The sequence below is a fragment of the Mus musculus genome, chromosome 15 (assembly GCF_000001635.26).
Source record: "Mus musculus strain C57BL/6J chromosome 15, GRCm38.p6 C57BL/6J".
Lineage (NCBI taxonomy): Eukaryota > Metazoa > Chordata > Mammalia > Rodentia > Muridae > Mus > Mus musculus.
The window spans coordinates 17,284,398-17,572,755 of NC_000081.6; positions in this window are offsets into that span (position 1 = coordinate 17,284,398).

The window sequence follows — 288,358 nt, forward strand, 5'->3', positions numbered from 1 at the left end:
AGAGATTTGAGAGTCCAAGAAACTTAGACTTATCTCATTATTCACTTATGTTTCTAGAGAAACGTGGTCTATAATGTTATAAACTCAGTTGAGGTAAGAGTACAGGTGTGTGTGTGTGTGTCTGTGTGTGTGTGTGTGTGTGTGTGTGTGTGTGTGTTTGTGTGTGGTGTGTGTGTGTGTATGTGTGTTGGAATGTAAAGATCATTATATTTCCCTCAGGAGAGTAATCTTAGGACAAAACTTTTCTTTTTTTTTTTTTAGAAGTGGGCAAATTCAACATGAACTAGAGAGGAAGTAAATTTTACTAATGCTCTTAAAATAAATTTGATCTTTTCTGGTAATATTATAATGTTAATATAAATTGTTCACTAATAAATCTTCAGAAAAAAATCCCATCACTCAAAATGACAGAGATGATTGGGTCTTCTTTAAAATAAAGCTGAGAGTGGATTCCCCATATCATAAGGGTACACTCTGACAATCAGTCAGAATTAATATAAAATAAGTCATCCTCAAGATTAAGTTAAAGATAAAATGAAAGGGTGAGAGATGGTTGAATGTAGACTTCAGAAAGTGGGAGATTATTAAGCAATGATGTTGCCTTGGATCATTACATCAAACTTCAATAAATGTTGGGCTCATTATTATAGTTCCACATTTTCACCAGTATTTCTACTGTTAGAATTCACCTCATCTTCTCAAGTTTGTACTGGTTGGACTATTTTTCAGAAGTAACAAATGGAATCTTCCCAGTTATGCTGTTGAGCTGATCTCCGTACTTCACTATGTTATATGTTCTATATGCTGATCTTCATATTCCTCGATATGTCCTTCTCTGCAGGATGGGTCATCTTGCCTCTTATACTGTGTAACCAGTCACTTGGCAGTGCGCCTGGAATCAACACCCTGAAGTATCTAACTCAGGAAAGAAATTGTGTAAATGGTGCAAAGTGGTTTGTTGAAAGTCATCTCTTTTGGTTAAATCCATTGAAAATCCATTTGCTATATTTAGAAGCTGTAATTTCCCCGAAACAAGTAAAAGGTGAATCTGTGTGGCTTAAACTTAAGTCACGTGTTAGCAATTAAGAAGACAAAAGTTGTAAAATAACACAAAGATTTTTCTTTTAAATATTTTTGATATTATAATAAAATTACATACATTCCACTTTCCCCCCTCCAACCTTCTGTCCATATAATTGCCCATCCTTTCTCTCAAGTTCATGGACCTTTTCCCAGCTAATTCTTTTTACATAAGTGAGAAATAGTCTCCAGAGAGGAGCACAGCTATCAGTTACAGAATACAAACTGCTCAGTCCTGAAACTGTGCAAACAAGAAACACTCTACAAACTGAGTGAATGGTATTTATAAACCCAGTAGCCTCTTTACCACATGGGAATAGTACCAACATTCACCGAGTGTCTTCGTTTTCTTCTGCTGTTCTCTGGATTAATACTCAACCCAAATACTTATAAACATGCATTATCATGCGGACTTCTCCTTTCCCTATGTTCTTCTACTTATGTTGTACATTCACTCCATTTATTACATTTTATAAATCTCCCCTCATCACAATGAACTTTAACCCAATGGCTTTCATTCAGTTATATTCTGCATTTAGTTTTCTTACTAAATCACAGGTGTTAAAGGTGTTTCCTATGATGTATTCTGCAAATAACAGAAAGCAGAGTGTTTTTATTTAAAACTGGAATGGTAAAAAATAAATAAATAATCATAATAAGTGAAGTTACCATGATGACCTAAATATTCCAAAATTATAATTTAAAGAAAGTCATTTTCTTACACTTCTGTTTTATAGGCACTACTAAATGTTACAAGTATAAGTACCTCCATGTCCCTAACTATGTTCAAAAGTATTTGTTACATTAAAATAAGTACTTTAGTCTTTGCTGCACTTTTGTTCCTATATGGATTTTTAGTCAGGACAAATTATGGGTCAAAAGTTTTGTTGATGAGTTAGTGTCCTAATCCCTGTCCTGTGCGGTCCTGCCTGGCTACAGGTGGTAGTCTCTCCTGGTTTCATGGCCTCACTGTTAGGACTCTCCACTAAGGTCAGAAGCATACATTCATGGGAGCCCTCTACATCCCAGATCTCTGGAGCTTTAGAGATTACTCCAAGCTCCCCCACCCAGAAGTCAACTGTCCTGGACCCTTGGCACTTGTCAGAGACTGAACTATCAGCCAAAGAGCATACAGGGGCGAGACAAAGGCCCCCCAGCACATAACCTGCCTTGTCTGGCTGCCACAGGATAGGATGCACCTAACCCTGTAGAGACATAGTAAGCTAGGGTGGGAGGATAAGGGGACATCTTCTCAGAGAAGAAGGCAAGTGAGAGAGGGAAGAACTCTGGGAAGGGAATCGGGGAAGAGGGACAGTGTTCAGCAGGTAAATAAATGAAGATATAATTATTTTTCAAAAAAAATTAATTAGGTCTGGAGAGATAGCTCAGCAGTTAATGACACATAACTCAGTACCTTGTCAATTCCCAGCAACTACATGACCATTCACAAATATCTGTAATGGGATCTTGTACCCTCTTCTGACATGTAGGTGTAAATGCAGATATAGTTCTCATATATATATATAAGTTCATATATATATATGTAATGTAAATCTTTTAAAAATGCAGTTTTTCATACTAAAGATTCTAGAAACCAATAGTGGAATATATATTCATGAAAATGTATTAAAGTTTTCATAATATATTTTAAAAGAGACCACCTCCAGTAGATAGTCACAGTCCCTAGTCATGGGATGGAGGTCAGCCACAGATCTCAAAGTTTTTAACTCAGAAAGAACAGGGACCAAAAATGTAACAGAAAGATAAGCCATCCCAGGACTGCCCTACCTGGGGATCTATCCATTCTACAAACACCAAACCCAATACTTTTTGTCATTGCCAACAGGCACTTGGTGACAGGAACCTGGTATGACTACCCCCTTGGTAATTTCAGCCAGCAAAGGACCAATACAGATGTGGATGCTTGGAACCAACTATCAGACTGAGCTCAGGGACACTAGTGGGAGAGCTGGCAGAAGGACTAGAAGTGTGGGGTATTTCAACCCCATAGGATGAACATCAGCTGGTCGGACCACCCAGTGTTCCCAGGACTAGACCATTAACCAAGGAATGTACAGGGAGGGATCCATTGCTCCAGAGACATGGGTAGCAGAGAATGGCCTTGTCTGACATGAATGGGAGGGGAAGCCCTTAGTCCTGTAGAGTTTTGATGCCCCAACATAGGGGAAGGCTGGAGGTGCGGGAAATAGTGGGTGCGAAGCAACTTCATAGAGGCAACAGGAAGGGAGGAGAAGAGGTTGTGGGCTTGTGGGATTGTAGAGGGGTAACTTGGAAGTGGGATATCATTTGAGATGTAAATGAATGGAATGGTTAATAAAAAATAAAAAATAGAGAAAACATTTCAGTTTTATATAATGAAAAGGGTGTTTATTGTATTAATATAAAATGTCACACCTTATATCTATAGCCTGAGTAAGTAGGTGTTATAAAGTATATATTGTATAGTTTCTTAAAAATTGTATCATCCAAATAGATCAAGGAATTATTGATGCAAATTTTAAAGACATAAAGTAAATATATCAACAATCAGTAATGAATAAGTGATTGGAAACTTAGAATAAGGACCAAGTAATTTTGGACATTACACATAAAGCCATGTCTCTTATATAGGCCATGACTGTTGAGAATTGCCAACCATCATGATTTATGGTCACAAACGCATGTGACCATCTCATAATGCAAAATTTGTTAGTTTAAGAGTCCTCAAAAATATTAATAGTACTAAAATTGTTTAAAAACACAGAATGAAAATCTTCTGAGAATCATGACATCATTTAATTGAGAGCAGTTATAAAATGCAAAACAGTAAAGTATATGCTTACTAATATATACCACAGAATAAACATTGTCATCCCCAAATGATAGAATGAATGTTTAATATCATCATCATTATTATCATCATCGTTGTAGTCATCCTCATTGTCGTCGTCATCATCATCATCAAAAACAAAAACAACAGCAGCAACAGTAGCAACGAAGCAAGCTTGGCAGATTGCAGGCTTATTTCTCTGGCTTTCTGTCCTTTGGCTATCATCTGAGGAAGCCCAACCTGAATTCTCCCTGCAGGGCATGTAGTCTTTCTCTTAAATTGAGTCAAGTCCATGCCTGTAGCTTCCATAAACAGATCTATCATCATTCATCTGAAAGCTCCCACTTTCCCAAGTGAAGTCTCCACTTTTCAGTCTTTACAAGTGGCCTGCCTGTGGACCCTTTTAGAAACTGAAGAACTGGGGTTCTCTGTTGGTGTCCTTTGTCAAATTAACAAATAACGTAAGAAAGGATTGAAATAACAACTCAAGGCCAGTGTACCTAGAATTCAAAGGAAAACTACACAAGCAGGAAGCTATATTTCTCAGTAGCTGCACACAGTTAGGTGCTAAGGGAAGAAATGAAGCCATGACATTTGAATTAGCAGAATGGAGTTCTACCACGTAGCAGCAGGCAGCCACATGGCAGGAAAAAGAGGATGTATTTTAGAGAAAGAGTAAGGTCTCTTAAATTATTAAGTCCAGCACGCATAGGTCAAGACCAGTATGTGAAAAAGAAATAAATAATTAAAAGGAAACATTGCACCTCTCTCAGCTGGACAAAGCCAGCGTAATGTCACAACCATCCTGCTTGTGTGTGCTGCTTTGGGAGGCAGCAAGCATCCAGCTGGAGTACGAAGTCACCATGCAGGCTAGAGGTTCTATTCTCTTACCAGGCATTTTCTCTCAGTGGACCCTTATTGCTGCTTTAACATTTTCAGTTAATTCAGCCCCGCCACCCTTTGTCTTGCTTCAAGAGCTCTTTGGAACTTTGGCATGACTGCTATGACTCTGTGACATTTGCATATTCTATTCTTTAAAAAAAAATCAGTTGTCTGTGAATCCCATAGATAAGGTCTGCTGCTGGGTCCAGATATTGCAAGCCTGAATTTATTGGTGATATGGTGGTTCTGTGAGCCTTTCTGGCTGAAACGGAGAATGCGGTTTTAAAGGCAGTTATTCTTGAGCAGAGTTCTCTTGCCTGAATTCTCAGTTCAGCCTCTCTCTGTGCGCATGCGTTTATATTAAGTTGAAGCATCAGTCATGTGATGACATATCTTCAAATTGTGATCTCCATTATCTCACTGAAATAACTCTCTCTTTATTGACATTATTCTCTGTAATAATGATACATGCCCTTCTGCACTCTTGTCTGCATCTTAATACTCATATACTTCTTTCCTTACCAAACTATACACTATTTGTATCTTTCTGAAATTTCTCATTGCAAAGCACACTAAGAGTGGTGGACTCCTACCCAAGCACCCCATTTCAGCATTCTAGGTTGCTTTCAGCCTACAGACATAAACTTTATTTTTCACATTCCTTCAAATACATTTCCAAATGCCTATGTGTTAAATAGTTTCCTTCTTTGGTGACTGTTCACCATAAATAAGATTATTTAGAGAAGGGATCAGAAGGATGCAAAAGGACAATTTTATTAGTGGTTGAGAGAAAAACAAAAGGTCACACAAGCTCTATGTCACAATTATTGATGGGTGGAAGGGGAGGAAGTAGAGAAGAAGAAAGTCACTAATAAGCACTGGAGGGAAAACCAGAAAAGGGGATAACATTTGAAATGTAAATAAAGAATATATCTAATTTAAAAATAGTTTTATTTTTTAACCAGAAAAATATAGCTTATCCTTAATAGACAGCAACAAAACCCAGATACGTTTATCATATTATATTTTTTCAGGCTTCATATATTTTCAATTTCAATGTGTATATGATTTGAATATGTTAGCATGTTAAATTTTCTGTTTTCTTTCTATTTTTCCCTCTATTGAAAGTAGATTCTTTTCTTATAGAATAACCCCTCATTAGAGTTTTCCTTCTCTCTACTCCTCCCATTTTCTCCCCACTTCCCTTCCTCTCTGGTTTTACTCCACTTCTTTATCTTATTATATTTTATTTTGCCCAATTTGTCTGTTGTTTCATACTGTAATGTATATAATAAGGAGATACTGGCTTTTCTAGAATTATGAGTGATAGGAAAGGTGGGATCCAAACTCTGTGAGGGAGGGATTCTATCATTGATTTGTCCTGTGAGCCAAGTAATATCTGTCTCTTTCCTTAACATATGAGCAAAACCATTATACCAAGACCCCCTACTCTTTGTTATTAGTTATCTATTACTTTTGACAAATTTAAATCAATATTGTGGGTGAGGTTTTCTATGAGCCAAATTATTTTTTATAAAAAAATGCTGACAAATCCAAGTAGCCTATCAAACAACACCGTGAAGATGATGATTTTAGAGATAAGTTTGTTCACTACTTCATAAAATTAAGAAAAGTATATACTCACATATAGATATCTGTATACCACCACAGATGATTGAAGAGTACTGTATAGTGGCAAAATGCTCTAGAAATATCAAAATTATATCCTGAGAATGCTGCTATTGGCCTAGTCTTATGATCCTAGCTGATGCTTATAGCATGTTTAGTGAATTAAATCCATAATTTTAATTCATGGCTATGGGAAAAATTAATGCTAAGTAGAAAATGAAATAGAACAATTCTATAGTTCAAAAATAGATACCTCTAGGAGAGCACTCAAACCAAAAGAGTTGTCAAAGTATTTACAGTATTCACAAAGATGTATCTGGTTGACCATCTTACAACTTGGCATTTCCTTACTAAGAAAAATAGATTATATGTAGCAATGCTGCTATTGATAGTAAATATGTAGTTTCATTTCAGAGACTGAAACCAGAATATATTTTAGGTAAAGGAGAATTATATGACTCCCTTCTACAAAAAAAAAAATGCCTTGGTGCTCTCATAAGTTTCTATGGGAAGAAATCGCATTCATACTTGGATACTATATTTGTGGTGGCTTAAATAAGGTAGTTTGAATATTTCCTCTATACACTCATATATTTTAATGCTTATTCACCAGGAAAATGGCATTATTTAAGAAGGAATAGGGTGTGTGACAGTGTTGAAATAGAGGTGTGTATTTCTTGGAGAAAATGTGTCACTGAGTGTAGGTTCTGAGTTTTCAAAAAGCTCATCTCAGGGTCAGGGTCTCCCTCTTTCTGCTGCCTGTGTATCTACATGTACAAATTTCAGGTACTTCTCCAACACAAGTCTGCCTTCATGGCACTATGAAGAGAATGAAATAAACCTTTGAAAATATAACCAAGCCTCAATTAAATACTTTAAAATAAAAAAAAAAGTTTCTATGGCCACAGTGACTATTCCCAGCTATGGGGTGCTAAGACACATTGAAACATTTCATTGTTTTGCAGAGAAAAATATCTGCATTATCACCACTAAAAATAATATACTATGTTTTGCCAAAAAAGTTGCTCTAGAACCTACCCATTAGTTACTTAATATTTAAATGTATCTTTACAGTAAGCTACTAAAATATCTTAGCGATGACTATAGTTACATACAAAGCATCATTTTCCTATCAATTACAAAAATGAGTTAATTTTGTGAAATTTTATGGTGAGGAATTATTCATTCATTCACTTGAAAGTTTTTTGTGGTGACATCTGTCTTAAGAACCAGGTTTGACTTTGAATTTAGGATTCCCTTCCCGCTGCCTTGTGAGTTGAAATTACAGATGTGTGATATTGAGTTTCCTTAGACAGGGTGTGTTTCAGTTGTATAAGCACACTATAAATGTACAAAGAGGTACTATCATACATAATGTTAGATAGGGATCCTCTTCTCCTTGCTAGAACTGTGCTACTTCAATAAATAGCTTTGAAAAGAAGTGAGACATTATATTGTCAGGATTCATGACAGGTATCTGTGAAACAAGCGTCTTTAGACGGAAATAGCTTTTTTGAAAGATGACAGTGAGTTACGATCTGCCAAAAGACATTCAAAATAAGACTATAGAAGTCTCTGAGATAGAGTTTCAGTTATGTAATTTTGTCAATAAACACCTGCTTCTTATTCCATTACCAGTGAAATTGTTACACACAGGAGCCTGTGGTCACACTCGAGCAGGAATAGTATGTAATGAGATATACTACTTCAGGAATGAAATGTGCCAGACATACAATAATTACTAAACAATAGCTGCATTTTCCACTAAAACCTCTGTAATCACATGCATTGAAGGTGTTCTCAATTTTCACAATCAGAGAGTCCAAGGACACAAACAAAGACTATTACTGTCAGACTATGAATGCCATAGTGTTACTCATGAGAACAGACTTATTTTAATATCTTTAGTATCTGTAGGTTTTCTATGCATAACCCAGCATATCCACTAGACTTTGTTCATCTTGAAAAAATAGTTTAAAATTTTAGGCAGGTATTTTAGCTCAAAGACATGAAAGAGCAGATAAAAATTCATTCCTACAGTGCCTAGAATGTAGAACTCTATTAAAATTATACATGGTTGACCTTTTTATAGACTTAAGATCTATTCTATGTTTCATCCCTTTATTAAAATAACATTAACTAAAATATAAAACATAATATTTAATGTTTGAGTGATAATTTTGAGTTCATAAATATTTGAGTTTCTGTTGATATGCAAACTATTAAAGTAGTATTTTGTAGTTAATATAATTGTTGAGAACAGTTCAAGGAAAAATGATCATTAATATCGAGAGGATTTAAGGGAAATCCCTTCCTGGCATGAAATTTCTATTGTCTTCTGAAATTTCAAAGATCATTAAACCCTTAGCTTCACTGAGTATGGTTTCCTTATAACTGCCAGTAAGATGAAAGTAGGACCAACTTAGAGAACCTAAATTGGCTAAACCTACTGTCAAATAAATCATTTCTCTACCATTCTTCTCACTGAATCTTCATTAAAGTTCACTTATTAAAATTCACATGACAGACACAATCTAAGAATAAGATCATTAAACTATACTTAAAACATTCATATATTTTTAATGGCACATTCAAGATAGCAACTTATCAAAAGTCATGAAAATATGCATAATTTTAAGACTACTACTGTCAGACTAAGAATATCTCCCTTTTATGCCATATTCAATTTATGAAGTGCTAGGTACATCTCATAAGCAATAAAATACCCTCTCATGAATGTTTATATTATATACTAGATATAAAGTTAGCATTGATTTGGGGAATCTATATCTTATTGTGATATGTAACTAGTCTGTCCTATTGGATAAGGAGGACTGCATTCTTAAGTTTTTCAAACAATTACCTAATTAGTTTCTTCTGTGGGGAAAAAGATTTTATTACAAGTGAAACATCTCTCTTGGTTTGGGTTTACTTAAGGATCTGTTTGAGTCTTACTGGTGTCTCACTTTAGTCTCTCACTCAAAACCTTATGGATGGAAGCACACAAAGAAATTCCTGAGGTCCATTTTATATTAATCATGTCTCTACAATAATGGGTAATTGTATCCCAAGGATATTCTGAATAGTTGTAGCACATTTAGTATTTTTATTACATTGCAGAAAAGATTTTACTTTAGGAAATTTGTGAGGATCACTCATTCTGTAGTAAACCAAAATCAGATTAATTCAAATGAGATATTTATCTTGAATTGTCAACTTAGTCATGAGGAAATGTGAACATTTTGGATGACTGACTTAATTTATTTCAAGTCCTCAGTCATTAGTTTATATTCTTCCTAACAAGACAATTTGTAAGTTTCAACTAAAATATTGTGGATCTATAATTTTTAATAATAAACAATGTAAGGAGTTCTAACAACTGCTTACCTATGTATATTCTTAGGAACAAAGCAAGTATTAATTCATTGTGTATGGGACAACATTATGCCTTGCAATTCATATATATATATTCTATGTATTAGTAAAGGCAGAATTAAAGATTGAAAGTTATTTAAAACTGTTCCATCAATTTTGCATGACTAACTGCTGCAGATTTCCTTAAGTCTTCATGGAAGACTCTGTTTCTATTGCAATCTAGATATATTATTAAACTATATTTTTCTCTACAGAGTTCAGGTTTCAAAATTAAATACTACTTGTTAATCCATTCTACAAGAGTTAAATGAAAATAATATAATACTGTACTGTCTGCATTGCCTTCATAGTTGGTCCCAAACTCCTTTTATGCATCTCTTACACATATTTTTCTTTTATAACAGATATTCTTTAGAAAAATTGTGAAATCTCATTGACCAAAATTTACAGGGAACATTCATTGCTTCTTTTAGACTAGATGATAGGATTTCATTGTCTCTGAGTTTTCCATGGACTTTCAAGTTTTTCTTGACATTTTCTGACTTATATTGATGCTACAGATATTGTGACCATGATGAAGAAAAGGAAGAGGTACTAGAGATGGCTCATAAGTTAAAAGAATGTCCTGTTCTTGCAGAAGAACTCAATTCTTTCCCAGTCACAAATGTCAGGCCTTTAAAACATCCTGTCACTCCAAAACTATGGATCTGTTGCCTGAGGCCTCCACAGAAACATGCATTCACCTGTGCAAACACTCTTAACTCTCTCTCTCTCTCTCTCTCTCTCTCTCTCTCTCTCTCTCTCTCTCTCTCTCCCTCTCTCTCCTGCTTGTCAAAGATGGAATTTTGTTTTGAAACTGCATGTCACCTGGATGTTTTCATAGTCTATGTGATTATATATATATATTTATTTATTGAACCAGTTGTGTAGGGAAGAGTGTGCTTTCATTGAGTCATTCACCACCCCTGGCCCTTATGATCTTTCTGCCTCATCTTAGGCAAAAAACCCCGAGCTGTTGTATGAGGAGTTTATTAAGACCTCCCGTTTAGGGTTGAATGTTCCAAAGCATCTTGCTCTCAGAGCCATGGTGCAATACGTTGGTACATGATATTTATTCATATTTGAAAAGATAACAAAACAAAGGAAAGGAAGTGAAAATGATATACTTTAGAATATTTTTAATTCTTTAGAAATAATGTGTAAATAGTTAATAATAGAAGAGAAAAATAACAAATCTATAAACATAGCATTTTTATTTCACATAAGTACATTCAACATTTGTCATTAAAAACAAAACTGTGATGTTTGTTGAAGAAAAAGAAAATAAGAAGCAACTCATAACAAGCCAACATACTATACAAATGTCATATTACTGGATATTTTCTGAGTTTTTGGTGTTTCTTTTTTTGCTTTAGAATTAAAACATACTTATGTATGTTATGTGTACCTGTGTGTGGGTATGTATAAGTGACTACACGTGTTCACAGAGGCCAGAGGAATATATTAGGACTGAGTTCAGCCTTACAGGTTAATGAGAAACTCCTAGCATAAGTTCTAAGTACCAACCTTGGGTATTCTGCAAGAGCATTTTCTCCTAAACACTGAGCCATCTCTTCAGACTCAAATTTTGTCTTCTTTACCCATCATATAATCTTAGTTCATTAAAAAACAAACAAACTGGAAATGGCAATGGCAAGTGACCCTTGAATGATCATTTTAAGAAAATGGCCCCGTCTACTACCTGAGGCTGCATGTAAAAGGCACTGAAATCTGATAATACATACTGGATAACAACTTTAATTAAAAATTCCCAACAGAAATATTGAGGGTTGTTATATGAAAGTCTAAAACATATTTCTCTCCATCAGGATTTGTGAAATTAAAGCCATATTTCTGGGCATGATCAGACTTCTGCATGAGTTTGAGCAAGAATACTTCTCATTACTCGTCTTTTAACCATCAGGTTCTTTTTCAAAATAGAGCAGTCAGGAATTGTACATATGTATGTTATCATGTGTGATTCCATAGTTACATTTTTGTACTCATTTAAAATGTCATTTACTTGAAATTCTAATCTCATCTATTATGATGAAGTTTAACTTAGTTTATCAAAAGCAGTTGTAATGTTATTGATACACTTATAATTATTATAACAAAATATATAACTAAAAATAAAAAAAATTATTGGCCCAGGTACCTAATAACAAAATTCAAGGATTTAATATGTATTACACCATTTAATAATAAGACTCAAAGGTGCATCGTCATAAAGTAATACTGGATCAGAAAAAATGAACTACATTTACTTAATCTAGTAAACTTCAGAAATAGTAGTCTATTACTGTTTTTAATATTATTTACATTTCATAATTTCACTATGGTGGTATAGCAGAATTACTTTTGACATCCTAGGAAAACAATGTTCAGAAATGTTGCTATGTATTTGACATTTTACTACAAGTTTAAAATGATTTCAACATAAATTAAAAAAAAAAACTTTTTCAGCATTTGGACTATTATTCTTGCTAGACAATATGTTATGCTGTGGTATTATTTATTTTCCAGGGCTTCTCCCCATGTACTCTAATCATATTCTTTGAGAAAATACCAGAGTTATAGCTCCACTGTGATCGAGTGCTTCAGAGATTTGAATGGACTTACCACCTTTCCAAAATGTTAATTTTCCAACCTAAGTTTTCTCTAGTTCTTCCATTTTTACCACATGAAAGGATATGTTTAACTTCACTGTCCCATCACGTTTTCTGCCAAAGTGAAGTTTCATGATCCACAGTGTTGTCAAGGCTCTTCTTGACGATTAATGCACATATACTTGACAGAAATGGTTTCTGATGTAGACCCTCAATGGCTAGGCCAGCCATCAGTCTCCATCAACTGTCAGACCCTGCTAGTGATAGGAGTTCCTGTCAGCTGGAAAAACTGACAATGGCAGTTTATGTTAATGTCAGCACCTACTCTAAGTGGATATTTCTGGCAGCAGTCAGGACAGTTTAAACTATTCTGGAGCTGACTAGTGTTTCTGAGTTATATCTCACCTCCTTACCATGGCTATAATAATACACTTAGGCAGAGTCATGCGTTCATGGATTCCAGGATCGAAATTTCACATCAATGTGAATATTACCATCAAAAATTTGCTTGAATTCCATAACAAGATACCATATATTGTATGACCAACAAGGAGTATTTTTTTTCCTCTTTCCCATTCTAGGTGCAAATATATTTCGTTTCTAGAGACAAGATTCCTCTTCTTGTGTTCTGTTCTATTATGTTAATATTGCTAATAGTTTACTATTACTTCACACAACCTTGCCTTAGTATGCTCAGAGAGAGAAAGATAGTGAAACATATAAGGGTAGATAAAGACAGATGGATGGATAGAAGGAGAGATAGAATGAGAGAAGGATTCTTCTCTTATAGCTCATTCTCTGTAATTTTTCAATGTTAAAGTAGGAATGTTGGGATTCAGAGAGAACTTTCAGTGCCTAAGATCTACCTGCCCTAACAGAGGTGTGGGTGTCAGTTCTCAGCATCTATATTTGCTGTTTTACCACCAGCTGCAATTCAAGTTCTAAGCTATTAGAAGCTGTCTTCTGGCTTTATCAAATACCCATACTCCAGGGCTCATATTCACACAGCCACTTAAGAATAAATCTAAATCTATAAAACTAATAAGCATTTTGGTAACTGTATATCTATACGTGTACATGAGATGATTTGTAGATTGTCTCTTCTCGGGCTTATGTAAAGAATGAGTTCATCTCAGAAAGAAAAAAATGATACCTATGTCTCAATTGTGATACCTACCTGAAAATATAGACATTATATGTTAGATTTGATGTTAAAATAAACATAGAGTTTTAGCGTTACTGGAACAGAAAAACTTGTTTTAGTATATGAAAACAACACATCTTTTTTTTTTTTTTTTTTTTTTTTGTGTTAGTACCAGGAAACGTTGAATGTGTTTTGTTCATTATTTTGTTTTTTTAATATAATGCCCTGGAGTTTTGTGGGAGAAAGACTGATGATATTCAAAAATTTCAGTTTAGGTTAAATGAGTTCAATATGGTAGAAAGATATGACAGAAAATACCTTGTACGATAAGGTGTTGAAAATTACATGTAAATCTAAAGTGTAGCTGTTGTAACCCTGAATTATTGATACTAGAGAGACGTCAATGATGTGTACAGACAGTTTGCCTCTGCATTCCCCATCCCCCCTTACCCCCAGCCTCACCAGAAGCTGCCATACTCCTTCCAGCTACAGCAAGCACAATACACAGACAGCTGGTCTGTGTTGCATCCTCCTGCAGCAAGCCCTGGGCTCCCTCCCCCTCCCCTAGCATTAGAATGGCACAACCCATAATACTCCACCTTAATGAGGACATTCTGAGGGACATCCTCCTGCCTTTGTGTCTCCAAAAACCAACCCTCCTCCTGATAAGCAGCAGAACTCTCCACGTGCCTGTCCTTGAGACCTTAGAGAAATAACAAGCTCAAGGGAGATCAGAGGTCAGACCACAGACAGTTACAGCTGTCCATAAAATTAGTCTCTGAACAGATATCGATTAACCTGCCCTTCTTGCTTCAGTACCATTCCACCAATGGATTACAGCAAAATACTCCCCTTCTCCATGAACATTCACAGGATTCCTAACTATACTGTATATAAACCCAGTGTTTTCTGGACTCAGGGTCACTTGCCAACATTCACATGGTGAGGCAAGCAATCTGAGATTGAACTTGAAACAATAGAAGACTCTTTTGCCAGTTCCAGGGGACTTCACAATTCTTGGGCTGGTCTGGGTTTGCCATGGACTCAGGGCACAACATAGCAAGGCAAAGTCCACTGGTAACAAAATATGAAGAAATATCTTCATGGTTCCATAAAATATCCATGTATAGAATGATTGCAGCATCAACTAAAGGCACAAGTGGGTTTTCTTATTCTTTTTTCTTTTTCCTTTTCATTGTTATTTTTTCAAATAATATATATATATATATATACATACACATTTTATCCCCTTTCCGGTCCACCCTCGAACTGTTCCACATCCCATACCTCTTCCTATGCCCCCAACTCCACAAGGATGTCCTCACCCCACCATGCCCCACCCCACAAACCTCCCCACTCCCTGGGGCATCCAGGCTCTTGAGGGGTAGGTGCATCTTCTCTGACTACACCCAGAACATGCAGTCCTCTGCTATGTATGTGTTTGGGGCCTCATATCAGCTAGTGTATACTGCCTGGTTGGTGGTCCAGTATCTGAGAGATCTCGGGGTTCCAGGTTAATAGAAACTGCTGGTCCTCTTACAGGATCACCCTTCTCCTCAGCTTCTACCAGCTTTTCCCTAATTCAACCACAGGTGTCATGTGTTTCTGCCCATTGGTTGGGTGTAAATATTTGCATCTGACTCTTTAAGCTGCTTGTTGGGTGTTTCTAAGGGCAATCATGATAGGCACCTTTTTGTAAGCAATCCATATCTTCAGTAGTAGTATAGGCCTCAGGGCCCCTTCCCTAGCCAGATACCACTTTTGGCCTGTCGCTGGATCTTTTTATTCCTCAGACTACTCTCCATTTCCATCCCTGCAGTTCTTGCAAACGGGAACAATTGTGTATGGATCTGAGGTTTTGACTGCTTTCACTTGATGCCCTGTCTTTCTGCTGAATATGGGCTGTACAAGTTCCCTCTCTCCACTGTAGGACACTTCATCTATGGTCCCCCATTTCAATCTCACCTCCAATGTCTCTGGTATATTCTGGTGGATCCCCCCTCCTCTTACCTCCAGAGGCTGCCTGTTTCCATTCTTTCTGCTGGCCCTCATGGCCAGGTGTCAAATATGGATCTATTTTTCATTTTTCTACAGACAGACAGCCAGTTAGATCACCACCATATATTGAAGATGATTTCTTTTTTCCATTGTATATTTTTGGTTTCTTTGTCAAAGATCAAGTGTCAGTAAATGTGTGGTTTTATTTCTGGTTCTTCTATTCTATTCCATTGATCAATGTGTCTGGCCCTCATTCTTTTTCTTCTCTTGTACTTTTTCTCTCCTATGAAAACAAAGAATTGGTAATTTTTGCTGCAGAGTTTGCACTGACTTGGGGTGGAAGGAGAATTTTTGATCATCTTTGAATCCCTTATGGGGTCATTGTTTTTTCTTTTTCTTGAAGAACATCATATGTTTACTTGTTATCATCTACCAAATACAATTATTTTTACTTGTTTATTTATAAAGTCCAAGAAAACAAGTGGCCTTTCTGCATTTTGTTGTGTTGGACTTATATTTCTGAATTGTATTTGGAGAAGCTTTGTTCTCAGTTTGTGCCCTCCAATGCTTCCCTTCATTTGAAATGGGTAATTCTGTCAATGATATGCTGTCATTGTATTTTTGTAAAATGGAATTTCAGTGCCTATGTGTCTATTTTAGAATAACCTTTATCAGTACTTGCTTTAGAGATAGAGTGAAATTTTTTCTAAGAAATTTGTTTTACATTTAATTTTGATTTACATTTAAAGTTTAAGTTTTATTTTCTTTAATTTTCCATGAGCAATTGAGAGGTACAAAGCTGAATATTCCTCATTTTTCTTCAAACACTTGTGTGCTAATCATACTTTACAATCCACTCATTGCTTTTAAATCTCTCCACAAAACAACTAAGATATATCCTGGAACTAGAACACAGTCTTTGGATAATGAGTTGACATATTATTTGAGCTTATTATGGTCACTTGTCAGAATAATATGATTCCAGACATCCCCACTATGACATTTAACATCAGTATGTCTATCAATACTGTAGAGCAGCTCTTTTTAATTCTACCCAATTCTGAACTCTAAGATCATTTCCACAATTTGAGATATTTGAGACAGTAATGTCCTACTTCTTTGAACAAAGGTATTTTATTGGTCAAGATTCTACAAAGAAATAGTCTAATAAAATATGCATAAACTCAAACATAGTCTAGAGAATGTCTATGCTATTTTCTCTTGAGAATATATTAGTAGTGTATTCACAACATTCTCGATTCTATTCTTTCATACCACTTGTGTCTACTTCCTCTAAAATTCAAGACATTTACATTTTTAGTTATTATTCATACCCATGAGTACATTAATCTAGATAGAGATGTAAGCTAATGATAAATATATACAGAAAATTATAAATAGATGGCAGACAGATATAGATAGATAGATAGATAGATAGATAGATAGATAGATAGATAGAATTAAACATACAGAAAGACAGAAGGATAAAAATAAATATACAACATATATGATATACTTACTCTTGTTCCCATATGTTTGTGTACATGGCTGAACAACAATGAATTGTAATTTGCCCTTGGAGAAAAGTTGTTTTTTTTTTTTTTCTATGCCACATAAGTATTGTGGAAAATGTGTCACAAGATGTCACCACTCATGGTAACACTCTTTGTAATCATATAAGCAGAAACAACATAAGATCTGTGAATGCCAAGTGAAAGGATTATGGTTGACGTAGCTTCTTGAAACTCAGAAGTGGTCGATGTTTCAGTTTCAAAAGAAAAAGCAATTGTTCAGCCCTTGCAGTGGATGTGTAGGTGTTGCTTCTTTAAAGAGGTTGAGGAATATTTTATTTAAACCCCTACTTTTGAAAGTATAAATTGCCATCTATTTCAATTAATCAACTTATTTAAATGCTATCCATCCCAAGTGGACATGGTTATTATATCTGAGAAGATATCTGGGTCAGACAAGGTAAAGCAAAATTAATCATAACACCCATGCAATAGACAATTGTTTAGTTAATGAAAATTCTCTGTGTAGAATAGTCATGCTTATTTGTAACCCAACTTCAGAGAAATAATTCAAATATTCAAAAATAACATAAAAAGAGCTTCAACTTATGACCTTAAGACTCTGGAGCTTTCGAGTTGCAGTCATTGTAAAGCTCCTTTGTTGCCAAGGGCTGCACTAGAGCAACAACAATCTGAGTGTAATGGCTGAGAGCTGTGTTTATTGTCTTCTCTGACTCACTGAATCATGCTGGGCTCAGGTTAAATTGTAGTTTCTATAAATGACTTCCCAGGTTTAGTAGACAACTACTCTGCTAATCAACTCCTACAACTATGACAAAGGACTAGAGGCAATTAATTAGTAGCAAAGCTCCATTTAGCAAGCAGAGACTCTAGATTGGGATACTCAGTGGTTAGGATTTTAATGGAGGCAGAAGATGGTAATAAAGGTGATACATGTTGGAGCAAGTTGTCAAGCTACTAAAATAGTTGGGGGTGGATTACTCAATTAAGGATACAACAATGAGCTGAATAGTCTCTCACTTGGCTCATTTGCTTTGTAGAATTTAAAAGCTCTCCAAGATACTACCATGAGAACAAATATTTTCATGCTGACCTTGATGTTTGGGAGGCACATTTATGGACTGTGCTGTGTTTATATATATTTGGAGTATATGGATTCAGCTAATGAAATTGGTAAAAATTTCATTTCATCATTACATAAAAGCAAGCATGAAACCAAAATAAATACATTCAAGTGTATATCAACAAGGACATAGCTGAACATTTAATTTTTTAAATTAGATATTAAGATTATTTCATTGAAATTATATTTTGAAATTCTTTATAATGAAGTTACAGTTTCTGTTTCTTATTTCACCACATTTAAAGATATGTCTATCATTTTTTATAAAATATTGGGATACATATTAGAATTAAGAGGGTAAGTTAAAAAATTTATCTCACTACCTTTAATACATTCCTAAAATGGTACATTTACAAATGTTTACACATTGTATTTCCCTGTGGACATTGGTAGGAGATATTTATGATTCAGTGTAGTCATGTCTGTTTTGTACCAGTGATTAAGTAATTTACAAATGTAGTTGAGGGAAAAATATTTATTTTAGCTCACTGTTTCTCATAGGATGAGATGTGCAGTTGCTTGTCTCAATGTGTGTGAATGGAATAGCATTTGGACAATATAATGGTAGAAAAATACTGTTTATATCAAAGTAAATAAAGAGACATAGTGTAACCTGGGAAGTAAAGGAATAAAATGCTCCCCATACCTACCCATCAACGACCCACTTCTTTCATCTAGCTCTTCTGCTTGGTTTGGGAATATTCTCAGATAATCTCATCTAGTGATACCAGCTGGTAAACAAACTGAAAACATGAGTCTTTGTGGGACATTTCAGATTTATATAATAAATCTGAATAACATGATAGAGAAAATGTTTATTAGTTCCCATTCTCAATAATCAGTGGTTTAAATTTTATATTGACCTGTCTTCTGCCATGATAAAAAACAGTTGTGTGTTACCTACTAATATGTAAAGAATGAATTTGTATGTATATATGTCTTGTTTTTCATTCTGTTTGTATATATACATTATTCAGTCACATATTTAAATGACTTAGTGTATGCTTTAATAATTTTACTCCTAATTTTAATCAATAGGGTTAACAATGTAAGTTAAACAAAACTTTCACCATTTCATATCATTGCTTATTTTCCACATACAAATTGCTGGACAATATAGCTAAAAGTTCATGATCATATTCGGTACCAAAACTTTTATATACTAATTTACATAAAGTATATTTGTTTCCTTTGTCTGATCAGTAATTGCAATATAAATTTAGTTATTTCCATTGTAACTAAACTTTTCATTCATGATTCAGAATTTTTTCATAGTTAATTCACATTTTACATATATTACGAATTCAGCTTGAGGCATCTGAAATGTAGCTTGATATAAAATGAGCATTCATTCTGGGATATAGAATTGAAGGAGCTGCAGTATTAAAGTGTTCAAGGCTGTTCTTTGTATGACAATAGACTTTTCAGAACATCTAGTTGTTTGTGTATAAGCTTTTATTCCTTTCAGTTGAGTATGGCCCTAGAGATAAATATTTTTTGTATGTAGTTGCTGGCTTATCCAAAGAACTCCCCAGAGAATACTCGAAAGAAAGAACTCGTAGCTGGAAACTATAGCAGCTGTCAAGGGAGTGTGGGAGCACAGGGATATGTTCAGTGGACATCATAGGTATGTTGAAGTCATGGGAAGGTCACTGAAAACATTTCAACACAAACAGCGGTGTTCCTTGAGACAGTGCTGCTGTCAATATCACAGTTTTTCTTTACAGTATGTCTCAACTATTCATGATACAAAAAAGTACTCTAATAGTCATCAAAAGGTACAAATAATTTGTTACAAAATTGACAAATACATCTTAATTGTTAAAGCAGGGACTCATGAACATACTAACAATATTATTTTTTTCTGTATTTTTTCTTCTTATTTATTGTGAGAACAATTTTACATGATAATCTAGGCTTCTGTTGCCTATTGTAAATGTACATTTTTAATAGATTGCCTGCCATTAATTGTGATTCTTAAAGTGGGATATTTTGTTGTTTTGTTTTTTTTTTAATTGTAAAATAAATTTTATTAATTTAATAAAAAAAAAGAAATTAAAAAATGAAACAAATCCATGATAGCCTATCATGCCATTCACAGATATCTTATTATTGACCTCTAGAAATGATTAACAATGCCAACAACACTCATAAGAATTTACAGTGACAATTCTTTTAAGATTGAGATTCAGTTTGCCATGGTTTGTCTTCCTTAGAAAATAATCACCTAATATTGGTATTTGTTTGTCTGTAATATACATTACATGCAATATAGAGTTTCTTTTTTTCTCTTTATATTATTTTCTGTACTTATTATGTCAAACAAATTCTGTATAATATTTTCAGATACTCAATTAAATGAATAATGATTTCCTATGTTTAAATGGACACGTACATATGTACATACATATATATGAATATGTGTGTATACACACATTAGTATACACATTTTTATGTGTATACACACATTAGTATACACATTTTTATGTGCAGAACCACAACTTCCCTTTCTCAGTCTGCATAACGCTACCTATATGTACATCAATTTAAGAATAACACTTGCTACCAGGTAGCAAATTTTGATGTGCTTTTCCTAGGAGAATATTATTTCCCTGGCTCTCTGGATTTTTTTTCTTTTTTCTTTTCTTTCTTTCTTTTTCTTTTTTGGTAAGACTGAGGCTTCCTGAAATAACCCTACACACATCATCACACACATTGTTGTTATTTCTTTTCAACTCATATTTATGCAGTTGATGAGAACTTATGTTTGTAGCTTCTGCCATTTTTAGAAGCCACAATCCCATGTAAATTTCCATGATCCTTAAGCTCTTATAAACTGGTGAAAACTTCTGCAATTATTACTGATCCCTAAGTGTATGATTTGTATTGTAGGTGTACTGACTCCACACTTCTGTATTTTAATTACACACACACACACACACACACACACACACACACACACACACACATTTTCTCCATCTGTAGCAAAGCATTGTAACCTTGATTAAGCTTATGATCTACACTTTTTGCTGGTATAAGGATGAATATTTAGAGTGCAGTGAGGAATTATGCTTGGATAGTAAATTTATAGTTGCAAGTTCTACAGGATTTAAGAATTAACAAGCCCTAGATTACTGTCTAAGTTTCCAGGACCATAAATGTTTCCATCTTGTTGTGTGGCTTTAAGTTCAGTTAGAAAGCTGTTGGTTACTACCAGGTTATTTATGCCACTGTACCTTTAAGGTTACTTTGTCATACTCCTAATTATTGTTGTTTATCATAGGCATCATAGTGGGGGATGGCTCTTATTAGGAAGATGAATCAATGGGGAAGGCTGTTTGCCTTGCATTCATTAGCATCTGAATTCAAATTCTTAGAACCTATATATTCTGAAATGATTGGAAGTTCCTCGAATACCCAGATGATTTCAAGCACTCAATGGAAAAAATAAATAAAATAAAATAAAATAAAATAAAATAAAATAAAATAAAATGTGAGTTTCCAGTTTGCTGGCTATGTCTTTAGACTGTAAACTAGAGGAAGATATCCAACATTCTACAGTCGCCTTATAATGCTCGCAAAGAGACACACTATCCTCAATTTCACATTCATAAAATATAACACACACACACACACACACACACACACACACACACACACATTTTTAAAATGTAATATCTTGCATTTATCCCTAAATATTTTATGAGTTTAACTTTTATTCACCAGATATAATTGTTGTCTCCTAAGCGTACTGCTAACTAAGCTCATCCTTTCTAGTTCTTCTGATCTCCCACTGAATGGGTCAACTCAACTGCTCTACTTCAAAATCCCCATCTAGCTCACTAATTCAAACTGGCCTCTCTCAGCTTCCAACTAAATTGCTCTGCTTGTCTCAAATAAACTTTGGCAATTTGTTGTAATCTTCTGGATTCTTCTTCTTCTTCTTCTTCTTCTTCTTCTTCTTCTTCTTCTTCTTCTTCTTCTTCTTCTTCTTCTTCTTCTTCTTCTTTTTCTTCTTCTTTTTATTATTTGAATTTTTCTTTTTTTTTGGTTTGAAGGCATTTATTGTAGAAAGGCAGAGAGAGAGAGAGAGACAGACAGAGAGAGAGAGAGAGAGAGAGAGAGAGAGAGAGAGAGAGAGAGAGAGGTAGAGACAGAGACAAAGACAGAGGCAGAGACAGAGAGAAGAATAGAGAAGTATAAGCTGGCCATGGCCATGTGTAGAAAGCAGGGGAAGGAAAGGAGAGAGGAGAGTGAGAGGTAAGAGATAAGGAGAGAGCAAGAGCTTAAGAGAGAGAGAAGAGTGGATATTTTCTTTATTTACACCAAATGTTACCCCCTTTCCCTGTTTCCTTCCCTCCCAGAAACACTCTATCATATCTTCCCTCCCCCTGCTTCTTATTCCTTGCCTTCACCTAGCTCTGTTGTTCTGCACTTCATGAACAGCATAAACTGAACAGAATTCCTTATGTAACTCAACTAAACACAAATGGACTGACTGAATTGCACTGACTGAACTGATTCAATTCTTTGTTCTCTTTCTGTTCTGCTTTTAAGTATCCTTTCTTTCTAGTCAGTTTTTGAGAGAAATGAGTGTATTCTGTCTCTGACTCATTTAGCCAATAATTTCTCTGGTTCATCACTTAGACCACTCCTCAATTAGATGACACTCTCAAACTACAAACAAACTGCTTCCTTCTACAAACCAATTTAACCTTCATAGTTTGGAATTAAAGGTATATACTAGAATTGCTTATCATCAAACTGCTCTCCAACCCACAGCTCTGTCTACCTCGGAGGAGGCCTGCCTGCAGCTATCAGGTACAGTGAGTACCAGAGGCTTACTACTCCCAACAACTACTAAGACAGCCAACTCCTTAAACAACCAGCTATCATGCTATAGCAAGCCCTGGATATTTGTAGAGCAAGACTGTGAACTCATGGTTGAGGTCTTTAAAAAAAGATAAAAATGAATCTGTTAAAGAAATAAAGTAAAACACAATAAGGTGAAGGAAATGAATAAAACAGTCTATGACATAAATATGCATATAAGAGCAACAAAGAAGGCACAAATGGAGGCAAAGCTGGAGATGAAAAACCTGGGAAAGATAACAGGAATTACAGATGCAGGCATCACCAACAGGATACAAGAGATAAAAAGTTTCTCATCTTAGCTGCATTGAAGTCAGTATTCTGCTAGCAGCCTTCAGATGAAGCCCAGTAGAGACTTTCTTCTACAGTTAGGTATCATTTTTAACAAGCAGACCAAGCTTAGAAATGAAAACAAAAAACTATAATATATATGGTTCAAGTATTAAAGGGACACCAGGAAGTTTAATGGAGATGAATCCTATGTTCTGGGAGATAATAGATTACGGGATTTGGGGGTAAGATCCCATCCAATTAAGTTTAGATCCAGGCATGGTGGTACACCCACTTAATCCCAGAAGACAAAGCCAAGCAAATCTCTGAGTTCAAGGTCTATCTACAGAGCAAAATCCAGGAAAGTCTAGGTTAGCCAGTGAGGGAAGTGGAAAATAGAATGCTTGTAATAGAATAAGTGGCAACCGTTCCAGCCCCAGAAAGCATCAGAACCTGGCAGATTTTGCCAAGTGACTCTCTTTAGAATAAAAAAATAGAAGGAATAACTGGGACAAATGATGCTGGTTAGCTGGAACTACCTTGTTAGTAAGTGATTAAGAAGAGACCAGCATCACTGGGGTGAAATCTTCTGGGAAGTGCTTTCTGAGAGCACACGGAAGCTGTTTTCCAGAGATAGCCAAGGTTGTATCTCATGCTGCAGCCATACTTGGTAATGTTTAAAACTCAGCCACATGGTACTGGTTTTGAAGGCATAAAGGGGTCATTAAAAGCAGTTGAGGTTTGCCACTGTGAGAGGCCAGGGAAGGCCATTTGTGAAAGGAACAATATGAAGATTTAACAAAACCAAGAGTTGGTCCTTTGACAAAATCAACAAGATAGATAAACCCCTAGCCAAAGTAGTTAAAAGTCACACAGAGACAATATCCAAATTAACAAATCAGAGATCTTGAAAATGGAGACATAACTACAGAAATTGTGGAAATTTACAAAATCATTATATCACACTTCAAAAGCCTATATTCTCCAACACTGAATAATCTAAAAAATGGATTATTTTCTATAAAGATACCACTTACCAAAGATAAATGAAGATAATTTAAACTATTTAAACAGTCCTACACCTGCAATGGAAATAGAAGCATTCGATGTAAGTCTCTGAAACAAAAAAGTCCTAGGGCCAGATAGTTTTGGTGCAGAGTTGTACCATAATTTCAATGAGCTAATACCAATACTCCTAAAACTAGTCCACAAAATAGAAATAGAAGGAACAGTACTCTATCAGACTATGGTCACTCTGATACTTAAACCACACAAAGACTTAACAGCAAAATAGTATTTCAGACCAATTTCATTTATGAACATCAACAGAAAAATACTCAATAAAATTCTTGAAAACTGATTCTAAGAATACATCAAAACATCATTCATCATGTTCAAGTAGGATTCATTCCAGGATTGCAGGGATGATTTAATATTCAAAATTCCATTAACAAAATCTACTATATGAATAAACTGAAAAAAATCACACGAAACATTGCTAAAGATTCATCTTAAAATTCTTGGAGAGATCAGATATTTAAGTCACATACCTAAAAATAATAAAAGCAATATATAACAAACCAATCTCCAACATCAAATTAACTGTAAAGCAAACTAAATCAATCCCACTAAAATCATGGGCAAAAACATGGTTGCCCAATTGTCCCTAAGCTATTCAATATAGTCCTTGAAATTCTAGCTAAAGCAGTAAGACAAGAAAAAGAGATCAAGGGGATAAAAATATAAAGGAAGAATTCAGTTATCATATTCTCAGATGACATGATAGTATACAGAAGTAATCTCCCAAATTCTATCAGAGAAATTGAGCTGATAAACAAGTTTAACAAAGTGGCTGGATATAAAAATTAACTCCTTTGAACAATAATGGGCTAAGGAAGAAATCAGGGAAATAACACCCTTCAAATGGCAACAAATAATATAAAATGTCTTTGTGTAACTCTAACCAAGCAAGTGAAAGATCTCTATGCAAGAAATTAGGTCTCTGAAAAAAGAAACTGAAGACCTAAGAATGTTGAAACATCTTCAATGCTCATGGATCAGTAGGATTAACATAATCAAAATGGTCAATTTACCAAAAGCAATATAAATGTAATTCCCACTTAAATTCCAAAACATTTTTTTATAAACCTTGAGAGACAGAATGGAGCAGAGACTGGGTGAGTAGCCATCCAATAACTGGCTAAACTTGAGTCCCATCCCATGTACAAGCAACAACCCCTGAGACTTTAAATGATATTCTGTCTGCTTGCAAACAGTAGTCTAGCAAGGCTGACCTCTGAGAGGCTCCACCCTGAAGTTGACTCAGAGGGATGCAGGCACCCACCCAAAAGATGGGTAGAGCTTGGAGACTCTTATAAAAGAGCAGGAGAAAGGACTGTGGGCCCAGAAGGGGATAGAAGTTTCACAGAAATAACAATAGTGTTAAATAGCCTAGAACATTGTGGCTCTTAGATACTGAACTATCAACCAAAGACCACACACAGGCTGGACCTAGGCCTCCTCACACATATGTAGCAGATATGCAGCTTGGTCTTCATGTGGGTCCCAAGCAAATGGAGCAGGGGTTATTCATAAAACTGTTTCTTGTCTGATATGTTCTTATGGATTGAGTGCCTTTTATGGCCTCAGTGGGAGAGGATTTGCCTAAGCCTACAGATATTTGATGTGCCAGGATGAAGAGATACCCATGGGCCTCCCACCCTCTCAGACAAAAACAGGGAAAGGGGTGAAGGATTGTGGGAGTTGGTGACCAGAGTGGGGCAATGAGCAGGATATAAAGTGAAAATAATTTTTAAAAAGCAATTCTCAACTGCACATGGAGAAATAAAATACCAAGGGTAGTTAAAATAGTCAGGAAAAACAAAATGACTTCTGAAGGTATCATCATTCCTGATATCAAATCAAGTGATTAAAAACAGTAATGTATTGCTATGAAACAGAAAGGTTGATTAACGTGATTGAATCAAAGAGCCTGAAATAAACCCATACAACTATGAAGACTTGATTATTGACAAAGAACCCGAAAACATACAACAGAAAAAAAAAATTATTGTTAACAAATGGTGCTGCTGTGACTGTATATCTATCTCCCTGCATCCCAATGCAAATAGATTCGCATTTATCTCTCTGCACAAAACTCAACTTAAAGTGGATCAAGGATGTCAACATAAAACCTGAAACACTAAATCTAATAGAAAGCCAAATGAAAGATAGCATTGTACACATTGGCACAGGAGACAGTTTCCTCAACAGAACACCAATGGCTCAGGCTCTGAGATCAACAATGGACTAATGGTACCTATTGAAACAGAAAAGAATCTGTAAGGCAAAGGACATTGTCAATAGAGCAAAATGGAAAACCACAGACTGCGATGAGATCTCCAATAACCCTACATTCAATAGAGGGTTAATGTCAAATATATATATATATATATATATATATATATATATATATATATATATATATATATATATATATATCAAGATCTTAGACTCAAAAAACAATACAAAACAAAAACAAAAAATAAATAACCCAATTTTAAAAATGGGGTCCTGATCTAAACAGAGAATTTTCAACAGAGGAATCTTGACTGTCTGCGAAACATTTCAGAAGTGGTCAAAGATTTAGTGATAAAGAACTCACACAATATGTACTCACTGATAAGTGGATATTAGCCCAGAAACTTAGAATACCCAAGATATAAGATACAATTTGCTAAACGCATGAAACTCAAGAAGAACGAAGACCAAAGTGTGGACACTTTGCCCCTTCTTAGAATTGGGAACAGAACACCCATGGAAGGAGTTACAGAGACAAAGTTTGGATCTAAGACGAAAGGATGGACCATCTAGAGACTGCCATACCCGGGGATCCATCCCATAATCAGCCTCCAAACGCTGACACCATTGCATACACTAGCAAGATTTTGCTGAAAGGACCCAGATATGGCTGTCTCTTGTGAGACTATGCCGGGGCCTGGCAAACACAGAAGTGGATGCTCACAGTCAGCTATTAGATGGATCACAGGGCTCCCAATGGAGGAGCTAGTAAAAGTACCCAATGAGCTGAAGGGATCTGCAATCCTATAGGTGGAACAACAATATGAACTAACCTATACCCCCCGCCCCCCCCCACCCGGAGCTCGTGTCTCTAGCTGCATATGAATCAGAAGATGGCCTATTTGGCCATCAGTGGAAAGAGAGGCCCATTGGTCATGCAAACTTTATATGCCTCAGTACAGGGGAACGCCAGGGCCATGAAGTGGGAGTGGGTTGGTAGGGGAGTGAGTGGGGGAGCGTGTAGGGGACTTTTGGTATAGCATTGGAAATGTAAATGAGATAAATACCCAATAAAAAATAAATAAAAAACATGAAAAAAAAGAAAGAAAATGCAAATCCAAAGGCCCCTGAAATTTCACCTTATACCAATTAGAATGGGTAAGACCAAAAATTCAAGTGACAGCACATGCTAGTGGGGTATGGAGAAAGAGCAATACCCTTCTATTGTATGGGATTACACACTTGTACAACCATTCTGAAAATCTATCTAGTGCTTTCTCAGAAAACTGGAGATAGTTCTACTTGAAGACACATCAGTGGGGTTTCTCAGCATATACTGCTAAAATGCCCTATCACACCACCAGGACACACATGCTGTCCACCATGTTCATAGCAGCTTTATTTGTAAGAGCCAGATACTGGGAAGTACCCAGTTGCCACTTAACTGAAGAATGGATACAGTAAATGTCTTTTAGGTTGTGTGTCTGCCTTGCTGCTGGGATGCCATAGCTCTGACAGCATGTTGCTTATGGAAGGCAGAATTCAGTCCAAGATAGGTGGTCCCAGCCTGTCTTTTTTTGGTAAGAAACTGGTTGTGGGGTGGAAGTTTTTATCTGAATCTGGCAATAAGAGAACAGTGGTCCAGGGGACCACACTTTCCCAGAACCACACAAGAAGGGGATGGCTGAGCAGAAACAGGGAGGAATTTGGTTTAGTTTTGAGTGAGTGTCTAGAGTACTTGGAGACTGCAAGAAAGAAGTCTTTGCGAGATTTAGGCATGGGTTTTTATGGTGAAAGCCCCTTCCTCCAACAACAGCAAATGTGAACTGGAAATTAAATACCTTTTTTTAGGAGTGATGCCCTGGAAGTAACACTCATTGATTAAACACTTGGGGCTTATCTAGACATTTTATTAGCATGGAGAACTCTAAGTTTTTATGCTATGTGACTGGTTGTCATGGTCCTCTCACTGGGGTGCGATGGTTATGTGTTCCAGGAAAGGTTGAGTCTGACCAGAAGTTGGTTCTAATGTTCACTCTTCTCATTTATGAGATTTACCAGGGTTTTTGAACCTGTTTTAAGCTTATCAGTTCTTCTGTTTGGTGGCATTGTCTAGATTTTAGTACCACTCCCTCTCAACTTAAAAAAAAAAAAAAAACAAAGACAAAAACAAAAAGAACCAGTTAATGCCTTTCCTATCTACCCTAGGGTTCACATTAACCCCTCATAAAAATACAACTCATTCTGCCTATTGGATATTTAGGAACAAAAATCCCCCTTACCTCAATATGGCCCCTCAAACCCACCTCCATAGTTTTTTGAGTAATCTTAACTGGCTTCGACCCTGGATCCTCCTTCCCACAAGCACATTTCAACCTCTCTTTAACCTCCTAAAGGAGAGAATAGGCCCTCCCTTCCAAGAACACTGTCCCCTTAAAAAAAAAAATCAAGCTCTAAATTCTGCCATTGCAGCCATAAAAGACATAACTTTTACAAGATATGACACGACAATGCCCCACAAATGTGATTCATTTACACAATGGAATACTATTCAGCTATTTAAAAACAGGGGCATCAAGAATTGCAGGCAAATGGATGGGTCTAGTAAAATATCATTGTTAGTGAAGTAAACCAGATTCAAAAGGACATGTCTGCTATGCACTCTCTTATATGTAGACATTAGCCACAACATACAGGATACACATGAAACACCCTACTGCCAGAAAGAAGTTAAACAGACAGGCAAAAACAAGAATTCTTGAATCTAATTTAGAAGGTAAATAAAAATGTCATAGGATGATGCCTTCCAGGTCCATCCATTTGCCTAGAAATTTCATAAATTCATTCTTTCATCCTGAGTGAGGTAACCCAATCACAAAGGAGCTCACACAATATGTACTCAATGATAGGTGGATATTAGCCCAGAAACTTAGGATACCCAAGATATAAGATTCAATTTGCTAAACGCATGAAACTCAAGAAGAACGAAGACCAAAGTGTGGACACTTTGTCCCTTCTTAGAATTGGGAACAAAACACCCATGGAAGGAGTTACAGAGACAAAGTTTGGAGCTGTGACTAAAGGATGGGCCATCTAGAGACTGCCATATCCAGGGATCCATCCCATAATCAGCTTCCAAACACTGATACCATTACATACACTAGCAAGATTTTGCTGAAAGGACCCAGATATAGCTGTCTCTTGTGAGACTATGCTGGGGCCTATCAAACACAGAAGTGTATGCTCACAGCTATTGGATGGATCACAGGGTCCCCAATGGAGGAACTAGAGAAAGTATCCAAGGAGCTAAAGGGATCTGCAACCCTATAGGTGGAACAACATTATGAACTAACCAGTACCCCGGAGCGCTTGACTCTAGCTGCATATGAATCAGAAGATGGCCTAGTCGGCCATCGCTGGAAAGAGAGGCCCATTGGACTTGCAAACTTTATATGTCCCAGTACAGGGGAACGCCAGGGCCAAATAGTGGGAGTGGGTGGGTAGGGGAGTTGGGGGGAGGGTATGGGGGACTTTTGGGATAGCATTGGAAACGTAAATGAGGAAAATACCTAAAAAAATATTTTTAAAAAAATGTCATAGGAGACAGAGGCAGGAAGGGAAGTTGATGCTAGAGAAGATGGGGAGAAAAATGGGGGAGGGGCGGCCTAGGATCAGGTGTGGGCAAGAGACTGGAAAGAGGACTAGAGTAACAGGAGAATGAATGGAAATTTGTAGGGCCTGGGGATGGGTGTTCGGGAGAATGAAAGAATGCCTCAGAGCTCAAGAACTACGGAGGTTCCCCAGGAGTTAATGCTGGTGACCTTAGAAAATATGCCTAGCAGTGGGTGGGGCAGTGCCCTTTCCCTTCACTGGGGGTCCTGCCTGGATCTAGGAGGTAGGTTCTTATAGAGTTATATACCCACTGTTAGGCATCTTGTCTGAGAATCTGAACCTTTTCCAGAGCAGCCATATGAATGGCTCTACAACATATGTAATTTATATTTTCTGAAATAGAATATATTCATCCTTAGACACAGGAACTACAATTATTTTTATTTAGCTTATAATGTTTTCATTAAATTTTAAACTGTAATAGTTATGCCCTAAACCTATTCACCCTCGGAGTGGGAATGGGAGAGAGGTAGCATGCATTGTTGCTTCAATCTTAGACTTTTTTTTTCCCTACAATAACAACTTTGGTAGATTTGTATTATCACCACATAAACACCACTTTACTTTCTTGAATTTCTGCTCAGTAAACAACCAATATTTCCTAAAAGATAATCATTAAGTGATGGTTAGTATTAACAAAATTACCGCCATTGAGATTCTCTAGAGCAAACAATCCTAAAATCAGTGGCTCTCTTAGACTTTACTCTAAGGACATTGTCATATACTCTCCCCAATCAACTCAGAATTAAGGAGTTGTTCTTTCTGGTACCATCTCTCCCTGTGGAGTAAGGTAAATGACCTCATCTATAGTCAAGGCCAGAACAAATGTGTCCAACTCGAGCAAATTACTCAAGGAGTCAGGCAGAATGCTAGGTCTCTCTTCATATTCTATTGCTTCTTAAATAATTGTACTCTTCATATTCTTAATAAAAACTTATTTTTAGATAAGGTCACTGACTTATGTTAGACGTGACAACTCAATTTTAGTTTCTTTACATCCACAATATGACCAGAATTTTTCTCAAACTAAAATACATAATGGCTAGAAGATAATTGTAGGAAAGAAATGAGAACATGGAAAATGATACATGCTATAAGGCTTTGATGACAGAGCTATTGCTTCTCCATCTGCAACATGAGGGGAATAATGAAGTAAATGCATTAAAGAAAATCTTCTGAGAGAAATTTTTATAGATCCAGACACAATGATACTGGGTAAACATACTGTCAGATAGATGAAGCCTGATGGAAAATGGCAAATTTCTATTTCTCTCATGTTATTAAGATAATTGTTTTAGTCCATAATTCTAGAAGAATAATAGATGAAAATGGGGGAATTTTTTTACAGTGAAGTTCTTATGTCCCTGAAGAGTCTTCTTAGAGTTTTATGCTTTATGGAAGTGTTATTGATATTCACTTCTAAAGATATTCAATCATAATAATCTATCCACAGTAATGTTCAGACAATAGAGTCAGGGGTAGACATCATTTTAAATAGCTACTTCACTTTATAGAATGTTATTGAGAGAAGTCTAGTGAGCCTCATCACTGTACACTCTCACATTCTTAGAGCTGTGTTAGGTGCTGGGTGTGGTAGCAAATACCTTTAATCTCAAAATTTTGGGGATTGAGAGCAAATGATGCTGCAATATCAGGGTCACCTAGGCTACACAATGAGACCTTGATAACAAATGAAATCAACTCACAAACACAAGTGTGCCATTAAGTGTTATTTTTATTTATGAGAATATATTAATTATATATAATGTGTGTCATGTCATTTCCATGCATGTGGATATCATGTTTACATGACCTTCACTCTGTTGTGGTTATCTTCCTTGCAGCCCCCCCCAACCGTGTGTGTGTGTGTGTGTGTGTGTGTGTGTGTGTGTGTGTATGTGTGTGTACATTGTACATGCATGTTTCAATGAGTTTAATCAAGACTGTTTACAGGAGTGTCAGCTTGACTTTGTTTATAGGACAATATTTATGTTACTAGCTGCTGCTACATCACTGAAAATACCACACATCCCTCAATAAATTTGTGAGTTTTTATACATTAGCCCATCTACTTTCCATGGCAGGCACAGGAATCAATCATGTTATATGAAGAAGTCCATCTTGCACAACCTCGTTTCTCTCTCCCAGGCTGTAATATGAATAATTCTTTTCTAGGTTCTTTTCAACCTGGAGGACATATTATAGAAGTTTTATTTGAGGCTGAGTATTTGGCATCCATTTATGTTTGACACTTTGACTAGTTTGATTCTCTGCTTTCACAGCTGTCTATTGAACATAGAAGCATCTCTTATCAAAGCTGAAAGTAACAGTACTTTATAGGTATGATACAGATATTGGAAATAATATTGAACAGACCAAGTATCTATTTAGGAAAGCAGTGTTACTAGTTTCACCACTGGGGTCTATAGTTTCTCTAGGATATAATGCCAAACATGAATTCTCCTGTGTAGAGTTAGTATCAAAACTAACCAGAAAATAATTGATAAAGGTTATCCCTTATGAGATACTTAACAGTCTAATATCAGTTTTCTAATCCTGCATAATAACTTGCCATTATTGCACACAGGCTTCACATGAGACATTTGGTGACAGATCATCCCCAGGGGGCACTTGCATAGCATCTTCCAACACTGTTATGATAGGCAGCACAACAAAAATTCCCAGTCCAAGGCTTAGTTTGATTTTTTTTTCTTCTACCCATATGTGTGACATGTTCAACTATCTGGTGATCAACAAAATGAGATAATAATTGCCCTGTTTCAGTAATCTCAGGAATTATTCTGGTGAATAACTTGAAGGGAGGTAAATCTCCCAAAATTTTCACTTAATAACTTACTGCTTCTAGGGGAAATTTTATCCATTCACACCAAGTAGTTAAATTCAAATATATGTTTGTTTTTAAGCTGTTTATCTGATTGCAACCTGTCAAATTTCATTGTGAGTTTTTCATACAATTTTAGTTGATGTTCCCCTACCTCATTACTCTTCCACACTTCAACATTTCCACATCTGTTGTGTCCTCTTCTAACTCTATAACAAAGATATTTTGCTTTTCCCCATGTTCATTAAATATCCTCCTTCTCAGCCCAAGTATGGATGCCTAAATCTCACTTGGGAGGGAGAAGAAAACAATCACAAAGAGGGACAGAGGGAGGGACCTGTATGGGAAAGGGAACATGGAGGGGAATAGGGGAACATGATCAGATATTGGGTGGAGGAAAAGGACTGAAGCCCCGAGGGCCAGCAGAAAGAATGGAAACAGGCAACCTCTGGTTGTAGGAGGTTCCTCCAGAATGTACCAGAGACCTGGGAGGTGAGAGACACACTTAGGACACAAAGGGAGGGAGGGACTTTAGATGAAATGCCCTACAGTGGGGAGAGGGAACTCATAAAGCCCACCTCCAACAGAAAGGCAAGACATCAAGAGAGGGATAGGATTACAAGTCAAAACTCTGTCCCATAACTGCAGGGATGGAAATGGAAGCCCGAGGAAAAGAAGATCCAGCAACAGGCCCAAAGTTGGATCCAGCTCAAGAGGAGGCCCCAAGGACTGACATTATTACTGAGGCTATGAAGTACTCACCAAAAGGGACCTATCATGACTGCCTCTAAAAGATCCAACAAGCAGCTGAGTCAGATGCAGATATTTGCACCCAAACAATGGACAGAAGCTGCTGCTGATCCCTGCGGTTGAGTTAGGGAAAAGCTGGAAGCAGCTGAGGAGAAGGGCAATCCTGTAGGAGGACCAGCAGTCTCAATTTACCTGGACCCCTGAGATCTCTCAAACACTGGAACACCAACCCGGCAGCATACTATATCAACTTACATGGGGCCAGGACTACAGGTTCAGTCAAAGAAGATGCACCTAACCCTCTAGAGCTTGGAAGCCCCAGGGAGTGGAAAGATCTGGTGGGGTAGGGAGTAGAGGTTTGGGGACATCCTTGTGGAGACAGGGGAATGGTTTGGAGACAAGGGAGTGGGGAGGAAGTATGGGATGTAGAACAGTCAGAGGGGATAGAATCTGCAGTATAAAAATGATTAAAATAAAAAATAAGTAAAAATATAAATATTTCTATAAAAAAGTATCCCCTTCTCGTAGTTTCCACTTTACTTTTATAGCTTTCATATTCATATTCACTAACTCTGATATATATATGTATATATATATATATATGTATATATATACATATGTTCTAAAATTTACATATAAAAATATACAGAGTTTCTTTTCTGAGTCTGAGTTTTCTCACTTAACATAATATCTTTCTATTCCATCATTTTCATATTTTTTCATAATTTCCAATATTATTTGCTTTACAACTGAATTGTGACATACTATATGCACGAACCATAATTTATTAACTGTTCAATAGTTAATAGACATCCTGTCTATTTTTATTTTTTGTTGAATACTGAAACAAGAAAAATAAGTGTGCAATGTTCCCTGGGGCAAGACATTGAAGAATATATATTCTCTGACCACATATAGTCTACTCATATAGATGTACTTGTTAATCAACTGATATAAATGGGATATTTGAAATTTCCATAGACCTTACATGTGTTACAAACAGTTTTGGTTCGGTATTTGAAAATATATGAATACATTGGTTGCCTATTTTTACCTTGAGAAGAGATACCAGCCTTTCCTCTATACAATAATAAAACTAGTTCAATACCCGCATAGTGACAATATAACTGAGTTTATATTTTTATGGATTTTAGATAAGACTAGTTTGAGCGATATTAGGTATATTACTAGTCAGCTCAGTATACTTTTCAGTCTTGTCTGTCCATCATAAGATTGTTCTTAGGTTAAAATATTTAGCAGGTAAATTTATGCTATCTGATAAATTCTATAATCTAGTAGATATCTAGCCAGCAACCCAATGTATGTATTGCATCAAGATGGTTGAGTGGCCCATTAATATTACTCATTGTGGTCAGGCGGCAGTGGTGCACGCCTTTAATCCCAGCACTTGGGAGGCAGAGGCAGGCGGATTTCTGAGTTCAAGGACAGCCTGGTCTACATAGTGAGTTCCAGGACAGCCAAGGCTATACAGAGAAACCCTGTCTCGAAAAAACCAAAAAAAAAAAAAAAAAAAAAAGGTTACACATTGTGAATTCTATGTTCATGTTGACAACTATGCAGTATAAACAGAACCATAATCATTCTGCTAGCACTTTAATGCGGAACCTCTCAGGTTTCGAAATTATGAGAAATAAATGTCTATTTTTTGTAATTAATTCAGTCTGTACTTTTCTGTTACAGTATCTTCAACAGACAAAATGATCAGGTGTGAAAGCAGACTGAACAAGAAGAGAAAATTAAATCTATCTTCTATAAAAGAAAATGAGCAAGATCAAAAGGTCTTGAAAGATGCATGAAGACATGCCAACTAGATTCAGTGATTTGCTTTGTTTTAGTTAAATGAAGTTGAAAAGATAAACAGAATTTTCTGTTAAGGATCTCTTAGCTCATTAGTAAGGTTCATTAGGGAAATATTTTCCTGCCCACACTTACTTTATAGTATCAAAACTTCACACTCCTTAGGTCTACAACACTCAAATTCAACTATGGGCATCATGATTTGTAACCCACTGTTCTCAAAAAAAGTTCTAAATATAGTTTAGTTAAATCCATGGGATTTCAATAAAACAGGATGGAATGTCAACATATTTCCCTACTGCCAAGAAGATAATGACTGGTTCAAGTGAAATGATCTTTAGATATAAAATAAGGGGAAATACAAGTGTTTACTATACTTTGAGTTAACTGAATATTGTTAAAGTTCAAGGGAAATTTACTTCTTTTCTGATATTGAAGAACTATTCTCAAAAGCCAATAACGAACAGATTTCAGAGACTTTCTGTGATTCTCACTAGCTTTTTTAATCCTTTGATATCACCTCACTGCCTGTACTTGACTCACTATAATATATTTTAACTGAAGGCATCTTTCCACTTTGGAAATATAGTTAATTGATGGTACAGTCTTGATGGATAAGTTTTAAAAATCCTTAGGGTTTATAAAATTAACTATCTCTTCTATTAGTTTTCTCTTTTTGACAATGGAAAATGACCTAGATTTCCTCTCTGCTTTTTATTATATCACTTGCATATTTTTGGAGCAATTCATAAAAAAATTAGCATAAAAATAAGTCAGAATTAAGGAGATTTTCCAAGAGTTTGAGGAAAGGAAAGAGGTGGATGATAAAGATGAATATCATTTTCCAAAGCTAACAAACATAAAACTATTGAAAGTTTCCTCCTATCCCCCAAGCCCTCAGCTGCATGTTTCCATCCATTATACTAGCCCTCTAGACTTTTCTCCTATCTCCCCCTATATCTGAACCTGCCCCACTTTTCTCTCTGCCTCTCTCACCCAGGTCCAGAAAAAATATTAAAAAGTAAAATTTCAATTACAAATATATAGAAATTGCAATTTATTTGTGGATTAAAGAGGGGCATCCATTTCTCCTTTTAATGCTATGTTTCTTCTGGTTCAGATGTGGCAGCCTGCCACATGCTTTCTAGGTCTTTCTGAGTTTGTCTGTGTATCCATATTGTTGATAGACCATTGTAGAAGACCATGATTTCTTGTTGTCCTCCTTTTCATTTGGCTCTTAGACCATTTCTCCCTTTTCTCCTGAGCCCTGAGGGTAAGGATTTAATGAAGACAATTAATTTAAAGCTGAATATTCTAAGGTCTCTGACTCTCTGTTTAATGCCTTACTCTCATCCGTTATTTGTTCCCACATAATAGAGCAGGAATCTTCTTTCAGGATGGCAATGATCTGAGTATAACATAATATCCTCAGTAGCCATTCTATAGATTTTTTTTTTACAGTAGTGTTTAGTTTTAGTCCAAGACACTGGGCTGTCTAGTCTCAGCTTGGAGTGGGTCCAAAGCACATTATTGGTTGTTTGCTTCCACAAACTTTTTGCCACCATCTCACTAGTATACCTTGTAGGCATGACACCTTTGTATTTCAAAGGGTTTACTTCTGCATTGATGTTTATGTTTCTCTGCTACAGAGTACCTTTCTATACCAAAACCCCTTAAATAGAGGTGTGAAGTTTCTATGTGGGCATCAGCTTGATGTCTCCATGTTCAATGACTTGTGAATGTTTTTGCTCAGCAATAGGATATTTACCTCACTTTGTGGAGAGCAACCTGTAGTTTTGGTCACAGACTGGGTTGTTTGGGGATTCCCATAACATCCTTTTATCCAACAACTCAACTATATCTAACCCAATCCTAGTACTGGAAGATTCATTTGATCAAAAAAGATGGCCATTTGAGGCTGTTTCTCCCATTATTTGGTGACTTTATTTAGATCACATTTATATAAGATTCGTTTCTTTCTTTTTTTTTTTTAATTACGAAGCTTCTTCAGTTTTTGATTTTCAAACTACTCCCTAAATGGCTTTTAGTTTTACTTGCCCTTCTCTGCATTTCTTGCATCTCTGTTCTACTTACCTCCTGCATCTGTTTTCCCTCTCTGTTTATGCTTCATATTTCCATTCCTATACCATCCAAGTTTTTATATTTCATATAATTATTCATGCAGTATATTTCTAGAATTTTTGTTATTTTATTCATCCTAACTTATCTTCATAGCTCAGTGCTTCATATCTTCTTAGTCAGGGTTCATATTCCTGAACAAAACATCATGACCAAGGAGCAAGTCAGGGAGGAAAGCATTTATTCATCTTACACTTACTTGTACATTGCTTCTTCACCAAAGGAAATCAGGACTGGAACTCAAGAAGGCCAGGAAGCAGAAGCTGATACAGGGACCATGGAGGGATGTTACTTACTGGCTTGCTTCCCCTGCCTTGCTCAGTTTTCTTTCTTATAGAACTCAAAAGGACCAGCCCAGGGATGGCACCACCCACAATGGGCCCTCCCCACTTCATCACAACTTGAGAAAATGCCTTATAGCTGGATCTCTTGGAGACATTTCCTCAACTGAAGTTCCTTTCTCTGTGATAGCTCCAGCTTGTGTCAAGTTGGCACAGGAAACCAGCCAGTGCAGTGCTTGATGGTCCAAGGAATTTCCAGTACCTTTGCTTCATTGGAGTAGCAGTTCTCTGCAATAAAATTAATGGAAAGGCAAACCATTATCATGACTGTCATAATTAACCCATATTTCTGTAATATTTTATTTGGAAATATGTTAAACATGTAGCTTTCATAAAACTACTTAATAATAAAATACTTAAATGAGGAAGTAGAGATCTTATTCATCTTGCTAATAAGAATATAAGCCTCTTTAATATAATTAAGAGTAAAATACATGCCCCTCATTTTCACTAAGATGAAACTTTAAAAAATTTTGTTATTTCTCAGGATAGCTATAATTTGTATAGAAAAATTTAAAAAGTAGCTAAAAAATTCCATATTATTGATAGTTGAGGGAAAAGTAGCCAACCTGGCATCTTAATAATAACCTTTTATTAAAGCTCAATAGCATTTAAGTTGTCATCATTAGGAAAAGCTTACCTTATGTGTTTATCTTACAAAGACAATATGTTAAATCACTGGTTCCTTTTTGCGATGATCTACTCACAATGTCCCTTATTTTTCTTTAGAAAGTTTTTCTAAATTATTTCTCAGTAACCCAATAGATTTTTCAATGTGTATTCAAATTATGATTGATATAAATTCACATTCCAAAATATAATAAAGTAAGATAAACTAAAATAGTCATGCATATATTCATGTATACAAATATAAATGCATACATACTCAAATTTAAAAAAATATTTGACTTAACATTTTATTTGAAAATAGTCATTATGCAGAACACTAAGGAAATGAATATACATAGAGCCACTCTGTTTCAGATGCTTACTTTCAAAATTTCTTCTGTGAGTGTAAAATCTACATTTTTAAAAATGTAAGTAAAGAAAGCTACTTGCTAGACAAAATGAGACTCATTAGGTTGATATGATATTATAAAATAAAATTTGTGTGCTAGAAATATTCTCACACTTTATGAGTTTAAAACTGTAAATGATGATATGAAAAAAAAAATCAGCTGGTGGCTAGTGGTTAAATTAGGACTCTCAAAGATTATATTTTGTTACAGATTGAGGAGTGTCAAGTGAGAGGACAGTCAAGTGGCCATATGTTTTCAAAGGCTGTGGTCCATAAAGTGAATGTTGCAGAAAATGAAGAAGGCATATGGAGGGTGACCGTTCCACCTACTGACCTGAAAATGAAGATGATGGTAGATAGAGATGCATGGTTGTTAGTTCAGAAGTAAACCAATTGAGCTATCATCAAGTTTATGATTTTTGTGGAACATAAATGAAGGTCTCCATTGTTGGTCATATAGGCTTCTCCAGAGTTACAGGAAATTACTCTTATCATATTGTAATTGGAATTTTGGATAATCAAGTTCTAAGATCATTATCCTCTTTCGTTAGAGGATTGTTATTGATAACTAAAAGTCCTATTCCATTAACTGTTGATTTTTTAGTTTTTATCTTAGTGATAATTATTGCATAGATTATGCTATGATACAATGGTTTATGTCATAGTTGTCTATAATTACACATAATTTTGTTTAGAAGAGAGAAGAATATGCTAAAATATTCTATGTCAGATTCTAATCTATAAGTAAAGAAATTTAGTCATGTTGCAAATATCATCTTTACTTACAATTTCAGATTTGCACACAATCATACTATTAACGTTAGAAGGTTAAGATCAGGATGACATCTTCATCACATGCTCAACCACAAGTGACTTTCATTTTATATTTTAAATTTTCTATACTAAAAATAGCCATCCAGAGAAATAAAAGACTATTTTAAAGTTTAATTTTAGTGAAATTGAGAGACATGTATTTTATTCTTGATATTATTAATTATAATAGGATTTTGTAAAAATTATGTAAATGCTAAAAGTTTATTATATATGGTATGCATATATACGTATATAAGTTTCTTATATTTTCCATTTTCCTCTAGTATTATGCAAAATACAATTTGGGAAATTTAAATATGGCAATTCGATCGATAAAAGTTCTGTTCCTATTTTTCATTTGAAAATAATTATTTTTATTTGATTTATCGGAATGTTTTGCCTGCATGTGTATGCATGTGTAGCATATTCTTCCTGGTTGCTCAGAGAAGTTAGCAGAGAGCACCAACTCCCTGGACCTGGAGTTACATGTTGTTGTAAGATTCACGTTCCTCTTGGAAATGAATCCACTATCCTGCAATTACAGCCAATGCTTTCAATTTTGAGTTATTTCTCTACCTTCTGTGATTATTTTTACCATCCTCCTTCAATGAGTCTTATATTTATTTTATTTTTTTGCTTTTTGCTGGCTCCCTGATTCACTCACATAGAACCCACTTCAACTATCCTGTTGTACGTGCTCCATGTTCCATTATTCTGTTTCTTCACTTTAAAATATTTTACATCTTCTTGTTATAACTTCCTATATGCCTAAACAGGCACATTAATCCAAAGCAAAGAAAAAAGATATAACATTTGTCTTTAACCTCTGACTTCTGTTGCATAACAATGACTTCTAGGCCCACTAATAACTACTTTAAATGCTATGCTTTTATATTATTTTACAACTGAATAGAATCCTCTTTATATGCACTACATTTTATCTGTTCATTTAATATTGAGCATATAGAAGAGTTCTATTTCCTTTATTAGCTATTGAGAATATTATTTCAATAAGTACAGATATACATTACTTCTATGACACTATAATTCTTGTGTATACCCAGAAATAATATTGCTAGAACATAATGTAGTTCTATTTATGTTTAATTTTGTTAGTTTTGTTGTTGCTCTTGTTTCTTTGAGACACCTCCATACTTCTTTCCATAGTGACTATATAAGTAAATTTTCTACCAGTTTATATATATATATATATATATATATATATATATATATATATATATATATATATATATATATATACATATATATATATACATTTGTATATAATGGGTTCCTCTTTATCAACATGGTTTCTTTCCTGTATGATCCTAAATGTTAATGGGTAGAGGTGGATTCTCAAAATAATTTTAATTTCCTCAAAGATTTTAATTATTGACTATGTTTTTACAATATCACTCATTAGTTTTTTAGTAATAGGTATGGGCATTTATTTATTTGTTTATTGGTGGATAATTCATTTGTTATTGTTTATATTTTTACAATCAATCATTTCTTCTCAACTATTTTTTGGTATATGTGTTTGCTTGTTTGTTGGAATGTTAGTTGCCTTATTATGTTAGTCATTTATTCTCATTACTATTTTTTAGTGTTTATAAATAACTTTCCTGTTATCCATAAACTACTTATATATCAAAGCTAATGATAAGATTTTATATATTTCCTTTTGATTATTATAATTTTAAAATATCCTTTGATTTATTAAATGAACAAGTTATCAGTCCGGTGTGTAGTAGTACTTGGAGACACAGTCTTGCTATGTAGTCTAGACTGGTCTCAACCTTACAGTCCTCAATCTTCAGCTTCCAAAGTGTTGAAAATTTAAGTAAGTACTACCATGGTCAGTATGACCGGGATCCATTCTTATGATGTTCCCTCATGTCTCTGAACAATATTTTTAAGGTGCAGCTTATTCACCATGTGGTAGTATGTTATTCACTCTCCCTAAACTCTCAATCAGGACTTATCTCCGTTCGCCTGATTTGATCCCTTACTGGAATATCACTGACATTTATCAACAATATTGTGTAAATAAACATTTGCTAATACTGTCTTTAGTAGTTGAAATTTGTAGAAATGATATTAGATCAGGCTTTCATGAATTCCAGTCTGTTTGTTCTGTGGATAACTTCTTAGCATTTTAAAAGCCCCACACTCAGTGCTGAGGAAACCTTATGGAAGAGGAGGGAGAAAGAGGCAAAGAGGATGAAGGACACCAGGAGAATATGTCTGTCTGAGTTAACTGAACAGGGCAAATGTTAACTCAGAGCTTGAAGCAGGCAGGATGTACAGGGATGAAGGAGGTCTGCAGTAGGGCCTCTGTGCATACAGTGTACACTTTGGCTTGGTCCTATTTTAGGAATCCTGAATGTCTGAATGAGTCAGTCCCTGATGCTTGTGCCTGCTTGCAGGGCTCTTTCCTTCTATTGACTTGTTCTGTCCTGCCACAATATGATGGTTTGTTTTCTCTTATTAAATTTTATTTGTCATGTTTGGTTCATATCTCTTAGAAACATTTTCTTCTTTAAGGAATGGTAGAAAGGGAATGTATCCAAAGGGGAAGGGAGGAAGAACTGGATTAGTAAGAAAGGAAAGGACAGTCATAACTCATACACATCTATGATAGAAAATAATCTACTTTCAGTGTAAAAAGGAGGGCTCTCATCTACTACTCACTACAGTCACTGTTGGGTCGCTGATCTTTCTTGGCACAAACTACCTACTGTCATCATGAAGCAGAGCTGTGGTTGTGACTTACATAAGATTGGGTGCATCAGTGAAATAAGAAGAATTATGGGAGTACCCAGGTCTTTGATAATGACAATGAAGCTGTTGACAACACTTGTAGACCTAGGAGAATGCTCATCAGAAACTCACTGGAGATTCTAAACACTGCTCCTTCCCAAACAGCTGCATATGATCCTTTAAGGCAAGGAGTACGAAACTGGCTGAAGGCAAGACTCTGAGGGTATAGCTGCCATGCTTTGTAACTAACTCTAGTAAACACATTGTCTCTCCTCTCTCTCACTCTGTCTCTGTCTCTCTCTCTCTCTCTCTCACACACACACACCAAGTTCCTTTGTTTGAAGTTGTTTTTTTTTGTTGTTGTTGTTGTTTTTTTTTTTTTTTTGAGACAGGATTTCTCTGTGTAGCCCTGGCTGTCCTGGAACTCACTTTGTAGACGAGGCTGGCCTCAAACTCAGAAATCTGCCTGCCTCTGCCTCCCGAGTGCTGAGATTAAAGGCGTGTGCCACTTGAAGTTGTAGTTTTGTGAGTATTTAGCATTTTATCCTTAGGCATTATAAAATCAAAATCACTTAGCATAAACCTATATTGAAAATGAGTTAGATATTGACAGATTTGCCAAAGTGCAATGCCTTTTATGTAACAGAATGTGTTTATCTTTAATAAAGATAATAGTCACAATACAATCATGAATACACAAACATAATATCTGGGTATGGTTATTTTCATTAACAATTATATGTAGTATAGAGGATTTTGGTAAATTGTATACTTTAGAAGACTTATATAATACATGTATAATATACCTAGGGAACAATTACCATTATTTGATAAAATGCACATAATTTAATTTAATATATTACATTACCTTTTAATAGTGAAATCAATGTCACAATCTGTGTCTCGGTAGGGAATATAGGTGTTTAATATTAACAAACATATCTTACAAGTATAGAGAAAGGTGCTATTTATTACAACCAAATTATGGACAAGTATAATTCATATACAATAGCAAAGTCATCCAGACAAATAGACCAAAGGTTCCAAAGGAGATTGTTCCAATATGAAATTTAAATTAAAATGAATCACATATGTTTTGTGTGTGTTAAGTTTTACCCATGAAAGACACCTTTTGTAAATGTTGTTTAATCATTGTACATAATATCAAGACATATTTCCAAGTGAATAAGTCCCTAAAAGGTCAGAATTACTTTACTTATGGTGAAATTTTCAGGTTTTAGCCCTTCTAAAATAACTTACAGCAAGAATGATGGTCCCTATGCATGACCCATGGCCACCTAATACCAATTGAAAATATGCAAACCTTGTTTCATACTTGTTTTCTATTGATGAGTTTTGTTTGTTTTTTTTTTTTTAAATACCTGACATGGCAAATGATATTCCCAACTTGAAGTAGGGAACTATAGCCAGCATGCTTGGCAGGACTGAGAAAATTTGAATTGGGCATTTATCTAATTGCTGTGGATCTCTCTATACTTTTGAAATAAAGTATAGGGAATGCAAAATGTAGTCTATAGAGAAATGAAGATTTTTCTCTAGGAATTGTGTGCTGATAGAATGCAAAGTTTGAAACCTAGTGCCAAATAGAGTAAGTATTTGTTTGAGTATATTTTAAAAAGAGAAAACAAAACAACAAATCAAAACAAAGAAACAAACAAAAAACACAATCACTTTCTTGCCTTTATCTGTCTGTTGTTAAGATAATCAGTGAAAATTATCAATTCACTTAAGAAACATTTGTTGGGGTATGGTTTTGTGCACTGGGTATTCAGATCGAAACTTTGTAAGCCAGAGATCTGTTTACAGTCTGAACATGCAATTTTCATTATTCAATATTATTACAATATTGTGTAAAAATTGTTCCCTATGGCCTCTGTTTGGTTAATAAAGAGTTAAACAGCTTTTGGCTGGGAAGAAGAGCTAACATGAGACTTCTGAGTCCAGTGAGGGTGTATAAGGTGGAGATAGTCTCCCTGAGGGAATCCCCAGGAAAGAACAGGAGCAGTCACAGAGAGAATACGATGTCAGGTAACATGAATGTGGCTGGGAAGTAGTCAGCATAGTTGGGTTAGAGTAGATGAGTATTTAAATTCCCAACTACAATGCTTGAAGTTTCTAAATAAAAATAATAGGTGCCTTTGTCATTATTCAGGAACAAGGAAGGTTTAGAAAAGCTCCAAATAATATTTCTACAGTTCTATGCTGGAATAAACCATGTGCTAGACAATGTAGAAACTTGATTCCTAGAAACAGACTTAACACAATATAGACCACTCAGATCACATGCCAAGAGAGAATGGATAAGAAAATTTAGAAATAAATTCTAAAATAGATAATTTATAGTTTGGCACTTAAGAGCAAGAGATAAAGCAGAGATCCCATATAACATGAGCAGACCCCCTAAAATGTGATAAAACTGGAGTTACTGATTTGAAGTTAATATGAATTTTAAAGATATTTGCATAGACAATAGATAAACTACTTACTCTTGTTGGCTCTTTCATAAGGTGTCCATGCATATTTTTCCAGTCATGTCATCACATATACTTTCCAGAAAGGTTTAGAAGATATTTGTGTCTGGACTTCAAATACACTGCTATGAAGGCTAGCACTAAAATTATTATTCTTCTACATCAATCTTCGTAGTACTGAGACAAGAGGTATTTACCCTTTCGATCACATCTTTTTTGTGATATATTCTTTTAAGTATAAATATTATATACTGCTTACTAGTTAATGTAAATTATAAGTACAATGACAGAAACTAGAAATATAGATAGCAACTAATTATCTACTAGAAACAATATTCTTTTTATGGAAAAAGTGATATATAAGAGATATAAAAAAATCACTTCTCAATCAATTTACATTTTCTGTCTACTGGAAGAATGTCATCTCAAATTTACCACCAAAATGACATAAACAATATTTTCACTTGCAGAGAATGAGCTCTTGTCACTCTCAAACTAAAATTCACAGTTTCTAGGTTATCTCAAAGGACACAGGAAGTGCAACAGAAACTTACTATTTATTTTTCTTTTACCAACAACCCTATTCAAATTTTGAAATACTACATCAGTTCCTTCTTAGAAAAAAATTGTAAGAATTATATGAAAATAGAAAGAAACAGTGATTTCTTTAATCTGAGTATAGTGGTGTATTACATCTATTTGTTTGCCAATACAAAGAAACAAAAACAAGCATTTTAATCTTCATTTTAGAAGAAAGATTCTTCCCAAATGACAAGCTTTATTACCTCTGTAGTAGTGTCGTTTTCAAGGTTTTTTTCAAACAACAAAAAATGTTTTCAAAAAGCATGTTACCTCCATGTCTATAAGTGAGAATGCTAGTATTATTTAAAAAAAAAAAAAAGAGTCCTTTCAGCGCTGAAGGTTTTGAGAGTTTGTAGATAGCTTCTAAGAGCAAGAGGAATTGTAGCAATTTCTACCCACTAAAGAAAAGTGGAACTTCCTTCTTAGAATTTGAGCCCAATCACCCTTTTATATGCAATTTTTCCAGGACAGACATACCACTAAATTGAATTTTGTTGGACTTTAGACATAAACTCAACCATTTCCTTTGGTTCCATCCGCCCTCAATTTTAAGGAAGGCTTAGTAAATGCTCACAAAAATGACTTTATCAAAATATGAATTTTAAAAAAACACAAAAGAATTCAATTTACACTAATGAATGCAGTATCATAACATAATTGACTAGATAGTACAGTGTCTAAAACATCTGAATTTCCCCCAATATTGGCTTAGTTGAACTACCAATTTTTACATTACCCATTCAGTTTTGAAAATTTCAGTGTAACTATTGATCTTGACTACATTATTTCTTTTAAAAACACATGATAGTATTTATTCATAATTTTGAACAACCACGGAAACAGCCTGATGCCTTTCTTCTGCATAGTTTCACCTGATTTGCATCATTCTGCATTCATGCTGTAGGCGGTAGAGAGTGAACAGGTGTGGAGTGATGAGTGCCTTTAATGGATGTCTACAAACTCTGGACTTGGTTGAGAGCCATTAGATGTACATGGCCCTTCTTGCCAGGAGGAAAATCTCCCCAGTAAGGAACAGATGTTAATATGGACAAAATGATCATAACAATAACATTTTAAATTTGAATTTAGAGAATTATTTCCTTTCCCAAAATGCCTTAGCATCTGTTACAGATAAGGATCAGTTTCCTATCCTTTAAGAATAATGTGGCTACATAAAAGGCAATAATTCAGAAAACTGATAGTTTGTAGTTTGTATTGAATTATATGTTGAAGGTCACATAATGTAAGTTGATATAAAGATTTGAAACAGCGTAATGCCATAGTAACAGGAATGCATACATTAAAAGAAAAAAAAATATTTTTCTATAATATGTGAAGCGTGATGTGATGGAGCTTGAAATACTCTTTGTATATAAACTGATTTTCCAGTAAATGCTAGTCACAAAACCCTGCAGTGCATTTTTTCCACTCTTAAGAATTATCACAACTGCCACACTTTGATCTCATTTAAATATACTCTTGAAAGTGAAAAATCACACCTCAAAGCTGTTCTCCTAGCCAAATATAAATTCAGCGTGCAATTTAGAGTACAGTATATTAGTAATGAGCTGGCACTGCCTGACAGTCATACTTTAATATGTCTTTGTTGTTGTAATAATTTTTTGTTCAGTAATAAATGTATTAATACTAATTATTATATCAAAATTACGGTTGGCAAGTCTTTCCTTTATGGAGCACATGTTTATTAAAAAGTATTTTGAAGACAATTATTTAAAATAATTACCCTAAAATTTGCCAGGCATGTGAAACCTTAATGGAACAACCAAATAACTGGGGAGAAAAAGCCACCAAATGGAACCTTCCGTGTGTTGGGAATGAGTTACATCTATACCAGTTCTAGTCTGAAGGGACTCTATAAAATCCACAAAATGATTCAAACTATTGCCAATATAACTTTCCACAAACTGATAATAAGGCCTTACAACACCTACAAAACTTACTGATTATGGGCAGGTCTATCTAGTCACTACCTAGAACCTTAACCTGTGCTGACTAATATTCCTGGTATGGAAATTTTTTCTTCATACTACCAGAGAAGTAGGATAAATATAAATGTTTCAATCTACAATGGTGTCCTTGATGGAAGATAAACTCATGCAATTTTGAAACAAAGGTTTTTGAAGAAACCAGTCAACATTGGGTTTGAATTAAGTTCCCTTAGAAAACATGGAACAAATGCTGGTATTGTCGGGGTGACCAAAAAACTAAGACTAGATCGGCCTAGGAGAAAACACAACAAACTGTAGCATTTTAATGACTATTAATTTTACCTTTTTATAATCATAGATCAGTGTCATTCATTAACATATCATCTTTCTCTTGTAGTAGATGAGAACAAATACAAAGACCCACAACTAGAAAATATTCAGAGATTGAGGCACCCTAGAATATTCAGTCATAAATAAAATGTCTCTATTGTATCATTCCCTCAGAGATCAGAGAACTCTGCATAAGAGGAAGCAAAATTTAAAAAAAAATCCCATTGGATATTTTATTTATTTAAATTTCAAATTTTATCCCCTTTTCTGGTTTCCCATCCGGAAACCCCCACACCATCCTTCCTACCCCTGCTTCTATTAGGGTGATCACACACCTACCTAACTACTCCAAACTCCCCTCCCTGGCATTCCCCTACCCTGGGGCATGAAGCCTTCCCAGGACCAAGGGCCTCTCCTCCCATTGATGTCAAACAAATCCATCCACCAATGAATGAATACATTAATGAATCCATAAATAAGTATGCTACAGTGGAAGAGAGAGTGGATGGGAGATGAAAAGACTTTGGAGAGGAGAGGAAAGCATTAGAGGATATAAGGTAATGATAACATACTGCATACATGGATAAATATCATAATTAAAAATGTTATTATGCATTGCAACTGCAAATTAAAATTTAATAGGCAAAAGAGAAAATCTATAAATTTTGTTTCTTTATATAATGCCATACTTCTATGAATAATGAAAATTGTCAATTGTTTGCTTATAGCCATGGCCATAAATATCACATTTGTTTTTTCATTCAAGTTAGTAACAAACTGACAGTATGACATTTGAAATAGAACTTTTGCTGTTGTTTTCAGAGTGCTCATGGATAACACAAACATTCTAGTTCTTACTACTTGAATAGGAGACTTAGTAAATACTACATATAGATCTCTGTAAGTATTAAACACATCTTACTTGCTTTGCTTCTGAAATCAGAACAAATTCTTTCAGGGTTGTAGCTAGGTAAAGCAGAAGGTTATATGTATCTGTAATTCAGGCACCATGTATCCTAGGATATCTCGGAAATCCCTGTTTATCCCATTATCTTCTGCTTCTGTTTCCCAAATGTTGGCATTACAGATGAATGCCACCATACTTAGCTCCAGATTCCTTGAAAATCACTCTATAGACATTTCTAATAGGCTCACTATTCATCAAAACACTAAGAAAAAGAAATGCTTTCTATTTAATAATTCTTAGATTAAGCATTAATTAAAAGACAGAACAAGTTATGATAGACAATGTGGGATATTTTGCACAAGATTGAAGGGAAGGCATCAAATTAACCTCTCAGTACTTAGAAAATGTGGTAGAGATCTTAACAGGGTTTCTCAGAAGAAGAATAAAGATCTAAAAATTGACCTATAAATATATACATCTGCCCTAGCATCGAAGGATATATACATCTAAACAACTTAGAGATTATTTATTAAACTAACTCCAAAAGTTCATAGTGGAGAAGGGATAGAGGGAATTTTCTGTGATTGTATTTCCTAGAAATGATGAGAAGAAATTTAATTGACATGTCTGCCTAAACATGACCTGAATATTATAGTAATAGTCATGTTAATGGAAAGCATGAAGGTTCAAAAAGCATTGAACCTATTCTAAGAGCTACAGGTAAGGATGGAATGCTGAGAGCCGGTTAAATACTCTCCCCTAGGCATACTTCTGGGAACTGGTAACCTGATACTAAATGTTCGTACATGAAATTATATGCATATAAATAACCATATAACTATATAGGTATCATTTACATGTAAATAACATAGTAGTATATCATATATCATAAATTACCTTATACCTTATATGTCACATTATGACATTATATAATTACACATATTACAATTATTTATGTACATATTGCATGCAATTATATATTATGTATTCTTCACAAATATATATATATATGAATTTAAGAAAATAGATAATATATTTGATAGGGAAAATAATTGGTATAATATATGGGTCAATGTGGAACAATAAAAGGTAAGAGGGAAATTTTGTAATCATATTATAATTTAAAATTTAATTTTATAAATAATTACATAAAATTGGAGAGATAACACAGTGGTTAAGATCACTGACTGCTCTTCCAGAAAACTGAGATTCAAATCCCAATACCTATTTGGCAGTTAACAAATTATCTGTAACTCCAGCTCAAGGGATAAATAACACCTATGTTGGTTCTTTATGGGAACTCTGTCTGTGAGGTTTACATATATGCATATAAATAAAAACTTCCATATATATAACATAAAACTAATTTAAATATACTATCATATCATTTTACTTGCTCATTCAATTGACTTACTTATTTTTAGTATAAAATCTATCTTCATAATAAAATAGAAAATGAAATCAATTAAATGATAGATATATCTTTTATTTTTATCTAATTTCTTGTATAATCTATAATACAAATTAGGCTTTTAAATTATGTTTTAGTATTTATCATACTATTTTCCAAAATGGTTGTTATTTGAAATAAAATATGGTAACATTCTTTATAAGAAAATTAACATAATTTATAATCTTTTATTGATTATGTTTGGATTTGATGTTTAGGTGATATAGTTTAATAAAAGAAGCTGGAAAAAACCCAGATGCCCCTCAAAAAAGAAATTGATACAGAAAATGTGGTACATTTACTCAATGGAGTACTACTCAGCTATTAAAAACAATGAATTTATGAAATTCCTAGGCAAATGGATGGGCCTGGAGGGCATCATCCTGAGTGAGGTAACCCATTCACAAAAGAACTTACAAGATATGTACTCACTGATAAGTGGATATTAGCCCAGATACTTCGAGTACCCAAGTTATAAGATACAATTTGTGAAACACATGAAACTCAAGAAGAATGAAGACCAAAGTGTGGACACTTTGCCCCTTCTTAGAATTGGGAAGAAAGCACCCATGGAAGAAGTTACAGAGACAAAGTTTGGAGCCGAGACGAAAGGATGGGCCACCTAGAGACTGCCATATCTGGGGATCCATCCCATAACTAGCCTCCAAACCCTGACACCATTGCATACACTAGCAAGATTTTGCTGATAGGACCCTGATATAGCTGTCTCTTGTGAGACTATGCCGGGACCTAGCAAACAGAAGTGGATGCTCACAGTCAGCTAGTGGATGGATCACAGGGCCCCCAATGGAGGAGCTAGAGAAAGTACCCAAGGAACTAAAGGGATCTGCAACCCCATAGGTGGAACAACAATATGAACTAACCAGTACCCCCTGGAGCTGGTGTCTCTATCTGCATATGTATCAGAAGATGGCCTAGTTGGCCATCAGTGGAAAGAGAGGCCCATTGATTGCGCAAACTTTATATGCCCTAGTACAGGGGAATGCCAGGGCCAAGAAGTGGGAATGGGTGGGTAGGGGAGTTGGGGTAGGGTATGCAGGACTTGAAATGTAAATGAAGAAAATACCTAATTTATCTAGTATTATGTTAATACTCATCATAATAAATTATATCTTTTTAATATACCTACATTTTAATAAATGCAGGTATATATGTTATTATATTAACATATAGAAGTATGTAGAAAGAATAAATGCTGTTAAAAAGTAATTCAATGGATCACTAAATTCCTTTTAAAAGTAATGGATGTTCAGTTTATGTAATACTTATATGTACAATTACCCAATTTATTACTCTTTGTAGATGTTACATTGGAAAATAAATCCTACCTTGAGAAAAGTCTCATCCTTTTGAGAACAGGATAACTAGTAATACATTAGAATCAGAAAATACAATATTTTAATTTAACATTAAATTGTACTATTTCTCATAAATATGTAATATACTATTTATTCCCCCAAAAGTTTTAATATTTATTAATCAATAATATTTCACTCAAACATCCTGAGGCATTGAATATACTGTACATTATCGAATAATTACTTGAAATTAGATGATTTACATGAAGGATTCAAGTGAATCCAGTTGGGGATACTTTATTTGCTGACAGTTAAAGTTGTCTGGGTGTTTTGAAGATCTGTGTTGACCCTTTCTAATAAAACATGGGGGTTCCACAAATAATTAAATTATTATTGTTTAATATTCTTGTAATTAATTAATTTCATACTGAAACTTTAATATTTTGAAATGATAGACTTAAATGTATTAAAACCCATAAAACTTCAGTGCATAGTCTCTGTTTCTCTTTCTTGGTTCCTTTCACTAAGCGTGAAATTTCTGAGCAGTACCTTGAAAGTGTAAAAAAGTTTGAGAGATTGATAATATGACACACATAGCACTTCCATTAAGGTAAATATGACATTAAATGTGAAAGTGAAGAGATTTAAAAAAACTAATAGTAATATAAAATGTGACGATAGTCATTAAAATGATCTCAGAAGGTCAAGAAGAAACATAGGAAGTTCAGATTCTTTATTTTCTTTTTCTTATAAATACAAACATTTAATTGTAACTGGCTTTCAGTTTCAGGAGTTCAGTCCATTATAACTTCTGTGGGAAGCGTGGCAGTGTGAGGTCGAAAAGTTGTCCTCCACATCGATCACACAATGGGTAAGAGACCACTATTCTCCCTCTAGGCTCTGAGAGTATTATTGGGTGATATTACAAAATGGAGTAAAATAATTCTCTTTTCACATTTGAAGGGAAAAAAATCACCTGAATTTCTGTGTAGGTATATATATATATATATATATATATATATATATAGGGGAGTGGGGGTAGGGTATGCAGGACTTGAAATGTAAATATATATATAGTGACTACAGAGCTCATTTTTTTCTGTATAGGTGTGTATATAGTGACTACAGAGCTCACTTTTTTGGCCAATCAGACCAATTACTGAAAACTATGAAAGTTTTTTGGGTAGAAAAATATATCAAACTCAGAAAGTGTTACATTAAGGTTTTTCCATGATCATCATGAGAGCGATCACTGAGACACAAGATGAGAAAGAAAGATACACATTTTGGTGGGGAGATGGGCAATGAATTGAACATTTTACTAATAGATAATAATATAACTGGAAATAAATGTAGGTATTGGTTTTGTCTACTAAAGTTTCCACATATATAATACTACTGTTTAATCAGACTTTAGATTTAATATACTTAAATAAGTCAATAAAGTTTTTACATATTCTATATGTGGATGTTCAACTCCTGGTTGAAAACTTAAAAATGTAGGGGCTGTAGAGATGGCTCAGCAGTAAAGAGCACTAAGTATTCTTGCAGACATCCTTCACTCAATTCCCAGCAACCACACGGTAGCCCACAACCATTTGTAATGTGATCTGATGCTCTTTTCTGGTGTGACTGAAGATAGGAGCAGTGTATTTACATACATAAAACAAACAATTCTTAGAAAAACAGCAATGTCACAGTACACTGTGAAATATATAAAAAATAGATTAGAACTTCGTTCAAGGATTTATCCTGAACACTTTTTAAAGAGAAGTGCTTGCCTGAATAAAATCTCTAGCAGTGAGTTTTTTTTTTAAGAGTAAAATAAAATTTAACAGTGCTACTCAAATAATGGCTTAGAATATATTCGTTTATTTTCTATAAAGTGACCAATTATAGATAATGATTAGTTTACTTTTATCTTAATCCACCAATATTGTAGGTTTTGTTGGGCAGCATTGAAGTACTCTGCCTACTAAATGTGTTGTTCACCTTAACCCTTTAGTATGTAATTATATTGTGCTGTTCCTGGAAAAGCAATTTAATTCATCTCTCTGTTGTTCTTTTCAACAAGCTAGTAATTTCCTCTTTCCTTTTGGAGTCAGGGTTCTTTTTTCAGAAGCCACAGAATATTTTTAGAAGTTGCAGAAACTGCCTCAGAGAGTGTAAACAAGACAAATTGGTACAGAAATACTTGAAAACTTTCACCACAGCCACAATTTTCTATAGAATCTGAGGAACATAATCTGTGATGACCACTCACCCAAACTAATGAGCTAAGAGGCTAGAAGTATATTTTCTGTTGTTAAATAAGAATATATAAATATATGATATAAAATATAAAATATATAATATATTTACATATACAAAAATATATAACACAGAGATATTATATCTAAGAATATGTATACACACTCAAACATATATACATATCTATATAAATATACAGAGATATATAGATATATATGAAGTATGAAGAGCAATATTAACCTTCTCTTTTCCTTTTTTCTACCCAATATTTATCCACATAGCAGTTTCTTCCAAACTGACACATTCATTTTCTGGTATGAGAATTTGAGTGATAGGAATTTCCATGATATCTCACAGAGGATTCCTTAGAATGAAGGAAGATGAGAAAGGAAGAATTCCATATTTGCCAGTGAATAGCTTTCTTTTATCAGATGATGAAAGTTCTGTACCTCATATGAATTTTATGAATACATACCACCAATGACATTCAGACCTTTATCTAGAGCAGTAGAATGTTTAAGTGCTAATTTTCTCATTAAGTTTTACATTGGCTTGCAAGCTGTCATATTGAACTACACATCCCTGAATTCCCAAGTGAAAGATTCAATATCTTATTTGTTTTGTTTTGTTTTGTGTTTTGTGTTTTGTGTTTTGTGTTTTGTGTTTTGTGTTTTGTGTTTTGTGTTTTGTGTTTTGTGTTTTGTGTTTTGTGTTTTGTGTGTTTTGTGTTTTGTGTTTTGTTTTTTGTTTGTTGTTTGTTGTTTGATTTTTGTTGTTGTTCTTATTTTTTTTTATTACATATTTTCCTCAATTACATTTCCAATGCTATCTCAAAAGTCCCCCATACCCTCCCCCCCCACTTCCCGACCCACCCATTCCCATTTTTTTTTTGGTCCTGGCGTTCCCCTGTACTGGGGCATATAAATTTTATATGTCCAAATGGGCCTCTCTTTCCATTGATGGCCGACTAGGCCATCTTTTGATACATATGCAGCTAGAGTCAAGAGCTCCGGGGTACTGGTTAGTTCATAATGTTGTTCCACCTATAGGGTTGCAGATTCCTTTAGCTCCTTGGGTACTTTCTCTAGCTCCTCCATTGGGGGCCCTGTGATCCATCCAATAGCTGACTTTGAGCATCCACTTCTGTGTTTGCTAGGCCCCGGCATAGTCTCACATGAGACAGCTATATCAGGGTCCTTTCAGCAAAATCTTGCTAGTATATGCAATGGTGTCAGTGTTTGGTGGCTGATTAATGGATGTATCCCTGGATATGGCAGTCTCTAGATGGTCCATCCTTTCGTCACAGCTCCAAACTTTGTCTCTGTAACTCCTTCCATGGGTGTTTTGTTCCCAATTCTAAGAAGGGGCACAGTGTCCACACTTTGGTCTTCATTCTTCTTGAGTTTCATGCTTTTAGCAAATTGTATCTTATATCTTGGGTATCCTAAGTTTTGGACTAATATCCACTTATCAGTGAGTACATATTTGTGAGTTCCTTTGTGATTGGGTTACCTCACTCAGGATGGTGCCCTCCAGGTCCATCCATTTGGCTAGGAATTTCATAAATTCATTCTTTTTAATAGCTGAGTAGTACTCCATTGTGTAAATGTACCACATTTTCTGTATCCATTCCTCTGTTGAGGGGCATCTGGGTTCTTTATAGCTTCTGGCTATTATAAATAAGGCTGCTATGAACATAGTGGAGCATGTGTCCTTCTTACCGGTTGGGACATCTTTTGGATATATGCCCAGGAGAGGTATTGCTGGATCCTCTGGTAGTACTATGTCCAATTTTCTAAGGAACCGCCAGACTGATTTCCAGAGTGGTTGTAAAAGCTTGCAATCCCACCAACAATGGAGGAGTGTTCCTCTTTCTCCACATCCTTGCCAGCATCTGATGTTACCTGAATTTTTCATCTTAGCCATTCTGACTGGTGTGAGATGGAATCTCAGGGTTGTTTTGATTTGCATTTCCCTGATGATTAAGGATGTTGAACATTTTTTTTCAGGTGCTTCTCTGCCATTCGGTATTCCTCAGGTGAGAATTCTTTGTTCAGTTCTGAGCCCCATTTTTTAATGGGATTATTTGATTTTCTGGAGTCCACCTTCTTGGGTTCTTTATATATATTGGATATTAGTCCCCTATCTGATTTAGGATAGGTAAAGATCCTTTCCCAATCTGTTGGTGGTCTTTTTGTCTTATTGACGGTGTCTTTTGCCTTCCAGAACCTTTGTAGTTTCATGAGGTCCCATTATCAATTCTTGATCTTACAGCACAAGCCATTGCTGTTCTATTCAGAAATTTTTCCTCTGTGCCATATCTTCAAGGCTTTTCCCCACTTTCTCCTCTATAAGTTTCAGTGTCTCTGGGAACTCAATATCTTACTGGAATTCTTTTTTGTTAAAGCACACCAATATTTGAGATACTAATGACACTGTAGAAAAATTTTTTACCTTTTTCTTGATCTTTCCCTACTATTTGAGACCTGTTCTAGCCTGTAAGATATTTGCTTCTCTATGTTCATTGCAGCTTTATTGATAATAGACAGAAGCTGGAAAGAACCCAGATGTCCCCCAACAGAAGAATGGATACAGAAAATGTGCATGTGCATGCACGTGTGTGTATGAATGCACATAAGTTCAGGAGCCAATTGAAGGTATATGTGATGGATCTTCTGTTGTTTGTGAGTCATCTGATGTGGTGCTAGAAACCATAATCTCAAACTCTGCAAGAACAGTATTTGATCTTAAGCACTGAGCTATTTGCTCCTGTGAAGTTTGGATAATGCTAATTCATGGTGTGTGTGTGTGTGTGTGTGTGTGTGTGTGTGTGTGTGTGTGTGTGTGAGAGAGAGAGAGAGAGAGAGAGAGAGAGAGAGAGAGAGAGAGAGAGAGAGAGAGAGAGAGAGATCAGGTGCCAACCTCTGTTCCCCACTTTTGTTTTTCAGACAGGGTCTCTTATTAGGCATGGTTTTATCAATTCTTCGAAACTATTTGATCAGACATGCTCCCAGATTCCTCTGTCTCTCAGCCATGTGAATACAGAAACATGCCTTGACATTTGCTTTTCACATTGATCCCAGAGATCTAACATGGGTTCTCTTGCTTTCATAGGCAGCAAATTACCTACTAAATAATGTTCTAATGCTGAATTCATCTTCTCTAATCAACATTTTGTATTTGTTAAGTACTCTTCCAGGACTTACTATTTTGTTTTTCATCTTTTAGAGGGCTTTGCAGTAGCCCTGTTAGCTGTGGTCATATCAGCTTTAACAATAAGGTTTCTCTTTTCCTCAGACTATGAATTACTTTTTGTCCCCATATTTTGTGACCAAGACCTAATCAGAATTCCTTCTGTGTTTCTCACCAAACTTCTTGTATCTCCTCTGTATAACTCAACATATTTAAATATCTTTTCCTTCTCTTTATATGTAGGCATCTTGGCCAAAACATATTTCCTTCACTGCACTGATTTTAGCTGTCTCCTGTTTGTTGCTTCTTGGTCACGTGTGCTTTCTCCCCACCTCCTCTTCCAGGTGGGACAGGGTTTCACTCAGGCTGAATATGTGTTTCTACATTTTGAGCCTCTGACATTTCCAAATACAGGAATTACCAATGAAGATTCAGGAACGATGTAAGATAGCAGCACATATTATTTATTTGTATTTTATGAGATATTTTATGAGGTATTAATCTTTGGATGAGTAATAAAAAAACCTTTTCACATGATTAATATTATGTTACATGCAATTTATTAATTTACAATTTTATTTTATTCACAAATCAAATTCTATTCCAAAACAAATAATTTGTTTTATATTTCCTTTCTACTGTTATAGGCTAGCAATTTTACTCTATAAGCCCTCTTTAGCTCTATTCATATGAAATTATGTTTAATTTTCTGATGACATTTTTATATTCTGTATATATGTATATTATATATGTATACACATATATATATATTTTATATTCTATATACATATATATATATATATATATATATATATATATATATATATGAAGTTAACATGAATACAAGAGTCAGGAATTTTATTTATTAATAAAAATGTAATTCCCTGTAGACAATTTTAATTTTATTTTATTCCCTGTAGAGAATTGTCATAATAATAATTTAATATGTCTTGAGTTCTCCATGGATTTAAAGCATCAAGAGAATATTTTAAATGATATTTCAAGGATATTTTAGGTTTAGATGTGGAAAGAAAAGCCAAAAGTTTTTCAGTGGTTTATTTAAAGTGGCAACAATGATAAAGTTATGGAGTATTTAATATCTATAATAATCTGAAATGTATGATAGTTGAATTGTTTGTTTTACAAAAAATGCTACTTTGGGTAGGTAAATGTTAAACCTGGTTATGCATATAATGATATGAAATCTTCAATGTCTTGCTCTTTTCTGTACAGTTACTAAAACCTTATAATATCACATACTTCATGTTGGCCATAGCTTTTCAATATACAAAGTTCTTCCAAGCCCATGATGTTAGATGGAATGACTCTATTATTGCCAAATAGTTATTTTCAATATTGCCTCCTCAGTGTTAGATGGTAGAGTACACATGAATTAAGAATTTAGTTTCTTAGCAAGATTTTATTGAAAGGACCCAGATGTAGCTGTCTCTTGTGAGATTATGCCGGGGCCTAGCAAACACAGAAGTGGATGCTCACAGTCAGCTAATGGATGGATCATAGGGCTCCCAATGGAGGAGCTAGAGAAAGTAGCCAAGGAGCTAAAGGGATCTGCAACCCTATAGGTGGAACAACATTATGAACTAACCAGTACCCCGGAGCTCTTGACTCTAGCTGCATATATATCAAAAGATGGCCTAGTCGGCCATCACTGGAAAGAGAGGCCCATTGGACTTGCAAACTTTATATGCCCGAGTACAGGGGAACACCAGGGCCAAAAAGGGGGAGTGGGTGGGCAGGGGAGTGGGAGTGGGTGGATATGGGGGACTTTTGGTATAGCATTGGAAATGTAAATAAGTTAAATACCTAATAAAAAATGAAAAAAAAAAGAATTTAGTTTCTGTCCTATGATTTATTTTACTTACTTCCTAGATTTTTATAAGTGAAGAGAAGGGCTGAAGAGAAACAAATTTCTTCTGTGGAGGTAAAGTTGCTTAAACATGTGAGACACAATGTATGAAACATTATTTAATGAAGTTCTATTTTTTTATATACTTGTTTATAGACCTTGTGATAAGAGGCTACAGTATAAAGTCTTTCAATGAGTTACAATGTCATTTGGAACAGGAATAGAAACTGGTGTTGTGGAGATTCTGGGAAAGGTTTCAAAATATATGTTTATCAGTGTCTTTAAAAGCATCAGCAAAATCAAATAAGTTTTAGAAATTTATACATATGGCTATCAGATTGTTAAATTTTAAGAGGTAGGTGGATAGTTAATTAGTGGTTTTCTACCAATGGAGAAGATCATAAAGTCTATTCAGTCAACAAAACCCCAACTAAAGAGTACACAGGGAATACCCATGACTACAGCTGGATATACAGTAGAGGATTGACTTATCTGGCATAACTTGAACAGTAGTCCCTTGGGCCTTGGAGGCTTGATGACCCAGGATAGGAGAATGCTAGGCAACTGAGAAGAAAGTGGGTGATTGGGTAGGGGTACACCCTCATAGAATTAGGGGGGGGAGGGATGTGGAAATTAGGGGCTTATGGAGGGGGAAACTGGGCTGGGAGAAAAACCACCCCTGACCTCAAGCTTTACTACAAGGAATATTGATTAAAAACTGCATGGTATTGGTACAGAGACAGATTCATTGAACAATGGAATAGAATTGAAGACCTAGAAATAAAACCATACACTTCCAGGCACTTGATATGTGACAAAGGTTCCAAAAATTTACATTGATAAAAAAGAAAGCATCTTCAACAAATGGCGCTGGTCTAACTTGCTGACAATATGTAGAAAGATGAAAATGGACACATATTTGTCACCTTGCACAAAGCTCAAGCCCAAATAGATCAAGGGCCTCAACATAAAACCAGATATGTTGAATCTAATAGAAGAGAAAGTGGGAAAGAACCTTGAACTCATTGGCACAAGGAAAAATTTCCTAATTTGCTCAAGCTCTATGATATAGAAATCATAAATAGGACCTCATGAAACTGGAAAGCTTCTATAAGGCAAAGGACATAGCCAAAAAAGAAAGAAAGAAAGAAAGAAAGAAAGAAAGAAAGAAAGAAAGAAAGAAAAGAAAAGGAAGTAAAACCTTCAGTGACCCACATCTAATAGAGGGCTAATATCCAATATATGTAAAGAACCCAATAAAAAAAGGGGGTATAGTACTAAACTGAGAATTCACAACAGAGGAATCTCAAATGGCTGAGAAGCACCTAAAGAAATGTTCAAATTCCTTTGTGATCAGAGAAATGCAAATCAAAACTACAGCAAGATTCTACCTTACACCAATCAGAAAGGCTAAGATCAAAACCTCAGGTGACAACATGCTGGCAAGAATGTAGAGAAGGAGAAACACTCTTCCATTGCTAGTGGAATTGCAAACTGGTACAATCACTCTGGAAATCAATCTGGAGACTCCTCAGAAAGTTGGAAATAATAGGTGAAAACCCATCTATACCACTCTTGAGAATATACTCAAAAGATGCCCCACCATGCCACAGGGGAATATGTTCCACTATGTACATAGTGGCCTTGTTTGTGATAGCCAAAAGCTGGAAACAACCCAGATGTCCCACAACAGAAGAATGGATACAGAAAATGTCTTTCATTTACACAATGGAATAATACTCGGGTATTAGAAAAGAGGACATCCTGAGTTTTGCAGGCTAATGGAAAGAACTAGAAAATATCATTCTGAGTGAGGTAGACCCAAAATGACATGCATAGTATACACTCACTAATAAGTGGATAATAGTCAAAAAAAAAAAAAAAAGTACAGAATACCCAAGATACAGTCCACAGAACTCAAAAAGGTCAACAAGCTGAAAGGCCTAGGAGATGACAACTCAGTCTCATTTGGAAGGGAGAAGAAAGCAACCACGAGGGGGGAGTGAGGAACAGACACGAGAGGGATAGGGGATGGGTGGGTTAGCAGAACATGATCAGGTATTGAGTGGGTGAAAAGGACCAAAGCCTTCAGGGCCAGCAGAAAGAATGGAAAGAGGCAACCTCGGAGGTGGGACATTGGGGAAGTGAGTGACTCTCATGACTCAAAGGGAAGGACCTTAGGTGAAATGCCCTTCATTGGGGAGAGGGAACTTGTAGAGCCCACCTCCAGTAGAAAGACAGGACATCAAATGAGGGATGGGGTTGCCATCCTATAGTCACTACTTTGACCCACAATTTTATTCCTGTCTGAAAGAAGTGCAGGGATAGAAATGGAAAGGAGCCTGAAAGAAATGGAAAAGAAGGTCCAACAGGCCCAAAGTGGGATCCATCTCAAGGAGAGGCCCCACGGCATGACATGGTTACTGAGGCTATGAAGCACTCACCAAAAGTGGCTTATTATGACTGCTGTCTGAAAGACCCAAAGCAGATGAAAGAGTCAGATGGAGAAATGGGTACTCAACCAATGGACAGAAGCTGCTGACCACTGTGGTTGAATTAAAGGAAAGCTGGAAGAATCTGAGGAAGAGGGCAACCCTGAAGGAGGACCAGAATTCTCAACTAACCAGGACCCCCTACATCTCTCACACCAACTAGGTAGCATACACCAGCTGATATGACGCCCCAAACACATATACAGCAGAGGACTGTCGGGTCTGGGTTCAGTCAGAGAAGATACACCTAACCCTCAATGGAGGCCACAGGGAGTTTAGTTGTCCATTTGTCTGTGTTGCTTTATATTAAGCCTTTCTATTTTCCTTCTATTGTTACTTTCCTTGTTGTTATACCAAAAAGTTTGAGAATGATAAAGAAAGGGAGTTAGTTTTGGTTATAAATATGTGTGTGTGTGCGTGCGAGTGTGTGTGTGTGTGTGTGGTGGGTGTGTGTGTGTGTGTGTGTGTGTGTGTGTGTGTGTGTGTGTGTGTGTGTGTGATTGTGATTGTGGAAGGGCAATGAATTCTGAGGTTCTGATCATTTTATTCTTTCACATGTGATTTTTCCCTTGATCCCACTTCTTGAAATGGTATGGCCCACATTTAAAGTGGGCTACCTTATTTCAATTTATCTATCTACTTATTTCAATTAACTATAGCAAGGCACCATAGACATGTTCAGATGTGTGCTACATCATAATTATTCTCAATTCATTCAATTGATAAATAAATCTAATATTGCATAAATTTGTCTTGATGCCAGCAGTTTGGCTAACTTATGTGATACTGTGGGCTCCAGGACATAAAATGTATCTTTATTTCTTGAATATCTGAGTTGATCACCACTACTGCAATGATTTTGTAGAAGATAAGAATTGTGAGGGTTTGAGTGTATGCTCTCAGCTACTTGCTTAGCCAACTTGAATAGAAGGTATCAACAAGATTTGTGAAGAGCGTTAAGACTAGTTTAAGTTTTCTGAGGTATAGTTGATAAATGTAAAAACATTCTGTTATTTATGAAACTAAATGAGTTGGGGGACTATGTTTTACTCTTCCATAAAATTACCTTTCATTATGTTTTTTTCCAGCATATTCATAGAATATCTAAAGAACTATGGAATATTGACTTTATTTATTTATTTAGTCTGGGTTATTTAGTAAGCAACATTTTAGAAGTCGATGAAATTATTCAAATACCACAGAGCTCTTGCCTAGAGAGTATAATCTGCTGTGGAAGACATAAACCTACTGTGAGTTGACATGGAGTAGACCCAAGGTCAAAACTGCTTAAACATCAAAGTCAACTCAAAGAGCAGAGCTATCTCAGGGAGTAAAAGACAGCATCTTCTCCAGAAAAGTACATTCCAGTACAATCACAAATATGTGTCACCTATATGTTTCTTAAAACTTCTTGAGTTGAATGGAAGATGGAACCTATATAAAGTTGTATAACCTGAATGTAATATTTCCCTGCCAATCCAGAATGAAGTCCGAAACTTATGGAGAACTAAAACAAAAAATAGATAAAGCATTCAATTGTATTTTGTAACTACCAGAACCCCTTCTGTGGTATTTTTATTCACATAATTAGGGATTTTTTTTTATATGAATGCTAAGTAGAAGTCACTGGAGTAGTCTTCTCTGGTTAACGTTCCCTGGTAGGACATAGGACAAACAAAAAATACATTATCTCAAGAGAAATTACAAAGACTAGTGCCACCATCAATGTCTGCAACTATGCAAGAATTCTAATTCTTACCATATCCCTGTTTAGCATGCCTATTTGTACAGTGCAAAGCCAGATGTGTCAAAAAGAAAGACAGTTGATTATCGTGTGCATAATTAGGTTGTTATTCCAATCAGAGATGCATTTACTGATATGGTTTATCCCTTGGAAAAAATTAACAGGGGGCTTGACACCTGCTACACAAGCATTGAAATGACAATACGGTTTCACCTATCTCTGCCAGTCCTAAAATGCTTAAGCAGTATGATTTCACATGATAAATAGCTTATTCATTTCTGTAGTTCTTTATATAGCTGTTTAATACTACACATAACAAAACTCCACTGAAGAATGTCTTTCATTGTAAAGTTATTGAATTCATAATTGTAAGTACATTTCAAAGTGGGTAGGCACAAGTATGAAATATTCTATAGTGCAATACTCAAATATATTAAAAGTAAGAAGTATTTACCTGATATTCAGGAATTGTTAAAATTCGTGAAAATATTTATATTTTCTAGATGGTATGATATTTACTAATAGTATAAAACACAAAAACATAACCAAAGAGTGACACATAGAAACAATTATTACTGTTCAGCTAATAGATGTAATGAGCCAATTTTAGATTTGAGGGCATTCTGTATTACATGCTCTTCATTTATATTTATATCATTTGTATACTAAATTAAGTGTGTGTGTGTGTGTGTGTGTGTGTGTGTATGTGTGTGTGTGATGTATGTATACACATAGAGCCCACCCCTCATGTGTGTGTGTATGTGTGTGTATCTGTGATGTATATGTAAACATAGAGCCTACCAGACCTCATATGTAGCATTCAGAAGAAAACTCTAAGAGAATTACATCTATTCTTCTGTCTTATAGATCCTAGGAACTAAACTGAGCTCACAGACCTGGGTTTTTATACTTGCACCACTGGCCAATTTCCCTCTACCTCTATTCATTTCTTGCTCAATTTAAAAGACTCTTAGTTTTGAGTTGTATCCCATACAAGAATGGTGTATAACAGATGATTAGTAGATTACGAAGAGGCAATCTTGTATCTAGTGAAAAGATCATGTGATTTTTGTCCATGATCCTATTTTGCTGGTAGTTTACATTTATAGGTCTATGTATGTTTTATCATTCTTGCATCTATAGAATGAAATTGACTTAATAATTACAGGTGATATTTTGATTGCTTCTTGAATTTATTTTAAAAGTATTTTGATATACTTTTAAAATTTTTTTCTTTATTTATTATTTTCTTTATATACATTTCAAATGCTATCCTGAAAGTTCCCTATACCCTCCCCCCGCCCTGCTCCCTTACCTACCCACTCCCACTTCTTGACCCTGGTGTTCCCCTGTACTGGGGCAGATAGAGTTTGCAAGACCAAGGGGCCTCTCTTACCAATGATATACTTTTTTACATCAGATTATTTACCATATGATTCTAGTTCTCTATTGATTCTTTGTCTTCTTTCGATTTCAGAATAATTATGAATTCATAAAAATAATTTGGAGTTTTCTTCTTTATACATATTTTACTGAATAATTTGAGGAGTTTTATTGTACTAGTGTTAAGTCTTATTTTAAAGACCTGGTAAAATTCTCTGGAATTATTTTACTTGAAAAGTCTTTAATAATACCTTGTTTGATATGAAAATGTTAAAATTTCTTAATATAGAAAAGAAAACATCATCAATAAATCTTGCTTATCAAGCTAGATACCTACATGTTAAAGAGTAAAATTAGATCCTTATTTGTCACCAGTAACAAAACTCAACTCCCAATTGATGGATGACTTTAACATGAGAACTGATACCATAAATTTTATGAGTGAGAGAATGTATCTCTTGGACAATGTATATAATCAAGTGAAAAGGACTGTTTGTTATAGGTTACCACTTTTCAAGTTATTGGTCAGTGGGGTCTAATATACCTCCCAAATTCTACAAGTTGTTACCATTGTTATTATTTACCTTCTAGAACTTGATTGTTAAAACCTGTTCCTGATGATACTGAAAAATTTTAACATAGGTCATGGAAATTTTAAGCTGGTATGGACATGGAAGCTGTAATATTTTAGATGTTAGCTTTCATTGAAAGAAGAGTGTATATATACTATAAATGAAGAATTACCTAGTTGTGTATCATGAGAACTACAGTGACTACATATATTGCCAGATATGTCCAAAGATATTATAAGCATGGATATTTTTGTCCAATTGAACAAGTTATGAAGCCTGAGCTAAAAGCCTTACTCACAACATAAAATTCAGAACTCAAATAGATCCAAAAACTTTAGACTGCTCGAGGTCGCACGTGAGAATCTCATTCTATCGTTTTATTGAACATACATAGAAACAAGCTGCCTTCCAAGTTACTTTCTGTATGACTAGATTTGTGCATTTCTCAGCTCTCAGCAGAGTAATTGCTTTATTGAACTATAATTAGCTAATACAGAAATAGACAGATGAATATCATAATACAGGGGATAGAATAGTGTGGATTTCTCACACGTTAGCTGTGCATATTCATCTCCTTTCCTCCCTTAAAGTCTAAGGAATTATCATTAAAGTGGAAAAGAAAGAGCCAGACATAGCTGGCAACAGCACAAAATAGTTCTTACCTGCAGATTATCTTTTTTTGGTAAAAGATGACCTGAAGAAAATACAATATTAAAAATGTATGCCTTTCTGTATCCTCAATCTCATTAGCGAGGTAAGATAAATTCAATTTCAGGTAAATTATGAGCTATGTTACTACTAGCTACTACTGATATGCAAGCAATAAATTTCAATGTTACCTTTGTTATGAAAGTTAAGTTGTCAACAGTTTAATATATGGAGTACATGATGGAAGATTATAAACTGACCTTCTCTCTCTCTCTCTCTCTCTCTCTCTCTCTCTCTCTCTCTCTCATACTGAGTAAGAGAGAAGGGAGGAGAGAGAGAGACAGAGATAGACAGAGACAGAGACAGAGACAGAAACAGAAAAGGAGGGAGGGAGGAGAGGAGACTCAAACCATTCAGAGCTTATGTTATGCTTTCTTTTTCTTTGAACTCTGTCAGCTTTTAAGTTTTGAAAAGTAATTTTATTTGGCTATTATAATTGCCATCTCTAAGGTTTCCTGCTGCATAAGATACCCTTTCTGGTTCTTTTTGATCTCTGGCTTGATGGTTCAACTGAGCTGTTCTGGGTTAAAACTTATCTCCAAGCTGACTGATTCAAACTGGCTGTTCTCAGCTTCTCACTGAATTGCTATCTCTCTTCAGCCTCATACTAGCTTTGGGTGATATGTACTAATCTTCATCTGTTTCTAGCTTGTTCTTTCTCTGTCTCTGTAGAATTGTCTGAGAACACTGCCTCCTCTGCCCCTCTCACTGAGCTGCTCTTTAGAGCTGGGCATATCCTATTCTAAGTAATACTGTCAGATCTTTGTCTAATTCATCACTTTGTCTGGTCCTCAAATAGACATCACTTTCAACCATGGGTGCTTTCTTCTGAAAACTAACTTTACCTTTATTTTTGAGAATTAGAGGTGTGTATTACAGGTGGTTCTATATTCTAGCCTGAGTAGCCATGTTGCTGGATTAAAATTCTCTCTCTCTCTCTCTCTCTCTCTCTCTCTCTCTCTCTCTCTATATATATATATATATATATATATATATATATATATATATACATACATATCTATCTATCTATCTATCTATCTATCTATCTATCTATCTAGAGTCAAGGGCTCTGACCCAGAATTGCTCATGTCTGAAAAAAACACAGGGATAAAAATGGAGAAGAGCAGGAGAGAATGCAGGTCCAGTGACAGGCCCAAATAGGGATCCTATTCAAGGGGAGGCTGGGACCCTGACAGTGAAACTGAGGCCTAGCATGACTGCCCTCTGAGAGGCCCAACAAGCAGTTAAAAGAGTCAGATGCAGATTCTAGCACAAAACCAATGAACAGAAGCTAGGGACACCTGTGATTGAATTAGAGAAAATCTGTGAAAAGCTGAGGAGGAGGGAGGCCCCATGGGAAGACCAGCAGCCTCAACTAACCTGGACCCTCAAGATCTCTCAGACACTGAGCCACCAAACAGGCAGCATACACCAGTTGATATGAGGTCCCTGACAAGTATAAACCAGAGGACTGCCTATTCTGGCCTCAGTGAGAGAAGATGAACATAAACATAAAAAGACTTGAGGTCCCAGAGAGTGGCAAGGCCAAGTAGGGTGGGGGTAGGGAGTGGGGCCATCCTCTCAAAGTCAGGGGTGTAGGTGGGAGGAGGTATGGGATGGGTAGCCATCTGTGGGTAGACCAGGAATAGGATGAAGTCTGGACTGTAAAAAGGGATTAAAGAATTATGTATATGCATACATTTATACATATATACATAATTTTTAAATCATATATATATGATTCTATATATATATATATATATATATATATAGAGAGAGAGAGAGAGAGAGCTATGAAAAGGGTTGTTCAGTGAGGACAAGATAGAGAGATATCAATTAATAATGTCAATATAAAATGCTATTCTAATATGTTCAAGAGTTTGAAAGATTATCAAAGAACTATAGATAGAGTCTTTTTAGTACTTGCAGCAATTCAAAGTTAAGAGAGTTAAAGAGGAATTAAAATGAAAATTAAAAATGATCTGAAAACAAAGACTCAAAAAAGTTTTGTTATATGTTCCTATTACACTTTCATTTAGAAATTTAAGTAAATGTTAAGGATGTGTTATCTCCTAAAAAACAAAACTTCACAGAGACATACTTACCAAATTCTAACATATGGATACTATAAACACTAAAACCTTATATATAAATTAAAAGTAGTCTATTTTAATTAGATGTGTAATGAAAGATAGACAGAAAATTTAAAAATATTGTGATCATATTTTAGCTAATTTGTCAGAGTTTAGTTTAGTGAAATCTACATAAAATGTCATTTCAGTGGTTTGTGATTTCTGTTAGAAAACAATGTCTCAAAGACTAGCATTGTGATGAAAGCAGAGCATCAAGCAGTATGTGAATACATGGCTGTTGATGATGTGACAACTGTGCAATTTGTTACAACCAGAGATACAGAGAACAAGCAATCAGACTAAAGTTAACGGGTCTACAGCAGGGAAATTTTCAAGTATAATATTTGCAAAAGTGTTTTCTCTGTAGTGCCAGAAGAGTGACAGAATAAGAATATTAGTTCTATGTAACAATATGAATAGGGACTTTCTACAGCTGTTAAATGCATTACAACTTTCTTACCCTAAAATGAAATAATACTATTTAACAAAATCAGAAAATCAAGGAACGATGAAGAGTATTAGGTATACGTTATTTCTTTTTCCCTCTTTATTCAGACAATTTTGAATTCTGATGGGAATATACTACTTGGATTTTTCAGAAAGGAGAGATGTCTTGCAGGAGAATATTTATTTTTAAAATTTTTAAAAAATAATGAGATTACCAGTTTATCTAAAAAAGTGTCATAATTTTAGAAATGGGTAACAGCCAAATGAAAAAGATTTATAGAATGTACTACTAGAGTATTACATGTGCAAAAACTGAACTACAAAATTTTGACATTTAAAAACATTTTAAGGTTTTAGCTTTAGCTTTGCTTTTCTGTATGCATGGAGCCATGCTGCTATCTTCCACATTTGTGGAAGTAAAAGAAAAACTGGAAGAGTTGGTCCTTTCATTCTACAATGTGGGGTTCAGAAAGAAACCTATGTGTTTACCATTGCAATGAATAATTTTATCCACTGATGCATATTGCAGGCAAATTGTAACTTGTTCATACATCTATTCAATATATAGCTACAACATAATAGTTGGCATATGCGATGTCATTTTGTGTACTCTAAATGTCCAATTTTCTCTACTAGGCATTATGAAATAAACTAATGGTAATTCTAAATCATTAAATCATTACTCTCAGTGTTACAAAAAAGTTTATTTTCCCATCCCACAATCTTCTTATGGCTGTAATTGTCTTAACATCAGATGTTGAGTTGCTAAACATATTTTTCACTTTTAAATGGTGCCACTTTGTCCTACTGTTGAGGTCCTTGATATACAGAAGCATTTCTATTTCATAAGTTTCCATTAATGGGTGGTTGCTCTTAATTCCTGTGCTATTGGTGTTCTGTTCAGGAAATTGTCTCCTGTGCCCATTCATTCAAAGTTATTCACCATTTTCCCCTATCAGGTCAAGTTTATCCGGTTTTATGTGAAGTCTTTAATCCACTTGGACTTGTTTTGGCAGAGGGAGAAATTTGGATCTATTTATATTCTTCTACTTAGAAATTCTTAATTTGACCAGAATAATTTGTGAGTGTGTCTATTTTTATGACAATACCATGTGGGTTTTTTTCCTATAAGTGTGAAATAAATTTGAAAAAAAAAGATGGCAGCAATTTAAGGCGCTCTTTTATTGTTAAGGATTGTTTTCGATATACTGTTTTGTTTTGTTTTCAATTTTACTCATTTTAAAGCCTCAAAGGATCTAAACCAGAAATGGTATATCAAACTGCAGTAAGACTATGCACCCCTTCTTCTATTAAGTTTAGTCAGGACAATAAGTAGGGGGAAACGGTTCCAAAGGCAGGTAGCAGGGTCCGAGACATTCCCCTTGATTCCCCTGTTAGGCATCCAATAAGAACTAGAAGCCCCTTGGTATTGCAAACTTTATATGCCCCAGTACAGGGGAATGCCACGGCCAAGAAGCGGGAGTGGGTGGGTAGGGGAGGAGGGCAGGGGGAGGGTATAGGGAACTTTCGGGATAGCATTTGAAATGTATATAAAGAAAATATGTAATAAAAAATGAAATTAAAAAAACAAAATGAGAAAACAAAAAACAAACAAACAAAACAACAAAAACAACAAAAGGAACTTGAAACTGTACTACTGTAACATGCTTGGAAGGTTTAGGCCAGTTGCATCCAGGCATTCAAGTTCCTTGTTTGTTGGTGTAGTATCTGTGTGCTATTATAGACTCAGGCTCAGTTCTGGGTTTTTGTTTTACTATATGAAGTTGAAGTTCTATGAAGAATTCCTGAGACTGCCCCATCTGGGGATCCATCCCATAATCAACTTCCAAACACAGACACTATTGCATACACTAGCAAGATTTTGCTGAAAGGACCTTGATATAGCTGTCTCTTGTGAGGCTATGCCAGTGCCTGGCAAACACAGAAGTGGATGCTTACTGTCAGCTATTGGATGGAACACAGGGCCCACAATGGAGGAGCTAGAAAAAGTACCCAAGGAGCTGAAGGGATCTGCAACCCTATAGGTGGAATAACAATACGAACTAAGCAGTACCCCCAGAGCTTGTGTCTCTAGCTGCATATGTAGCAGAAGATGGCCTAGTTGGCCATCATTAGGAATAGAGGCCCCTTGGTCTTGCAAACTTTATATGCCCCAGTTCAGGGGAACGCCAGTTCCAAGAAGTGGGAGTAGGTTGGTAGAGGAACAGGGTGGGGGGAAGGTATAGGGAACTTTTGGTATAGCATTTGAAATGTAAATGAAGAAAATACCTAACTAAAAAATTGGAAAACTTTTTTTTTTAAAGAATTGTGTTGAAATTTAGTCACATTGAATCTTTTTTGTGAAATGATCATTTTGTCTTATGTTAATCTTAATCTTGTGAGCATAGGAGAAACAAACTGTTGAAGGAACCAAATAAAATTCTTTGAGTCATGAAAAAGGATAAAAGAGACAATAAAGGAAGCACAAGCAGAGGGAATTATGTCGGTGGAAAATATAAGAATGTGAACAGAAAATACATAGGCAAGCTTCACCAATAAAACACAAGAGATGAAAGAAAGAATCTCAGGCATTGAAGATACCATAGAAGAAAAGCAGTAATCAGTCAAAAAAATGTTACATAACAACAAAACAAAACAAAACAAACAAACAAAAAAACCCCAAACAAACCAAAAAACCAAAAAAACCTGACACAAAATGTAGGATAAAACAGATATCAGTATTATTTTTGTAACACAAAACCTGAGCACTGGCCAGGCAGTGGTGGCACATGCCTTTAATCCCAGCACTTGAGAGGCAGAGGCAGGTAGATTTCTGAGTTCAAGGCCAGCCTGGTCTACAAAGTGAGTTCCAGGACAACCAGGGTTACACAGAGAAACCCTGTCTGGAAAAACCAAAAGACAAAAAACAAAACATAACAAAACAAAACAAACAAAAAACCTGAGCTCTGATGAATGTGTATCACCTTCTTCATAGTGTTGTGTCTCACTATAGTTGTGCAACATGAAATAGCACCATTGCATCCTCTAAGTCTGTGTCAGAGGAAACAAGTTTACTTTCTTTATAGTCCTTGGATTTGCTTTTCTAGGATGTCAGTCACATAATTGGAATCACATAAAAGGACAGAATTAACATCATCTTGATTTAAGTTCAGTAGGCCATATTCATGCATATCACGGCAGAGGCCATGACCAAAAGTAATGACGCTCCTTTCCTTGGTAGACATGAAAGAATAATGATTCCTCCAAGGTTAGGCCTTCAGGGCCCTTTCATTATCCACGCTATAATTATGACTGTTTCCAGTATATATTTTCACTTACCAATATTTTTTTCTTTAGGGAATCAAACAATTAATATGCTCATAGACTGTTTTCTGGTAAGTTTTAGACCATGATACAATAAAAGTACTTTGAACTTCTATTCTTTGATTCATTTTGGTTTTAGATGGAACTCTAACCCAGGTTTTCAGTCACTAAGAGTATCTCCAAATATCACCCCACCGATCCCTCTCCACTGTGAGATTCTTATATAAATTTGCTGCAGAGGTGACCTATAAAGTAATAACTTACTGAAATGAGCCCTCAGAGTCTTGTCTGGGTTCTGGAGCTCACAATGAAAGATTATTGATGTTTTCAGCTGAAAAGCTGTCAATTAGATGTACAGTTTGCCATAACAGCTCCAGGGTAAAGCCTGAACCCTGCTGTAAATTTACTGGGTCTTCCCTACAGCCACAGTGCCAAGCACATTGTTATAGGGGATACAGAGGCCCATCTTCTTGGGCACAGAAATCAGGAAAGGATTTGATGCACCTTATATCTTTTACAATATTTGGACCTTGTAGTTAAAAGCTCACTTCAAAAGTAAGTCCAATTTTTGTTTTTGCTTTCACATTGAGGAGTTATGTAGTGAGTGCTTATGATATAATAGGAACAAGTTTACACTTCCTACTAATTCTGCAACATACCGATAACGAAAGCTATAGAATTATTAGTTGAGAAAACAGCTAATTTCCTTAATGCTGCTTTTTTTTAAATAAAAAAATAATGTAGCTTTTAAAGCTTGTTTTCTTTCCTCGCTGAGTTGCTTCATTTCCAATTCACAACTGCTCCACACTCAGCCATCTGGCTCCCTTCCTGTCAATCTATTGTAGCCTTTGTTGCCAAGGTCACTTTTTCCTTTTGTCACTAATGTGAATGGACCCTATTCTGACTTGATCTTTTTGAATTGTCTGTAATATAGTTCAGGATGCTACCTGGTCATGTAGAAAAGCTTATCCAGCTGCTTAGTCAGACTGCCTCCAAATCACAGCTTAAACCTTTGAGACTGAGTCCAGCAAAACCTGTTTTTCAGCCAGATTCAATCTGTTTTTGCTTCACTTGGTAATTTGACTATGAATGAGAAATATATATATATATATATGAAATCTCAGGGGAGCAAGTGTATACTTGAGGTTTAGGTTTCAGATACTCTGTGTCTCAGAACATGTTGCCCCTGATGGGGTTCAGGTCATACAGTCTAAGCGTGAATGGATACAGGACTCTGCTAAGGGTTGAAATTCCTCCTTCCTGGTTAGGGGTTATTACAGGGTCAAGAGAGTACAGCAGTTTGAACTCCCAACAACTGTAAATAAAACAGCCTGTGTCATCATTTCTTTCTTTCTTTGAATTTAATTTAGTCATTCTGGCTGGAATAAGATAGAATCTCAAAGTGGTTTATATTTGCATTTTCTTGAAGACTGCAGATATTGAATCCTTTAAAAAATGTTTTATAAACCTTCAAATTTCAACTTTATAAAATGATATTTAGTTCCATGTTACATTTTCAATTAAGCATTTGTCTTGTTGTTGGTTTTTGGGGTTTTTTTTTGGGGGGGGTAGGATTTTAAAAATTCTTTTTATATTCCAGATGCAAACCATATCCTAAATAATAAAGTCCAGTGTCAGTTGAATTCTCTTTGGAAATCAACCAGAACTTCAATGAACAAACTCCAATATTCCTAACTATTTCACACACTAAAAAGGAAGAAAAACTTCCTAAATCTTTTTGTGTGCCTAATACTACTCCAATATGAAAAAAACAGAGGCTTACCATGCAAAATATATGTTATTATCTCTGTTGGACAAAGATGCTAAAATTCTCATTAAAATACATATTAATTTAATTAAAACAGACACCAAAAAGATTATCCACTCTGACAATATTGACTTTATTCCATAGAAGGAGGAATGCTTTGTCAAATGTAAATGAATAAACAGTATAATTCAAAAATAAACCTTGTGTAACATAAATGTACTAAAAGATGGAAACCAGATGTTTATCTCATTAAATGTAGAAAAGTACCCTGACAAAATGCAGTGTCACTTCTTAAAAAAAAAAAAACATCCAGGCACCTTCCAGTCAGCACCAGCACTGAGTCACCTTGGGCACAGAGTCAGCGGACACCCCCAAGGTCCCCTAGAGGACTCTCCACGCAATCTTTGGACTACTAGTGTGTGGAACACAACTTCTATTCCAATCCAATCGCACGGGACCTGAGACAGCATTAGGAAAGCAGAAAACTCGGCCTGACCAGGGTCACAAGTCCCTTCTGGTTTGCACCAGCACCAGATCACCTAGGCTCAGCATTGGCAGACACGCCCAAGGTCCCTGGAGTACAGCTTCTGAGACAGACCCCATTTCGAGCTCCAAATTCCCGGGCACCTTTCCTGCCAGAAGAGAGGTGTCCAGGGAGGGCTTTGCCTGCACAACGGGGGTGGGGGGGGAGCCATCTTGGTTCCAGGATCCTTCCAAGACTAGTCTGTGCAGGTGAGAGTGTGGACTACAGAAGCTAACAGCTTCTGTGACAGGCCAAAGCAACACAGCTTCTGAGACAGGTTCTGTTTTAGGCCTTCATCTTCTGCCAGGAGACAGGTCCTAACTGCAGATATCTGTGCACCTTCCCTGTAAGAGGAGAGCTTGCCTGCAGAGAGTGCTCTGACCACTGAAACTCAGAGGAGAGATCTAGTGTCCCAGGTCTGCTGATAGAGGCTAACAGAATCACAAGAGGAACAATCTCTAACCAGAGACAACTATAACAACTAACCCCAGAGATTACCAGATGGCGAAAGGCAAACATAAGAATCTTACTAACAGGAACGAAGACCACTCACCATCATCAGAACGCAGCAGTCCCACCTTGCCTAGTCCTGGGCACCCCAACACACCCAAAAACCTAGACCCGGATTTAAAAGCATATCTCATGATGATGGTAGAGGACATCAAGAAGGACTTTAATAACTCACTTAAAGAAATATAGGAGAACACTGTTAAAGAGTTACAAGTCATTAAAGAAAAACAGGAAAACACAACCAAACAGGTAGAAGTCCTTAAAGAAAACCAGGAAAACACATCCAAACAGGTAATGAAAATGAATAAAACCATCCAAGACCTAAAAAGGGAAGTAGAGACAATAAAGAAAACCCAAAGTGAGGCAATGCAAGAGATAGAAACACTAGGAAAGAAATCTGGAACCATAGATGCGAGCATCAGCAACAGAATACAAGAAATGGAAGAGAGAATCTCAGGTGCAGAAGATTCCATAGAGAACATTGGCACAACAATCAAAGAAAATGCAAATGCAAAAAGATCCTAACTCAAAACATCCAGGAAACCCAGGACATAATGAGAAGACCAAACCTACGAATAATTGGAGTAGATGAGAATGAAGACTTTCAACTTAAAGGGCCAGGAAATATCTTTAACAAAATTATAGAAGAAAACTTCCCAAACCTAAAGAAAGAGATGCCCATGAACAAAGAAGAAGCCTACAGAACACCAAATAGACTGGACCAGAAAAGACATTCCTCCCAAAATATAATAATCAGAACAATAAATGCACTAAAGATAGAATATTAAAAGCAGTAAGAGAAAATGGTCAAGTAACATATGAAGGTAAGCCTATCAGAATTACACCAGACTTTTCACCAGAGACTATGAAAGCCAGACAATCCCAGACAGATGTTATACAGACACAAAGTGAACACAAATGCCAGCCAAGGCTACTATACCCAGCCAAACTTTCAATTACCATAGATGAAGAAAATAAGTATTCCACAACAAAAGCAAATTCACACATTATCTTTCCACGAATCCAGCCCTTCAAAGGATAATAAGAGAGAAAAAAAAAATACAAGGACAGAAACCACACCCTACAAAAAGCAAGAAAGTAATCCTCCAACAAACCTTAAAGAAGACAGCCACAAAAACAGAATGCCAACTCTAACAACAAAAATAATAGGAAGCAACAATTACTTTTCTTTAATATCAATGGACTCAATTCCCCAATAAAAAGACATAGAATAAAACTGGCTACACAAACAGGACCCAACATTTTGCTGTTTACAGGAAACCCATCTCAGCCAAAAACACAGACACTACCTCAGAATGAAAGGCTAGAAAACTATTTTCCAAGCAAATGGTATGAAGAAAAAGGCTGGAGTAGCCATTCTAATATCTAATAAAAATCGACTTCCAACCCAAAGTTATCAAAAAAGACAAGAAGGGACACTTCATACCCATCAAAGGTAAAATCTTCCGAGAGATTTTCTATCTCTATGTTCCAAATGCAAGGCCAGCCACATTCATTAAAGAAACTTAAGTAAAGCTCAAAGCACACATTGCACCTCACACAATAATAGTGGGAGACTTCAACACACCACTTTCATCAATGGACAAATCATGGAAACAGAAAATAAAAGGGACACAGTGAAACTAACAGAAATTATGAAACAAATGGATTTAACAGATATCTACAGAACATTTTATCCTAAAACAAAAGGATATACCTTCTTCTCAGCACTTCATGGTACCTTCTCCAAAATTGACCATATAATTGGTCACAAAACAGGCCTCAACAGATACAAAGATATTGAAATTGTCCTATGCAGGCTATCAGATCACCATGGACTAAGGCTGATCTTCAATAACAACATAAATAATAGAAAGCCAACATTCACGTGGAAACTGAGCAACACTCTTCTCAATGATACCTTGGTCAAGGAAGAAATAAAGAAAGAAATTAAAGACTTTTTAGAGTTTAATGAAAATGAAGCCACAACAAGGAGGAGCTGGTTCTTTGAGAAAAATCAACAAGATAGATAAACACTTAGTCAGACTCACTAGAGGGCACAGGGACAGCAACCTAATTAAAAAAAAAATCCGAAATTTAAAGGGAGACATAACAACAGATCCTGAAGAAATCCAAAACTCCATCAGATTCTTCTACAAAAGGCTATACTCAACAAAACTGGAGAACCTGGATGAAATGGACAAGTTTCTAGATAGATACCATTTACCAAAGTTAAATCAAGATCAGGTTAATTATCTAAACAGTCCTATGTCCTGTAAAGAAATAAATAAAGACAGAAAGAAATAAAGAAAACCTAAACCACAGAAAGACCCAAAAGATAGAGAAATTCAGACCAATTTCCCTTATGAATATTGATGCAAAAATACTCCATAAAATTCTCGCTAACCGAATCCAAGAACACATTAAATCCATCCTGACCAAGTAGGTTTTATTCCAGGGATGCAGGGAAGTTTTAATATATGGAAATCCATCAACCTATTCCACTATATAAACAAACTCAAAGACAAAAACAACATGGTCATCTCCTTAGATGCTGAGAAAGCATTTGACAAAATCCAACACCCATTCATGATAAAAGTCTTGGAGAGATCAGGAATTCAAGGCCCATACCTAAACATGATAAAAGCAATCTACAGCAAAAGAGTAGCCAACAACAAAGTAAATGGTGAGAAGCTGGAAGCATTCCCACTATAATCAGGGACTAGAAAAGGCTGTCCACTCTCTCCCTACCTATTCAACATTGTACTTGAAGTCCTAGCCAGAGCAATTAGACAACAAAAGGAGATCAAGGGGATACAAATTGGAAAGGAAGAAGTCAAAATAACACTTTTTGCAGATGATATGATAGTATATATAAGTGACACTAAAAATTCCACCAGAGAACTCCTAAGCCTGATAAACAGCTTCAATGAAGTAGCTGGATATAAAATTAACTCAAACAAGTCAATGGCCTTTCTCTACACAAAGGCCAAACAGGCTGAGAAAGAAATTAGGGAAACAACACCCTTCTCAATAGTCACAAATAATATAAAATACCTTGGTGTGACTGTAACTAAGGAAGTGAAAGATCTGTATGATAAGAACTTCAAGTCTCTGAAGAAAGAAATTAAAGAAGATCTCAGAAGATGGAAAGATCTCCCATGCTCATGGATTGGCAGGATCAATATAGTAAAAATGGCTATCTTGCCAAAAACAATCTACAGATTCAATGCAATCCCCATCAAAATTCCAACTCAATTCTTTAACGAATTAGAAAGGGCGATCTGTAAATTCATCTGGAATAACAAAAAACCTAGGATAGCAAAAACTCTTCCCAAGGATAAAAGAAACTCTAGTGGAATTACCATGCCTGACCTAAAGCTGTACTACAAAGCAATTGTGATAATACCTGCATGGTACTGGTATAGCGACAGACAAGTAGACCAATGGAATAGAATTGAAGACCCAGAAATGTACCCACACACCTACGGTTCCTTGATCTTTGACAAGGGAGCTAAAACCATCCAGTGGAAAAAAGACAGCATTTTTCAACAAATGGTGCTGGCACAACTGGCGGTTATCATGTAGAAGAATGGGAATTGATCCATTCCCATCTCCTTATACTAAGGCCAAATCTAAGTGGATCTAGGAACTCCACATGAAACCTGAGACACTGACACTTATAGAGGAGAAAGTGGGGAAAATCCTGGAAGATATGGGCACAGGGGAAAAATTCCTGAATAGAACAGCAATGGCTTATGCTGTAAGATCAAGAATAGACAAATGGGACCTCATAAAATTGCAAAGTTTCTGTAAGGCAAAAGACACTGTAAGTAACACTAAAAGGCCACCAACAGATTGGGAAAGGATCTTTACCTATCCTAAATTAAATAGGGGACTAATATCCAATATATATAAAAAACTCAAGAAGGTAGACTCCAGAAAATCAAATAACCCCATTAAAAGTAGGGCTCAGAGCTAAACAAAAAATTCTCACCTGAGTAATACCAAATGGCTTAGAAGCACCTGAAAAACTGTTCAGCATTTTTGATCATCAGGGAAATGCAAGTCAAAGCAACCCTGAGATTCCACCTCACACCAATCAGAATGGTTAAGATTAAAAAACTCAGGTGACAGCAGATGCTGGCGAGGATGTGGAGAAAGAGGAACACTCTTCCATTGTTGGTGGGATTGCAAGCTTGTACAACATCTCTGGAAATTTGTCTGGCGGTTCCTCAGAAAATTGGACATAGTACAGGAGGATCCAGGAATACCTCTTCTGGGCATATATAGAGAAGATGTTCCAACCAATAAGAAGGACACATGCTCCACTATGTTCATAGCAGCCTTATTTATAATAGCCAGAAGCTGGAAAGAACCCAGATGTCCCTCAACAGAGGAATGAATACAGGAAATGTGGTACCTTTACACATTGGAAATTGAGGCCCTTCGGTCTTGCAAACTTTATATGCCTCAATACAGGGAACACCAGGCCAAGAAGTGGGAGTGGGTGGGCAGGGGAGTGGTGGGAGGGTATGGTGGAATTTGGGATAGCATTGGAAATATAAATGAAGAAAATACCTAATTTTTTAAAAAAAGATGGGATAACTAACACTACAGATATTTTATAAGAGTTATATGGAACCCTCCTAAGATAAAATATTATGTATACATAAATATTATGTATACATAAAGTTTATTCACTTTAAAAACAAACTTATGTGTATTAAATATGTTTTTTCATTTGCATTGAAAAAAATCCTAGCAAGTATAGAGTTACACATATATATCTCAATAGAACAAAGATAATGTTCAATGTGGCTATCTCTGCATCTATAAAATTACCAGTGTTTTGGGTTGGATAGTTTTCGTTATGATCAGTAGAATGTAGTGGGGAAAGGCTAATTTTGTCCTACTGGTTTCTAAATTTTCAATTTATTTTTCCTACAATGAATGATACATATATTAAAAGGAAACACAGGAATGTATTATGGGGCCGGGAGGTGGTGGCACAAGCCTTCAATACCAGCACTTGGGAGGCAGAGGAAGGTGGATTTCTGAGTTCGAGGCCAGCCTGGTCTACATAGTGAGTTCCATGACAGCAAAGACTACACAGAGAAACCCTGTCTCTGAAAACCAAAAAAAAAAAAAAAGGATGTATTATGGGTATGGTTAATTAAACATTTCAATTTAATACTAAACTTTTCAAGTTTAAAAAATAATTTTAGAAAGGTGAATATGGAAATGACTTAATATTGGACTATTACTACTTCTTGATATGATTTATCACTTAAAGATAAAGCTTAAAGCATCTCTTAAAGTCCATAGTATACACTTTAGCAAATATCTCACAGTAAGCTCAAAGGGTGAGTCACAGCCAGAAACTAAGTCATTAAGAAACATGAATGACTTAAAAGTACTGTTTATTGAATAAAATATTGCTCCAAAATGAGTCCAGACTTCCTAGGACCATTTTCTCAAAATGTTTGTTTGTTTGTTTGGTTTTCTTTTTATAATAATTTTCCATTAATTATATAAATGTCAACTATTTATTTAAATAAATAAAATCAAAAGTATATATAAGCACTTAACTCGTACACTGTGTGTGTATATGTGTGTTTGTGTGGGGGGGGAGGTTGTATGTGGGTGTGTGTGTGTGCCAATGCATATGTACCCATACATATTAATCTTCAGTCTTTCTTTTGTGTGTGTGTGTGTGTGTGTGATACAGTTTTCATTTACAGTGTCTTAGTTAGGGTTTCCATTGGTATGAGGAGACACTATGACCAATGCAACTCTTAAATATACTTAGAAAATATCCAAGTATAGAAAAGTGGTGTTAGTTTCTACTCTTAGGTCCAAATTTAAACATTTAATTGGTGCTGGTTTACAGTTTCATAGGTTTAGTCCATTATCATCATTGCAGGTGCATGACAGCATGCACGCTGTAAAGGCACTGGGGAAGCCTAGAATTCTACACCAGGAGGAGGCTGATTACATTGAATAGAGCTTGAGCACTTGCCCACACCCACAGAGTCACACTTTCTCCAAGAAGGCCACACCTACCCAAAAAGCCACACCTCCTAATAGTGCTATGCCCCCAAGGACCAATCATTTAAAAACAAGAGTCTATGGCATCCCAAACTATTCAAACCACCACATACAGTATATGCACAAGTACATTCTCTTCCAAAATAAATACTAGAAATTAAACCTGGTACCTTTCATGAAATATTTCTTCAGATGTAAATTTTATCTCCTATCATTCTTTGCTTTGTATTCTGCATATATATATGGTTTCTTTGTATTCTGCATATATATATACATATATATATATATGGTTGTAGGCCTGTAGATGTTTGTGGGAAGATAGATGATAGGGTTTGGGGAAGAATGGTTTCCTAATTCTCAGATTTTACATTTCAACCACAGAGTATTCTACCCTCTATCAGCAGTAATCTTCTTGATCAACGATGTGTTCCTGGTTAGGCAAGTGCAGAAAAATCACCAAACTGAGAATTTTTCAAAGCATTAAATAAATGACTTTTGTCAACTCCCATTTTTTATATTTTAATTAAAGTAAAAAGCAATCATGACATTCCTCTTTCTCTCCTTTCTCAAAACCATGCTGTCTCTGCCCCACCCCAATACTCTCCAGAATTCATGACTTCCTTCTCTTTAAACACTGCTACATATACATAAATGAGCAAATATGGATAAACCTTGATTTCATTCAGTATTTTCTGAAAGTATGATTTTAGGGCTGACAACTTGGTGTTAGAAAATGAATGATTCCTGGTGAAACACATTGGGATTAATTGTATTGATAAGTATAGTCATGTGGATCGAGTTTCATAATGGATTTTAGTGTCTTCATTGAAACTTTAGGTATTATTCTACTACTTCTTGCGTTATATATTTCTGGTGTTTTTCTAATCAGAAATTAATATTCTTTACTCTGTAAATTCAGTGTTTTGGTTATGATGTCTTATGTGGACTTTCTTTTCTGGTCAAATCTATATGCTTCTTTGACCTTTATAGGTACCTTCTCTTTTAAGATTAGGGAACTTTCTTCTATGGTTTATTGGAAAATGATTTCTGTGCCTTTCACCTGGGTTCCTTCTTTTTCCACTATTCATTTTTTAATATTTTTATTCTTATTATTTGAGTATGTTTTTTCCTCAGTGTTCCAGATTCAACTGCCTTCTTTTTTTTAATTTAACATTTTCCTTGACTGAAATATCCATTCCTTTATTTTATTTTTCCTTTAATTTATTCAGTAATTCACTTTACATCCAGATCACTGGTCCCCCTCTTCCTAGTTCTTTCCTCACACAACCCCTCCCTCCCTTTCTCCTCCGAGAAGGGGGAGGCCCTGCTGGATATCACTCCACCCTGGCACATCAAATCAGTGCAGGATTGGACACAGCTTCTCACCCTATGGCCTTACAAGGCAGTCAGTTAGAGGAAAGGAATCCATAGTCAGGCAACAAAGTTAGGGACAACCCCTGCTCCAGTTGTTGTGGAAGTTGCACATTTGCTACATATGTGCAGGGGGTCTAGGTCCAGCACATACTTGATCTTTAGTTGGTGGTTCAGTCTCTGATAGCTCTCAAATTTCCAGGTTATAAACTAACCTCTGTTGGTTGCAAGACAACTTGCAAGAGGTTCCCCTCTGTTGGGATCTCTGTTAGTTGCAAGACAACTCAAGAGTCTCCATGTCCTTCCCTAGTGGAAGTACAAACTTGCATAATCAATCTGAAAATTAATTTGGTGGTTTCTCAGAAAATTGGGAACAGTTCAACTGCAAGACCCAGTTTTATTACTCTACCAAATACACCCCACCATACGTCAAGGACTCTTGCTCAACTATGTTTATAGCAGCTTTAGTTGTAATAGCCAGAAAGTAGAAAAAACTCAGATGCTCTCAACTGATGAATGGTTAAAGAAATGTGGTTCATTTATACAATGGAATAAATAATACTCATCTGTTAAAAACAAGGACACTATGAAACTTGCAGGCAGTGGATGGAAGTAGAAAATAACATCCTTAATGAGGTAACCCAGACTCAAAAGGACATGCATGCTATGAACTGACTTATAAGTGTTTATTATCCATATATTGCAGGATACCATGATAAAATTCACAGACCCAAAGAAGACAAATGACAATAGTTGCCAAAACAGGGATCATTGAAACTTGCTCAGAAGGAGAAATAAAACTGACATCTGCTGTGGATGGAAGAGAGAACTGGGTTACAGAGGAATAAGGTTGAGAACGGATTAGGGAGAATAAGTTACAGGGAGAAGGGGTAGGAGAGACAGAGCTTGGAGACTGAATGGAAATCAAGGTGGATGGGAGTGGGGGCATCTCTGAGATGTGTCAGAGACCTGGGATGAGACAGACTTCAAGGAGTCTGGGAATGACTGTAGTTCAGTCTCTGAGGAAAGGAAGATATGGAGCCTGAAGTGTCCAACTCTAGTAACCAGGCAGCACTTCCACTGGAGGGAGGAGCAAACCATCCAACCAATCAAACCTTCAACCCAAAATGTGCCCTGCCTACAATATGTGCAGCAACAAAGATAGAGCAGAGACTGAGGGAAAGGCCACCCAATGATTGGCCCAAGTTAAGATCAATCCTATGGACAAGAACTAGTTCCCAACACTATTAATGATACTTTGTTATATTTGCAGGAAGGAGCTTAGCATAATTGTTCTTTGAGATGCTCCACCAAGCAGCTGATCAAATCAGATGCACAGACCCACAGCCAAAGATTAGATGGAGTTCAGGGAGTCTTGTGGAAGAGTTGGGGGAATGATTTAGTTTTGAATAATTTTGCCTGTACTCCACTGAATATTCCTGACATCTAATGTATTAGATTAAAAGGATTTGTTCCTGTGTTGATTTATTTTTGAGAAGAGATGTATACAAATTTTTATTTGTCTGTCTTTGGATATCTAGTTTTCCCTGTATCATATCTGAAGATTGTCTCAGAAATTAAATTAAGGTTTTATTGCTGTGAAGAAAAACCATGACCAAGGCAACTCTTATATCAGAAAAGATTTAATTGGGGCTGACTTTAAGTTTCAGAGGTTCAGTCCATTATTATCATGGTTGGCACCATAGCAGCATATAGGCAGACATAGTGTTGGAGAATCGGGAGATTCCACATCTTGATCCAAATGTACCCAGGAGAAGACTCTCTTCCATGATGGGCAGAACCACATTTTTTGTATCCATTCTTCAGTTGAGTGACTTCTGGGTTGTTTCCAGCCTATTTTCTCTGGGTATCATGATTAAAATTATTCTGAGGACTGTATTCTGAGATGACTTCTCTTGTCTCTTAGAGTCATCAGTATGTCTGCCCAGATCCTTCTTGCTTTAGAGTTACCACTGAGAAGTCAAGGATAAGTCTTTTAGGTCTGAGAGTGTACATAACTTGGTCTTTGCCCTTCCAGTTTTTAATATACTTTCTTTGTTCTGTACATTTAATATCTTGATTATGATGTGCTGAGGGGGTATTCTTTTATGGACCACTATGCTTAGTGTTATGTATGCTTCTTGTTCCTTTATAATGTATTGCCTTCCTTATGTTATGAAATTTTACTTTTATGATTGAAAACATGCTCTGTGCCTTTGTGTTGGGTTGATTTTCCTTCCTCTATTCCTATTATTCTTAGTTTTTGTCTTTTCATAGTATCTCAGATTTTGTGGATGCTTCGTGTCAGGATGTTTTTAGATGCAACATGTTCTTTGACTGAGGTATCCATTTCTTCTCTTACATTTCAATACCTAAGATTCTCTTTATGTTTCTTGTATTCTGTTGGCGAAACTTGCTGTTTAAATTCCTATATTATTATTTTTTTTTATTTCCAGAATGTTCTCCATTTTGGTATTCTTTATTTATTCTATTTCCCATTTAAGGTCTTGGACAGTTTTATTTATTTCCTTATACTGGTTGTTTATGTTTCCCTGGATTTCTTTAAAGAATTATTCACATCCTCTTCCCTGAGCTCCACATATTCATAAAAGCTGTTTTAAGGTATTTTCTTGTGCTTTAGCTATGTTGAAATATTTAGGGTCTATTCTGATAAGACAGCTGGGCTCTAATGGACTCATAGTGCCCAGACTATTCTTGTGCTTTTATTCAGGCATCTCAGCGGCTGGGTTTAGAACAAGTGAATGTCTAGGTGCAGATGTTTGGGTTTGTCTTTGTTGTGTGGGTAGTTTTTCTGTTTATACTCTGGGTTTTTCAGAGTTCAGTTGCTTCTTTGCTTGATTTTCTAACAAGTTGGCCTCCAGTGTTCACAGAGAATGCCTGCTGGGCATTTAGCCTAGAGTCAATGGAAGGAATTTTGGAAGTCACTTGGTGATGACATCAGAGAAGAAGGAAGGCCACAGCTATTTTCTAGGTAAAGAACGTGAGATGATACCAGAGAGATTGGAAATCTGGAGCAGTAGATGATATGTGGGTCTTTCTTCAGCCTATTTGTTGGCTTAGGAGGAAAAGCCCTTGGGTTAGCCGAGGATACCTTCTTAAGTTGGCATTTGGACAAAACAAGAAGTCAGGGAAAGAAGATTAAGAGAGGATCAATTCTGGGATCCAAGGAGATGAGGTGTAAGGGAGGGCTGTCATTGGTGCTCTGTTGTAGCATGGGTGTAGACAATGATTCTGTCTGAGGTAATGGAAAGAGAGAAGATCTGCCATCACCATCCCTGTTATCCTGGACGTGTGGTTTAAGGTTTAGCAATAGATACCTCCTGCAGTTGGTGGATGGGATTCAGCCTTATGTTGGATGCTGCAAGGTTTGAAGGGAATGGACTGTGAGATCCACAGAAGATGTGGGAATTGGGGAGGAAAAGGTAAAACTGGTGTTTCTTGGCAGCACCTGGGACTAAAATGGCAGATTGGTTTTGGGGGAACACAGAGAGAGTAGAATGTCTGAGTTCAGCCTACCTTTAGGTATATTCTTTCTATTCCTAGTTTCTTGAATAATTTTATGACAAATGGATGCTGAGCATTGTCATAGTCTTTTTCTGTACCCACTGAAACAATAGTGTGATCTCTTCCCTTATTTATGTATTGCATAAAATTTATTTACTAGTTCTTAGACATATAGACAAACCAGTAAAAGTCTTGAACAAAAAGAAATCTAATCTCATGAGTATTTAATACATTATTAAGACTAAATAGCAGTGTGTATATATGTTAAAAACATTTTTGGATTAATGATTGGTAAAAGTTCTTTTTCACAGTGTTATGATCAAAGACATTATTTTCTAACCTAGAAATATCTAAATAGTACTTGTGTATGAACATTCGAGATATATTTATGTGTATACTGTAAGATCTACAGATAGCTATCAAATAGAAGTAAATATTTTTTCTAATATTATAAATTTAACTATATAACAAGAAGCATATTTGAATATGCAGATTTGAAGCAGAACATACTAAAATTAAAAGACACTAAATATTTATCAGTAACAACCACAACTAAAAATGATTATTCAAATTAATGCTAAGGAAGTAACAAAACTCCCTTGTAATAAGCTACACAAAGCCACAAAATATTTAAAACTAATTCAGAATTTAAATAACCTCCAGAAGAATCGATGTTTCTTAAGATAAACATTTTAGCTGAAACCTCCCATCTTTTAGTGCTCTTTCCCATTCCTATAGACTGATTCCTTTCATGAAAGGGAACACTGCCAAACAGCTGTTTTTTAATTAGAATGTCATGGCTCTAGGGCTCAATATATTCACTATAAGATCTAAATACTAAACATGTTTGCACCTGTGAAAGCTAACCAATTCCAGACAGACTTTTCTCATTTATACATTAGGAAGGCAGAATTTAAATAAACTCCACAATATAAATGGGTATGACTTATAAGTAACATAGTAAGAGCATATGTTTAATAATTTTATATTTCTATTATACTATGTCAAACATTTTTGCATATAAAATACTGTAAAATTTCAGGAAAATAATTATATGCTTCTTCATTATATTTAGTCACTCTAAATGTATATATTTCAGAGAAAATGAATTTATTTATTAACATGATACAACAAAAGGTGTATATTTTAAGAGTCTGATATGGAAATGTTTGTACAAATGATAGATTATGTGGGAGATGTTTTCATAATTTTCAATGCCCTAATTCATTTGTGTTCCTATAACAAAACATCTAAAGTTGAAAAGTTTAGAAAAGATAGATATCAATTATCTTAGAGCTGCAAGGCTGTGCCATCTCAGATCAGGGTCGAATTGGTGTGCAGCTGGCTATCCTTGATCTGAGGGTATTTCTTCCTAGTCAAATCAAATAGCATAGAAGGGCATTTTCTTGTCATAGAAAACAAAGGACAGATACAAAATGACAAAAATCCTATCTGCAAAGCCTTTTATAAAAGAAAGAAATGTCATTGTTTAAGGTGAAACCTTCAGCCTTAATAACATATAAAGGACACGTTTTATGATGTTGTTTTATGAATGGTAAGGTTTAACTATGAATGTTAGAAATGACACTAACACTTACATGATAGAATTCTCTACATAACATGATCAATTCACATCCTCCTCATGTCCAAACCATATCAATTCCAAAAGAGTAGTACCAATATTAATATACTCAGCATTCATATCATCTAACTACATTCAAAACTGAATATGGGGAATATTAATGTAAAGTACATTGGGATGCAAAGCTTCCTGCCTCTCCTTGCCAGTGAGCAGAATCAGTAAGCCGTGAACTTTGTGGGCAAGTAGGTGTAGGATACAAAGAGCAAGAAAAAGAAATTCCTAAGGAGACTTAAACTCAACAAGGACAGCTAGAAACCAGTTAATAACAGATTCCTGTTTTCTGCTTGGTTAAGGATGGCCCTTTGTGGCTATTCTTCATTGCAAGCTATCTGTTTTACTAGTTTTTGTATCTTAATCCATTCTTAGTGAGAGCTCCCATATTAGCATTGCTGGGAGACTCATGAGGTCACAGTAAGAGCTGCTTTAGTGAAGTATCCTTTGTAACACCGGTAGAAAGGCATGATAGAAAGCAGATTTGATAAGGAATCATATATTTCTCAAATATCTTACATGATGAAAGTTATATATTGAAAACCTTCTTCTAGCTCAGCCATGGTTTTATATAGTTCCAAGATTTGATGGTTCCTTTTAAAGTAAGTGACTAGGGTCACTGTACAGGAATATACTTATAACTGAAGTAAGTCAATATTGACCATTAAAAATAAATATTGATATGTATAGGTGGGTCTAAAAAATAGAAAACAAAATTTAGACTATATCATTCAATAGGTTTACTCCTAAGAAAGAGATGTGCTTTGGATTGATTTAATTACAGATTCTCTTCAACATAAAAGGAATTTTGTAGCAATAACTTTATTGTGATGGTTAAAATTGATTATCCAATAGAATGTAGTAGTACCTTAGAAGAGGTACGCATATGGGTAAAACTGTGGAAAAGATTTTAGATTAGTTTATTCTAGGAAGAAAGGCCCACTCTAAAAATAGGTGGAGCAAAAGCCTAAATCAAAGGAGATAAGAGGTTGTGAATAACACTGACCTGTCTCTATGTCCCTGTCAGTGAGCACAAGATGAGCAGTCACTTCAAGCTCCCATCACAGTAACACTCTTACCAGAATGTATTCTATATTTACCTGAGGGACAAAACAAGCTCTCTCTTCCTTAATTGGTATTTGCAGATCGTTTTTCCTAGCAATGAGAAAGAATAACCAAAATAGATTTTATAATTAGAATTTCATAACTTTGTATTTAACACATTTAATTTACAAGGTATCACTACTTATTAATGTAATAAACTGACCATTATCCCATTCCTAGCATAACAGAATATGCACTACATATTATCAGTCTGGTAGAAGACCATAACTGAATAACTACATGTTATCTGATAAAGATAGCTCCTTGATGATTCTGGAGCAAATTCAGGTAAAACAATTACCAAATTGAGAACACAGGTATTAGGATATGATTATCATGTTTTCAAAACATATGCTCATTTTTTATTAAATTGGAGGTCTTCATGCTATAATTAAAACTAAGAATTGAAAAGGCCTAAAGAGGTATTACATATTGTAGTAATTTAGATATAAACTATTGTTGAATGAAATAAATGAATGGCAATAAAAAATATATAGTTGTAAAATAAAATAAAAACTGAAAGAGAAAATATATTCATCAGCAGATATAGAAGCTATTGGGGGTCAGGATCTAATGGTTTGATTAAGGCTATAAGTGTCACCAAAATGCTGGCAAAATCATGCCTGGATTAATCTCAAAATTAATCAACATCAAATGAATAAGTAGTGAAAATTGATTGGATTACCTGAGGACTATGTGTTGATTAAAAAACTATAAATGATTAACTTTAAAATTGCTCGCTGCTAGGTTAATCATTAATTTATGTGATTTTATAATAAAGATTAAATGGAACTTAAAAATCAATTGTTAAACATAAGACTCATTTATATTTCCAAAAGCTACATATGGCTATTGACTTCTCTACTGAATACTGCCCTTTAAAGAGTATTTATGCTATCTAGAAAGTTTAGCCATTCACATTGCATTATTATATCTTGTTCTATGGACAAATAAATAGCTAATAGATACCAGAATATCAGGAGTCAGCAGATTAATAAAATAGGCAAACAACAACAACAACAACAGTCTACATTGTACAACTCCAAACTCTTCATAAGTTGGTGGGAGTTAACATGGCATCAAAATTAAATGTAGAACTTTCTCAAACTCCTACCATTCATTTGGCTTAATCTAGCAATTAAAAAATAGTATGTCAGCTAACTAGAATGTTACTCAAAGTCATCGAGAAGTGAATGTGCACATGCACGCATGCACACCTATGCAAATATATTTTCCTCATTTAAAACAAAACAAAACAAAACAAAACAATGTACTCCTTCAAAGGGTTTCTATTTAAAAAACCATTAGCACTATTGGAGGAATATGGGAAAAATCAGATTGTTCTTAAATGAGAAACAATAAGATTTCTATGCCAGTTTTATTCCTCAATAATAAAGAAAAAAGTTAAGGACCATTGGTTGTTAACTGTAAATAGTTCTGTCGTTGACATCATATATGAGTTGACATCATATGTAAGTACAGACTGCCTTTTTATGGTTTGTGTTTAACAGGAGAAGGCTGAAGATTTTATCTGCTGTTCTTCAAAATATTGCTGCATGTGGAGCAAGTGGACTGTGTCAACAGAGAGAAGAACTGGTAAAGTCGAGTTAGTCCAAATCCCGTGAAACTCAGCATTACAATGGTAGGACTTACCAAGTCCTTACTTAACTCCACTTGCTCTAGAACACATAATCATGATACTCCACTGAGAGTAGGCCCTTATATTTCACTGACAAGTTGTCTAATGCCGAGGTGCATCCATTAGGCTCTATTAATTTGTTAGTTACTTTTGGGTTGTAGTTTATGAGGTAGTGGTAGTGGTGTTCTTTTTTGTTTGCTTTGCTTTAGATAAATTATTACTATGTAGCTCAGGCAAATATTGAACAAGATCACCCTGCCTTACTCTCCAGATAAACTTATGTCCTCAGAAGAAACTCATCTCCTAAAGACACCCCATTCAGGTGGTTCTCTTAGGCTGAGTTAAGATGGGCTCGGAACTATTCAACTGAAAGCAGAGAGAAATTCTAGTGGTCATATACAGTTAATCTCTTTTCCCAGTAGTCTCACCTCCAGACATTATTAACTTATTTCTTCTGATTGTTAACAATACATCCTCTTAACTAGGAAGAAACTGATCATGACACATTTGCCATGTGGTTGAGATGTTGTAATGGGTCAAATAAGTAAGGCTACCTTTATCTTGCAAGGCTCCTCTGTACCCATACACTTCAAATGAAGCACTGTTTAGTTTCCTTTCCAAGGCAGCATCACTGAGTTTTATCCTAATTTCACCAATATTCAATATTGAGCAGATATTAGTAAAATAATATAACAAAGGATTGTACAATTCCATGAAAGAGAATCATGTAGTTCACTCCAAGAACCATACAAAAACCATCAACTGTGCTCTCTGTTATGAATTTTATGGAAGTTTTATGATATATGCATGTGGAAAAGATGTTCACTTTCTCTTCCAAAATTACTGTAGGCCCTTTCTCATTTTTGGACTATTGCTCCTGGTGAATCCATTGGAAACCCATATGGTTTGCCAAAGCTAAAATGCAGATGATATCATAATGAATACACAGACTTAAGAAGCCTATTCCACAGCACACGTATTTCCTGTAGCAAGAAGAACCTAACAGGTCTTGAAGCATGCATAAACACAACATGGATTTCTGAGCATCAAAAACAGTGACAAGGTGCCTTAAGATACAGCCCTTTCACTGAACCACTAACCAGGATGCTTGCAGGGGACTGACCTAGATCCTCTGAATATTTATTACAGTGGTGTACCTTGTTCTTATTGTACAATTTCTAACAGTGGGAACAAGGACTGTCATTGACTCTGCTGCCTGCCCGAGGGACCCTTTTCCTCCTACTGCTTTGCCTCTTCCAGCCTTAATAGACAGGAGGTAACTAGACTTATTGCAACTTGATATGCCATGACTGGTTCATGCCCATCCAAAAACTGACCTTTTCTTAAGAGAAATGGGGAAAGTGTTGATGGGGAGGGGTGAGGTGTAAGGTGTAAGGGAGGTACTGCAGTTGAAGTAGAGGGGAGGGACTGAGAGGATAGAGGGGAAACTGAAATCTGGGTATAAAAAGTAATCGATGAGTTAACTAAAATAAAAGACAAGATTTACCTTTCCCTCAGTTACAACTCTATGCCTGAGTAAAAGATACAGCTCTAAATGGTAGCTTTTCTCAGTTTTCTCACACACAATTTATTACTTGCAAACTCACAAAATTTTCTCTAATTCTTTGGATTTTTTATGATTTTTTAAAATTAGGTATTTATTTCCTTTACATTTCCAATGCTATCCCAAAAGTCCCCCACACCCTCCCCCACCCACTCCCCCACCACCCACTCCCACTTCTTGGCCCTGGCGTTACCCTCTATAGAGGCATATAAAGTTTGTACGGCCAATGGGCCTCTCTTTCCACTGATGGCCAACTAGGCTTATCTTCTGATACATATGCAGCTAGAATTCTCACCTGAGGAATAGCAAATGGCTGAGAAGCACCTAAAAAAATGTTAGGATCCTTAATCATCAGGGAAATGCAAATCTAATTCTTTGTTACATGTATGGGTTTTAGAAAAGGGAACTAGGTTTAAAATTTAATATAATACTTAGTCATCTATCAGTATTGTAATATAAAATTGGTACTAAAATGATTATAAGCTTATAAGCATTTGTTTTATATCCTAATTTGGACTGCTTATGAATGTTAATATATCTAACTTTGTACACTATAAAGAGGAGTAATATGCAATATTAATCTATGTGTAATGAATATATACATATACATGTATGTTTGTCTCTTGTCTTATAATATACTTTAAGGTCAATAATTTTGTGTATATAATTTCTAGGAATATTTCAAAATCATTTTGGGAAAGTAAGGTCAAGAAGTAGACTAACCATCTGTTATGGTTAATGAATAATCGTAAGAAAAATAGAACAAACAAACAAAACAGCTGTGTGGTAACATTCTCCCAGTATTCTCAGTTCTAAAAGCCTGTAAGTTTAGGAGTACCAGTCACTGCTTTAAATAGAATCATAGTTCAACAACATAGTTTTGTTTATTCAGATGTCGTACTTAGTTGCGAGTTATCATGTAGCTATATTACACCTTTCTAATAACAGAACAGATACGATAATTTTTCATTTAAAAAAGAAATGAATGTAAATAAATTTGTCATCCATTTTATGATGTAATATTTTAGAAATTAAAATGGTTTAGTATTGTTTGAAAAACTCATCTTTCATCCATCCCGTGTAAGCATTTCCCCCTAAATGCCTCACCATAATTGTAGACAGCAAAATCATTAGGTGGTATGGGAACACATCCATCCTTCTTGCCTTGAGGCCCACTCCAGGTCTTGTTCCACTTAAACCTGGGAGACTCTATTATGATGTGTGAAGGAAAAGTCCAGTAACTTTGCTGCAATTGCATTGTGTAAAATCACCCCACCAATAAAGCTGTCTTTAATAGTGCCACAAAAAAGAAACACTTAAATTGGCTCACGTTTTCTCTCATTTGAAGTTCTTTTTACAAACAACCTAAGAAAGCTAAAACTCAATCCAAACAAAAAAGGAAAGTATATAAAGGTCCGTTTGTTCACTGTTCACAATCTAAACTTACTTTAAAGTTAACATTTAAATTTTTTCATTTATTTTGTCTATCAGTGAAATGTGCGGGTACTTTTGATACAAGTCTGAGAATATGAAAAATTGTCCAGAAGACTGACAATAGTAGCTAGAAGAATAATATCTTGATAATACAGCATCAGCTTCAAAGAATGGAAGTGTAAGGTGAGAGGGGGGAAGCCCGGGCAAAGCATGATAAGAAAAAGAATTTCCACTGCGTTTGCTTTTTGCTGACCATCCATGGCTGCTCATAGCGACTGTTCTTAAGGCTGGTTTCTATGCCCAGTGAGATGATATTAGAGAAAGCTAGGTTGTCATTTGTGAGATGATATCAACTGGAGATAGCTTCTGTGGTAAAATATGAGCCTATGTCCAATTCCACTCTCAGGGCTGGGACCCCATTAGGACAAGGCCTGCGGGATCCTGTGCATGCTGGCATAGTTGGAGTTAGTTCAATGTGCATCTATCTGGCTTGGTTAGAAGGCCATCACTGGAAAGAGAGGCCCATTGGACACGCAAACTTTATATGCCCCAGTACAGGGGAATGCCAGGGCCAAAAAAATGGGAATGGGTGGGTAGGGAAGTGGGGAGGGGGAGAGGGTATGGGGGACTTCTGGGATAGCATTCTAAATGTAATTGAGGAAAATACGTAATAATAAAAAATATTAAAAAAAAGAAGGCCTTGCCCCCATAGTGCGGTCCACCTCCTCTGCCTCTGACAACCTTTCTGCCCTCACAGGGTACCCTGATTCCTGAAGGAATGTAATCACTGGTGAGAGCCTAGTTGGGGCTGAGTGGCCAAAGGTGTGTCCCTCTGCACATTGTCCATCTTTGGATCTCCATATTTGCTCCCATCCTCTGCAGAAGTAAGACTCTATACATGATTTTGTGCATTTTCTTTTGTTCATTTAATTTTATTTGTTTTTTTTTCCTATTCTGGCTTGTTTTTATTTTCGCTAATTTTATTATTTTTAAGTGATTTTTGTCTCAGAGTGGGTATAGGAGGGGAAAAGGGAGGAAGAGAGCAAGAACACATTTGGATTTGAGGGATGGGTAAGAAGGAAGGATCTGGGAGAAGTTGAGGGTGAGAGGAAATATATCCAGAATATAGTATATTAAAAATTTATTTTCAATACAAAATTCATATAAGGAAATACCATCATGGTGTTAGCAATGTGCTAATAGATAAATCACACATTCTTTGTGTATTAACACAGTCCTTTATGATGCTCAACTTGAATCACTGTTTCTCTATTTGCTGTTAGATTTCATCCAAGAAGGTTCAAATAAGGTATTTTGCCAAGGAATTTTTTTTTTTAATGGTGCTACCTAGAGTTTAGAAAAGCCAATTTGTTCATAGTATCCCTATGTTAATTACCTTTAAAAGTTGGCAGTAATTTTGAATAATATCTTAATTCTTAAAAAGTTTCATTTCACCTGTCATAGCCATGTTCCTAATTACATTCTTATATTATAACTCCTTGTATACGTCTTCTTGTTGTTGTTGTTTTGTTTTGTTTTTTTGAATGCTGTGATAAAACCCCTTTAAAAATGTGACTTACACAAAAATCTATATTTGGCTTATTAATCAAGAGGTGTTGGAATCTGTAATGGTTGTGACACATGAGAGAAAGTGTAAGGAGATGGCTTCTGAACTGTCACATCTTGAAACACATTCTTGAAGGAGAGCTAGTGACCTGGAAGTTTGGCGGGTTTAGCATCTCTCAAATCCACCCGCAGTGATGTACTTTCTCCAACATGGCTAGATATCCTCAACCTTCCTAAAAACCATCAGCAACGTGGGACTAAGTGTTCAAATACCTGAGCCTGGGAAGGAGATATATTGACAAACCAGCTCAGCTATTTCCCGTTTGATTGAAAGTAGATTTCTTTCTCATGTAATACATCCTGATACCTCTACTCCTCCCAATTCACCACACCCCCCACCTACAATCTTGAATCATTCCCTTTCTGACTTTCATTAGACAACAACAGGCTGTCAATCCTATAGAGATTCAAAGACCCAGGTAAGGGAGATGCTGGTGGGTGGAGGTGTCAGCCTCTCAGAGGCAAAGGGGAGGGACAACAGGATGAAGAACTATTGTAGGGGCAATGTCTGGAATGTAAATAAATAAAACAATTTTCAAGAAGAAAGCAGAAGGCTTACATGAAATAACTACAACATATAACAAAATATATTGTAATAAAATAAAACAAAAACTATCACATCAAACTTTGACAAGACAAACCAGCACTCCTTTGGCCTTCTCCTCTGAATTGAATTCCCTGAGCTCTGAGAGAAGGTCTTTAATGGAGACATCTCATTTACAGCTTTTCATCCCTGTAATAATGTCTTACTGTTGGCCTCTGTATTTGAACAATCTCCTGAATGAGGGAGTTTCTTTGATGATGGCTGAATCAAGGATTGAACTATACATACAGCAGAATATTCTTTGGAATGATTTTATTTTATTTTTATTAATTTATTTATTTTACCAGTAGTATCTAGGTTTAGCCTAGGTTTCCAGAATATATATTTTCTGTTTCTTACTCATCCAAGCAGTTTCAAGTATGGGTGCTATATCATGGAATCAAAACACCACAGCCTTTTAAGGAGTTAGCCAGTAAGTTTTTTGTTTGACATTAGCTCTAAGATGTATGTTTCCACCATTCCTCAGTCAGGATAATTATTCTCCATTCTTTATTATTTCTTGAGATATACTTGATGTATCCCTTCCCGGAGGATATAACATTTCAAGTTCTAGATATCTTTTAATGCAAGAATCACTTATCTATGCAGGACTGATTTAAGTTTTAACTTTATAGCTTCTGGGATGAGAGATTTGGTTATTTGAACTTCAATGTGTTCATTTCTCAACACCTACTACAGCTAACATAACAATTTACCATATGCCATGGTATAATTACTGTTCTCTGCTTCATTTTCTACTTTAATTCTATAAGTATTATCTAAAATATTATTCTTTAAATCAAGTGAATCTTATTATGAGGCCATTTAAAGTCTTGTGACTGCCTATTACTCTTGAAATTACATCTTTGTCTTGCAAACTCATGCTATTAGGCCCTCTTTTACTCTCCTACTTTATTATCCAGGTATTATTCTAGAAGTCATCTTAGATGAAACTAATTTTATCAATATGTTCATTGATTCTGTTCTTAAGTATAAAACAATTGTCACTTTATTCTGAAGATCCAGAGGTTTTAGTCTCATTGAATCAATTCATAAACAGATATGGAGGCTATCAAAGCACAAGTCAATGTAGTGAGGTAAAAGCAGGAATATTATCACCAAAGCAGATAGTAGTTCAATTTAATAGACAAATGTTTATTTGTTATAAGGGGTTCATAAGTTAAGTAAAATCTTCTTTTTACTTTTAAAATATTTTTTATTAGGTATTTTCCTCATTTACATTTCCAATGCTATTCCAAAAGTCCCCCATACCCTCTTCCCCTACTCCTCTACCCACCCACTCCCACTTTTTGGCCCTGGCGTTCCCCTGTACTGGGGCATATGAAGTTTGCACGACCAATGGGCCTCTCTTTCCAGTAATGGCCAACTAGGCCATCTTTTGATACATATGCAGCTAGAGACAAGAGCTCCGTGGTACTGGTTAGTTCATATTGTTGTTCCACCTATAGGGTTGCAGTTCCATTTAGCTCCTTGGGTACTTTCTCTAGCTCCTCCATTGGGGGCCCTGTGATCCATCCAATAGCTGACTGTGAGCATCCACTTCTGTGTTTGCTTGGACCATGTTTTACATCGCTGTAAGGATTTGGCAAATTGGGAAATCATGCACTGGAGTTGGAGAAGGATAGATCATTTGGAGAAACATGAAACTTTTAGAATAAATATATGAATTACCAGGAGGTCTAAATAAAACTGCAACTAGAATAAGACTATTAAAAGATTTGAAACTTGATGTTCCAAGGAGTGGGTAGACCTGGCAGGTGCGGGGCAGGTGGATGAGAACATCCTCTTGGAGACAGTGGGGAGGAGGAATGGGATGAGGAATTGAGCGAGGGCAGACTAGGTGGTGGGTAATGACTGGACTGTAAAAAAGTAAAATTAATGATAATAAACATTTTAAAAGATTTCTGGCTGATAGTTTGACTCTACAGGCAATTCGCTGCAGAAACCAATTGAATTGATAAAGAATGCCATGTAGTCTGTCTCCAAATAAAGCCATAAAACCTTTGGTTATATTTACACTCTAGGTATATCTGTCTTCCATCTATATGTGCCATTTAGCATGGGGTAAAAATCTTATTAAAATTATAGACAGAATGCTATGTTAAAAAAAGTAAATGAAATGATAGTAATCACAGCTTCTGTTGTCAATATGAAAATATCTATAAATGGTAATAGGTGCTTATTTATTAACATGATTGATAATTTCATGTTTGATTTTTGTATATGAATGATTGTTATTATTATATTAAACAATCTAAATTAATTGCATTCACTAAGTATACTTCCATTTTATAAATGTGCATGCTTATTATTAAAAATTACTATTTTACATTTCTAATTGTCAGGCTTAAATTATAACATTCAACCTTAGTCTCCTGCCTTTGAACATTTGGTGGTTTCCATTCAAGATAATTATAGCAATGTGTAACTTATCTGCAAGTCATTCCCCTTTTCTTCTCATAAATTCAGAATTTGGCACATGCATTTCATAGAGGTATGTTGCTTAATTAATTTTCTTAGATAAACTACTCACTATCCTCTCACATACTTTCATAGCCATGTGCATTCTACTCTATAAGAGCATGCATTTACTGTACAAAAACTATTTTAAGGGAATTTAAAATATCATTAAAGTAAATATGTGTACATGCAACACTTAGGACCTACATATGAGCTCTATTCCATAAGATCATGTACACACTGATAAATGGATATTAGCCCAGGAACTTAGAATACCCAAGATATAAGATACAATTTGCTAAACACATGAAACTTCAAGAAGAACAAACACCAAAGTGTGGACACTTTGCCCCTTCTTAGAATTAGGAAGAAAACACCCATGGAAGGAGTTACAGAGACACAGTTTGGAGCTAAGACAAAAGGATGGACCATCTAGAGACTGCCATATCTGGGGATCCATCCTATAATCAGCTTCCAAACGCTGACACCATTGCATACACTAGCAAGATTTTGCTGAAAGGACCCAGATATACCTATCTCATGTGAGACTATGCCGGGGCCTGGCAAACACAGAAGTGGATGCTCACAGTCAGCTATTGAATGGATCACAGGGCCCCCAATGGAGGAGCTAGAGAAATTAACCAATGAGCTAAAGGGATCTCAACCCTATAGGTGGAAAAACGATATGAACTACACAGTACTCCCCAGAGCTCGTGTCTCTGGCTGCATATGTATCAGAAGATGGCCTAGTTGGCCATCAGTGGAAAGAGAGGCCCATTGGTCGTGCAAACTTTATCTGCCTCAGTACAGGGGAATGCCAGGGCCAAGAAGTGGGAGTGGGTGGGGGAGCATATGAGGGACTTATGGGATAGCATTGGAAATGTAAATGAAATAAATACGTAATTAAAAGAAAAAAGATCATGTGTTTGAATTTTAATTTCTTTCTTAATGGAAATGCTTGTGTAGAGTGCACAAACTTTTATGAAGTAGAATCTAGCTGGAGTAAGTGTGTCACCAAGGGATAAAAACTCAGTATTTGAGCCCACAATTACTTTTGGTCAAGGTCCATTTGCTTCCTTAGCTGAGTGATATAAGAAAGAGCTGCCAAAATTTCCCACTTTGTCAGAAGGAGCATCAGCTCCATGCCTTCTCTGCCACAATAGATTTCACCCTCAAAACAGGAGTCAAAATTTCACCACACTAAGCTGCTTTTAAAATGTATTTTATTGCAGCAATGAGATAAATAATGAATTAAATCAGAAAATAATTCATCTTAACTTTTTTATAATCATTTTATCATTGGAATATATTTCTTTGGATAGCTCTCAAGAAGGGTCAAAAATATAATTCACTGTGTGCCCTTCATGTAGGTAGGAGTATGTGTGTGGCCTTTAATTATGAATAACAGAATGCTCATACACACCCTGTGTTCACAATTTATTTTCTTGGATATCATGAATAATGCATTTATTGTCTTCCAGCACAAAATGCAAATGTTGAGGAGAAGGATAGGAGGACCTGCCAAGTTTCATTTAGACTTTTAATTGATTTGATCCTTTTGCCTGACTCCAGGATGTTCGGGTTGCCCTTTAAAGTTTGGCTTATTTTTGCAAATATTTTCTAATGAATATTGCTTTTCAGTATTGAATTTGTGACACTATTTGTATAACATTTTAGGTCTTGCTTTGGCTTCTTCACCCGATGAAACGTATCCGTTCCTCAGATCTTTGATTATTTGTTCTCTGTGTCTTGGAAAAAATGGTGTGCCTTTTTATTTTCTTTTTAACAGAATAATGTTTATTCTTTTGCTTACATTTTTTCTGAAGTCAATTCTGTGATACTACTCTGATGGTCTCCTTTCAGATTTCATTCTTACATTATAATTTAAGCATTTTCAATAATTGAAGGCATTTGATCTAATTTCTGAGCATTACTAATTCTGATTGATGCTCCATGACACACTTCATGATGCTTTCCTAAATTTTCTCAGTATATTATCATTACTAAGATAAATTTAAGGACAAATGTATTATTTTTGTGTGTGTTAACTTCTATGTGTGTGTGTATGTTGTCTTGTGTTTGTGTATGAGTGTTTTTGTGCATGCATATTAGTATGTAGGCTTGAGTGTGTGAAAGGGTATATACATATATCTGTCTGTTTATATGTGACTGTGTTTATGTATGAACTTGTGATTCATGTTTATGTGATGTGTGAGTCCATAAGATCTATATTTTTTCTGTTCTTAGTTCTTTAAACAAATCAGATTCCATTTTATCTCCCTGAAAGAAAATAAGTACATCTCTCTGAGCTACCCTGGAAGAGGGAGAGACTAGCCAGGCATCCTAGAGGAGACATTCCTTCAAATGCTGAGCTACCAGCCTACCATGTCCACAATAGAAATTACTATTAAATTTAAATAAAAGTAATGGATGTACTTAGTCACAAATCCATTTTGTCACTAAGAAAAGGTCATTTCTCTTGGTAAGTTTCATGGTCAAAATTAAATTTTCCTGGATATTTTAAGGGAGACAAAAGTCTAGGAAGATTTTTAAGGTCATTCTTGGAATATCCAGCTATTTATTTCCCCAAAATTATCATTTCCCCAAAAAAGATGGCCTCCAATAATTTCAGAATTACTGAAACATCCCACTATCAGACTGTTTCATAGCAACATCTTATACTTTTCTGACCCAGTATATTTCTATTCCTGGTGTTTTCCGTTAAGCTTAAAAACTTAACGCAATGATCCCCAATACTCATGTAATCTATTCCTGTTCACCGATTTTCTACTTCATATGACAATTATACATGGATGTGCCAATGTTTGCTCTCAAGCCAGAAATAGGCTAAAGTTCATGACAACATCTTATCATAGGCAGCAGTAGATATTTTTCATGGGTTTGTGTGTCAGGCTACTTCAAATGTTTATATAGCATATTTGATAATATTAAAACATGAGAATCTACAATTCCCACAAAATCCTTCAAGTAATTTTATTCGACATCAACTTTTGAAATACGTATTATTTGCCAGGTTATTGTGAGAAGTTCTGGAAATATTAAAGGCACCTTTGTTTCCAATCATAATCCTTTTTCTTTCTTCATTAATTTTATACTATGTTTCATATGCCTCAGACAGCTATATAAATTGTTGAGTAGCTGAGGATTGCAGTAAACAATTGATCTCCCAGTCTCCACTTCCAAGATACTGGAATTACAGGACTGATACCAGAACTACCTTGTATTTCTTTCTTCCTTAAATTAAACTTAAGGGAAAAGAGAGAGACAACAATCAGGCAAAATTAAGATTTTTTTTTTTTTTTTGGTGTGTGTGTAGCTGATGATCCTTCTTTGTGCTAAATATTTTCTGATTAAAAATTTGTATATTATTAAATAAGAAAAGATTCTGGTACAAATGGAAGATAGTATCTTAACAGTAAGAATTACTGTGAAATTTTAATAAATGTACTTAACATTTGTAAGTAGCAGATCTGCATTTGTGAGACTATCTCCTCCAAGATACCAGGCTACTCACTGCCTCTTCCATGGTAGCTGCTCAGATAGATGGTCATGTTTATTTTAGGGAGATATATATATTGGCTGAGAGTCTTCTAGGCAAATTGATTCATTTGAAAATATGTCTCTTAAATGTCTATAGTTCATATATGCAGGGAGGAAGGGACCTAGTGAATCTGGTCAGTTTTAGGCTCTACATGAAATGTTTGAGTTATTTTCTTACTCGGCTTAAGGAGATTGAAGTACTGGAATGTCTCAGATCTCTTTAATATATCCTGTGTCTTAAGGAGCACATCTCAGAATAGAATGTTTTGTTTCAGTAGAGTTTGAAAGATTTTACATCAGGGGGACCAATGGAAAAATCAACTGAGGAATCTCAAACGGCTGAGAAGCGCTTAAAGAAATGTTCAACATCCTTAATCATCAGGGAAATGCAAACCAAACCAACCCTGAGATTCCACCTGACACCAGTCAGAATGGCTAAGATAAAAAACTCAGGTGACAGCAGATGCTGGTGAGGATGTGGAGAAAGGGGAGCACTCCTCCATTGTTGGCATGATTGCAAGCTGGTAAAATCATTCTGGAAATTGGTTTGGTGGTTCCTCAGAAAACTGAAAATAGTTCTATCTGAGAACCCACTATACCACTCCTGGGCATATACCCAGAAGATGTTCCAACATGTAATAAGGACAGCTGCTCTACTATGTTCATAGCAGCCTTATTTATAATATCTAGGAGCTGGAAAGAACCCAGATGTCCCTCAACAGAGGAATGGATGAAGAAAATGTGTTACTCCTCCCAATGATGGTCAACTAGGCCATCTTCTGCTACATATGCAGCTAGAGACACAAGCTCAGGGGGTACTGGTTAGTTCATATTGCTGTTCATCTTACCTCTTACTGGCCATCATTGGGAGGAGAGGCCCTTGTTTTTGCAAAGGTTTTATGTCCCAGTACAGGGGAATGCCAGGGCCAGGAAACAGGAGTGGGTAGGTTGGGGAGCGGAGCAGAGGGAGGGTGTAGGGGACTTTTGGGATAGCATTTGGAATGTAAATGAAGAAAATATCTAATAAAAATTGTTTTTTAATGTGTTACATTTATACAATAGAGTACTATTCAGCTATTAAAAACAACAATTCATGAAATCCTCAGGCAAATGGATGGAACTTGAAAATATCATCCTCAGTGAGGTAACCCAGTCACACAAACACACACACACACACACACACACACACACACACACACACACACACACACACACACACACATACATGGTATATATGGAGGAGGGAAAACTGGAGTAGCCATTAGAAAATCCCAGATGCCAGGGACCCATGAGATTCCCAGGACCCAACAGACAGGACATTAGCCAAAATACCCAACAAAAGTGTTTTTAATATCTAAAGCTCATGATTGAATATCATTACTCTTAAATTCAAACACATTGTTAAGATAATTTAAATCTAATATTACAAAATACCTACTTTCAGCTGTATTGATTTTAAGTTATTATATTATGAAATGCAATCAATGATATGGAAAGCTATGAAAACACATTTGGTTGCCTTAACTTTATTTTACAAGAATCTTAGGCATATCCCTTTTAAGTGTACTTCAATAAATTAAATTACTGTAATGAAGAAAGAAGTTCTCAAGCTTATAGTTTTTAGTATTTCTCATCTGTCACTATATATCCTATTTATATTAATTTAAATTGAAGAAAAGTATTTTAATTATTGATCAAATGTATTTAAATATTTGATAAACCGAGTAAGAAAATATAAATTTCATATATTTTGCTAAGGATAGAAACTAGAGCCTTGCTCCTGTGAGGCAAGCAGTCTACCACTGTGATAGATCAAGACTCACCAACACAGTAGTTTAAGTAATTCTCTCTAATGCTGCCTAGACTTCTGATCCTTTTAAAATTTGCTGATACTATAATTTATAGCCCCAGAATCAAATCATTTCTAACGAAGTAAATGTATCCACTTGTGGTGTCCTCCTCTTCTTTGTGTATTATCCTCCAACTTTCCTTATTAGTTTATCTGTAGACAATGTCATATTTTATTTCACTCAAAATCATCAAACTATCTCATAGCTGACAGAACATTTAGAATATAGTGTGTTTAGCTATAGATACAAATATTCTGAATTTAATTTTATGAGCAATGAAAGAAAGTGCATGCTCTTTGTTTACTAGAGAACATCAGTGTCTGGAAAAATATTTTTCACAAAATTTTGAAATTATAAATTTAAGTTATGAAAGAAAATGTTTTATTAGTGAGGTTTCAACAGAAGCAATCGCATTCAAGTTAATAATTTATATCAAAATTACTTTAATAAAAGTAAATTATATGTTTGGTTTGGGTATAGACATCCTTCTATAACTTTATTTTTAAATAGATAGAAGTCACTATGTATAAGTCACCTCTACTGTAATATACAGGTACTTAATGGTTAACAAGTTATGAAGAATTCTTCACATATAAAAAAGAGAGAAAAAACTTCAGCAAAAGTTTAGTAACATGTAATTACAATGGAAAATAATCTAAGAATATTGGCAATACCTGTGTAGGTATTGCTGTCTTTGATAAATTTATTCCACAAAATTAATGTGTATAAATTAATTGCCAAAATATTTTTAAGGATGTAATTTTATTACGGATAATGGTCCTAGTGTAATGGCTTATTCTATAAGAGCACTTGATGCTTAAGAGTAAAGACTTAAGATCAAATCTCTGTAAATCTGTAAAACCATATAGGACAATTCAATGACCATGATGCTCGTGCTGTTGAGACTGGAGATCATTATCACTTGAGTTTGTTAGGTGCTAGATTAGAGCCGTGTTTAATTAGATACTATTTTACAGGTGAATAAAATAGTGATAATGTTCTGTCTGCCTCTAAGCTCTATATTCCCTCACACAGATACAAAGAAACACACACACACACACACACACACACACACACACACACAGAGAGAGAGAGAGAGAGAGAGAGAGAGAGAGAGAGAGAGACAGAGACAGAGACAGAGAGACAGAGAGACAGAGAGACAGAGAGACAGAGAGACAGAGAGATTTTACAACTGGCCACCCATGTATACTTGAAACATACACATCAAAACAAGCAAGCTAATATAAATTGCGATATACTAAAAATAATCACAAATTTACCAATTACATCAGATCAAATTGTTTAGATAAAATTAAAAAGGAATGTAGAGTGTGAACTGATTAGAGAAAAAAATACATTTCTATACACAATAAAATCTGATAGAATTTGAGTAAAATGGTGATTTTTTGTTGTTGTTGTTGTCATTGCTGAATGTGTCCTCAAAACAAGTTGATAAAAAAGGCCCCACCTAGAGATACATCATGGTGTATCTGAAGACACCAAACCCAATTCAATTGCTCTGGTCAAGAGGTGCTTAAGCAGTGGAACCAGGCAAGGGACCTGGGGAGGTCCTGGCAGCGAGTGAATGATGCAGAGGCAGATGCTTGGAGCCAACTGCCAGGCTGAATTCAGGGAACCTGGTAGGGGAGCAGGCAGAAGGACTGGAGGAGTGGAGGGGGATTGCAACCCCCTTGGAAGAACAACATAGGCTGTTTTTCTTCCAAAGACTAGACCACCAACAAAAGAGTATACCCGGAGGAATCTGTGGCTCCAGATACATATGTAGCAGAGGATGTCCTTGCCAGACAACAAGGAGAGTCCCTTGGTCCCAAGAAGGTTTGATACCCCAGAGTAGTGGGGTTGCTGGAGTGGTGGGTCATGAGAGTGTGGGTGGGTGGGGGAGCACTCTCAAACAGGCAAAAGGGAGAGAGGAGGGCAGATGGTGAATGTGGGAGTGGTGATGGAGTGGTAATAGGGAAGTGGGATATCACGTCATGGGGGTGTGGAGGAGGGGATATCATTTGAGATGAAAATGAATGGAATTATTAGTAATTTTTTTTTAAATGTCATTTATTTAGGTAGAAATATGACACTATACAAAGGGAAATATCTTATTGTACCTTTCCAGTATACTTAATTGGCTTGTGTCCTTTAGTTTACTTCCAACTTTCCATTTATGTTTATTCCTTCTGCATTAATGAAATATATTTTTAACTTAGCTAAACACATTTACTGAGTAATAATTCATATTCATGGCCACTCTAAGAGATTAGCACATTTGCATTTACATTTTGATTATGTAACTTTTCATCTTACCAGGACAGGATGTTTATTTCTTTGCTTTGCTTTTTTTCAATTGAAAATAGATTCTTTTCTTGGTTTCCTCTTCAGAAAAGAGCAGACCTCCAAGAGACAACAGTCAGACAGGATTTGACAAGATTCAATAAGAAAAGGTGAAAGTCCACATATAGAACTTAAGCAAGGCAATCCAATATAAGAGAAAAGGCCTCTCAAGAGCACGCAAACACGTCTGTGATAATGTGCTTCCACTGGGAAGAGTCCCACAAGAACACTAAGCAAATAGCTATAACACACGTGCCAAGGACATAGCTTAGACCCTTGCAGGCCCCGTGCTTGCTGTTTCAGGCTCTATGAGGCCATACCATCCCTGCTTAGTTGATTCAGGAGGCCATGTTCTGCTAGTGTTCCTTCATTACCTCTGACTCTTACAGTCTTTTCTTCAACTCTGCTCTGGGTTTCCCTGTTCTCTGAGGGGATGGCCTGATAGAAACCTCCAATTTAGTCTCTCTTTTGCATAATATCTGGCAGCCTATTTTTATATTTCATGCTTTCTATTACCATAGCAAACCTCTCTGCTAATTACAATGCACCTATCTATGACTATAGCAGAATATTTTTAGAAATAGTCCATTTCATTTATTTTTCAAGTTGTGTTTAATTCTATCTAGGTCTCTGGACTATCCAGTCTTCAAGCATTTATACAAAGTAGGGCTCTCTCTCATAGAGTGGATCTTAAATAATATTTGGCTTAATTTAGTCTGAACCACCATTAACCTGGCACATCTCCCAGGTGGGACATATTGTAGGGGGAGGGTTTGGTATCTGGATTAGTGTTCAGGTTTCTCTTTCATTAGCCTGCAGAGCAGCGCTCAAACCAAAGAGATTAGAATGTAGGGGTAAAGTCTCAGCCCTTACTACATTGGCCTCTCTGTTTCACTTAGCTAAGTTTAAGTTGTCCTCCACAATGGGTCATATATGTCAGTTTTCAGAAGGTGTTGTTTTGTTCTAGAATCAAACTGGGTTGTTTAATGATATTCATGGGAACCACTCAGTCAGGAACTCAATCGAATGTATGCAAGTTCGACCACTGATGCTTTGCATGGCTACAAAAGATTGCCAGTTCAGACTCCATATCTTCCATTGCTAGAAATCATCACAAGGGTCACACTCAGACTCCAGGAAATTTCTATACTACTAGGTTTCCACATAACCCCACTCACAAATATCCCACATTTCATCTCTCTTTATACAGACTATATCCTCCATCTCTTCTCTCCGTAACTGATCTTTTGTGTCTGTCCCAACTATTCTCAGTCCACTTCTGAAGCTATTCTATTTTCTCTTCCCAGGAAGATTCATACTCCACACCCCAATAGTCCTCCTCTTTATCTAAACACCCTAGGTCTGTTTATTATAATGTAATTATCATTTTCTTATCAGCTAATATCTACATACAAGTGAATACATGCCATAGTTGTCTTTCTGGGTCTGGATTACCTCTCTCAAGATGTTTTTTTCTAGTTGAATCCAATTGCCTGCAAATTCCATGATGTCATTTACTTTTAACCACTAAGTAATAAATACTCCATTGTAGAAATGTTCCACAATTTCTTTATCCATTCTTCAGTTGAGGGATGTGTAGCTTGCTTCCAGGTTCTAGCTATTATGAATAAAGCTATAATTAACGTAATTGCAGAAGTATCCTTGTGGTAGCATGGAGAATACTTTAGGTATTCGCCCAAAAGTGGTATAGCTGGATCTTGGAGTAGAACTATTCCAAGTTTTATGAGAAACAGCCAAATTGATTTGCTATGTGGTTGTAAGAGTTTACATTCCCACAAGCAATGGAAGAGTGTTCCCCTTGCTCCATATCCTGGCCAGCATGAGATGTCTCTTGCCCTATTTTCTTACCAATTGTGACAAGTGTAAGATGAAATCACAAAGTAATTTGGATCTACATGTTGCTGAGGACTGAGGATGTTGGACATTTCTAAAGTACTTCCTATATTTCATATTAACTATTGAAAATTATAGTCATATGTTCAAACAAATTTGAGCACTAGAAATGGTTAGTTTTTACTATGTGTGTTCAGATGTTTAATAGTGCCATTTCTTACTCTTTGTGACAATACCTCACAACATCATAACCTACTGCCTGCTAAAGATGGAAAAAGTATCACTGAAAGACCTTACTAATTTCCATTATCTGGACTCTCTACAATTAGACTACATTAAAGTCTCTTTTAATATTTTGCAGAGCCTCTATAATCTTGAAAGTAAGGAAATTCTGTGTGAGTAATGTGATATGTACTTTGCACCATTGACTTATTTGGCTTTTGTTCCTGTGAGGAAACACCATGACCAAGACAACTCTTCTAAAGGAAAACATTTAATTGGGGCTCATTTACAGTTTCAAAGGTTCCATCCATTATCATCATGGTAGGAAGCATGGCGTCATGGAGGAAGACTTGGTGGTGGAGGAGCCAAGAATTCGAAATCTTGATCTGTAGGCAGCCAGAAGGAAACTATCTTCTGCAGGCAGGCAGAAGGAGACTGGAATTCCACGTTAGCCAGACTTGACCATTCATAAGAGATCTCAAAGTTCCACCTCCATAGTGACACACTTCCTTTAACAAGGCCACTCCTTCTAATGATGCTACTTCCTATGGGTCAAGAATATTCAACCCACCATAAACATGCACTTCATGAAAAAAATTTTAAATTCATAAGATATTGTATTTCAGTCTAGTGAGACTAGGTGTACTCTATATCAGTTAAGCCACATATCCTATTTATCATCATATGGGAGGAATAACTTATTTTTAACTATTTATACAGTAATTTGTTCATGATAAATTGCAATCTTGATTTTGCGCTCAATTGTCAATATTATTTCATCAGAGATGCTTTGCTGTCAGTTATGTTTCTCTCATTATCAATTTCAGCTTCAAATATCTAAAAATTTTCCTTTTAAAAATGTTATTTACTCAAACTTCAAAAATATTTATCAATTTTACTGACATTTATGAGAAAAATTACACCTAAAGTTTATAATTTCAAAGGATATTTAAAATTATATAGATATTTATCCAAGCATTAAATAATATAACAAATTTTAAAATGATAACTATAAGAGAGATAAGAAAATGCATAGCTAATATTTGCCATTGAAAGGAAGTAGACAAAAATTTTGTAGATATGTAAATGTTAAACAATTGTAAAAAAAAAATCATCTTTTTAACCTTATAGACCTATTGACCTTTACGAGGTCAATTAGCACTTATAAAGGTACATACACTGCTTTTAAATAATGATGAAAATAATTTTTGAAAATCATAATTATAGAATATCAACTTCATATATTTAAATATTGAGAACAGTGAATTCTTTCATAAATTTTGTGAATATATACAGTAACTGGCTCCTTTGTCTTCCCTTTAGTTCATTTGAACACTCTTACTGAACTCAAGTGCTTTTATAATGAATAAGTTCATGCTAAAAAAGATTAGCATTGATAACTCATGAAAACAATTTTGTTACTTGTACAATAATTCATGTCTAACTTAAGATTGTACATGACAACACACTACTAAAGTTAATTTGCTTTTAATTCCCTCTTTTTTATTTTTATTAGACATTTTCATTATTTACATTTCAAATATTATTCCCTTTCCCAGTTTGCCCTCCGAAAGAAAATTCCCTATCTCCTCCCCTTTCCCTCTGCGCACCAACCCACTCACTCCTGCTTTCTGGTCCTGGAATTCCCCTATACTGGGTCATAGAATATTCATAAGGGCTAAGGGCCTCTTCTCCCATTATGACCAACTAGGCCATCCTCTGCTATATCTGACTCCACTTATCAGTGAGTACCTCTCAGGAGACAGCTTTATCAGGCTCCTGTCCCCAATGCTCTTGTTAGCATCCACACTAGTGTCTGGGTTTGTTGATTGTTTTTAATTCTCAAGATAATTGTTTTCCCCCATAAAAACAACTACCATCTAGAGACGGCCATATCCGGGGATCCATCCCATAATCAGCTTCCAAATGCTGACACCATTGTATAGACTAACAAGATTTTGCTGTAAGGATCCAGATATAGCTGTCTCTTGTGAGACTATGTCGGGGCCTAGCAAACACAGAAGTGGATGCTCACAGTCAGCTATTGGATGGATAACAGGGCCCCCAATGGAGGAGCTAGAGAAAGTACCCAAGGAGCTGGGGGGATCTGCAAACCTATAGGAGGAATAACAATATGAACTAACCAGTATCCCCCGGAGCTCGTGTCTTTAGCTGCATATGTTTCAGAAGATGTCTTAGTCGGCCATCAGTGGAAAGAGAGACCCATTGATCGTGCAAACTTTATATGCCTCAGTACAGGGGAACGCCAGGACCAAGAAGTGGGAGTGTGTGTGGGATTTTGGGATAGCATTGGAAATGTAAATGAAATAAATACCTAATTAAAAAAAATACCTCAAAAAAAGGAAGAAAGAAAATTACCTTAAAAAAAAAAGAAATTACAGAACTTGGAATATATAAACGTCAAGATATTTAAAAAGCTCATTTTAAAAATTAACAGGGATTTGGAACTCCCCACCTATATAACTCAGGTGTACAGCTTGGTCTTCATGTGGATCCCAAAGAACTCAAACAGAGGCTATCCCAAAAGTTGTTGCCTAGAGAAGCATAGCATAGCATAGTATAGCATAGCATAGCATAGCATAGCATAGCATAGCATAGCATAGCATAGCATAGCATAGCAGCCCTCTGAGAGTCTTACCAGTAGATGACCAAGACAGATACAGACACACACAGACAAACATTGGACAGAGGGCTGGATCCCTTATGTAAGAGTCAGAAGGACTGAAGACCCTCAAGGAGATGGCACCCTCACAAGATGATCAATAGTGTCAACTAACCTGGAACTCTGGGTGCCGAGCCACCAACCAAAGAGCATACACGGGCTTGTCTACAGACCCAGCACATATGTAGTAGAGGTATGCCTTGTCTGGCATCAGTGGGAAAGGATGCACCCATTCCTATAGAGACTGGATTCACCAGGGTATGGGTGTATGAGGGGGCTACCATCCAGAAGCAAAGGGGACGGGAAATGGGAGGAAGAAATATGGGAGGGGGTACACAGAGCAGCATTTTGGATTAAATAAAGAAATACATACATACATACATACATACATACATACATACATACATACATACATACATACATACAACAGTCAGAATTGAAAAACATAGAAAATATAATAGGAAACAAAGTTTACAATAATATGTCTATTGTGAAAAACAAGAGGTACAAAAAGGATTTCAAGAATTCCTTTTGAAGGAAAGGACTAACTAATACTACAGGCTCTTGAAAAGCCATATCTAAAGAAGCTCAAAAAAATGAATACATATGTAAACAGAATTAAAATGGAGTAATTATGTAAGAGAAAGGCTAATAACCCTGCTACTCATCATGTTAAAAAAAGATACCTAAAGTTCCAGGAATTGGTGACAACTTTTTGCATCACTGGCCAAAATGGTTGCACAGATCTCCAACAGCATTCCAAGCTATGCCCAATAATATTGATAATTATCTAGAAACCGATATTAAGACATTATTACTGATGGTAACACAGAGGCTGATCAGGAAACATGGAAAAATGAAGCTTGTACTCAATTAGAAGCATCACCATGCTGACTAGCATTGTTTATGCTAGAACTTACTGTACATGCTATTGGAGAAGAAAAGTAAGTCTCACTTTCACCCCATTATAAATCCCAAATGAGATCAAATAGCAACCTGCCTGCAAGGTATGCCCATGTATAATAACAGCACAATCAATATAGAGTGACAAAAAGTTTTGTATTTGGATTTAATGTCCACAATATTGATGAGTCATAGATCCAAGACTGCTTGGGTTGTTGTCTTTATAGGAAACCCTACCATTATGATAATTATAAATGGATATGCCAATAAAATGACACCTAATGCTATATTGTTATGCCTATATGTTAGCAAATCACTCAAATTTCTTCATAAAAGAGTCTCCTGGAATTAGAAGAGAATTTGAAAAGAAGGAATACTTCTTGTAGATACTTCAAACCTTCTTAGAAGGGGGAACATAATACCCATGGATGGAGTTACAGAGACCAAGTGTGAAGAAGAGACTGAAGGAATGACCATCCAGAGACTGCCCTACCTGGGGAATCCATCCCATATACAAACAGTCACCAAACCCAGACACTATTGTGGATACCAACAAGTGCTTGCTGACAGGAGCCTGATATAACTGACTCGTGAGAGACTCTGCCAGTTCCTGACGAATACAGAAGTGGATGCTCACAGCCATCTATTGGACTGGGCACAGGGCCCCCAATGAAGGAGCTAGAGAAAGGAATTACAGGAGTTTTTTAGCCCCATAGGAACAGCAATATGAACTAACCAGTACCCTGAGAGTTCCCAGGGACTAAACCACCAGCCAAAGAGTACACAGGGTGGGACTCATGGCTCCAGCTGCATATGTAGCAGAGGATGGCATAGTTGGTCATCAATGGAAGGAGAGACCCTTGGTCCTGTGAAGGCTCTATGCCTCATTATAGGAGAATGCCAAGGCCAGAAATCAGGAGTGGTTGGGTTGGTGAGTGGGGGTAGCGGGGCATAGGAGGAGGAGATTTTCTGAGGGGAAACCAGGAAAGGGGATAACATTTGAAATGTAAATAAAGAAAATAGCTAATAAAAAGGAAATTTAAGATAAAAAAATAAAGTAGAAGAGAATTAACACAGAAGCACATGTGAATTTGTGCAGAGTATGAGCCTTTAAGCACTGATCACTCATTGGAATTTATTTTTCACATTCTTTCTTTCAGTTCTCGGCAATCTATTCAGAAGAAGAGGCAGGGGATAATAAGCCAATAGCAGAATAAAAATTAGTGTATAAAAAAGCCTCAAAATTTGAAGGTAGAAAATCCTGGAAAGTGGATACCAAGTCCCCCTCTTGCCAAGAAGATGTTTTTAACTGATTGATTGTGGAGAGTAAAGATCAGTTTTCTTCAGTTGGGTAAAACTGTGTATATCAACCATAATCAAGGATATGTCTTTGTTCAGGAATGCTTGGATTATATAAAATGGACTTTCAGCATATTTTCGTTGTTGGTTTTTGTTTGGTCTGTGTGGGCATGTGTGATCGGAAGTGCATGTGTTTGTGTAATATTCTGTATTTGATTAGGTTGGTTGGTTGTGTTTTTTATTTTAAAGAAAGAGAAAGTCCATGCAGTGGTGTGGGTAGATGGCAGAAGCTGGACGTGGTTTGGAAAAGGAGAGAGGATATCACCAAAACTTATTGGACGAAAACAAAAAACTTCACATCGCGCTGGACAAGCCAACCCATTTTAATAGAGTAATAGTGATCTAAAGCTTTACAGCTGAGTAAGACAGCCGCTCTCAAACAATTCTCAGTTAAATAACATGTGCACTTTATTCCATTTGTATGGGGACTTTATAACCTTTAGAGAGTCTCACTTATCTCCACCCATTCCAAAAAAAAAAAAAAAAAAAAAAGAAAGAAAGAAAGAAAGAAAGAAAGAAAGAAAGAAAGAAAGAAAGAAAGAAAGAAAAGGAAAGGATTTTTTAGGAAATTGCACAAAATGAAAAGGAACATGAAATTTAAAAATTCATTGGGAATTATAACAGATCTATTTAGATGACTATTACTCTATTAGAATGGGTTGCCTTGTCCAGGGCGATGTTAAGATTTTTGTTTTCTTTTACAATACTTTATTTTGTTATGTTTGGTTGTTATTACTTAGAAGCTTGTTCTTTTTTTTTCCCAACTAATATTTAAATTTATTTTTTTAATTTTTTATTTTATTTTTATTTATTCACTACATAGTCTGTTCACTGCCCCCTCATTATCCCCATAATCCTTCCAGCATTCCTCCCTTCTCCTCTGAGTATGTGGTGACCCTTTTGGTATCACTCCAACACTGGCACTGCAAGTCTCTGAGAGGCTAGGAGCTTCCTCTCCCACTGAGGTCAGACCAGATAATTCTAATTGTTCAGGATCCACATGAAGGTTGAGATGCACATCTGCTACTATGTTTAGGGAGGCCTTGGTCCAGCCCTTCTATGTTCTTTAGTTAGTGGTTAAGACTCTGAGAACTCAATGGTCCAGGGAGTTGACTCTGTTGGTCTGCCTGTGGATATTCTAGTACCTTCAGGGCCCTTAATCCTTCCTATTCTTCCATGAGAGTTCTCAAGATGCGTACATAGTTTGGCTGTGAGTGTCTGTATCTGTCTGAGTCAGCTGTTGTGTGAAGCCTCTCAGAGGACAACATGTTCCTGTCTGTAAGCATAACAGAGTATAAAAAATAGTATTAGGAATTGGTGCTTGTCCATTGGAAGGGTCCTGTGTTGGAATAGACACAGGTTGGCCATTCCCTCAGTTTCTGCTCTATACCCATGTTTGCATTTCTTGTAAAAAGGTTAAATTATGGGTTGAAAGTTTTGTGTCTGGGTTGGTCCACAGTGATACCTGTCAGGCTACAGAAGGGGCTCTCTTCAGATTCCATATCCTTAATGTGGTGAATAATAGCTAAGGTCACCCCCATTGATTGTTGGGGGCCTTTCTTATCCCAGGTCTCTCTCTCATTCTAGAGTTGCCACCAACCTCCTCACCATTGTCAGTAGCAGATTTCCATTCATTTTTGAGTCATTTAATTATATCTCCTTTCCTACCTACATGTGATCCTGAACTCCCCCATCCACCCACCCAATATTCCCGTCTCCATCTTCCTCCTTCCCACTTCTTCATGTAGGCGTCAAGTTAGACCAGCACTATTTTTTTTTTTTTTTGGAGATCCTTTCAATTTTCCATTTTATGGCCTTGGCTTCTTTATCAAAAATCTAGTGTCCATACGGTATGCTGGTTATTTCTGGGTCTTAGATTCAATTTCATTTATCAACTTGTCTGCATCTCTACCAATATCATGCAGCTTTTATTACTATTGCTCTGTCAACTTGATATCAAAGGATGGTGACTCCTCCCAAAGTTCTTTTGTTGTTCAGGATGTTTTTGGCTATTCTCGGGTTTTTGTTTTTCCATATAAAGTTAAGAATTTCTTAATTTTCATTATGTATTAACTGGATCTCCTTTAGTTGTCTTGTTGTTCTGGCTAGAACTTCAACTACTATATTGCATAGATAGGGAGAGGGTGAGCCACACAGACTTGGCCCCAATTTTAGTGTACCTGCTTTATATTCTCTCCACTTAGTTTGACAGTGTCTATTGGCATGATATTTTCTTGATTGTGTTTAGGTATGTGCTCTGTATCCCAGGGTTGTTCTTTTATTAATGATCATTACATTTCTGATACTGGGGTTTGCAGAGACCTCCACACTATTTCTCATTCTTTGTGTAGTATTTGTACAGAGGAACTCTTAAGTGTTCCATATTTTGAAGAGTTTTGTGGGAGGCTGGGCCCAGGGCAGGGCATCCTCTTGGACAGAGGGGCAGGAGAAATGGGATGAGGAACTGTGGGCAGGGGAACCAGGAGTAATGTGTAATGGCTCAACTGTAAAAAAAAATGTAATAATAAAAAATGTCATGATCAAGTATAATCTTTTCAGCCATGACAGTCTAATGATGACACATGGAAGCAATCTAGAAGTTGGTTATTATTATATTAAGATATTTAAAACACTTATAGTTTATTATAGTGTATTCTAAAAACAGAATAGAGATTTGTTTATGTATTCTGTTTTTAAAGAAAATATGAATAGCAAAATAAATTATTACCCATACATAATTCATCATTGACTTTGGACACTAAAGTAGTGATTAAAAATTACAAAGGTAATAGACATGCTTTGTTTCAGGTTGACAAGTTTTAATGATTCTTCCTTGACATGAAAAATCTTAGGGTTAAGAGTAAAAGGAACTAGAACATGTAGACATCTTTAAACATCCTAATAAAAGTCTGAAACATCTTTGCCATGGAAATTGCTCTCAAGCTACGATCTCTTCCCCCAAGTGTTTTTAGCCTGATAGAGGTTTTCTTACAAAGAATGCTGTACATAGACATTTTATAAAATTGCTTTGAAATTGTACTGTGAAAAATTACTTCTCATCACAACATTTCCAATAGCCATCTGAGATTTCTTTTCAAATTTATCTAAGCATACTCATATGGGCTTCATACATAAAGCTTATGAACTCATCTAGCTAATCTTTCTGTTTGCTTGCTGAATGTCATAGAAATTGAGAATTCAGTCTTTTTTTTTTTATTTTTGATGTAAAACTTGGACCTTTTTAGGATGACACCATCGGCCAGAATATTGAGTTAACTGAAGAAATAAGGAAAGCAAAAAATAAACTATTGTCAGGGTTGGGGTATGGAAAGATACTGGATAGGATAATATAAGGGTATCAGTTTTCTGTTTGGGGAAATGGAATAAAAGAGGGCTAGGTATCTCATTATTGTATGGGAAGGCAAATAAAGAAGGAGAGTAAATACTAAGGATGCCTGAAAACATCATGAGGAATCATACTCTTTAACTATAAATATATCTCTAATTCTGTGTACAGATATATACATATATTGTTTAAATAAAAATTTGTCATTTGGGCTGACAATACTCCATCTAAGAGCCAAGGACTATCTAAGAGACTCCAACACAAGACGTGAGAATTGCTTACTTCAATTCTTATTCAAATTTATGTAAGAGACTCAAAATATTACAGACAATCATTATTTCATAGTGTTGTTCCTTACAGGTGAAAGGTGAGTTACTGTAGCTATAGATACCATCCAGTTCATATTTAGGACTCAAAGATTCCTGAACTTGAATTGACCTGAATTCTTCTTCCATGGTAACTAGCTTTTATAGTACCAGAAGATACAATGTAAACTTCCAAAGTAAGTTAGCAATTAGTAGTCTTACCCGTCTATGATATCTATGAGCCTCATCAATGGCTAGCATGGCACAGTGTCTCTAATGTTGCAGTAGTGACATAGACAAATTTGAAGTAAACAATATTTCTCACTAACTGTACTTAAGGTCCACTTAACAAGAGGAAAATTATATTTGTTACTGGAAGTCAAGCCAACTTGCCACAGACAGTAAAATTATGGATTGTGCAGGAGAACTTACAACAAAACTGCACTTAACCTCTTTTGTCCTTATGTTTCTCCAAATATCTGTCCTTACATCTATAGATAAGTGTTATGCTTGATCCTCACCAAAAGAAATGAAGAAGCAAACAAAAAGCAAGCAAGCAAGCAAACAAACAAACAAAAACAAGAACAAGAGCCAAAAAAACCATCATTTACAGAAGATGGAGGTTCCTATTACGGAACACCACAACTGATCCAACTGCAGAGCTACTTAGACAATCCCAAGGGAAACACCTACAAAACAACTCTCATAACTAAGTCTCAGGGAACATTTTGAAAGAGTGCAAAGGGAGATTGTAAGAAACAAAGAATCAAGGGCAGTTTCTGTGAGATTTTTGTCTCCTCAGAATGCCAGAAACTATATCACCAACAAGATTTCCTAACCATGAGATGAACAAGGACAACATTATACATTAAACATGCACTATACATGGTTGGTGTAAATACCAAGAGAAAAAAAAAAAACTAAACACAAATAAACATAGACAACTTAGGGGAAGCTGAGAGCTGGAGAAGCAGTGTTTTACAGTAAGTTGAATACATGGTTATCCAATACCAAATTGTAAGTGCTAAATCATTGAAAGTACCAACATTATACAGACAGGACAGGGTATATTCAGGTATATATTTGTATATGAACATACATATGTATATGTAACAACAATTAATGACAAAAGAAGACAGGAATTTGAAAGAAAAAACATACAGGAAAAATGGAATGTTTTGGAAGGAGAAAAAGAGAAGAACAAAATAATGCAAATATAATCTAAAAATAAAAAAAGTGAGAACTAATGAATTATCCATTATTAAAATTTGACAAAATACATTAGACTTCTAAAATGTGATTTTTATATTTTTATCCCAAGATTTTTTATCTTCTAACACATTGTAGATTTTTGCTTTAGGGACAAATGAGAAGGTCCCCTACTCCTGAAAGTTTTTTGTGCCTTAGGTCAAGGTATTAGCCTTATTTAAAAGGAATACTTTGCCTTTGATTACTTTTAGGAAATTATCATGTCTCTAGGTTTCAAAAATACTGAAAGAATTTTGCCTTTAGTCCAATTCTACAACCTCTAAGTTTTAAAAGTCAGAGAGTTTTTTTTTTTTTTTTTAATATATTCATTTTCAAGGATTTAGCCGCTTTCATTTCCCTGGAGTAGTACCGACCCAAAGGCATTTTTACATAACTTGCCACTTCTTCTATGTTGTTCACAATTTATATTACTTAGTGGGAAAACAAATTTCAAAAGAGTATGCTATGTATCTACAATGTTAAACTTTTATGTTATTTCTCAAAACAAATTTGCTAATTTAGATTAAAGATGATTTCAAGTTATTGAATAGCCATTAGTTAAGTTTATTTCTGATCACCTTTAACCTTCTTATATTTATATCATCCATCCTCTATAGTATTATATAATACTATATATTATTTATATATAGTATATTTTAATTATACTTATATTAAATTATAATTATATTTATAATTTACATAAGTATTTATGTAATTATACATTTTAATTATATTTATATTATTACATAAGTATTTAGTCTTTATAATACAACATAAATTCCTAAAATACTTTAATTTTTTTTGTAAATAAAATCAACAATTTCAACATTCACTAGTCTGGTGGAATATATTTCACCATTATTTTTTCTGTGAATTTTGGATTATGTCATGTAGTTTATATGAGTATTTTGAGAATTTTAAAATATACATTTAATAAGAATACAGAAATATAATAATAAAAATTTGTAAAATATTTGAAATTTAAACCCAACTTTAGAATATGTGAATAATGGTAGAGGGAAAGATATGTATTTATTTTCCATAGTAAAATACTTAATAATTACTGTGAGATTGTTCATGGAAGACAAATCTTCAGGCATTTTAGAGCTTTCTCTTTCAAATATCCTGAAAGAAAGAACTCCTCTGAGTTTTGACTAAATATGGGAAGTATCATGAAGATGCACACATTGGCATACACAGATAGAGAAACACATGCATAGGTATGTACATACATATGATAATAGAAAATAATGACAAGAAATTCATGATTTTCCATATTTATTCAAGGGTTACTATAAGGAAACCATAACAATGAGCTAATTATTTGACATTCTTGTAGTTAAATTTTAATTGAAATACCTTTTAATTCATTTACTTAGGCTATTCATTATTGATTCACTTATAGAAATATATTGAATAATATGTTTTGTAAGAAAACATGTTATGTTTATAAGTATTTTGATCAAGATATTGATTTATTACACTGTAATAACATATGCTAATTTATGTTTATTTGTATAAGTCTGAAAAATTAATTTCCTAGCAATATTAGGCAGCATTCCAGGGAGAGAAAGCTTGGTTATGCTGACATCACATCGGATTATATGTGCAGGCTCTGTTCCTTGGAATAGGCATAGGAAGAATAATTTAATGAGGCTAAAGATTTTTTTCTGCCAATAAAGCAACATAGAATTTTTAAAATATTAAAATAGCATATACTGTTCATACATATATAAAGTTCTCAGTAATGAATAAGTTTACTCATTCTTTAAAATGACACGAATTTGTAAGGTTTTGAAGGGAGCAACCAGGAGGGGTTAAAGATGCTATAATCTCAAAACTGGAAAAAACACAGATGTGAATAAGGTCATGCCTTGCTATTTCACTTTACTGCTCAATGTTCTTCACTTCAAGCCCATGGACAGCTAGGGTACCTCTAATTCATTTTCTCTCTCTCTCTCTCAAGAAAGATGTAGAATCACTGTCGAATCTAAGACCAAAAACACAAGGTCTTTTTATAGCGCTGAAACTAATGATTACACACAGCCTAACTGAATAGTGCTCATCAGTAAGGATGATAATTAGTTTGAACTAAATATTAATAAGAGTAGCATCTGTACAAAGAGCCATATTGGATAACCATAATTTCAGTCTGTAACCTTATCTTCTTCAGGAAACTCTCATTTGTCTTTTTTTTTTTTTTTTTTTTTTTTTTTTTAATGTATATCCAAACTTTTTTTTTTCCATTTTTTATTGGGTATTTAGCTCATTTACATTTCCAATGCTATACCAAAAGTCCCACATACCCACCCACCCCCACTCCCCTACCCACCCACTCCCCCTTTTTGGCCCTGGCGTTCCCCTGTACTGGGGCATACAAAGTTTGCGTGTCCAATGGGCCTCTCTTTCCAGTGATGGCCGATTAGGCCATCTTTTGATACATATGCAGCTAGAGTCAAGAGCTCCCGGGTACTGGTTAGCTCATAATGTTGTTCCACCTATAGGGTTGCAGATCCCTTTAGCTCCTTGGGTTCTTTCTCTAGCTCCTCCATTGGGAGCCCTGTGATCCATCCATTAGCTGACTGTGAGCATCCACTTCTGTGTTTGCTAGGCCCCGGCATAGTCTCACAAGAGATAGCTACATCTGGGTCCTTTCAATAAAATCTTGCTAGGGTATGCAATGGTGTCAGCGTTTGGATGCTGATTATGGGGTGGATCCCTGGATATGGCAGTCTCTACATGGTCCATCCTTTCATCTCTGCTCCAAACTTTGTCTCTGTAACTCCTTCCATGGGTGTTTTGTTCCCAATTCTAAGGAGGGGCATAGTGTCCACACTTCAGTCTTCATTCTTCTTGAGTTTCATGTGTTTAGCAAATTGTACCTTATATCTTGGGAATCCTAGGTTTGGGGCTCATTTGTCTTTTGAATACATTCCACTATATCTTTGCCAAGAAGACCACAGAAGTAATAAGTCACTACTAAAAACTTTTCATCTCCCATAAACTTATTACCAGATCCACTATGTCATTGCGCAATCCCCTCTGTGCCCTCAGTACCTTTCTCCAAGCTCTATAATTATACTTACTGTCTTTTTCAATAATAAGAACATGTCAAATTACAAAATAATCTTAGGAGATGATTAATCTGTGTTTTCATATATCACTTCCAAGATTTGAATATAAGTGAATATGTTGAGTAAATTAATAATAAAATAATTTATCCCAAATGTGAGATACTGAAACCATTATTATTTAGAGTATCTGTTGATATGCAATTAACCACAGATTTATTATCAGAATGATACCAAATTAGGGCTTCTTAGTCATGTTCTTCTTTACTATGACAACCTTATTTAATAGCAAATCATTATTTTGGCTCGTTTACTTATTTACTATATTATATATTTAGATTCTACCACACATGGGCGATATTTCTAAATTATAATTAATTCAATATTAATATACATATTTATCATATTGACATTCATGTACTAACTAAATTATAGTTATATTTTTAAGAAAAATATAACATTATTTTTGTTCAAAATAAATATTTTCTCTATAAATTTTAATTAGCGTAAAGTCATAAAATAAAAAAATTATATTTGATATTTAAGTTTTGTGCATGCATATATATGTATATGTAAGTGCTTACTCTTTTGTGGGCAAACAGATGCTATGTATTTAAACACACATGCTAGCATATTTTTACAGAAAATAGAGGTATATATTGGGGACAGTCTGGGATAATAAATTCTAGGCCACCACCTGTTGCAGACATAGACTACCATTTATTAACCAACCAAGCAACAAAAAGCAAACAACCAATCCAATGAACAAACAAGACAAAAAAATATTAGATAATATGAGAAAATTTTGGATGATTTTGGAAATGTTAACTATATTTTGTCATAGTTTCTGGTCCAAAAAAAAAATAATTGAATTTACCTTCTCTCCTCCAGGTACCAGAATTATGATTTTACTTGTTTATCAGTAAAATTAGTCAGAAGTTAGCAGGGTACCACTTGTGATTTTAGCACTTCTATGACTTTGAGTGCTTCACTTCCCACCTGCCATCTCACCTGGTGTAGTGCACTCACCAGCAAGCCATCTCAAATTAGGAAAGGATGAGAGGTACTTGGAAAGCCACACCAACTGTGCTGAAGCCAGCAGATGCAGCACACTGCTGCACAACAGATGTGGATTGAAAAGTAGTCATTCTGCCAACACCAAACGCCATGAACACATTGTAGAAAAATGAAACGCTGTTTGCAGTCACTGAATAAAGGAGTTGTTTGACATTGGGTATTCTTTTGGAAAAAGGAAGTATGAATGTTAAGAATAAAATATGTTTTTTTCATAAACCACTTGAACTAAATATAAAGGAAATACTGTCAGTCAAATCCTCCACTAGAATTATGAAATCTACTACAATGTATAGGAAAGTTTATTTGACCCTGTTTTTTAAATATGTCTTAACTTATCTTTGAAGTGTAGCAGAGAAAAATACCATGTGGAATAAGCACTGCAAAACCATCCTCACAGGAAGATAATTCATAAACATCAAAATAGGAAAGGTCGCTAGATGAGAAAAGCATGAATTTACAAATGAATATTGTCACGTTAGTTACTTGCCCATTTCAAAGAAGAAAGTGGATAAGAGAAATGCAAGAGAATCAAAAGAGGAAAACGATATCACAATGAATGGAGTAATGCAACAAGAACAAGTCAAATTCTGATTTAAAATAGCATTTTCTTATTACTAATCTGATTTCTGTCATAATTAAACAATTAAGACAATATTGAAAGATTCGTCTTCTGACTATGTACTTTAAGGCTCAGTAACAGGTCAACAGAAGGCAGGGAACATAGAAGAACACTAAAAGCACTGTATGTGTTATTGCTATGGAATGAATGATTATCATAGGATGGCTTATGACAGGAGACCTCTAAGATTTCTAATGTACGGCTGAAGTAGTCCATCTTTAATGAAGAAGATATAAAAATACCTAAAGCACATCATTATTAATCAAATAAATTGCTTCATATATTTTTCTTATTAGTTGACTACCCTCTGAAGGAGAAAAAAGTCAGCAAAAGCACAAACTCTGAAAAAAATGAATTAGTGAATTGTTTTGATGTGAATGTGTTAGTTTGAATTAGGATGGCAACCACTGGTCACATATTTGAATGACTGCTTAGACCTCAGCTGGTGGAACTACTTAGGAAAGATCAGGAACTGTCATCATTTTAAAACTAAATGTTTTAAATGGTTATATTAATTAATATTGTTACTTAATTAATTTTCCTAATAATTAGCCAATTGTAATACAGTGCAATCACACCTTAAAAAATGTTATTGTTTTAAAAGTTGAAGAAATGATATATTATATATATATATATATATATATATATATATATATATGTACATACATATATTACTTTATTTATTTATATTCCAGTCTTTGCCTCCCTTCAGTTACCCCTCCCAGCTTTCTTTATTATATTCCTCCACCCCTTTCCTCCTAGAGTATGTTCTCACCCCATCCAGACCTCCCTCTTCTCTGGGGCCTCAAGGTTCTCAAGGATTAAGCTCATCTTCTACCACTAAGGTCTGACCAGGCAGACCTCTGCTACATTTCTGCCAGTGGCCTTGGACCACTATATACTACAGGCTGCTGGCTCATTCTCTGAGAGCTCCCTGGAGTCTGGGTTAGTTTAGATTGCTGATCTTCCTATGGGGTTGCTCTCTTTCAGCTTCTTCAATCCTCTCTCTAATTCAACAATAGGTGTCCCTGGCTTTAGTTCAATGGTTGGGTGTAAGTACCTGCCACTGTCTCAGTCAGTGCTGGTAGGGTTTCTGTGAAGACAGCCATGCCAGGCTCCCTTCAGTAAGCACATCATAGCATCAGTAATAGTGTCAGGCCTTGGTGTCCTGCCATGAGTTGGATCCCAGGTTGGGCCAGTCAGTGGACCTCCTTTCCCTCAGTCTCTTCTCCATTTTTCTCCCTGCAATTATTTTAGACAGGAACAATTCTTCGTGAGGAATTTTGATTGTGATTTAGTAACTGTCTTTCCACTTAAGGTCCTTGTCTATCTATTGGAGGTGGACTCTTCTAGTTCCCAACATTGGGCATTTTGACTAAAGTCATCCCCAGTGAGTCCAAAGAGTGATTTGCCTCCAGGGTCTCTGGTACTCTCTAGAGGGTCCAACCACCTCGCACTCCCCACAGCTTCTCATTTCCATTTATTTCCTTGACCCTCTGGATTTCTCTTCTGCCTGCCCTATATCTGATCCTGTTCTCCTGCCACTCTCCACTCCCACCCACATCTCTCCTTCCCTCTGCCTCTTGTGATTGATTCCTTCCCCCTTCTAAATGGAATTGAAGCCTCCATATTTGGATATTTCTGCTTGTTAGACTTCTTACAATCTGTAGGTTGTATCCCAGGTATTCTGTAAATTTTTGGCTAATATCCACTTATCAGTGAGTACATACCATGTATGTCCTTTTGGATCTGAGTTACCTCAGTCCGGATGATATTTTCTAGTTCCACTCATTTGCCTGCAAAATTCATGATGTCCTCATTTATAATAGCTGAATAGTATTCCATTTTGTTAAGGAACCACATTTTCTGTATCCATTCTTTTGGTTGAGGAACATTTTTTTCCAGCTTCTGGCTATTACAAATAAGGCTGCAATGAACACATGTCCTTATAGTATTGTGGGACATCTTTTGAGTATATGCCCAAGAGTGGTATAGCTTGATCTTCAGGTAGAACTATATCCAATTCTCTGAGAAAACAATAGATCAATTTCCAGAGTTTTCAATACCACCAGCAATGGAGGACTGTTCCTCTTTATCCATATCCTCGTCAGCATCTGCTGTCACCTGAGCTTTTTATCTTAGCCATTCTCACTGGTGTGAGGTGGAATCTCAGGGTCGTTTTGATTTGCATTTTTCTGATGACTAAGGACTTTTGAACCTTTCTTTCTTTCTTTCTTTCTTTCTTTCTTTCTTTCTTTCTTTCTTTCTTTCTTTCTTTCTTTTTTTCTTTTTTTCGAGACAGGGTTTCTCTGTGTATCCCTGGCTGTCCTGGAACACACTCTATAGACCAAGCTGTTCTTGAATGCAGAAATTTGCCTGCCTCTGCCTCCCAAGTGTTCAGATTAAAAGCATGCGCCAACACACCCGGCTTGAACATTTCTTTAAGTGATTCTTAGCCATTTGAGATTCTTCTGTTGTGAATTCTCTGTTTAGCTCTGTATCCCATTATTTAACTGGGTTATATGAGTTTTTGGAGGTTGACTTCTTGTGTTCTTTATAGATTTTGTATATTAGTCTTTGTAGCATGTAGAGTTAGTGAAGAATTTTCCCCAATCTGTAGGTTACTGATTTGTCCTATTAATTGTGTCTTTTGCCTTACAGAAGCATTTTGGTTTCATGAGGCTCCATTTATCAATTGTTGACCTTAGAGCCTGAGTCGTCATATTCTCTTTTATAATTAATTCAGAAAAAATATATATTCATTTTTAAAATTAATTATTTTATGTATCTACATTCCAGACATTGCTACCCCTCCTGGTCCTACCTCCCACAGTTCCTCATCCCATTCTCTTTCCACTTTGCCTCTGAGATTATGTTCCCACACTCTGGTATCCCCCTTCCCTGAGACCTCATGTCTCTACAGGATTATGTACATCATCTCCTACTCAGGCCAGAAAGGCATTCCTCTGCTACATATGTGCCTGAGGATGCAGACCAACCTGTGTATGCTCCCAGTTTTGTAGCTTAGACTCTGGGAGCTCCCAGGGGTCCATGTTAGCTCCCCTTCAGCTCCTTCAATCCTTCCCCCAATTCCTCCTCAGGGTCCTTGACTACAGTCCAATATCTGGGTATAAGTATCTTCATCTGTCTCAATCAGCTGCTGGTCGGGCCTCTCAGAGGGTAGCCAAGCTAGGCTTCTCTCTGTAAGCAAGGACATCATAACATCTGTAATAGGGTCAGGCCTTGGCACCCTTCATGAGAGGGATCCCAAGTTTGGTTAGTAACTGGACAGCCTTTTCTTCAGTTTCTTTACCATTTTTGTCCCTATATTTTGTTTATACAGGAACAATTCTGGGTCAGAAATTTTGACTGTGGGTTGTTAATCCCTTCCTTCCACTTAGAGTCCTGTCTATCTATTGGAGGTGGTTACTTCAAGTTCCTTCTCCCTACTGTTGGGCCTTTTGTCTAAGGTCACCTTATTTGATCCAAGGTATCTCACACATCCCAGGTCTTTGAGCCTTTCTAGAGGGTCCTTCCACCCCATCCCCACACCTAGAAGCTGCATATTTCCATTTCCTGGCTCTCTTAGCCCTCTGGACTTCTCTCTTAACCCCATACATAACGACTTCCCTTTCCCCTCCCCACTCTGCTCTACAACCCAGGTCCCTCTCTCCGTCTGATTCTCATGATTGTTTTGTTCCCTCTTATAAGTAGAATTGAAGCATCATCACTTGGGACTTCTTTCTTATTAAACTTCTTATGGTCTTTGTGTTGTATCCTAGGTATTCTGTATTTTTGGCTAATATCCACTTATCTGTGAGAACACAGCATGTGTGTCCTTTTTTATCTGGATTATCTCACTCAGAATATTTGCTAGTTCCATGCTTGTGACTGAAAACTTCATAATGTCCTCATTTTTAATAGCTAAATGGTATTCCATTGTGTAAATGAACCATATTTCTGTATCCATTCCTTAGTTGAGGTACATCTGGGTTATTTCTAGCACCTGGCTATTATAAATAAGGATGATCTGAACATAATAAAAGCATGTTTCTTTGTGATATTGTAGAGCATCTTTTGTGTAAATACACAGTAGTGTTATAGCTGGTTCTTCATGTAGAACTAGTTACAATTTTCTGTGGAATCTCCAGATTGATTTTCAGCATAGTTGTACCAGTATGAATCCAACACATAATGGAGGAGTGTTCCTTTTTCTCAACATCTTCACCAGTATTTGCTGTCAATTGAGTTTTGATTCTTAGCCATTCTGATTGTGTTAAGTTTGAAACTTGGGGTCATTTTGATATGTGTTTCCATCATGACTAAAGATGTTGAAAATTCCAAATGCTTCTTGGGCTTTTGAAATTCCTCAGTTGAGAATTCTCAGTTTAGTTTTGTACCTCATTTATTAATTGTGTTATTTGTTTTCTGGGAGTCTAACTTTTTAGGTTCTTTGCATATTTTGAATATTAGGCCTCAATTTGACATGGGATTAGCAAAAATCTTTTTCAATCTGTAGGTTGCTGTTTTGTCCTATTGAAAGTGTCCTATGCCTTAAAGACTTTCAGTTTCATGAGGTCCCATTTCTCAGTTGGTGATCTTAGAGCCTGATCCACCGCTCAGGCACTTTTTTTCCCTGGGGCAATGCACTTGAAGCTCTTTCAAACTTTCTCTTCTATTTGATTCAGTGTATCTGATTTTACTTGGGCTTCCTAGATCTACTTGGACTTGAATTTTGTGCAGGATGATTAATATGAATCAATTTGCATTCTTCTACATGTAGACTTCCTGTTATTCAAGCAACATTTGTCAAAGATGCTTTTTTATTAATCCACTGTATGATTTTGGCTCCTTTGGCAAAGATCAAGTGTCCATACGTTATGTTGGCTTCTTTCTTCCTCTATCTTTTTTGTAAATTATTAGATATTTTCTTTTATTTACATTTCAAATGTTATCTGCTTTCCTCATTTCCTCTGCAAAATCCCCCTATCTAGTCCCCCTACACCCTGCTCACCAACCCACCCACTCCCACTTCCCTTTCCTGGCATTCTACTACACTGGGACATCAAGCCTTCACAGGACTATGAGGAAGTCAGGTGCAAGTCATACGACTTAGCTGCAGTCCCTGGAGCCTTTGAGCCTTCACCAAGCCTGCCCCATCTGATGGCATCATGCAGTGTCTATTCAAGGCTTCTACTTGAGCCACAGTATAGGAGGCAGTTAAGCTGTACATCTGCACGGACTCAGCAAAATTCCCGATTACTTTGAAATCTAGAGGCTCATGATATCTCTGCCAAAAAAGAAAAAAGGGGAGATGTGAGGAGCGGGTGTGGCGGCAGTCCCAAAGGCACCAGGGATTGCAGCTAAGTCGTATGACTTGCACCTGACTTCCTCTTATAAGCCACAAACATCTTGAGAGCTGCACAGGTGTACCATGATACTGGTGAATCCATTTTGATCGAGATATGCGCCTGCTGCCCTGATTAGCTGAAGCTGCGTGCCTGGTGAGGTGGTGTGGCCTGCTGTGCGTGGATGGGAACTGAGAGTATAAAAGAGTGAGAGGCCCAGGTTTCGGGGGAAATATAAACAAGGGAGATATAAACAAGGGAGATATAAACAAGGGAGATATAAACAAGAAGAAACAGGACTGAATAAACGTGTGCAGAAGGATCCTGTTGCAGCGTCGTTCTTCCTGGCCAGTTAGGCACGCTCAACACAGGACTAAGGGCCTCTCCTCCTATTGATGACTGACAAGGCCATTCTCTGCTACAGATGTGGCTGGAGCTATGAGTCCCTCCACTCTTTGGTTGGTGGTTTAGTCCCTGCGTGCTCTGGGGAGTACTGATTGGTTCTTATTGTTGTTCCACCTATGGGGCTGCAAACTCCTTCAGCTCCTTGGGTACCTTCTCTAGTTCCTTCATTAGGGAACCTATGCTAAGTCCAATGGAGGGCAGTGAGCACCCACCTGTGAATTTGTTAGGCACTGGCAAAACCTCTCAGGAGACAGCTATATCAGGCGCCTGCCAGCAAGCACTTGTTGGCATCCACAATATTGTCTGGGTTTGGTAACTGTATAAGGGATGGATGCCCAGGTGGGAAAGTATCTGGATGGCCTTTCCTTCAGTCTCTGTTCCACAATTTCTCTCTGTATCTCCTCCCATAGGTATTTTGTTCCCCTCTTCTAAGAAGGACCAAAGTATCCACACTTTGGTCTTCCTTCTTCTTGAGCTTCATGTGGTCTGTGAATTGTATTTTGGGTATTGTGAGTTTCTGGGCTAATATCCACTTATCATTGAGTGTGTACCATGTGTGTTCTTCTGTGATTAGGTTACCTGATTCAGTATAATATTTTCTTGTTTAATCCATTTGCCTAAGTATTTCAACAACTCATTGTTTTTAATAACTGAGTAATACACCATTGTGTAAATGTAACACATTTTCTATATCTAGTCCTCTGTTGAGGGGCATCTGGGTTCTTTCCAGCTTCTGGCTATTATAAATAAAGCTGATATGAACATAGTGGAGCATTTGTACTTATTGCATGTTGGAGCATCTTCTGGTTATATTCCTAGGAGTGGTATTGCTGAATCCTTTGGTAGTACTATGTCCTATTTTCAGAGGAACCACCAAACTGATTTCCAGAGAGGTTGTACCGGCTTGCAATTCAACCAGCAATGGAGGAGTGTTCTTTTTTCACATCCTCGCCAGCATCTGCTGTCAGTTGAGTTTTTGATCTTAACCATTCAGACTAGTTTGAGGTGGAATCTCCAGATCCTTTTAATTTGCATTTCCCTGATGACTAAGGATGTTGAACATTTCTTTAGGTGCTTCCCAGACATTTGTTATTCTTCAGTTGAAAATTCTTTCTTTAGCTTTGTACCCCATTGTTAATAGGGTTATTTGGTTCCCCGCACTCCAACTTCATGAGTTCTTTGTATATACTTAATATTAGTAGGATTGATAAAGATCTACAAATCAATGGCCTTCCTCTACTCAAAGGATAAACAGTCTGAGAAAGAAATTAAGGAAACAACACCCATATGCAGGCACCAAACCCTGACACTATTACTGATGCTGTTTTGTGCTTGCAGACAGGAGCCTGGCATTGCTGTCCTCTTAGATGCTTACCAGAAGCTGACTGAGACAGATGTGGATACTTATAAACCCAAACACTGGGCTGATGTTGGTGAACCCTATGAAATGGATGGTGGAAGGTTTAAAAGAGCTGAACCAAATGCCAACTTCCTAGGAATAACAACAGTACCAACTAAACTAGGCCCCTCAGAGTTCCCAAAGAGCACACCACTAACCAAATAATATGTATAGATTGGGAGTGGCCTCTGACACATACACACACACACACACACACACACACACACACACACACACATATATATATATATATATCAGGGGACTGCCTTTTCTGGTTCAGTGGGAGATGATATGCTTAACCCTGTAGTTATATGATGTCCAATGAAAGGGGGATGCTTGGGAACATTGGGGTGAGTGGGAATGTGGAAGAGAACTCTCTCAGGGTTAAATGGGAGAGAGAATGGGGTGAGGAACTTTGGAAGGGGGACTTGGAAGAGGGGGCAACATGTGGAATGTAAATAAATAAATTTTTTTAAAAGAAAAAAAAAAACAACCAAAATAAAACAAGAACAACAACAACAACAAAACAAATAAAAGTAGTAATAATCTAACCTTCTAGTTAGAAATCTAGCATTTTCTGTTTATTGAATGTTCCCTCTCTGTCATCATGCTAATTTGTAGTTATGAAAAACTGTTTACTTATCCAGCCACCAAACTAACACCAACTAGAAGAGGTCAGCATCACATAATTCACTTAAAGACACATCCCTAAGAACTTAATGTAATCCCACAAGTATGCACCCGTGGCATCATTTAACATTTCTTTCTTAATTGTGCTGCCCACATCATATAGCCTTTTTAATTTTTCTTTGCATGATATTCAAGAAAGTAAGTACAGTTCGATTAATTGCCTACTTTTCTATGTCTTTTTATACCTATGGATTATTAACATTTTTACAGTACAGATAACTTTCTGGCATTTCTTATCTCAAACACATAAAGAATAGAGAGCAAGTTAGATGAAACTTTAAATATTGGTTAACTATTGTTTTAACATTAATATCCATATCAGCATAGGCAGGTGCTACCATCTGTTTTTAAAGCCCTTAGGAACATTTAAGCTAGGATTTAACTACAAACAGAAAACAGCATTTGTTCCACATTAAAGAGAAGGGACACTGATGTAAGTAAATTTACAATTTACCGGCAGTCCTCCAATTAAATCACTGTCAATCAAATTTGGTCCTGGACATTCTAAAATTTGAAAAATAATTAACTACATTGGATGCTCACTTTGCAGTATTTTGTCTTTGTATTCAAATATGAGTAATTATTTCCATGCATCTATCTTTCTTTAGTAATGAAACTGCAATTTGCCATCCTATATTTCCCTTTCAGTTCATCTTTTCACCATCTATATTACCTTATGTGATTTTATAGAACTGTCCAGTGCCCATATATATATATATATATATATATATATATATATATATATATATATATGCTGTCATGCATTAAGACACAACCAGCATCAACTCTGACTAATCTGAGCTTTTCTACGTCTACTTTAATAACATCTTGTTTGTGACTAAGTCATTTCACTCTCCATATCATATTCCTTACTAACCACTGAAAAATTGAGGAATATAGCAGAACAACAGTGAAGGATTATAAAAGCCATAGTTCAAAAAGGATTAGATTGAAATAATATATATTTAATGCAACATGACTCCCATGCATTTGGACCCACCGAAACTGTGGTTGATTCGATAAGACCTGAATGTAAAATAGTCAATATTCTATCATGGAAAATAGAAGGCCTCTTAAGGCCACAATTCTAATTGACTAGGGATTGAAGACGTATCCTTGTATGTTTATCATGCTACAATTACTGACTCTACCCACACTGAGTATGTGAGCAGCAAAAATTATAATCCATGTTTTTTGTTTTTTGTTGTCATTTTTTTATGGTTTTAGAGCTTTATTGTAGAAAGGGAGGGGGAAAGAGAGAGGGTAGAAAGAGGGAGAGAGGCTGGTCATGGCCACGTGAAGAGAGAGGGGAAGGGAGAGAGAGTTGTCATTTTATTTTTAGAGAAGTCATGATTTCGAAGTAGGGAAGGATGGCAAGATTAGGTATGAATCTAACATTGTACTTAAATTATACTGATGATTCTTCATTTAGTAAAAGTAATATTTTACATTTTTCATGATTCATTAGTCAATCAACATGAAATATGGAAGATACATTGTGTTTATTGATTATATATCTATCACTGGAGTGGTTTCATAACTCCCTAAAAGGAACATTCAAAAAACAATTATATGTGAAATAGTGGAGAGAGATGTATTTTCATTTAAGGCGAAGTATATGAGTCTAATGTTTTAAATAAAAACAAGAATAGAAGATATCAATATAAATAATTTGTTAAAAGAAATAGAAATGAAAGCAACTGAATTTCACATGAAATTTATATCTCTACTAGATTTCGTTTAGGAGATAATTAGTGAATATTAGTTTTCATAAGGACATAATGATAGAGATGTTCATAAGTTCCAATTGTAATGCAAACCAATAAAGATGTCTCAATTAACATCTCTAAACATACAATGCCATTACAATAATAATGATTACAGAAACACAGAGACTTTTATGATCGAGTAACAGTTTTTGTTATTTATTTTGTTGTCAAATATAGACATACATATATATACATATAAAACAGACACAGTTTCATACTTAATATTATAGTATGCTCTCATCCAAAAGCCTAAATCTGAAAACCATACATTAATACATTTTGAACCAATCCTGATAGGATTCCTCTAAGAAATCAAAATATTAAATGTTAAAATATTAATTAATATTGATACACTAGCACGCTCAAATAGTCATTCATTTTTGAAATATAGTACAGATAACCAGTTTTCAGAGAATGAAAACAAAGGAAAGGTCACCAGGATGCAAAATAAGCATAAAATTGTGGCAGTTTTTGTAGTTCCTGTTTAAGTCCTTCAGGAAGTCTGGCTTTTGCTAAGTGTATTCATTTTCTTTCAGAAGTTACAATCCTCTTTCACAGACAGGTCTACTGTTTACTTTAGTTGATACAGGATTTGCAAAAAAGTTCCTTGTTTCGCTTGTTTTTAATTTCCTGCTGCTGTGCACCAACTGTGTACCAGAGCCCGAGTTAGTATGTGAATGAAATCACTTTTAACACTTGGTGATTTGGATGGCAACTGTCTTAGTATATCACCCTGTAGACAACAGTGCTTTTTCTCTCAATGTGTGACATAATCACTAAGCTTGCATATGAAGCTGAAGAACTTACATATATCCTCTGCCTTGGAGACATTGTTTATTGCCTATTTGGCATACCTTTTCATAAACACAATACTTATAAAACAAATTATTCATATGGTCGGATTAAAGAATTACACTTTCTAACTATATAGATAATATTATAAGGATAAACATAGAGGGCATTGAAGTTTATAAGATTTAATATTATTTCACTAAAATTAATAATTAATGTTTATTTATGTATATGTCTTGACCACAAGAAATCTATAGCTCAGAAAAATTATTATATACATTTTCAATTTTCTTTAAAACTCATATATTATGAAATCCATCCTCAAAACTTAATAGTATAATCCATTTAACTATATGAACACTATTTTTCAAAGCTCTCCAGAAACTTCTCATTTACATGTCTGGAATTCTACAGTGATTGAACAATATCTCCAGATTTTCTCTTCCCTCAAAACTTTGGAAATGATTACTCCACTGATTTTATGATTCTGGCCCTATGGATATACAATGTCCTTAAAGCTTATCTATATTATAACAACTATCTATAGCATATTTTCTCCATTCAGCCACCATTGGATATTTAGTTGGTTACTATGGCTTAGATATTGTCCAACATGCTACACAGGCTCTGTGTGAACATGTTTGGAGATTTGTCACTATATATATATATGAGTTTTTGTCTGCATTACTCCAATAATACAATTTCACTTTTTAAAATCATTTGCACTCTCACTATTGAAATTTAATTATCCACCCACATAATCCACACAACTGAAAATCATATTGTATGATGAAAACTTATTTAAAACTTACTTAAAAATAAAACTTTAAAATATAATAAAATTGAGTTATCTTTACTAGATAGTATACAAATAATTTTGATACTTTTTCGTTGTTTTTATACTGTGTGGTTTGTTTCTTTATAGCACTAGATATTTTAGTTGATATATTATCTTCTACTCTTTCTGCTTTTCCTGGTAAAATGATTCTGGTTACCATACCTAGATAAATATTTTAAACTTTTTGTTGATTTTAAAAAATTTTATAGCTTTTGCTTAGGTTGATCAATTTAGAATTTATCTATGCATTTTTCAGATATTTTTGACTATTTTATCTGTTTCTTATAATCAAATATTATTGTATTATCTAATGCTCCTGATTAATTTTGAATAGCAAGATTACCTCATTCATAAATGTTCCATTACTGTTGGACTATGTAATCTATTATTGAATTGTACATTTCCTCTACAATAAACCACACTGTAGTAATTACTTTTCTGTTTCTCTAATACAAGGTAATATACAGGGAAAGATATTTATTTGGGATTACAATTCCAGAGAGATGAATCCAGCATGACTGAGTCCAGTGAAAGTAGCTGGCGAAGATGGTATCAGTACTATTTGAGAACTCACAACTCTAATTACAATCAGGAAGCAATGATATTAACTCACAATCTTGTAACCCTTTTAAAACCTTAAAATACTTGTCTCATTATCTACTATTGCCCCTTCCTAACTTTGCCTTAACAGCATCACCAATTTGGGACAAATTACTCATATTCCATAGATTATGTTGGATATCTCTTTAAGATCAGCCACACCCCCTATAGTGAAATCAGTTCTCTAAATTGTAATCAATTATATTCTAATACATTTAACACATATATTTCATAAATTCTTTAGTGAACTATCAGTTTCATTTTCTTCACTTTTAGTCTTTCACAATACTCTATAGACAGACTACAACATCAATAAATAACATGATATAAAGTTTTTCTATATGTACATTCTATAGTTTTGGTCTAGTTGTATTGCTACAATATGATAAGGTGCAATATGATCCTTCTCAAAGGGAGGCTCCAAGGCCTGAAACTATTACAGATGCTATTGTGTGCTTACAGACAAGAGCCTAATATGGCAGCTATTGTGTGCTTACAGACAGGAGCCTAATATGGCAGCCCTCCAAAAGTCCCAACAAGCAGCTGAACACACACACACACACACACACACACACACACAAATAAATAAATAACAACAACAAAAAAACAGTCTAGAGGAATTTTAATCGAGCAAAAAGAATGCTCTGGAGAGGGATCACATTTCAAAACCTTCTATGTATGTACAACCTGGCTAGAGTGCAGACAAGCCACACACGTCTATTTCCTCTGGCTAGAATACAGAGATATGCTCAGAGCACACCTTTAACTTTTAACAATAAAGACAAGTTTAGTTTGTAGAAAGAAGCAGCCATACTGAAATGTGATATCTAAGTTGGGGACAGACAAAGTGATGAACTAGAGGAAGATTTGCTAGAAAGAATCAGAGATAGAACATTACCAAAATTCACCAGACATACAAGAAGAAGATGGAGAGAGAGAGAGAGAGAGAGAGAGAGAGAGAGAGAGAGAGAGAGAGAGAGAGAGAGATGGGGGATGCAGCCTTACATAGACAGTTTTACAGAGACAGGTTGCAGGTAAAGGCAGGAAGTCAGAATGAATTAGAAAATTAGAAGGAACCAGAAGATTAAAACATATTTCCTAGAGTTCATTGGAGGCTAAGTGGAGTGATTAAGTCAGAAGTCAAGAGAAGCCGGTTTTAATCAGTCAGCTTGAAGGGGAGTTTGGACCAGAAGAGCCAGAATTCCAAAAGAGCTAGAAGGGATGAGCTTATCCAGCAGCATCAGAGCTTATCCAACAGTCCCATCCTTACATGCACACACCAAAACCCAGACACTATTGTGGTGCAGAGAAGTGCTTGCTGACAGGAGCCTGATATAGCTGTCTCCTGAGAGGCTCTGTAAGATCCTGACCAACACTGCTGCAGGTCATCTCAGCCAACCATTAGACTGAGTACAGAGATCCCAATAGAGGCATTAGGGGAAAGAATGAAGGAGCTGAAGTGGCCTTATCTGACATTAGCAGAAGAGGCCCTTGGTTCTCTGAAGGATTAACACTCCAATGTAGAGGAATGCTAGGGCAGTGAGGCAGGAGTGTGTGTGGGTGGGTGGGGGAACACCCTCAGTGAAGCAGGTAAGGAGAAATGGGATAGGGGGTTTGCAGAGGGGAAACCTGGAGAGGGGATAACATTTGTAATGTAAATAAATAAATTATGCAATATGTAAAAAAGACTTACTGCAAGAACAGATACAAGGGTTTCACAGCAGACCATGTGTAGAATACTCCCAACCACTTGTTTGCTACAGGCCTCTTCTCTCTCATAGTAGCATCAAACGATGCATCTGATTACGTGTGTGGCCTGTTTATTGGACTAATCTTCAATGTCAGCATTCTTAGATCTTTTTCATTTTGACAAAGTGATTCACAGAAGACTCTTTCGGCCGCCGTGTTATTTTCCTGTACTACGAGGCATTATATGCTTCAACCTGTCCCCAATAGTTTCCTCACAAAAAGTGTCATGAGGGTAGGTGCAAATGAGAATTATGATTTATAGATGTTTTTAACAGTTTTTTTTTAAATGGTTACCTTTTAAAAAGAAGAAAAACAACAAAACTATATCTCTGTAGTGGTGAATTAGTTAAGCTGCTTTGGCTTGCTGTGGGTTGCCCTTCCAGCCACCTGCCAAGAGCATTCAGGATTCATGAATGAAAGACACACACACTAATTTCAAAATTGCCTTGCCTAGCTCAATGACTGAGCATTTCGAATTCTCCCCATGGCTGGCATACATTCTCCCCTCCAACTTTCCTGTGTCAGTTTGCTAAATCAACAGTTCATCTCTGTTACCCCAGACCCAATCTGGGAAGTGGCCACTGGGGCCATTTTCCCGAATTCTTCCATGGCTGCTTGCTTTCATCTCTGTAGCTCTTACATCTGATCCTTCTCCCACAGGGTCATGGTGACTCTCTGTCTCTCCTCTCTCTCCCGGACGCTTACCCAATGCAATCTAATAGTCCTGCCTCCATCTATCAGCCCAGCCACTGATTGTATGGCAATTCTTTATTATCAATCCACTGACGGCTAGGGACAGGGACCCTCAGATCTGGAAGTGTGGATTTTTTAGAAGCTGAAATAAGGCAAAACATTAGAACCAATCCTCAGCGTATTTCAGATTGACTGGAAGAGAAAAGCTCATGTGTATTTTAGAGTTCGGGAATGTGTGTGATGAGATAGTGGCTGGTTGCTTTCATCTTTTTGTTTTGTTTTTAATCTGCCATTCTATGGTTACCATGAGAATCCTTTTTTTTTTTTTTTTTTTTTTTACCATGAGAATCCTAAAAGCCACTCTGGAGAATCTTAAAAGCCACTCTGTTACATTCTCCTGCATTTATCTTCCTTTTGAGTTTTTTAATATTATTATTCATGTCTTATCACGAGAACTATAGTTGTTAAAGCACAGTTGAAGAACTGTATGAAGAGGATAACTATATATGATTGGAGTATTTTTAGTATAAAATATTATAAGTGGAGAAATGAAAAGAACTTTTTAGTTCTGATCCCTCCTTTATCTATTAAGTGGTAAATCAAGGTGGTATGTACAAATATTAATTGACATTTCCATGAGCTTTTGTTATTATTATTCTAGAAAGTCATTAAGGAAAAGACTATTTTTTTTCCCCTATGGGGTGGTTAGTTTTGTAGTATTAAATTTGAAGCAGTGTAGGCAACCAATTCATGCATACTGGTTAATTTAATGATTCATCTGCAATTAATTTAATTTCAATAGGTACACTCATTAATATCTATATTAATTGTCAAATAGTATAATTTAAGACTATAGGATGTATAATTAACATTACAGAAGTATCAATTTTATTAAAATTCATTATTTCATAGGAGTAATAATGTAATAAAAAACTTTCTCCTGATTATTTAAATACCATTTTATGATGTTTTGACTAGAATTTTAGTCTAAAATCTTGTGAGAATTAAATCTTTCTCCCTGATGAAAAGCTATATCTGTAATATCGTTAATGTATAGTTTTGTTGAAATATGTTAAGGTATGTCTAAAGACTTGAATCTGATAGGTCTCTGTAGGCTTTCTTTGACCTGCTGGTCCCCCAACTTATGGATCTGTTTTGAAGGCTGTGAAACCGTTAGGATATCTGGCCTGGTTGAGCTCACTGTGGGTGAGCCTTTCAGGATTATGTATGCCCACTGATCTGATCCATAAGAACAACCTCTGTCCTCTAAACTCACTGTTGGCCCCTCAACCGATGTAGTGTGTATTCTCTGAAGCTATGAACCAAAAGAAATCTTCCCTCCCTTGAGAAAAGTATATTGTATGAAAGGACATTTAATAAAGTGATGTGTTAATAATTATATGCAGGGAACAGAGAAGAAATTTTAAAAGAATGTTCCAGTTATCTTTTAGTTTGTGAATTTTCACTGTATCATTCTGTCAATATTTACAAATATTTACATGATTATTAAAACCTTTCAAAAGCACCCATAATTTTTTGTAGCTTTTGCACAATATCTTAACATACAAGCATCACTTTGAATCCATGATAACTCAATCTTTATATCAGGATAGTAGTTCTAAAAGATTGTCTCTCTTCTTTTTATACTCTTTGTCAAAGTGAAAACTTATCTTGGTAAAATTGCAGTCCCTGCAATTAAGAGGCATCATTTGCAAGTAATTAAAAGATAACTCATTTTAAATCTAAAACCAAACCACTGGTGCCTTTAGCTCCGTGCTAGTGTCTAGTTTTAAAGATAGATAAGGTGCTAATTACTTAGAGGTTTCACAACGCTAAGTCCTGTCAAATCCTTCAGTGCTTATAGGATCTTGTGAATGCCAAGGTAATAAAATCTTCTTACTTTAATGCAAATGTGTGCTCTGAATTATATAGTAGTTCTCAATTTGGTGATGGGAAACCAGTGAGTATTCCAAATGCTCATACATATGAGCTCTGTAAATTTCCTGTGAGAGATGATTCATTACTTTGAAAACATTGATCAGACAGATGTTACATTGAATTATTTCCTGTAGTTTCTCTCAGTTTCCTTCATTTGTCAGTGTATAGGAGAAATACAATTTTATTTTTTCTGTGCCAATATTCCTATCTCATGTTCATCTTTTGCTTTGAATGTGTATGCAGCTAAGTTTTTGCAAAGAAATCATGGCAAAATTAATCTTTCATTCATGATGTCCTGTGAATAATTACTCATAAAATAATCATCTGGTATTATTCAATAGTGTATGTTTTTGGAAATGAAAGTTATACTTTGAAATCTTTTCTAAGTTACATTTTACATTTTAGTTTAAAGACTTTTATATGCTTAATTGGTTAGTTGTATTACTGATATGTATCATTTACTAAAGACTATCCATTTCTAGCCCAGAATTAAGAAAAAATTAAAATATTAAGTTTAAATATACACGATCATTGTTCTAAAGGAGAAAGGAGAATCTCTGGTACCACAACATATATTGTAAGCCCGTTACAATACAAATATTACTTCAATAACAAATAGCATGTAAGTTACAAAGGGGCATAAGGTTGTTAACCAAATTATTCCTCAGCAAAATTAAAATTAAACAATTAAGCGATAGAGCTATAACTTACTGATCAATACTGTATAATTCTTTCGGTATGTCCAGAAGAACTATGGTCCAGATCACAGAAATGACGCAAAATTCTGGATGCAGTCCTACTTGTAAACCCAGCCAGTGACATATTAACCAGAAGGGTGCTAGGATGCCAGTCTGTTAAAAAAGTAAGAGCTGAAGGGTCAGAGAAAGGCACTGTTTCAGAGGAATTTACACTAAACATGAAAGAAGTGCCCTGGAACCTGCTTCATACTTCCATGTGTGAATGAATATGCCTCAACACACATGGGAATAAACCAAACACACATCATAGGATTAATTTCACATCATAAGTTAGGATACAAATTTAGTGTCTGGAGAGAAAGCTCAGTAGTTAAGATCATTCCTCAACTTTGCATAGAATCTTGGTACAGTGTCATCACACACTGTGGCTTACTAACATTTGTCACTCTGGTGCAAAGGGATCACAAAACTTCTTGTGATGTCTAGGAGTATCAAGCCTGAGTGTGGTGGACATACATAGAAGATAACCAAACACTCACATACCTAAGTTCAAAACAGAAAAAAATGTCTTTAAAATGAGTATAAATTTTAACATCATTTTATAAGTTATGGACAATGTCTAAAGGTTTAGTTTTCCTTACAAATTGTTTGTAAGTTTAATATAAATGATCTCAAAGAAAGTTTTCACTAATATTTGAATTTTGTAGGAAAAAAATTTTTGTAAAGTTTGAAATTTTTATCTTCATAAATATAATTTTTAAGTTATACTGAAATATCTTGAGAATTGCATATTTTTCACATATGGTCTCTTTCATTTATACATATATATGTGTGTGTGTGTATATATATATTTGGTTATATATATATATATATATATATATATATATATATATATATTTGGTTATATATATATATATATTTGGTTATATATATATATATATATATATATATATATATATATATATATATATATTTGTTTGTTTTTAGAGACAGGGTTTCTCTGTATAGCTCTGGCTGTCATGGAACTCACTTTGTAGACCAGGCTGGCCTCAAACTCAGAAATTTGCCTGCCTCTGCCTCCCGAGTGCTGGGATTAAAGGTGTGCGCCATCACACCTGGGTCTCTTTCATATTTTGAAGTGGTTTATTCTATAATTTTTCACGTTGGTTTTGCATGTGAGATTATATAGCTCTTTGTCTATGAAACTGAGTATTTAATCCACATCATACCTTACTTTCTTATATTTCATGATAACACAGTCAGTGTTTATCCACTGACAGTCTGACAATTCTATGACCAAAAATGTGATAAGTAGAAATACATTTAGAAGCATGGAAGTGTCTAGCAGTGATATCTATTAAATGTATATGGGACACTGATGGTTTAATATAAAATGTCACAGTAAAATTAACACTATTAATATCTTAATGCATATGTATATATTATATATATGTTCATTTAAGAATATACAGTGCATATATATATATATATATATATATATATGCTCACTGTATGTATTTAAATGCATAGATAGATATAAATGGAAATGTCTGTCCATTTGTGTACATATGTGTGTGTATCAAGGTTTAAATTTTTATAAGTCACATTGCTTGGCTTGGAAAAACAAATTATTTGTTAATTATCTTCACAGATAGGAGCTGATAAAAGTCCACCCATGTCTGTTTCAATCCTACTATTACGTTCACTTCTTAATTATAATTATGCAGCTAGTAGTCATTTGGATAAAATGAGAAAAGCAGGCAAACACTAAGTGTACATCTCCTTTCTAGGAAACAAGCTCTCCTGCTAGGATCTGTGCTTATCCACTGCTTCCTTCAGTTATTTGTGTTGACACGCTCAGAATTCATAGCTTTCATGTACAGGAAGCTCTTTCTGGTAAGATTTTATTCATAACCACACAGAGGGCCAGAAGCTCCAATGATCAAGTCTGAAAATGTAAATCCCATCATCCTATGAGCCGCCGATAGCTTCATACTGTTTTGGGAATAAAGCACAATGGAACAAATTTGCTTGCTTCTTGATATCTCTAATTCAGCATGGGTTCTGCTTAGTGTTCTGTACTCCTCAACATGATTCATTCCTGCAGACTTTCTCACTTCACTTACACTTCCTTTGTTTTCCCATCAAGAGCATGCAGTTTACACAGCTCAATATACAAAACTGTAGCCTCTTTTCTTCTTCTTCACTAAGCTTCCCTTGTGAAATACATTCTTCCAGCAAATCCTACCCTGTTTACCATGGGAAGTGAAGAAGGACTCTAACATTTCTTATGATGCTTCAGATTGTCTTCATATGGCTATTATTTTTCATACATCCCTATGTTATGTTTCTGTTTTCATTCTATCCTAGAGAATCATTTATCTCTTCCAAGCAGTTCTCATATAATAAAAGCAGGAGGAATATTTGAGGAATAATTGGACATAGGTATATTTTAAAAATGCTAACAGCTTTCCCTTGTTTGTGCTTGTTTGTTTTGTATTTATTTTGAAACCAAATGTATCTCACATGGAATAATATAAAGAGAATACAAAAATAATTCGAAAAATACCTGTCATAGCTGTACCTCTATAATTATGTTCCATCCAAGAATAAAAACAAAACAAAACAATAACAACAAAAACTAACTGAAATTAAATGTCCTTTTGACATTTTGTATTCTCAATTTTTATCTGACTAATTATGATTCTCTAAAAATTTAGAGAAAACAAAATTGCTAGTATTAATCCACAGATTGATGAAATGACTTTCGTTAAATTAATATCTTTCATTAATGTTCATAATATAAAGGGTGTGTTAAATTTTCATTATGTCTTTTAATTTAGATTTATATACTTCAATTTTGTGGTTTTCATAATTATTTCTGTAATTCTATTAACACTCAGTGCTCTCATCTTCCAATCACTAATAAACAGAATTCCAAGAATTTCATGTATTCACTGTTTTCTAATAGCCTGAAATTTATTTAAGAGTAAGACATATAGTATGTGTTAGTTTATTATCTTAAGATAGAAATTTTCATTGTTAAATTACTACATTTTATTTTATAAGCACTGACATAATTGGATAATAAAATAGCAAGGATAACTTTATAAAGTTAGATCATCCCCCAAGAATACATGGAGTCATTAGACCAGAGACTCTGATCAATGTTAATAGAGAAAAAAAATATAAGCCTCCAATTTTGCCATTGTTTGGTAAAATGCTGAGGGTAATATAGTTGCTTCAAAAATGAGTAAGGGTATATAATCTAAAATGAATTGATTCCCTTTCTCAAGAATACATACTGAAATTATTAATTTCTTTAGTAATATTAAATAAACACTTTGCATTTTCAAACAAATCCATACTATTTCATTCTCCTATGGAATACACACATCAATAAGATGAAGAATAAAGGGCAGCAAGAATGTGGTCTCAGGAAAGATGCCATTAATCATGATTATACAAGACTATTTAGAGAGACATGAAATTCTTATGAAAATTTCTCTATCACTAATGACTTTTAGATGGAATTCTGAAGCCAAAACAATGTATCATAATGTAAAACTAGTACATAGAAGTGTGTAGATACGGGAGTTAGCAAAAATATGTATGTAATTATTGTGAATATTTATTAAATAAAATATAAATACAATTTTACTTTATATCTTTAGTTATTACACACTAAACAATTTGTTCAAAATGACAATCATATATATAACAAAAATGGTTGAAATGTTTATTCTCAATAAAACTATGTTTTCACGAGTATTCTGATCTTTTTACATCTAGTAGTTTACATAGTATTAACTTTGCATTGGGAAAATATATATATATACTTATATACCTGAGTTCAAATTTTTATTTGGGATGATCCTAGCACCAACTTGTTTATTTATCATAAGATTCATCACGTAAGATTCATGTGATTTAATAAAACGACATTTCTACTTAATCATTTGTAACTATCTTTTAAAATATTGTTTAAGGATGAGATTTATATCCACTGAGGAGCACAGTATTTATAAAAAGGTAAATCCAGTATGAAGAAAAACAATGTGACTTTTGTTGGATAATTTACTATTTATTTCATATTTTTCACTTCATGTAATATTTTCAGTTTGTCTTCCATATAGTATTTAGGAGGGGTATCTATGATATAGTCTACCAAGGGATTATTACTTTTCAAACCAAAAACAAAATTACTATTTTATGACAGTTCTTTATATCTACCTAGATGCTGATCCCAAGTTATTATATTCTATAGGATGTTGGATGAGAAAAGCAGGATATATTTTAAAGAAAAACCTACTGGTCTAAATAAATGGCTATGTGTCCTCTTGGATTCAAGGGTCACCATGACAACCAGGAAAGAGGGGATGTTGCTTAGCAACTGGTAACATTAATGAAGAGATTGCCAAGCTGTATTTAGAAAAAAAATATTCTTGGAAGGACTTCAAGACTTGGCATACATTTATAGTAGGACTCATTTATAGAACACACTGAGAAATAAATCACAAATGAAGAAGATATAATGTTACAAATGTTAAAATGCCAATTGAATATCTTCTTGGGTATTTTATCATGTTTACTAATAAAATATAAACTGAATATATGAAAAATCAAAACTATTAATATATTTTTACAGTTTGGTAAAACACAATACTTGCTGTACTGTGAAATCTGTTATATATTATTCTATACTTGTCATTTTAGGTGGGTCAGGTATTATTCTGGTTGAATGAATAACAATTGCTGACACTGATAATAAAAGTGACCTTTAATTTCAAAGGTTTGTTTTTCAACCTGAGAAGCATGCAGCAGACATAAAAAAAAAAAACTCCCTATAATTATGATCACTACAGGTCTTTCCTCACTGAAAAGATTTTCACTAGCAGTCTCTTCATTAAATGATGCAATATTAGTCAAATGGCCCATGCATAATTTCTTCATTTCAATTGTGGAAGTAACACTTAGCTGGGTCTGAAAGCTAGGTAAAGAACAATTTTATCATTGTATAGTTTAAGTTTTAATGAGTGGTCTAAGTAAAGTTCGGTACGTTATAATATACATCGACTTTATTATTTAAAGTGTGATTTCTGGTCACACACATGCATTAACTCATTGTTTTTGGTAGTGTAATGCAAAATCATCAATATCCTCCCTTTCATATCATGACATTCCTCAGTAATGTAGATGAATATATTCAGAACCAACATTTTTCAAATTAAGTACAGAAAGATGATAATCTTCAGAAGATATCTCTAAATTAGAAAAAATGAATCTAAACTTTGGGTATATGTAGATATAAATGGGCTGATATAAACTGTTATTTATTATTCATGTTATCCATGACTGTTGGGAGCCGCCCCCACATTCGCCGTCACAAGATGGCGCTGACATCCTGTGTTCTAAGTGGTAAACAAATAATCTGCACATGTGCCAAGAGTAATTTTCCACTACATGTACTCTGCCTTTACTCGGCCATGGGCTGCAGCCAATCAGGGAGTGATGCGTCCTAGGCGAAGGATAATTCTCCTTAAAAGGGGACGGGGTTTCCGCCATTCTCTCTCTTACTTGCGCTCTCTTGCTTGCGCTTTTGCGCTCTGCGCTCTGGCGCTCTGGCGCGCTGGCGCTCTGGCTCCTAAAGATGTAAGCGGGGGGGGGGGGGGGGGGGGCTTTCGTTTTTTGGGCTTGGGGGCTTGCGCTCCTGCTCCTGAAGATGTAAGCAATAAAGTTTTGCCGCAGAAGATTCTGGTTTGTTGTGTTCTTCCTGGCCGGTCGTGAGAACGCGTTTAAGACATGACAGTAAGATGTTCTCAGATTTAAGTTCAGGTTGATGTACACTAAATCTATTACTTTTATAAAATTATGTCAAGGAGTCCTTATGTTAATTGACATTAGAAACAGGAAATACTTAGCTTTGAAAGAATATTTCTTCTGCATTAGCTTATGGCTTTCTCATTAAATATCCACAAATGAAACCTGAAGCAAATAAATGACTCATCCAACTAAAGATCTTGATCTTCCTTGCTTTATTTGCTTTATTTCGTTTTCAATATTGTCATTTCAAGTTTTTAAAATACTATAAAATATTTTAATTACTTAACCTTTTAACTCTGTTCCATAAGGATTGTTGAAAAATATAACATGGATTTCATCATTTTTATTGAATACACAAACATATTATTTCATAAAAAATCAATGTATAATTACTTCAGTGTTTGGCATAAACAATGAAGATTATATCACTTCTATTATTGTGTCTTCTCAAACAACGCATTGATTCTTTTATTAAGAGAAAATAATGATGATTTTTCTCACTTATTTTAAATAATTGTCATATTTTTGCTGTATTCATTAAGAAATTTTCAGTAGAAATATATACTAATAGAGAAACGTGAACCTCACAAAGAGAAGCATTGACTTACAATTGTTTGGAAATACATCATTATTCTATTAGAAGTGAAAAGCATTATCAGAATTGCGAAAGAAAGCAGGTTTTGAATTTAAAGTATGTTTCTCATAAAAGTCAAAAGTTACCCTGTTGGAGTTAAGAAAAGGAATAGACAAAATTTTTTCTTTATTTTTTTATTAAACGTTTTATTCTTTTACATTTCACATGTTATCCCCCTTTCCCAGTTTCCCCACAGGAAATGCCTGTCTTTTATTTTGTTTCTGTGATGGTGCTTCCCACTCACCTACCTACTTCCACTTCACGGCCCTGGAATTCTCTTACACTGGGGTATCGAGCCTTCAAAGGACCAAGGGCCTCTCCTCCCATTGATGACCAACTAGGCCATCCTCTGCTACCTATGCAGCTGGAAGCCATGGGTCCATACATGTGTACTCTTTGGTTGGTGGTTTAGTCCCTGGTAGCTCTGGGAGGTCTGGTTGGTTGATATTGTTGTTCTTACTGCAAACACCTTCAGCTCTTCCAGTCCATTTTCTAAATCCTCTGTTGGGGTCCCATGCTCAATCCAATACAGAGGGTCAGGAATTTGAACAGAGGTGTGTGGCAATGGGGGATAGGGAACTGAGGGTAGCCACCAGCAAGTCCAAGATGCCCTAAAGCAAGAGACTCCCAGGACACAATGGGGATGAGATTAGCTGAAATGCCAACAAAGGGGAGGGAGAAGCTGTAGAGACCATATCCAAAAGTTAGGCAATGCCCCCCGGTTGGGTGATGGAGCCACCCACTCATCTCCAAATTTTTGACCCAGAAGTGCTCCTGTCTAAAGGAAATATGGGGACAAAGTGTGAAACAGAGACTGAAGGAAAGGCCATCCAGAGACTGCCCCACCTGGGGATTCATCCCATATACAGACACCAAACGCAGACACCATTGCTAATGCCAAGAAGTGCTTGTTGGCTGGACGTGGTGGCCCACACATTTAATCCCAGCACTCGGGTGGCAGAGGCAGGCAGATTTCTGAGTTCGAGGCCAGCCTGGTCTACAAAGTGAGTTCCAGGACAGCCAAGGCTACACAGAGAAACTCTGTCTCAAAAAACCAAAAAAAAAAAAAAAAAAAAAAAAAAAAAGTGCTTGTTGACAGCAGCCTGATACAGCTGTCTCCTGAGAGGCTTAGCCAGAGCTTAACAAATACAGACATGGATGGCAAAATTTTTACTAAAGGAGAATAATGGAGAGATATGAAGAAGAGGGAGAGAAAGAGAGGGAGAAGAAACTAAGAGATGGAAGGAGTTTAAGAGGATTATAATTATTGTAAGTATCATATCACCTGTTTAGAGAATGACAGGCTGAGTCAAGAAAACAATGAAGATAGAAAAAATCAGACTGGAGGCTTACAGAAGGGTGAAGAATTTCTAGGATGTATCAGTGCATGAACAAGAACTTTGTAGGGAAATAGAAAGTAACAAGAAAAACTTTCAGTAAAGTTACACGTAATCACTTGTTTTATATATATATATATATATATATATATATATGTGTGTGTGTGTGTGTGTGTGTGTGTATACATATATATATACATATATACATATTTGCATATATATATATATGTATATATATATTTTTTTCAATTTAATTACTGTCAATTTTTACTTGATGGTAACACAAATCGAGCCAATATATATCATCAAAACAAAATGGCAAATGAACAAATATGTGTAAAGGATTACTATGCATAAATATGTTCAGAATGTCATTGATTAAACTTAAGATGGTTAGACTTTTTGCCTCACTTTTCTGTAATTAATCAATAGTATAGAGCATATAGTTGCTATTGGCATGAGAATAAAATCTAAACCAGTTTATCTTGGAAAAATCTTAAGGTATGATTTTCATGAACAGCTTTCACTACTGATTTTATTACTGTTGTAAAAATTACTAGCCAGAAATTGAAGTGGAGAAATGATGACCTCAAGAATAAGATATCCCAGGGAGAGAATTAATGTCAAGATAATTACATGGTTCACAGTCCAGGCTGTATGGTTATTAGCAGCTCCGGAGAAGCTAATTAAATAAGTCAAAAAGTGTGTTTAAGCCAGTTAAGTCAGAGGGATTCTATGGCTTCTGAACAAATAGGTAACACCTGAGAGCTGAGGATGTACTCATTAATCAAAGGACCCGAAAATTATATCACACCGACCAAAACCACATGTTGTCAAAATGCCTATTTAGTCTCTTTTAAGTGAGATCTGAGCAAACGCAAGACCACTACAAATTATAATTCACTGACAGCTGGACAAGTTTTTCATTTCTATTCCTTATTATGTTTAAAAGTATCTAATTTAGCAATTTTTAGTCTCCTTTTATTAATATATTAATATGCATTTTTAATAATCAAAATTACAGTGTAAAAGAGCTAGACTTTCTTTTATAAGGCAAAAATTAAAAAATCAAAAACAAAAACAGAATAATAAAAGATGCAACCAGAAGTAGAGTGAATTTAAGAACTGAATAAAAACAGATCACGCCAAATAATTAATGTCATGGTTAGGTTTTATTTATTTATTTTTTGTAATGAAGAATTATATTGACCTATATTGTATAGGTTTTAAAAATTGCTATTAATATGCACCATAGATTTTATTTCACCTTTAGGCTGTTATTTGTTTTAGCGTAAACATTTGACAAATATTTATCATATTTTCAGGAGATAGTTAAAACATGATAAGTTACCCAAAACTCTAAGCTCTATAACACCCAATTTTTATATTCTCCCAAATATTTACAAAAATGAATACTGGTAGTTATTTAGGATGACTTGTTTTCAGAGATATTTTTTAATTGTCTTCAAAATGATTAAATTTCAACACTATACTATTTGAATTCACAAAAAATGTTTAGAACTAATTGTTGATGTTAATCATTATAAATCATTTAAGTATTATATCGAAGAATGATTTTTCTTTAAGAAAAGTTGATACGATATGATATATTCCAAAGGAAATTAATTTTTGTTAGATAGAAAAATAGAAGAGAATCAGATAGATAAAATTTCCTTTGGAACTTAGATTAGTGATTTATTAAGTTTTTGGTGTTTGAATTTTATGCTAAAATAATTATAATTTAGTTTTCTATTAATTTTTAATGGAAGAATAGATTGTCTAACTTTAGAAATGTTTAAATATTTATATTGATATGATCATAGATGCATGATAATGGTTGTCCTAAACTGCATGTTAATGACCACTGCACCTTGGAGTCTCTTCCAGCTTTCAGACGATAGAAACTGAGGAGAATGAGTGTTCAAATCTCAAATAACATTTAATCATGCTTGGTAAATTATCTGATAAAAAGCTTAGAATGATGATCATGTTTTCTTAATACCTGTATCTATTTAATGTTTATATAATAATATCAAGAGTTTTAAAATCTTCTGAGAATTAAAGATATTACTGCACATACTTGGTAAATCAAAGAATGAAGACCATTTGCAATGCTTTGTCATAATTTAAGCCCCTAATCTGGCAACATACCAGAAGATGCAATAAAGCACTTAATACATTTGAGTGACATTGTTATTACCCAGTCTAATATTGTAATATATGTGGAATGGGTCTAAATAGTCTTTTTAAATCCCTTTGAATCATTTATTAGTCAAGCTTGAGAATAAGTGTTTTAAACTAAAACAAACTGACCACATTTCAACTGTAATGTTTCCATTTTTGTGGGTTAAGGAAAATCACTAACAAAACATTGGATCATTAGTAAATAAAATAAAAATGTCAAGCTATTTTTATAATAAAGATACACCAAAGTTTTATAAATGTGAATAAGTCTGTAATCTTTCATGAAGAGAAAAATATCCAAGAAACAGCATTCCTCCCTCAAAGAAAAAGAAAGCATTCTAGAATTAACACATTCCTTTTATACATTTTAAAAAACTTTAATCAAAGTGGAAAAACAACTTTTAAGGTTAAGTTTCAAAAGTTACATTTAATGACTCAGAAAGCTTAAAATTGCATATGCAAAACGGGTAATTTTGCAGGTGATCTACAATTTTCTAATGCTTAATTTGAAGTATAGTGAAATTACTTCCTATGCTCATAGCGAGTTAAGTTTGTATTATTTTTGCATTTAAGATATTCTAAATTTGTTTACTTTCATTTGGCTTTGAAATTTATAAGTTGATTGTAGTTTTAAAATATTACTATATTATTTAGATCGGTTTCATAGTAACAAGACAATTTTAATTGACTTGGATTTCCCAAAATTAGGTTTATTGCAAAATTGTATATATTACCATGTAAAGAAATGTACAATTTATAAAAGATATTGGTTAGAATATTATTTTGTATATAAATAATATAATGCTAATATATTTTAATTATAATATAATCTAATAATATCTTTATTCTCTTAGTTAAAAAATACAATTAATTTTCTTATGTAGCAGCTCTCTGATGGTGACTCTTCCTTTAATAACTGCTTTGAGATACAGATATGTATATACATATATAATTTGCCCATATATAAATATACATATAAATAGTGTTTGCATGAGATGCTGAGATTAAGATTCGTTGGGAATAGAAAAATTTCACTTGCTCCATGAAAGTAATTTTTAATTTAATGTTAACATGATGTTGAAGTATGAAAACCATTTTGATTTAGCCACATAAACCTGATGCAAATTATGTATCATAAACTGAAATACATAAAATATGTATTTTCCCCAATACTCAGAAATTGATGTTTTTTAAGTTGATTATTGAACAACTACGCTTTCAAGTATTTGAAGAAATGCAAATATATGGTGGGACAATTTAGTAAAAATTAGTACTTACTAGATTGAGAATTAGACTAATGACCTACTTCTTCTTTGAAAACATGGGATAATTGCATATTATTACATGAAACACTTTACATGTAACAAATTCTCCCATATCAACATTTACTTATAAATTAATTTTGTTATACAATAATTATTTGAATAATTTAAATAATTAGTTTATTTTATACAATAATTTATTGATTGGTAATTAGTAGACATCATAATTTTCTCCTATTTTCCAAAATGTCAAAATTATTCATGATGTATGCAGTTGGACTTCCGAGCACTGACATATTATCAATAGCCCTTTAGGTGTTAACAATTAAAATGAGATATTCAAATATTTGTCTGTAGCTAGGTTTGGATCCTGTGAATGATTACTAAGAGATTTAGCTAGCAGATTCATTTTTGCCCAAATAAATACATATAAAAATAATGTTGTCATAAGATATTGAGATTAAGATCAGTAGATTCTGAGAAATTTTCACTTGCTATATGAAAGTAATTTTATAATTTTAATTACAATATTGTTTTGAAATACATATACCATTGGAATTATCCAGATGAGATTATTGCAATTGTCTGAGTTCTCAAAGCAATGAATTAAAGAAAGAGTCACTGACTGAGAGATGCTACATAGGAAAATTAATAGTAATTTTAGCTAAGAAAAAAGGAAGGGTTATGAACCTTTCAAAACATGGTAGTCTCTAGGAATTTTAAAAGACAAACAGATATTCATATGACTTATAAAAGTTACACTTTGTTTGCAAAAAATCATTATGAAACATGTTTCTAGAAATGGAATATAATAGTGTTATTATTTTAAACTAATTTTATGCCAAATTATTATTAGACATAATATGATACAGAAATATATGCATTTGTATACACAGAGATGTATTTATATAACTCATACAAACACATATATGTCACACAGAGTATACATATTTTAAAATTTAAAATAAAATATTTTATATAAATACAGTTTATACTCATAAAATGCATTTTTATATGAAATATTAAGTTGAAATTAAAATAATTTGAAAATAAACATGCAATATTTTTGGACCTAATTTTTTTTCTGGGCATCTATCCATATATAGTTAAGAGCTTAGGAAGATAATTATGATGTCTTCAAAAATCTGGGTTACAGAAAAACAACCTACAAGGAACACACGTTAGTAATTTTGAATTTTTTAAATTCTAAGTTTGCTATGCTTACCTGTGAATATTTGGAGATATTTTTAGACTGTAGTTAGGGATTATGCTGATTTAGCAAAAATGGTTGCTCTATGTTTGTCATCTAGATCTGTGACTCAACTAAAACCTTGTGGTCAGCAGGGTTTTCAGTACCAAGAATGATTTCCCTTTTGTTGAATGTACATTAAGTCTAATTAGAGAGCTGTTTGTCACTGGCAATGCATATGTACCAATATTAATGTATCCATAAATGTTCAGAGAGTGATCCTGAATATTCTCTGCTGTTTGAAAGGAGTACATCTGTCTGAAACCTACAAGAGGCTACCGAAGACTCTAGCCATGTCATGTTCTTTGTATAATGCTTTCAAATTCCCTGTCTCCTCTGTCAAGAGAAATAATCCTCTGTTGTTCTTAAGTCCCACAGGTTTCACTGTTTAATTATAACATCCTAAGGAGAAACCAGAAGACAAGAAAAAAAGTTTAGAAGACAATGGTTAATTAAATATTCCTTTAAAACTATGAACCTCTAGTAGCTTCAATGGTACATAGTTGGAGAGAGAGAGTGAATGGATGGTAGTGACAGAGAAAGAGTGAATGAAAGCAAAAGAGAAAGGGAGATGGCAAGAAAGAAAGAAAATGAAAGCAAGAAAGTAGGATGGGATGGGGAGGGAAACAATAGAGAATGTAGAAGATGCAGAGTCATTCAATGAAACATGAAAAGTATGTATGTAAATAATGTTCAAGGGCTGTTGGCTTGCAATTATCATCACCATATATAAATGTGTAACAATCCTAGCCAAGAAAATGTAACACCTACACAATAAAACCTTTAAAACTGGAGAAAATAATTGAATAATACACTAGAAGACAGTAAGTCCTTTATTGCATATGAATTGGCAGAATTAATAGAATGTCAATGGAAATTCTACCAACAGAAATAGAACAACTCAAAATACCATTGTGATTCATCACATAGAATAAATCTATATCTCAAAGCTCACAGAGTAGGTGAGCAATTCTGAACAATAAAAACTCTGCCAGGATTATGACAATAGTAGACTAAAATTTATATTACTGATTCATAATTGTGAGAATACTAGTACTTACTTAAAAGAGACACATTCATCAATGGGATAGAATTGACAGCACAGGTGTAAACCTATATCCATACAGCCACCCGATTGTTGACTTTGATGCCATATATTGGAGAAAAAAAATCTTTAAAACACATAGGGTATGGAAATCTGGAAATCTTCAGGTGGAGGAAGGAAATACCTTTCTCTCTCATCTTATAGATAAATCAATTCCAAATTGATTAAAGATAACAATGTTTATTCTGAAACTCAAAATTCTGGGAACAAAGTAAAAGAGTGAGAAGGGATGTACATCAGGAGGTAGACTCAGATAAGGACTGACTTTGTTTGTTTGTTTGTTTGTTTGAAGATATATCACTGCCTCCCCAATGATTTATAGATGATCATTCAGAAAAAAAAATGCTGAACAGAAACTGAACATTCTAGGTAATTTAGAGATTGTTTAAAACCTCTCTAAAATATCATGTATACTAGCCACTTTTACCATTGTTAACACTTGCCTTTACAATGATATTGTGCTCTACTTTAAACTGTCTTGTCCCCTTCTTATAGCATCTTGGTGTATTTTGCCTAGATTTTGAAGGATGTCACATGAATCAAGGAAATGAGGCTAGTTAATGTAGACATCTGATTAATAATAGCAACTGACAATTCTTTTCTATATGTTAGCCTCATGACCTTGATAAAAAATATTTTTAGGTTGAACATGAAAGTTAGTCTGGGTAGTTTGTAATCATGAAAAAACAAAGAAAACTTTACATGCTTCTTCTTCTTCTTCTTCTCCTCCTCCTCCTCCTCCTCCTCCACCTCCTCCTCCTCCTCCTCCTCCTCCCCCTCCTCCTCTTTCTCTTCCTCCTCCTCCTTCTTATCCTTCCTTTCTCCTTCTCCTTCTTCTTCTTTAATTTGTTGTTTTGTAAGTAATATTAAGAAACAATATCATAATCTATTATCTGGAAGATACCTACCTACAGCATCCTCAAGTTCAGAAACCAAAGGGCATCAAAGGGTATGTAAATTCATCAAGAAATTTGGTTCTAGTGTCATCATTCATAAATTAATGTCTCATAGGAAGAGGATAGGCTTCATGTAAAACCTAGAATGATTGCTGTATATTTTCAGTATTCTATGGATCATATTTGTTAATTCTCTGTTCTGAGTGTTCCTTTACTCTCTATTTCCATATTCTGTGATAATGCCTAAGAAGTGAATAACGGCAGAAAAATAGTCTTAGGATATAGAATAAGTAGTATATTGGAGGCATATTATATTGTCACCTATAATTTAATGAAGTAAAAGCCAAGAAGAAAACATATTTTTTGTAATTTAATAAAGGATTGGTAGAAATAAAAAGTGATGGGATCAAGTGTTAGAAACACAGAGGTATTTACATTGAATAAGATCTAACACCAAACAACAGAGAAAGGTAAAAGAGTTTGAGCATGTATCTTGACAAAGGAACATAGGGAGAAAGCATTATAAAACAGTCAAGAAAATCAATGTATATTAAGCACAAAACATCAGTTAGGGTCTGCTTGGAATATATGTGATATTTGACAATATATCCTTAACCAAATAAGCAAGCGACCCTACTGTTTAATACTTCGAATCATTTATCACATAATCTCTGAACCATCAAACTGTGATTCTTTTCATCTCATTGAAGTTCAGTTGGGAACAAAAACCATTATCTGGTGAAATGCTGAGACTTAATGAACAGAAAGTATAATTGTATGATTTTAGTGAATTTCCTCAAGAAAAAAAAAAAGGACATATAAAAGAAACAAACAACTTAAAAAACTGAAACTGTCTGACTATGGCATGGCATTTGGTTATTTTAGGAGAAGAAACATTAAATTGCATGTATTTAGAAATACAAAGAAAGGATGCTTATGACTAATTCTCATGTACATGCTATCCAGACAATTCTCTGTTCTTGGGAGAAGTAATTATTGTTACTCTTCTGAACTTTAGCTGCCTGCTATTAACTCAGTAGGAAATTCTAAATTGTAACTTACCCTGAAGTCTACTACTCACAGAAATACATGAGCTCCTCCTTCTAATAGAAAAAACATACACTGCACTCCACCTTCCTTTAAGCATGAGGGGCTTCACATGGCATGAAAATAGTAGGTATGCCTTTTAAGTGTACTTTTGGGCTCAGTAGTTCACTTAAACTCAAGAAAAGTAAAAAGAAAGAAAGAAAGAAAAACAGTTGGCAATAAATACAGTGTTTTCCTCTTAAATATTAGTTTGTGGCCATACTAAATGCAGAGTGAATTGGGTACAGAAAAGTATCAGAGCCAGTACATTTAAACAAAACTTTCAAAAAGAACAGAAATCTTTGTCTATTTTTCCAATGGCTTCAATTTGGTAATGATTGAGCTTTCCTTCTGTTAAGTGTTTATGGTGTAGTGATCACATTCAGCTATAGCAAGCTATATCAGGTGCAATACCCTGCCACTCTGAAGTGGAATTTCTACAAAGGGGGAAAAAGTCACACCATGTTAAAGAATATGCACATCCCTTAATGCTTTAACATAGTTGAGTGTGCTGGTCACCACTATAAAGTGCTGTCCTTTTTACCTGCATCTATTTCCCTGGTTCTTGAAGCTTATCTCCTTTGCTTCACTTTCTCAACAAATATGAACTGAGCTTCTGAAATGTATTAGACACTGGGCTGCTGTTGGCAGCACAAAATTAAATAAAATGACCAAAATATTCTCTATGTAAAGGACACCATTACAAACCAAAAGTGTCACCAAATTAATACAGTGGTGATATTGATCAAGGTAAGGCATAAATCTGTTTAGAAGTAGTATTCCTCTTTGAATACAATTTCTCCCTCTTTGAATTCCATTTGTTCTTATAATTTATTCAATGCATGGTTATGAAATATTGCCTATTATATGGAACTCACAGTACTTGTTCATTCTGTAAACATAAAAAGATGGAATCTGTATTCTATATAGAAAACAAACAAAAACATAGTTGACTGTGGAGAGTTAGAAGACTAAATATACAGAGTCAAATTATAACAGGCTTTCTCTACTCTTATTTTCCAATTTGTATTAATAATGTTTCGCTATTGCTGTTAATATAATATAATATAGCCTAATATATACATATAACTCGAACATATCCACCTGCTATTTCCTCTCTAACTTCCCAAATATGATATGATTCCCAAAACCTTTCCTTTCAAACTTCATATTTTACAAAAATAATCCTAACATTTTAAAATTAATATATAATTAAGTAATCTTACCCTCCACTTAGTTTCCTCCAACAATTTCACTCACATCCACTGTTGCTTGAATGGGATTGGAGGCATGAACAGGAAAAAGTAAAATGATGTGATCTTTTTTCTTCTTAATTTTCACTTATTGTCCCTCTCTGTGTATAATCTAAAAGCCATTTTCTACTTATGTCAAACATTGTAATGTATTCTTAGCAGACGATGAGCTCCCATCAATCAAAACCCTCAAAACATCATCACATAGCAAATGAATTCTGTAGTAAACTTTACCGGCTATGCTGTTATACACCTAGCTGCAATCTCCTTAAATCTGTGGCATACATTCTATAATTTACTTTTTTTTTTTTCTGTAACGTTTGCCTTCATGACACTGATTCCAGATTGAAACAAGTTAATGAGGCAATGCAAATCCATGCTTCTGGACTGCAGTTCTCCTATTTGGCTCAGAATATTTGACTGCCCATTTATTTTCAAGAGGTGATGTATTTTGCACCCACAATACTTTCATATTTAGACTTATCTTCAGACTAAATTGTTTAGAGGGAACTAAGGATATTTAATTTGTAACAGATGATATCAGGAAATGACAAAATTTTGTAATCTAAATATGTGTTTCTGTGATTCCACTCAGTTGTGTTCATGTCTGTCTATGTATTTTCTTCCTTCATATTCTCTGATGCTCATTACCACCTTGACAGTAAGAAAATATTTTCATGATGTGTACCATAGCATGCCAAACTGCAAACCAGGCAATAATGTATACATGTTCTGATATGCACTACTATATAGATTTGTTGTATGGACACACTGGCATTGATTGATGGGCTATAGAAGAGTTTAATGCCTCTCATACCAAAAACTAGATTATTAGTGTCAAAGGTAGCAAAGTTTTTCTAGTATATTAAATTTTGAGATGACAGGGGCATATCATTGAAAATAATCTTATGTTTAACCAGATTCCATATTAAAGTGGGTCCATGAAAGTATATTTGCCTTAGAATCTTATGCCCATTCTGTGATTTGTTCATCCAGAAATTCTGTGATATCCCATGGCATTTCGTACTTTAAGGTGGAGTCAGCTGCTGACATTTGAATCATAATATTTGCAGTAATAACTGTCTTCACCCACTTCAATAAGAGAATTTACTCTGAAAATATGTACTATGTTAGGAAAAATGCTTACATGGAAGTGCCAAATTCTCCTTTTCAGTTTCATCCCTTGATATGTATCCTGACATATATTTGATAGCTCTGGGAGGAATACTCAGGCTTTATAGGTACTCATAAGTTTAATTTGTTCAATATAAACTCAATTATTCTCAGAAAATTCCATCAACTCTTTTTGTTGGTGTGATTACAATGTATACTTGGTCAGACCTGGTGCAGTTTTTTTTTTTTTTTTTATTAGAGTTGCTATTTTAAAGAAATTCTAGTTCTTAAATTTCTTTTAAGATTACTCTACAAACAGGAATGTAGTATATGTGAAATTTAAAATACATCTGCAAAGCAAGCTAATGGTGTAAGCAAATACTAAAATGTCCTACATTTAAATAACGCTACAATGCAGACTTATCAAAATAGAAGTAAAATATTATAAAGCCTTGAAAGAGTGAAGCATTGAAAATACTTAATGAATATATACCTGATTTTAAGTCATTCTTTATGACATATCAAATTCATTGTTGTTCTTTTCTGTGGAAAAATATATACGAGTTGTTTGTTTGCATTCGATGGGAAATGTTTTGTTTATATATTTATATCACTTTAAAATCTTAGACAATTACTCTCTTATTAAAGTATTTTGGGGCGTTGTTAAATTTAAGTTGACAACAATAATGTCATTAAGCAGCAACTGCATTCATTTAAACATTTGTTTGTGTGTTTGTAGTAATATTGTATTGGGGTATGAGAGCTGGACATTCATTATTTTTTCTATTTTTTTAATTAGGTATTTTCTTCATTTACATTTCAAATACTATCCCAAAAGTCCCCCATGCCCTCCCCTAACCACTCAGCTACCCACCCATTCCCAATTTTTGGCACTGGCATTCCCCTGTACTGAGGCAGATAAAGTTTGCACCACCAATGGGCCTCTCTTTCCACTGATGGCCAGCTAGGCCATCTTCTGATACATATGCAGCTAGAGACACGAGCTCTGATGATTTTTTCAGGTGCTTCTCAGCCATTCGATATTCCTCACTTGAGAATTCTTTGTTTAGCGCTGTGCCCCAATTTTAATGGGGTTATTTGGTTTTCTGGAGTGCATGATCTTGAGTTCTTTATATATATATGGTATTAGTCACCTATTTGATTTATGATAGGATATTTTTCTCCTGTGCCCATATCTTCGAGGTTATCTTCACTTTCTCCTCTATAAGTTTCAGTGTCTCTGGTTTTATGTGGAGTTCCTTGATCCACTTAGATTTGACCTTAGTACAAGGAGATAGGAATGGATCATTTCACATTCTTCTACATGATAACTGCCAGTTGTGTCAGCAATATTTGTTGAAAATGCTGTCTTTTTCCCCTGGATGATTTTTAGCTCCCTTGTCAAAGATCAAGTTACCGTGGGTGTATGGGTTCATTTCTGGGTCTTCAATTCTATTCCACTGGTCTACTTGTCTGTTGCTATACCAGTACCATGCAGTTTTTATCACAATTGCTCTGTAGTACAGCTTTAGTTCAGACATGGTGATTCCACCAAAGGTTCTTTTATCCTTGAGAAGAGTTTTTGCTACCCTAGGTTTTTGTTATTCCAGATGAATTTGCAGATTTACCTTTCTAATTCATTAAAGAATTGAGTTGGAATTTTGATGGAGATTACATTGAATCTGTAGATTGCTTTGGGCAAGATAACCATTTTTATTATATTGATCCTGCCAATCCATGAGCATGGGAGACCTTTCCATCTTCTGAGATCTTTAATTTCTTTCTTCAGAGACTTGAAGTTCTTATCATACAGATCTTTCACTTCCTTAGTTAGAGTCACATCAAGGTATTTTATATTATTTGTGACTATTGTGAAGGGTGTTGTTTCTCTAATTTCTTTCTCAGCCTGTTTATCCTTTGTGTAGAGAAAGGCCATTGACTTGTTTGATTTAATTTTATATCCAGCTACTTCACTGAAGCTGTTTATCAGGTTTAGGTGTTCTCTGGTGGAAATTTTAGGGTCACTTATATATACTAACATATCATCTGGAAAATGTGATATTTTGACCTCTTATAGCATTAAATGAACTGTTTCACTTCAGATTGTAAGAGGATTTTTATCTTTTCATTTTATTCTCCAGATTTTGTAGTAGGAACTATGGAAGAACGTTTATTTATTTTAATATTTTGCAGACAGCAAAGTAGTGAATGGTATTGTTTTAGTCAGGGTTCTCTAGAGTCAAAGAACTTATGGATAGTCTCTAAATAGTAAAATAATTTATTGATGACTTACATTCGGCAGCCCAATTCCCAACAATGGTTCAGTCGCAGCTGTGAATGGAAGTCCAAGGATCTAGCAGTTACTCAGTCTCACACAGCAAGCAGGCGAAGGAGCAAGAGCAAGACTCCCTTCTTCCAATGTCCTTATATTGTCTCCAGCAGAAGGTGTAGCCCAGACTAAAGGTGTGTTCCACCACACCTTTCTGAAAGGTGTAGCCCAGATTAAAGGTGTGTTCCTTGAACTCGGAGATTTAATCTTCTGGAATCCATAGCCACTATGGCTCAAGATCTCCATACCAAATATATATATATATATATATATATATATATATATATATATATATATATATATATATATATAATATAGTTGTAACCAAACTATTGATTGAGGTTATACTTAGAAGGCATTTGAAGAAGAAGTTATATTTTTCAACATTGGAGAATCTTAAATCAGTCATGTACATAATTTAAGGTGTAAGCATATTTATTTGTTAACTTAAAAGATTGAGAAGTAATACATATGAAACTTGCATGGGACTGCATAATCCTCCTCTCACATATAAATTTTTACCTTAATATTATAATTAAATTTTATTGTTAATTTAAAAATAATTGTATTTATTTATTAGATATAACGTGAAGCTTTGATCTCTGGAATTCATACACACACACACACACACACACACATATATATATTTTATGATAGTTGAAAATATTTCTCCACTGCTTTTCCATTAATGGTCTGACAAGCTACCACTTTGATTAATCTGAGAATGGATCAAGGCCATGGCTGTGTGCATGTATCTGACTCAGAGTTCACAACTTGAGAAACAAGCACATAGAGAGTGGTGTAATGATTCACTGCGAATTAATTGTGTGTGTGTGTGTGTGTGTGTGTGTGTGTGTGTGTGTTTGTGTGTATGGTGAGAGAGAATACTATATCATTTCCCTTAGTATGATACCTACCAGTCTATATTACTGGGGTAGACTCCCCATTTTATAAATCTTTTCTAGATTATACTGTACACACTATACCTTGGTTGGTGTGAATTTGCCTGTCACAATTTTTTGAGTACAGATATCTGTTTGATATATCTGTTTTAACTTTTATATGAATTGTCAAATCAGTATTTACTAATTATAAAAAATTCTAAATTCCAAAATATTTATACAAATATATATTCCCAACAACATACATTTTTTGAGAAAATTATTGAAAATGTTTCAATTCATCTATTCTTATAATAATCAGTTTTATTAATGGGTGAAAGAACAGCACCGAGGTTGACTTTACAGTTCCCTGACCATGAACATGGCTGAGCAATTTGACACTGGCTGCTGTTTCTCATCCTACCAACAATGGTCGTTAAGATACTGGCTCATTTTAATTTATTATTTAGTATTGAGCTGAGTTTTCATGCAAATTGAGCCATAACTTGGGAATTTCACATACTATTTCTATGCTTATGTATACTATATAATATTAAGCAGGATTAAAATATCTACCTACAGAACATTGATTATTTTTATTATAAAACATTCACAATACTTTCTCTAGCTCCTTAGAATGAATTGTGTGCATGATTATCTGTGAAAACCACATTGAGCTATATATAACACAGAAGAATTTATTCTGAAACTTAATGATCACTTTGTTTATGCCTATAGCACCTATTCTCCTAAACATCTAATATCAATCATTCAATTTTTAGTCCACTATTAAAATCTTCCTGTCACTGTCTTCACTGAAGACATCATTTACTTTGCTGCCATTTCTCCTAAGATGTTTTTTACAGCATCAGACTCACTAAACCCGTGTAGTGTTCAGCATAGTCAACTGAAATCTGAAATTCCTTAGCTACAACACCCAAACGACAATTTGCAACTAAAGTGTATTGTCTACTCTGCATCAAGTGAATATATTTATTTTCATGCCCCTTAAACATTTCAAAGACAATGAACATTAATCATATGTAGGATTATTTTGTAAACTTTTCCACAAATCTGCTTGAATTATGACCAGAACTGCATTTTATTTTTCATTAGAATTACATTATTTTCTAAACTTAAAACTTACTTTTGTGTCCTTTTAAAAGATTTATTCCATTGGATAAGTACTTTACTAGTAACACAAAAGTAAACATTCATCAAAATCAAAGGCTAATCAGGACCTTCTCATAGTTTAGATATTCTATAGAAGAAGCTGTCAGTCTCTTCTCTAATTCTAATTTTATAACAAAGATCACAGTGATTGGTGAACTTATGCCATGGCATTTAAGTTGCCAGTCACAGTGATGGATGTACATTAATCAAGATGTCAATCCCCAAACCTACAAATACACTTTAATATGTATTTGTTTGAACTATTTATTCTATGGCAAGGTATAACATCATATAAATATTTCTCTATAAAATGTTTAGGACATGAATAATACAAAGTCATTTGCCTTTCAATCATAGCATTAATTTGAAACAGGAATAGATATGAATTTTCTATGCAAATGAAGAAACTCAAAAGATAATTGGATTTCGTTGCTCTATAATGGAGATTCCACTTAATATCTTCTTTCAATTATAAAACTGAACATGTATAAAGCTGTTGCTAGGAGCAGGAGATATTCTTCATTGACACTGTAAGGATCAGCAAACTTTCTGTTAAATTTCTTAATGATTAATTTTGTAAATAGTCAAACTCTCTGATTCTCTGAATTTTATTTTTATACTTGTGAAATATGTTGCTCTTAATTAGGTGGATTCTAATTCATCAGAACATTATTGAATGTGCAAGACTATTACCAATATTTAGTACAGGATACTACTATAGAAGGTTTGTAGCATTAGTTCAGGTAGCATTTTGATTTTAAAATATTTTTCAAATGAATTGGAATGGAAAGTATAAAGCCAAGAGTATAGACTTAAGGATTTACCATTAGATCCCTGCCAAGCTGTTCTCAACATATTGTTGTTTTATTCACTTTAGTTTAAATCTATATGATGACTGCCATTGTATGCTATAATTTACCAACACATTAAATATTATTATTTAATATAACCACAATCAATGATTTTCATATCTTCATTCATGTGCTATAAAATATTAGTTATTAAATACTGTTTATAATAGCCAGAACAGACCAAGTGTTAGAAGAAGTAAAGCATTAAACCAACTACTTCCTGAACTACAAAATTAAAAAAAGGAGACTCAAATTGTGACTTGTGGGCTTTATAGAAGCAAGGACTATTCACTCTGACTTTACATTCCGCTTTAAATTTCTGAGTGTAATGTGTTTTACTTTTTAGATCCTTGCTGATCCAAAACAATCCATGTTGTCCTATATAAAAGCAGGTTTATATTACTTCAAACAAACACCAGATACACTGCTTTCTGAGGAATGATTTTGATTTAAAGCACAAAGTTTTAGACGATCAGAAAAGGATGACCATTTCTGTTCAGGAACATAATGACAATGTGGCATACAAGCAGGAAATAGTGGCATAATTTGACCTAGGGAGTAGCCTATGGGTCACTGTAGTGACCCATTACAATGTCCCTATTCAGAACACCCTCTGTATCCTTTCCAAGGAAATGGTCTCCAAGCATCTGAGAATTTTACATGTTCTCACATGCTCATCACAATAAACTGGGAATTAAAGCCTGTCATAGAGATTATTATATGGGCTTCCAACTCAAACCTTAGACAATGATCTACCCTAATAGAGACAGGTCCAACTGTCAGACCATGTGCTTCAAATTATCTTATTAAGCATTCGTCATCAATACTATAGCCTTCTTCATCCTGTTCATATAGAAAATGTTCAGTGTCATAGGAATTATTAAGCTAGGCTAATGTATTAGGAACAACATTAGGAACATATTTTTTCTCAGAGTTTCAGGTATATACCTTTAACATTGAATAAGTTGCCTTATGATAGATTTAGATATTTGGGTTTTTTTTCCTAGGAGTTAATTCATGACTGATAATAGAACTCTGCTTAAAAAGCAATAGCAGAGGAGATCATGGATCTTCAAGAGGAACTTAATACTGCTTATCTAAAATACTCTAATGTCAAACTGCCTTCCAAATATTTGTTTATATAACTATAGACAAAAGTTCCTCTTGGCTTAATTAATGAAACCTCCTTTCTCAGTGAAGAGTTATGAATGCAGAAATTTAAAGTTTCAGAGTGTGCTGAGAATTAGTGACAAATAACTGCTAAGTCCCCTAAAAGGCATGACGTGTAAGAGGACAGAGTGCATGGATTTACAGTCCAGTAGATCTTAGATGGGGAAAAATAAGACATCTTTTGTGTCAGTTGTGTATGCACTTGTAACTCCAACAAGTTACAAAACAATCCAGAGCTTGTGAATCAGGGAAAAAAAAGTGTTATTGAGAAGGGGAGTTATTGGTAGAAACAGGAGGCTGATAGATGAGGATTTGAGAAAAGCGTAATCAGAATGTATTGTTAATATATATAAAAACTGTCGACAAATGTCATGAAGAAACATACAGAAAACACCGCCTTTAAACTATCTCATAGAGAAAATAAAGACAACAGAGAAGAACACAGAGAACAAGAGAGATAGAGACAGAAACAGAGAGAAACCGAGACACAAACAGAAAGGCAGACTGACAGAAAGATAAGCAGACAGACACGCTTGCAATGAAACTCACAATCTCTCTGTATAGCCAGGCAGTGAATGTTTGTCCTCTTAGCTTTACTCAGTTGTCCAATTAGCAGAAAGTATATGCTTCACTCTGCATAAATATCTTTTTAAAATGTCTTTGAAAGGATTGAGTGAAATCCTCTGTCTCACATTTGAAGAGAAGGTGTAGAAGCAGCAGGGTAGGTTTGAGACAACTTCCTTTTAATTATCTATTCGCTGAAATAGTTTTATTTGATAATCATAAGAAAACTTCTGCATGCAGGTCAGAGAGGGAGGGTAGCAGTTCAGTGAAGCAGAATGTTTGTTTCTCTTCAAACAAATTTCCTTAGATTAGAAATAGTTTCGTTTAACCTCTACAGGTGACCTCCTTCTCACTGCCAAGAATTAAATTTCTACATGGGGGATAAAGCTGTAAATGTCCATCTTGGTTCTTATTTATATTAGCCCAAGAAGTGAAAATTGTCATTTATCACTGTTCTTCCCAAACAAAAGAGAGATGAAAATGCTTTTATGTTTCTAGAATGTCAAAAAAGTGGTCTGTGATCAATCTCAAATTGCTCATCAACAAGAAACTTGAAGCTGTCATAGTGTGAATGTGAAAACGTCCATGCCAGCAGTTAAATACACAAAAATTAACTATTCTCATTTATTATTGGAAATTTAATCCAAAGTTAACAATGTATGCTTATTCTTCTTTGAGAAGAAATATTCACTTTGAACATTTTCAAACTAATATATGCCAACATCAATTCACTATGAAACATTTAAATTAGGTATTCAGGCCTCTTCCCTCATCTTATCTGGGCTTTTCCCCCTCATCCTATCTCATTTTTAGTGTCAAAATTAGGGTACAACTATCATCTGTATTTCTACCAACCACCAGATACAAATGCTACAGAATAACTGGTTCTTTGTAATTCTATTCCCATTAATAATAAAAAAAAATCATTTCAAATTATCTTTTGTTTCTCCAAAGTTTTGCTTATTACTTTAATATCTAATTGAAAATAATACATATTTAAAATATTTATAGCTAAAAAATACTATAAAGATATATATTTTATTAAGTAATATAGCTGTACATAGCCTGTTCATTGAATATGTAAAAATTTAATTTTAATTCTTATTGAAGTTATTATAATGTATTATATAAATAACACTATTTTATGTGACTACACATCATGCAAGTTTCATCTATAAATATAATTTAGTACTTATAACTACCCAGAACTTAATGAGTTTCTTTTATTTAATTTATCTTTAGTTAGAAGATATTATTGGAATTAACTTCTGTAGGGGAATGGCATCATTTATGCTACACAAAGGGTATTTTGAAGAAAAAAAGCTTAAGGTTTTTAAAAGAATATTATTCCTATCTTAATCCCTATATTTTAAAGCAGTAATTCAAAGGATTTCATTTAGTCCAGTGGTGGTAAAAATAAACAACCATTTTAAAAATTAATGTATTCTGATACATATGCAGCTAGAGACATGAGCTCCAGGGGTACTGGTTAGTTCATATGTATCAGAAGATGGCCTAGTTGGCCATCATTGGGAAGAGAGGCCCTTCGTCTTGCAAACTTCATATGCCTCAGTACGGGGAACGCCAGGGCCAAGAAGTGGAGTGGGTGGGTAGGGGAGTGGGGTGGGGAGGGTCTGGGGGACTTTTGGAATAGCATTTGAAATGTAAATGAAGAAAATACCTAATTAAAATAAATAAATAAATAAATAAAAAGGCTAAGAACTCTGAAAAAAAATTAAAGTAAACATAGCAGTACTCAGACCTTAGTGTTTTTGTATACTGAAGAGGCCAATAAAATAAGCAAAGAAACTTTCTTCAAGTATTAAAATGTCTATACACTATACACTACAATGTATTATTTTCAGAAACTTCACAGAAAAAAACCATATTTAATCCTTGCATGATGATAAAACACATTTTGTAATCAGGCTACTAAAGATGAAATCTGAGTTCTGTCACTTATACACACACACACACACACACATATATATATATATATATATATATATGTGTGTGAATATACATATTCATTTGAAAAGTTCAAGATGACATAACCAAAACTCATGCCTAATACTTAACATTTAGAATAATAATTGACATATGGTTGGTCCTGTGGAATGGTTTATTATCATCGGTACTTGTGGTAACATAGCGATTGCCTGGGGCAAAATATCAAAAGTGTTATCTTCTTTAAATTCAATTTAAAATATAATGAGGTGAGTTATTCTAGAAGTTATGAGTCAATTTCAATGTGATTTATTGTAATCATACAAAATGAGAAAAATGTTTATGTTAGAAGGTATGCTACTTTAATATTATATTATTGTACTGATTTAATATGCTCTTGATGTCTTGGTCAGTAGAATATTATTTTACAAATGACATAAACATGTTGACCCCTCATTGTCCCAGAATTATTTTGTAGCCGAATTGTTTTCAGCTTATTAGTGTCCTATTCTGAACATAAAATTCGTCAGTATAGTATCTGATTATTCTAAAAGTATATTTTAAAAGTCAGTGGCAGTTTAATTAAAGTTTAGGAACAGTTTCAAAAGCTTATATGTTGGCCTAAAAAAATTGTAATAAACCATGATTTTAGTCTTTCCTGTAAGAATGAAATTCTGTTATTACCACCATCTTTGTACAGAGTATTGTTGTATCTCTCAAACTATAATATTTTCTATAGAAAATAATGTCTTCATCACCTATGCCCATTTCTCAGGTAGCTTAAACATATTAGCGATGATAAAGAGAGATATAGGTATCTGCATGAGAATAAAAAGAGAAAAATATAAAGTACTAAACAAGCATGGAATTATTTAAGATCGTCTCACTAATATTAAGTCTCTTTTTTGAAGTGTCAGCATTAATGAAAGCCTTGTTTTACTAAAAATAGAACAAAATTCTAAGCTTTAATTATCAGTACTCTCTTTCGAATAAAAGTCTAAAAAGATTCTGTCATGATTCAGGAAATAGCGGAAATGGTGTAGGAACTCAATAATTTATAAAGAAAATATTTTAAAACAAAACTATTTTAAAATATTAGACATCTTATGCCACTCAAGTTAACCAATGACAAGATAATTCTGGATCTTTTCGATCATGTTATTGAATGATTGATATTTAATGCTAACTAATCATTGACTCAGTTCTAGAAGAAAGGACTATTCTAACAGTCAATGAATTATATGAGATTTCTAAGGACAAAAATATGAAATCAAAGGGTAGCTTATACAACAGAAATGAGTCATCTTAAAGTTATCAGAAAGTTTTAACCAAGATCAGGCCCACAACCCTTTAAATCCTCTAATGAACAAAGCTTCATTTGCCCCTTGCAGTATCTGCCTCTCCTTGACTTACACCGGGTTACACCAACTTATTTACTGTATTTGCATGTAACTTTACCGGTGTGTCTCCATTCACTCTCCTCTATTCTTGTATGTGTAGCTAAGGACAAGGACTTGCTTATTTATTTATTTATTTATCTATCTATTTATTTATTTATTTATTTATTTATTTATTATTTTAAGGTGGTCAAAAGCTTCATTGAATCTGTTTTAACAAAACCACATATCTTTGAAATATGGATTTGATATTACTCTCAAGATTATATTTTAAAGAAAGATCACTTTATGGAGAATTTGTGTGATAGGATAGATTTAGAAATATCTTGGACTCAAAAGGTCTCTCAAAATAAATACTATTTAATAGTAATGTTAAAACCTATTTCTGCAGTTACTTTTTATAATATAAATGTGTTTCCTCTGTGTTCATATCAAAATATGAAGTGATTTAATATACATATATCATTTAAATTATTTCTATTATCCCACTATAAACATGGATTGTCACAAATAAGTTCTACAAGTACATGTTAATTACGTGTAAATAGCAGGGAGTAAAGTATATTTCATGCCTAGAGGAATTGATCTGCATACATAAAATCTTCGAGTCAAGCCTCAGAGATACAAATAAAAACCAAATTGTCTTGAGGGATGAGGAGACAGTTAAAGTCTACTAAAGGCTTGCCATTAAATCATGGCCCCTGATTTGAATGCCTTGAACCCATGAAAAACCAGGCTAGGAATATTTGATGTAGACTTGGAATCTCTGTATTGCGGAGGCAGGGACATGTTGATTCCCAGAGTTAGCTGGCCATAGACCCTGCCTGATGTGTATGTCTTAGGCAACTGTGAGATCCTATCTCTATAAACAATATGGACACTGAATAAGGAATATAATCAGAAGCTATCCCTGTCCTGACACATGTGCACTTACATGCACATATATTCATGAATACTCACCTGCATACACATGAACATTCATCCAATTAAATTCACAAACACACACCAATATAAGCCAGAAAAACATAAAGTATAGTATATTAACTTAAAATTAGTTGTACAGTATGTAGATATAAACATATGATAGAACCAGCTAATTACTGCTTATTAAGGAATCTATTTTATTTATTTTTCAGACATTGTTATAATTATCATTGCTTTATTTATATAAGCTTACAAAAGTGGGTATAATAAAAAGCATTTTTATTGTGTTCAAAATTCCAAATTGTTAATACAGGTATATATATATATATATATATACCCACTTATAAGTGAGTACATGTCATACATGCCATTTTGGGTTTGGGTTTCCTCACTCATGGTATTTTCTAGTTCTATCCATGTGCCTCCAAATTCCATGATGCTCTTTTTTTACTTGCTGAGTAGTATTACATTGTGAAAAGGAACCGCCGTTTTTTAATCTATTCGTTAGTTGAGAGACATCTAGGTTGTTTCTAGAAACTATCTATTAAGAATGAAGGTGCTGTGAGGATAGTTGAGGAAGTGTCTTTGTGGGATGCTGGAACATCTTTTAGGTATTTGCTCAGGAGTGATACAGCTGGGTCTTGAGGTAGAACTATTCCCCATTTTCTGATAAACCACCAAATTTATTTCCAGAGTGATTGCATAACTTTGCAATCCAACAAATGATCCACAGACCAAAAGAAGGCAATTAACAAGGAGGGCCCAAGGGAGGATTGCTGAAACTTTCTCAGAAGGGGAAATAAAATAGGTATTGGAGGTGGATAGAGGAAAGGAACTGGGTGGAAGTGGGGGCAGGGAGGCAAGCAGGGTGGGAGTTATTAGGTGTAGGTAGGAATGGGGGCAAGAGTGAAAAATGGTGGTGGTCAGATTGGGGAGGGCATCTCTAGGACTTGCCAGAGATTTGAGACAGGGTGTGGTATGGTGAGGAAACCACAATGTGTCTATGGGAGTTACTCAAGCTGATATTCCTAGCATTGGGGCATATGGATCCTGAAGTCCAGGCAGGACTCCCAGTGTGGATAAAGACATCAACCCACAAAACCTTAGAACCAAAATGTTTCCTGCCTAGAAGATGTGCAAGTATGAAGATATGTGCAAGTATGAAGATAAGAGTAGAGCTGGTAAGAATGTCCAACCAATGGTTATCCCAAATGGAGATCCATCCAATGGGCATGAACAATTCCCTGATACTATTAATGAAACTCTGTTATATTTTTAGACTGGAACCTAGCATAATTGTCATCTGAGAGACTCCACCCAGCAGCCAATGGAAACAGTTACAGAAACTCATAGCAAAACATTAGATAGAACTTGGGGAATTTTGTGGACAAATTGGGGGGAAGGATTAAGGGTCCCAAAAAGGACAGGGTCTCCAGAAAGAGACCAACAGTTTCAAATAACTGGGACCCTTATTGGGTCCCATAGACTGAAGCACTAACCAGAGTGAGCATGGATAGGACCTAAGCCCCACACATTTATGTAGCAGATGTACACCTTAGTCAACAAGTAGAGCAAGGGCTGTCACTGTCTGTTGCCTGCCAGCCTGTGGATCCTGTTCCCCTAAATGGGCTGCCCTCATTGGGAGAGGATGCTCTTAGTATTGAGGTGACTTGATGCTCCAAAGGTGACGATCCCAGAGGGCAGCTTTCTCTTCTCAGAGAAAAAAGGGAGCAGGGAATGGGGGAAAATCTGTGTGAAGAGGTAATGGGAGGAAAAAGGAAACTGATATTGGAGTATAAGCTGAAGAAAGGAAGAGAGAGAGAGAGAGAGAGAGAGAGAGAGAGAGAGAGAGAGAGAGAGAGAGAAAGGAAGGAAGGAAGGAAGGAAGGAAGGAAGGAAGGAAGAAAGGAAGGAAGGAAGGAAGAGAAAAAAGGGAGGAAGTAAGAAACAAAGAGACAAAGAAACAAACAAAGGAAAGAAGCATATGCATATCATGGGAATGATAGGCTAAGGAAGGTAAAAGAAACTAAGTAAAATAATAAAAGTGCTTCAGAATCCATACACATTTTAATTAATATTTGGAATAGTTTTGTTTAAAAATCGTTGGAAATATTCAAAACAAAGTCTTTCCTTCATTAAATTCATAATCAAACTAATTTACTGTTTATATTATATAAGTGAAAACATAAATATTGGAATAATTTTGGTAAGAAAATCTTCAAAGTATTAAGAGAATTATCCAGTGACAGTATTTGGAATACAATATGCATGGGCAAACTCCGCAAATCCATTTATGTGTTTGCAACTGGAGTTAACAATAGGCACATAACATTAAGCATAAATCAGCAAGGTGTTGAGAGTATATAGACCAGATGTGAAGACATCTGTTTATGAATCTTAATTACAAGATATAATTTAGAGTATTAATAAGTAACATAAAAATATATCTCATTGAATCTACCCTAAAGTGATTTCCATATGGATACAAACTAGCACCTAAAAGAATAATAATTATGGAGCTGTTGGCAATATCAAAACATAATAAATTGTGAACTACCATAAATGTACACAAATTATGAATGTACTAAATAGTTTATTGTATCGTCTAGAAAACTATTTTATATAACTTTACAAAATAAAATCTCTAAATGCATGGTGTTCATTTATCAAAATATCACAGGCTATAAAAAATTAGAAAATGTGCTGGGCAGTGGTGGTGCATGCCTTAAATCCCAGCACTTGGGAGGCAGAGACAGGCTGATTTCTGAGTTTGAGGCCAGCTTGGTCTACAAAGTGATTTCCAGGACAGCCAAGGCTACACAGAGAAACACTGTCTCAAAAAAAAAAAAAAAAAAAAAAAAAAAACAAAAACAAAAAACAAAAACAAAAACAAAAAAACAAGCCAAAAGAACAAAAAAACAAAAAAACAAACAAACAAAAATTAGAAAAACCCCAGAATATTTGCTATTTTATAGTGGTTCTGTTTAAACATTAGTAATTTCATACAGTTCCTCTTATCGATTAAATTCCTAAATTTGTGTACATTTAGAAGTTTTTAAAATGTAGGACTTAGTATATAGCATATTTTACCAAACCCAGAATAGCAGTGCCTAAGAGGGAAAAAAATTAAAAACAAAAACAAAAACAAAACAAAAACAAACAAACAAACAAACAAACAAACAAAAAAAAACACTTCACTCTTTGGGCGTGGAGTTGGCAGAAAACCCCAAGGTCCCTTGAGGACTCTCCACACAATCTTAGGATCACTGGTGAGTGGAACACAACTTCTGTTCCATTACAATCCCATGGGACCTGAGACAGCATTAGGGAAGCAGAAAACCCGACCTGACCAGGGTCACAAGTCCCTTCCAGTTGGCACCAGCACCTGGTCACCATGGGCGCAGAGTCGGCAGACACCCTCAAGGTCCCTAGAGGACAGCTTCTGAGGCAGACATTATTTCGTGCTCCAGACATCCAGGCACCTTCCATGGCAGAGGAGAGGAGTCCTCCATGCCTGGGAGGGCTTTGCCTGAGCAACTGAGGGAGCCATCATGGTTCCTGGATCCCTCTGAGACTATTCTGAGCATGTGAGAGTGTGGACTACAGAAAGTAACAGCTTCTGGGACAGGCCCGGTTTTGGGTCTTCATCTTCTGCCAGGAGGCAGGTCCGAATGCCAGATGTCTGTGCACCTTCCATGCAAGAGGAGAGCTTGCCTGCACAGAGTACTCTGACCACTGAAACTCAGGATAGAACTAGTCTCCCAGGTCTGCTGATAGAGGCTATCAGAATCACAAGAGGAACAAGTTCTACCCACAAACAACTATAACAACTAACTTCAGAGATTACCATGTGGCTAAAGGCAAACATAAGAATCTTACTAACAGAAAACAAGACCACTCACCATCACCAGAACATAGCACTCCGACTTTACACAGTTCTGGGCACCCCAACACACCTGAAAAGCTAGACCCGGATTTAAAAGCATATCTCATGATGATGGTAGAGGACATCAAGAAGGACTTTAATAAATCACTTAAAGAAATACAGGAGAACACTGCAAATGAGTTACAAGTCCTTAAAGAAAAACAGGAAAACACAACCAAATAAGTAAAAGTCCTTAAAGAAAAATAGGAAAACACATCCAAACAGGTGACAGAAATGAACAAAACCATACTAGACCTAAATCTGGAAACATAGATGCAAGCATCAGCAACAGAACACAAAAGATGAAAGAGAGAATTTCAGGTGCAATAGATTCCATAGAGAACATGGGCACAACAATCAAAGAAAATGCAAAATGAAAAAAGATCCTAACTCAAAACATCCAAGAAATTCAGAGGTTGAGAAGATCAAACCTACAGATAATAGGAGTAGATGAGAATGAAGATTTTCAACTTAAAGGGCCAGCAAATATCATCAACAAAATTATAGAAGAAAACTCCCCAAACCTAAAGAAAGAGATGCCCATGAACATACTGGAAGCCTAGAGAACGCCAAATAGACTGGACCAGAAAAGAAATTCATCCAGACACAAAATAATCAGAACAACAAATGCACTAAATAAAGATAGAATATTATCAATCCAGCCTTCAAAGGATAATAACAGAATAAAACCAATACAAGGATGGAAACCACACACTAGAAAAAGCAAGAAAGTAATTCTTCAAAAAACCTAAAAAGAAGACAACCACAGAACAGAATGCCAACTCTAACAACAAAAATAATAGGAAGCAACAATTACTTTTCTTTAATATCAATGGACTCAATTCCCCAATAAAAAGACATAGACAAACAGACTGGCTACACAAACCGGACCCAACATTTTCCTGCTTAAAGGAAACCCATCTCAGGGAAAAAGACAGGCACTACCTCAGAATGAAAGGCTGGAAAACACTTTTCCAAGCAAATGGTCTGAAGAAACAAGCTGGATTAGCCATTCTAATATTGAATAAAATAGACTTCCAACCCTAAGTTATCAAAAAAGACAAGGAGGGACACTTCATACTCATCAAAAGTAAAATCTTCCAAGAAGAACTATCAATTCTGAATATCTATGCTCCAAATGCAAGGGCAGCCACATTCATTAAAGAAACTTTAGTAAAACTCAAAACACACATTGCACCTCACACAATAATACTGGGAGACTTTAACATACCACTTTCATCAATGGACAGATCGTGGAAACAGAAACTTAACAGGGACACAGTGAAACTAAAAGAAGATATGAAGCAAATGGATTTAACAGATATCTACAGAACATTTTATCCTAAAACAAATTGATATAACTTCTACTCAGCACCTCATGTTACCTTCTCCAAAACTGATCATATAATTGGTCATATCAGGCCTCAAAAGATACAAAAATATTGAAATTGTCCCATGCATCCTATCAGATCACCATGGACTAAGGCTGATCTTAAATAACATCATAAATAATAGAAAGCCAACTTTCATGTGGAAACTGAAGAACACTTGTCTCAATGATATCTTGGTCAAGGAAGGAATAAAGAAAAAATTAAAGACTTTTTAGAGTTTAATGAAAATGAAGCCACAACATACCCAAACTTAAGGAACACAATGAAAGCAGTCTTAAGAGGGAAACTCATAGCTCTGAGTGCGTCCAAAAAGAAACTAGAGAGAGCACACAGTAGCAGCTTGACAGCACACCTAAAAGCTATAGAACAAAAGGGAGCAAATTCACCCAAGAGGAGTATAGGGCAGGAAATAATCAAACTCAGGGGCAAAATCAACCAAGTGGAAACAAGAAGAACTACTCAAATAATCAACCAAACGAAGAGCTGGTTCTTTGAGAAAATCAGCAAGATAGATAGATCCTTCTCCACACTCACTACAGGGCACAGGGACAGCATCCTAATTAACAAAATCAGAAATGAAAGGGGAGGTATAACAACAGATCCTGAAGAAATCCAAAACACCATCAGATAATTCTACAAAAGGCAATACTCAACAAAACTGGAAAACCTGGATGAAATGGATAAATTTCTAAACAGATACAAGGTACCAAAGTTATATCAGGATCAGGTTAATGATCTAAACAGTCCTATATCCCCTAAAGAAATAGAAGCAGTCATTAATAGTCTCCTAAACAAAAAAAGCCCAGGACCAGATAGGTTTAGTGTAGAGTTCTAACACACCTTCTAAGAAGATCTAATTCCAGTTCTTCACAAACTATTCCACAAAATAGAAGAAGAAGGTACTCTACCAAATTCATTCTATGAAGCCACAATTACTCTGATACCTAAACCACAAAAAGACCCAACAAACATAGAGAACTTCAGACCAATTTCCCTTATGAATAACGATGCTGAAATACTCAATAAAATTCTAGCTAACCTAATCCAAGAACATATCAAAACAATCATCCATCCTGGCCATGTAGGTTTCATTCCAGGGATGCAGGGATGGTTTAAAATATGGAAATCCATCAACATAATCTACTATAAAAAGAAATTCAAAACAAAAACCGCATGATCATCTCCTTAGATGCAGAGAAAGCATTTGATAGGATACAACACCCATTCAAAAGAAAAGTCTTGGAAAGATCAGGAATTCGAGGCCCATACCTAAACATAATAAAAGCAATCTACAGGAAACCAGTAGCCAACATCAAAGTCAATGGTGAGAAGCTGGAAGCAATCCTACTAAAATAAGGGACTAGACAAAGCTGCCCACTTTCTCCATACCTATTCAACATAGTATTTGAAGTCCTAGACAGAGCAATTTGACAACATAAGGAGATCAAGGGGATACAAATTGGAAAGGAAGAAGTCAAAATATCACTTTTTGCAGATGATATGATAGTATATATAAGTGACCCTAAACATTCCATCAGAGAATTCCTAAACCTTATAAACACCTTCAGTGCAGTAGCTGGCTATAAAATTAACTCAAACAAGTCAATGGCCTTTCTCTACACAAAGGATAAACAGGCTGAGAAAGAAATTAGGGAAACAACACCCTTCACAATAGTCACAAATAATATAAAATACCTTGGCGTGACTCTAAGGAAGTGAATGACGTGTATGATAAGAACTTCAAGTATCTGAAGAAAGAAATTAAAGAAGATCTCAGAAGATGGAAAGATCTCCCGTGCTCATGGATTGGCAGGATCAATATAGTAAAATTGGCCATTTTGCCAAAAGCAGTCTACAGATTCAATGCAATCCCCATCAAAATTCCAACTCAATTCTTTAATGAATTAGAAAAGGCAATCTGCAAACTCATCTGGAATAACAAAAAAAAAAAAAAAAAAAAACTAGGATAGCAAAAACTCATCTCAATGATAAAAGAACCTTTTGTGGAATCACCATGCCTGACCTAAAGCTGTACTACATAGCAATTGTGATGAAAACTGCATGATACTGGTATAGCGACAGACAAGTAGACCAATGGAATAGAATTGAAGACCCAGAAATGAACCTACACACCTATGGTCACTTGATCTTTAACAAAGGAGCTAAAACCATCTAGTGGAAAAAAGAAAACATTTCCAACAAATGGTGCTGACACAACTGGAGGTTATCATGTAGAAGAATTCGAATTGATCCATTCCTATATCCTTGTACTAAGGTTAAATCTAAGTGAATCAAGGAACTCCACATAAAACCAGAGACACTGAAACTTATAGAGGAGAAAGTGGGGAGAACCCTCAAAGAGATAGGCACAGGGGAAAAATTCCTGAATAAAACAGCAATGGCTTGTGCTGTAAGATCAAGAATTGTCAAATGATGACCTCTTAAATTTGCAAAGCTTCTGCAAGTCAAATGACACAGTCAATAAGACAAAAAGGCAACCAACAGATTGGGAAAGGATCTTTACCTATCCTAAATCAGATAGGGGACTAATATCCAATATATATAAAGAACTCACAAAGGTGGACTCCAGTAAATCAAATGACCCCATTAAAAAATGGGTCTCAGATCTATACAAAAAATTCTCACCTGAGGAATAAGGAATGGCTGAGAAGCACCTGAAAAAAATATTAATCATCCTTAATCATCAGGGAAAAGCAAATCAAACCAACCCTGAGATTCCACCTCAAACCAGTCAGAATGCCTGAGGTGAAAAATTCAGGGGACAGCAGATGCTGGGGAGGATGTGGAGAAAGTGAAACACTACTCCATCCTTGGTGGGATTGCAAGCTTGTACAACCACTCTGGAAATCAGTCTGGAGGTTCCTCAGAAAATAGTACTACCAGAGGATCCAGGAATACTTCCTCTGGGCACATATCCAGAATATGTTCCAACTGGTAATAAGGACACATGCTCCACTATGTTCATAGCAGCCTTATTTATAATAGCCAGAAGCTGGAAAGAACCAAGATGCCCCTCAACAGAGGAATGGATAAAGAAAATGTTGTGCATTTACACAATGGAATACTACTTAGCTATTAAAATGAATGAATTTATGAAATTGCTAGGAAAATGGATGGACCTGGAGGGCATCATCCTGAGTGAGGTAACCCAATCACGAAAGAACTCACATGATATATACTCACTGATAAGTAGATAGTAGCCCAGAAACTTAGAATCCCCAAGATACAAGATACAGTTTGAAAAACACATGACAATCAAAAAGCACTTAGACCAAAGTGTGGACAAAGTTTGGAGCTGAGACGAAAGGATGGACCATGTAGAGACTGCCATATCTGGGGATCCATCCCAGAATCAGCCTCCAAAGCTGACACCATTGCATACACTAGCAAGATTTTGCTGAAAGGGCCCAGACATAGCTGTCTCTTGTGAGGCTATGCTGGGGCCTAGCAAACACAGAAGTGAATGCTCACAGTCAGGTATTGGATGGATCACAGGGCCCCCAATGGAGGAGCTAGAGAAAATACCCAAGGAGCTAAAGGGGTCTGCAACTCTATAGGTGGAATAACAATATGAACTAACCAGTACCCTCCCCCCCCCCCCCCAGAGCTCATGTCTCTAGCTGCATGTGTATCAGAAGATGGCCTAGTCAGCCATCATTGGAAAGAGAGGCCCATTGATCTTGCAAACTTCATATGCCTCAGTACAGGGGAATTCCAGGGCCAAAAGTGGAAGTTGGTGGGTAGGGGAGTGGGGTGGGGGGAGGGCATGGGGGACTTTTGGGATAGCATTGGAAATGTAAATTAAGAAAATATCTAATAAAAAAAATTTAAAAACCTTGACTCTTTTACTGCATATGTGATATAATTTTAAAAAGTTGTTTGCTGATCAAGTCCTTAATACTGCCTAGATAATGATTTTCTAGAGACAGCCCACAGTTGGTATTACTTATTTCTAGTCAGAAGTGTATCTACATGTTTATAGGTAAATAGTGAAAGTGATGACACCTTTGTATTAAAATTAAAATATAAAATTAAAATTCATATAAAAATTCAAGTTAGGCCGTGGTGGCACACACCTTTAATCCCAGCACTTGGGAGACAGAGGCAGGTGGATTTCTGAGTTCAAAGCCAGCCTGGTATACAGAGTGAGTTCCAGGACAGCCAGGGCTATACAGAGGAGTCCTATCTCGAAAAACAAAACAAAACAAAACAAAACAAAAACAAACAAACAAACAAATCAGTTATTTGAGATGAGCCTAAATGGAAACCACCATGATATGTTATATCATGGGCAGTACCCTTGCATCCACATGCCTCTCACTCTGTCTCTCTGTCTCTGTCTCTGTGTCACATACACATTAATATCAAATTAAAAGGGATGACTAAAACATAAAATTCATTTAGACTCATTCTTTTAATCACATAATGTATCAAGGGATCCCTCCTGAATACACGGGAGAGAAATGAACTTCAGAATCCAGCAGAGTATGATTCTATATTTAAAGTGCACATTCCAGAGTCTAATTTCCTTGGACACTAATGTGTATGGGTAATTCTGTTAACCCAAATTTATCCTGAGCGCTGAGTAAACTATTTTAGAACCTTTCAATTTCTATAAAAGAAGAGAAGATAGAAGTAAACTATAATGATATGGACTGAAACATGACATTAATATTAATCTATGTGTGTGAATGTGATAAATGTATACTTTCTGGTTTTGCTTTAAATGGTGACATAACAAGGAAGCTTGTTTCACTGTTGAAATCCACTAATATGAAAATAAATTCTTTATGCTCTGTTGTTTTCTTCATTGTAGCCTTTTTGATGTGGGTGAGTTGAAATATCAAAGCCAATTTGATTGGCATTTCCTCAACTGCTACGAATGATGACTAAACAGTAATGAAAACTTAACATACCCAAACCTATGAAATAAGAGGTACAAGGTTGGCCTTTCTTTAAGTCTCTGCTCAACACTTTATCTCCATATTTGCTCCCATAAGTATTTTGTTTTCTTTCTAAGAAGGACCGAATCACCCACACTTTGGTCTTCCATCTTATGAGCTTCATATGGTCTGTGAAATATATCTTGCTTACTCCGAGTTTTGGGCTAATATCCACTTAGGGAGTGCATACCATGTGTGTTCTTTCATGATTGGGTTACCTCACTCAAGAAGATATTTTCTAGTTCTATCCATTTGCCTAAATATTTCATGAATTCATCATTTTTAATAACCAAGTAGGGCTCACCTGGAGATTTACTCCTTATACCAAACCCAGACATTATTGTGGGTACCAAGAAATGCATTGCTGTCTCCTAAGAGGTCCTGCCAGAGCCTTATTAATACAGAGGCAAATGTTTACAGCGAACCATTGGACTGAGCACAGGGTCCTCCCAATAGAGGGAGGAGTGAAGTTAGAGAAAGGACTGAAGTAGTTTAAGAGGGTTGCAACCCCATGGCAAGAACAACACTATCCAACCAGCCAGGCCCTCCAGAGCTCCCAGGGACTAAGCCATCAACAAAGGAGTACACATGGCTCCAGCTTGCATATGTAACAATGGAAGGTCTTGTCATGCTTCAATGGGAGGAGAGGTCTTTTGTCCTATGAAGATTCAACAGATGCCCCAGTATAGGGGAATCGAGGGAAGGGATGTGGGAAGGGGTGGGTGGGTGGAGGAACATCTCCTAGAAGCAGGGGGAGGGAGGATGTGATAGGGTGTTTCTGGGAAGGAGGGAAACCAAAAGAGGATAACATTTGAAATTTAAATAAAGAAAATATCCATATGTAGCAGAAGATGGCCTAGTCTGCCATCATTGGGAGGAGAGGCCCTTGGTCTTGCAAAGACTATATGCCCCAGTACAGGGGAATGCCAAGGCCAGGAAGCAGGAGTGGGTGGGTTGGGGAGCAGGCCAGTGGGGAGGGTATAGGGGACTTTCGGGGTAGGATTTGAAATGTAAATGAAAGAAATATCTAATAAAAAATTGTTTAAAAAAAAGAAAATACCCAATTTAAAAAATGTACATGGTTTTAAGAGCTAAATTGAAGGCATTAAGTGCCATCACAAAATACTTGGAGGGATTGCATATTAGTAACATATCACCACATTTGAAAAATGTAGAACAAAAGAAAGAAATAGTACCCAAATGGAGTGCAAGAAATGATAAACTAAAAGATAAAATCTACAAAATAGAATGAAAAATTACAATGAATTAATGGAGTATAGAGTTGGTTCTCTAAGAAAATAGTAAAACAAATATACCTTAGCCAAGTTAATTAAAAGATGTAGATAGAAGATCCAAATTAATAAATTTAGAAGTGAACAGGAGAATATAGCCAGAAACACCCAAACCTGCACAACACTAAATCGAAAAACTTGAAAAAGAGCACATTTCTTGATATATACCACATTCAAAAGTTGAAAGATCATATAATTAATTTGCATAGACCTATATAAACACTAGTAAAATAGATGTAGTAATTAAAAATCTTCCCTACAAAAAAGCTCCAGGCAAGATGGATTCAGGACAGAAATCAACCTTTCTTTCTTTCTTTCTTTCTTTCTTTCTTTCTTTCTTTCTTTCTTTCTTTCTTTCTTTCTTTCTTTCTTTCTTCCTTCCTTCCTTCCTTCCTTCCTTCCTTCCTTCCTTCCTTCCTTCCTTCCTTCCTTCCTTCCTTCTTTCTTTCTTTCTTTCTTTCTTTCTTTCTTTCTTTTTTAAATTGGATATTTTCTTTATTTACATGTCAATTGTTATGCCCTTTCCTAATTTCTCCCCAGAACCCTCCTATACCATCCCCTTCCCCTGCTTCTATGGGAGTCTTCCCCAATTTACCCACTCACTCTTGCCTTCCCTCTCTAGTGTTCCCCTACACTGGGGCACCAATTCACAGGACTAAGGACCTCTCCTTCCATTTATGCCCAAGAGGGTCATTCTCTGCTACATATGTGTTTGGAACCATGGGTCCCTCCATGTGTACTCCTTGGTTGGTGGCTTAGCCACTAGAAGCTCTGGGGGGTCTGATTGGATGATATTGTCGTTCTTCCTAGGGGGGTGCAAACTCCTTCAGCTCCTTCAGTCCTTTCACTAACTCCTCCATTGGAGACCCTGTTTTCAGGCAAATGGTTGGCTGCAAGCATTCACATCTGTATTTGTCAGGCTCTGGCAGAGCCACTCAGGAGACAGCTATATCAGACACCTGTCAGCATGCACTTCTTGGCATCCACAATATTCTCTGGGTTTGGTGTCTGCATATGAGATGGATCTCCAGGTGGGACACTCTCTGGATGACCTTTCCGTCAGTATTTATTCCACAATTTGTCTCCGTATTTCCTCCCATGAGTATTTTGTTCCCCCTCCTAAGACGGACCGAAGCATCCACACTTTGGTCTTTCTTCTTCTTAAGCTTCATGTGGTCTGTGAATTGTATTTTGGCAAATCTGAGCATTTGGGCTAATATCCACAGTGAGTGCATGCATGTGTGTTGTTTTGTGACTGGGTTACCTCACTCAGAATTATATTTTCTAGTTCCATCCTTTGCCTAAGAATTTTTTTTTGTTTTTTTAAATATTTTTATTAGGTATTTTCCTCATTTACATTTCCAATGCTACCCCAAAAGTCCCCCATACCCTCCCCCCCCCCACTCCCCTACCCACCTACTCCCACTTTTTGGCCCTGGCATTCCCCTGTACTGGGGCATATAAAGTTTGCAAGTCCAATGGGCCTCTCTTTCCACTGATGGCCGACTAGGCCATCTTTTGATACATATGCAGCTAGAGTTAAGAGCTCCGGGGTACTGATTAGTTCATAATGTTGTTCTACCTATAGGGTTGCAGATCCCTTTAGCTCCTTGGGTACTTTCTCTAGCTCCTCCATTGGGAGCCCTATGATCCATCCAATAGCTGACTGTGAGCATCCACTTCTGTGTTTGCTAGGACCCGGCATAGTCTCACAAGAGAGAGCTATATCTGGGTCCTTTTAGCAAAATCTTGCTAGTGTTTTATGAAGTTTTAGTAGCTGAGTAGTACTCCAAACGTTTTTTTTTTTTGTTGTTGTTGTTTTGAGAAATTTGTCCAGATCCTAGACAAATTTTCTGAGTTGGTCACAAACTTTTTTTTTTTTTTGTGCTTTGTAATTAGAGTTATTTATATCTTCTGGGGCTTAATCCTCTGTCATGTGTATAGCAACGATTCTCTCACATTCTCTGACCTCCTCTTTAGTAATTTGATTGCTTTGTTATCTGTGAAGAAGCTTTTAAATGTTATGAAGTTCCAACGTCAATTGCAGGATTTCATTCTTGGGCAAATGAGTTGTACTGAGAATAATTATTATGTTGTCTGTGTCTTCTCCATTTTTAATGTATTTCAGTCTTCATATTTGGGTATTTGATCTGTTTGAACTAAGTTTTGGTGTAAAGTGATAGATACATGGTTCATTTCAAAAGTAGACTCCAGAGTTTCAGAAAATAATCCTGAGCAAAATGAGCAATGCTGGAAGTATTACCATTCCAAGCCTAAAAATATGTGTAGTCTCTTTTATTTTCATATTAATTTAAGATAGATTTTTTTTATTTCTGTGAAAAATGAAATAGGCATTTTGGTTAGGATTATATTGAACCTGTGAACATCTTTGTTAATATAGTTACCCTTATATTTTTTAATTATAGCAATCCACAAGCCTGAAAAGACTTTTTATTTACTGACATTATCACTGTCTTCAGAGGTTTAAAGTTTTAATTTTAAAGAGATTTTACCATCTTGATAGGATTTATTCATAGGTATTTTATTTTTTTTGGTGCTATTGTGAATGGGAGCACACTCATAATTTCTCAGTGCAGTTATTGTTTGTATAGGTTAGCAACTGATTTGTACAAATTGAGTAGTTTTCAATGTTGTTTGCTCCTCCCTCCCTGCCTCCTTCTCTCTCTCTCTCTCTCTCTCTCTCTCTCTCTCTCTCTCTCTCTCTCTCTCTCTCTCTCTCTTTCTTTCTTATCTTGACACCAGAAGCCCACATAAGCATAGCAGCAGATGGACACACACACACACACAAACGATGAATCAATAAATAAAAGAATAATTTTATACTCATAGATAGTTCAAGTTTTTGTTCTCCACAATATCTGTAAGTCTGAGAGATAGCAGTCCTGGCATTTGGTGTTTCTCTCTTTATATCATGTGGGCTTCTGGGATCTAATTCTGTCTGTCAGACTTAGTAGCAAGAATCCTTTCCAGCTGAACCATTTTGCCAAATGTGGATTATTTTTAATTCCACAATTTAGGCAGTTTATTTTGATCTGCTTCAACATTTAAAGATAAAGTGAAAGGCTGAAGTGATATTATAAAAATGTTGACTTGCAAGAATAGAAGCATCAAGGCAAAGATGAAACTGATAACTTATAAGTAATATTTCATTTCTCAAAATGATAACTTTTTCCTTTGTGCTGACATTAAAAAAAAAGAATCGATTCCAACATTAGAGAACAGATTTTATTTATAGTAAAGCAATCATAAAATTCTCCATTTTAAAACTTTTCTGAAATGTAAAGAAACTGTTAAAACACAATCACATGTATCCCAGGCTTCTGTTCCAGCCATCAGATCCTGAGTGCTCAGGGGAAAGCCACCGCCACACAACAAACAAACAAACAAACAAACAATCATAATAATAAAATAAAAAATAAAATAAAATAATTAAAGTAAAGGACGTACATCAGAGCTTTCTCTTTATTTTTATATGTACTCAAATTTCTTTTACAGGAATGATAATGTGAGGAAATATTTAATTTAAATCAGTGTAGATTGCCTCATATTTAAATAATCACTTGACATAAATTGTGAATGAAAACATATTTTATATTAACTTGATTTGTCTCTTAAAAAACCTCATAAATATGTACAATGCATTTTAATAAGTCATACCTGCCAGTTTCCTGTCTCCTCAAATTCTATCAACCTTCCCGTCTTCAGGAAATTCCCTTTCTTACATTCACATTTTCTTTTCTGGTTTATGAACCTTTCATTTGTGTCCTTTTATTTCATGTCCTCCTCATCCTCATCCTTCTGTCATTTACTATCTGAGTGGCCTGTCCTGACCTCCTACTTCCTCTTGCACATGTCTATAGTCTACGAATCAAGAACCAACTTCATGAGATTACTTTGCTGGATAGGTCAGTCATTCTCTCTCACATTTTTCATATCCCAACCACCATCTCATACCAAGAGTATCTTTCTGAAATCCTCTCATCTGTCATCAATTCTTTTCCCTTCGCCTCCCCCGCCCTACCCTGCCCAACCCTGCCCTGCCCCTCCTCTCTCTCCTGTCCTGCTTTCTCCTCTCCATTCCACTCCCCTCAGCCCTTTCGTCCTCTTCATAGAACAGACTGATTTTTCACTGCTTTGTACAGGATGGCCTTGAATGTGTTGCCATCCTGACACAAGCCATGTGGCTTATATGTCTTCCACATTCACTTTGAAATGATCACTACTGAATGGGACAACAGTGCAGACTGGATTTTTAAACAGCTACTTCTTTCTTAGAAAATACTTTTCCAAAGTCAATCTAATGTCATTAATCATACTCAGCTGTGAATCCTATGAGCCATAATAACAATTGGTCCAGAAAATATCCAGGAGTACAATAGTCATCTGAACATTATCAGTGTCACATGTTATTTCCTGATTGGGTTTAATTTTCCTACAAATGATGAAACCAATACCTGACATGATTATTGGGCCAAGAATCTATGTCTAGATAATTTATAGGTCTGGGAGACACCTTCATATTCTATTATTCATTACACATCACACATCACACATTACACATCATATACTATATATTATAATTATACCTTTATAATACACAATACATTTTACAAATTACATATTATATATTACATAGTGTATAATGTATAGCGTACAGTTTATAGTATATAATATGTTGTGTTTAGCATATAGTATATGATATATAATATTATACATTATGTATAAAATATTATAGTATATGTCATATTATCATGGTCAGGGTTTGTGTTCCTGCACAAAACATCATGACCAAGAAGCTATTTCAGGAGGAAAGTGTTTATTCAGCTTATACTTCCACATTGCTGTTCATCACCAAAAGAAATCCGAACAGGAACTCACATGGGGCAGGAAATTGGAGGCAGGAGCTGATGCAGAGGTCACAAAGGGGTGTTATTTACTGGCTTGCTTCCCCTGGCTTGATCATCTTGCTTTCTTATAGAATTGAGAACTACCAGCCCAGGGATGGCACACAAAAGGAGATGGGCCCTCCCATACTTGATCACTAATTCTGAAAATGCCTTACAGCTGGATCTCATGGAGACATTTTCTCAAGGGAGTCTCTTTTCTCTATAATAACTCCAGCTTGTGTCAAGTTGAGACACAAAACCTGCCAGTACATATATCGAGTATCCTGTATCTTGTCTCATGGTGCATGTAGTGTGTAGTGCAAAGCTTGTAACATGTAGTGTGTATTGACTATTGTATATCATGTATATTATATATTATATGTATATGGAGTATATACGTAATTTTTGGTAATATTATCATTTTCCTTTGGATTTTTCAAATATCTTTAGTGTTATCCATCTCTTTATTCCTCTCTCGCTATACTACTCATCTTTCCTCCACCCAAGTTCAAGTAATAGCCACTACACTCATAAATGCATTTACATCAACAAAGGTTGGGACACAGATTGATAAAACCACTGCAAGTTCAATTTTGTAAGTTCAACTCTGTCTGTATTATCAGGATACCATTCCACATATTCCTATATTTCCCATGATAATCATTCCATATCATCATCTATTTTATCAACATTGACACCCAATATGTATCACTATTTCATAAAATACGATTATTTTAATTGATATAAGAACTATAAAGTTCATTCCTTTAAAACACATTTGTGAATGTTTCAGTATAGAAAGAACTTTTCGTTTACTATATTTTTACTCATCCATAGACCATATTAACCATATTAAATTTTATTATTTTAAAGCATTTAACAATTTTCATAACTATTACCTTGATATAAATGACTCAAGGACAATATACATTATTTAATATAAAGTTTTAAAGGCTTTAGTTTATACTAATGATAGGTTACACATGAAAGATCAGGAAACTTCAGGGTGGCTAAGAAGCAAAGAGAAGATAGAAAATATCCAGGCATGATATAAATTACAAAAACTGTATCTCTGGTGGCCATTTCCTTTAATTAATCCTTCTTCTAATTTTAATACTTTTAGAGATCATTGTTATATAAACCTATCAAAAGTTTTATTAGAAAATGGTTGTGAAACGAGGAAAATACCTAATTAAAAAAATATTTTATTAAAAAAAAAAAAAGAAAATGGTTGTGTCAGAGACCTAATGGTCTAGTTGTCTCTGTAAACTTAGCATAATGTCTAGAAATATATTTAGTAATCTCACAAGAATTTCCTAATATAATGAAGTTGACATCAAAATTAACTATTAATATAAAATATATTCTATATTCATATGTGTGTATAAAATATATATGATAGATACAAATCACTTAATTTTAACTATGAAACCTTGGATAAAAAATTTAAATTGCTATTGTATTAAATCAAAAGTAAATCATTATGAAAATATGGAAATAATAGATTTCACATCACTAGTATTAATAGGGAATAATTGCAGCTAAGAGGCATAAATAACTACTCTTGTGATTTATCTGCTTAACTACTGTTTGTGTGTTCGTGTTGGTGTGATAGCATGATCACTGTGTGTCTAGGATTTTGATATTTTTGTTTAATTATTTTATCTTCATGTATACCTAATTCCATTTCCACTGTGAAGGATGATGAATCATCCAATTGTAGTGATTTTAAAAGTGTGCACTAAATTGTGCAAAATATGTATGTAGCATGATAATATTTGTATTTTATTTACATATGCTGCTACCTCATTGTATTAGTTAGGGTTCTTTAGATTCACAGAACTTATGGATAGTCTCTATATAGTAAAGGAATTTATTGATGACTTACAGTCTGCAGTCCAATTCCCAACAATGATTTAGTAGTAGCTGTGAATGGAAGTCCAAGGATCTAGCAGTTACTCAGTCCCACATGGCAAGCAGGCGAAGGAGCAAGAGCGAGACTCCCTTCTTCCAATGTCCTTATATTGTCTCCAGCAGAAGGTGTAGCCTAGATTAAAGGTGTGTTCCACACCTTTAATCCTGGATGACCTTGAATTCAGAGATTTAATCTTCTGGAATCCATAGCCACTATGCTTCAAGATCTCCATACCAAGATCCAGATCAAAAACTTCTATCTCCAAGCCTCAAGATAAGGGTCACTGGTGAGCCTTCCAATTCTGGATTGTAGTTCATTCCAAATATGGTCAAGTTGACAACCAGTAATAGCCACTACACTCATAAATGCATTTATGTCAACAAAGGTTGAGACACAGATTGATAAAACCACTATAAGTTCAATTTTGTAAGTTCAACTCTGTATTATCAGGATACCATTCCACATCAACAAAATATTTTCCATCTGACAAATATGAGGATGAAAACTGACAGATAGTGAGCAAAACAAGTGATTTAAAATGTTTTTTTTTAATTTATATATACATGATCCATGATATGGAAATGTTAATCGATGCAATTAATAATAAAAATACATTTTAATTTATTTCAATTAAGTAAAATTTTATTTGGTTATGGAAGAGAAGCCTAGATTATCTTTATTTAATGATAGGTTCAAAAATTTTAACTATGACTATTCGTGGGATGATTTCTGCACCTGAGACCAGCTCATCTGCTTCAAAAATTAACTGATGCCCATAAAATTCACAACAGAAAAATATTTGAATCATGAACATACTTTCAACATCATCTCTGAGACAACAGCTCTTCTAAATGACACATGTTACACAGTTCAGAGCATCACCTTTGTATTTTGATTTGCTATGTTTAAAATAGATAGATAGATAATAGATAGATAGATAGATAGATAGATAGATAGATAGATAGATAGATAGACTGATAGATAGATAGACAGACAGATAGATAAATGGTTTATGGTTTATCTGGAAGAAAATTTACAGAAGAAAATATCCGAGGCATTGGAAAATGCTTAAGTAAAGGGATTTAATGTGCAAAGCAATTTGTATTCTAGTCATACATATGGTATATAATCATGTACTGTATGCAGCTAAATGAGTCTGTTGTCTGGCTGTAATGAATGTCTACATCCATCCTAACAGTTAATGAGGAATAAATGACTTATTATCCTTGAATGGCTGTATCTAAATAGCTCAGCATCAAAAACAGAATATTAAAATGTGTAGCTAAAATAGATCACAAATGATAATGAACTCGCTCAGTTTATTAATTAATTTTTTAAGCATGAGAAGGTACACTTCTTGAGTATAAAATCACCAGTGGTGTGAATTCATCCACAACAAAAAAATTTAAGTTCCCATTTTTAAGTAAATAAGACTCAAATGCATCAATATGTATGTATTTGGATACAAGTGTATAAACATATAAACATGCTTTAAAATATGTCTGGAAGATGGCTTTACTACACTGAAATAACAACAATTTATTAAGTTAGTTTAAAAACATATAAATTCACATTTTATATATTCATTATATAATTATATATATTTTCAAAGGAAATTTCTATAATCTCATGTCATAAATGCTGGTTTCTTTTACTTTTGAATTATTTTGTCTCATGTCCTTTGAGCAATGACTAATTATTTATCCTATCCAAAGCTTTGATTTGGTACAAGGCTTCTGTTCTCATGCTTTTTTAAATCAATTTAATTTTGTCATTTTTATACATGCACGTAATACCATCTAACCACCTTCAGCTCTCTGCCTTCTCTGATCCCTCAACTCACTCCACTGCTACACTTGACATGATATGGCCCCTTCCACTATCATGTCTGCCCATCAAACTGCATTGTTTAAGTGTAGCAAAGCCGTGTGCATGGGAATGCTACCTAGATACTCTCGTTCTATTTTTAACTAGTTAAATTTAGTGTCTCCATTGAAAACCAAAATCAACATCAAGAGTGTAACAAATACTATTAATCACTCCTATGAAAATCAAAGGCATAATATTTCTGTATTCATGAGGATAAACCAGACAAGCACACATTTTGAGTAAATTGAACTTGGTCTTTCCCAGTATTGAAAGTTTTGAGAGGATATGCCAATTATTGTGTGGTCTCTGTGTTATTTACTAATATGATTCAAGAACACTGAAGATATATAGTAAGTAAATCCAGTGGATGATGGAATACTGGAACATAGACTAAGATAAACATAAATGCTTAATAATTAGGGAATTGTGAATTTTGATAATAGATTATATATTATATCTATTTCTCTATGTTAATTCTGGATTTTTACATATTTACTGTGCTATGCATGGTGGAGTGAAAGAGAATGGCTCTAATAAGCTCATTTATTATGCTTAGCCACTACAAAGTAAAATTGTTTGTAAAATATCAGTAAGTGTGGCCTTGGTGGAAGTCATATGTCTCTTGAAGCAGGTGTAGGCGTTTCATAAGCCCATGCCAGACCTTTTGCTTCTCTGGTTCAGCTATTGCTCCAGTGCCCTGCCTGTTTGCTTCCTACCATGATGTTCATGGCCTACCTCTCTAAAGCTGTAAGCAAGTGCACAGAAAATTCTTCCTTTTAAAATTACCTGTCGACGTGGTATTTTATCACTGTAATAGAATATTAATAAAGATAGAAGTTGATACAGGAAGCAGACATTTCTCTGATAGTTCTGACAATAATGTTGATTAGAGGTATATGGAAGAATTGGGGACAATGGGCTAGAAAAGTAGTTAAACGTTTAAAGCAGGGCAAAATGGGTTTTCATAGAAGAAGAATGAAAGGCAAAACTGTAGTAGAAGCTGAAGTGGTTTCAGGGGACGAGATTGTTACTGGCTGATATAAAGATCATTTTTACTGTATTTTGTCAAATCACTTGACTCCTTTTTGATTTGTCCGAAAAGTTTGTCGGGTCTAGAATAAAGAGTTAGTGTCCTTGCCAACAGTAATTTAAAGACAACCGAGTATTACCTATTGTCTGGTTGTTATTAGTGATCAGTTTTAGGCAGATCCTTATTAAAAAGGCAGCAAGCATAGAAAAGAAAAATACAAAATGTATAATTTGGTGCTACATCCACTCCAGTAGTGACAAAAGGTCCCAAGGCAAAAAGTTCACGGAAACTTAGTCTCCTGGAATCGTGGTATCCTGTATAAAGAATGCTCCAATGTTCTTGCTTTAGTTAGTAAACGGATCTGTGGGCTTTCCCTTAATATTGCTTTATTACAAGTGCTCCTAAGGATTGATATTTTGACATATAGCTAAGTTAGATTCTAGGCAGTCCTTGATCCAACCTTGGGCATGGATAGCTAAGTCACTGCCCTACACAGAAATTTACCATTATCTAGGAGGAAGGGAGTTTGTAACCTAAAGAGGAACCAGAGTAGATACTTAGAACTATAGATAGCTGAGTTACACCCATATATAAGTATTTACAATGGCCTAGGGGGGATGTGGACTATACAATAGATTAGAATAGGAACTATGGCAAGGGCATGAAGCCCTTGACCCTGGCTTGTAAGATTAAGTGGACCTTAGGTATAGCTGTTTTTGATCCCAGTTGTTAACACTGAATTTTATCCCAGTTGGTTCCTGCCAGTTCTTCCATGTTTGTATTCCTCTGTTTTGTATAAGAATGCAGTAACCTCTTTATACCTTGCCGGTGTGTAACCCAACTTCCCTATTTTCTTCTGTATAAAAAGTTTGATGCTTGATTTGACAAATTACATTCAGATCCAGCACACTCTCTCATGTCTGTGTCTGCCTGTCAATTCCCTCTGACTCCTTGCCCACCTGCACCAGAGACTCATTCCATGCAGACAAGGGACCAAGAGGGTCTGTGGCAGTTTGGGACATGGCAGAAGGAGCAATTCGGAATGTAATGTTGGAGACAAGTCCTGTCATCAAGGCAATAAAGTGTCTTAAGAAAAACCTGATGCTAAGTGGAATAAAGGCAATGACAATCTCAGTGAAAGTCTCTATCAGCTGTACTTTAAACCTGTGAAAAGGATTAAAGAACAGGTAAACAGCAAGAAAACAACCAACAACTGAAAGCAAACGCTAATGAAGGAGGGTCCTGGTCTCTGACACAGCTAAGGGAGAGATTGGCAACTTCTGACACATCACTCTGACTTAAGAAGTAAGGATTCAGGAAAGGGTTATGGAATTCTCTTCAGTGGTTAAGGAAAGCTTCTGAGACCACACATTTGGCAAAACATCCACTGTATTAAGGCCAGGAAAAGCGATTTATTGAGCTTGTGAACTTAATATTTAACTTGTGTTGGAGACCTCAAGATGTTTATATAATCGCCAAGGAGTGCTCTAGACTGGGTGTGGAATAAACCCAAAATAAAGAAGTGTGAAGCGGTGGAGAATTCTGGAAAGATTAGAGATCTGATGAGTGCTTTGAATTCAGGCATAAAGAAGCCTAATGCTTGTTCTGCTGAGCCTTGTTCCCACAAAGCTCGCTGTTTTTTCTTTCCTCCATTTTGGAATGGCAATGTATATTCTGTGCCACTGCATGCTTGGAGTTTGTGACCTGCTTATTTATTTTGACTTTGTAAGTTAGGAGACTTATATAGCTGCCTCTTGAGAGGTTCTTAAGAGGGACCCATGACTCGAGCTGCATATGTAGCAGAGGATGGTCTTGTCAGGCATCAGTGGAAGAAGATGGTTTTTGGTCCTGTGAAGGCTTGATGCCCCAGTGTAGGGGAATTCAAGGGAAGGGAGGTAGGAGTGGGTAGGTAGGAAGGAGAACAGCCCCAAAGAAGCAGGGGGAGGGGACTGGGAAAGGGCATAACATGAAATGTTAATAAAGAAAATACCTAAAAAAAAAAAGAGAGAGTTACAATTTAAAGATTCCTTCAGTCTCAGAAAAGAGTTATAATTTTGATTTTTTTCCCTAGGAAAAAAACTCCTATTGTTAATGACATTAAATATTAAAATAAGTCAATGTATAAGAAATAGTGGGTAGTTAAATAATCTCAAAAAAATAACAGCCAAATCCTTAACATAGGTCTTCAAAGTAATTAAGCCCTGCTCTTTTTCACATGAAGAGACCATACATTAACATTATGATGTTGCCAAGGGTGCAGCCTGGCAGAAAATATACTAAGGCAGTATACAGAAGAACCCTGAGCTTATTAATATACTATTGAGGCACATAAAAGTTAAAAATGTTGAAACCCTTCAAATTTAGCAAGCGCTCCCTAGTCAGACATCTATAGCACTGAAAGTATACATAAAAATGAAAGATTTAAAATAAAAATTCTAATATTAAACCTCAGGAAAATTTAAAAAGTAATGACCTAAGCTCCAAATCAATAGAAGACAGATAACAAAGACAAGTCTGATATAAGCTAAACAAGGGTCGAACAAGACAGATCTTTAGCAAGATCAACTTCTTAAACAGAGAGAACAATGAAATAAATGACAAAATGAGATATAAATAAAGATACATGGGAAATTGTATCATTAGAAATTATTTTGAAGACAATATATGATAATGAAATATCTAGAAATAATAGAGAAATTGCTCTATTCTTATAGCCTTATCAAAATTCAAATATGTATGTATATTAGATTAATCCCATGTAATGATACATAATCAGTAATAAAATATCCCAGCAAAGGAAAGCCTGAGGCCAAATAGATCTATCTATATTTGTTGTTGATGGTGTTGTTTTAGTTTCAGAGACAGTGTTTCTTTTTGTAGCCCTGGATATTCTAGAATGGACTCTGTAGACTAGGCTTCAAACAGAGTTCCATATGCCTTTTCTCCCGAGGGCTAGGACTAAAGATGTGCACCACCAAATAACCATTTGTTATGAGCTTTGCAAACACTACTCCAGCAGTTTGATATGCATGAGGCGGGAAGGAAGTTTGGTTCAACACATCTCTGTTTCCAATGTTGGCTTAAACTTAGAGAATTTGATATCAGACATACTTAATAAGTATATCACAATTCACAAAAATCTTCCTAATGATAATTAACTTAATCTAAAGTTTATGATACAGCTTGAATTATGATTATGCTAAAACTCTTTGTAAACCAAATATGACCTAGTATATAAAAATGGGTTGTATACATTGACCTCATTTGACATCTTAGGGGTCTGGAGAAGAATTGGTGTGTAGCAGCTTTAACGGTTTATTTATCAAAACATTCCATTCTAGAGGAATGGAACTGAGTGATGCTATTTATAATTGGTGTATCAGTCAGGCATTTCTGCTCTATGACTCTATATCAACATATTAGGTACATATAAATTCAAATTTTATTCATAAAACTCTTGTAAATTAAACAAACAAAATACCAACCAATGATCTAACGAGCAAGCAAGCAAGCAAACAAACAAAATGTCTTAGTTAGGGTTTTACTTCTATGAACAGACACCATGACCAAAGAAACTCTTATAATGACAATATTTAATTGGGGCTGGCTTACAGGTTCAGAAGTTCAGTACATTGTCATGAAAGTGGGAGCATGGCAGCATTCAGGCAGTCATGGTGCAGGAGGAACTGAGAGCTCTACATCTTCATCTGAAGGCTGCTAGGAGAAAATGGGCTTATGATGATGGCTCAGCTAGGATGAATGTCTTATAGCCCTCATCCACACCTACTCCAACAAGGCTAAACCTAGTCAAACAGGGCCACACCTTCTAATACTGCTACTCCCTGGGCTGAGAATAGATGATAGTAAACAACCCAAACCTCAGAAGATCAGACATGGTGATCAGGTTGTGTTTCTATATAGCTCAATAAAAATCATACAATACAGAAGGACTGTATATGTTAAATATCATACAACCATCTCAGAAGAAATACAGCATGAATTGTGTAAAACTCAACATCTCTTCATGAAAAAAAAGCTGCTAGCAATTTGGCATAATGGAAAGGATAGACCCATAATAAAAAGATATCCATAATCATCATCACGCTGAATAGAAAAAGAAATCTGAAAACATTTCGATTACAATTAGAGACAAAGAAAATGCTATTCGTTCTCACCATTCTCTGTTAGTATAATCCTAGAGTCTTCAGAAAGCAATATTATATATGAGAAAACACACAAAAAAATTATGAAACAAGATGAACTAGTCTCTCTAAATCAACATGATCAAAGTTCAAATGAACTCAGAATGTCTGAAGCTACAAGAACAGGGCCTGCTTGGGTCTGGCCTAGTTCCTCTGTGTATCTATATCTATCATCTAGATATGAATATCTATCCATCTCTCTGTCTATCTATTTATCATCCATCTTTCTTTCCAATAGTGTTTTATTGTATTCCTTAGTGTGTGAACATGTGTGTATTTTTTGGGGGGAAAAATATCTGTCCTCACTTATATTCACACACACACACACACACACACACACACATGCGTGTGTGTGTGTGTGTGTGTGTGTGTGCTATAGACTGTATAAGTCAGTGAGGGTTTTTTTTTATTAACAATCTTTTTAAAAATTGGATATTTTGTTTATTTACATTTTAACTGTTATCTCCTTTCCCAATTTCTCCCCTAGAATTACTCTATTCCATCTCCACTCCTCCTCCCTCTATGAGGGTGTGCCCCTACCTACTCATTTACTCCCTTCTCCCTGCCCTTGCATTCCCCTATACTGTGGCATCTAGCCTTCATGGGACCAGGGCCTCCTCTCCATTAATGCCAAACAAGGCCATCTTCTGTTACATATATGGTTGGAGCCATGGGTCCTTCCATGTGTTCTCCTTGGTTGATGGTTTAGACTCTGGGAGCTCTGGTTGGTTAATATTGTTTTTCCTATGGGGTGGGTTCTCTTATTAATCCAGTAAGGTATAAATATTCAGCTCTTAGTTTAACCATTGGGTAAAATCTGTCATTTATATTTTCACTTACTTACTGTACTGGCTGGTTTTATGTGTCAACTTGACATAGGCTGGGATTATCACAAAGAAAGGAGCTTCAGTTGGGGAAGTGCCTCCATGAGATACAGTGGTGGGGTATTTTCTCAATTAGTGATCAAGGGGGAAAGGCCCCTTGTGGGTGGGACCATCTCTGGGCTGGTAGTCTTGGGTTCTATAAGAGAGAAGGCTGAGCAAGGCAGAAAGGAACATCTTTCCATGGCTTCTGCATCAGCTCTTGCTTTCTGACCTGCTTGAGTTCCAGTCCTGACTTCCTTTGGTGATGAACAGCAGTATGGAAGTGTAAACTGATTAAATCCTTTCCTTCCCAACTTGCTTCTTGGTCATGATGTTTGTGCAGGAATAGAAACCCTGACTAAGACACTTACTTACATCTCAAATGCTGCCCCTTTCCTGATCTCTCTGCATCTCCACTTCCCTTTTCTTCTGAGAATGTGGGCTCCCCTGGGTATGTACCCACCCTGGCGCATCAAGTCTCTGAAGTGTTAAGTACATCCTATACCACTGTAGCCAGACAAGGGAGCTCCTATGTGCTGAGCTTAGGTCCATCCATGTACACTCTGATTGGAGGCTCAGTCTCTAACAGCTGTCAAGTCACCAGGTTGATTGACTCTGTTGATCTTCCTATGTGGTTCCTATCCCCTTTATGGCCTTTAGTCAACCTACCAGTTCCAAAAAAGTCCCAGACCTCCTTCTAAAAATTCATCCTGTCTAAAACAATGCAGGGACAAAGATGAAGCAGAGACTGAAAGAATGGCCAAATAACCAGCTCAACTTGAAATCTGCCTGTCACCAAATGTCAGGAGAGAAAATCACTCTCCTTCTCAGGTGGTGTCTTAGTTAGGGTTTTACTGATGTGAACAGACACCATGACCAAGGCAAGTCTTATAAAAAGCAACATTTCATTGGGGCTGGCTTACAGGTTCAGAGATTCAGTCTATTATCATCAAGGTGGGAGCATGGCAGTATCCAGGCAGGCATGGTGCAGGAGGAGCTGAGAGTTCTATGTCTTCATCCAAAGGCTGCTAGTGGAAGACTGACTTCCAGGAAACTAGGGTGAAGATCGTATACCCACACCCACAGTGGCACACCCATTCCAACCAGGTCACACCTATTCCAACAAGGCCACCCCTTCAGATGGTGCCACTCCTTGGTCCAAGGATATACAAACCAACACAGGTGTGTTTCTTTCTCATTATTGTTTCTCTGATAATTAGCCAACAGCACTACATACTTTAGATTACAGGTTAAAGGAAGGTTTGAAAAGTGATATAACATTTTCTTTTAACAAAGTCATGTAATGTATAACATGAACACATACATTAATAAGCTATATCAGCATTTGCAGATGTTCATTGGTCTTCAGCATGTTGTATAATTGTCTCGTACCCATTCCCTGAGATCAAAAAGATTCCATTTGTATTAGCTGTAGTTATCCAGAACTAACATAGTGCTTCTTTTAGTGATTAAATGATAAAACTCAGAAATTGAAGAGCATATGAATTTCAGTAATTGACATTTGTCCAGACGAATTGCATTTCTAAAAAAATATCACTTGGCAGATTACTCGATATTTGATCTTAGTAATAAGTGTTCTTATACATTTTTGCCAATTGTCAATATGTTAGTATAGATCAAATTGATTCGCATACCATATGAAACTTAAATCAATGAACCAAGTGCTTTATTCCTGTAAATAGCAAACACACTACTAGAATTTTATTAGCTCTGCTAACTAATAATAAAAATAAAATAAAATTAGGGGAAAGACAAATACCAAATGAGGGGAATTTTTTAGTGAAATTATTTAATTTATTATTTAAATGAAAGTAGTATTAAAGTTTTCCATAAATGATAACATATAAAGTGGTCTCAAAACAAAAAGCAAAAAATAAAAAATGATGCAAGACATAAGCAAAATTAGAGACTATATTAAGAAGAGTTACTCAAATTTTATGCTCTGAAAGTTTCCTTAAATCATAAAGTGTCAGTGATTAAGAGAGTCTTCTATTGTCAAGCAAGAATGAGAAATTATTTATCTATGCAAGTATATTTTTTGGATCCTAATACTTTCAATTGCTAAAAATTGTTTTCTTAGTAATGAAAAATGTATCTACCATAATTATGAAAAGTCACTACTCAATTTTTTACATATCTGAAGCCACCCACACTGGTAAATAATGCACATGCATTAGGTTATATTTCATAAATAATAATCTATTCACTTTATAAAGTGAAGATAAGCAAATCTTAAGGGGAAATTATAACATAAAATTCTCAAATATTTTAATTGTTCAATATATTGAAAAATATTTAGAATATGTTCAGAACATTTTCTTTCACCACTGTTCAAAAAAACTTGTAGTGATTGGTGCTGTTAAAGTGTTCTCTATTCAGCTAATGAGATGAGAGCATATAATTTATACTTTTGAATATTTTGATATGTCCTTGTTTCATTTACTAAAACCTTAAATTTTATATTTGAAAGAAACAATATATATATGTATATATATATATATATATATATATATATATATATATATATATATGAACAAAATCAGCCATTGTGAGGGAAACAAAAACTACATTCAATAAATGAAAACATACCTTAATATTTGAAAGTATCTTACCTAGATCAATCTATTTTATTACATAATATTAGCCATCTTTGTAACTTCTTCAATTACTTCCAAAAAAGTTATAAACAGTATATACTCCATAGAATTTTAGCTATAATATAATACCAAGTGTGGATGACTTAATTTTAAAAAAATAGCAAAAGGATTTATCATGTCTATAGTGTTAAGTAAATATGAATTTTAAAAGAATGTGAAAATACCTGTGCTCACAGCAATGCTATCCTAAATTCCTACAATGTAAGCAAGAAAGTCACTGTTTCTTGTCAAAAGCCATATTATAGAGTTTTCAAGGTAACATGCTTATGGTGAAATTCTACTCATACTCTCATTAAATATGATTTTAAGACATTAAAAATAAAAGTATATTAAGCATCAAATATTTTCATTAAGTGCTGATAAAATAAAAGCAGTTTTTTTCAGTTATTATCAACAAGTTGAAAAAATTGAATTGTTTTAACAGTCTGATGCACTCAATATAATATAGTTATCATCTCAATAGATAACCTAGCAATAATGTTTATTTATATATTATTGATATAATTTTTCTTACTGAAAATATTTGAACAAATACATCTATACAAAACAGGGACATAAATGCTTATTACAACTTTATTAATAATTACTAAATTTTAGAAGCAATCAAATAAAAACCACCATTCCGTAGTAATTATTAAGTCAATGGTAGCATATGCAAATGATCACATATTAACACAACAAACAATAAACAGGTAAACAACCACAAAGCAATAAAACATGAAAGATATAGTTCCTTAACAAAAGACAATAGAAAAATCTATATTTTAATATTATAATATTCTGCACAAACAAAAACCATACATTTTATTCTTTGGACAACTGGACTGTATATTCTTTCTAAAAAAAGCTTGAACATCCTTACTTAAATAAACTCAATAATTTATTTACTTAACAAACTTGTGTTTATTTCAATAAAAATATGTATTTTTATATTTGAGATTTTATCTGGCTCTATGTCCATGCACCACACACATATTGTGACCTGGAACTGGGATTACAGAGAATTGGGAGCCTCAGTGTGTGTACTAGAAATTGCATCCTGGTCCTGGAGATGAAGTGCCTAGCCATCTCTCAAGCCCCAAATTTACTTTTTCTTTATACAAAAAACAAAACAAAACAAAACAAAACAAAAACAAAAACAAAAACAAAAAACAAAAAAACCCTTAGTTTCAACATTATTATCTCCTCACTCATATGTAATCAAGGTGTTAGCTTATGATAAACGATTTCCCACCAAAAAAATTGTGAAGGCAAATTTTAGAACCTACTTTACACTATTTAACCTACAGATGGAGATGTAATCCAGCGAGTTGGTTTGAATGTGAACTTCCCAATATACTCATATATTTGAATATCTCATCTCCAGGCACTGTTTGTCCAATATATATGTCATCTTGGAGAAGGTGTGCTATTGGAGTTGGGTTTCAAGTTTTCAAAAGCCCATACCACCATTCTCTTCTCCTCTCCTCTCTGTCTCTTCCCCTCTCCCCTCTCTCTCCTCCCCTCTCCCCTCTCTCTCCTCCCCTCTCCCCCCTCTCTCTCTCTCTCACACACACACACACACACACACATACACACACACATACACACACACACACACACACACACACACACACACACTTAGGAATCATGATTTAAGCTTGTAGCTTTGCCTGCCTCTTGCACGTGCCCGACTTGCCAGCAAGAACGACACTGCAACAGGATCCTTCCGCACATGTTTATTGGGAGAGCTTGATTGCAGAGTCGAAGTGACCCCAAGCCCAGAACTAGTGCTGCTTATATAGGCCTAGGAGAGGCATGTCTCACACCCGGATTGGTTATGCATGGGTTATGCTTACCACCTCATTTGCATGCCTACATCTGATTGGTTAACTTCTCTCTCATCTGATTGGTTAATTCTCAAAACCTCATCTTGGCAAAAAAAAAAAAAAAAAAAAAAAAAATCTTTACTGCCTATGTATGTGTGGTGGCCAGCGGTAGCCAGTGCCACCCTGCAACGGCACATGTGGCTTCCCACACCTGCCTACATGCTGCCATGCTTTCCACCATGATAACTTGGGTTTCATTTTATGAAACTGTAAACTCTAAATAAACTCTATTCATCTTCCTTTGTCATGATGCCTTATCACATGAATAGAAAAGTAACTAAGACACTGATCAAAAAGGAGGAGCATGTGTTTCAGGCACGAGCATTTTTAATTGGATAACCATTTGCTGTGATCTTATCTGGGATAATCTATTTTTCCAGTACTCCATCCTTATTTCCCTATAGTACTTAGTGTGTGTCTTAGTCAGAGTTTCTATTCCTGCACAAAACATAATGACCAAGAAGCAAGTTGGGGAGGAAAGGGTTTATTCAGTTTACACTTCCATATTACTGTTCATCACCAAAGGAAGTCAGGACTGGAACGCAAACAGATCAGGAAGCAGTAGCAGATACAGAGGCCATGGAGGGATGATGCTTATTGGCTTGCTTCCCCTGGCTTACTCAGCTTGCTTTCTTACAGAACCTAAGATTACCAGCCCAGGGATGGCACCACGCACAATGCCCCCCCCCCCCACATCAGTAATTGAGAAAATGCCTTACAATTGGATCTCACATAGGGATTTCCTCAAGGGGGGCTCCTTTCTCTGTAATTCCAGCTTGTGTCAAGTTGACACACAAAACCAACCAGTTCAGTGTGATTAAGGAATCATTGGCTTTTGAACCCATACTCTTTGGCATGTATATTAGTGGTGTTACTCTTGAATAATCCTGTATAATTATACATAGTAGTTCATATATATGTGTGTATTTATACACATATATATATATGTACACACAAATATATATATATATATATATATATGCATATGTTTCAAATGAAAGAAAAATGGACGTGAATATTACAAAAAAAACAATTAAGGAAAAACATTATTAGAAATCATACAGTTTTGTGACATTTAAAGCTTAGGGTATGGTGGCATACATTTGTAAACCTGGCATTTGGGAGGCAGAGGAAGGAGGACAGGGAATTTGAAGCCAGCCTGGGCTCCATGGGCCTCATCCCAAGCCCAACCCAACCCAAACCTTCAGTCTGTGGTTCTTTTACCTTACGTGGAAGGGCCACCACGGACTGGCTAGTTCCTTTTCATCTTTGGCTTGGGTAATACCTAGTCCTATGTTTGAATTCGAGACAGTGCGGCATATCGCTTTCCGTTGTAAAATTTTAAATGTTTACAAATTTCATGTTATAAGTGATAAGCATGTCAATAAACAATTCACTATTTTTTCCTTAAAAAAGAAAGAAATCATACATCCTATAAATAAAAAGAACACATAAAATTTACTAACATTCCAAAATATGTGTACCACTGGCAGTTAAACCTAGTACCTCATGCATAGACCACATCCTCTACCCCTGACAGGCAGCACATGCAGTCTCTTTTAAATTTAATGACACATGACCTAAGACAGTCAAACACCTTTACAAACAACATATTAAACCATGTTAAAGATGAGAGAAAAACATAGTCTTTGACTAAATCAGTTCTCATATCTGTAAATAGTATGCTTTGGAGCCCTTTTCATACCCTTTACAGCCACAAACTTGCTATTTTTAATATGTTCACAGCATAGAAAAACTTTCATTAATTTGCACAACAATAGATGATAGAAACATTAGGTATAGCTCCTTCTTTTATTGGATATTTGCATCTCTATTTGCTTGTTTCTGTTGGAAGAGTTGTAGGTTTTCTTTAGTATCTTTCCCTGTATATTTGATCCTTCTCTTCTGTTGGTTTGTCAGACATTGTGAGTAATATTTTTACTTACAGTGTGCATATTTTCTCTTTGTCTCATTTGTTTCTATCTTAATGGTGGTGGCAAATTAAATGATTTCCAAAATAATTTTGTGCTGAAAGAAAGTTAAAAGTAGACACTAAAACAGTCCAGCTTTTCCTTAAAGAACAACAACAACAAAAATCAAAATAAACACACAAACAAAAACTACTATTGCTTACCTAAATTTGTGTAATTAGGATACCTTCTCTGCTTTCAGTTTAGAAACAAGCCAGGATAAACTCAAGGGAACGAGTATATTCTGTTTCTAAAATTCATTTTGTCATCTCACGCAAGCTATTTCTCTGTGGTTCTGCTTCTCATCCTACACATTCTAATTTTTTCCTTTTGTAGCCCAATTCTACTTTGTAGAACAGATGTTTCGCCTGTCAGTGAATAATGAATACATCGGCATAACATCTATTTTGTTATATTTCATTTCGGGTGATCAACTGCTTTGTAATGATAGTCAAGGCAAAATCAAATGAGTTTCACTTTCAGATATAAAAACTGTTAACTGTAAAGGTTTTCAAAATTCCTTCAAGTCAGTTAAGTATTTTATCGAGGTAATATTGTTAGTAAAACTCTTAAGTAAGATGTATTGATATGGGAAATTAAGTTGTTGGCATTGCCCATGTTTGCCTGGCTTTCAGTTAGTTAGTTGTGGACTTCCTTTAGTTCTACAGAGAAAAATAATTAATGAATTAGAATTTGCCCACCGTACTTGGAAGATTAATGGATTCTTTATGTTAATAATGTCAAAAGCATGGCACAGAATGCTGCAGGTTTACTTTGCTATAGGTACCATTCGTGGTGCATAAATACTTTTCAGAGACTTTTTGCTTTCTTTGTGTTTTGCTGTCATATTCTATCAATCAGTTAATCTTTCAAAAACAAACAAAAAGAGACTTACCAGGTCACCTCTATTTTCAGACTTTGCAAAGAAGGTATATTTAAAGGAGAAATGTTTTATTGAAGGATTCTCTGTCCTTTATATTAAATATGTAGATTAAGTCTGTCAGGCCCTTTCTAGGCATTGCCTGTCCTGCAGGATTTTTTGAGAATCTGTATGAACCCAATAGTCTTATTACATTATGAATCTGACATTAATGCCTCGGAGACTTGATGTGAAGGACTCTTTTATGTTGGAAAAGGTAATTTTAATGCCGAGAAATGAATGCTCACCTTCAGTAAAATTAAGAATAGTACAAAAAAGCTTCACTTAAATGTCTTTCTTCATTAGGACATGAAATTTCAGAGAGTAAATTTTAAACTCTTTGCATGAAAGCTTTACCAAAACATGCTGGATCAGTGTGTTTCTAGAATACAAAAAAGTAATTTAAAATAAATTTAATATTAGGTTTTACTATATGAAAAATTAAAGGAATTCCTTAAAATAGAATAATTTAGCATTTCTGAAAAATTTTTATTGTCACTATCTCAAAATTGCAAGTAAAAAGGTACATTAATTTATAAAGTTAACTTGGTAAGGTATTATAACATTGTTTATTTTTGAACTCCATTTCCCAACATGATAATTTAAAAATTGGTATATTTATTAATTGTAGTTTGATAAATGAATATATTTTTTAAAAAATGGTTCTTGTAATTTTTATAGTATTGAATTACATTAATAATTTTTAATTACTCATGACTTTATTTTATTATGCTGGAGTGCCTCTAACAATATTTTTTGTTGTTGTTGAAATGACACCGATTTGTTTAAAATGGTCAATATTTTATATTTCATTCATTAGCTTAGTTATATCATTATGTCTATTTTCATCAATTTGCATTTGTTAAATTTAATCCACAGCCAAACATTTTAAATAACTTCTTACCACTGATCTAAGCTAACTTACCAGATGATCCAAATAATAAAACTTTGTGGACAAAAATGATGTACATTTGAGATTAAAAATAATATTAAGATTTGATTTTAAAGTTGATGAATATAAAGTGAAGATGAAGACAAATTTTTAAGAAAATAGATTTAAGTATGGAAAGACGGTACAGATTTCTAAGTTATTATATTAATATCAATCTATCAGGTCCTCTAGGGAAAATGGACAGGATAATTCAGAGTGATTATATCAGTCATATCACACAAGAAAAAGGCACATAACATATCCACATTATGATCTCTTTTCAACTTATGAGTGTCTGTGTTTCCCTTCAGAGGCTTTCTTTATAAATATGGCTGATTAATTAGCTCCACTGTTGTCCCTGGTTACTTGAGATATACTCATTTACAAACCCTATAAACTATTTCTTTTGAACATATTATACATACTCCCATCATGGATTGGACTTATCTAATATCCTTTGAACTAACTGGTTAAAAAGAAAATACTAATATAAGGAAAAAATTATGAACATTCAACCTTCGTCTCCATCACCATTTTATTAAAATTCAGCTCCACCTGACAAAGGCTGCAGTCTATTTCTATGTTCAAACTAATGCAGAATTAGGCAATACAATGAAGATGTCCTTAAGGACTTATGCTTACCCACTCACTCCAATGCTTTTGTTTTTAAATATTTGATATTTTTTCCAAAGAAGACATTGCATGCAAATATGCCTGTTAACATTCACTTCATCAAATATCTTCTGAGTTTTAAGTTGTAATCTTGGACATTTATAAAATCATATTTATATTTTATGAATTTTCAAGAACCTCAGTACAATATAGATGTAGAAGACACATGCATAAGTCACACTGGAAGACAAATGTTAAAGCCATTTTCAAGATATTGAATGAACCTATATTAGTATGTCATTTGTGCTTCAGGTAATGTTAAATATTCAGTATTATATATTTGATAATCATGCGCTTTAAGCATAATTACAGGCATTTTCTTGAGATTAAAGATTAAAAATTCCCTTTGAATGAATAAAAAAATCATTTGAATCATTTTATCTTCCCCTAAATTAGATGCTACTTTCAAACATGGCTGGTTACTACTGCAATTTTACCTCAATCCTGTGTACTAAGAGTGTGTATATATTCTAGCCAGAGAAACTGAAGGTGTGTGGCTTGTCTATCTATATTAGAGTTGGATAACAGAAACCTAGGTGTTTGTGTATAGTTAATCCCTTTCCAGAGCAACTATATTGGTAGACTAAAATTCCTTTAGAAATAAACAAACACATAAACACAGCATAGAAAAATATAAAACAAAATAAAAGATAAAAGATGCCAAAACAAGCAAAGCAATATGAGCTAAATAAATAAATAAATAAATATAGAAAATCTAGGAAAATTAGTGGTTATTGTACCTTGTGTGACTCCATTTCTAAAACTTACATCTTCATGCCAGATTCAGTTACAGATATCTTCATCATTAATGGTGGGAGCATACGTTGTCTTTCTGTTCATTACTGGTAGAAGCACATATTGTCTTTCTGCTATTAGCATTGAGATCCTGTCTAGCTTGGATCTATACAGGCTTTCTGCATAGTGCTAATTAGTATGTGAATTCATATACTTATCAGTCTTATTGTGTCCATAATACACTCTCTTGCTTTTGGTATATCTTCTCTTGCTCTTACAATCTTTCTACTTACTACATTAAACATTGTACACTAGTAAAAAATTAGAATTGCTTCTTCTATGCACTTGTGATGGCTTAACATAAATACTAGCATAGCAAAGTCTACAAATACCTGGGAAGAGACTCTTGCTTGAAGGACTGAGTATGTCAGTCTGGCCTATTTGATTTTCAGTAGCAAATGTCTTAACTAGTGTACGTAGAAAGAACTTTCTAAAATGTAAGCAGCATCTTGTGATATGATCTCATGGACAAAGGCATATTGTGATGGTTTGAATGAGATTGTTCTACACAGTATCATAGGAAGTGCACTCCTAAGAGATGTGGCCTTGTTTGAGTGTGTGTGCCCTTATTGGAGGTATTGTGTCACTGGTGTTGGGCTTTGAAGTTTCAGATACTCCAGGCAGGCCCAGTGTCACTCTCTACCTGCTACCTTCCAATTTCAATGTAGAACTCTCAGCTGTTTGCTGCCATGCTTCCCACCACGATGATAATGGATAAACCTATGTAAGGTAAGTGTCTCAGTTAGGGTGTTACTGCTGTGAAGAGACACAAAGATCAAGACAAGTCTTATAAGGAAAACATTTAATTGGGACTGACATACGGGTTCATAGGTTCAGTCCAGTACCATCAATGTGTGAGCATGGCAGCATCCAGGCAGGCATGGTGCAGGAGGAGCTGAGAGTTCTACATCTTCATCTTAAGGCTGCTATCAGAATTCTGACTTCCAGGAAGCTAGGATGAGGGTCTAAAAGCCCACACCCACAGTGACACACCTACTTCAACAAGGCCACATCTCCAAATAGTGTTACACACTGGGTCTAGCATATTCAAACCATGAGAGTAAGCTATCTTAAATATTTTTTTTAGTAGTAGTCTTGGCCATGTCTCTTCACAACAATAGATTCCCTATCAAATAAAAGCATTGGTACCATAGACTGGGGTATTGCTGTGATAGGCTGCATTTTTTTTTTAAGGAATGTAGATTTGGGGACTTGGGTTAAGAAAGCAGTAGAATCACAAGTGTTGCATAATGAGTCATACTACCAGGAGTATAGAAGACAGTGGGGCTGAAGGTAATTAGATAATGAGGGCCCAGCCAAAAGGGTTATAAGAGAGAAAAATATTAATACTTAGCCTAAAGACTGTTATTGTAATCTTTATTGAACAACATGGCTGCTTTCTGTTCTTGTCCAAAAAAATCTGCCTAAGGCTAAGATTAAAATGTATGAATTAACAGTAGTTTCAGAATACATTTCAAAACAAACTAGCATTGACTGTTTTGCTTGGTTATTAATGGTCATTTAATTTTAATGCAGGTATATAATGCATAGGATCAAGTTGAACAAGAAAATAAATACAAAATATACAGTTTGAGGAGGAAAGGAGCACCAGGGTAAAGATTAAAGAAAAGTTAGATGTTAAATGGAATAAAAGGAGTCGTGGCATATGGGTAAGACCCCATCCAGCTAAGCTTCCAAGTCGTGTAATAGAACAAAAGATCAGTGTATGTGCAAGCTTGTTGGTACATACCTTAATCCCACACTCAGAAGACAGGCAAGTAGATCTCTGAGCTCAAGGCCATCCTGATCTACAGAGCAAATTCTAGGACAACTAAGCTTAGGCAGTAAAGAAAATCATCAAAAATATACATCTGTTGAGGCGTAGGTAAAATATTAAGGCCTAGATAGAATGTAAAGTTCTAGTAACAGTTACCTGGCTACTCTGCCATTATAATGAAACTTTTTCATACATTTCTGCTGTTACTATGAAACGTTCTAATGCCAAGTTGATTGCATGACCTAATGTTCTGTGCCCTTGGAAATTGATAAGGCTAGAAGTCAGTAGAACTGCATTGTATAATTACCCACAATAAGTTTGGACCAGAGCCAACCACCCAACGCACTTCCTTCACTTATGTATAAGCTTCTATGGCATTTGCTTTTATAAGCTGACCCTGAATAGACCCCAGCATAAGGGATATAAGAAACCCCTTTAAAATGACTTCCATTCTGAGTAAGGTTTCAAGTAAAGTTTAAGTTCCCAAGACCTCCCTGGGAACTAAAACCCTGGTTGCCAAGTTAAGACATGAATGTTAGACAAATCAAAGGCCATCATGGTAGACAAGTTAAGATGCGAGTATGAGACAAGGCAGTTTCCCTGCTGCAGTTGAATACCTCATCCAATTTGAGCAAGATAAATTAACAACAAAGATTTGTTCCTTAGTAAATCCCCCATCCCTAAACCCTGAATGGGTAAATAGCTTGTCACAGATGTTTTTAGATCTCAGGCTTAAAAAGAAAACTCTAGAAACTTAACTTGGGGTCACAGTTTAATTCTGGAGTCTGATTCATGTCCTTTATCACCCCTCAGGATGTGCCATTCAATAAACTATCCTGAGTTCACTACCATCAATGTCAACATTGTTTGTGTGGTGATTCTGAGACCACAACAAAGCAGATGGAGATGAAATTGAGCAAGAGGGCCATGCTCTAGTCCCAGCAAGCAGCAGAACTTGGCAGCTTCGCTTATGGCTTTAGAGACAAATGTAGAATAAGAGTTAATGGAATCCCTTTCACAGCTAATGAGAGCTGGTGAGAGCAGGCATACAGCATGGCTGTCCCTGCATGGAAGCCTAGAGAACCATGCTCATTTGAACGTCCTTGCCCCAGAGAGAGAAACTATTAGGGGGTGTGGCCTTTTTGGAGTATGTGTGGCCTTGTCAGAAGCAGTGTGTCACTGGCTGTAGGTTTTGCAGTTTTATATACACAACCACTTTGGTGTTCCTCTGCCTTCCTATTGCCTGCAAATCCAGATGTAGTAGAACTCTCAGACACATCTCCAGCACAATATCTGTGTGCTACCATGTTCTCTGTCATGCTGATAATGGAGTAACACTCTGAACTATAAGCCATTCCCAATGGAATGTTTTCTTTTATAGGAGTTGCTGTAATCATGTCTCTTAGAAACCCTAAGACAGGCACCAGCCAATATTGGCTTTCCTGATATTTTTCTCTTGTTTGAATGAACTTTTGCTGCTGCTGCTTTCTTCACTGATATTTCAACAAGATTTTCTTTATTCCAAGTGTGTACTGAGGACCAGTGGCTCTCAAAGAATCACCCAAGCTTCCAGCATCACAAACAGACCGATGAAACTCTTTGTCTTGTGAAACTAAGCAAACTTGGATTCTGGGTCATTCTCATATCAGGAACACATTGTTGTACTTCTCTAACAGCTGATTAACTCAGCATCACAGAACTAGAATTTGCCAGGTTCTTACCCTCCAGGTATGAGATAGCAATTTACATATTACTTAAACTGTATTGTATACAAAGATTTTAAGTCATATTTACACATACACATACACACATATAGTCCATATATACATATATTACACATGAATTCATATATTTATTATACCAGTTCTGATCTTTTGCAAACCCTGATTAATACAGGGTCATTTTCCCTAAAATATCTGATCAACTTCATTTCCTCTTCTCAAAAAGTTATCCATTATGTTTTTTTTCTTTTCATACCAAATATAATAGAAGTATGTAGATAGGCTTTGATGCTGTGCATAACATCATATTTTCATTTTGTTGAAATAAAAGTATATGGATTTCAGACTTCTTCAAATGAAGAAATAGATTTCACCTTGGCATTTTCATTCATATAGATCAGGATATTTTGTTCTCATTTATTATTTTCATTAACTGCCCTGTTTCAACTTGCTTCACCCCATATTAAACTTGTGTCTCTCCAGTTCTAATCAATCTGACTTTTACTAATGTATTTGTTTTTAAATATTTTCATCTACTCACTTTATCTGTTTTCTAGGTTTGTGGCTTCAATTCTTCTGTTTCCAAACTCCTTCGAGATCTATTCATGCCTTCCTATGACGTTTTTCTTAAAAATCTGATGTAAACTTACAAGCACAAACACACACCCACCCACCCACACACACACACACACACACACACACACACACGTGCACACAATTTAAATGTATGTGTTTTTCTGTGAGCAAAATCAAAGTATTTTCAGTTAAAGTTTATTTCGCTTAAAATAATAATGCTGTTTTTAGTGAAAAGGAAAATTATATTAGTTAGCAAAATATTTATAAACAGACTAGTTGTTTCTTCAAATAGTTGAAAAATGCAGTATATCATAGAAGTTGCTGACATTGTAGAAGAACAGTTGTCATTTCAAGAACGTTTGTTATTGATGCAATCCTTACTCTACCATGCCAAGTTGCTGAAGTAATCCTCTGAGTGACTTATAACTAAAACTGAGCCCATATAATAATTTGGAAATAGAATGAATGACATTATCTCTATCAGCTACAAGGCTGATGTATTACGACGCAACACTGAATGGTTGCTCATTCTACTAATAGCACCATACAGAATATTTTTGAAGCAAACATCTTTAGTAGCAGAAAGCCTGTATTAGATCCCTGGTCCACAGAACCTCTTAGGTAAACATCCTTGCAATGGTTATTACATTTAAAAGTCAGAATCCCATGGTTAAGTTGTCTAATCAGGTTTAAATCCTCAAGGACAATACGGTTAATCTTTTGATCCCTGGCACTCTCCTTATTTGGTACCAATTTACCGCATGAATTATTTTTCTCATTGCTCTGACAAATTGCTTGGCAAAGGTTGCTAAAGGGATGAAAGCCTTACTTTGTCTCACAGGTTGTGGGTATGGTCATTCATGCCAGAGAAGCCATGGAGCACAAGTACAAGCCACCATTGCTATTAGAGTCAGGAAGCATCCTGCTTTCTATTCAGCACAAGACTCCAGCACATAAAATAGTGATGCCTAAAGTTTGGAAAGATTTTCCCACTCCAAAACCTAATATCAAAACTTTCTCTCAGAAATATCTAGAAATTTTTCTTCGGGGCTCCTTTATGGTGAAAATCAATAATAACCATGGTATTGCCCTTTCCCTACACAAAGAAACGAAATATTGGGTCCTATAATGTTTGATCTCATTTGTTTAAAATAATCTTTTGAGAGTTCAAGAAATGACACTTGATGTCATGCCTAGAGGATAGTATTTCACAAACATGAACTAACACAGGCATGCGAGCAATCAAATAACAACCACAAACTATCATCAAAGATACAAACAAAAACTTAAACACATAGGCCTTTGAAGATTATCTCTGTCAAAGAAAACATACTCTTATACTCTCTCTCTCTCTCTCTCTCTATATATATATATATACATATATATATATATATATATATATATATATATAGGTAGATAGATAGATAGATAAATAGATGTAGATGTAGATGTAGATGTAGATGTAGATGTAGATATAGATATAGATAGATATTCTTCTGTATGCTTGTGTAAAGTAGCTCAGTTTGCAGAATTGATTGCTGCTTTGTCCTACAACCTTTACTGGATTCCACATTTTGGAATAAGAGAAACTATTCCCACCAAAACTCCAAAAGTACACAGTGGCATCTAGGTGTCCATTCCCCATATAAGTAGGTGAATAATTAAGTAAATAAGAAAGTAAGTTAATGAATAATAAATGAATAGATAATAAACAAACAAACAAATAAATAAATAAAATAAATGTCACCTGGAGAGAGCAGGAAGTGGCTCTTACTCCATGCATAGAACTATTTTGGAACCCATGGGCTCACATTTGAAGGCAACCAGTGATTCCTACAAATTGTCTTCTGACAATCATGTGAGTGGTTTAGTTCTGCACCTATACACACACACACATCCCATGTGTATATGAAAACACATAAACACATCCTACAACATATGTGTATATCCCCTCCCACAACTTACAGATAAGCACACACATATATGCATCCTACATACAGAAAGACAGACACACATCCTATAGGCACACACACACACACACACACACACACACACACAGAGTCACAAAACACATACAAACCCACAAAATAAATGCTTAAAAATACAATTTTATAAATTTTGTCTTTAAATGTTTTGTCAAATTATACTTTCTCATCACTTCTAAGACTATCTAAAATTTTTCTTCACTTTCTTGAATATGTATTTGTTTTTTCTATCTCATTCTTTTACTTTTTATTCACATGATATGCATTTATCACTATTGTTTGTATTGTTAGTAGCATAAAGATTCATATAAATAATTATTTTTCTTTGGTGCCTTATTTCACTTTGTGCATTTTAATTAGGGATTCACAATTTTACACAGCTAAATTAAAAGAATCATCCTTTCTGTACTTTAACTTGAGACAATAAAAAGTGAGTAGGGATTTATGGCTTTGTATCCCTGATCCTAATTCCCACTCTTTTAAAAAATATATACCTTTAAAATGCACTCATATAGCAAGATCTTGAGACAAAGAAGACCTGTCTAGAATAGCCTTGTTGTAATCTATAGTCCAGTTAGACAAGTTTCTCCCATGTGACAGAACTGACTGTGACATTTTTTTTTTTTTGAGACAGGTTTTCTCTGTGTAGCTCTGGCTGTCCTGGAACTCACTCTGTAGACCAGGCTGGCCTCGAACTCAGAACCTGCCTGCCTCTGCCTCCCAAGTGCTGGAATTAAAGGCATGTGCCACCACTGCCAGGCTGTGAACTGCTTTTGTGGATCCCACACTGTTGTATTATGAGTTTTGTGTACAGAAGAAATCCCAGTCTCTCATAAATTGTAGTGCGATTTTACATAAAGAAAGACATGTTTCCCAGAATTTTACTATTTCTTACTATCTGTGGGAAAAAAATCTTTCTCACACTTGTTTTGTGAGTGTTGCCTCAGCAAACTTGTGTGTGGTATAAATTGCACCCCAAGGAATACTGGATTGAAGCGCTAATCAGCTATAATGAAGTTAATTCCAAAGCTCTTTTATTTGGATTAACAGTAGACATTTCAAATCTAATTAACTTTATTTTGACCTTTACCATACTATTTAGTTGTAAAATAGACACCGATGTATGTTTATGCATATCTTCATTTTAAACTAGTTTCCTCTACATGATAGAATATTTTAATATAGTTTTGACATTTCACTTGGAAGCCACACTGTGCTCTCAGAAATCTAGGTCATATATGAATGTATTTATAATTGGTTGATACCACTTTAAATAATTTTAGGTTACAAACATGCATTTAGTTAGTAATGGAGACAAGAGGTATTATATATCCTAGTGTTAGAGTTACGGGCAGCCATTTGTTTCCCTATGTGATTGCTAGGAACCTAACTCAAGTCCCCAGGAAGAGTTCTATATACTCATAATTCCTTAATCATCACTTGAGACATTATTTTAAGTATTTAGATAAGATATGCTTTAAAAAAAAACAGACCTTCATACTGATTTGTTTAAATTGTGGGATAACTTTTACATATTCATGAAGCAAACCAACATATTTTGACATAGGAATGCGTTGTAGAATGGCGAATTGAAATCAATGGACATATACTTTGCCTTACCTATTTGTCACTTTTTGTGGTGAAAACATTAAAAATATGTATATTCAACTGACCATGTAGATTAATGTATCTGGAGTTTGTCTACAAATATGAGCATCTGAGATTTGCAGCAGACCACAGGTCCTTTCATAGTCTGCTTTACCACATGCTCCTTTAAATCTTTAGGCAGTACTCGTCATTCTGTATCTAATTTAGTTCTGTTTCCACAGTGATCTCTCATTTTATAACCCTTTTGTGCCTGAATATAATCCCATTGTGTGTATGTATGTTTAACTACTCATAAAGAAATATTGTCAGCTTGCATTTTAAACTTCCAAGGATTTTAATCTTATTACAATTTAACTGCATATTTTAGTAGTTTGTTAGTCTTAATATATAATTTTTATCTTGTAGAAAGAGAATAAATTACTGACTTGTGAATTAATTCTGTTCAACTTATATAGTGAACAAAATTCTGATATTAGGCAATCCATTCAAAATCCTTTCTGCCCCCTGATGTTCTAACTTCCTATTTCTTAATCCAAAGGCCATCTGATTCATTACTGACAGATGCCACATCCACACATTCATACAGACAGCTCTACATCTTGACTGAAAGGAAGCCAGAAGAAGAGTCCCTCTTTTTCCCTAGATGGAGCCTAAAACAAGGACCTCAAAGCCTATCCCCACAGTGACTCACTTCCTCAAACAAAACCACACATCCTAAGAGTCCCAGTTCCCATGGACCAAAGCTATTCAAACCAAACCAAATTGATACAAATATACAGTAAAAAAATAATATTGTAAGTGGGGTAATCTTTTGCTTCTTAATACATATTAATTTTAGGGCACAACTGTCAGGCAAACCTGATTGAAATGAATGTAAATCAATGGATGGCTCAAGAACTTCCCATATTCTATTTCATGTGGATTGTCAGAAGAAAACCAAATAAGTGTAATAAATAATGTGAATGCTTAGTTTCTTTATGCTAAATTTCTAAATTAAATGTTCTGAATGAGTACCATAAGTAGCTAAACTTTTTTTGGGGTGTTCAATTATATCCTATTTCTTTAATTGCATATACCACTAAGTAATAGCTGATGGGAAACCTCTAAGCATGATAGAATTTCCAATATATTTTTTATGATATAAGGTAAATTTAATATGCCATTCTTGCTAGTGAATTAAATGTGATGAGTATTATATAATGTTTAAATGTAATTATAGATAAGAAGTAAATAAAATTTATGAAAAACCAACTGAACATAATAAAAGTAGGTAGTTTATTCTATTTTTATAGTACTTGATATACAGCAGAATGGAGAAGTAAATAAAATAACTGAATTTAGTTTGGGGTTGTCTACTGATATTATAGAACTGAGATGGACTGTGGAGACCCAAAGATTCAAATGCTGTGAGTGTCTGAACTCCATTTTAGCTGATGCTCTGCTTCACAAACATGTTACTTGAGAGCCTCTTTATGGTATATACTACACTTATGGTCACTCTCTGTCATGGGATCTCTAATGAAAATGTATTCCTGCTTGATAATCTGTAAGAAGATAATATCTTCATTACCTCATTTAATAACCTGGTAGCTCATCTGATGTCTCTGAAAACACTATAGGGAGCGGTCAGTTAAATAGGCCAAACTAGAGCTAATAAATCCATTGAACACCTAAGAACTCGGGGAGAGACAAGAGACAGGAAGGTCAAATATCTTTTATTTAATCATCTCTTCATGAGGTCTAGGTTATCTAAAATTGAATCTTATAAAAACCTAAGTCTTCCCACAGTATAAACACTGTTAGCCTGATAACTCACTATTTTGAAGTTATTGCTATATTCTAGGAAAAAAAAAACTACCTAAAAGAAATCAAAAAACAGCCATGTGTAGCATGTTAAAACAGGATTTTATTATGCCTATAATTCATAATTACTTCATGAACAAAAATCTGTAAAAGAGGAATGTGAATGCTTTATGAGGAACGTATGACAGTCTTTAATGTATACTCTATTGGATTTGAGGAGTTAGGGATTTGGTGAGGAGAACTAGAAACTATCATGATATTTGAGGCACTGAAAACAGTGAAATAACTTTATATTTACCTTATCCTACTCTTAAGATCATGAAGAAAATGTATGTTTGCAATAATGTAGTTATCTTCCCTGGTTTTGTAGGAAATGTTGATATGTAAAATTAATTTTACCTGTAACATAAGTTATTATATGATTGTCCTCTTCATGACATTTCCTTGAGTTTCCTTGTGTGGATATATCTAATAATTCTGCATGCTGGTCTAAAATTTCTTATCTGTAGTTTCATATTTATAAATATCTTCTAAGTTTATAAACTCAATTATGAATAAAACTAAAAGCAAACTGTATTATTTGAATAGGTATTTATTCTCTCTCTCTCTCTCTCTCTCTCTCTCTCTCTCTCTCTCTTTCTCTCTCTCTCTCTCCCCCTTGTGTGTGTGTGTGTGTGTGTGTGTGTGTGTGTGTGTGTGAAGAAGCATGATAGTGTATTCTAACATCCTAACCACAAGACCACCATTTACAATATCACTGAATATATTGTAAGTCTTTAACCACCTTGGCCAGTGTATCCTCCCCAAATTAAAGGACCTGTCAACATAGCTTCAAAGCAGCAAAAAAGTATATTGAGATGAAGTTCTAATAAAGATAAACTCCCTGGAAACAGGCACAAGTTACATAAAGACAGCAGTATCAATTGTTGATACAATTAATGAACACTAGAAATTATTATAAATGTAACTTAAGTACGTGTTCCATTATAATAAATCAAATGACATGAAAGAAGCCAGAACAAAAGCTGTGTGATCATACAACATCACTGACATGCTCCTCCTTGAAGAGATATTTAAAGTTGCATTATGAATATGGATGAGGACATGTTGACAGAATATCAACTCCACTTTTGTAGAAGAGATTACATATTAAAACATTTGTTCCACTTACTTCTCAATGTTATGGTTACTTATTTCATGACTAAAAGGATATTTATGTACTTATTGAAAGTTTTGTTTATCTGTGCATATGAAATGCTAATTTTCATAGGTGAAATACTTCTTAGAATGTAAAACTGATTCAGTAGTGCAAATATGAAGAACACTTCTTGATGCCGGGTATAATGAACTATATGTCTATATTCTTTGATCTGTTTCTGAGAAGGAGCTAGTTTTAAAATAAATGTCACTAACTATTTCAGTTTATCTTCTTGTATCACAGGGCATCAAATCTTGTAATCAAGGCTAAAACTGCATCTAGCATTGTAATATACTCTTGTCAATTCTCATACCTTGACAAGAGTTTTAACTATAATTCCTGTGGGCAGTATTGATTGTCATTGTCAAGTATTTTTTTACACCTTAAGATTTAAAATTGAGGCTACATACACAAAATGTAGAAAATTATGTGGCAGCAGTTGCCATTAAGATGCTTTTTTGTTAGTAAATAATGTATGGAATGCTGGTCATTCCTCCCAATGCTAATATATGTGATGTAATATTGCATATATTATACATACACAAATAACAATATATGTATGTGTGTGTATTTGTGAGCATGCACAAAGGCCCAAACGTGCATGTGTGTGAATGCACATGTGTATTTTCTGATATCTACAAACAAAGCAAAGCCTTTATTGTTTAGCATTCTTAGAGTATAACAGAAAAAATATATAAATACTGAAGTTTACTGAGTCAAAAAAATGGAAGTCACAGGAGGTTTCTTTACTACTAACAGACTTTATAGTTGTAGAATGTACTAGGTTTACATATGTATGAATTAAAACAATATGAATAAAAATAAGTGAAATTCATCACAAAATAACATTTTGTTCTGCATGCTATCAAAAGAGAAATCTAAACAGCCAGCAAGCTGCAAACCATTGTCTACAGTGGTATATGTACTAACTGAAAGGTATGCTAGGGCAATGGTGGCACAAAGCTTGTGGGAGAAACCAACTAATAACTGATTGGATTTAAGGCTCACTCCATGAGATAAAACCCATATCCAACACTGTATGGGAGATGAAGTTCCTGACATAGATGGCACAGGAGCCTAGGGTAAATACAAAATGATACACATATATATATATATATTTATTTAATTTGTGGTAACATGATTCAGGGACAGTACCTTGTCCAACCGTCATAGAGACACTTTCTCCTGAAGAAGATGGGAAAATAGAGACCTACAAATGACATCATTTGGACACAGTATGACTTTGGGACACACACCTCTAAAAGGGTGGCCCAATCAAACCTGAGAGCTCAGAGAACCCCTTGGATGTGGAGGAAGAAAGACTATATGAGCCAGAGTGGAAGTAAACATTCATCATAAATATTTATTAGCAAAACTCATCTGGACTCAGAGACTGAAACAGGATACACAAGGCCTGCATAGGTCTCTGCCAGGCCCTCTGTGTATATATTTGTTTGTCAGTTTAATGTTTTTATGAGAATCCTGAGTTTGAGCAAGTTGGATCTCTGATTCTTATGCTCTTTTTCGGAATATGTTTCTTCTGTTGATTTGCCTTTTCGAACTAGGTTGTGATCATTTTAGTTTTATCTTATTTTATTTTATATTGTCATATTTTTAGCATGCATCAATAAACAAATGAATTAAAACTTAGTCACTAGTGTAAAGGTCAACAACTGAGTTGTCACTCATGCTCACTGGGTGAAGGAAATCTGTCTTCTTTAATGAAGAAGACACTGGTATGTTAACAACTCCAAGATAGGTCTAATATTCAGAAGGGGTTAACTACCATACAATGGACTCCTTGTTCTTTTGTTATTTGGTTACTTTGTTTGTTTACTTTTGGGGTTTGGTGTTATTCTACTCTCTTGGTTTGGATGCTTTATTGAGACTTTGTTTTTTTTTTTTTTGAAAAAGAGCTGAAAGTTAGGTGGGTAAGGAGGGTAATATGATGGAGCAGAATCTGTAAAGACTTGGTGGAGGGAAAGAATGTTATCAAAATATTATATATATATATGTCTTACTCCACTTGCCCAGCCTCACTCAGAGCTGTCAGTTGGAGGGTACACGACAAGATAGCTACAAAGTCTTGAGACTCATGTTCTTCTTCTAAGCTTCCATGCCAGACTTGTGTCTTCTTTCTGTGTAGAGATTTCTGGAACAGGCAGAGTGCTTGGAATTTGATGATGCTTCTATCCTGTTACGAGTGAGCCGAGGTGGAGAGAACATCATTATGAAGTCCTCATGAAAAAGCTGGGCGGGAATTATCTACCTCTGCCCTGTAAGCAGAACAACTAGCACCTTAATAAAATCATCTCTACCTGCTTACAGAAGATCCTAAGAGCTGGGCAATTTGACTTTTGACATCCCTTTAGAGACAGTGTGGGGAGGACCTCTGGACACTTTTGAGAATCGAGTGGAAATTTTTAATCACGTGTATGTAATTGTTCACTAATTGTGCATGGTCTGTTAGAATAAACAGTGGGAAAGACCAAAGGAAGGGGCAACGTCTGTGAACAAGTAGGAAACCGTCATCTACACTGGCTGCAGACTCTCCAATACGGCTAAGAAGTGACTAATGCCAACTTTTCCTGATCTTACCCTAACACCATTTTATGTCTTCTCATGAGTTTTCCGAACAAACCACCCTGAAAAGTCATGTATTCCTTGAAAATAGACTCAGAAATTTTTACATCCAGACCATGGAATAAATATAGAAGCAAAATATCTGCTGTTTGTATAACCAGAACACATGCTACAATGTTCCCATGACCACTTTCTAAGAATGATATTATGGTGTTTTGATGTTGTTGTTTTTGAGTGTTTGCCTTTCTAAACAATGAATCTCTGTGCTTCAGTTCCCAATGTTCTTTAGGAAAGCGCCTATTTTCAGCTGTCTGCTTTGATACAGTACACGTATTTAACCTAAAATAATTTATTTAAACACAATGTCATCCTTTATGCTCCTGATATAAAATTATCTTGCCAAAAAAGGAATAATCAGTATAAGTTTTGATTATACAATACCTTTGAATTATGATTAAATCATTTTAATACAGACACACACACAGACATACACACACACATCAAATAAGACAAAGCCCCTAAAATCATCCTTCTACATCTTTCTAGGCCCAGGATTATAGGTGGGACTTTTATGGATTTAGCTATATTATGAATACATAATTAGTTACTGTTCTGTTGTTTTTGTTTTGAGTTGGGAATGTCTTTATGTGGTCATAAACATATTTTCTATTGCCCAGGCTGGCCTTAAACTTATAGTTTTTCTGTTCCTGAATTCCAAATGCTGAGACTACAGTTGAGTGCCACCAGGTCTTGCTCAAGTCATGTATTTGTGTTCTTCAAGAATGAAAGTGGTAAACCAGGCAGTGTTGGCACATGCATTTAATCCCAGTACTTGGGAGGCAAAGGCAGGTAGATTTCTGGTCTGGTCTACAGAGTGAGTTCCAGGATAGCCAGGGCTACACAGAGAGAAACCCTGTCTCAAAAAACCAAAAAACAAAAAACAAACCAAACCAACCCAACCCAACCAACCAACCAACTAACCAACCAACCAACCAACCAAACAAACAAACAAAAGAATGAAAGTGGTGACCAACCCAGCATGAATGTGTTTGACTTTGCTATAAACACACACTCCTTGATAAATTGTGTTTACATTTTAAGAGGCAAGTGATTTTCGTTTTTGTTAATTATAGAATGTAACATAAGTTTTTTCATACAGTTCATTTCCAAATATTTTCTTTTTGCCTATAAATTAACTTTCAATAATGCAGTCAGTGTCTTTTAATGAGAAAACATTTTGATTTCAATGAAGCAAACTTTGTAATGTTCTTTTTCCTTCTGTGATAGCACTGCATGTGCTTTGAATATTATATCAAATAATCTTTGCCAAGTATAGATTGGATGTTGTTCCAAGATATCTTCAAAGAGGTCTATAATTTTAGCATGTATTGATAATTACATTATCCACTCTAATAACAGCATATGGAATGAATAAATGTAGAGCTTTAATTCTATTGTAAATCCATTACGAAAACTTTAAATATTTACTATATTAAAATATTGTTCCTTCCAATAATATAGTGTGGCATCATCAACAAAATGAATTAATTGTATATGAATGCACAATTATTTACTATTTTTTGCCATTATACTTTTTATCTAGTTCCATTTTAATAGCACATTATCTCGATTGACATATATTTAAATTAAACTTTAAAATTACTATCTATAGGCAATTTTTAAAAACATTGTAGCCTAATCTAAGCCATTGCTTATAAATATTAATTATTGGAAGACTTGCTCAGACAATGGTGACTAAGAACTTGTGCATAACCAATAAATGACTTTTCTTTTCTTCCTTTTTTCTTTTTCTTTCTTTCTTTCTCTCTTTTTTTAAATTGAACAAGCTTTAATCACAGTAACAGATCAACCTATCTCTTGATGCTATACTTGCCACTCCCCAGTCACATGCCCCAACTTGCTTGCCGTCTTAGAGTTGACCAGGCACACTCTGTTCCTTGTGTGTCTTCATGGTGAATCCTCAATGCAACCTTACTTCTCCTTCCACCTTGGGCCCCTTTCTTTCTCTTCCTCCTCTTTCTCTGGGACCCATGGCTGAGATTGGAAGTCCAGCCTATCTCTTTCCTCTGCTAAGTCATTGGCTGTTCAAAGTTTTATTAACCAATCAAAGATAATTGGGGGATGTTGATTCAGGGGGATGGTCCAATTATCATGACAAGGCTTGTGTCCAGACTGTAACCAGATCTTGGGGCAAAGAAATGAGCAGGTGAATGCAACAGGCATGCTCGGGCCTTTCAGAGAAATACCCTGCTCTCTGGCACCAGCTCCCATGTCAGTGTTGAATTCCTATGAAGAGATACCGTGACCACAAAACAGTCGAGGCTTGCTTACACTTTCAGAGGTTCAGTCCACTGTCATCAAGGCATGGAATGATGGCCTGCAGGCATACATGGTGCTGGAGAGGTTGCTGAGAGTTCTACATCGAGATCTTGGAGCTTTCCAGCCAGCTACCCTGACCTCTTGAAGTTCTGGACCCGCAGAGCTCTCGAGAAGCAGAAGTTTCCTTACGTGCCACCGCTTATCGCATCCACCCTGACCAGCAGGAAAGACGCAACACCACGTTGTCCTTCAAGCAGGTTTATTCAGGAATACTTAGCATTGCAATGCAGGAACAGGAGTCTCTCTCTCTCTCTCTCTCTCTCTCTCTCTCTCTCTCTCTCTCTCTCTCTCTCTCTCTTGTTTTTTTGTTTGTTTGTTTTTGTTTTTCAAGCCAGGGTTTTTCTGTGTAGCACTGGCTGTCCTGGAACTCACGCTGTAGACCATGCTGGCCTCGAACTCAGAAATCTGCGTGCCTCTGCTTCCCAAGTGCTAGGATTAAAGGCGTGTACCACCATTGCCAGGCAGTGAATTTTGTAACTAAAGAAAGAAGTCATAAGAGGGAACTTATGCTGGTCACTGCTGGAATGGCCAGGATTCAGAAGCTGGATGCAAAGACCTACAGTCAAACCAAGCATGACTGGCAGAGAAACAAAGAAAATAACAATATGCACACCACATACAATACAAATGACTATAATAGTAAACTAAATGATTCCTAATTATATTCGGCTATATTCATAATTTGGTACCAAACTCAATCAGCATTAAAGAGGATTCCTACAGCAGCTGATGGGAGGAAAAGAAGAAACTCACAATCTCACATTAGACAGAGCAGAGGGAACCCTGCACAAGTGGAAGTAGGAGAATGAATAGAGTCTAGGATATTTGGAGAACAAGACACAAGGAATGAATTAAGCAAAGCTCAAAGGGACTCACAGAGACTGAAGCAGAAACCATAGTGCCTTCATGCACCGGATCTAGGCCCTCTGCATACATGCTGGGGTTGTTTATCTTAGGGGATTTGTTGGACTCTTGTTTATTTGTTTGCTTATTTGTTTGCTTTTATTGGATATTTTATTTATTTACATTTCAAACATTATTCCCTTTCTCCTTTTCTCCTTCGGGTTTCCTTTATCCCACCCCCACCCCCTTCTCCTGCTTCTATGAGGGCCATTCCCCACCCACCCACTCCAGCCTCCATGCCCTTGCATTTCCCTACAGCGCAACACTGAGCCTTCATAGGTCTAAAGAACTCTCCTCCTATTGATGCTTAACAAAGCAATCCTCTGCTACATATGCAGCTGGAGCCATGGAACCCTCCACGTGTACTCCTTGGTTGGTGGTTTAGTTCCTGGGAGCTCTGGGGGTTCTGGTTGGTTCATATTGTTGTTCTTCCTATGAGGTTGCAAACCCCCTCAGCTCCTTCAGTGCTTCCCCTAACTCCTCCACTGGGGTCCCCGTGCTCAGTCAGATATTTGGCTGTGGGCATCTGCATCTGTATTGGTCAGGCTCTGGCAGAGCCTCGCTTGGGACAGCTATAATCAGGCTCTTGTCTTAAAACTAAAACATACCCAAAAAATTTAAAATAAAAATAAAAGTAATATAATTTTAGTATATTCTTATTGCAGTGTGTGTGTGTATTGTATTGTATTGTATTGTATTGTATTGTATTGTATTGTATTGTATTGTATATTTTTATGGGCACATGTATGACATTGAGCTTGTGTGACTGTCAGAGGACAACTGTCTCTAATTTCATCAGGTGGGTGGTGGGCATTAGGATTGATTTTAGGTTCTCAGACTCTATGTTTATTCTTTGGACAATGTTGCTTGATCTATAATAAGGCTCTCTTTTGTACTTTAGCATTTTGCTTTAGTTAGGCTGTTATTTTGTAGCAGTGTTTGTTCTGGAGCTTGCTATATGATGAATATTGGCCTTGAACTCAGAGAGCTTTGCCTTCTTCTTCTTCCCAAGTGCATGGATTGAAATTTAGTGTCACCATGCCTAACCACTATATAATTCTTACTATCAAAGAGTAATTTGTAATTCTATAGTATAGCATTTACAACTTCATTAATAATAATATAATAAAAAGATCCAATTAAAGTTTTAGTTTTTAATAAAATTTTATTATCAAATTTAATTCATAAGCTTAAATTACCAAATAAAATTTAAAATATCAGATTTTTAAATAATTAAGGACATTAGTAATTTATTAAAAATATAAAATATGTTTTTATATCCTGAATATATAATATACACTAATACTATTTCTGGTGACTCCTCCACCAGTTCTGAAATAATGATAAAAGACAATACTGAGAATCAGTACGTTTTGAATAACTTCAATCTAAAAATCTAAGAATAAAAGTGACATTAACTGTATAAGAGCCATATCATAGAATATTCTGATACAACTTGAAGTTGTTAACCAGTACACCAAGATACTCCTGATTTGTACTAAAATTAGGGATCATATTGTTAAGGAGACCAATGCAGGAAGGGTTTCATTTTAGCCTAGAGAAAATAGTAACTATAGAAATATATGTATAAAACACATGAAGTTACTAACAAGGTATTTGTCCTAATGACATTTCATAGTTGCCATAATCAGTTCAGACTGAGTGACTAGTATATTTTAAGCCACAGACATATTGTTCAGCAATAAAAAATACTGAAGTTTGAAGTACCTGACACATGCCTGCTGGATCTTATCACACATTTACAAAGTAATGATAAGCCTACATTTAACCAATGATGCCAAACTCCAGTCTAGGAGCTACTAGATACAATTCTTCTCATTTACTTTTAACCCTGTAATTCCCCTACACATTGGTCCCTGCTTTCACTTTCTTTTGGAATAGTCTAGATATGATTAACATTAACACTGTGCTTTTATATTTGTCTGAATGTTGTTTCATTTTAATTTCAATAAATTAAATACTTTCCTTTAAAACCCTAATTTTTTTTTCTATTTTCTATTGTGAGAAATGCCAGATTTTACTGGTAAATAATCTCCCTGTGATCAATGGCTTGAACACTTTGAGTTTTTCTTTGTTAGACATTCCATGAAGTTAAGAGATACCTGAGCTGCCAAGTGTCAGAGTACCAAATGAAAGAACACTGAGCAGAATTGTAAGTAGCAAGAAAGACTAAAATCAATTATTATGATGTATAAGCCTAGGGTTGCAAAAGGAAATGACACGAGTTTCTGTGTCCTGCTTGTTCCCATATAATGATGTAATAAGGGGTAAATTTCAAGGATATGGGAATTCTACACTAATGCTATGTAAAAATTTCCAACCCATACCCCTGTAGAAAAACAAATGTAACTACATGTAGTTCCGGGTATAATACAAAGACAATAAATGATCTGCAAATTGAGAATGAGAGAAAGTTTCTTTCATTGTCCTTCCTATAACATTGTAAAGAGACCTCAACATTAAGGGCTTACAATGAAGTCAAAACATCTAGACCTAAGAAGACTTTTAGCTAGAATTTAGAATTATTAAAGTATGTCCTTCAAAAAGCTGAAGATTTTGACTGCTTGTCCCATCAGAAATTATAGTTTAATGATTTTTAACAAGCTCATATTGTGTGGACAAGGGAACAACCTTAGTGGTACTTTCCAAGTGATGTTTATGTGTGTGTGTGTGTGTGTGTGTGTGTGTGTGTGTGTGTATGTGTAATTATTTAAATTTATGGATCTTATTTTGTGACTTGGATTGTGGTTGCTGCTTCTTGCATTTCTTCAAAATTAGTGATACCTGAATTACCAATCTTTTTTTCCTAATGGGCTTTTGCCTAAATGGGCTCTGTACTTTTGCCTAACTACACATGCTTGCTTATTAATGATTTATCATAAAATTATCCTATCTAATGTATCATGTATTATAACAGATGAAACATGAGAGCTAGAAATGAATGCTGGAGCTATTAGACAAAAAAGAACCTATGTAGGAGAAAATTTAAATTTTTTTCTTTCAAATGGACAAAATTAAATTAGCGACCATGTTACTCAGTGTTCACGCATACAGAGGGTAACAATTAGGTTAACTATTTCAGAAAGTATAAATGATCAAGGTTGTCAAAACATGTTTTTAAGATTTATTTCTTTTCATTTCGTCTGTGTGGGGCTTTGCCAGCTTATTTACCTGTACATGTTATGCATGGAGTGCCCATGGAGGTCGGCAAGAGAGTGTCCGAGTCTCTGGAACTGGAGGTAGACACAGTTGTGAGATGTAAAATGAGTGGTGGGAACCAAGTCTGTGTCCTCTGGAAGAGCAACAAGTGCTGTTATTCCTAGACATCCTTCCACCCTCAGAAAGTATCATTACCTAAATGTTGATACATATTTCAAAGAGAATTTATTACACCTGTGGAGATCAATAATTACATCTCTTTCTCTACTAGAGAAGCTAACTTAAGTTCCAATAATTGAATTGAAATCATAGATTTGACCTAACAACTTAAGATCATTTTTGGACAACGTTAAGAATTAAACAGATACACATTTCATTAAATGTATACTTCCTTGTGTTTAACCAGAATCAATAAATTAATTCAGATCTGGTAATCAAATACTGTAATTAGAGCAATATGTGTAGGAAATTATTTACTCCACTAAACATTTTCAATCTACTAATCAAACCTGAGACTGAATGTAATTAAACAAGTTTGTGTGTGTATGCGTGTGTGTGTGTGTCTGTGTGTGTGTGTGTGTGTGTGTGTGTGTGTGTGTGTGTGTGTGTCTGTGTTTAAATGTGTTTGTATTCAATATTACTTTCTAATTGACCTAAGGTCTCCTTGGCCCCTAAGACTATGTTTCTCTTGGTGAAAACTAATGTAGATTGTAAAATAATATAGGAACAGTGACATTTGACATTTCAGAGTAAGGTTTTTAAAGACATATTTAGTTGTGGCTCTCTTGTTCAGAGCAACTAAAGTGAGATGTTTTTCCAAATGCCCCAACTCTCTGAATTTCAATCTAGAGTGAAAAAAAATGTGGAAGGCAGCCTACTGTCAACATGTAATATGATGGAAAAGTAAACTCCTTCTTCCTATGGCTATCAATCCATTTTGGATTTATATGCTAATGATGAATAGCCAAGTGAAATTAGGTGGATTTGGAAAAGCCTCGATGTGTTTGGAGAAGGAATACACACTAATACCTCAATCAATATTGTTGGATATATTTATTCTAGATTTATCCAAAATGGGTATGCTATTCAAATGTCTGCCAAGGTAAGTAAGCAGAACTTTCTGGGTATCTTGTAAACTCTTTTATTAACTCTTGAAATCTTATAATAACATTGAAGACTGACAGGTAGAGAAGGCCCTTATTGATGGTCAGTGATAAATTATATCGTCATTTCAATCACAGTTAAGATTATCCCAAAATATTTCAAATCTCGTTTTTATATTTTTATGTACTTTTATATCTAAAAACGAAATACTTACTTACAAATTATAAGAAGGAGTCTTTGTTTTCCACCCTAGCTCAGACAAGATTTTTGTAGAACATTATGGATAAAATACATTGAGTGTCCAATTGAGATTCTATCTTAGAATAGAACAGGGATCTAGATAATAGGGATTTTTCAGAGAAGAAGTAGGGTCTCCCAAATATAAGAAGCAATGAAGGCAAGCAAGATATAAAAGGAGTTGACTCAAGGGAGTCAATACTAATGCCGTTGGCATTCGAAAATGAATGTTTTATGAAGTACTTGGAAAAACAATGAGCCAAACATGATTGACTATGATTAGAAATTTGTATAGTAGTTATTATCTGGTTTGAGTATTCAGTGTCAGCAGAATGTAAGAAGGGAAATACTTAAAGAGATTGCCGTTCCTACTGAATTCTAATTCAAATTCATACAACATTACAATTGCAGACTTGAGAAATTATGTGGAATGACGAGATGCTGGGAGGAGGTCCAGCAATTCCAAACATAACAATCAGAGAAACACAGGAGTAGATTGGCTGAGAGTATTAAGTACAGGAGAGTACAAATCTAAGCACAAAGTGTCCATATTGAAATTAAATAGATTTTTGACCTAAATGTAGGTGCACACACACACACACACACACACACACACACACACACACACACACACACAGAGAGAGAGAGAGAGAGAGAGAGAGAGAGAGAGAGAGAGAGAGAGAGAGAGAGAGATGCACACACGCAGACATATGCATATGCACACACACACACATACACACACTCCTCTATTACAAGGTTTCTGTTTTGTTTTAACACAGTTGTGTTTTTTCCATAGTTTATATCAAATTCCTAGTTCTCTGATTTTATCGTTCCATTTCAACCCTACTGATGAAAATGAGGTGCTGTACACCTTAGAATTTCCCCCTCAATTTAAATAGTTTTATTGAATATATATGCGTATGGAAAAATCCTAAGGGTACAGCTTGATGAATTATCATCACACAGAGAGCACTGCCTTGTAAGCAGCAGGTAGGTCAAGAAACACAACATTAACTGAATACCACAAGCCTCCTCGGCCACCTTTCATTAACCACCCAGTGCCTCAAGGGTAATCACTATTCTGCCTCTATTAGCCTTAGAAATGTTGCCATTTTTAAAACGTATACACATTTCAAAAGGCTACAAGTCTAGGCTTAAATAGCTTTTCCTGTTTGTTCCATACTATTTGTGGGTCTTAAATTTAACAGAGGTATGTTACTTAATTCTTTCCTATAAAATTCCTTTTTGTGCTGTTGTAGGCAGAAGGCTAATTATTTCTTTGAAAATAATGACTTGCAAAAAATAGACTTAGAGTAGTACATGAAGTCAGTTGAAGGTATGAATCTGGATGCAAGAAAAGGAAATTCAAGCGAGATTACATGTTTCCATAAAGTTTAAATGTCTGATTTGAACTTTATTTTATTATTTCCACAATAAAATTCCAATGTGAATTTCATAAAGCTATTAATATGAGATGGCAAGTCATGGCAATACCTACTTTATTTTTCATTGTGACTACAAATAATTTATTATAATATCAAACATAATCAACATTTGCTTTGCCTTGCCAGCAGCTATTCTGGGTTCCTTAATGAGTGAGTTCAGATGACAATTCTAATGTAATTCTAGTATAAGAAAATGATTTCAGACAAACAAGAAAGTTAAAATAATACCTGGAATCCTGTTAAGCAATAGACATGACACAGAACCAATTAGGAGACTTTCTATTTTTCAGAAAACGCATCTGGGTGAACTTATACACTCTATGAAAAGAGCAAAGTATCTTTAAATTATGTTAAGCAGTCTATATTTACAAAATATTTGTTATAGAAATATCAAGCTCATTTCAAATACTCATTATTTAGGTTAATAAGATGCCTGTTTAACAAATATACAATATTTTCTCTTGTATATTAATTAGAAAAGTGCTAAATTTTGAGTAAAATAAGATTAAACATAAGATAACTGATAGATCAACCTAAATTAAGGAGCTTTCTCTTATATAGGTCTGGAACTGTCTTAAATTAGACTGCTCTATGGAACTAGTTATCAATTAGGACTTAACATAAGTGCTAACATGACCAATGAACAGAACATATAATAAACATTCCATCAATATGGCAAAGAACATTGTATGAATTATCTTTCTTAATGAATGACAATAGCACTTGTTGAACACCATAACACATAGTCAATGTGGGGTGATTTAACCTCAAATATTATTTTGACACGATGAAGCTCTTCTGGCTAGGAATATGACTCTGTAGGTAAATGACTTATCAATTGTGTATGAGTTTGAATCTCCAGAGCTAGTGTAACCCTGGAAAACCAGTGCATGTCTGCAATCTCAACATTTCAAGCACATTCTATCTGAATAATCATGAGCAGAGTGAACAATAGGAGACTGTGGATCAAGCAAGATGCAAGCTGAGCACAGACATCTTAGGTTGTCTTTTCACCTCAATACATGTTTCTTGACCCAGATAGACTTGAGATAGTCTTCACATTAGTACGTACCTATCCCAAAACACAAAGGTTCTTTAGAGCATTGTCTTCATGGAAATTTTAGAACTCTAGATCTAATAAAGCTTACAAATTGCTGTATGTAATTGTTTTAAGAAATTAAATATCTCCTGAGCCTGTAATAGCTAGCAGTAGAATTACAGAAAGTAAGTATGCATTGGACAAGAGAAATTTAATTAAGTTTGCAGTGTTGATCATCCACAAAGGGAAATTTGATGAACATAATGGTCATTCATTAACTTTTAGACTTGGGGTATTTTGATTTTGACAATTTTATCAGAATATAGAATTATATCAAAATGCTGAAACCATATAATATAATACTATTAATCTGGGTGGTTACATTTTTATCTGTAGAGATCATTCACTCTGGAATGGGTACAGAAAGCTACTAGTTGATTTCTCTTGCTTTAATTAACTTTAATCTTTAATCTTGTTTTTTTTTTTTCAGTCCAGTCCTTATCGCTCTCCTGTTGTGCCCTCCAACAGTTCCTTATCTCATCCCTCCTCCCCCATCTCCAAGAAGACATCCTCAATCCCACAGCTCCCTACACCTGGCAGGCCTTCTCATTCCCTGAGGCCTCAAGTCTCTCAAGGGTTAGGTGCATCTTCGCTCATTCAGGCCAGTCCAGGCAATCCTCTCCTGTGCATGTGTCAGGGCCTAGGAACAGCTAGTGTATGCTGTCTGGTTGGTGGCTCAGTGTCTGAGACTCCTGGTATTCCTATGGGGGATTGCCCTTTTCCTTGACTTCCTCTAGCCTTTCCCTAATTTAACCACAGGAGTCCCTGGCTTCTATCCACTGGTTGGATATAAGTATCTTCTTCTGTCTCAGTCAACTTCTTGTTGGGCCTTTTGGGGGGCAGTAAGGTTAGGCTCCTGTATAAGTACATCCTAGCATCAATAATAGTGTCAGGCCTTGGAGCCTCCCCTTGAGATGGGTCCCAGTTTGGACCAGTAACTGAACCTTCTTTCCATCAGCCTCTTCTCCAGTTTTGGTCCTGCAGTTCTTTCAGACAGGGACAATTCTGAATCAATTTGGGCTGTGGGATGGCAACCTCATCCCTCCACTTGATCCCCTTTCTACTGGAGTTGGATTCTACAATGTCCCTCTCCCCACTGCTTGACATTTCATCTAAGGTCCCTCCCTTTGAGTCTTGAGGCTCTCTCACCTCGTGGATCTCTGGTACATTGTAGAGGGTACTCCCACCTCCCAAATCCAAGGTTGTATATTTCCATTCTGCTGGCCCTCAGAGTTTTAATCCTGCCCCCCCCTCCAATACCTGATTTTGCTCCCCTTTTCCCCTGCCTCTGCCCTCTCCCACCCAGTTTCCTTCTTTCTTTCTTTTTTTTTTTTTGTTAGAATTTTTTTTAATTAGGTATTTTCCTCAATTACATTTCCAATGCTATCCAAAAAGTCCCCAATACACTCCCCCCCCACTCCCCTACCCACCCACTCCCACTTTTTAACCCTGGCATTACCCTGTACTGGGGCATATAAAGTTTGCAAGTCCAATGGGCCTCTCTTTCCACTGATGGCCGAATAGGCCATCTTTTGATAGATATGCAGCTAGAGTTAAGAGCTCCGGGGTACTGGTTAGTTCATAATGTTGTTCCACCTATAGGGTTGCAGATCCCTTTAGCTCCTTGGGTACTTTCTCTAGCTCCTCCATTGGGGGCCCTGTGACCCATCCAATAGCTGACTGTGAGCTTCCACTTCTGTGTTTGCTAGGCCTCAGCATAGTCTAACAAGAGACGGCTATATCTGGGTCCTTTCAGCAAAATTTTGCTAGTGTATGCAATGGTGTCAGCATTAGAAGCTGATTATGGGATGGATCCCTGGATATGGCATGGATCCCTGGATATGGCAGAGTTTAGATAGTCCATCCTTTCGTCACAGCTCCAAACTTTATCTCTGTAACTCTTGTTTTGTTCCAAATTCTAAGAAAGGGCACAGTGTCCACACTTTGGTCTTCCTTCTTCTTGAGTTTCATGCGTTTAACAAATTGTATCTTATATCTTGTTTATCCTAAGCTTTTGGGCTAATATCGCCTTATCAGTGAGTACATATTGTGTGAGTTCCTTTGTGATTGTGTTACCTCACTCAGGATGGTCCATCTATTTGCCTAGGAATTTCATAAATTCATTCCTTTTAGTAGCTGAGTAGTGTTCCATTGTGTAAATGTACCACATTTTCTGTATCCATTCCTCTGTTGAGGGGCATCTGGGTTCTTTCCAGCTTCTGGCTATTATAAATAAGGCTGCTATGAACATAGTGGAGCATGTGACCTTCTTACCGGTTGGAACATCTTCTGGATATATGCTCAGGAGAGGTATTGCTAGATCCTCTGGTAGTATTATGTCCAATTTTCTGAGGAACTGCCAAACTGATTTCCAGAGTGGTTGTACAAGCTTGCAATCCCACCAACAATGGAGGGGTGTTCCTCTTTCTCCACATCCTCGCCAGCATCTGCTGTCTTGCGCGCGCTCAACTGGCCAGGAAGAACGACACTGCAACAGGATCCTTCTGCCCACGTTTATTGGGAGAGCTTGATTGTAGAGGCGAAAAGACCCGAGCCCAGAACTGGTGCTGCTTTTACAGGCCTAGGAGGGGCGTGTCTCACACCCGGATTGGTTATGCACTAAGCCTCATTTGCATGTTCCTCATCTGATTGGCTATTCTCTCTCAGTACCTTACAGAACCTCATTATCATACCTCATTTGCATGTCTCACATCTGATTGGTTATACTCTCAGTACCTTACAGAACCTCATTATCATGCCTGGGCCAGGCAGTGTCTTTGCAAAAAACTTTACTGCATATGTACACATTGGTTGTTTGTCCAATCTTATGCATGGTGGCCAGCAGTAGTCAGTGCCACTTAACAACGGCACATGTGGCTTCCCACACTGCTGTCACCTGAATTTTGATCTTAGCCATTCTGACTGGTGTGAGGTAGAATCTCAGGGTTGTTTTGATTTGCATTTCTCTGATGATTAAGGATGTTGAACATTTTTTCAGGTGCTTCTCTGCCATTCGGTATTCCTCAGGTGAGAATTCTTTGTTCAGTTCTGAGCCCCATTTTTTAATGGGGTTATTTGATTTTCTGGAGTCCACCTTCTTGAGTTCTTTATATATATTGGATATGAGTCCCCTACGTGATTTAGGATAGGTAAAGACCCTTTCCCAATCTGTTGGTGGTCTTTTTGTCTTATTGACCTTATCTTTTGCCTTGCAGAAGCTTTGCAACTTTATGAGGTCCCATTTATCGATTCTCGATCTTACAGCACAAGCCATGGCTGTTCTATTCAGGAATTTTTCCCCTGTACCCATATCTTCGAGGCTTTTCCCTACTTTCTCCTCTATAAGTTTCAGTGTCTCTGGTTTTATGTGGAGTTCCTTAATCCACTTAGATTTGAATTTAGTACAAGGAGAGAGAAATGGATCAATTCGCATTCTTCTACATGATAACCGCCAATTGTGAAAGCACCATTTGTTGAAAATGCTTTTTTCCACTGGATGGTTTTAGCTCCCTTGTCAAAGATCAAGTGACAATAAGTGTGTGGGTTCATCTCTGGGTCTTCAATTCTGTTCCATTGGTCTACTTGTCTGTCACTATACCAATACCATGCAGTTTTTATCACAATTGCTCTGTAGTACAGCTTTAGGTCCAGCATGGTGATTCCACCAAAGGTTCTTTTATCCTTGAGAAGAGTTTTTGCTATCTTAGGTTTTTTGTTATTCCAGATGAATCTGCTGATTGCCCTTTCTAATTCCTTGAAGAATTGAGTTGGAATTTTGATGGGGATTGCATTGAATCTGTAGATTGCTTTTGGCAACATAGTCATTTTTACAATGTTGATCCTGCCAATCCATGAGCATGGGAGATCTTTCCATCTTCTGAGATCTTCTTTAATTTCTTTCTTCAGAGATTGAAGTTCTTGTCATATAGATCTCTGACTTCCTTAGTTAGAGTCACGCCAAGGTATTTTATATTGTTTGTGACTATTGAGAAGGGTGTTGTTTTCCTAATTTCTTTCTCAGCCTGTTTATCCTTTGTGTACAGAAAGACCATTGACTTGCTTGAGTTAAGAGCAATTAGACAACAAAAGGAGATCAAGGGGATACAAATTGGAAAAGAAGAAGTCAAAATATCACTTTTTGCAGATGATATGATAGTATATATAACTGACCCTAAAAATTCCACCAGAGAACTCCTAAGCCTGATAAACAGCTTTGGTGAAGTAGCTGGATATAAAGTTTCCTTCTTTCTTATGCCCCCTGGTTTCTTCACTCTCCATAGTGGGATTGAAGCATGCTTACTTTGGCCCTATGGTTTGCTAACCTTTTTCAGCCCTGTATGTTGTATCTTGGGTATTCTGTACATTTTTTGGCTAATATCCACTTATTAGTGAGTACATACCAGGTATGTCTTTTTAGGTTTGAGTTACCTCACTCAGGATGAAATTTTCTAGTTCTGTCTATTTGCCTGTAAAACACATGATGTCCTTGTTCTTAATAGCTGAGTAGTATTCCATTGTGTAAATGAACCATGTTTTCTGTTGCCATTCTTCCATTGTGGGACATCTGGGTTTTTTCCAGATTCTAACTATCACAAATAAGACTGTTATGAACATAGTGGAACATGGCATCATGATGGCTCTGACATTATGGGGCATCTTTTAGGTATGTGACCAAAAATGGTATAGTTGGGTCTTCTGGTAGGTCTATTTCCAATTTTCTGAGGAACAACCAGATTGATGTCCAGAGTGGTTGTGCCAGTTTACAATCCAACCAACAATATAGGAGTGTTCTTCTTTCTCTGTATTCTCACCAACCAACATGTGCTGTCACCTGAGTTTTTTATCATAAGCATTCTGATTGATGTAAGGTAGAATCTCAGGGTCGTTTTGATTTGGATTTTCCTGATGACTAAGGACTTTCAATATTTCTTTAAGTGCTTCTCATCCCCCTAAGAGCCTTTTGTTGTGAATTTTGTTTAGTTCTTTACCCCATTTAGTCTCTGTCATTGTTTGTATGGGTAGCTGGTTCTTGAGCGTTCCCAAGAATCATTATGGTAACAACTTGAAAGTTGTTTTACTTCTCTGCTATCAAATAGAGTGAATATCTTGACATAACAGTGTTTTGTTCTTTTTTTCTTTTAATTCTTTATTCATTTTTATTTATTTAAACCACAAACATTGCCCATTTACTGTCCTTCCTCTCAGAGTTCATCTCACAATCACCCCTGCCCTTCACTCTTGAGAGCTAAATACATAATAAAAAATTAAAAAAAAAAAAAAAAAGAGAGTGTGAGTGCAATGGGTCATGGACCAGCCCGTGTATGCTCTTTGGTTGGTGGATCAGTCTCTGAGAGCTCACAGAAGTCCAAGTTAGTTGACACTGTTGGTCTTCATGTGGGCTTGCCATCTCCTTGAGGGCCTTAAATTCTTCTAATTTTTCCATAATGGTCTCCAACCTCAGTCCAGTGCTTGGTTGTAAGTATCCACATCTATCTCAGGTAGTTGCTGGTAGAGCCTCTCAGAGAACAGCCTTGCTTGCCTCCTGTCTATAAGCACAATATAGTATTAGTAACAGTGTCAGAGATTGTTGCCGGCCTATAGGATGGATGCCAAGTTCAGCCTGTGACTGTTTGGCCATTACTCAAGTCTCTGCTCCATTTTTGTCCCTGAATTCATTTTTTACAGGAGCAATTTTGGGTCAAAGGTTTTATAGGTGGGTTGATGTTCCTATTCATTCATTAGGACACCTGTCTGAATACTGCAGGTAGTCTCTTCATGTTCTATATCCCTTATGTTCAGCATTTCTGCCGAGGTCACCCACATTGAGTCCTGGGAGTCTCTCCCATCCCAGGTCTCTTGGATTTTCTAGAGATCCTCCTCCACCCAGCAGCTTATGTTTCAGGGAAATGAAAATGAAATAACTGTAAGATTCTACCTTACACCTATCAGAATGGCTAAAATAACACACTTAAGTGACAGCACATGCTGGCAAGGATGTAGAGAAAGAGGAAGACTCCTTCATTTCCGATGGGATTACAAATTGGTACATCTACTCTTAAAATCAATCTGATAGATCATCAGAAAATGGAAGCAACCCAGATATCCCTCAAATGAAAAATAAATATAAAAATGTTTTTCATTTACATAATTGAATAGTATTCAGCTATTAAAAACAAGGACATCATAAATTTTTCAGGCAAATGGATGGAACTAGAAAATATCATCTTGAGCGAATTAACCCATACTCAAAGGGACATTCATGGTATGTATTCATTGATAAATGGATATGAGATAAAAAATACAGAGTATTCATTACACACCTCACAGACCCTAAAAAGTTAAACAAGAAGGAAGTTCACAAGTAAGGAACCTTAAATACCACTTAGAAGGGGTAACAAAATAATCATAATAGACAGAGGTAGGTGGACTCTAGATACACGAGTAGAGGGGAGAAGCATAAAGGGGGCAGGATCATGTATCCTGAGTGACAAAAGAAACACACAGAGGGTCAGGAGAATAAATGGAAATATATTATTGTATCAACGAAAGAAACAGAAGAGTGAATGCCTTAAAAATATGAAAATGTTTGGTGTAAAGATAAAGAAAAGTCAGAGCTGAGTACTATTATGACACAGAGGTTCTTCATACTGATATTTCAGTAATGCATGCTGCTTTGTTCCTTCCTTGCTATCTATGATAGTACTGAGGATAGCCCTGATCTTCCATTATAACCTGACCATTCAATCATTTTTCTTTCTTTCCTTCTCTAGTCTTTCCTAACTCTGCTCTTGAATCTGTTACCAAAGGCACAGAGGCTGCTTCATCCCCTTACCACCTAAGGGTCTTGTAATACTCCTTTGACTATTGATATTCTCTTTCTCTCATCTCCTGGGGGATGAATAGTTCCTGTCTTCAAGTGGTATTTAAAAAAAAAAATCACATTCAATTCTGACAACTGGTCATTAACGTCCACAAGTGGTCAGCTTGCTTACTTACTACCTGAATCTGAGTTTACTATAATATCATTCCCCAGCTCAGCTGTTAGTTCCTATGGGTATTATCCATTTTACCACAAATAATGCTTTAATGGATACATAAATATACTCACAGATAACAATGACTCTCTACATTCTGTCACTCCATTTAATTTAGCCTATTAAAATTTAACTTAAATTATGTAAAATCAATTTATTTCGGTAATTTACTTGCTCAAAACTAAATGTAAAAAATGGTAGCAAGAATATTTTTATTGAAAATATTATATAGTCATACATTAAAAAATGACTAATATTCTACCATAAGTAGTTTTCTGAACTCCATGTGCATAGAGTGGTTTGCCTGTGCAGAGAAATCACTCAAACTTAGACATGAATCTGAAATCCTGCCCACGAATGTGTAACACCTCATAGAAGCTAAAATCTGGGGACGCATTATGTCACCTGCCGGTCACTCTTCAGATTAAGAGTAAGTTTGACAAGACATCTCTGATATTCTGACTGTTCCTCTCAGGAGTCCTTTCTGCTTAAGAATCAAAGAACCTCCTGAATCTGCTCAGTTTCAGAAACTCTGTGAAACCAATGAGTTCATTACTTCCTAGCGTTACCAAGCTTCCTTTTAGAATGGAATGTGTTAACTCCCCTTAAAGCAACCCATCATTTTATCTTAAATTTCGTAACTTCCATCCAAGATATCATGTTTTATCTCCGAGTAAATTTCTAAATAACAACCTGTATTAACATCATTATCTCCAACCTCCCTCTTGATCTTTCCCATCAGAAGTTATATTTTGTTCTTATTATTTTATCATATCATTTGTTGAGGAAGGATGAACAAAATTCTGTATATTTCATATTGGGCATGTTCAACAGAACAACTAAACAATTCAATATACCTTTATTTGATAAGACAATGATTTTTATTGGCATTGCTTACAGAATAGAAGAGACAGGTTATTTACAGCAACCATACAGATCTGAAGAAGACATATTTTGCAGCCACTGTTAATTGATTATAACTGTTTACAGGGTGATTAGGGCAGGGTGTAGCCTCATATGTCACTAAGTCATAAGCGGCTTCCATTTTCATGGTATATAGTTAATGAATTTAGTCTTAGTCAGGTCTCTTGCAGATAAACATATCTCCAGACCATTAAAAAAGAATAATGGGGCCACATTGCCATGACCCTCCAGACAATATTCCACAAAATATTCCCTGAATGAAGCTGAAATATTCAGCATTTGCTCAAACTTTGCCCATTAAACACAAAACTGTCTCAGATCTAACTTATGGTGATGTTTCCTTACACCATACTCTCATTATTCTTCCATCTTAAAATAAAAGAACATTATTCTTCTGTTTTTTTCCTATGTGATCTTTCTGACTTTTATTCAAATTTCACTTGGAGGCTTAAGCAAGGAAGAAATACAATTATCTTAACATCTAATCTAATTTTATTATTAGTCAATGGTATCATTACCACTGCCTTTAACCTTGAAAAGGCATATGTATGTATGTATATATGTATTTATATTCATATGCTTTCCCTATTAAAGTATGTTTATTAAATGTGTAATACATAAAATATATAAAATATTTCTATATAAGCAATATTCTATATTGAGCAAATGCTGAATATTTCAACTTTATTCAGGGAATATTTTGTGGGATATTGTCTGGAGAGTCACGGCAATGTGGCCCCATTATTCTTTTTAATGGGCTAGAGATGTGTTTATCTGCAAGGGACCTGACTAAGACCAAATTCATTAACCATGGAGATGGAAGCCACTTATGACTTAGTGACATATGAGAATATAATCTTTCCTATACACCCTGTAAACAGCTATAATCAATTAACAGTGGCTGCAAAATATTTCTATATAATATTTATATTACATGTACATATATCTATATATTTGCAAATATAAAAATGAAAAAAATCTTCAACATAAATATTCAATTTGTATTTTACAGTTCATAGCTTAGGATAAGAAAATTGTCCCTCCACATTCATCTTTAGAAATATTAAAGACACAGAATGAACCTGAATGAAAAGTTCATTTTAAGTATTTAACAAATTTGATATCTTCAAATTTCCTTATATAAGCTAATGTGATATCTAGTAATAATATGAATATGTGTGTTGGTGGCTTTTCCTCCTTTAGTTTTACTCGTTTATTTCAGGCTGTTTAATTTGGCTACAATTTGGCAAATAGTAATGAAAAGAACACAATACATATGAACAAAGCAGAATCCTTTAATTAAAGAAAATGATAGATTATTTTTAATGCAACACTTCTATTAGTATAGGAGAGTTTATAAGCATTTTATTATTTATGATATAATATAAATTAAAATTTCCATATCTACATATTATCTATCTATTTTAACAGGCCATGAAAGCTTGAAATGGCACTTAAAAAGCTGCTTTGGTGCTTAGTGTGAATTATTTTTATTGTACTGCAGTCTATAGTCATTTTCCTGTGATATGGCTTCAGTAATTCGAGGAGAATTTATTTTTCAGACATTGAAATACTATGGGATAACACCAAGGTGACGAGGAGGAAGGGACACTAAGACAACACACACATTTTTCATCCACTCATGAAAATGGATGGGATGTTCATTTGCATATGTTTTGCTGAGATGGGCAAATTGAAAACAATGGTGAAGGTTTGACAAATTAGCCAATCTAAAGTACTTTCCTAAAACTCATGTGTATCATCTCATAGGTTTATACTAGCTATGGCTTAGAATATTTAAATATGTCACTGTTTAACTGAGTATAAGAATTATTTAAGGAATGAAAAAAATGGTGGTTAGAGGAATGAAACCATAAAAATGTACTTTCTGCTTTTTATTAGGAAACATTAGAACCAACTAGCATAAAAAAAATCAACACGTGGCATTAAATTAACCCAAAATTCTTCATTTAAAATGCATTTATAATTTAAATATTCATCAAATTTACCTAAACTGAATTGGTTAATGTTCAAAGTTTTTAATATCAGTATGGGAATTCTTGTTACTTACAAACCCTTTTTTTTCTCATCTTTTAGAATATATCTGGCCACTTATAGCACAGACCATCCTTGAAATGATTGTAGGGGTCACCTTCCCCTGCCTCAGCTTTAGGTTGCTGAAATTATAGTTATAGTTTTATGCATTATGTCAGGTCAAAGTTGCAAAATGATAAGTTATAAGACAGAAATGATAGTTATAAAAGAAAATTCTGCTTTTGATGTTTATTGGGTATACATATGGACCTAGTTTAAGTTTTTCTACAAGGGTTAAAAGAAAAATAAAATTTATTTAATATATCTACCGGATTTTATGCCAAATTTTCATTAGGAGCTTTGAATCCCAGCAGTGGAGATTGTGTGAGCTAACAGAAAAGACTGCGGAGTGGATGATATATGTGAGTAAAGATATTACTAGGAGATGTACAAAATATTAAATCTACTGTCAAATCCATGAATGCATTGTAGGATTGCTTGGTAATAGAAAATAATTTATGTGTTATTTAATTTTTAAGGAGTGGTATGACATAGACTAAAGAGAAAGTAATTACTGGCCTTCAGTCATCTTGATGGCAAGATATTTTTCCTCCTTCTTCTATTCATTTGCTGATCATTGTTGATTTGTGATGAACTCAGTAATAAATCCATGTCAAGTCCAATACTTATCTTCCAGTGAAACATGTGTGAAAATAATAAAGTACTTATCATTTGCTTTTAAAATTTATGCTCTTAAGAAGTATTAACTCATATTTGTGCTTTTATTTTCTCACTCTGTGTTCGCTTGTACCTTAAGACAAGGATGTCAATGTATCCAAATATTGAGTAAGCATAGAAGAAGCAGATAAATACTGAATTTGATCCCTCTGATTTGTGAAACACAAACACAGTTATAGGAAAAAAAAAACATCTGCAAGGTGCATAGGTACAGAAGACTCATTGGAGGATATGAAGTTTATCTGTATATATGTTGGAAGAAAGGGAAAGCATTCAAAGAACTGTAAGGCAAAATACACCTTCAAAAGATCAAAACAACAGCCTACAGAAGGGGAAAAGATTTTTACCATCTCTACATCTGACAAAGAGCTGATATGCGAAACATATAATGAACTCAAGAGACTAGACATCAACAAACCAAATAATCCAACTTAAAAGTGGGGTATAGACCCTGGGAGCTCTGAGTTGTCCTGTTACTCAATATTGTTGTTCTTCCTATGGAGTTTCATTCCCTTCAGCCCCTTCAGTCCTTCCCCCTAACTGTTCCACTAGGGTAGTCAGGTTTAGTCCAATGGTTGGCTGCAAATTTCTGCATCTGTATTAGGTGCTTGCAGAGTCTCTTGGAGGACAGCAATACCAGGCTCCTGTCTGCAAGCACTTCTTGGCATCAGCAATAATGTCTAGGTTGGGTATCTGCAGATGGGATGGACCTCAGGGTAGGGTGATTTTTGGATGTCCTTTCCTTTAGTATCTACTCCATTTTTTTGTTCATTTATTTCCTTTAGACAGTAATAATTCTGGTTTATAGATTTTGAGATGTATGAATATCCCCAATTGTCAAATGTGGGCCATGACTATCTACTGTAAGTGGTCTCTTTAGATTCTATCTCCCTGCAGTTAGGTATTTCTGCTAATGTTATCCTCACTGAGTCCTGGGAGCCTCTTGCTTTCCTGGCATCTGGGACTTTCTGGTGGCTATACCCAGTTCCCAGTCTCCTACTGCTATACACCTCTGTTCAATTTTGTGACCCTCTCTACATCTCTCCAGTCTCTTCCCACACCTTATTCTGCTCACCTTTACCTCCCCTTCTCTCTCCCTCCCTGCTCTCTTCCTCCTTCTACTTCTCATGATTATTTTGCTCCCCCTTCTAAGTATGAGTGAAGCATCCACACTTTAGTCTTCCTTATTCTTGAGCTTCATATGGTCTGTGAGTTGTATCATTGGTATTTTGAGATTTTTACTAGTACCCACTTATCAGTGAGTACATACCAAACTTTTTAGTGGATTTGGGACTGTTTAGATAGTTTATCTAATCCTGATTTAACTTTGGTACTGGTATTTGTCTAGAAAATCATCCATTCATCTAGATTTTCCAGTTTTCTTCAGTATAAGTTTTTGTAGTAGGATCTGATAATTTTTTGAATTTTTCTTAATTTCTGTTGATATGTCTCTTTTTTCATTTTTGATTTTGTTAATTTGGATACTGTCTCTGTGCCCAGACTAAGGGTTTATCTATAATGTTGTTTTTCCCAAAGAACCAACTCTTAGTTTCTCTTTGTTTCCTATTGATTGATTTCTGCCCTCAGTTCATTTCCTGCATTCTACTCTTCTTTTCTGTGTTTGCCTCTTTTTGTTCTAGAGCTTTCAGATGTGCTGTTAAATTGTTAATGTAAGGTATGTCCAATTTCTTTACAAAGGTACTTAGTTCTATGAGTTTTCCTCTTAGAACTGCTTTCATTGTCTCCCATTAGACTAGGTATGCTGCCTTCATTTTTTTTAAATTTTAAAGTCTTTAATTTCTTCCATTATCATATTATCATTGAGTAGAGAATTGTTCAGCTTCCATTTGTATGTGGACTTCCTTATGTTTTTGTTCTCATTGAAGTTCAGCCTTAGTCTCTGGTGATCTGACATAAGACAAGCTATTATCAGCACCTCATGGAACCTTCTCAAAAATTGACCATATAATCAGATATAAAACAAGCTTCGACAGATAAAAGATATCTGGAATAATCCCATGCATTCTATCAAAATGTGAGTATCATGAACATATTAGCAAATTTAATTCCTTGCTAATATTCATTATTTGTTTTCATTTTTAATTGTATATACTGAAACATATTGGCTAAATATGCTTATAAGTATTGGGAATAATATAGTGGCATTGAACAAAAATATAGTAAAAGAAATTTACATTAAAGTCAGTCTAAAAGTTACTCTTGCCATGACATATGTGTCTTAGTGGACTATAAACCAACAGATAATAGAAGAATGTAATATATTATTGAAGATAATTTTTATGAGAAAATGTGTGTAGAAAAAGATACAGGGTGGAGAGTGTATTCAATTTGATTTAAGAGTGATACTATATCTCCTGACTAAGTTACATGAAGTTCAACTTTGTAAGTTGTAGAAGAATGTTTATAGCATATACACTAATAGAAGACGTGAGCTAGCATTTCACAAACTATGAATTTTAAATGTTATGTGAATAGAACCTATGTGTACAAAGGAAAACATTACTGCATGCATTTAGAGGTATAAAATATTTATTACCATTCAATAATGAACACAATTTCTATAGTGAAATATTCAACCTTAGGTTATTCTAGAAGTTCTAATCTTTCTTACTTAGTAGGAATTAAAGCACTACAATACTGATACCCATGCCTTTTCCAATCACTTTGAAGTTTAACATGCTTGTTAACATAATTACAGCTTGTGATCCCAGAAGGCCACTCTTATTAAATTGTATTAAAATATTCATTGTATTTATTTTCTAATTTATAAGACAAACTACCATTTGAAATCTGTTTATGTACACTAAGGAGGGAAAAAAAATTAACAAACAAGAGTCATGTTCCATAGTTAGAAAACTCACTAGTTCATTTCTTAAATGGCTATTAATAGGATTTAATTAAAATCTTTTACTAATATATATGAAAAATTAGGGAGCACAGACCAGAACTTCAATTTCTATGAATCTATCATATATTGTCTCTACTAATGATCATGTCTCAAACACTGAAGTCTCCTGTTTTTAAATGTATCATATTTATTAAGAAATGTAAATATAATGTAGACAGTAAAACACTTTCTTGAATATTTTAATATCACTTATAAATGTAAAATTCTGATAAAAGCATCTTTTTATAACTACATACTTAATTCTAAAACCATTAAAATATTGATCTGTAGATATCACATATTTGTGTTGTTATGTCGTATAAAAATACATATATGCTTTTTATATCATGATTGCCAAACACCATGGATTTGGAAATTTCTAGGGTTAAAAAGACTCTATTATAAGTTTGGAATGGTATATTGCATTGTAGAATATATATAAACTTACATTTAAGCTATACTTAAAATCATAAGTAAAGTTACAGTCCTTTAACTACTATTAGAAAATCACATCAATATTTTTGTAATTAATGAAATGCTACTAGCTGAGCAATGATCTAGGTCATATATATATATATATATATATATATATATATATATATATATATTATATATAAGTCTCCTGTTAATACTGTATAATTGCAACTTCTATGGGACATACAGAACCTTTAACAATGAGTTTTTAAACATTATATATATATATATAATATATATATTATACATATATAATATATAACATTTAATATATACATATAATATAAATGGTATTCCTAAGCAACAGTTTCCAGTCACCATACTCAAGGATTGGTTCTAGAATGCCTAGAGATAGAATAAGACCAGGCCCACCTATCCTGGATTCTCCTAATGTGCATTAAATCAGTCCTGCAAGCTCACATGGTTGCCTCTCTATCTGAGAAATAGGAGATCCCAGCATGCATAACTTCTGCAGAATAAAACACCCTTTGAATTTACATAATATTGAAGTCCTAGGTATTATTCTTTGGAGAAGCATGGATTACATTAAGATGCTTAATTCATCAAGTGATTAATCAATAAATGAGTTCATTGTTGAATGGATTGTGCTAGGAATTCAATGTTGCTAAAACTACCATAACAATTCCATCTGAAGGCTCTGTCTTGACTTGGACCTTTTCACTCTCTGATTCATGAAGAGAGAAGAACACGTATATCTCATTTAATTTGTTCTCCACTAATCCTTTAAAATGTACATGAACTTACAACAAGCTTCCCCAGATAAGCACACAAATGTCAAAAAAGATTTAAAGATAAGTTTGATGTTATAAGAGGTTGTGCTTTATACTTCTCTTACTAAAATAACAAGTTACTTTAGAAGAATAATACATATAAGTTCACACACTTATGGCAACTTGATTTTTCATAAAGAAGCTAGAGATCCTCTGGGTAATGGCAACTTTACCAAACCATTAGGGGGAAATTAGATGGCTTCAAGTAGAAGAAACCATCATTTCTTCCTTATCTCCCTGCATAAAACTCAACTCCACATGGATCAAAGACCTCACCATCATAAGTTTAGATATGCTAAACTGGAGAGAAAAGAATACAGGCTACCATCTTCACCTCAAACAGCATTGCACAGGACTTTCTGAACAAAGCACCAATAACACAGGCCCTAAAATCAACATTTGAAAACTGGACCTCAGAAAACTGACAAGCTTCTTGAAGACACTCTTATTAGGACAGACAAACAGGTTACAGAGTGGAAAAATGTGTTAACAACTGCACATGGAATAGAAGGATAATATCTAAAATAGGCAAGTACAATAAAACTTTCCATCAAAAAATAAATCTTTAGAATTTGGGTATAGATCTAAACAATTCTTAGAAGAGGAAACTCAAATACCTAAGTAGAATTAAAAGAAATGCTCCATGTCTTTTAGTCATCAGGGGAATGAAGATCAAAATGTCTTTGAGATTTCATATCACACTTAGAATGACTAAGAATAATAAAGCAAATGGCCTTGCCTGCTGGTGAGAACGTGGTTTCAGGAGAACACTCATCCATTGCTGAAGGAAGTGCAGATTTTGCAGCCACTATAAAAATCAGCATGGTGGTTTCTCAGGAAGTTAGGAGTAGATGATCTCAACAGATAGCTATATCACTCTTAGACATCTACCCAAAGGAAATTTTAGCCTGCCATAGAAACACTTGATCAAACAGTTTTATTTTGTTCTATTCAGAAGTCCGAGAAATTAGAAAGAAAAATTAGAAAGAAATTAGAAATTAGAAAATATCTACCAATGAATGAATAGGTAAATAAAATACACTACATTTAGACAATGAAATATTACTAGGCTGTTGGGGGAAAAAAGAAAGAAAGAAAAGAAAAGAAGAACAGAACAAATCACAATATTCACTTGTAAGTGGATAGAATAAGAAAAAAAAGCAAAGAAAAAAACAAAGGAAAAAAAAACAAAACAAAACAAAACAAAGCAAAAATCAAGGCAAACAAACAAAAACCCAATAGACTGAGAGCAAAATTCATACTACTGATTCTCAATTGAAATTCCAACAGTTTTAGAGGGCATAGTCTATGTTATTAGGTCTTTGTGTGGTTCCTGAACAACTGGAATAAGGGCTATTCTAAAACCTACTGCCAGAACATGGGATATGGTCTTCTAGCTGGGCTGCCTTGTCTGACCTCCATGGGAAAAGAAGCATCTATCCTCAAAGAGACTTGAAGTGCCAGAGATGGGGGATACCTGGGGGTGAGGAACACACACTCAGAGGAGAGGGGAATGGAAAGATTGTGAGAGGGGTGACCAGGAGAGGGGAACATAGTATGCTGTTTACACACTACACTGCATTCCAGTCTTTAGTTATTTGAATATGTACCAGCTTCTGATAATTTAGTAACTTGCTTTAGCTTATAAAGAACTAGGGAAGTGGCTCCTTAGCTACATAATATTTTTCAATATGATCACTAGAGAGTCCCAGAGAAATCATTACCATATACTATAATTTTAATAGTGGTAAAAATTAGATAAATCATTTACCCAATTGACAAAGTATAAGAAAGATACAGTTTTCAACACTTATGTATACTGGATGTAATAAAAATGACAGCTTCTTATAAAGAAGTTCTAACAGAAAACCAGCAGGCAGCAACAAGTGTAACTAATGTAAGTAGCAGATAGCAAGTATTCAATGAAACAGTTTTTTAATTAAATTCATTTTAATATTATTCTCTTTTATGTTATGTAACGATTGTGAATTTTATTCATAAGCAGAAACAGTACAAATTATATTGATGTAAAGGATTATGATGACTATGTGCTCAGATGTACCCACGATTTTTGTTTATTTAATATATTTTTACTTTGTCTTCATGACTGAATACATTTGTAAAACCTGATTTGAATAAAGAGCATATAAAATTATAAAATATTTTCTACATTCCCTAACTTTATCATCTATGACAGTGAACACATGTTCAAATTTCTGTTTCATTTTATGTGCATATGCGTTTTTGTGCATGGTTTGAGAAAGGGGATTGCTGATGTACCCATTAATATGTGCACAGTGAAGTGAGACGACTTTGCATGTGGTTACTCTGGTGCCAGCTTTCTTACGTTTTAATGAAACTTTAAATTCACCAAGAAAACTAGACTAGCTGGATAGTGAACCTAAGGTTCTATTTGTGTCTCTATCTATACACTAGAATTATGAGTCCATATCACCAGAACAGATTATTTTAGTAGGTTCTGGGGATCAAACTTGGTGTTCATGTTTGCATGACTTGCACTTTACTAAGACATCTAAGAGTATAATTACTAAGTAATAACTTGAAACTCTAAAATGTGCTCCTACCCCACTGTCCCAGTAGTATTTTAAATTTCAAATATATACTTTTAATGGACTTTATTCTACAAGGAGTCATTAGGTATGAATGTTACTGTTACTGCTAAGTACACAGATGTCAACAAAGAGGTGAAATTGTTGTTTAAATATAGAAAGGTATAGCATATTACCACATCAAACACAAATTGAAGACAATTTATATATAAATTAATCTAAATTAACATATCTAGAACTATATACATCTTTATACCAAGACGCAGCAAAATTATAAAATTTTATATTTGTGTACTGATATGTATTTGTACCAAAACGTTAGTGATTAAAAGATCAGCTACCATACTTAGAATGAAATTAAGATAATTTCTTTTCCTTTATGTTAGAATCCTCTCACAGTTGGAATTACTGATCTGGATTTCTTTATTACCATTTATATATTTTGAAATTATGTAGTGAACATCGATTCAGCCCTGTTCTACTATAGGTAAAGATAAAATACATGTAATTTTAATGGAATATATGTTGTTAAAAGATTAACTGAAAAACAAATAAATGATTGCTATCGTGTATATTTTAAGCATCTATATTGATGGCGTATAATAGTATATGTAGTTGGAAGAAATAACCATTAGTTTGCAGAATGGGTGTGAAGTAAACTTTTCTTCATACATGTTTAAATAAAACACATAAAGTCAACATGAAATTCTTTTATGATACAATTGCCACCTCTAACACAAGCCTACCTTCACTTTATCTTTTATTATAAGCCATTATATCCTTTTTATACCACCCATATAGTTGTGGGTATGGAACTGCTGGAGCATTCACAGTGGTATTCCTTTGAAGCAATCTCTTTCTTCATCTTCCAAACAACATGAACTTTCAATCATGCATAACTTAGCAGTGAGATTTCATGATGTTCCTGCGTCCTCTTTTCATTTTTTAATTGGATATTTTATTTACTTAACATTTCAAATAGTATCCCCCTTCCAAAGTTTCCCTCCACAATCCCCCATCACCTCCTATCTCCCCCATGCCTCTGTGAGGGTGCTCCACTACCTGCCCAGCCACTCCTGTGTTAGCATCCTAGCATTCCCTTATTTTGGGTCATCAAACCTCCACAGGATCAAGGGGCTCCACTCCCAGTGATGCCAGATAAGGTGATCCTCTGCTATATATCCAGCTGGAGCCATGGGTACCCTCTGTGTACTCTTAGGTTGGTGGTTTAGTGCCCGGAGCTTTGGGGGGGTGTTTCTGGTTGGTTGATATTGTTGTTCTTCCTATGGGGTTGCAAACCCCTTCAGCTCCTCCAGTCCTTTTGCCAACTTCTCCATTGGGGTCCCTGTGCTCAGTCCAATGTTTGGCTGTGTACATCTACATTGGTTCAGCTCTGGCACAGCCTCTTAGGGGACAACTATGCAGGGCTCCTGTCAGTAAGCACTTCTTAGCATCAGCAATAGTGTCTTAATTTTGGAAAGTTGATTGGCAATGAAGCTACTGCAAGTTGTGAGTACAGAGGACTTTTAACGACATAAGTATTATTCTACCATTGTCTCCTCTATTCCTCCTCTTACAACCTTTCTGCTTCTGTTATTGCTATGACCTTTGACTAGAGTATGTTGTATAGGTATCCCACTTATGATGAAACACTCCAGAGACACCAAGTATTCCATCAGTTGTGTCTGAGTTGACTACCATTCATCAAAAAAGAAACCTTTTGATAAGATCCGAGGGTTGCATAAATCTATGGGTTCAGAGAAACAAATTTATTAGTAGTAGTATGGTAGTAAGAGAGAGTTGCTTCTGTTTCCAAATAATATACTACAGATGTATAAACATGTGCATGGTTGTGAAGAGTGAACATTTAAGTTGTCTTATTTTTCATAGTGATTTTTTATAACAATGGGCAAAATGATTTGGAAATAAAAAGATAGGAATGTGTCTGCATGCTACTTCATAATCTTTCACCATCCCATTGTTATCTTTATTTCATCTGTAAGGAAACTCATTTTTTCCTTTCCCTGTGTGATAACACTTTTCTCTGGTTAATTTCCCTCCCTGCCCAAAATCTACAAAACCTGATATTCTTTTGTATTAATGTAAAGGTACATACTCTATAGTGTGGTTGTGGTTATATATATGTGTATATATATATATATATATATATATATATATATATATATATATATATACTTTTTATCAGATTTGAAATTAATGAATATATTGAAATGCAGCAACTTGGATCTAGAGGTATGGATTCTATATTCTAAGAGGTAGACATGAAAGAACTATTTCTGCCTTTATAATTAAGGCTAGACACAAGGTTTACATATTCACACAGTGATCAAAGTTTCCTGTTTTTGATTGTACCCTGGGGATTTTTCCTAGGTGAGAGAAAGTGCATGCAGAGCAGAAAAAGTAATTGATAACTTCATGCCAGCTTTGTTTGCCTACATACACCAGTGTCTTTCCATTGAGGTAATAGGGTATAAATGTGTAAGAGAATCATTAGTCTGTTCACTATGCCTATTAATAGAACTAGGATGGAGAAACATTTTAAGAGTCATATCACCAGGCTCCCTCAGGAGTGTGGTCTTCCTATCATAGTCAGCACTGTCGGAAAGCTGCAGTGCATTTCTGAAAGGCAGTTGGACATACCAAAGATTTCTTTCAAAATGATTGAAGAAGGCAAACTAAATTCATGTATCAAATGTCTGAAATCTTTCTATTAATTATTACGAATGAATGTATCAAACATCATAGTTTTAAATAAAATTGAAGAAATAATTTTTTCCCTGTTTTGGCACTTTGTCCCTTACTAGCTGATATTTACTATCGAATTAATTCCAGACTGAATAATGTTACTTTTTTTGTCACTCCTCAAGACAAATTAATTTTTATTTCTTAGAGATGTATCGATTCAGTCACTTCTAAGAACAATTTTTTATATGTGTCATGAAGGAAAAGATTAAGGGTCTCCAGGGCCCCAAGAGGACAGAGAAGTGACAACATTTATATAAAACCTTATAGCATTGTCAATTCCTTACTAAATATAAGGACAGGTAATATGTTACCCTGTTACATTTGTTACCTTAAATAAAATCTTAATTTTTCAGGAAATCCCAGAGACTGTCTATAAACCTAATAGCAGAATACAATCCAACAAGAGCACAAGAAATTTACTTTCACAATGACACTGAAAACTTTACTCAGTGTAAATTGTGGCTTGCTCTTTAACCAACTACTAATCAACCATTATATGGAGTTTCATATCTGCAAGATCAGTGAGGATCATTGTGATGTCTAATGATAAACATAACCTATTTAGTAAATGGCAACTAATTTCTGAAAACAAATTGTATATGGTATCTAACTAGAGGACCTTTAATTCAGGTACACAGAGTATAAAATAGGTGAGAGGTAATTTTAAAAGGAGGTGGAGACTGATAAAGGGTTTGAACAGCTTGTGAATTGAATATATGAGGTCCTATGTTAGATTTCCAGCATATTAAAAATTATTATGATGATAAAAAGTAGATTCAGTTATTTGATCTCATCTAATCTCCAATGTTAAAAATTATATTTTTGGTGTTTTCTATTTTTCTAAGTACCCAATAAGTTCTGAAATCTTTTCTGATTTGGTATATGTGATGTTTCATATAAAACTAATACCTGCCTTATGCTGTTATTTATATAAATAAAATGATTGTAGATATTTTCCATGAAGATTGATTTGCCATATAACAATCATTGAATATGTAGTAATCATAACCCCATATTATATCAATAGTATTTTCATTATTTTCAATGTGATCTTATGTCTAGTATTATGATTTCTACTATTTGATCTTGATGATTCTGAAGCAATTTTTTTATATGATAAAAGATAGGAAAAGATTAAATGCTGGGCAGAATTCATTGATATTAATAAAGACTTTGTATCTTGTTATCTCAGTAAAGCTAATTTGAAACAGGAAACATCACACACACACACACACACACACACACACACACACACACACAGAAATAGAACCCTTAAAAGACAGAGCATGTAACATTTTCCTGGTAAGTAGTTTGTTTGTGTCTATTTTTCTTTGTCCACTTTAACTCATTCTCAGGATTAGCACTGCAGTACCTACATGTAATACTTTTATTTAAGGAACTTTTCAATTAATTAAACATGTTTAAATATAATAAAAAATCTACTGTGTACTCAGTAAAATTATAAAATAATTATTGTCTTAAATTAAAAAAAGAAGAATCCTGTAATCCTTTAATATAAAATAATTAATTGAAAAGAAAATTAGCAGCCATATAGATTGGTAGAATGAAGCCACCCTCTTCGTAGAAATAGTATAGTAACTGTTTTAATGCTAGAAACAAAGGTACTGTTGTTGATAAGCAGGTGAAAAATAGATCTCTGATCAATAGAGGATAATTTTGTTATGGGAATCAACACATAAAATTGTGAGCTTCCCTTTATTCTTGATAATATTTGTGGTGCTAGTTTCTTTATACTTGTGTTGTTAAGAAGTAAAAAGGGCTTTAATATATGATATTTTGGTGTGTGTGTGTGTGTGTGTGTGTGTGTGTGTGTGTGTGTGTGTGTTTGTATGTATCACTTGATGTGCTGGAGGTGGGACTGGGATGGGAGATTAGCGGGAGGTGACATCCAGGTGGGGAGGAACTGCATGAGGGGTTACTGGGAGGAGAGCAAGGCCTGATATTGGGTTGTAAGTTCAATAAGTAAATAATTATTTTTTAAAAAAAGAATTCTGCCATCATCTAGGGTCTAGGACTCAAATTCATATTATCAGTGTAAGGGACAAGTGCCATAGAACTGAGACATTTTGTTCATTGTCCCAAAAATATTCCACTCAAGAGATAGTCATCTCATTTGAATGAGTATAAACTTGTACTGTTTGAAAGGTAATCCTTTTGTAAGTCTCTACGTATGTGCCTTCTTAAAACAATCTGCAACTGTAGTAAAAACTTATGAAAGGAAGATGGTGATATTATATTTCGAATTACCAAGACTAGACAAATATGTTTTTAAAAATAGACAAGTGTAGAGCTTATTATTATCAAATAAGTTTTAGATACATACTTTGCAAACCACATAAACTGGAGACATATTCTATAATATATGAAAACAATAGTTTCATAAACATTTTTATAAATATAAATATTTATGTGTGTTAGTGAGTGTACAAAATAATATTGAAATATCTATATTTCCAATGGCAAATAGAATATTGTTTCTGATTACTCTTCACACTTTCTAAATGAAACATTTTCATGCTTGTATGTATGTGTCTGCATGTGATAATACTCTTTCTAACATGGGAGATCTTTAAAAACAGATATAGTTTTTTGTTTTGAGTTGGATCAATTTGAAATGTTGTAAAAAAATCTATCCTACTCTTTGCTTTAAAAAAATGACAAAATTATTTATAAAGATGGAAAATGAAACCTACCTAATATTAAGATGGGAAATAAGGGCCTGTGGGTAACAATACTTAATGCTTCCCTAGAGGTTCTATGTTCAGTTCTCAGGGCTCATATGCAATGGCAGGTTACAGCATTATCTAACTCCAGCTCCAGAAAATCTCATGCCATCTTCTCATCAAGTAAGTTACTGTACTCATATGTGAGTTTCCTGACATGCACACAAGCAAATATATATATATATATATATATATATATATATATATATATATATACCACATAAAATAAAAATAACGTTTAAAAGAATAAAACAAATATAATATTCCAAATGCACTATATAAATATACAAATGTTAAGGTGTGTGTATCAGTTACTTGTATTTATATACTATGTAATTTCCAATCTTTCTTATTCGAGTGTAAATTATTTCTTTGCAAAACAAATATTTTGCTATAGTTAATAATGTAAATAATAATGTAAAATGACTCTCTAAATGTTTATCTTTGAAATTGTAGGTTAATCCAAATGCAATTCTTGACAAAAATATAGGCATTTTTACTGAAATACTTGTTGTGAGCAAATACATTTTATAAGATTTTAATATTGCTACACTTTCTGATCTCTTCCTTGTGAGTAGAATTTTCTATCAGTAAAATATTAGGTTCTGGGATCTTGAGATTGTATGATTACTTTCTGACCAAATGAAGTTTAGGCACTTGGTTGACTATATGCTAGGATTAGGTCTGTTTGATCTTTCATATTAAAAGTACCTGTTCAAATTTTACAATTAATTTTTGCTATAATGATGCATTTTTACATTGGAAACTCTTCAAAGTTTGGAAAGGAACCAAAATTAATTAATTAATTAATGAAAATAACCATGCTTGTTTTGTTTTGTTTTTAATTGTGTATAATTGTGCCTAGTTTTCTTTCCAATAACTTCTTTTGAATAATAGAGTTTATATAAATTCAGTTAAGCATTGTTCTTTTTGTACATAGAATATCAATATTTTTATATTGAGAGATGTTCTAATTGAATTATTTTCAATTTTCAAAAATTAAGCTATCAAACTAAAATATGTCATACTTCTGTTTACATTATAATAAAATTATTTATTGAAATTTTAAGAGAAAGCTCAAAACAAATATTTTAAAGTAATAATTTTACAAGTAATTTAAATGCATCTAGGATTAACTACCATAAATTCGTACTGAAGTACTGCTTCCTGTTCATATTTGATGTTCTATGAACATTTGATAAATTAAGTACTATAATTATGCTCATATGAGCACATTATGTGAAAGTCTCCAGGCCAATACCAAGGTCATCAAGGGAAATGGAAATCACATCATAGATCTGGATGACACACAAGTCACATCCCAAAAATCTGTCAGGACAGAAGCATTCTGGCAGATTACTCTGAAAGACATATGCAATATTAATTATGTGGAATAAAAATGTCTGAAAACTTCAAGAAGGAAATGATGAACCATATACCCAAGATATTCAAGTTATAAAAACATTGGAAGAGAAGATAGCTATAAAACTGCTTAATTCTCTATATATTTAGTATGATGAACACCTTAGAGGTTTTGAAGATGTACTACAAATATTAGGAAAATAGTCATTTTAAAATTAAAAGGAAATCAATTAATTACTATCTATATAAAATCATTGCACTTATGGGTCTGAGTCCAGCTTTCATTACTAAATGCAAGGAATGTTTGTGGCCATCAATATCTGTGACAAAGCTGGGCAGTAGTGGCACAGGCCTTTAATCCCAGCACTTCGGAGGTAGAAGCAGGCAGATTTCTGAGTTCAGAACCAGCCTGGTCTACAGAGTGAGTTCCAGGACAGCCAGAGCTACATAGAGAAACACTGTCTCAAAAAACAAACAAACAAACAAAAACAAAAATCAAAACAAAAAAAACCAGACAAACAAACAAAAATATCTGTGATGGTGATGCTATTTTTTCCCCCCTAAGGCATATGAAAAGCAGAGTAAAGATTGCAGCAATAGGATCCTATAAAATTTACCAGAGAACTGGGAGGTGAGATACTCTCGAGACTCAAAGAGAGGGACCCTAGATTAAATGTCCTTCAGTGGGGAGAGGGATCTATTAGAACCCACCTCTAGTAGAAAGACAGGACACCAAGTGAGGGATGGGGTTGTCATCCCACTGTCAAAAACTGTGACCCAGAATTGTTTCTGCCTAAAAGAACTACAGAGATAAAAATGGAGAAGAGACTGGGAGAAAGGAGGTCCAGTGACAGACCCATATTGGGTTTCAGCTCAAGAGGAGGCTCCAAGGCCTGACACTATTACTGAGGCTATGGTGTCCTACAGATAGGAGGCTAGTATGGAAGCCCTCTTAGAGGCCTAATAAGCAGCTGGAAGACTCAGATGCAGATACTTACACCAAGTCAATGGACCCAAGCCAGGGCCTCCTGTGGTCGAATTAGGGAAAAGCTGGAAGAAGCTGAGGAGGAGGGTGACCATATAGAAAGGTCAGCAGTCTCAGTTAACTTGGAACCCCCCCCCCCAGGTCTCTCAGACATTGAACCACCAACCAGGCAGCATACACCAGCTGATATAAGGCCCCCAACACATTTACAACAGAGAACTGCGGTGTTTAGACTCAAGTCAGATAAGATGATCCTAACCCTCAAGAGACTGGAGGCCCCAGGGAGTGGAGAGGTATGGCTGGGTAGGGGTGGGGATAGAGACAGCCTCGTGGAGATGGTATGGGAGGAGGTATGGGATTTGCAACAGTCAGAGGCTGAACTTGAATGGGGATAAAATCTGGAATGAGAAAACAAGGCTAAGTAAACAAAACAAAACAAAACATCAGCAATAACATTATAACATTAGTAGCAGACTGGATTATTAGAAACCACATTTTTTTTTTTAGATATTATAATGCACTCTCATAGTAGTATTTCACTAAAAACATTTCCTTTAGAGTTAAGACTTGCGGTGATTAGCTTCAGTTACCTCTTCACAAACTATGTATGGTCTATGAGGCAGTAAAATTATTTTATCCTATCCTACTGTCTGCTGAATATTTCTAGATTGCAGAAAAGTAGAAAGAACATAGTTGAAGATTAACTGATTCTCAAAATCAAATACAGAAGGAGCTGAAAGCCAGGGAACAATGTTTTGTTTTACAAGAATAAGCTCAGGAAGTAATGAATGCACAGAGCCAAAATCAGAGATCTGAAAATGTTTTTTAAATTTTCAACAGACAGTAGACAGATGTTATTGTTTAATAGAAGTGAGCATCATTGCAGGAAAAAGAAATGCTAAAAATTTATACTTAGAACAATAATGAACTTCGGCCATCAGGTAGATATGGGTTCTGCCTCAATGATAGTGATAATTAGTCCTGGTCTACATTATCTTTTCATAGTTCCTAACAACTTTTACAACTAAATCTTAAAGACATATTTGAAGATATCTTATCTATGCGACAGGAATGAAGTCCTGTCATGGTTTTTATAAGCATAAAAAAAAAAAAATCCACCATCTTGTAAATAACAAAATGTAAGAATCTAGGTGAGGGTTAGTTAGAGGGCAAGGGGAACAGAACAACACTAACTTATAGGATTGTGGATTTCTGATAAGCAAATCTTTCATAATGTCAGCAAGATATAAAGATTAACTTAAAAATATTCTTTCTAGCACCTTGGGCACGAACTTGCGGGATGGTCCCACGGTCCCCAGAGGACTCTCCATACCACAGGCACCCTAGCACGCCCAGGATATAGGATCTCTGGTGTGTGGAAACCAACATCTGTCCCAAAACAATCATGAGGGGCCTGTGACAACAGGAGCAAGGACACAGCAGCCCTGCCTGGCCAGCAGCTCCAATTCCTTCTGGTCAGTGCTGGTCTACCTTGGTTTCAAATGCAGCAGACAGCACCAAGGTCCCCAAAAGAGATACCACTTCCAGGTGCTGTAACATGCCCAGGATCTTAGGATTCCAGGAGCTTGGACACACCAGTATCTCAGGGTCTCAGAGGGATCATGACTGCCAAGAACTCTGACACACTCAGAATCTCAGATTCACAGGATCCTGGAATCACAGAATCACAGAGAAAGCTGGACTCTGAGGAGTTCTGAATCAACTGGAATTACAGGAAGAAGAGGCTCCAATCAGATATATTGAGGGCAACAAGCACTTGAGATAATCAGATGGCAGGAGGCAAGCATAAGAACAGAAGCAACAGAAACCAAGGTTACTTGGCATCATCAGAACCAAACTCTCCCACCATAGCAAATCCTGGATACACCATCACACCAGAAAAGCAAGATACAGATCTAAAGTCACTTCTTATGATGATTATGGAGGACTATAAGAAGGAAATAAATGACTCCATTAAAGAAATACAGGAGAACACATTCAATAAGGTGAAAAAATTGAACAAAACCATCCAGGATCTAAAACTGGAAGGAGAAACAACAACAACAACAACAACAACAAAACAAAAAACAAAAAAAACAAAAAAACAAAAAAAACCTAAAACACACATACACAAAGGGAGACCACTCTGGAAATAGAAACCCTAGGAAAGAAGTCAGGAGCCATTGATACAAGAATAACCAACAGAATACAAGAGATAGAAGAGAGAATATCAGGTGCAGAAGATACCATAGAAAACATGGGCACAACAATCAGAGAAAATGCAAAATACAAAAAGATCCTAACCTAAAACATCCAGGATATCTAGGACACAATGAGAAGATCAAACCTGAGGATAATTGGTATAGACAAGAAGGAAGATTTCCAACTTAAATGGCCAGTAAGATCTTCAACAAAATTATAGAAGAAAACTTCCTGAACCTAAAGAAAGAGATGCCCATGTACACACAAGAAGCCTACAGAACTCCAAATAGTTTGGACCAGAAAAGAAATTCCTCCCATTACGTAATAATCAAAACAGCAAATGTACAAAACAAAGAGAATATTAAAAGCAGTAAAAAAAAAAGGTCAAGTAATATATAAAGGCAGACCTAACAAAATTATACCTGACTTACCCCCAGAGACTATGAAAGCCAGAAGATTCTGGGCAAATGACATACAGACTATAAGAGAACACAAATGCCAGCCCAGGCTACAATACCCAGCAAAACTCTCAGTTAGCATAGATGGAGAAACCAAGGTATTCCATGACAAAATGAAATTACTCAATATCTTTCCAAAAATCCAGCCCTTCGAAGGATAATAAAGGGAAAACTTGAACACAAAGAGAGAAACTAAGCTTGAGAAAAAGCAAAAAAGTAATCTTTCAACAAACCTAAAAGAAGATAGCCACATGAACAGAATTCAAACTCTAACAACAAAAACAACAAAATAACAGGAAGCAACAATGACTTTTCCTTAATATCCCTTAATATCAATGGCCTCAATTCCTCAATAAAAAGACATAGACTCACAGACTGATTACATAAACAGGACCCAACTCTTTGCTGTATACAGGAAACCCACCTCAGGGAAAAAGACACTACCTCAGAGTAAAAGGCTGGAAAAAAAATTCCAACCAAAAGGTCTCAAGAAACAAGCTGCAGTACCCATTCTAATATCGAATAAAATTGACTTTGAACATAAAGTTCTCACAAAAGATAAGGGGGCACACATCTTACACATCAAAGGTAAAATTTATCAAGATGAACTTTCAATTGTAAAAATCTATGCTCCAAATGCAAGGGCAACCACATTCATAAAAGAGCGCCTTTAATCCCAGCACTGTGGAGGCAGAGGCAGGTGGATTTCTGAGTTCGAGGCCAGCCTGGTCTACAAAGTGAGCTCCAGGACAGCCAGAGCTATGCAGAGAAACTCTGTCTCGAAAAAAACAAAAACAACAAAAAAAAGACTTTTCTAAAACTCAAAGAACACATTTTACCTCACACAATAATAGTGGGAGACCTCAACACCCCACTCTCATCAATGAACAGATCCTGGAAACAGAAACTGAGCAGAGACACATTGAAACCAACAGAATTAATGAAACAAATGGCTTTAACAGATATCTACAGAACATTTTAACCTTACACAACAGGATATACCTTCTTCTCTGCAACTCATGGTACCTTCTCTAAAATTGAACATATAATCAGTGACCAAACAGGCCTCAGCAGATACAAAATTATTGAAATTGTCCCATGCATCCTATCAGATCACCACAGACTAAGGCTGATCTTCAATAACAACAACAAAAAAAAAAAAAAAAAAAAAAGAAGAAGACCAACATACATGTGGAAGCTGAACAATTCGCTACTCAATGATAACTTGGTCAAGGAAGAAATAAAGAAATTAAAGATTTTTTAGTGTTTAATGAAAATGAAGCCACGGCATACCCAAACTTATGGGACACAATGAAAGAAGTCCTAAGAGGAAAACTCATAGCTCTTGAGTGCTGTCAAAAAGAAACTAGATAGAGGATACACTAGCAGCTTGACAGTACACCTAAAGGCTCTAGAACACAAGAATGCAAATTCACCCAAGAGGAGTACACAGCAGGAAATAATCAAACTCAGGGCCAAAATCAACAAAGTGGAAACAAAAAGAACTAGTCAAAGAATCAACAAAACTAGGAGCTGGTTCTCTGAGAAAATCAATAAGATAGATAAACCCTTAGCCAGACTAACTAGAGGGTACAGGAACAGTATCCTAATTAACAAAATCAGAAAAGGGAAACATAAGAACAGAACCAAAGGAAATCCAAAACAACATCAGATCATACTACAGAAGGCTATCCTCAACAAAACTGGAAAAAGTGGATGAAATGGACAATTTTCTAGACAGATAACAGGTGCCAAAGTTAAATCAGGGTCAGATTAATGATCTAGACAGTCCCATATCCCATAAAGAAATAGAACAATCATTAATAATCTCTGTGCTGGCTGGTTTTGTGTGTCAACTTGACACAGCTGGAGTTATCAGAGAGAAAGGAGCTTCAGTTGAGGAAATGCCTCCATGAGATCCAATTGTAAGGCATCTTCTCAATTAGTGATCAAAAGGGAAAGGCCCCTTGTGGGTGGGACCATCTCTGGGCTGGTAGTCTTGGTTCTATAAGAGAGCAGGCTGAGCAAGCCATGGGGAAGCAAGCCAGTAAAGAACATCCCTCCATGGCCTTTGCATCAGCTCCTGCTTTGTGACCTGCTTGAGTTCCAGTCCTGACTTCCTTTGGTAATGAACAGCAGTATGGAAGTATAAGTCATATAAACCCTTTCCTCCCCAACTTGCTTTTTGGTCATGATGTTTGTGCAGGAATAGAAACCCTGACTAAGACAGTCTCCCAAACAAAAAAGCCCAGGACCGGATGGGTTTACTGCAGAGTTCTATCAGACCTTCAAAGACAACCTAATTCCAATATTCCTCAAACTATTCCACAAAATAGATACAGAAGGTACTCTACCCAATTCACTCTATGAAGCCACAATTACTCTGATACTTAAAACACTCAAAGACCCAACAAAGAAAGACAACTTCAGACAATTTTCCCTTATGAATATCGATGCAAAAATACTCAGTAAAATACTCATAAACCAAATCCAAGAACACATCAAAATGATGATCCATCATGACCAAGTAGGCTTCATCTCGGGGATGCAAGGTTGGTTCAATAAACAAAAATCCATCAATGTAATCCACTATATAAACAAACTCAAAGACAAAAACCATTAGATGCTGAGAAAAGCATTTGACAACATACAATACCTCTTCATGATAAAAGTCTTAGAAGGATCAGGAATTCAAGGCCAATACCTAAATATAGTCAAAGCAATATACAGCAATCCAGTAGCCAACATCAAACTAAATGATGAGAAACTAGAAGTAATCCCAATAAAATCAGGGACTAGACAAGGCTGCCCACTCTCTCCCTACCTATTCAATATAGTACTTCAAGTCCTAGCCAGAGCAATTAGACAACAAAAGGAAATCAAATGAATACTAATTGGAAAGAAAGAAGTCAAAATATCATTCTTTGGAGATGATATGATACTATATATATAAGTTACCCCCAAAATCCCACCAAAGAACTCCTAAACCTGATAAACAACTTCAGTGCAGTAGCTGGATATAAAATTAACTCAAACAAATCAGTGGCCTTTCTCTACACAAAGGTTAAACAAGCTGAGAAAGAAATTAGGGAAACAACACCCTTCACAATAGTCACAAATAATATAAAATACCTTGGCGTGACTCTAACTAAGGAACTGAAAGATCTGTATGATAAGAACTTCAAGTCTTTGAAGAAAGAAATCAAAGATCTCAGAAGATGGAAAGATCTCCCACGCTCAGAGATTGGCAGGGTTAATATAGTAAAAATTGTTACCTTGCTGAAAGCAATCTACAGACTCAATGCAATCCACATTAAAATTTCAACTCAATTCTTCACTGAGTTAGAAAGGGCAATTTGCAAATTCATCTGGAATAACAAAAAACCTAGGATAGCAAAAAATATTCTGAAGAATAAAAGATCCTCTGGTGGAATCACCATCCCTGAACTCAAGCTGTACTATAGAGTAATTGTGACAAAAACTGCATGGTTCTGGTACAGTGGCAGACAGGTAGATCAATGGAACAGAATTGAAGACACAGAAATGAACCCACACACCTGTGGTAACTTGATATTTGACAAAGTAGTGAAAACCATCCAGTGGAAATAAGACAGCATCTTCAACAAATGGGGCTGGCTCAACTGGCAGTTTTCATGTAGAAGAATGCGAATTGATCCATTCTCTTCTCCTTGTACAAAGATCAAGTCCATGTGGATCAAAGAACTCCATATAAAACCAGAGACACTGAAACGTATAGAGGAGAAAGTGGGGAAAAGCTTCAAAGATATGGGCACAGGGGAAAGATTCCTGAACAGAACACCAATGGCTTGTGCTGTAAGTTCGAGAATTGACAAATAGGACCTCATAAAATTGCAAAGCTTCTGTAAGTCAAATGACACTGTCAATAAGACCAAAAGGCAACCAACAGATTGGGAAAAGATCTTTACCAATCCTAAATCTGATAGGGGGCTAAGATCCAATATATATAAATAACTCAATAAGTTGGGCTCCAGAAAACAGAACAAACCTATTGAAAAACAGGGTACAGTGCTAAACAAAGAATTCTCACTGAGGAATACCGAATGGCTGAGAAGCACCTGAAAAATGTTCAACATCCTTAATCATCAGGGAAATGCAAATCAAAACAACCCTGAGATTCCACCTCACACCAGTCAGAATGGCTAAGATCAAAAACTTAGGTGACTGAGACAATGGTGAGGATGTGGAGAAAAAGGAACACTCCTCCATTGTTGGTGGGATTGCAAGCTGGTACAATCACTCTGGAAATCAGTTTGTTGGTTCCCGAGAAAATTGGACATAGTTCTATTGGAAGAGCCAGTAATACCACTCCTGGGCATATTCCCAGAATATGCTCCAACATTTAATAAGTATACATGCTCCTCTATGTTCACAGAAGCCTTATTTATAATAGCCAGACGGTAGACGGAACCCAGATGTCCCTTGACAGTGAAATGGATACAGAAAATGTGGTACATTTACACAACGGAGTACTACTCGGCTATTAAAAACAATGAATTTATGAAATTCTTAGACAAATGGATGGATCTGGAGGATATCATTTTTAAGTGAGTTCACCCAATCACAAAAGAACACACATGATATGCACTCACTGATAAGTGGGCAAATATCCACTCAGAAGCTCAGAATACTTCTTAGAAGGGGGAACAAAATAACCAGGGAAGAAGTTATAGAGACAAAGGTCGAAGCAGAGACTGAGAGAATGGAAATCTAGAGACTGCCCTACTTGGGGATCCATCCCATAAACAACCACCAAACCCAGACACTATAACAGATGCCAACAAGAGCCTGCTGACAGGAGCCTGATATAGTTGTCTCTTGAGGGGATTTGCCAGTGCCTGGCAAATACAGAAGTGGATGGTCATAGTCATCCATTGGACAGAGCACAAGGTCCCTAATGAAGGAGCTAGAGAAAGTGCCCAGGTAGCTGAAGGGGTCTGAAGCCCCAGAAGAAGAACGTCAATATGAACTAACCAGTAGCCCCAGAGTTACTTGGAACTAAACCACCAATCAAAGCAAACACATAGTGGAACTTGTGACTCTAGCTGTATATGTAGCAGAGGGTGGCCTAATTTGTCATCAATGGGAAGAGAGGCCCTAGATCCTGTGAAGGTTCTAGGCCCCAGTACAGGGGAATGCCAGGTCCAGGAATGGGAGTGGGTGGGTTGAGGAGCAGGGGGATGGGGGAATGGATAGGGGATTTTTGGAAAGGAAACTAGGAAAGGGGATAACATTTGAAATGTAAATAAAGAAAATATCTAATTAAAAAAAAAAAAGAAAGTAAAAAAAAATTTTTTTTCTAGACTGGTCTCCAAGACTGTTGATGTATGATGATTCACAGCTTTTACTCAAACTTGTTCTGCTTCATTAAAGAGGCATTCAGATTTTCTTCCTACAAACTAGAAAAATGTGTGTTTCTGCTCTCAGTCCCGCTGCTCTGACTAGCTTATGCTGCTACTTTCATTGGATCAGTAGTCTTTGAGTCAGTGACGCTTTGGCAAACAGGCTTTTCTTCATGGCAGAGGCAGTATGGTGCAGAGTTCATTACACAGCCCTTTCTGTTTCTGTATTTCTCCTCTAGTTATTCTGAGTGCATAGCTTAGTTAATGCCCCCTAGTTCACTCAGGTTTATAGTTATGATTAAAATTGTAATTTTATATCTGTGGAAATAATATATTTGAATATTTAAAGGGAATAAAATGAAACACACAGAAATATCTAATAAAATTTCTATTTAATTATTCCCGATTAACTGTATATGTGGAGAGATCGGTGGGTATTGTGTTTTCTCTATATTGGTATATTATAATATCATATAGTATTATGGTTATGTTGTGATGTTAAATTCTTTTTATTTCATTAAATGAACTCTTTCTTAGTTACTGAATACTTCTTTTTCAATAAATGGTTTCTCTATTATATTATTTTGGGGAAATTAAAAATGTCTTCATAGACAATAAAGTTTAAATCTCTCCTACTCTAATAAGTACAGTTTATGCTACATTTTTATGCATGGGGTGGAGCCATTCACTGAAGCATGACTGATGATCCAGTGACCACAACTCCAAAGAAATTGACTCCCTCTTCCTTAAACATTACCAAGTTTCAATAATTGGTCATAAACATGTCATGGCATCTCTAAAGCCCCTCCACCCTTCATGGTAAAATATTGATGTAATAGTCTCTTTTGTTGCTGTGACAAAATAAGATGACAAAAGTTGAGTAATCTGGGCTTACATTTTGAGAGGGATGAGCCCATCACAGCAAGGAATCATGGTGTGAGGACAGGAAGCTAAGAGAACAGTTTAAACCATAAATGTGAGAACCTGCAGAACTACAGATTCTAAAAACTTATTTTTTTTTACATTTTTATTAGGTATTGATTTCATTTACATTTCCAATGCTATCATGAAAGTCCCCCACCCACTCCCCCACCCACTCCCCTACCCACCCATTCCCACTTCTTGACCCTGGCTTTCCCCTGTACTAAGGCATATAAAGTTTACACGACCAATGGGCCTCTCTTTCCACTGATGGCCAACTAGGCCATCTTCTGATACATATGCAGCTAGAGTCAAGAGCTCCGGGGTACTGGTTATTTCATAATGTTGTTCCACCAATAGGGTTGCAGACCCCTTTAGCTCCTTGGGTACTTTCTCTAGCTCCTCCACTGGGGGCCCTTTGCTCCATCCAATAGCTGACTGTGAGCATCCACTTATGTGTTTGCTAGGCCCAGGCACAGTCTCACAAGAGACAGCTATATCTGGGTCCTTTCAGCAAAATCTTGCTAGTGTATGGAATGGTTTCAGTGTTTGGAGGCTGATTATGGGATAGATCCACAGATATGGCAGTCTCTAGATAGTCCATCCTTTCCTCTCAGCTCCAAACTGTGTCTCTGTTACTACTTCCTTGGGTGTTTTGTTCCCAATTCTAAGAAGGGTTCAAGTGTCCACACTTTGGTCTTCATTCTTCTTGAGTTTCATGTATTTAGCAAATTGTATCTTATATCTTGGGTATTCTGTTTCTGAGCTAATATCCACTTATCAGTGAGTACATATTGTGTGAGTTTTATTGTGATTGGATTACCTCACTCAAGATGATGCCCTCCAGGTCCATCCATTTGCTTAGGAATTTCATAAATTCATGCTTTTTAATAGCTGAGTAGTACTCCACTGTGTAAATGTACCATATTTTCTGTATCCATTCCTCTGAGGGGCATCTGGGTTCTTTCCAGCTTCTAGCTATTATAAATAAGGCTGCTATGAACATAGTGGAGCATGTGTCCTTCTTACTGGTTGGAACTTCTGGATATATGCCCAGGAGAGGTATTGCAGGATCCTCCAGTAGTACTATATACAATTTTCTGAGGAATGACCAGAATGATTTCCAGAGTGGTTGTACAAGCTTGCAATCCCACCAACAATGGAGGACTGTTCCTCTTTCTCCACATCCTCGCCAGTATCTGCTGTCACCTGAATTTTTGATCTTAGCCATTCTGACTGGTATGAGATGAAATCTCAGGGTTGTTTTGATTTGCATTTCTCTGATGATTAAGGATGCTGAACATTTTTTCAGGTGCTTCTCAGCCATTCAGTATTCCTCAGGTGAGAATTCTTTGATTCTTTGTTTAGCTCTTAGCCCCATTTTTAATGGGGGTATTTGATTTTTCTGGAGTCCACCTTCTTGATATATATATATATATACATACATATATATATAGGATATTAGTCCCCTATCTGATTTAGAATAGGTAAAGATCCTTTCCCAATCTGTTGGTGGTCTTTTTGTCTTATTGATGATATCTTTTGCCTTGCAGAAGCTTTGCAATTTTATGAGGTCCCATTTGTTGATTCTCGATCTTACAGCACAGCCTTTGCTGTTCTGTTCAGAAATTTTTCTCCTGTGCCCATATCTTCAAGGCTTTTCTCCACTTTCTCCTCTATAAGTTTAAGTCTCTGGTTTTATGTAGTGTTCTTTGATCCACTTAGATTTGACCTTAGTACAAGGAGATAGGAATGGATCTATTTGCATTCTTCTACATGATAACAGCCAGTTGTGCCAGCACCATTTGTTGAAAATGCTGTCTTTTTTCCACTGGATGATTTTTGTTCCCTTGTCGAAGATCAAGTGACCATAGTTGTGTGGGTTCATTTCTGGGTCTTCAATTCTATTCCATTGGTCTACTTGTCTGTATCTATGCCAGTACCATGCAGTTTTGATCACAAGTGCTCTGTAGTACAGCTTTAGGTCAGCCATGGTGATTCCACCAGAGATTCTTTTATCCTTGAGAATAGTTTTTGCTATCCTAGTTTTTTTGTTATGCCAGATGAATTGAGTTAGATGTTGATGGGGATTGCATTGAATCTGTAGATTGCTTTTGGCAAGATAGCCATTTTTACTATATTGATCATGTCAATCCATGAGCATGGGAGATCTTTCCATCTTCTGAGATCTTTAATTTCTTTCTTCAGAGACTTGAAGTTCTTATCATACAGACCTTTCACTTCCTTAGTTAGAGTCACGCCAAGATATTTTATATTATTTGTGACTATTAAGAAGGGTGTTGTTTCCCTAATTTCTCTCTCCACTTAGTTATCCTTTGTGTAAAGAAAGGGTATGGACTTGTTTGAGTTAATTTTATATCCAGCTACTTCATTGAAGCTGTTTATCAGGCTTAGGAGTACTCTGGTGGAATTTTTAGGGTCACTTAAATATACTATCATATCATCTGCAAAAAGTAATATTTTGACTTCTTCCTTTCCAATTTGTATCCCCTTGATGTCCTTTTGTTGTTGAATTGCTCTGGCTGGGACTTCAAGTTCAATGTTGAATAGGTAGAGAGAAAGAGGGCAGCCTGGTCTAGTCCCTGATTTTAGTGGGATTGGTTCCAGCTTCTCACCATTTACATTGATGTTGGTTTCTGGTTTGCTGTAGATTGCTTTTATCATGATTGTGTATGGGCATTGAATTCCTGATCTTTCCAAGACTTTTATCATGAATGGGTATTGGATTTTGTCAAATGCTTTCTCAGCATCTAACAAGATGATCATGTGGTTTTTGTCCTCTAGTTTGTTTATATACTGGATTATGTTGATGGGTTTCCATATATTGAACCATCCCTGTATCCCTGGGATGAAATCTACTTGGTCAGGATGGATGATTGTTTTGATGTGTTCTTGGATTCGGTTAGAAAGAACTTTATTGAGTATTTTTGCATCGATATTCATAAGGGAAATTGGTCTGAAGTTCTCTATCTTTGTTGGGTCTTTTTGTGGTTTAGGTATGAGAGTAATTGTGGCTTCATAGAATGAGTTGGGTAGAGTACCTTCTGTTTCTATTTTGTGGAATAGTTTGTGAAGAACTGGGATTAGATCTTCTTTGAAGGTCTGATAGAACTCTGCACTAAACCCATCTGGTCCTGGGTTTTTTTTTTTTGGTTATGAGACTATTAATGACTGCTTCTATTTCTTTAGGGGATATGGGACTGTTTAGATCATTAACCTGATCTTGATTTAACCTTGTTACCTGGTATCTGTCTAGAAACTTGTCCATTTCATCCAGGTTCTCCAAACAGGACCCACCATTTTGCTGCTTACAGAAAACTCATCTCAGGAAAAAGAAGACACTACCTCAGAATGAAAGGCTAGAAAAAAAATTTCCAAGCAAATGGTCTGAAGAAACAAGTTGGAGTAGCCATTCTCATATCTAATAAAGTTGACTTCCAACCCAAAGTCATCAAAAAAGTCAAGGAGGGGCACTTCATACACATCAAAGATAAAATCTTCCAAGAGAAATTCTCAATTCTGAATATCTATGCTCCAAATACAAGGGCAGCCACATTCATTAAAGAAACTTTAGTAAAACTCAAAGCACACCTTGCACCTCACACAATAATAGTGGGAGACTTCAACACACCACTTTCACCAATGGACAGATCATGGAAACAGAAACTAAACAGGGATGCAGTGCAACTAACAGAAGTTATGAAACAAATGGATCTAACAGATATCTACAGAACATTCTATCCTAAAACAAAAGGATATACTTTCTTCTCAGCACCTCATGGCACCTTCTCCAATACTGACCACATAATTGGTCACAAAACAAGGCTCAACATATACAAAAATATTGAAATTGTCCCATGCATCCTATAAGATCACCATGGATTAAGGCTGATCTTTAATTATAAAATAAATAATAGAAAGCCAATATTCACGTGGAAACTGAACAACATTCTTCTCAGTGATACCTTGGTCAAGGAAGGAATAAAGAAATAAATTAAGGACTTTTTAGAGTTTAATGAAAATGAAGCCACAACAAACCCAAACCTATGGGACACAAAGAAAGCATTTCTAAGAGGGAAACTCATAGGTCTGAGTGCCTCCAAAAAGAAACTAGAGAGAGCACACACTAGCAGCTTGACAACACACCTAAATGCTCTAGAGCAAAAGGAAGCAAATTCACCCAAGAGGAGTAGATGGCGGGAAATAATCAAACTCAGGGGTGAAATCAACCAAGTGGAAACAAGAAGAACTATTCAAAGAATCAACCAAACTAGGAGCTGGTTCTTTGAGACAATCAACAAGATAGATAAACCCTTAGCCAGACTCACTAGAGGGCACAGGGACAGCATCCTAATTAACAAAATCAGAAATGAAATGGGAGACATAACAACAGATCATGAAGAAATCCAAAGCTTTTATTCTTTTTTTTCCATTTTTTATTAGGTATTTAGCTCATTTACATTTCCAATGCTATACCAAAAGTCCCCCATACCCACCCACCCCCACACCCCTACCCCCCCACTCCCCCTTTTTGGCCCTGGCTTTCCCCTGTACTGAGGCATATAGAGTTTGCGTGTCCAATGGGCCTCTCTTTCCAGTGCTGGCCTACTAGGCCATCTTTTGATACATATGCAGCTAGAGTCAAGAGCTCCGGGGTAGATCTCCCATGCTCATGGATTGGCAGGATCAACATTGTAAAAATGGCTATCTTGCCAAAAGCAATCTACAAATTCAATGCAATCCCCATCAAAATTCCAACTCAATTCTTCAACGAATTAGAAGGAGCAATTTGCAAATTCATCTGGAATAACAAAAAACCTAGGATAGCAAAAACTCTTCTCAAGGATAAAAGAACCTCTGGTGGAAACACCATGCCTGACCTAAAGCTTTACTACAGAACAATTGTGATAAAAACTGCATGGTACTGGTATAGAGACAGACAAGTAGACCAATGGAATAGAATTGAAGACCCAGAAATGAACCCACACACCTATGGTCACTTGATCTTCGACAAGGGAGCTAAAACCATCCAGTGGAAGAAAGACAGCATTTTCAACAAATGGTGCTGGCACAACTGGTTGTTAGCGTGTAGAAGAATGCGAATCGATCCATACTTATCTCCTTGTACTAAGGTCAAATCTACGTGGATCAAGGAACTATACATAAAACCAGAGACACTGAAACTTATAGAGGAGAAAGTGGGGAAAAGCCTCGAAGATATGGGCACAGGGGAAAAATTCCTGAACAGAACAGCAATGGCTTGTACTGTAAGATCGAGAGTTGACAAATGGGAACTAATGAAACTCCAAAGTTTCTGCAAGGCAAAAGACACCGTCAATAAGACAAAAAGACCACCAACAGATTGGGAAAGGATCTTTACCTATCCTAAATCAGATAGGGGACTATTATCCAACATATATAAAGAACTCAAGAAGGTGGACTTCAGAAAATCAAATAACCCCATTAAAAAATGGGGCTCAGAACTGAACAAAGAATTCTCACCTGAGGAATACCGAATGGCAGAGAAGCACCTGAAAAAATGTTCAACATCCTTAATCATCAGGGAAATGCAAATCAAAACAACCCCGAGATTCCACCTCATACCAGTCAGAACGGCTAAGATCAAAAATTCAGGTGACAGCAGATGCTGGCGTGGATGTGGAGAAAGAGGAACACTCCTCCATTGTTGGTGGGATTGCAGGCTTGTACAACCACTCTGGAAATCAGTCTGGCGGTTCCTCAGAAAATTGGACATAGTACTACCGGAGGATCCAGCAATACCTCTCCTGGGCATATATCCAGAAGATGCCCCAACTGGTAAGAAGGACACATGCTCCACTATGTTCATAGCAGCCTTATTTATAATAGCCAGAAGCTGGAAAGAACCCAGATGCCCCTCAACAGAGGAATGGATACAAAAAATGTGGTACATCTACACAATGGAGTACTACTCAGCTATTAAAAAGAATGAATTTATGAAATTCCTAGCCAAATGGATGGACCTGGAGGGCATCATCCTGAATGAAGTAACACATTCACAAAGGAACTCACACAATATGTACTCACTGATAAGTGGATATTAGCCCCAAACCTAGGATATCCAAGATATAAGATACAATTTGCTAAACACATGAAACTCAAGAAGAATGAAGACTGAAGTGTGGACACTATGCCCCTCCTTAGAAGTGGGAACAAAACACCCATGGAAGGAGTTACAGAGACAAAGTTTGGAGCTGAGATGAAAGGATGGACCATGTAGAGACTGCCATATCCAGGGATCCACCCCATAATCAGCATCCAAAGGCTGACACCATTGCATACACTAGCAAGATTTTATTGAAAGGACCCAGATGTATCTGTCTCTTGTGAGACTATGCCGGGGCCTAGCAAACACAGAAGTGGATGCTCACAGTCAGCTAATGGATGGATCACAGGGCTCCCAATGGAGGAGCTAGAGAAAGTACCCAAGGAGCTAAAGGGATCTGCAACCCTATAGGTGGAACAACATTATGAACTAACCAAAGCTTTTATTCTTAAAGACTAACCACAGTAACTATTATATTTGGCAATGCCCTATTACCAAAACCTATATTTCCTGTATCTTGACATTTGAGTTTCTTTGTTAGCCACCATCCATTCCAAAATTCAACTTCTATGAAGAAGTGAGACCTGTAATAATGTACGGGAAATCATTCTCAAAGAAATATTTGATTCTCTGTCAATATAGCAAAATAATAATACTAGATTCATTCCTGGGACCTATGGACAGCCTCGTAATAGTTCTTGGTCATACTTACAATATAATAATTATATTTCATCCCATAGAGTGGATCTTAGATTTATAACACCATTGTACATATTAGCATATTGTGCTAAGCATTGTCATGCTCATGAAGTTTCACAATCATGAACTGTTCATGGCTTTCACTCCCAGCATGCTGTAAGTCACCTTAAGATATTCAGTAAGCTGGATAGCAGGGAAGAGTTTTGTCCACTATCAGCATAATTTCTCCATGTCTTATGATCAAATTGCATACTATCAGAAGTAAGATTATGTACAACAAATTATGGTGGGAAACCAAGTCCTGTGAAAATAAAATGTATTGTTTTGAGGAGGGGCTCTCTCGGACACCAATAGCAAAGCTGGATGGGAAATATTCAAAACCTTGAATAGAGTTTTTTGTGTCCTGATGAATGGCTTCTGGTAAGAAAATTATCATTGGGATAGGGCAAATACAGTTAAAATATTTTATATATGTGTATGTCCATTTTGTGTCTGTAGGTATATGTTTATGCATGAGGCTTTAAAAAATAGCATGTTTCTTTTCTCCTTTTCTTTTTTAAAAACTTTTTATTCAATTATTGTATTTATTTATGTCCCAAGTGTAGTCCTATTTCCTGATCCCCTCACTGAAATTGTTAATCACATCCTGCCACCCCTTTGGCTCTGAGAGGGTGTTCCTTTACCTAACCACTCACCAACCCCCATCCACCTCCCTAACAGAATGTTATTTCTTTCATTCTCTATATTTCATTATATTTTTCTTATTTTTCATAGAGCTTCCTTGCTCTTTGAATATGCCGATGACATACTCTGATTTTCCTTCTATATCCAAATTTTATTTTATTTTTTGTATAAGCCAAAATACTAAAGAGCAGAAATAATAATGGATGGCATACCCACAAGCTTAACTGTCTATATTGTATTTACTTGTTTTCTATTTATATTATGATATATTCTACTGATGAGGGAAGAATTGTGCCTTAGAATTCAGAGCTTTGAAGCTATTAATGAAATACCATTATGACATCTGACATCACAAAGTGTTGTTCACCTTGCCATCAAATCTAATCCTCATTAATTAAATGCAAAGCTTTCTAATTTGAAACTGTGCTTACACATTTGAAAATGCAAAGCCATTGAATGGTTTTGTGAATAAAATGTTTTTCATTCTGTGAATGACATTTCTTTGGTTTTTTTTTTTTTTTTTGGTTTTTCGAGACAGGGTTTCTCTGTATAGCCCTGGCTGTCCTGGAACTCACTTCTGTAGACCAGGTTGATCTCTAACTCAGAAATCTGCCTGCCTCTGCCTCCCAAGTGCTGGGATTAAAGGCATGCGCCACCACGCCAGGCTATATTTTTTACATTAATTCATTAGAGTAATGATTTTCTTCTCAAGGATATGTTTAAAACATTTCTACATGTCTGTATGTATAAATTCAAAGGAACCATTTATATCTTTTGTGACTTTTTCCCCAGAGGCTTAAATGAAAGCCATTTTTATCTTTTGTGGTGAAAATTTCTAATAACATGTTTAACCACAACCTTAAAAGATTAATAGTATTTGGTAAACGAAAATTAAAAACATCATTTTTCATCTAAGAGAGAAAAAGTAAATTGTTGTAGCAAAGCCATTCATAAAATTAAACCATTAAATTTAAATTCCATGATGTAAAATCATTGATTTCTTCTTGCATGATATTTCCAAAATACCTTCTTAAAAGGTATCAATCCATGTTCACTAATAAAATAATATCCATTCATAGTTTTTAAACACAATGAGTAGAATTGGAAATAAAAATGGGCCACATGTTACTCAGGTCTTCCATTCATCAATAAATAAATAAAAAAAAAAAAGAATCACTCAATGTAATGAAATTTCTATCAGCCACAAATAAAATTGAGTGTGTTTTAGCAGGAGCATTGCTGTCTGCTAAAATCTGCACTGATGTATTTCACTGATAAGATATTCACTCAGGCAGAATATCTTTACTTCAAGTGAATAGCTTAGTTTTTTTCCTTATAATTTGTTACATATTTTCTATTTGTAGAGTCAGCAAGCAACTTAACAGAATGATAAATTTTATACAGATCTCTAAAGATTAAAGGTTATAGGGCTAGTTTTGGTCTCACATCCAATTATCTGCAACTTAGCAATATAATAATGAATGTTGAGGAAGAGCCATAATGAGAAACCTATTGTGTAAGACCAGACTGAGGCAGAGAAAAGTGTAAAATTTAAAACAAAACAAAAACAAAAATCAAATACTAAGAAAGGATAATAGTACTGAATGCCTTTTGAAAACTTTGTTACTTGAACAGCAAATAACTTCAACTTGCAACCTACAAACTTTACCACTGTAAAGCATAGCATCCTCAAGATTATCAAGCAATGTCACAGCAGACTTAGTTATATTAGGTTAAATAATATATACTTAATAATTCAACACATTTATATAATACTCTAAATATCTTAAGTGTTAATATATTAATATTAAATTCATTCAACTTGCATTCTAATTTGTTTTTTTATTTAAATATTTTTATTATGTATTTTCCTCAATTACATTTCCAATGCTATCCCAAATATCCCCCCATACTCCCCCCCCCTACTCCCCTACCACCCACTCCCAATTTTGGCCCTGGCGTTCCATTGTACTGGGACATATAAAGTTTGCAAGTCCAATGGGCCTCTCTTTCCAGTGATGGCCAACTAGGTCATCTTTTGATACATATGTAGCTAGAGTCAAGAGCTCCAGGGTACTGGTTAGTTCATAATGTTGTTGCACCTATAGGGTTGCAGATCTCTTTAGATCCTTGGATACTTTCTCTACCTCCTCTATTGGGGGCACTGTAATCCATCCAATAGCTGACTGTTAGAACCCACTTATGTGTTTGCTAGGCCCCGGCCTAGTCTCACAAGAGACAGCTATATTAGGGTCCATTCGTCAAACACTTGCTAGTGTATGCAATGGTGTCATCGTTTGGAGGCTAATTATGGGATGGATCCCTGGATATGGCAGTCTCTAGATGGTCCATCATTTCATCTCAGCTCCAAACTTTGTCTCTGTAACTCCTTCCATGGGTGATTGTTCCCAATTCTAAGAAGGGTCAAAGTGTCCACACTTTGGTCTTCATTCTTCTTCAGTTCCATGTGTTTTGCAAATTGTATATTATATCTCGGGTATACTAAGTTTCTGGGCTAATATCCACTTATCAGTGAGTACATATCATTTGAGTTCTTTTGTGATTGTTACCTCACTCAGAATGATGCCCTCCAGGTCCATCCATTTGCCTAGGAATTTCATAAATTCATTCTTTTTAATAGCTGAGTAGTACTCCATTGTGTAAATGTACCACAATTTTTGTATCCATTCCTCTGTTGAGGTGCACCTGGGTTGTTTCCAGCTTCTGGCTATTATAAATAAGGCTGCTATGAACATAGTGGAGCATGTGTCCTTATTAACAGTTGGAACATCTTCTGGATATATGCCCAGAAGAGGTATTGCTGGATCCTCCAAGAGTACTATGTCCAATTTTCTGAGGAAACGCCAGACTGATTTCCAGAGTGGTTGTACAAGCTTGCAATCCCACCAACAATGGAGGAGTGTTCCTCTTTCTCCACATCCTTGCCAGCATCTGCTATCACCTGAATATTTGATCTTAGCCATTCTGACTGGTGTGAGATGAAATCTCAGGGTTGTTTTGATTTGCATTTCTCTGATGATTAAGGATGCTGAACATTTTTTCAGGTGCTTCTCAGCCATTTGGTAATCCTCAGGTGAGAATTCTTTGTTTAGCTCTGAGCCCCATTTTTAATGGGGTTATTTGATTTTCTGGAGTCCACCTTCTTGAGTTCTTTATATATATTGGATATTAGTCCCCTATCTGATTTAGGATAGGTAAAGATCCTTTCCCAATCTGTTGGTGGCCTTTTTGTCTTATTGACCGTGTCTTTTGCCTTACAGAAGCTTGGCAGTTTCATGAGGTCCCATTTGTCAATTCTCAATCTTACAGCACAAGCCATTGCTGTGCTATTCAGGAATTTTCCCCTGTGCCCATATCTTTGATGCTTTCCCCCACTTTCTCCTCTATGAGTTTCAGTGTCTTTGGTTTTATGTGGAGTTCTTTGATCCACTTAGATTTGACATAGTACAAGGAGAAAGGAATGGATCGATTCACATTCTTCTACATGATAACCACCAGTTGTGCCAGCACCATTTGTTGAAAATGCTGTCTTTCTTCCACTGGATGGTTTTAGCTCCCTTGTCGAAGATCAAGTGACCATAGGTGTGTGGGTTCATTTCTGGGTCTTCAGTTCTATTCCTTTGGTCTACTTGTCTGTCACTATACCAGTACCATGCAGTTTTTATCACAATTGCTCTGTAGTACAGTTTTAGGTCAGGCATGGTGATTCCACCAGAGGTTCTTTTATCCTTGAGAAGAGTTTTTGCTATCCTAGGTTTTTTGTTATTCCAGATGAATTTGCAGATTGCTCTTTCTAATTCGTTGAAGAATTGAGTTGGAATTTTGATGGGGTTTTCATTGAATCTGTAGATTGCTTTTGGCAAGATAGCCATTTTTACAATGTTGATCCTGCCAATCCATGAGCATGGGAGATCTTTCCATCTTCTGAGATCTTCTTTAATTTCTTTCTTCAGAGACTTGAACTTCTTATCATACAGATCTTTACTTCCTTATTTATAGTCATTCCAAAATATTTTATATTATTTGTAACTATTGAGAAGGGTGTTGTTTTTCTAATTTCTTTCTCAGCCTGTTTATTCTTTGTGTAGAGAAAGGCCATTGACTTGTTTGAGTTAATTTTTTATCCAGCTACTTCACCGAAGCTGTTTATCAGGTTTAGGAGTTCTCTGGTGGAATTTTTATGGTCACTTATATATACTGCATTCTAATTTGTAATTAGCATTATAATTTTCCATGACTTTACACAAGTTATATACAAAATTACTGCTCAATATACATTATAACAACATTCAATACATATACACATATATTAGTGTTCATATATATATATATATATACATACATACATGCATGGTGTTTCCGTGGCTACATGTGGTAATCTCATATTGGAGAAATTAAAAATATTTCAATGAAGATGTTCAGAGAATTAACTCATATATAATATTCCTTAGTAACTACTGTTGCAATGAAAAGTGTTTGACAAAAGATAATGCACCTAAATTCGCATTCCTACATATAAATTCCTACATGTGAAGTTTCTTGAGTCAGTGATCTTGAAGAACATTTCTTACTTTATTGTTGCGGTAAGTCTCCAACCCAAAAAAGCCCAGGGGATGAAAACAGAACTCAGTTAGTATGAATACATGATTTGTACCTAGATTGGGCAGATCTGCCACTACACTACCATCTTCCCCATATAATTGACCCCTTATAACTTGTGGTTTCTCCAGGGTAAGTGCTTCTGCTCCACTTTTCTTCTTCCTCCTCCTCCATGGTCCTCTCTTTCTTTCTCCTTTTCTTCCAAAACCTTCGGCTCCACCTTTACCTCTTTCTCTGCTCAATCACCACCTTTAGCCTTTATTTATAAATTAATGTGGGAAGAAGGCTTACAGGAAATCACCTGGGTGCTGATTCATTCCTTGTTCACAACCCCTCACAGGAGAACAGAATTAACATCAAATACAATTAGCCCCAGGGCTATCCACAACACTTTATAATAAGGGATAATATGTGAGATCATAGTTTGTAACAATCTGGCAAAAAATTCCTTATAAGAAGTAAACACGAAGGAAATACAAATATTCCTTATGTTAGAGATATCCCAGACCTAAAAGGACATGCATGGTATGTACTCAGTAATAAGTAGATATTAGCCAAAAAATACAGAATATCCAGGATACATCCTGTAGACCATAAGAAATTAAACAATCAGGAAGACCCAAATGAGAATGCCTCAATTCCACTTGGAAGGGGAAAAAAATAATCACAGGAGGTGAAGGAAAGGCGGGACCTTGGTGGGATATGTGAGGTCAAGGGAAGGGGAACAGGATCAGGCATGGGGGAGAGAATAGGAGAGAAACTCACAGGGCCAGAAGGAGGAATGAAAATATGGAGCCTTTGGTGGTGGGAGATAGAATCCTCTAGAATGTCTCAGAATCCTGGGTGATGAGAGACTCTCAGTACTCAATGGGCATGATTTTGGCCAAAATACTGAACAGTGCAGGGAGGGAACTTAAAGAGACCAACTCAAGTAGATAGACAGGCGCTCAAGTGGAGAGACAGATTTGCTCATCCACCGTCAAAATATCTGATCCAGAATTGTTCAATTTTAAAATACTACAAGAGAAAAATTGAGAAAAGACTGCAGGAAAGGCTGTCCCAACTTGAGATCCATCTTATGGAGGGGCACCAAGCCTGACACTATTACTGATGCTATGTGTTTACAGACAGGAGCCTGGCATGATTGCCCTCTGAGAGGCTCTAGTAGCAGCTGAGTGAGACAGATGCAAATACTTACACCCAAGCATTGGACCTAAGCAGGGGACCCCTATGGTGGAATTAGGGAACACAATGAAGAAGCTGACCACATTAGAAGTGTCAACTAACCTGGGCCACTGGGAAATCCCGGACACTGAGCCACCAACCAGTCAGCATACATGAGATGGAACCTGAAGATATCACCTCCAGTAGATAGAACCCCACAACTGAGACATGGGGCCACCCACCCATCTTCAAATTTTTTGACTGAGAATTGTTCCTGTCTAAAGAAATATAGGGGCAAAAATAGAACAAAGACTGAAGGAAAAAGGCCAAAGAGTGAGAGGCCCAAATCGGAATCCATCCCAAACACAGGCACCAGACCCTGACACCATTACTGATGTCATGTTGTGCTTGTTGATAGTATCCTAGTATAGCTGTCCTCTGAGAAACTTCTTCAGCTGCTGAGACAAATGCAGATACTTACAGCCAACCATTGGCCTGAGATCTAGGACACCTATGGAAGAGTTAGGGGAAGGACTGAAGGAGCTTATGGGAATTGCAATCCCATAGGAAGAACAACAGTATCAAGTAAGTCTGACTCCTAAGTGCTCTCTGAAACGAAGCCAGAAACCAAGAAGCATACATGAGATGGACCATGGTCCCAGACACATGGGTATCAGAAGACTGCCTTGTCTGGCCTCACTGGAAGAGGATGAGCTTAATAATATAGAAACTTGAGGACCCATTGGAGGGGAGTGCTGGCAGGGGTGAAGTGGGTATGGTTGAGTAGGTGGGGGAGCACCCTCTCATAATCAAAGGGAAGGGGGGATGGAGTAAATAACTTGGGGGGAGAAATAAGGGGGCAAAATTTGAAATAAAATAAAATCATTATATATATATATATATATATATATAAAGTTATGTGGAGAATTTCAAAACAATATACTCATGTTCTCTTCTGAAAGTATTATTCACATTCTACTTTTGATAAGCAATAAGAAGGCTCAAGTGGGAGGGCTTAATTATCCTGCTCACGACAGATATTTGTTACTTATAGTACTCTTTCGTTTAAACATTGAACCAATTAAACAATAAAATGGAGCCCCTTCCGGTCCGAGCAGCACCGGGGCAGCTAGGGCGCACAGTTGTCTGACTACCACCAGCTACCCACAACACCTGCCAAGCAATCTTAAGACTTCTGGTGAGTGGAACACAGCATATGCTCCAATCCAATCGTGCGGGACCTGAGACTGCATTAGTTAGGAAAGTAGAAAACCTGGTCTGAGTAGGGGCACAAGCCCCTTCTGGTCTGAGCAGCACCAGGGTAGCTAGGGCACACAGTTGGCTGACTACCTCCAGATACCCACAACAACAGCCACAGGATCTTAAGAATTCTGAGGATTGGGATCTGCCCGGCACAGGAGCGCTTTGCTTGAACATCAGCAGCAGACATCTGGGTTCCGGGACCCCACCGAGTGTATCCTGCACAGAGAGCTGGCCATTTTCCCGGCCAGAGGATACGGACCTGCCCGGCTCAGGAGCTCTTTGCCTGAGCATTGGCAGCAGACATCTTAGTTCCAGGACCCTGCCAAGTGTACCCTGCACAGACATCTTGGTTCCAGGACCCTCCTAGTGTATCCTGCACAGCTCCAGAGAATACCAGATGGCGAAAGGCAAACATAAGAATCCTACTAACAGAAATCAAGACCACTCACCATCATCAGAACGCAGCCCTCTCATGCCACCTAGTACTGGGCACCCAACACAACCGAAAAGCTAGACCCGGATTTAAAAGCATATCTCATGATGATGGTAGAGGATATCAAGAAGAACTTTAATAACTCACTTAAAGAAATACAGGAGAACACTGCTAAAGAGTTACAAGTCCTTAAAGAAAAACAGGAAAACACAACCAAACAGGTAGAAGTCCTTACAGAAAAACAGGAAAACACATCCAAACAGGTGATGGAAATGAACAAAACCATATTAGACCTAAAAAGGGAAGCAGACACAAAAAAAGAAAACCCAAAGTGAGGCAACGCTGGAGATAGAAATCCTAGGAAAGAAATCTGGAACCATAGACTCGAGCATCAGCAACAGAATACAAGAGATGAAAGAGAGAATCTCAGGTGCAGAAGATTCCATAGCGAACATCAGCACAAATGTCAAAGATAATACAAAACGCAAAAAGATCCTAGCTCAAAACACCCAGGAAATCCAGGACACAATGAGAAGACCAAACCTATGGATAATAGGAATTGATGAGAATGAGGATTTTCAACTTAAAGGGCCAGCAAATATATTCAACAAAATTATAGAAGAAAATTTCCCAAACCTAAAGAAAGAGATGCCCATGAACATACAAGAAGCCTACAGAACTCCAAATAGACTGGACCAGAAAAGAAATTCCTCCCGACACATAATAATCAGAACAACAAATGCACTAAATAAAGAGAGAATATTAAAAGCAGTAAGGGAGAAAGGTCAAGTAACATATAAAGGCAGACCTATTAGAATTACACCAGACTTTTCACCAGAGACTATGAAAACCAGAAGAGCCTGGACAGATGTTATACAGACACTAAGAGAACACAAATGCCAGCCCAGGCTACTATACCCGGCCAAACTCTCAATTACCATAGATGGAGAAACCAAAGTATTCCACGACAAAACCAAATTCACACATTATCTTTCCACGAATCCAGCCCTTCAAAGGATAATAACAGAAAAGGAGCAATACAAGGACGGAAATCATGCCCTAGAACAAGCAAGAAAGTAATCCCTCAACAAACCAAAAAGAAGACAGCCACAAGAACAGAATGCCACTCTAACAACAAAAATAAAAGGAAGCAACAATTACTTTTCCTTAATATCTCTTAACATCAATGGACTCAATTCCCCAATAAAGAGACATAGACTAACAGACTGGCTACACAAACAGGACCCAACATTCTGCTGCTTACAGGAAACCCATCTCAGGGAAAAAGACAGCCACTACCTCAGAGTGAAAGGCTGGAAAACAATTTTCCAAGCAAATGGTCTAAAGAAACAAGCTGTAGTAGACATTCTCATATCGGATAAAATAGACTTGCAACCCAAAGTTATCAAAAAAGACAAGGAAGGACACTTCATACTCATCAAAGGTAAAATCCTCCAAGAGGAACGCTCAATTCTGAATATCTATGCTCCAAATGCAGGGGCAGCCACATTCATTAAAGACACTTTAGTAAAGCTCAAAACACACATTGTACCTCACACAATAATACTGGGAGACTTCAAAACACCACTTTCATCAATGGGCAGATTGTGGAAACAGAAACTAAACAGGGACACAGTGAACCTAACAGAAGTTATGAAACAAATGGATCTGACAGATATCTACAGAACATTTTATCCTAAAAAAAAAGGATATACCTTCTTCTCAGCACCTCACAGGACCTTCTCCAAAATTGACCATATAATTGGTCACAAAACAGGCCTCAACAGATACAAAAATATTGAAATTATCCCATGTATCCTATCCGACCACCATAGCCTAAGGCTGATCTTCAATAACAACATAAATAATGGAAAGCTAACATTCACGTGGAAACTGAACAACACTCTTCTCAATAATACCTTGGTCAAGGAAGGAATAAAGAAAGAAATTAAAGACTTTTTAGAGTTTAATGAAAATGAAGCGACAACATACCCAAACCTATGGGACACAATGAAAGCATTGCTAAGAGGGAAACTCATAGCTCTGAGTGCCTCCAAGAAGAAACGGGAGAGAGCACATACTAGCAGCTTGACAACACATCTAAAAGCTCTAGAAAAAAAGGAAGCAAATTCACCCAAGAGGAGTAGATGGCAGGAAATAATCAAACTAAGGTGTGAATACAACCAAGTGGAAACAAGAAGAACTATTCAAAGAATTAACCAAATGAGGAGTTGGTTCTTTGAGAAAATCAACAAGATAGATAAACCCTTAGCTAGACTCACTAGAGGGCATAGGGAAAACATCCTAATTAACAAAATCAGAAATGAAAATGAGACATCACAACAGATCCTGAAGAAATCCAAAACACCATCAGATCCTTCTACAAAAGGCTATACTCAACAAAACTGGAAAACCTGGATGAAATGGACAAATTTCTAGACAGATACCAGGTACCAAAGTTAAATCAGGATTGTTAACGATCTAAACAGTCCCATATCCCCTAAGGAAATAGAAGCAGTCATTAATAGTCTCCCAGCCAAAAAAAGCCCAGGACCAGATGGGTTTAGTGCAGAGTTCTACCAGACCTTCAAAGAAGATCTAATCCCAGTTCTGCACAATCTATTCCACAAAATAGAATTAGATGGAACTCTACCCAACTCATTCTATGAAGCCACAATTACTGTGATACCTAAATCACAGAAAGATCCAACAAAGATAGGGAACTTCAGACCAATTTCCCTTATGAATATCGATGCAAAAATCCTCAATAAAATTCTCGCTAACCAAATACAAGAACACATTAAAGCAATCAACCATCCTGACCAAGTAGGTTTTATTCCAGGGATGCAAGGATGGTTTAATATATGAAAATCCATCAATGTAATCCATTATATAAACAAACTCAAAGACAAAAACCACATGATCATCTCATTAGATGAGGAAAAAGCATTCAACAAGATCCAACACCCATTCATGATAAAAGTCTTGGAAAGATCAGGAATTCAAGGCCCATACCTAAACATGATAAAAGCAATCTACAGCAAACCAGTAGCCAACATCAAAGTAAATGATGAGAAGCTGGAAGCAATCCCAGTAAAATCAGGGACTAGATAAGGCTGTCCACTTTCTTCCTACCTCTTCAACATAGTACTTGAAGTCCTAGCCAGAGCAATTAGACAACAAAAGGAGATCAAGGGGATACAAATTGGAAAAGAGAAAGTCAAAATATCACTTTTTGCAGATGATATGATAGTATATATAAATGACCCTAAAAATTCCACCAGAGAACTCCTAAACCTGATAAACAGCTTCGGTGAAGCAGCTGGATATAAAATAAACTCAAACAAGTCAATGGCCTTTCTCTACACAAAGAATAAACAGGCTGAGAAAGTAATTAGGGAAACAACACCCTTCTCAATAGTCACAAATAATATAAAATATCTTGGCGTGACTCTAACTAAGGAAGTGAAAGACCTGTATGATAAAAACTTCAAGTCCCTGAAGAAAGAAATTAAAGAAGATCTCAGAAGATGCAAAGATCTCCCATGCTCATGGATTGGCAGGATCAACATTGTAAAAATGGCTATCTTGCCAAAAGCAATCTACAGATTCAATGCAATCCCCATCAAAATTCCAATTCAATTCTTCAACGAATTAGAAAGAGCAATCTGCAAATTCATCTGGAATAACAAAAAACCTAGGATAGCAAAAACTCTTCTCAAGGATAAAAGAACCTCTGGTGGAATCACCATCCCTGACCTAAAGCTTTACTACAGAGCAATTGTGATCAAAACTGCATGGTACTGGTATAGTGACAGACAAGTAGACCAATGGAATAGAATTGAAGACCCAGAAATGAACCCACACACCTATGGTCACTTGATCTTCGACAAAGGAGCTAAAACCATTTAGTGGAAAAAAGACAGCATTTTCAACAAATGGTGCTGGCACAACTGGTTGTTATCATGTAGAAGAATGCAAATCGACCCATTCCTCTCTCCTTGTACTAAGGTCAAATCTAAGTGGATCAAGGAACTTCACATAAAACCAGAGACACTGAAACTTATAGAGGAGAAAGTGGGGAAAAGTCTCGAAGATATGGGCACAGGGAAAAAAATTCCTGAATAGAACAGCAATGGCTTGTGCTGTAAGATCGAGGATTGACAAATGGGACCTCATGAAACTGCAAAGCTTCTGCAAGGCAAAAGACACAGTCAATAAGACAAAAAGACCACCAACAGATTGGGAAAGGATCTTTACCTATCTTAAATCAGATAGGGGACTAATATCCAATATATATACAGAACTCAAGAGGGTTGACTCCATAAAATCAAATAACCCCCTTAAAAGATGGGGCTCAGAGCTGAACAAAAAATTCTCACCTGAGGAATACGGAAAGGCTGAGAAACACCTGAAAAAATATTCAACATCCTTAATCATCAGAGAAATGCAAATCAAAACAACCCTGAGAGTCCATCTCACACCAGTCAGAATGTCTAAGATCAAAAATTCAGGTGACAGCAGATGCTGGCAAGGATGTGGAGAAAGAGGAACAGTCCTCCATTGTTGGTGGGATTGCAAGCTTGTACAACCACTCTAGAAATCAGTCTGGTGGTTCCTCAGAAAATTGGACATAGTACTTCCGGAGGATCCAGCAATACCTCTCCTGGGCATATATCCAGAAGATGTCCCAACCGGTAAGAAGGACACATGCTCCACTATGTTCATAGCAGCTTTATTTATAATAGCCAGAAGCTGGAAAGAACCCAGATGTCCATCAATAGAGGAATGGATACAAAAAATGTGGTATATTTACACAATGGAGTACTACTCAGCTACTAAAAAGAATGAATTTACGAAATTCCTAGGCAAATGGTTGGAACTGGAGGACATCATCCTGAGTGAGGTTACCCAATCACAAAAGAACTCAAATGAAATGTACTCACTGATAAGTGGATATTAACCCAGAAACTTAGTATAGCGAGATAGAAGGTACAATATGTAAAACATATGAAACTGAAGAAGAAAGAAGACCAAAGTGTGGACACTTTGCTCATTTTTAAAATTGGAAACAATCACCCATGGAAGGAGTTACAGAGACAAAGTTTGGAGCTGAGACAAAAGGATGATCCATCTAGAGACTACCATATCCAGTGATCCATCCCATAATTAGCCTCCAAACGATGACACCATTGCATACACTAGCAAGCCTTTGTTGCAAGGATGGTGATATAGCTGTCCCTTTGAGACTAAGCCAGGACCTAGCAAACACAGAAGTGGATGCTCACAGTCAATTATTGGATGGATCACAGGGCCCCCAATGGAGGAGCTAGAGAAAGTATCCAAGGAGCTAAAGAGATCTGCAACCCTATCGGTTGAACAACATTATGAACTAACCAGTACCCCAGAGCTCTTGACTCTAGCTGTATATGTATCAAAAGATGACCTAGTCGGCCATCAAGGGAAAGAGAGGCCCATTGGTCAGGCAAACTTTATATGCCCCAGTACAGGGGAACGCCAGGGCCAAAAAATGGGAATGGGTGTGTAGGGGAGTGAGGGGGGGAGGGGGTGGTGGACTTTTGGGATAGCATTGGAAATGTAATTGAAGAAAATACGTAATTAAATAAAAAAGAAGAAAAAAAAAGAAAAAAGAAAAAAAAAACAATAAAATGTTTCCTGGGTAATGAAACTTGCAAATGCTTGCCTTTATAAATCTGAAAGTTCTAAATGTTCATACTATTGATGTATGAAGGCTGGTGTGTTTTGACTTACTTGCTTTTTCAGCATACTGTGTCTTAAATGTCTTTACTTTTTAAGGCAAAAAAAAAAGTATTTTTCACTTGAATATGTTTTTCTTTTCTTTTACTTTTTCCCTGTCAGTTGAAACTGAAGATTACTTTCAGATTTAGCAGTTTTGAATGACATCATCAAACATATGTGCAAACCTCTCATTTGCATTCTCTTAGAGAAACTGCAATACTATTTCTATAATAGCTTTGCTATCATATGCCCACAGTATTAATATACAGTAATTATAATTTACCTACATATTCATTAGCAATGACCTGTATTGATTATTTCAATAGCTAGTCTAAATAGTGCTAAGTCGTGTGTCATTGTGGCCTTGAATTACTTTAAAGGTCCTGTGTTATTGATTAAACAGATTCAAGAATTTTATGGAAGATATCTTTGCCTTTGTAGCTAATAGATGGTCTAGATTACATTGATGAAGGCTCTAGAGCACTACAAATGTAATCATAATCATTCCATGGTCTCAGAAAAAGTCTAAATAAAACGGAGAAAGATGAGCTGATAGCCAACATTTATTCTTTTAATTTCCATGATGGTTTTTACACAACAACTACCTGTTTTGTACATTAAAACATCAGCTATTACCTTTTGTTGTTTTCTTAATATTATCTGTTGAGAACTACTTTTTACCCTATGGAAAAGTCTCAGCTCTTCAGAAAGTTTTAAATTAATGAAGTCTTGACAGAATTGATTGAATCAATGAAATAGTCAGCAGTAACAAAAGAAACAGAGAAAGAATAAAAAAGAGGGAAGGTGATAAATTTGGCTTATATGATTTGATATTACTTGTAAAGAACAGATATTCACAGGTACAATTCAGAGCCCTCAGAACTGGAGACCTACTGGTATAGATATCAGTCTATACAAGTTGTTCTCAAGCTACCAAATGCTCCATCACTTTAATGTATTTCCTCATGTTGTGGTGATCACCAGCAATAAGTGTTTTCATTACTGTTCTATATCTCTAAATGCAGTACTGTTATGAATCATGATCTAAACTTCTGGTATATACTATATTTGATATGCAACCCCTAAAGAGTCACCACCCACATGTTGAATTACTGGTCTAGACCCAAGAATACTCAGGCACAAAGGAACTGTCCCAGTTAAAGCATTCAGGCAAAGAGAACACTCTATCTTGCATCTCATTTCTGTATATTCAGATTTACAATAGATTGGGCGATAGGCATCTTCAGAGAGACCATCATTAGCATCAATGAATATATAGAATTTAATACTAAACTTTTCAAAGACACTCTCAAGGTGTCACATGGAATCGTTATTTTTACAAGCTCTCTGTAAATCCTATGACCCAGTATAAACAACATGTGACATTAAGCATTACACTAAATAAAATGTTGTATATGTCAAAATGGTATAATAATTATGATACAATATAGTACATCAAGGTAGTTGTAATCTACTTTTGTTCATTGGGGTTTAATCACTGTATCAGTATTATTGTTCATGCAAAGTACAAAGAAAATTGAAATTTTCACTTATAAACTTCAGTCCTATGAACAAAATAAAACCTGACAAATATTAATTATAAAGCTAAAATATTGTATTTTCTTTAAAAAGAATTCTGTTGAAATATATATAAAATATTAATCATTTATACCTGGAAACTGTAATATTGAGATATCAGGTTATGATACGCTGTGCTTGTATTCCAATCAAAGGATTTAAGAGAGTACTGGAAGAAGGCAATATAACAGAAGGTTACAATGTAAATCATTTCAAGAGTTACTATTTCGTTAAACATAGACTGCATGTCTGACACTTCTAATAACAGCTTGATATCTGTCAGACATTTAGCTTTAATTCTGTATTTCACAGTTTGTAAGAGTCCTGAACTAACAAAGAAACTTGCATCTATGAATACTCAATTACTGGTTACTCTTCTGGTGCTCTTGTGGATTTTCAGTGAAAATGATCTGGCCCTGATGCTTGATCTCATTGACACATATTTCTTCTTCTTCTGTTAGAGTTTCCTCAGGTCAAGTACTTCTGAGATATTTGACTAATTTATTCTTTGATTAAGAACAAAGCTAAATATCTTCCTATTTTCTTTTCAGTTCACCGTTTTTCTACTAAATAAGATCTTCAGAATCTATTTCTGGTACTATTTTAACTCATTGTTGTGCTCACATTTCTGAGAATATGGGTTATCTTTTTTCTTTATTATTCTCTTTTGTGCCATAATTCTTTCTTCAGAGCTAAAGTAAATTAAGAGTTGCCTTTACCTATTTCAGTAAAAAGACAGCAAAGGAGACTTTCAAGGGAAAACAGACATACACACAAACAGAGAACAGAGACAGTGTAAGCTCATGTGACCTAGTCACAGAACTAAGACGCAAGCTAGACAGAATCCCCATGGTCTCTATTATACGTATATTTTTAAAAATAAATTCTTGACAATTGTTGGATAATATGCAGATTAAGGAATGTAACAGAATTATGTTACAAATGCTAAAAGGTGACTTGATCAGAGAACCTGTAAAGATTTGAGATAGATATGTTAAGACTGAGTTCCTCTTTTCACATTATATACACAAATCACACACACACACACACACACACACACACACACACACACACACATATATATATATATATATATATATATATATATATATATATATACACATACATACATATGTACATGTGTGTATATATTCAATTAAAGTAAGTAAAAGATTAGGCTGAGATTTAGACTATTGATTGGAGTTAGTTCAAGCAGAAAATTAAATATAAGCATAATAAACTTGGGTAGTGATAAAAGACATTGACAAATTTGTTGGCATTGTTGCTATGTGTTTGGTGTGAAAGTGAAATGTCCTCAGATCCTATGGGACGGCTGTAAAAGCAAAATAATGAAGAGGAATATTAGGACATTCTTTTATTGGATATTTTCTTTATTTACATTTCACATGTTATCCCCTTTCCAGGTCTTCCTTTCGGGATCCCCTATCCCATCCTCCAACCCCTTGCCTCTTCACTACCCACTCCTACCTTCTCTCAATGGCATTTCCCTGCACTGGGGAATTCAATAACCTCAGGCCCAAAGGGACACTCCTCCCACTTATGTCCAACAAGGCCATCCTCTGCCACATACACAGCCAGCACCATGGGTCCCTCCATGTGTACTTTTTGCTTGGTGGTCCATCCCTGGGAGCTCAGCAGGGGAGGGGGGAATATGGCCTTTTAAAACTGTTGCTCCCTACCCCTATGGGGCTGCAAATCCCCTCATATCCTTCAATCCCTTCTCCATCTCCTCCATCAGGGACCCCACACTCAGTCCAATGATTGGCTGTGAGCATCCACCTCTGTATTTGACAGGCTTTGGGATAGCCTCTCAGAAGACAGCCATATCATGCCCTTGTCAGCAAGCACTTCCTGGTCTCTGCAATAGCATCCTGGTTTGGTGGCTGCGTGTGGGATGGATCATCAAGTCGGGCAGTCTCTGGATGGCCTTTCCTTTTTTCTCTGCTCCATACTTTATCACCATATTTCCTCCTGCAAGTATTTTGTTCCCCCTTCTAAGAATCACTAAAGCACCCACAATTTGTCTTCTCTCTTTTTGAGCTTCATATGGTCTATGAATTGTATCATGGGTAATTTGTACCTTTGGGCTACTATACACTTATCTACCCACCCACTCCTGCTTCCTAGCCCTGGAATTCCCCTTTACTGGTGCATATATTCTTCGCAAGACCATGGGTCTTTTTGTCGTATTGACAGTGTCCTTTGCCTTACAGAAACGAGAGGAGGGGCCAGCCCCAGGCCCCGATCTACCCACAGCAAATAGCTTATGGGGCCATAAACCTGATGCCCAGCCAAAGAGATCAGTTTTTGAACTTGTTAGGTCAAACCTAGGAGGTGCAGGATAGGACCTCTATTCCACCACCCATGCAGTATTATCCACAGAAATGGGAGTTCTGCCTACCAGAGTCTTTGGACCTCTACCTGCAGAAACTTATGGATTTCTTTTAGGACGAAGCAGTTCTATTGTAAGAGGTCTGCAGATTTATCCAGGTGTTATAAATAATGATTATGAGGGAGAAATTAAAATCATAGCTGCTTCCCCTCATGGTATTATAACTATTCCAGCTAATCAAAGAATTGCTCAACTTGTTTTAATCCCTTTACATCAGTCACTGTCTAGATTCGTTAAGAATGAGAGAGGACAAGGTGGCTTTGACTCCTCTGATGTGAATTGGGTCCAATCTATTACTAGTCAAAGACCCAACAATAAATTGACATTTGAAGGAAAAAGCTTTGAAGGACTGATAGATACTGGAGTTGATGTAACAATTATTAGAGGACAGGATTGGCCTCCAGCTTGGCCTCTGACTGATACATTCACTCACCTTCAAGGAATTGGTTACCCTAATAACCCAAAACAAAGCTCCAAATTGTTAACCTGGAGAGATGGAGAAGGCAAATCAGGACAAATTCAGCCATATGTTAAGTCAAGCTTGCCTGTAACCCTATGGGGAAGAGATCTCTTGTCACTGATGGGTGTTATAAAGTGCAGTCCTAAGGAGATGGTGACTAAGCAGATGCTCAGAAAGGGACTTTTGCCTGGTCATGGGCTAAAAATGAAGGGACAAGGAATTAAGACTTTTAAAGATCCTAAACTTCATTCTAACACAAGAGGTTTAAGGTATTTTCAGTAATGGCCACTATCTTGCCTGCATCCCACGCTGATAAAATTCAATGGCTTAATGATATTCTGGTGTGGGTGGATCAGTGGTCTTTACCTAAAGAAAAGATAGAAGCTGTGGGGAGCCACCCTCACATTCGCCTTTACAAGATGGCGCTGACATCCTGTGTTCTAAGTGGTAAACAAATAATCTGCGCATGTGCCAAGGGTAGTTCTCCACTCCATGTGCTCTGCCTTCCCCGTGACGACAACTCGGCTGATGGGCTGCAGCCAATCAGGGAGTGACACTTCCCTTAAAAAGTGACGGGGTTTCACCATTCTCTCTCTTGCGCTCTTGCGCTCTTGCTCTCTTACTCTTGCTCTTGCTCTCTTGCTCCTGAAGATGTAAGCAATAAAGCTCTTGCTCCTGAAGATGTAAGCAATAAAGCTCTTGCTCCTGAAGATGTAAGCAATAAAGCTTTTGCTGCAGAAGATTCCG